We start from the raw sequence: 288,358 nt of genomic DNA, 5'->3' as shown, positions 1-288,358 counted from the left end.
GGATCCAGAGGGAGAAACAGCCTGATGCTCGGTCCCAGTCTTGCATGGAGTTTCCTGCGTGCCACCCTCTCCTTCCCTCCAGGCATGCTGGGAACTGCAGCTGCCAGGAATCCTCTAGCTCAGTGGCAGGCAACCTGCGGCCACTGGGAGCTGCGGGTGGCAGTGCAAATGTAAGCAAATGGTCTGGCGGCCCGCCAGCGGATTACCCTGATGAGCCATGTGCGGCCTGCAGATTGCCCACCACTGCTCTAGCTCCCTCTCCCTCCCCTGGCAAGGTTTTCTATGTGCAAGCTGGGCTCTGCCAAGTCCAGTTGCCCCTAGTGGCGGCCAGCAGCACTGCAGCCCATTTCTGTGGGGGAAAGGAAATTTTGTGCGCACGTTAGTTTCTGCAAAATTCTGCATTGCGCAGTGGTGCAGAATTCCCCCAGGGGTAAACTATACCAGTATAGCTAAAGCAGTACAACCCCCCCCTAGTTTGGACACAGTATTACTTATGTAAAGGTGTTTATTCTAGTATAGCTCTCCCCTACCATAGGAAGGAAAATAAGATATACCAATTTAAACTTAAAGCACCTTTAAACTGGTGTTACTGTATCCACAATAGGCATTGTGCTGGTATACCTTTTGGTTTAAAAAAGAAATCACACTCCTAACTGACACAGTTATATCAGTACAAGAACTGTATGGAGATTAGGCCTAGGTTATAGATTCAACACCTTTACCCTTCAATAAAGGTGTTAAGGTCTCACATTAAATATCCTTCCGTCTCCTAGGAGATCTTCCAATAAAACTAGGGAAGATCAGACTTTATAATCTTGATATGGCTAAGATTTTAAATAAATAAATAATCAGGAAAATAAATTAAATTAAAAACACTTCAGACCCTCTTTATTCATCAGTAAGAAGTGGGGGTGGGGGGAAGGACACAAGCTTAATTTATTTGAAATCCTTTGCAGGTCACCTCTAAGACCTTTGTCACATACACCATTAGACAAATTTGGCCCCAGGTCTGCTAGCATTTGTACAGCCATAGTTTCTGAATGAGTGGATGAAGAGACGAAAATATGCCCTATCATTTCAGAGCAGCATAGAATTGCATTGGTGGAACAGGATATGCAGCAAAATTTGGCATACAATTTTGTAATAGTTCTGAACTCAACTGATTTTGATAGAAGGCTGATTCAGCATTCTGTGCTCTTCAGGATGATATGGTGATTTTTGCCTAGTAGCTGTAACACATTTTTATACTGTTCAGTACTTGGTTCATTCCTTTAGTTTAAGAGATAGCTGAATCATGGGATTCAGCCATAAGTTAGCATGATTAAAGTGAAAGGAGAAGAATGTTGCAAGATATTTCAGTTGTGCAATATGCAGTCTTGGCTCATTTACTGGATATTAAAAAATGAACTAGTTCTCTAGAAAGAGTTTCAGTTAGACAAAGGAGCAGGATATAATCAGGTTTGAGTACAAGTTTTCAGTTATAATAATTTTTATTTTATAAATACCCAATATATGTCCACTCATAGCTATTTCAGTTGTATTTCTTTATGATGTAACAGATATCATGCGAAGACATAGGACATGTCTACACTGGCTAGGACATCTATATTAATATCTTTCTAGCAAACTGCTTAAACACAGTTCTTGGTAGGAAACTTCACCGTCTATCATATACAGAACCTAAAATGGGGAGTGGATGTAGTATGGATGGTGAGTCCTTTCCTTTATGCTGCTCAGAATCTAAACTGATCTTTACAAAAAGCTTGAAGTCACCTAGTAGGATGTAGTGGGTTGAATTTTCTGGCTCATTTTTAACTTGGTGGTTTGAATACTCAATGTCAGATTCCTAAGGATATTTTCTGCAAGCTGGTACTTTTTCGATCAATGAATGTCATAGTTCCTTGTGATGATAAATGTTGGGATTTCATTTTGAAGCAGAAGAATTTGACTCTATAATAGGTATATAAGGTATTTTCTGACAGTGAGTGTAAATATTTTGGATCTTAAATATTCATTCTCTTTCCCCTCCATACACTTCAAAATAATATTTGATTCAGCAGAGTTCTGAGTGGCAATCTTAAACATTAATATTATCACTTCTTCCTAATTCCCTCATGTTATCCACGTGGGTTACCCTTACCTGTACATTATTGTAAATTAAATTAATAGCAGATTTTGTTTCATATGCGCTATGTGTTTTTTTCCATTTAAAAATTTCTATATGATGAATGTAATTTCATTTTAAACCTTTCTCAACTACAGGCAAAGCAAATCATTTCTGTAAAATATCTACAGTAGTGATACTGAAGACATCAGTTATGCATTTTAAGTTTTCATTTCATGTTAATTTATTCTTTATAGTGAAAAGTATAGAATTACAATGATTTTGTCCCTGAAAATCCATTACTGTACCTTATGGTTACATTGTAGATGTGCCTATGATATTTGTGGTCTGAAAAAACAATCATTTTTAAATACTGTACATATTTGAATATACACAGCACTGAGTTTCCTTGAAACTGTAGAACTCTATACAATTTAGTTTGACAGCTTTAATTCAATAATTAATGGAGCTCAGTACAATTTAAAATTATTTGGACTGCTCTTAAAATGTGAAGTGTTCCCAGAATTTCAAATGACTGCATACTTCACGTGTGCAGATTCCATTCCCTTCTCACCTGAAGCTCTTCAAAGGCTTTGAAGTAACCATGGTTCAGTACTTGGGTTGCATAGAGCAGTTTCTAATTTGCAGAAGTACTTCAGAATTGTCTCAAGTGGCTTACTTTGGAAGTAATTCTTCTGCCGTTTTTTAAAACTGCTCCAGGCTCATGAGGAAAATATAAAAAATGCAAGGTTAAAAAGGCCCTGATAATTAAAACAAAGATTAAGGATGGCATTCAAATACACCTACGCCATTAAATGGGAAATTAAGGCAACTTTTTTGTTTTTACCAGGTTCGCTGTCAGGTAAAGAATGTGTGATTATTAAAAAGTATGTGCTGTAGCAAGTCTTTAACAACCATAATAACTAGAAGATAAGATGAATAGAAAATCTTAACGTTGTCCTGAGAGGCTGTAGAAACTCTAAGACATTGATTAAATGCTGGAGTGTCCCAAGCTATTGCTCTCTGAACCCTATTAGAATTTTTATCCATATGTGCTGGGAGTCAGTATGGATGTTTTCAGTATTAGATTCATAGATTCTAGGACTGGAAGGGACCTCGAGAGGTCATCGAGTCCAGTCCCCTGCCCGCATGGCAGGACCAAATACTGTCTCAACTGTGTAGTTTCAACAACTTCACAAAGAAAAGGACTCATATCACTATCTTCAATGTATCCATCTAGTTTCTTGCCATTCTTAACCAGCTAGCCTAATTTGCACGGAAGTGATAGACAGACTATGCACATCAACCTTTTGGGGGCAGAGGGAGATTGCAATTCTCCGATTTAATTTTGAAGGTCTGTTTCCAGTCTTCCTACTTGAAGTAAACAAGATGGCCAAACTTTTTTTAAAAACGGCCACTGACTTGGGGTGCCTTGGTTTTTTTGGATGCCTGATTTGAGAGAGTGGTGTTGAGCACCCACAGTTTCAGTTGAAGTCATTGAGAGCTACAGATGCTCAGAACTTATGAAAATTGAACCAAGCTGGGCAGTCAAAAACCTTGAAGCAGCCAAGTCCGTGGCTATTTTTGAAAATTTGGTTGTAAATAAATGGAAGTGGCAGAATAGAAGGAATCTAAGTACAATTAAATATTCTATATTAGTTTTCTGAGTGTTTGACCCCTTTTCTTTCTATCATGTTAAAATAAGGAATTGTTTGTCACATCAGTGGTTACAAGAATGAAGGCTTCCCAAAATTACTGAGTAGGTGAATTGGGGGCTCCTTTCAAGAAGATAACCAGTAAGCAAGGTAGAAGGAGAGCAGTGGGTACACATCACTAAAGTGAGCTGCTTGGTCAATGTGCAGTACCAGCAAGGATTATTACAGTGTATATTGTTTAGTATAGTATAATTATGTGTATACTGTAAGACCTACATTTATTTATTCCTGGAATTTTAGCAAGAAGCTTGACATTTTGGCCATTAAATGACAATGATTTTTATAGTGAGGGTGCTGAGAGCCATTGAACCAAACTGAACCATCTATATGGTGAAAACCACTTCAAGCCACGGGATGTGGCAGCACCCCTAGTTCCAGCATCCATGTATTCCTGAAGAGAAGACTTGTGTGGATATAGCAGAGACTACCTTACTAAAGTGCCTCTAATAAAATTGTTTTACTAAACATAATAGCAAGCTAAGGAGGGGAAATTGCAGAGCTTATGTTTTGAACCACTTGCAGGTTTGAACGTTAACAGTGCACTGTAGTCTTGATTCTCCTTTCACTTTACAGCAGTTTTACATTCATATAATATAATTGATTTAAATGGAGTTAGTCCTGATTTATATTATGTAAATGAAAGGAGAATTGGGGCCCTGCAGCTCTAGCATTTTAATGTAGCTGCTCCGTCCTTTTATCAGTCAAAAGCAGATCCACACAAGTAGAGAGAGCAGGATACTGGAATTGGGGGCTGGGGTGTGAATCAGAGTACAATTCTGTCCTTTGATAGCAGAACTATCTGTAGGATCCAACAGTCCAACACAGAACCATATGTTCCCACAAGCCTGCATACTGTCGATTGACATTGTCTTAACTACAGTACTAGCTTAGCTGGCAGTTGACATATAAAATGGCATTGACAGTGCCATCCTCCGTAAAGTTCACCAATGTCCTTCTAACTAGTTGCCGTTCATAGATACCTGTTGTGTAACTCCAGGTCATCACAGCTCTGTCTGAGTGTTGGATTGGGGGAGGGATATAGCCCAGAGACTGTGTTCTATGGTAAGATAACAGTTTTTTCACCCAAAAATAAACATTCAATTCAACCAGTAAAGCCTTAGACAAGCAACAGAGGACATTATATTTCCTTGTTTAAATGTCTGTCTTCTTAAAATAAAACCTCATACAAATGACATTTATTTCAGGGAATTGTAGTATAATTTAGGACTTCAATCTTACAAGCTTGTTCTTCTTGTTTTAGTGACACAGGAACAAAACCTCCAGAAAGTGGCATCTTTGGGTTTATGATTAATATTTCAGCATTTTTAGGTATGTATGGGGTATTTGGTCTGAGCATATCTAGGGCCAAATTCTGTCTGAATATCAGAGAACCTGGATCTAGAAGTAGGATGAATAACAGAAGCAGGTTGCCCCTATTCCAGTCCCCACAAAATACTGCAGGGAGCCTACTCCAGAACACCATAGAGGGAACTGCAGAGTGCGACTTAGGGGTCAGTGAGTATAAAGCAGGGGTGGGCAAACTACGGCCCTGGCACCACATCCGGCCCTTCAGACGTTTGAATCCGGCCCTCGAGCTCCTGCCAGGGAGCAGGGTTTGGGGCTTACCCTGCTCTGGCACTCCAGCGGGGGCTTGCCCTGTTCTGGTGCTCCAGGCTGGGGCTTGCCCCACTCTGGCACTCCAGCTGGGGGTTCCGCGCAGCTCCCAGAAACAGCGGCATGTCCCCCCTCCGGCTTCTATGCATAGGGTCAGCCACGGGGCTCCACAGCTCCCATTGGCCAGGAACCAGCACATTTTAAAAATGCTGGTTTTGTGTACTTTTAATTGAATTTGAATATCCATTCAAATAGATTGACACAAATCAAAAGTAAAAATTAGTCATCTAGTAAGTAAGAAATGCACCATTCACTATTTTCTAACATAATAAATGTAAAAAATAAGAATCTGAATAAATGTAAGTTAAGCTGTGTAATTACTTAAATAAATATGTATAGATATAATGTATCCTCTTGGTGGGCAAAAAGAAGAACCAATTTAGTATAAAGGCTATATTTAGTTGTAAATCGACATGTTTCAGTGGTTACCACCAATTTGAATCAGTCTGTCTTAGAAAATTAACTAAAAACTACACATGCAAAACACAATTAAAATTGATTATTTGAATTCAGGTTTCCTGCTTGCTGATTAAAATCATGATCAAAATCAGTGATTTAAATTGCTTTGATTTAAATCAATCCACCCTGTCCATCAGGAATCTTGCGGGGGGGCCAGGCGGTCCTGAATCAAAGAACTGCAACTGACTGTGCACTCTCCTCTCATCTGATGGACTGGGGAATCTGGGCCTGCATATTTATGCATATATGCTCCCCAACCCCAAAATGGTCTCTATACACAACCTCCTTCTCCAGTTATATCTCCTCTAAGGACCTATCTGCATAGGCAAGTTTACTGTGTTGGGGAAATTGTGTATAACGCTGTATGATTTGTTCTTCCCTATGTAGACAGGACCTGAGTTATGAACTGTGTTATAATGTTGTTCTTTACAGGGCCTGATTTACAACATATTGACCCCATCCTGTTATAATGCAATTCGCTGATGTAGTCAATTTTCATATGTAAATAGGTCCTTGATAGGAATTAATTGAGTATTAGGGCCTATAGATTGAGTATCAGAGCCTAAAGACTGAGTGATATTTTGGCAAAAAATATCCGTATACACTAGTTTGGAGGGTTCTTATGGCAAGGGCTAGTCAGAATTGGGCCCCAAGCGTTGAGAACAATTTCAGATAACATAGTTGAATGCACTTTTTTTCCTATTACTTACATCCAACAAAGAAACTATATGCTGGTCATTAACAGATGTAGTTCTGGAATATAGAGATCTATCAGGGCAGACTAAAGACTAATAAACTGTCCATCTTCCAACTTAGTGCTCGTCTCCCTGTCATAACCTATCCTGACATGGGCTACATGGTTGTCAACATTCTCTGCTCTCTAAAATCCAAATTGTAATGGGACTGAAATGACCCTGTTTCCTAAATTGTCCCAAAGTGATTTATGGGGACACCTGGGGAAAATAGTATTGAGGAGACCCCTTCAAAATGTCATCTGAAAATAATACATGTAGAACTTACTACTTTTTAGTCCCCATTCCCACTCCCATCACAGTAGAATTAGAGAAGATATAATTCAGTGGATAGTGGTTTTAAGTTAATTTTGTAAATGTATATGTAATTTCACCAAAGAAAATGAAAAAGTATAACATAATTGCATGATAAATGAAATAAACGTTTTGGGTGGTTTTTTTTCTGTTTTTAGGTGCAGCTACAATGTACATCAGATATTTAATAATAGAGAAGCAAAATGAATCATCAAATTTTATGAGTCCTTCATGTAACTTAATTGCATTATGTATTGGATTTCTGGGCTGTATTGGAATGGGCATTGTTGCAAATTTTCAGGTATGGTCCAATTTTAATCACAAATCTAATTTTAAAATTTTAACCATAAAAAATTATAGATCTAAATGGTTAATGCTGTATTTATGGATTGGTAAATTAACAACATGAGAAACAGTGTCCTTTTTTACTTCCATCTGTTCCACTAGTCTTCCAAAGGAAATATTTGGCTCCTAACTCTCTTAAGGCCAGGTCTACACTAGAAACTTTTGCCTGTGTAGCAGTATCGATTAAGGGTGTGATTTTTGGTGACATTTCTATTCCAACAAAAGCTCTAGTGTAGACATAGTTAGACTGGCATAAAAGTGCTTTTACCTGTTTAGCTTATTCTATTATTCTTCTATCAGCACTCCTTTGCTGATATAAGTTACACCAGGCAGATTTGCTGGTATAGATATACTGGCAAAACCTTCTCTAGTATAGCATAGCCTTATTAACAGATAAAGAGAGGTTAATAGCACCAGTCTGCAAGTTATCACTCCAGTGGAACAAGTGATCTGTTAAGCCTTTCAGGTTTGGAGTGGAGGGCAAAACAAATTATGGGTACATCTACACTACAGCGGGGAGTCGATTTAAGATACGCAAATTCAGCTACTTGAATAGCGTAGCTGAATTCGACGTATTACAGCCGACTTACCCCGTTGTGAGGACGGCGGCAAAATCGACTTCTGCCGCTTTTTGTCGGCGGCGCTTACTACCACCTCCGCTGGTGGAGTTAGAGCGCCGATTCGGGGATCGATTGTCGCGTCCCGATGGGACGCGATAAATCGATCCCCGAGAGGTCGATTTCTACCCGCCGATTCAGGCGGGTAGTATAGACCAGGCCTAGGTCTTGTCTACCCTAGCTTTATTGGCAAACCCCTCCTATTGGAGATTCAGTATATACCAGCAAAAGCTGGGACTGCTTATATCAGGGGTAGGCAACCTATGGCACGTGTGCCGAAGGCGGCACGCGAGCTGATTTTCCGTGGCACTCACACTGCCCGGGTCCTGGCCACCGGTCCGGGGGCTCTGCATTTTAATTTAATTTTAAATGAAGCTTTTTAAACATTTTAAAAACCTTATTTACTTTATATACAACAATAGTTTAGTTATATATTATTGACTTACAGAAAGAGACCTTCTAAAAAGGTTAAAATGTATTACTGGCATGCGAAACCTTAAATTAGAATAAATAAATGAAGACTCGGCACACCCCTTCTGAAAGGTTGCCGACCCCTGGCTTATATGCTTAAAGTTAGGCACAAGTGATAGTACCTTCCTTTTTTGAATGAGGATGGACTTAAGCATGTGTTTACGTACTTTGCTGAGTCAGGGCGCATAAGAACATAGAAGGCCATGCGGTTTAGAAGGATATGTGAAGGTAGATGTGCCCCAGAGCACAGAAATTTTGCAACTGTAAGAAGTAATGGGTTGTGAGCTAGGCTGAAGTTTGTGTGTATGTGCAATTTGCATCTTCCCACTGCCTGAGAAAGTAAGTCTTGTTCTAAGAACACTTGAGTGGAAATATTTTGTTTTTTATGTTGCAAGCCATTACAGTTTACACTGTAAAATTATAAGCAAATGACTAGGATAATTTACTAATTCCATGTCTTTGTCCACTTCTCTTTCTTTTAAAAAGAAAGCAGCCCACTTCCTGATCTTAAAGATACTTGACCACATTGGGTAATTAGTGTTCTCATAGAGCAACAGAACACACACCATCCGTTTAGAGACCAAGTAAAAGTATATTTTGAGCTTGATGTGCAGCTAGTCAGCTTCTTATCTGTCAACTGATACCATGCAGGATGCAGCAGACTCCAATTTGGGCTGAAAACTAAGGATTTCTTATGCTTTCCAGGCTGGTAGACAGTGGGAACATTGCAGAGGTGAGGGCAAATTTTAGGAGTGCTGATTAGCAGGGAGGGAGACTGGCTGTTCTACTAAGAGAACTTTTGGGCCCAATGGACACTGTGAGGTTCTAATATCCCTTACCTCCTAATATGCGTCCCATGCTTGCTTTCTGTATTGTCCTGCTTCACCTCTCTCAATACCATTACTCCTCAAACATTTTAACTACAAATATTTTTGAGGCATCTTGAACCAGAAATAGCCCCTCCCTTTGCCATTGCCCATTTGCTGGTAGCACTCTTCATGCTCCTAAGATGCCAGCTCTGCTCCTGGTGGTCCCCTCCTCCTCTTTCTCTCAATACATGCTGTGGAGACAGAGCAGAGAGCGAGAACCACTAGACCAGACACAAGAAGTGTTACAGGAGCAGAGTTGGCAATATCAGTGCAAAATCAAGAGCTCCAAATACTGCAATGAAGAGAAAAGAGTAAGATAGTAAGCAGAATGACATGAATGTGAGGTTTGAAATCTTGCAATACAGAAGGTCTAGAAATATTTTATTTGAAAAACACAATAATAAACTTCTCCTAGCCCTGGTCCGTGACCAGAGATCAGAAAGAAACATTTTGATCTCTGCCCATTATCTCTTTTATCATCTATTTTTTATTTTAACTTTCTCTCTCCAACTCTTTTGTTCTTTCTTAAAAGTTTCTTAATAAGGTTTTGGGATCTTCTCAGAAAGCATAAGACGAGTTCTCACTGATTCTGACATTCCTTATTTTACTATTTGTACTGCAATACAAACCAGTCAGGGCCCCATCGTGCTTCATGTTGTACAAACATATAATAAGATACAGGTCCCTGCCTCAAACAGCTTACAGTCTGAAGAGACAAGACAGGCAAAGGAAGTATCATCCCCATTTTGCAGACAAGAGAAAAGAGATATTAAGTGGTTTTATTGAAGGTCACACAGGAAATCTGTTGGAGTGCTGGAAATTGAACCCTGATCTTCTGGGACCCACGCCAATATCTTAATCACAAGACCATGTTACCTCTCTGAAAGTTACTTCTTAACTAGATGAAAATGAGACAGCAAGCAAAGTTTCATTATTGCCTCACTTTCCTTCTCTGTGCTGGACAAGGAAAGGAATACACAGAATTGCATGGGAACTCTTCAGAAAGTAACTAATGTAAAAAACATCTAAATTCCACCATTTTCCCCAATTCTTTTCTAGCTTGAGAAAGGCATTCTACACAACAATATAAACTCCTGCAAGAGGTGCAAAAGGCCATCCAAACCAAGTGTTTTGCAATCATTGCAAAGTTCCTGTGTTAGGGCTTCTGCAAACCTAGTATAAAATCAGTTGATTATGTCCCTTGAGGGGAAAAAACTGTGGGATGTTATGAAATATTTCTTTAATCTTCCTTGATATGTCATGTAGCCTGCTGTACTTTATCAATAATTTGCCAAAAGCCAGAGCCAAACAGTATGTTTAAATAATTTACAGCATTTTGCACAGTTTACCAGCTTTGATTTCATCTCTGAAATCTGGATATTTGAACTTTCATTTATTATTATGATTGTCCTTGTATAGTAAAGTTCATTCTTAGTAGAATTAATCTGTTTCAAGCCATTTACTAAGTATAGAATGCATTAATAATTAATTGTTTGCCAGTTTCCTCACGTGACTTAATGTGATCACATATACTGTAGGGTTTTATATACTAAGGGTAGAAGATTTCTCATTTGGAGCGGAGGAAACCATTTTAATGAGACACGAAGACAGAAACATATTTTTTGTTGGAATGGAGAGGCTATAGACCCATCTTTTTATTCTGCCATGTTTGTTATGTGACTTTCTGATAACAAGCTCAGTCATACATTGTTAGGCCACAATATAGGCACATTTTGTTTTGTACACAGTATTGTGCTTGTATAGTAATCTAACAATGTACAATTGTGTATAGGGAAGGAACAGAGAAGAACAGTAATAGTCAACCAGAGAGAGCTGAGGAGAGAAGAGAGATAAGGCCTGTGAGTTAGCAAATCCATGGATGGTTTCAAAAACGGAGGAATACAGTTTTGCAAGTAGTAAACATTGGATGTTTCAGGCTAAAAAGTCTCCAGTGCAGTGTCCAGCACTGTTAATATTACCTTCAGGCAATATTTTGTAACGAAAGGTTTACACACTGTAGAAATTAAATCATATAAATCATGCTTTGCATCTTAAAAATAATCCCTGCTATTATTGATTTGTTCTATCGGTAGCAAACAAATCCCTGTTGCACTGGTTGGACCATCTGGTGGTGATGCATAATAAAAACATCTTCCCCCAGAAACCAAAACCAACTCCAACCAGGAAAAGATGAAGCAGGAATGAAAAATAGTTTAGTAGAATCAGGAAAACAACTTTGACATAAAACTCAGAGAGGGAGCCCAGTCACATCACTAATTTTGATTTTCATTTGATCATGCCTGTTTTACCTACTCATCTCTTAATGAGGGCTGTCAAATGATTAAAAAAATCACGAGATTAAAAAAATTAGTCATGATTAATTGCAGTTTCACTTGCACTGTTAAACAATAATGGAATACCAATTTAAATATAAATATTTTTGGATGTTTTCCTACATTTTCAAATATACCAATTTCAGTTACAACACAGAATACAAAGTGCACAGGGCTCACTTTATATTAGTTTTTATTACAAATATTTGCACTGTGAAAAAGATAACCAAAGAAATAGTATTTTTTCAATTCACCTCTGAGCTTGTGAAAACATTTCAATTTCACACATGCTGTGAATTTTATAATTTGCTTTTATCTACCCAAATCTTGTGAGCTCTATTGTTAATTTTTAATCATCAAAATTAGTTGTAAGGAAAGTTTTTTTGTCATTTTGGTACTGGGGAAGGCAGGATGGAGAGTATAATTGTAATGGTATTGCTCCTGAATGCTCAGCAAAACAGCAGGAAAGTGTGGGCGGAAGATAGCTAGCAATGTTTCCTAAAAGCAAAAGAACTTCTGGGAAGGTGAACAGAGGTGAATCAGGTGTTTATTCTCTATTTTTAATCATACAGTATTTTAAAATACAGAAGTGAAATACAGTTGGTGGGATGGTGTTAAGGAGCAACTGACCATTAAAGGAGAAACTCCTCAGAGCATGAGTTAGGTAAAGCAAAAATCTTACATCTATGGGTCTGATTGTGCCTCTTAGCCATTGCCCCTGGACAAAGGAGGTTCCCCCATATCTTTGGCCACTAGGCTTAGTCCCCTAGCTATTAGGTATCTGGTAAATTTTCTGAGCCCTTTTTTGGCATGTATGGAGGCTAGGGTGAGAGGCAGAGACGGTCCAAGAAATAAGTTAGAAAAGAAGAGAACAGTGGTGCTGGTATCAACACGTGTAGTTAAGCTTGTCTAACACTTTCAATTATGAGACCCTGTTTTCTTATATAGATAGCATGGGGGGGGGAGGAAAATAGAGAGGAGGAGCCATTTAGATAGCACAGTAATGGACATAGTATAAAAATCTGAACAGAATAAAACACAACAAGGGGGGTGTAGAAGGAGTGAAGCAAAAGAGAAGCGGGCGGCGGGGGGGAGCAGATATTGAAGACAACAACAGGGTAAAATTACACCATCATAGGAAAGAAAAAGGGGAGAAAGGTGGCTTCATGCCAGGAAGGGAAAGAAGATATAACAAAAGCAAGGAAGACGTGTTCTATTAATGCTGCTTTGCACTGCTCTGGTGGCAGAAACCAGCTTAAAAACTGGTTTAACTAGCTCTGAGAGGATTTCTCTGGCACAGAGGTGATATAGATCTGGCATAGTTTAACATATGTAGTTTATACATTTAGAGAATCCAAGAAGTTCTTTTGACTGTCCATATACTTTATTTTACTGTAGGTTTCACTTCCAGATATATTTCAGAGTGAGAGAATCTTCAATAAGCTGGATATCACAACATAAATAAAGATGGCTGATGACATGGAAAGGGGAAGGAGCTCAGGGGGTTGACAGAGGGATATGGAGATTTTCACATCAAAGTCACTGGTTTGGACTGCTGCACACCACCCTCCCCCCAGCTTTTATATTGCACACTCTCGGACTGACCATCTGATAGTGGGGGATTTGAAGTGACCTGGCAGTTCTAGTCTCTTACCAGCAGTGAGGGAAAACACCACCAAAACATTTCATTGGCAGTTGCAGCAGAAAAGCCAAGGACTGGCTAGGTATAGAGAATATGAACTTATCACTCCTGAAACCAGTCCCGCAAATATAAAATGAAGGCATGTTGGCAAATAGCATAGGCAATCTTGCATCATCTGTGTGGTACCTCTTTTGTGGGAAAAGCACTCAGTTTGCCAGTGGCGTCAAGCTGGTGGCATCTTTCACAATCACTAAATTGTACAGGAGGTATTTAGGATTTAGCTGGAACTGGTGGAGATGGTAGTGTTGTCTGAGTCCTTTTCTCTGGCCTGGTTCAGGTCAGACATCTCTCAGGATGATGAAGGCCCAATGTCCCAGGAACTGGTGGGGCGGGAGCCAAGATGGTGAAGCTCACCTCAGTACCCAAATTTCCCTCCCCAAAGTCTCTTTAAGGACCCAAAAAGGGAGGGATGGGTGGAATAGCTAGTCTCCTCATTTTTTCTCTACCAATTAGGCCTAATTTCCAACACACCAGCTTTGGTTAATTGATTTCTGGTCCTCTATTCCTCTTGTTTACTAGTTAACATTTTAACACAGTCCTTGAGTTATATCAGTCAACCTTTTTGTTCATACAAATTCAGTCTGTCTCGCTTTTGCTCCTTTTCCCTTCAACAACTGTTGTTATTGGTTATTGACACATTCCTTAACCTTTCCCTCACCTCCCACAGCTGAGCTCACAATTAGGACAGATCTGTAGGCCCAATTTTTACAATTGGTTTCTAGGCACTACTGTAATACAAATAACAACAGATAATCACTCTGCTGATTCTCTTTCCAGGAGTTATCTGTTCCCAGCGTCCATGATGGAGGAGCTCTTGTGGCTTTTGGCTCTGGTGTTGTTTACATTGCACTTCAGTCTGTCATCTCTTTCAAGTCATGTCCACAATGGAACAGTCACTGTACATGTTATATCAGGATGGCCATCTCTATAGTGTCATGCATAGCTGTCATTCCCAGTATCCTTTTTGTGTATCACATTGTTGTATCTTTACACACAAATGTTCTTCCTCTGACATTAAACCACTTATAAAGTAGGATAAATACCAGGCTACTGCATATATTGCAGATGGAGCACCATGTTTAGCAAGTTAGCATTGTAAGAAGCATGAATGGCCGTTACCAGATCTTTCTAGAAGCTACACCTCAGTTGTCAGTAGTGTATTTAAGTCTTATGCCCTTGTTTCCTACTATTTATTTATTTATTTATTTTTGGTTGGGGAGTGGGGAAGAAAGCAAAGGGGAATCTATTTTAAGAGACAGCTAGTGAATGTAAATACAACACACAGTCCAGCACTCATGTACAAGAGTTAACCCTATAATAACCAGCCACCAACACTCTACATACAGGTCAAACTACCCTGTAAGTAATAAAGAGGGCAGGTGGGAGCCTACCCACATTTGGCCCTCTGACTGAAGAGACAAGCAGCCATCCCTCAGGCCTTTGGATCTGGCCTGCGGGATTGCCACCCCTGTGGCACTACGGGCCCTGCGCCGCTCCCAGAAGTGGCCGGCATCACGTCCCTGCGGCCCCCGGTGGGGGTGGGCAGAGGGCTCAATGTGCTGCCCATGCCTCCAGGCACTGTCCCCCACAGCTCCCATTGGGCAGGAACGGGGAACCGCGGCCAATGGGGTTTTCGGGGGAGGTACCCACAGGCAAGGGCAGTGCGCGGACCCCTCTGCCCCCCCCTCGGGGCTGCAGGGATGTGGGGCTGGGCATGGTGCGGGGCCAGGGCAGGCAGGCAGTCAGGACAGGCAGGCACTGGTGCACACTGCTGCCACCCCGGAGCCGCTCCAGGTAAGCGGCACCGGGCCGGAGCCCGAACACCTCCTGCACCCCAACTCCCTGCCGCAATCCTGCACCCCAACCCGCTGCCCTGAGCCCACTGCTGCACCTTGCACCCCTTCCTGCACCCCAACTCCCTTCCCTGAGCCCCCTCATACACCCGGCACCCCTCCTCTGCCCCAACCCTTTGCCCTGAGCCCTTTCCCACACCCCGCACTCCCTCCCACACCCCGCACTCCCTCCCACACCCCAACCCCCTGCCCCAGCCCTGCATGCAATTTTCCCACCCAGATGTGGCCCTCGGGCCAAAAAGTTTGCCCACCCCTGTTCTAGCCAGTATTGTCTCCTCCTGTATAAAAGATCTAGCCATCTTCGGAGTGTTAGCTAGAGGAACTAAATACAGTACCTCCTCACTTAACGTTGTAGTTATGTTCCTGAAAAATGCGACTTTAAGTGAAACAATGTTAAGCAAATCCAATTTCCCCATAAAAATTAATGTAAATGGGGGGGTTAGGTTCCAGGGCAGCTTCCCTTACTCTGCAAGCACGGGGGTGGGGGGGCTCAACCCTCAGCCCTCCCACTCCACCCCTTCCTCCAAGCCCCCACCCTTGACCCTGCCTCTTTCCCCCCCACCTCCTCCCCCTTTACTTCACACGCTGCATCCTTGCTCCTCCCCCCTCCCTCCTGCCTCCAAAATGCCGCAAGCCAGCTGATTGCCGCCGTTAGGAGGCAAGGGAGGACTGGGGGAGGCGCGCCGAGTCCTCGTTCCTCCCGAGTCCCTCCTACCCAGGGCAATCAGCTGGCTTGCAGCGTTTAGGAGGGAGGGGGGAGCGAGGTCTTGGCGCAGGCTCCCTCTCCCTCCCGCCCACCTCCTGCCCGGGGCAATCAACTGGCTTGTGGCGTTCGGGAGGCAGGGGAGGGAAGGGGAGTCTGGGCGCCAAGTCCTCGGTCCTCACCCCTCCCTCCTGTCTCCAAACTGCCGCAAGCCAGCTGATTGCCACTGGCGGGGGGCAGAGAGGGAAGGCGCTGATCCGCAAGGTCTGCCGGCGGGCGGGAGGCTGCCAGCTGTGAAGAAAGCAGGCAGCCAAACAACGTAAGCGTGGAGCATTGCACAACTTTAAATGAGTATGTTCCCTAATTGATCAGCAACGTAACAATGAAACAATGTTAAGCGGGACGACTTTAAGTGAGGAGTTACTGTACTGAAATGCATAAGTTCCCATTACGTAGGCACTTTCTGCCTCTATTTCCTCTCATTGAGTTCCCAAAAATAATCCACACAGTCTTTTTGCCCACTAACTCCCCTGCTTGGAATCTGCATTTATTAACAAAACAATCCTCAACTTGAAGTCCCAACATAAAGGACTCCCAGCTCTTTTTAGTTAGAGTCCTTCCACAGACCTCTGCCTTCCTTGTCCAACTCTCTGACTCCAAGAAGTCAGCAGGCAACCTCCCTCTGCTACTGTCCTGCCCCTCCCTTACTTTCTCAGGGTCTTACTCCCAGGCTGCTTCCCTGGAGTTGTCAGCTTCTGCTTAGACCTTTCTTCAGAACCAGCCACAGTAACCTAACTTACTCCCTCCGGTTCCCTTTCTCCAAACAATTCTCTGCCCTTTATGAGGCCCACATGGGGGCAGTGACAGCCTGAAACAATCAGTCCTGCCCCCTCTGGCTAGGATATAATTAATTAGCATACAGGGGTGTGATTGAACAGGATTGGCTAGCCTCAGACCTCCTGGCCCTTAAAGGGGCAGACCACCTTGCCATCAGAGTATGTGCAATAATTTACTCCTGGAGGAATTTTGTGCCAAAAAATTAAAAATTCTGTGCACAATACTTTAAAATTCTGCAAATTTTATTTGTCAAAATAACACTAATCACACCAGTTTCAATTAGTTTGGTAATGTATTTCAAAATACCTGTCAGCAAGTATGTCTGTAACAGTACAGACACACACAAAAAATTCCCCCAGGAGTAGAGAGTTAAAGAACCCCCTATGACAACCCAGTTCCTGTTTCTCTTCCCCCTCCCTCTCCCAAAGCCTAGCTGGGGGGACTAGAAACCCACAACCCCTCCACCCCAGAGCCCAGCTGCGGAAGCCCCCCCAGCCCAGATATCCCCCAGAGCCCAGCCATGCCACCCCCTTGCCCAGATACTCAGACCCCTTCCCACCAAAGCCCAGCCATGGGTCTGCCCCAGCCCACACACCCATCCTCCTACCCTCCCCCCGGCCCTCAGAGCCCAGAGGGAGAAACAGCCTGATGCTGGGTCACAGGCTTGTGTGGAGTTTCCTGCACAACACCATCTCCTTCCCTCAAGGCATGTGGGGAACTGAAGCTGCTGGGAACCATCTAGCTCCCTCCCCCACCCCCTGGCAGTGTCTTCTATGTGCTAACTGGGCTCTGCTGGGTCCAGCGGCTCCCAGTAGCAGCCAACAGCATTGCAGCCAATTTCTATGGGGGAAAGGAAATTCTGTGCGCACAACATTAATTTCTGTAAAATTCTGCTTTGTACAGTGGCGCAGAATTCCCCCAGGAGTAGCAATAGTATGCAGCAATTGAAGTTATACAAATGTTTCAGAAGGCAGACTATGACCTAAGGTGCTCACATTCACAGCTTCTCCAGCTCACAGTGGTGAAAATTGTTAGCATAACACGGGACTACGCTGGTTGTTGTCAAGTATACGTCTTAAATTTGCAGCTTCTCTCACTCATGGTGGTGAATGTTCAAAATGCAACTCATGACTGACTCACATCACTATGCTGGATAATACCAAGTATATTTATGTACTTGTCTGCTCGCTTCAACCTGTTTCTTTCAATTGTTTTATATTTTAAATATTTGTAATAGCTTTGTGTATGTGAAGAGGTCAGAAATACTAATTTGTAAATCAGGTAAGAAATCCTGCTCTGGGAAAACTGAAGTTTATTTTATTATGCTGCCTGGCCATGCCACGTGGAAACTAAAAACAGACCAAAGATGACAAATAATATTCACTTATTTCATAATCTGTATAATTGCTGACTGTCTCGTGATTCTGCTGGGCTTGTGACAGTTGCAGTATTAGTGAGAAAAGGAACTCTGCTGTGAAGTTCCTGTAGAAAAAAGAATGTTTTTCTTGTATATAAAATGTATATTTTATACAGATAAAACAAATTAAATTTTACATAAAGAAAAGTTATGATCACTTGTGCGCCAACTGCTCTATTGGTGCATTCAACCTAATTGACAGGACAGTGTTCTTGTATAAACTTACTACGAGCTGCTAAATATGAGTCACAGCAACCAAGCCTCTTGAAGAGAAATCACCTCTGTTGATCATTGTTTTAATCCTTCTGGTTCAGATGAGTAAACTGTAGTGAACAGGACTACTACTTATTGACAGGTTTCAGAGTGGTAGCCATGTTAGTCTGTATCAGCAAAAACAACGAGGAGTCTTTGTGGCATCTTAGAGACTAACAAATTTATTTGGGCATAAGCTTTCGTGGGCTAAAACCCACTTCATCAGATGCATGGAGTGAAAAATACAGTAAGCAGTATATATATTACAGGACAAAAAAAGATGGGAGTTGCTTTACCAAGTGTGGGGGGGTCAGTGATAACGAGGCCAATTCAATTAAGGTGGATATATAATATATACTGCTTACTGTATTTTTCACTCCATGCATCTGATGAAGTGGGTTTTAGCCCACGAAAACTTATACCCAAATAAATGTGTTAGTCTCTAAGGTGCCAAAAGGACTCCTCATTGTTTTTATAACTCATTGAGTTGATCTGTCAGTTGGTATTATTAACTAAGCATATAATAAATCCAGTGACAGATGAACCAGAGTGAAACCATTAAACATCAGGCTAGAAAATGTTTGGGGGGATTTTTTTTTCATTTCAGTGCTATCTCCATCCTCATCATCTGACTAGGTTCCCTCCTGCCACAGATAGCCCTAGAAACCAAAAGTTGATCAAAGCTTGGTCATGAGGATCCTACTCTACCCCTTCATTTTGGCACCCACAATTTCCCCTTTATACTGAACTAGATGGCCACGGTGGTCATTCTCTGGCTGGGAGACTTGGTGAACTACCTTCTTAGAGGCTAACCAGAGTGTCACTCCACAGATAGGGGAGCACCAAAGCCCACTGAAGTCAATGAGAATCATTCTATTGACTTCAGTGGGCTTTGGATTGGACCGTAAATGACAAGCAGTGTTCACACAAATGATTACACATCTTAGCCACACAGCCAGGGTCTACTTTTGGTTTCTTCTCCTGTCCATAAGAATGCCTCATCTCACTGTCCCTCCTTTACAAAGACCCCTAATCTTATTTATTCAGAGTGTCTTTTGTGTTGATCACTGTAAGACCCTTTGTGGAAATATACTATGTTTGCTTGGCTTTTTAATATTCTGATTTAATACTGCAGTGTAACTTGTTGTTTGGTGTCTTCAGTCTTAGAGAATGACTGAAGATGCATTATAAATAGAAATATTTACATTATTATTCATTAAGCAATTTTGATGATTTCCTTTACATTATTTTCCCCAGTGATTGCATGTGCATCATTAATTTCCATAACAAAAGTTGACTGGATTCCAGGTGAAAAGGTAAACCCTTAATAGGTAACCAATTTAATCCTGCAGCCTATTAGCTTGGGTACGCGATGCTATGTACTTTTAGGCACATGTAAGGACAAGAGCACAAGGAATTTAAATAGTGTATGACCATAAACAAGCTGTCAAACCTCTGGCATTTCCCTATTTAGGGAAAAAACAGTTAACACTGGGCTTCTTAAAATCAGTGACGGGGAAACCTCAAAAGGGTTGGACTTTCATTTTAAGTAAGCGCCCAAAGTTCCAGACAATCTGATTATGCAAAATTGAGTGAGAAATCTTATGATAAAACCTCTCTAGAAGTGACTTGTTTCATTATTCAGTGGTTCCTTATGCAACCACATCCTCAAAAAATGAAATTAATAAAATAATCAGTCTGATCACCAACCCTCAAGGATATCTTGGTTTGAATTATGGATGATGGTTTAGCTCTGGTCTTTATTTTACTGTACTTTTTCAGCATTCCTAATTAAAGCCTTGCCCCTGATTAAGCATTTAGGATCAGATCCAGAGCCTTTTGCAATCAATAGCAGTCTTTCCATTAACTTAAATGGATCAGGATCTTAGAGCACTTGTGGTGATGACTGGGAAGGATCTCAAAGTTGGATTTGTGGACAAGCTATACCACAGGAGGGAGCACTTTCTCCACAAATGAAGTAAAAGAATGCAGTGCCTGCATCTTGTTACTAAAGTTTATAAGGGTAAGCTGGGCAATATGCTTAGACAAAACAGTGGAAAAGCAGCCGAGAAGATGAATCTTCACAAGTTAGATATTTTTAATAATGTCTAGCTCCTGTGTTTGTGTTATGGGATGGGGTCCTTTTATTGAAACATTTGGCATATTTAAGAAAACCCCCCTTTCATTCTGTTTGTGCCCCATTGCAAGAGAGCTTCTAGCACAGCTCTTTTACCAAACACTCTGGGTGCAGGCACAGTACATGTGATATGGATGGCCATCTCTAAAATGTCATGCATTTGCTTGAGCCCTACCTCTATTGACTTCTGTGGCTTTGAATGAATGCCTTGAATTTGGGCCATTGTCTCCCTCATATTTAACATTTAATAGGAATGATTATGGCCAAGGTGAACTTATTTTTATATCCTTCTACTGAGGATTTTCCCCCTACAGTTTATTCACTTTATTATGCAATACATATTATTTAATGATAGAGTATGCAAAGCCTCTAGCAGGGGTGGCCAAACGTACTGACTTTCCGAGCTGTATATGATAATCTTCAGAAGTTTGAGAGCCAGGCATGCGTGGCTCGGCTCGGGGCATCAGCCCTGCAGGATGCGCCTGCTGGGGCTCGGGGCTTCAGCCCAGCGGGGCATGTCTGCCAGGGCTTGGGGCTTCAGTCCCGCTCCTGCGGAAGCCCCAAGCTCAGCAGGCGTCTCCTGCGACGCTGAAGCCCAAAGACCCACCCTCCCGGCAGGGCAGAAGCCCTGAGTTCCCCCCCGCCCCAGTCTGGTAGGTGGAGAATGCGGAGGGGGGAGGGCAAAAGGGGGGCTCTGAGAGCTGCACTTTAACTGTAAAAGCGCTGCATGCAGCTCGCGAGCCATGGTTTAGCCATCCCTGGGCTATATATTTAGTACTCTGTGAAAGCTTAAACCTGTATTAGCTTTCAGGAAACAAAGCACTGGGCAGATCTTCTGAGTCTCAGTCTGGATCAGATATTTGCTGAAATATAGCGGTTTGGGAATGGGAAGGGAAAAGAGAATTTTTTTTTTTGCTAATTTTTAAATTTTGGTTTTTAAATAAATAGAGAGATATTGATCTAACTGGAAATGGAGTGACTTTATTATATAAAGTTCACGTCTCTTCATCAAGGTGCAATAACTTAAAATGTTCTGGAAACCTATAATTTATTGCACAGTTTATAAACTGAATACTGTCAAGGAAATGTGTTTATTTTTATTGGTTGTTTGTTACATATGAAGTCACTAGTTTTGTTATGCTTTTCACTATTTCATAATGGTACAAGTTATGTATATATGCGATATATAGAATATTGGATACGTTTTCCTTTCTCCACTCTTACAGTACTTTTTAAGGAGCTAATCCTGCAAATTTCTGAGAGCCCTCAACTCCTGCTGAAGTCAACTGGTGTCGTGGGCTCTCAGCACCTTACAAGAAGCATTCAGCACCCTAGTCCAAGTAATAAACATCCTAGAATAAAAACATTTGAGCATTGAATGCAGGAGTTTGTTTTTGCTGCAGATGACATCCTCAGAGTTTTCAAATAGAACTAGTTATATGCCACAAATAGACAAATAAGAGTAGAAGGGACGTTTTACTCAAGCAGCTGTTATTCATACATTCCACATTTTTCCAAGATGGGCATTACGCTAAACGTTTTTCTCTACCCAAACCTAAAGGAAAGGGCAATTCCAAAAATGTAAGCAAGACCAGCCATTTACAGATTTGATATTTCCCTACATGTACATTAATGAGAATTTCTATTTTTGTTTGATTTGCCATTTCTGTCTCCCATTCCATGTTAATTTTGTTTTAGTGTTTTATATGGAAGTATGTTTTGTTTCTCATTTCCATCAGGATTATACTTATCATTTTGTGAGTGCAATCTGCGAATGGACAGTGGCCTTTGGTTTTATCTTCTTCTTCTTAACCTTCATTAGAGATTTTCAGGTTGGTATTTATGAGCCTAAGCAGTAGTTAAAAAGGACTATCAATTATATAGTGATAGGTACTATAGAAATTAATAATTTTTAACCAGAGCTAGAAAGGTCAAAGATATTCACATACAGATTTTATAACAACACACAGAGCTTATTTCTGGGCTTCCACCAGGAACATTTTTACTTTAATTATTTAATCATTCAAAATCCAGTGCCAGATCCTGAGCCCACTTAGGTAAATTGATAACTTTACTCATGTGCCTATGTGTTTGCAGGATCAGATCCTGTAAATAGTAAGGTACAAGTGTATAACATGGCACCAAACTAAGTGAAGTAACTCACTTTGACTTGGGTTTTGTCTATTTTTTAAAAACATTTTGTTTTTAAGAGGGATTTTATGTAAAAATTCACTTCATTTCAATCAGACCCCCCCCTTTTTATTTTTTAAAGTTGTGCACTTTGATTTATACTGTCCAATAATTTGTGCAAGGATGTACTTGTCATTCATTTTTCCTTTTTAAGATAAAATACTTTTAAAAATATTGAAGTGAAAGCCTTCTAATGGGGATAGATTGCACCCTGATAGAACTGAGCTGATTGTTTAGTATTGAGCCTCTTGCGTACTTATTGCCATACTACCAACTGTGGTATCTGTTCTCTGAAAATAGCATATATGCATAATGCATTCCTGGACACAGCACCCTACTTGCTCTCTCTGCCACCAGCAGGACTCTCATATCATGGCCAGACAATGCAATAGTCAAATAAACATAGGGCTGGGTAGAGCAGCTTCAAATTACACACAACTCAAAATGTTACGGTATTAAAGATTTAACCAAACATGTACGCACACCGTTTTATTAAAATAAACAGAAAATGCAAATATCTTATCCTAATTTACATCCTACAATAGAATATGAACAAAATATGAAAACTGTCAGATTTAGGCACTCAGAGAAAGGGTAAGTCTTACAGCATTGCACACAATTCACACACTGTAGTTTCAAACTCCAATCTCTGACACTTTTTAACCAACACAGACAGAAAACCAACCTATATATTACAATAGACTCTAAACAAAAATCTTTTCCTTTCCAAAATTCCAAACGCTCTCATCATGTTCTACCTTTTGCTAAAACATCCCAACGCAGTCGCTGTGGTCCCTAGTATTGTACAGCACAACATTATGTAATTAATTTATATTAAAGTGATCTTATTTTATTTTTCCTATAGGGAGTTACCTTAAGGATATTAACAGAAATGCATGAAGACTTCTGATAATAGAGAAATTATATTTTTATCAATGAACATTGTAGGATTTTTTTTATTAAAGAAAATGTTGCAGTGAAACGAGGGATTTCAATGCTGATATGACATGAAGCCACTGCATCAACTCTGCAATCTGCATGATCCTATCCAAGGACACCTTTTTAATACTAACATTTCTAAATGCACTTTTCTCCTGAATGGGCTCTCTTTAGTCTGCATCCTTGCAATATTTTGTAATTTTTAATACTGTTTGATCATTTTAAAAAAGGTACCAAAAGGTGACCTGTAAAAGCACTTTCAAAGTCTGTCAAAGTGTACAACAGAGGCTCCTCAACTTTTCACTTTAGAGCACATGCTGTTTTTTCTATTAATAGTAGTCTGATTAATGGAAGTAGTCTTAAACTGAAAAGGAAAATACGGTTTTCATATTATTTGCAAAGTGTCAAGAAAGTGAACAAAATTAAATCAGTTTAATTTTAATTAGCATGTTAGATTGTGCTTTTCTCCCACATTTTGAATATTCTTTTGTCCAGGTCTATGCCCTGTTAAGTTGCAAGACACTGGGTAGGAGGAAGAGAGGTTGTGAGCAGACACGGGTAACTTTGTTCCAAGGCCTACAGTTTTGTGGTTTACTGGATTTACTGTCAAGCTAATGGGTACATTATAAATATCCTATATGGAAGTCTAGACATTAGTATTGCTTGAAAAGTGTTTTCTGCTCATCAGTTTCTGGGGTTTTGTGAGAACATGCCCATTTCTTCTTCCCTGTAGAAAGCTAAAAGCTCATTTTAATGGTGGCTACTGGGTAGCTTAAACTGAAGAATGTAATGGGAAGGCACGGGATAATAAAATACTACTTTTCAGAAACAGTCAGAGGGAAATTGGATGGTCTGACATCTTAATGCTGTTTGACTAACATGGACAAGGTCTTCCAGCATATCTTTCTAACCAATGACAGCAGAAGGAGAGCCTACCCTAGAGTCATCAAAAAGAGAACTGAAAAGGGAGGAGAGGAGCCACTTGTAGTTATATAAAGGAACTGACTATCATTACTGGAGGGCATCTAAGATCGGGATAGGCTGTGGCATATGCTGCTAAAAATTTTTTACTATAAATCTTTTTATACCTTGTTTTTTAAAGAAACTATTACTACATTTGAAGAGTCTGGGATGGAAGTTTGTTATAATAATTGAAGAGTCTGCCATATTTCAACTAACCAGGACTTAGCACTTGCTAGTATCTGGAGGCAGAAATATTCTTCATGGACTATAGAGAAAAGACAAAATTTAATTGGATCCATACAGGGTACTAACCACTGAGCTATAAGGCTAGTTCAGCAAAAATTGTACTTTCCATGGCATATCACAATCATTTGCAGAAATACTGGTGATTGTCATTAGGGGTTAATTTTATATTAAATATCATGTACACTATCAGTAAAGAGTGATGTCTAAGACTTGCCAGCTGCTAATGCATCCTTTGATATGTATATTAAACTTAAAGCCAAATTCAGTTGAGTCTTCATTTCTTTTATTAATAATTCGGAAAAAAACCCTACAAAGTTTCCTTTTAAGATTCCGCACAGCCAAAATAGTGTGACTTTTTTTCTGCTTGACAGCACTGGCGGCTTTGCTATCTGTAGTGTTCTGCCTTGAATTTGAAAGTGTAACCATGACGCCTCCTGTTGAAAACCTATTCCAGACAATAAATGCAAGAGATATGCCTGGCTGATTAGAGAATGTGTGTTCCATGGGGAAAGAAGACACAATGTTATATAGCATTTATTTTGATACCTCACAAGGCCGTAGGACTCACAATAACTTCAAGGAAAGGGGAACTTTAAAAAAAGGAACAACAGGATTTAGAAACCTGGGAAAAGTTAGGAAATTTGAATTCATAGACTCAGCATGAAGCACAATGAAGAATATTTCATTAGCGTGACAGTTAGCCACGTGAGATGCTTACTCTGTATTTTCAGTCATAGCATCTTGGCACCAAGCACACGCCGAGCCAGGATACAGAACCATAAAGAGGAAACACCACTTGCATGATTAAATGGCAATGCACACAAGTTTATTCTGGCCAAATAACAGAAATCCAGCACAAATAATAAAACAAAAATGTGGTAAATTAAATAAGAAAGCTGAACAGCAACTAGCGAAAGACACATTCCCTGTCTCCCTGAGAGTCCAGTCTGCTAGCTCATTTTTACATGAGAGCCAGAATTTCCCTCTTGCTTAAGGAACTGCATCCAACAAGAAGAGTGCTGCATATGTAACACCGACAGACCCCGGTCGTCGGCGAGCAGGATCAAATTGGGAACCTCTGAAGCTTAGTGCATGAGCCTCTACAGCATGAGCTAAAAGCCAACTGGCTGTTAGCTAACGCTGTCGAGCAGACTCATTTTATCTCTCTAAGTGGTCTCTGTGCCACTAGATGGGACACAACATCACACCCAGAAGGTGTGTGGGTTACACATACACAAAATAATTATTCCCAATAAAATAAGATTTACACTTGGGAATCTCACTAGATTCATTAGCTTGATGGACTGGATATAGTTTCAGCTGACAATATGCAGTTCTTATATAGCTATGACATAGACATAAAGACATGAAATGTAGGAACTGAAATCCTTTAAGTGAAAGAGTCTTGCCCTGGAACAACTAACACACAGTGCCCTCCAACACTGTCTTGGATGGTATTTGGTCTCTCAACTCTGGGACTGACTAGCTGGGTGTTAAGTCTACTGAAATGGTGGTAAAAATACATTCCATTTTCAATGGCCCTTAATCAACAAAGCAATTTCATTTCCAAGGCTCTCTTGGGAAAGTATTCCTAATCAAGCAGAGAACAAACATGCAGGTAATAAACACAGGGCTTGATTGTAAGTTTACAATCTGCCCTATGTGAGGGACAAACCATAGCGGTGACAATACAAGGGCAAACCAAGAAGGGAAACTGACTGAGTCACAATTCCTGCCCTGTTTTTCCCTTTTCCTGTACAGGACAGTAAAGGGGAACTTGCACCCTGTCATGAAGACAGGCCATAAAGCTGCCCATAATAAGTAAGTAAAAGTGGATGAGGTAATAGCTTGTGAAAGCTCAAAAGCTGGCCTCTTTGACCAACAGAAATTGGTCTAATAAAAGCCTATACCTCACCCATATTGTCTCTCTCATATTCTGGGACCAACACAGTTACAACAACACTGCAAACAACCTAATAAGTAAAACAGCCACTTGATACACACCATAATAATCCTGTATGCTTTCTGACGCACATCAGTGTTAAGGGGGGCATTTGGTTAAATTGAAAGACCACCAACTGAGATCTGATATACGGAAATACTGGGGACTAGGAGGAAGCTGAACTAAGATGGCTGCCTGAAGCCTAAGATATTCAGGAATAGTGAAGTAATCTGCCTCCATTGACTCCTTAAACCTACCAAACACTCCAAGAAAGCAAAGCACAGCGTAGCAGAGAATGGACCCTCCAAAAAAATCCCAAAGTTTTAAAAATCTACCTCACTAAGAAAAGTGTTTCAGACTCACAGCATGGAGAGGCCCTTTTGATTCTAAGTGAAAACATGGCAGCCCAAACAGGCAGGAACGACAAAGGCTAAAGAAAATTAACTGGCCACCAAACTGGACCTCAGGGAATTGATCTCTGAACTTAAGGCCATGATGTCCATGACTATAGCAGTAAAGATGAAAGTTACTGATTTAGAAGATCAAGTAACTGTGCTACAACCTGGCCTAGGAGAAACAAGTGAGAGAGACAGATGCAGTGGGAGCACCACTGGAGCAGAGAAAGAGCGATGCGGCTTAAATTAGATGAAATAGAAACTAGAGCAAGGAGAAACAACATTAGAATTACAAGGAGTTGCCTGAAAATGCTGAAGAAGAAAATCCAGTCTTGTACGTAAAAAACTCTGATTGCAGAGTTGCTAAAGCTGAGCTGTCTGGTAAAGGTGAAAGTGCCCAGAGCACATAGGGCACTATTCTCTCTAATTGGGCCTCATAACAGACTCAAAGATCTGATTATCAGAAGAATGATTTAATACTGAAAGAAGCTAGAGATTCTCTAGATCTTATATTCAAATACCATAAACTACAATTTTTCCAAGAGCTTTTTACTCTAACTTAAAAAAAAAAAGAAGAGAGATGGATAAATTACAGCAGCACTCAGGAAGGCAGATATTCACTGTAGATGGGGATTCCCATTGAAGCTCCCATTCAGCTTCCAAATAAGTATTATACAGTAAGAGACTTTAATCAAGGGAAAACTACACTCCAGTTATTTGGGATAGAAATCCAAATCTCAGACACACAAGTAGATACTCTAGAGGTAGAAGCTAATGATAAACGCCTAGAAAAATCATGGCAGATGGTGAAACCCAGGAAAAGGAGAGTAGGAAAAGAAAAGACAGAAAACATACTGGCAACAGCAGAGTGAAGCTAAACAAGGAGGGTCAGATATCTGAGGATTAACTTGAAGATTACCCAGAAGGGACTTCTTTAAAATCATCAAAAAACAATAATTGGTGATAAATATTGGCAAAATTGTTTTGAAAGAGGAGATTGTATGCATATAGATGGACATATCCAGTCATTAGAAAAATATTGGGATATGATTTGTAACCAAATATTACAAATTGTTGGTTATGTATTACCACATGATCCACTGGTGGGTCCTATGCATCCGAAGAAGTGAGGTTTTTACTCACGAAAGCTTATGCCCAAATAAATCTGTTAGTCTTTAAGGTGCCACTAGACTCCTTGTTGTTTTTGTAGATACAGACTAACACGGCTACCCCCTGATATTTGACACCATGCAAGGCACTAAATTTAGCCGTATGGAGTGGAAATCCATCAACCTCAACAAAAAACTTGCACAGATACAGACAGACATCATCTTCCTCTCCAAATGCAAACAGATAGCTATGCATCCGAAGAAGTGAGGTTTTTACTCACGAAAGCTTATGCCCAAATAAATCTGTTAGTCTTTAAAGTGCCACCAGACTCCTTGTTGTTTTGGTAGTCCTCCTGGGGCTCCCTAATGGAAATGCTCACACTCAAAGAAATGAAAAGTTAATCTCTCATTTGCTAGTAGCTGCTAGATACTGATAGCCACTCACTGGCAAAAGAAAAATAGTCCAAAACTAAAGGAATAGTTCTAGAAAATATGGGAGACTGTTTTTATAGAAAAAAAATCAAATCATTAATTACAAATGCAGCAAAATAAATACTTAGATGATGTTTGGTTATGATTTATTCAGTACTCAAAGTACATTTAAAAAAATAAGCACCACCTGTCCAATATTTTTGAATATTAACATGTTATTGATATGCCAGTTTGATGACTATGAGCAGAGTCAGTAGTTTCACTCCATTTAATAAAATTAACCACAAACAATATGTCCTGGATGATAGAAAAAGTATCCCTCTGAAATATGACAACACCCAATTAAGCAGATTTGATTATTATATTACTGCAAAATGTTTCTCTAACCAAAAATACCCAACTTACTGTTATAATGATTATTGTTTTGTTTTTAATATTTACATGGCAATGATTTGTAAACCTGTTCAAACTTCCTAAATAGTTATACAAAGGAGATATGCAATGCACAATTGTGGGAATTCAGTGCCACAGGATGTCATCAAGGACAAGAACTTAGCAAGAATTAAAGATGGTTTAGGCATTTATATGGATAACAAGTATAGAGAGTTATAAAAAAGTTAATGCAAAAAGATTGGGAGATATGCATGCTTCATGCATCAGGTAAATCTCTAATTACTAGGGTTTAGAACATGGCTTTCAAAAGAGGCAGATTATCCCATATCTGCCAAATTTAGGGTTTCTTTCACCTTCCCCTGAGGCCACTGTCAAAGACAGAATACTGGACAATACCTACATTAAAACAATCTCTTTCAAGATGCTGTTGATTCCACAAATAAATCGAAATATACCTAAGCAGGTAATGAGGGCCATATAACAATAAATACATTATAAGTTAAAAAGAAGGCTAAATAAACAAAGACATGAAAAAAGTAATAAAACCAGCCACATAAAAAAACCAGGCAAAGGGGAGAACCGGATAGTTTACAGAATGAAGCCACTTTGCGAGTGTAAAGAAAGAAAGATGGACAAACATACAACATGCATTCTCTTAGTTTTCTCTCTCTCTTTTTTTTTTTTTAATAGGAGGCAGAAAAGATCAATGAAGGGGCTGGTATGCTGTCTGAGGCTATGTCTACATTACAGATGTCAGCCAGCATAGCTATGTTGCTCGGGATGTGGAGATGCGATCCTGTCCCACATAGCCCCTACTATAGATGGAGTTATACTGGCAAAGTTGCGCTTTGACCAATATAGCTTGTTTCATTGGCCGGGTGATGCAGGGGAGTGGGACTGGAATAAACCATACCAGTGAAAATGCAGTTTTGCCACTATAAGATGTGTCCACACTAGGAGCGCTTTGCTGGTATAGTATGCTAGTATTCCTATACTGACAGAGTGCAGTCTAAGAAGTAACAAATATGAAATTCACCCCTATGCAGGAGGACACAAAGTTTATGCACCACTTAGGGTTACATGGCACATAGGCCTTCTGCATAGGGGTAAATTTCACCCTAAGAAGTCTTTTGCCTCCTCCTTCAAAAGTCAAGGATGGAGTCCAGTTAGCCCTGGTAGTCTCAATCTCTAGTAACTCTAATTTCTTTATCACCTACTGTTGTGTGATCCTGGGAGGATTTTTTCCAGATTCTTTGGGCAATATATTTCCTTTAGTAGAATTGGACCTTTCCTCCTTCCTTAGGCATTCAGGGGCAAAGGATTCTTTGACCTTTTCTGAACGTTGCAACTCTGATAAGGAAAGTTCTAACAAAATATTTAAAAGCTCATTTCAAGATGGGAAATACCAAAAGAAACTGCTGATACAAACTATATTTAAAAAGAAGACTCAGGGATGATCTGGAAAATACACACGCACAAGCTTTACCTCGTGAGCCTGATCTTCAGCTGGTGTAATTACGTGCAGCTCCACTGAAGCCAGTGCTGAGAATCTGGTCCTGTAAGTGGGTAGGACATTGGAAACGTGGACCACAGAACAAGAGAGAGAATTTAATCAGCATGAGTGGCAAGGGGTACATAGAAAAGCTTACATAGATCTGTAATCTACTTAAACTGTAAACTCTTCAGAACAAGGACCATCTTTTTGGTCTGTGTTTGTAGAGCACCTAGCACAATGGGGGGATTTGCAAAAACTCACTGCATTGGTTTAACTCTGAATGGATGTCCTAACATTGACTTCAATGGAAGAAGATTTAAGCCAGTGCTGAGCACTTTTGCAAGTCGCACCCACAACATTAAGCGGCAACCCATATAAAGTTCACTCCTGTCATTTTTAGCACTCTTAAGTAGCCCACTATAGAACTGCAGGCATGTTTCCTTTGTGTATTCCCTATAAAATCTCTTATAGTTATTTTTCCCTATAAAATCTCTTATAGTTATTCTCTGATCTGTGCTTCCAAATATCTGACTGACTGCAAAGGGTGTGTAATTTATTAATTTATTTTACTTTTGAAGGTATCAACATTCCTTTAGCAAGTTATCCCTGTTAAAGAAATGTATTTTAAGAAGAGATCTGAAAGAGGAGAGGACCAGGGGCTGTACTAAACAAGTCTCTAACCCCTTCACCACATTCAGATATACATGCACCTTAACTTTCTGAATGGGAGGCAGCAGGTACGTTTAGTACAGCTGAGTTCTTGGATTGGTGAACTGAAACAGTTGCCTGGAAAGCTTGTGAATACTAGTATTTAGTGATATTATTCTGTAAAAAGATTAGGTTACAAAATAGGTAGTATACAGAACAGACCACTAAAGGCAGCAAAAGTAGTTGAACAGTAAATTGTAATAAAAATTAGGTGAACACATAATGAAAAGAAACCTTCTGTTGAGTACAACTGCTACTTGAACACAGCCTAGCCTAGCTGTGATATGTAGCTTTCTTCTGCCTATATCTTTTCCCATGTGTCTGCTTCTATTAGCTTGTAAACTCTACAGGGCAGGATCTTTCACAAGGTGTGTGCACTTAGCATGAGAAGGCCTTCACTGCTAGGTGTTATTAAAGTAACTATGATGTAAGTTTTCTAAGGAATGGAAGAGATAGAAGTCTCTCTGTAAAGTTCAACCACAATTTTGAAGTAGTGCTGGAATGTGCAAAGAGCCCTTCTACCTTTTAGTGGGGAATATGATCAATTCCTACAACATTTAAGGTTGATATATTTATGGTTTCAAAAATACACAATAGATGGCACCAATAGACCACGTTCTCACTGTGCATTTCCCACACTCAAGAAGAAGAAATTATTAGCTGTCCTTGTAACCCAAATACTTTTGTAGGTAGTTTCTATTTCAATTTATGGACACTGGGCCGGTTAGTTTCATTTCCTATACCTCTAGAGAAAAAGGACTGTATTAGTTTTCATATATCAGAGGGGTAGCCGTGTTAGTCCGGATCTGTAAAAAGCAACAGAGAGTCCTGTGGCACCTTTAAGACTAACAGATGTATTAGAGCATAAGCTTTTGTGGGTGAATACATGAAGTGGGCATTCACCCTGAAAGCTTATGCTCCAATACATCTGCTAGTCTTAAAGGTGCCACAGGACACTCTGTTAGTTTTCATAGTGTCACTTTACTTTAAATTGCTTTATTTTCCCTTTTCTGTTTTAATCTAAGTTCGTGCACTTTACAATTGCAAAGGCTGGTTTTATAATGACATTAATATTTAAATCGATTTCCGTTATCTGCACCAGAGAAGCTGCTTGCCACATGATAGTTTTAGCAGTAGCAAAAACATGCACCTAACATTGCAATTCAACTTGCAATCCAATTTGCATTACAAACCACCTGCTCTTGGGGAGTTTTCCATGCTTAGTCTCCCCACAAAGATGAATGTTGTTTAAAAGTTTGAACAAAATCTTTTCAGCATTTTCAAATTAGGCATCTGAAAATAATATTTTTTTCTATTTAAAAACACTCCAAATTGTTTTTACAAGTATGTAGGAGCATGCCCTTGTATCTAGAGTGCCTCCCTGTGTCCAGATATGGTGCTGCACAGGTCCATTCAGTTTAACTCTCCCTTCATCCCTTCCAGCATCCTGGCAGTCTATCTTACATGGCCTAGTGCTTGGCTAAGTCCCTGCTCAGTCTATCCCCTTTCTCAGTTAACAGAAAAATCTAAAAATATGGAACTCTCAAAGTCCAGCGGTCTCAGATTCTCTCCTCCAGGCTCTAAAACTTTTAGTCCTTGACCATTTTCCCTTTTCCTTAGTCTGGGGAAGAGGTAAGGGAAACCCAGGCCTGTCCAGTCCACTGGGTTCCAGCTCAGGTTCCTTGTTCAAAACAGCCAGAGTTAACCCTTCTCAAGTTCCTTGCTGTTCCTTGGGCTGCTTCCTACCCCTATGGACTTTCCAGCCTCTTACTCACTCTCTCTCAAGTTTTGACATCAGCTTCTCTCCACAGTCCCTCTGCCTCTCTGGCAGCCACCCTGCCTCCTCCCTTAGAGTCCTTTTATCTTCACAGCTGGCTGAGCAGACAGGATGTTTTTTGTGTTAACCTTTTGGTTGCCAAACCAGCTTAGGGTGTATCGATTCCATGACAAAATACTTCAAAAATATCTTAATTTTAACATTTCAAACATCACATGTAACCAGTCCTCAGTGAGGGATAGTGGCATGTGAAGTTAAAACAAATTATTTAAAAAATAATTGTTTTCAGCCATTAAAAATTCATTATTGTACATGTATAGTAATAAAAAAAAAGCCTATTAGGTTTCATAGTCTGCTGGCTAACTATTTGTGTATCTACTGATATGTGTAGTTTGAAATCTATGGCATATATGAATAGTCATTTACATTCACAGATAGTAATCATGTCTCATTTAAGTTTTTCTTCTTGTCTTTCTTTTAAACAAGGAAGTTAAATAGGGAAAAGTTCTTAGTTAAATAGGCAATATTTTATGGTTTAAAATTTGAACACAAAAAGAGCAAGAAATGCAAAAGTTATATTCAGCAAAATTAACTCTACCGCATTGCACATGAGGTTGCATGGTGGCCTTTTGGACTGAGCATGGTACTAGGAGCTTGGCATGCATGACTCACTGTGTGGTTTGGACAAGTTGTATAGGACAAAATTTCCAAGTGTCCATTAATTTTGGATGTTTAATTTGCGACACTGATAGGCAGATATTCAGAGATGCTCAGCATCCAAGACTGTTACTGACTTTGATTGGAATCATGGATACTCTTGTGTATTGAGTGGATGCTTCTAAAAATGTTGGCTTTAACCCTCTCTGGGTCTTGGTTTCCAATCTGTAAAATGGTGGTGTAAGGATTAATTAGTGAATTTACACAGAGTGCTTTAACAAGGTAAAAAGCAAGTACAAATATCATTATTACTACAGTGTATATCGAATAGAGTGGAAACTTCCTACAGTGAAATGCATGTACTACTTCTCCCCCCACCAGCCCAAAGTTCATTGTATGTGGAGTGAACTATAAAAGGAGGCCTACCCAGTGAAACATCTCTCCTCTTCATTCAGGAAGTGGTGGCAGGCAACTCTCTCTAGCCCTAAATTTGTAAGGGACTTCAGCAGCTGGCAGATCTTGCTGCAAGATTGTATCTTCGCTTCCACTTACAGAACATCAAACATTTGAATTAAACTTGATGAATTTCATGATATTTTAAAATAAATTATCCAGACATATTTTCCCCACCATCATTCATCCCGTTCTCCTCCCAGTAGAGGGGAGCTGTAGCAACATCACCAACTTTGCTCCTTGAAGCAAGCAGAAGCAGCAAACCAATACTAGGAGCTGGGATTTCCCCTTACTTCTCTACTCACTCAGCAGTGGCAATTTCCCTTCTGAACTTGGGCAGAGGAGTGAGGGAGATGATAATCCTCTTTGGAGTCCAACACTGATCTTGCACCACTGAAGTCAATAGGAGTTTCTCCACAGATATCAATGGCAGCCTGAACAGGGCCTCAAAGCAGTGTTCAAGTTACCTTTACTCAATAGCCTCTCAGCACCATTAATCATCAAATATAATATTTTGGCGCTCTCTTTTAATTTTAATTCCTGTCAATACATTATTCCAGAATGCAGAATGTGTGCCAGAATTATCCCAAATAGCAAATACCTCAAACCTGTATTTCTCTTCCTCAAAATCAGGAAGTGGAACATTTGTTTGTTAAAGCCCTAAGGAAGGACAGTGTTGTCAAAAACTTTGACTAATAACGTTTTACCTTCCAAATAAAAATTACTTACAAATACCAGGCCAGATTCATCCCTGGAGTAACTCCACTGACGTCAATAGAGTTCAGTAATTCCATTGATGTCAATGGAATTACTCCCAGGGTGAATATATCCCATTCTGAAAGTACAAGAGGAGCTGCTGAGGTGTGCAACATCATTTCTTGCCTGTGTTTTTAGAGGTAGAATTCAAATGATTTCTGTAGGAAGACCACCAGGGTATAGTAAGTATTCTGATGCTAATATCAATTAAGGAGAAATGGAGCTTTATTCTACTGATGTCCTGCAAGGTTAGGGAACCAATATGCAGCAAAGAAGTGCAGAAACATTTTAATATGGCTAGCGAGATCAAAAAGGTCATCAGCTCTTGATTATTGGCATATACACCATCTGTGGCATTTGTACATCTCAGGGCTTGTCTACACTACTGCTTAAGTCAATGTAACTTATGTCACTCGCGGGAGTGAAAAAACCACCCCCTGAGCGACGTAAGTTACATCAACTTAAAGTGGTGTTTACACCGCACTACGTCGGTAGGAGACGCTCTCCCACCAACATAGCTTCTGCTTCTCATTGAGGTGGATAATTCCGTTGACAGGAGAGCGCTCTCCCGTCGACATAGCATGTCTTCACCATACGCACTACATCGGTGCAGCGGCACCAGTGTAACACGGTAGTGAAGACAAGACTTTAGTACATAGTTGGAACCACTTCTTATTTTCCCTTCATCTGCTGGTGACTGGAGAATGCAATTCTAGCACAATTTTGCAATCGCAAATGTTTTGGGATCAAGTCAAACTGCTCCCTAAAATGGCCCAGTGCACAGATAGCTCAAAGCTGCTGCTATTCAAAATCTTCACCGTACTCAGGGCCGGCTCTAGGTTTTTTGCTGCCCCAAGCAAAAAAAAATTTTGGCTGCCCTTGGCTGCCCCTGCCAGCCCCGGGCTCTCTCTCTCCCCACCCCCCAACTGCACCCTCCTGCCACCCCAGTCCTGGGTCACTGGTAACTCGCTCCCAGGGCGGGTCATTCAGCAGGAATTTTGGATGTGCACAGAACACAGACAGGATTGGTTCCCTTATGGTTACAGAACTGCAGTAAAGTGGAACAATTTTCAGCTTGTGTGATTGGAGGATATCTGGATGCATATTATAAGAATGTCCTACATAAATAAGGAAAAGTTGAGGTGCCTTTATTATTCTTTTGTTCCATTCTTCGTTTCTATGGGGAATTTGCCAATGCAATAGCACTGTCTTCCTTTTAAACAAATAAAACTAAAACTAAAACAAAAAAAAGCAATGGCTGTTGAAAATAGCAATTCCAGTCCTAATAACCACTGGGAAGCATTTCTTGCTCAATTTATTCTACTTTTTCTACAGCAAGTTACAGTGGATCAGTATATTTGATTTGGGAGAAATGAAGTAACAGCTGCCCAAACTGAGCTTGAGCACTCCTGAATTTTGAGGGTGTTCAAATCTGGAAGGCAGGTGCTAGATTCCCTTTCTGAATATTAGCTAAATCTGGAAAAGAAAAGTCAATTTCTGCTTCCATGGCTCAGAAGTGTAAATCCTCCTACGTGCCTGGTACTGTATCTAAAGCTGCCCAGGTCCTAGTAGAGCCTCCGCTCCCTTACTTTTCATTTTAAATTCTAGTGGGATCCACGTACCTCCCTTGGTAGGCTTCAGATAGAGAGGTGCATTGTCCATTTAGTCCACCCAATTCTTTCTTTGGGGGAGAGCCCAGGGCTGGGGCGGCAGGAGGGGAGGGGAGGGGGAGCCCAGGGCTGGGGCGGCAGGAGGGGGCCAGAGCTGGGGCGGCAGGGGGTGCAGGTGGGGGGGGGGGAGAAGAGCCCAGGGCTGGGGCAGCAGGGGTGTGCAGGTGGGGGCCAGAGCTGGGGCAGCAGGGGGTGTGGGCAGGGGAGAGTCCAGGGCTGGGGCAACACAGGGGTGCGGAGGGAGCCCAGGGCTGGGGTAGGGGCAGCAAAAAACCTAGAGCTGACTTTGTCCCTAGCATTCACAGCAAGCTGCAGCATGAGGTTTCAGTTCCACACTCCTTCCCCCTCCCTTTCTTGTTAATTGTGGCCAAGGGAATGCTGGGAAATGTAGTTCTTTCCCTGCTCTAGGCCTGGCTCTATAGGCAGGGAGCTAACCAAGGAACTACAGCTCCCAGGGCCCCCTGTTGGTTCTCAGGTCCAATGCTGGATTCTTGCGCCCCTGCAAATTTGCTGACCCAAGCAACTGCTTGCTTTGCTGGTGCCTCGAGCCGGCCCTGACCGTACTCCTATCTAAAGACCTGAAACATGGGGTTTTGCAGCCAGGTCTCTCAGTGTCACAGTGCTGGGATTTCAAGACTGAAAAATACCATGGGATCCTGCAAACCTAGGATTGCTTATTATTGTTGGTTTGTATTGGGTTTCATTCATGCAGGTGGCCCTGGCAAAGTCAAACATTAACATTTTACAGTGTGGCGTTAGTATTCCTTTATGTGGGTGCTATTGTCCCTCTCAAAGGTAGTCTTCCATTATATAATAATTTAGCTCTTATTTAAAAAAAAAGTCCTGTTTTCATTATAATTAGACAAATAAGTATGGAAAATAGTATTGTTACCTGTGTTACTTGGACTAGCTCTGTACATAACACACCTGACTCTCTACTCCTTGGAATGGATTTTGACAGTAGTTTTTGATTTTAAGTGAAATGATTATTTTAGTTAATCTCTCAAGGGGGAAAAAAAAACCCTCTTGTGCAGAGGGCCAGCACCACTCACACCCTCAAAATAGGACTCAAGAAGTACAGAAACTTTTCTCATGTACTGTAAAGGGGTGACTTTTAGCCCAAGCAAACAAAAATTCAGCTCACAATCCCTGTATGTGGATATAAACTTTAATTTTTAATGTAATTGTTTTGCTTACCAAATGTACACATTCACAAAGTAGGAAAAATCCCGGCTTTCCAAGAAATGCATTGGAGTCAATGGAATTCCACCAAGAACGAATCTGGCTCAGAGGGATTAATAATGGCAAATATACACAATGTTTTTGTAAGCAGGGTAGAAAAGATGGCGAAGGAAGGTCAAGTGCTAGCCTCTAGTTGTGCTTTTGATTATGAAACTGTGCTTTTCTCCCTGAAGACATGAACATGGACTGTCCTCTTAAAAAGCTGAAGTGTATAAACACATGGCATCAGAACAATGCCACAGATTCAAGAAATATGATTTCTATTAGGTCTCTAACTTAATTTAGTTTGCATCTCAACATAAAATGTACATGTGTAAAGATTGTCAAAAAGTGGTAAGATCAGAGAGACGCCCAAGTAGCTGCAGGAGAAGTTTTGAAACAGCTGGAGACGTAAGTGAGAGCCAGGGTTCAGAAAGCTTTCGTTCTCTTGTGAATATGCAAGTTTTCCTTTGGCATTTGCTCTTTTTGGTTTTAGGGATAAACAGATGGCACCATTTCTAAGTCCTCCTTTTGTCTGCTGTCGTCATTCTGTGTTACATAATGTTCAGTTCACACAGATTGCATTGGCAAAGCAAACTCTTATAGCATGTTAGTATTAGTATGTGGTTTTTGTTCTCCTGTTCCAGAGTCATCTTTCATCATGACAGTCAACAAATCAGTTTTACTTTCCTCCATTTTGTAGTCTTCTTACTCCAGTGCCTGGGAGATTTAAATCCGTCAGGGCCGCCCAGAGGATTCAGGGGGCCTGGGGCAAAGCAATTTCGGGGGCCCCTTCCATAAAAAAAAAGTTGCAATACTATAGAATACTATATTCTCGGGGGGCCCTGCGGGGCCCGGGGCCTGGGGCAAATTGAGATCGTTTCTACAGCCAGCAGCACTGCTTAATTTAATAGAGGCTAAACCAAATATTTTGGGTAATTATAAAATTTACCTTACAGCAATTAAAAGTGAGATTGCCAATGTTTTCAAAAGGTGAAGCTGGTTCTTTCAGTACTACCCTTCACCAAATGGCTTTAAAATCTGAATATTAATATTACAGTCAGAGTCCCCCACCCCATGTGCTGAATTTAAAAAATGCTTACTGTTTGCTGTAGGCAATACAAAATCCCTATTGCTACTTTCCTGGAATTTAGACAAAAAAGGAATGGAAATAATCAGATTTTTAAAAATTAACTTGCAACTTTACCCGGCATCTTCGGTCTACCCAAGGAAGCCAGAAGTCATTGTTGCTAGAGAAAATAGTACATCATGGCAAGCTAAACACTCCAAAAATATTTTCTGGTTACACAATTATTTAACTAAGTTAAAGACTAGAAAGGATTGTGAGGAATCACTAGAAAGACAACGTAGGAAACTGGCCATCGTAATGCCAGATAAAATTCAAGATTCCCAAATAGAAAGTGATGCACAAAACAAAGACCCTAGCCTTGCAGATTGCCGAGAATCCCAGAGAGACGAAGACTCTCAGCACCTCAGGCGATTGGTTCCTAAACCATCTGGATTAAATCCATCCCCAAGCAGAGGGCTAGCGCAAGATTTATACACGGCCGAAGACCCATTTTAGCTTGTTTTGAGCACTTACATAGCTCTTCAATGGTGCATGGGCCTTACACTAGCTTCCTACACTGAGCTGAATTTCCCCATCTGAACATATTGGTGGGTTCTGAATTAACAGTAACATCTTTAAAAAAAATGTAAGCATCACTGTGGGTAGTTCCATAAAAGAGTCTACTTGATGTACTGCAGCAGTTAAATGATCAGGTAAAATGGGGCTTGTGCCCCATCCAATGACTTCAAAGGGAATTGGATTGGGCCCACAGAGAATAATACAGATATATTATGATGCAGTTATATAAATCAATGGTACATTCTTATTTTTGTCACCTCATCTCAAAAAACATAGATCTAGATAGAACAGGTTCAAGGAAAGTCGATGAAAATGCTCAGCGGCAGGGATGACAAGTTGGAAGAGAGGAATGATGGGAAGGAATGACTTAAGAGAACAAGGGCTTGATCCAAAATCTATTGAAATAAATGAGAGTCTTTGCACTGACTTCAACGAGCTTTGGATCAGGCCCTAAGACATGATACGGCAGATGCTATATAGAAGTGAGAGCTCACCAGCCAGGGTTAGGAAGAACCCTCCCATCTATCATATAGTACTGCACAGTTTGATGCACTATGTTGGTTTTGCACCTTCCCCTAAGCATCCACTACAGGCCACTGTTAGAGAGAGGGCATTGGTCTAATTCCATATGGCCACTCAAATTTTTTTTTCTCCCAGCAAAATGACAGAAGGGGGCCCAGGACAGAACCCTGTGGGACACCCTCCAAAAGTGGGAGAATGGAGGACCCTTCAAATGAGACACTGAAGGAAGGGTGTGTTCTTAGTGACTCTCTCCTTTCTCCCCATGCCCTGGGTTGAGAGTCTAAAAAGAGTGGCAGTGTCTGGATAGTGAGTGGTGTCTTGTCTTGTGATAGGTGCTCCACTTGCAGAAAGCGAATTCTTTCTCCTGGATGAGACTCAGCATTGCATGGGACACCACTAGACAGGGAAGCAGAGACTCCAGAGATTCTTCACTGGCAATTTAAAAAAGGCAGTAATGGGCCAAACACTCAGCTGAGGTTAAACTACAAACCTCTATTGAATTCAGTGGACTTACACCAAGTTATATCAACGGAGAATCTGCTCAGTGTTTTCAAAAACTGCAAGTGCTAATACCAAGTGGCAGGAAGAGCCACAAGGCACTTGGCCCTGGGCTAGATAATGAGTAACAAGGCCCTAGAATGAGGCTTTGACACAGTTACCAAAAGGATGAGAGCCTCCAACAGCAGAGGCTGCACAAGTGGCAGCAGCTTTTCAGACCAAGCAATACCAGCATCAGGCTGTGTTAGAAAGAATGGAATACATTGCAACCACACATTCACACAAATCTATGAAATGTATCATCAGATCCTACGTGCAGCGTGCAGGTAATGGCTGTATTTAGTCTATTGACAACCCGTCATTTCATATAAAATGTTGCTAAAATGAACTCCCGATTGGTATGTGATTTTGATTGTCAGTAATGCTCATGATCAAGTCAATGCTAGATTATTGCGATTTGTTCTCAGGCGTTTTTGATCACAAAGATACAGTTTATTCAGAAGGCAGTAGCCCACATACTTACAGATATCAAACCACTCAGTGTATACATGTATGATCTCCTATGGGGCAATTGTTTCAAAGTTTCATGTTTTGAAAATTATATTTTTAAGGTTTTTACAGGATCTTCCCCAACATGTGGGGGTGTCTGTTTTTCAGCATCTAGTTATACTCATTTTCAGTGTTTATTTTTTTGGATCCTTTTTGTCTTGCAACTTCCTCAAAAAACTGGGTGGGCTTTTTTTTATCTGAATCATAACTGCATAAATGTATGCAGAAACAAGCTGTTGCATTAGTAATGAAAATATAAATACAAAGACTGTTTTCAATCTCATTTACTGTTTGCCGCCTGCATTCCAACACGGTACACAAACACACACTCAAAGCTTACTTTGCTGCTGCTATTCACAACTACATATGAACTGCAAAGAAGATAAACAGGAAGTGGCACTGGGTGCAATTTACAGCAGATGTCGTGAACAACAAAAATTCCAATGAAAATTCCTTTAAATGAGCCTTGCCATTTTTTGTCACTTTTTCCAATAGGGTTTTTTTGTTTTGTTTTTTAAACTATTTCTTAAGAAAAAGAATGTTGCAATTGGTGTCATTTTATTGGATGGTTTTGATTTAAGCTGAAAACCAAGATCCTTAAATAAACTGGACTGATCTGTCCTTATCTTATGCTCTTGCTGTTTCAGAACTAGCTGGTTACTTCCATTTGTCCTAAATTATAATCTTGTGGTAATGGGAACTAGAGTTTTCTGTAAATAACCCCCTTGAGTTGGAATGTACTTTCCATTACTGTTTGCAATGCTCAATCCTTGTCACCATTTCATATTTGCTGCTGCTTTTAATTCTTCTTAATTATTGTTCAGGTTCATGCTTGTATAGTCACTTTTCTGTGAAGGATACTGAAAAATACAATGTGGGGGTCTCTGCTACTGAACGCTATACTAAGCACACTGTTTAGATACGTGCAAAAATGTGTGATCTCTTTGTCCCTTTTTGAAACCACAATGAGTCAAATACCACCCATATGCTATTGCCCAGGTGTCATATGTTGGATTTTTTTTAGTGCAGAATGTATAGCCACTAACACATCTGTCCTTCCACACAGAAAGAGATTTGTTTCCATAGGCTGAAATGTTTCTGAGTCATCCGTAAGTACTTAAATGTAGCTGGAAATTGGCAGAATATGATGGGTCCCTTCTGTTAAGTAGGCCATCTGCATGTATTGTATTCCAAAACAAGGTCATGGGAAGGAAAGTTATGAAGTGAGAAATTGCTTGTGTTAAGCTTAAAGAGCTCAAAGAACAAGTATTGTTTTAAGAAAAAATTACTTACTCTGCCATTACATCAAGTCTTATCAGGCTCCTCTTTATTCAAAAAGCTGGTGCTGTTACTTAATAAGTTGGAGCAAGCAGTAAATTCCATTGTTCTTCAGAGGCTGTGGTTTGATTCCCAATACCAAATTATTTTGATTATTGAGTTGGCATATACCCCTAAAACATTCCTAAATCAGTAGACAGATTCTGAAAAGAGAGCTTGTAACTTTAAAGTCTCTTCCAAATTAATTAGTTCCTTATGGATGATAATGACATAGCTGTGAGAGGGGATGAAGAACCAGAAAGAACTGTGCACTTTTAACACAATCACCCTGTTAAAACTGATTTTTCATTATGGAGAAGGAATAGAAGACACAACAGAGTGCTTAAAATTTAGTGTCAACAATAAGACAAGATCTCACAACCAGTACTCCTGGGGGAATTCTGTGCCAAAAAATTCAAAATTCTGCAACAAAAAATTCAAAATTCTGTGCACAATATTTTAAAATTTTGCAAAATTTTGCATATTTTATTTGTCAAAATAACACAATACAATCACACCAGTTTCAATTATTTTTGGTCATTTATTTCAAAATACCTGTCCAAAGATTCAGGAAATGTTTTTTTGACAAAAAGATTCCTTACTGGGCATGTTAATACAGAACTCTGAATAATAATTCATTTAAACTACAATGCAGAACCGTATTTCCCGCACCCCTCAAAAGCAGTGCAAAGGCTTGAGGGAGTCAGGGGTAATGGAGGAACTGTGGGAGAGGGAAGTAAATTGCTGAGAAGAAGCCTGGGTGTGAACTTGGGTATAAGTGGGAAAAGTATGGAACAGGTTGCTTTGGCGAGTGGGAAGGAATTGTTAGGGAGCTTCCCCTATGCAGACCCTGGCTGACCCCTAACCTCTCCCATTCAGTCAGGCACATCTGCCCCGTCCCCATGTGACCCTGCATCCCCATGTGTCCCTGCACCCCCTGTCCCTATGTGTCCCTCCACCCACGCTCAGACACCCACTCTCCCCATCCCAATGTGGTCCTGTATCCCTCCCCCGTCCCCACATGGCTCTGTACTCTCACCCGGCCACTCCCCTGTCCCTATGTAGCTCTGCACCCTCTTCCCCTCACCATGTAGCCCTGTGCCTCCACTTCCATTCAACCCCTGCCCTAGTCTGTCCTCCCCCAGTAGCCCTTATGAGCCCCTGTCTGAACCCCCCATCACCTCACACAGTGCGGGAAGGGATAGTTCAGTGGTTTGAGCATTGGCCTGCTAAACCCAGGGTTGTGAGTTCAATCCTTGAAGGGGCCACTTAGGGATCTAGGGCAAAATCAGTACTTGGTCCTGCTAGTGAAGGCAGGGGGCTGGACCCAATGACCTTTCAAGGTCCCTTCCAGTTCTAGGAGATAGGATATCTCCATTTATTTAGGGGGGGAGGGATAGCTCAGTGGTTTGAGCATTGGCCTGCTAAACCCAGGGTTGTGAGTTCAATCCTTGAGGGGGCCATTTAGGGAACTGGGGTAAAAATCTGTCTGGGGATTGGTCCTGCTTTGAGCAAGGGGTTGGACTAGATGACCTTCTGAGGTCCCTTCCAACCCTGATATTCTATGATAGTCCCTGTCTCCTGACCTGGCCATACAGGTGCTGTGAAGAGGGCAGGCTCTTTCTCTTCCCTTGCTGGCAAGGAGCTGCTGCTGTAGTCTATTGCCACAGCACCCTCTGGTGGGCAAAAGAGGGAATTGCAGCAACATTTGCAGAAGCCTTTTTCTTCGCAAAAAAATAAAAATATGCACAGCTCATTAATTATGCACACATGCAGTAGCTAGGTAGTAAACTAAGCTAGGTAGTAAATATAGTTTTTTGCCCTGTGATAGCCACCTCCCACTGACTTCAATGGGAATCGGATGAAGCTCTGGTTCTGCAAATGCTTACTGCTACTTAGTGAGGGGACCTTGAAGATCCACTTCTACTATGACACCTATACAAAGCAGCTTTAGGAAACTGAAAATAAGGGGGCAGGTATACAGCAGTGATCACTGATACCATTAATATCTAGTGTATATTTAGCTACTTAAACCCTGTGGAATTGTTCTTCTAGTTAGTCGGTGTAACTGCATGTTCCTGACACTGCTACTCTCTTCTCCAACTCCCTCTCTTCCTTACTCCCACTTGCATGTTTTGTCTATTCTGAAAAACTTATGAGATTGAAGCAGAGCACATGTGTCTGTAGGATGGGGGTATTAAACTATTTTTTGAGGCTGTGACTCTCTTGGTATAGGTTTGTAGAACACCTGCAAAATGGACCCTGACCAAATATCTGGGTACTTCTGTAAAACAAAATTTTAAAAAATGGTCTTTTCCTGAACAGAGACTACCAACTGCACCATACAATGGGCATAGCTTTGTCAGCATCATAGAGATGGCTGGATGACACTGCGAGCCTGTCCCTTGAGACTACTTGACTCATCACAGACTCAGAAGGCATGTGGCATTGCATTAATATTCTCTTCAAACTTCAAATCTAAAACAGGTGCCTCTGGTAAGAGAAGATCAGTTGAATTCGTTCATCTAGCAATAGAAACCAGCATCGGAGCTGACACGAGTTTTGTGCTCATTTACAGACCACCAAAGGCTACAGGGTTAGAAATAAGCTCCCTGATACCTTGCTGGCAATGGTGGTGAAATACCAGACAGATTTGCCAACATGGGAGATTTCAATATTATTGTTGATAAGGCCACTGATGAAAAACCCAAGAAGTCACCTTCTCACTTGCCTCCCTAGGCTTTTTCTCAGATCATCTCCAGTCCAACCCATACAGCTGGCCATGCTCCAGACCTGGTGTTTTGATTAGATGTCAATATCCCAGTCATTGTCTTGGACAGATGATCATCATCAACTCTCTGAGCCAACAAGAAAGACTCCATATCCTGATTCAACTATGAAGATCCTTGGAGCCCAAATTCCAAAGCCTGCTAAAAGCCAGCGTCTCTTCACCCACAGGACATGGTGCCAAGGATCTTGTGAATCACTATCACTGTGCACTAGCCTCAGACATTGACAAACTGGCCCCCAAATAGTCCCTTCCTTCCTATTGCCAACACTGATATTGGTTTTCAAACATGCTTTGCCAGATGAAGAGAGTGGGACAGAAACTTGAGCAGCAATAGAAAACTAAGTCTGAAACAGCCAGGTTGAAACAAAGAATTTCTCCAAGCCTATGCTGAAGCTATATTATAGGCCAAGGAAAGCCTACTATTAGCCTCCATTACAGCTGCCAAACCCCACCGTAAGGAGCTACTCAGGATGGCAAACTACTTGTTTAACTCTGAAAGCCTACAGGTCACAACAGAACTGAGCACAAAGTACCGCAAAGAACTATCATCCTACTTTGCTGAAAGTAGGCATGTTTGGAAGGCTTCTCAAACAGGATGGATCTGCTCCCTCCATATCAGCCAGGAAACAGTCTGCTTGCATTTGGTACATTCACTCTACAAAAAGTATTGGTCATGGCTCAAGAGTCTGACACATGCCCCTCTTGGTTTGTGAAAAGATCATGAGCAACCGGTGTCATTCATGACTGAAATAGCCCATGCCTCACTCAGAGAAAGAATCTTCCCTTCCACCTTCAAACACACAATAGTGGGACCAACACTGAAGAAATTTACCCTGGATACATTGGATCTCACCAACTACCATCCATTATCAAATCTTTCATTTCTGAGCAAGCTCATAGAGAAGCTAGTCAAAGGCAAACTACAGACTCGTTTAACTGAAGCCAGTATCCTAGCCATGACACAATCTGGATTCGGCCTATGACATGGGATGGAAACAGCTTTAGTGGAATTGGTGGATGATCTCCCGCTGTTGATGGCTGGAGGGCAGATGTCCATTCTCATCCTTCTCAAACTGCAGCATTTTGACACTGTCAATTATTAGAAACTCTTGTTCCACTAGAGAGAGGTGGCAGGGGTGCAGGGTTTGAGTACTTGCTGGAAGGATGCATCCAATGAGTAGTGATGGGAAATTGCACCTCTGCCACCAGACCTCTCTTGTGGAGTTCCACAAGGATCAGTTTTCTCTCTGGTCCTGTTCAAGAGCTACATGCAGCCACTAGCTAAACTGGTAAGCTGACATGCAGTCAAGCACCAGCAATATGCAGATGATATACAGCTCTACCTATCCTTCAATACATACAGCTATACCTCTACCACTAACATGGCCCAGTGGTTGGATGAGATCAGCTCATAAATAAAGAACAGCTGGTTGAAACTGAACAAGATGGAGTGATGCTGGTGGGCAAATGAAAACATTTTGAGGAGTTTGCAGCCCAGGTGCAGACTCCTTTGGTTGAAGGTACACACCCACAATTGGCCAATTCAGTCTGTAGTTTAGGATAAGAGTGCTCTTGGGTTCTTCACTGACACTAAGCTCTTGCATAGCAGCATTTGCAAATAACATTTCTACCATCTCTATCTGGCAAAGGGACTCTGTCCCATCCTGGAGAATGATAACCTGTTTTCAGTTACACATGCCTTTGTCACCTCCTGGCTGGACTATAGTAATGCAACATATCTGGGAGACAGAACTTTCTCAAGAGCCAATCTCAGCCTGTGGAACAAATGCCCACAGACACTAAAGACCATGACAAAGCACCCCACCTTTCACTCCAATTGGAAGGTGTACTTCTTTGATGGTGCTTTCTCTAATATAAACACAGAGCAGCATATACATATTTTTTAAAAAGCCTAACAAAACAAAATACAACATTACACTAGGGAGAGGAGGAGAGAAAGAATGTCAGATATTAGTCACAAGATTTGATACACTAACTGGAAGGCACTCAGATACTACAGTGATGTGGGCAGTATAAGACCTGTATAGAATGGAACTAGACATATTCTACTGGGAATTAGATAACCATGCTTCTGGGTCTGATCCAAAGCCCATTACAGTCAGTAAGAGACTATCTATGGACTTTGGATCAGGGTCTCACTTCTGACTGTACATAAACGAAATTGAATCCCAGGTCTCCAGAGATGATAGGATTAACCACACTGTACATTCAAGATAGGAATGGCAATAGGCCTAATGGCAGAGCCCATTCTTTCTGAAATAAACACCTACTCTGAGCAAAAAAACAAGAAATAAAAAATGTTATTTGTCTGTTTCCTGGAGACAGGCCAACCAAGTAACGAGAAGTAAACTCCAAGAACTCTATGTGATACCGAGATTTGTTTGTTTATTTTTAGAACACAGAGAAAAAAGGGCACCTATCTTGTGTATGAACTTTACAGTGTAAAATAAATATATAGCTAAGAAGCAATGAGGCCCACAAAACCAAAGCAACAGTTAGTTCAAAACTTGAGCAGAGGCACAGCTGTCACAGTGCTGACCTGGCATTCTTTGAATTTCAAAGCAAAACTTAAGTCCATCAATATTTTCATATCTGAGTAAATGGAAATACCCGGCCCGCATTGCAGACACTACATTTCATTTAAGGTCAGTATTGATTCAGAGGAGTGAAGTTCTGGAACAGCCTTCCAAGGGAAACAGTAGGGGCAAAAAACATAACTGGCTTCAAGACTGAGCTTGATAAGTTTATGGAGGGGATGGTATGAGGACACGGCCTACAATGGCATGTGGCCCATCAGTGATTGCCAGCAGCAAATAGCTCCAACAGCCGATGATGGGACACTAGATGGGGAGAGGTCTGAGTTACTACAGAGAATTCTTTCCCAGGTATCTGGCTGATGAGTCTTGCCCACATGCTCATATTTGCCATATTTGGAGTCGGGAAGGAATTTTCCCCCAGGTCAAATTTTAATACATATCTCATGCAATGTATTGTATTTTCCTAATACAACAAGTTATTTTTTATATATTTGAATGATACAAAAGTAGGGTGAAAATCAGAAAAAAAATGAATAATACTTTTTGTAAAACGCTGGAATTTTTTGGTAAAATTTTTTTTAAACTGAATATGAAGGGGCTTAAGTATAATAATAATAATACTTAGCTCTGATAAAGGCACATTTCATCTAGTTTCTCAAAGGAAGATGTCCTCTGAGCAGAGTTGGACCATAGGGCACCTTTAACACCAGCCAGTGCCTGGAGCCCAGTCTGCACAAGGGCTCCCACTATTCCTTCCACTACTGGAGCTGAATCAGCAGGAGCAACAGTGGAATTTTTTTTTAACAACAATCCTTGAGTGGAAGCCAGAGAGCCTCCTAGAAAAGGCCTAAACTTCTGTAACTACAGCACCCTTGTGGCCAAGATGGGGTCCGCTCTGCAGGGTGGCTTTGGCCTGCTCTGATGGGCACCTGTTCCAAACCACCTGAATTAAACATCCTCCCCCCTGAAAATCACAACAAATATAGGGAAGGGAAATCTTTATTTACAGGTGGATGAATGGAGAAAAACAGCAGGGGGGGAAAGACAGGACAAGCAGTAAAATAAGGTTATATCAACATGAGGACCAATGGGCCCAGTGGTATCGCAATATAAGAGGATAGATACCAAGCATTGTGTGTAGACTCAGAGTTCAGGAACCCTGGGCAGAGTTCCATTCTGGCAGTGAGTTGTGGGTGTTCCTGGTGTCTTTGGTGCCAGTAAACTTTCCCCAACAAATCCCTCTGGCCAGTGCTTAATTTGTAATGAAAGAGGTGTCAGGGCTCAAGCAATTTTTTTACTTTCATAACTGACATGGCAACCCCAGAGGTGCTGGGGCTATGAACTGCCAAACCGAGAGGTGGCAGGGCTCAGCTCTGGCACAAATTAAGCACTCTCTCTGGTGTCCTCTTCTGCTACTCCCCACAAAACTGCGGAACGACAACTTCCCCACTTTACTAGCTATAGCCTCCCTCCTTATTCCCAATGCAAGGTCACAAGCCCCTGTACTCACAGCCCCTACAGTTCTGGGTGACAGTGACTCTAAGTCCAGCTCTGGTTTGTCCTTCCCAGGTGATTCTTCCTGGCACAGTGCTCCTTCTGGTCCTGTCCTGGGATGTCCCTCATCGACTGCTCTGTCCTTCCTGGTTTTCAGGCTGGCTCTTGGCTGCTTCGTGACATGATGGCCTGCTCGCTGTTGGCCCTCTTGTCTGGAGCTACAGACACCTACATACCCCTGTCCTCTCCCTCTCTTGACTCCCCTCCCTCTGGAACAACCAGCGTTTCCTCTGCCTAAGAATGTTTTAAAGAGGCCATGCTCTCTAAATCCCAAGGGATTACACTTCTATTGTAAAAACAGAAATTAAATAAAAATAGTTCTCAGATCTTCTTTGTCCATCATAAAGCAGCAAAATATGGCTCAAGGCCATTCCTTTACCCCTCCCCCACAGCTCTTCCTTGTTTTATCTGTGGCTCTTCCTTATTAGCTAGTCTGCAACATTTGCCCTGGTATCTTTCACCATCTGAACCCTTAGTCCAAGGTCAATATTCATTAATCTAACCATAACAAAGGAATATCAATATTAAAAATAATTAATAAATTTTCCTTTGAAGATTTTATAGCACTTTTGGTGTATTTTCTTAAAATAAAAAAATACTAAACCCCAGAAACCCACATATTCGTTTGTATTACTACTGAGAATCAGATCCTTCTGATCTTGTTCTGTGGAAAACGGCTCTGACCTTAGAGCTTTGACACTACGTTTTTGTTTATGAGTCACTTGTCCCCAAACCAGCAGCCTCTGGAACTGGAAGCTGTTAAATTAGGCCATCTAAACAAAACAAAACTGGGAATTTAACAAAAATCTCTAAATAAGATAGCTAGAAATAAGGGTCTGATCTTTACTTCTCACTGGAGCTTTATTACTACCAGGATATTGTTCTTTGCTGATTTTCAAACTTTGATGCCTTTTTCTTTTTAATTATTTTTAGAGAGCTTGGCTGATGTATACAAATATCCAATCCTGCAGAATTTTTATAACCTAATTGGGCAGTTTCTAGTTTGCAGGCATGCCTGCCCAGTTGTGACAGTTTTTATACAGTTTTGGTGCTCCTGTTAAAGAGAGGACACCAAGCAAAATTTTGGGATAGTCATCTCTTTATACAACCTCCCCCCCGCCACACACACACTTTTTTATGCAAAGAATACACGTGATACAGTATAAAGGTTTTACCAACATGAGTTTGGAATGGCACGCATTACTCACTTGTGGCTTTTCCATTCTATCCAGGTCTATGTAGATTCTTATGCCACATCCATCATCCTGGATTCTGAGCTCCTGTCTGTTTCACCAATCATGAGTGATACCAGTAACAAAACATTTATAGGTCACCACAGAATTATGCTGTCTCTCATTATTTTATATGTAGGGGAGAGAAGGGAAAGAACATTTTAATCTCTGCAGAACTTCATAAATCAGAAGGAAATTCCATAGTGTAATGTAATGTATTCATATGCATACACAAATCATTCTGTTGTAAAATGCTTCATATGTATGTTGGAAATTTTAATAAAGAACAGAAAATAAAATAGTTTTCAAAGTATGTAAAATCATATACCAACAATTAGGGTTTTTTTTCTATATAAAGAGACAAACATTTGAGGCATAGAATTTTTCTATCCCCCCTTCTATTTTCATTATGAATCCACTTAAAAGAAGCTGATTCAGTCTATGGATCCATGTGTTCTATAAAGTCTTCAGTTTAAGTGAGGATACAAATGAAAAGGAGAGCCAAAACATCTCAAAATTACATCAAGAAAGAATAAAATATATCATATTTACATTGTTAAACTTTTCCATTTTATACAAATATTTCACTCCAACCATAAAAATAATCCCTATTATTTCAAAGGAAATATGACTAAAATTTCTATGTCTTCATATAAATCCATCACACCTTGTTCCAAGTATTTCTAAGGATCTTTTAAGAGTTAGAGGAGCTGGTTAAAATAATCTTTTTGTAGATTTTTCAATGAATCTTTCAAAAGTTCCATTTATTTAAAAGATGTTAATTCTCATCTGCTTAACACAACACTTTAAGCATCTACACAACTTTCCAGCATCTTTGCGTTCATTAGAACATCAGACCGTGTCCCCAAAGACTACAGATGGATGATGTAGAGTCACATCTGCTTTAATTCTCACCAGTTTTTTTTTTTTAAGAGAAATTAATCTTTGGCATCTCATGTGTTTCACCTGAGCCAAATTAGGGAAATGTGCATTGCATAGTATAGCCATTATTACAGAGTTTTTGTTTATTTCAAAAAAATAGACACTGGAGATCTGGGCCACCAACACTTTAGCCCTTTTAGATGGAAAATAATCAACAATGTTCTCTAAAAATGCACCTGAGTTGTAACTTTAGGGAAATACAGCAACTTTACTTCTAATTCATTTCCCAAATGGCTGGCATATACATTTGGGAATGGCCAAGATACACAGTTTATATCCTTCAGTCATTCTCCAGACATTCAAAGTGGCACGTAATTTTCATTAATCCTAAACCTGCCCCTTTTCCATTTTGCCAGCCAAAAATATGTGTTCAGATGATGTATGATAAGTGCCTGTGGCAACTGATTGGTTTGTCAGGACATTGTTTATTACACTTTTTTTTATTTACTGCTGCATCAGGAAGCTATAGGGCTTTCAGTTTTCTGCTAAGAAACCCCCACAATATTTAGCAGGAATTATTGGCATTTATTTTTTATGCCAAAGTTTTACTAGACCTTTTCCCAGCATTTTATACGCATCAAGGCCTACTTTTTACCACTTATTTGGTATCTTTTCTTCCCCCACACAAGAAGAGACAGATCAGTCTCTCTCAGTACCCATCTCCATATATTTTTTACATACATACATTATATATATAACATAACATTATATATAAAATCTTACAAAAACTGTTAAAGGAACATTATTAAGGTTGCAAAGTTAAGCACTCAAAAGTTAGGCGATGCTAGAAGTAAGCCTGTGCTACTGTAATTGGGTCCACTTGTGTGTGTATGTATTATGATCCAGTCCTTAATTACATGTTCCCCCCCACCTCCAGGACCCCACCTCATTCAGTGCACAGAATAGGTGGTGCTCACTGAATGAACAATTAATTAGTATTTTGTTTCCCCCAACCCAGTGTTCAATGTGTGACCCCATGTCTTATTTGGTGCACACTAGTCAAACCCTTCTCTGAATACAGACATCAATTTCCTCATGAGCTTTTCTATGGCACTCATCATTATCGTGTCCAAGGGCTTCAAAACATTATATAAATGTATCTTCACACTAGCCACGTAAGGTAAGGGGGTGGGATTATCGCCATTTTACTGATGGAGAACTGAGGCACAGAAAGATTAAGGTCAAAAGTATCCGCTAATTTGGGCTTCTGGAAATCAGACCCTTGGGTATCAACAGGGCCGGCTCTAGGCACCAGCAAAGCAAGCCGTTGCTTGGGGCAGCAAATTTGCAGGGGCGCAAGAATCCAGCATGGGACCTGAGAACCAACAGGGGGCCCTGGGAGCTGTAGTTCCTTGGTTAGCTCCCTGCCTATAGAGCCAGCCCTGGAGCAGGGAAAGAACTACATTTCCCAGCATTCCTTTGGCCGCAATTAACAGGAAAGGGAGGGGGAAGGAGTGTGGAACTGAAACCTCATGCTGCAGCTTGCTGTGAATGGTAGGGACAAAGCCAGCTCTAGGTTTTTTGCTGCCCCCACCCCAGCCCTGGGCTCCACCCGCACTCCCGTGTTGCCCCAGCCCTAGACTCTCCCCTTCCCACACCCCCTGCTGCCCCAGCTCTGGCCCCCACCTTCACACCCCTGCTGCCCCAGCCCTGGGCTCTCCCCCCACCCCCATCTCCTGCCACCCCAGCCCTGGGCTCTTCTCCCACTCCCCCCCACACCTGCACCCCCTGCCGCCCCAGCTCTGGCCCCCACCTGCACCTCCTGCCACCCCAGCCCTGGGCTCCCCCCTCCCCTCTCCGCACCTCCTGCCGCCCCAGCCCTGGGCTCTTCCCCAAAGAAAGAATTGGGTGGACTAAATGGACAGTGCACCTCTCTATCTGAAGCCTAGCAAGGGAGGTACGTGGATCCCACTAGAATTTAAAATGAAAAGTAAAAGAGGGGAGGCTCTACTAGGACCTGGGCAGCGTTAGATATAGTACCAGGCACGTAGGAGGATTTACACTTCTGAGCCATGGAAGCAGAAATTGACTTTTCTTTTCCAGATTTAGCTAATATTCAGAAAGGGAATCTAGCACCTGTCTTCCAGATTTGAACACCCGCAAAATTCAGGCGTGCTCAAGCTCAGTTTGGGCAGCTGTTACTTCATTTCTCCCAAATCAAATATACTGATCCACTGTAACTTGCTGTAGAAAAAGTAGAATAAATTGAGCAAGAAATGCTTCCCAGTGGTTATTAGGATTGGAATTGCTATTTTCAACAGCCATTGCTTTTTTTTGTTTTTTTTTAGTTTTAGTTTTATTTGTTTAAAAGGAAGACAGTGCTATTGCATTGGCAAATTCCCCATAGAAACAAAGAATGGAACAAAAGAATAATAAAGGCACCTCAACTTTTCCTCATTTATGTAGGACAGTCTTATAATATGCATCCAGATATCCTTCAATCACACAAGCTGAAAATTGTTCCACTTTACTGCAGTTCTGTAACCATATGGGAACCAATCCTGTCTGTGTTCTGTGCACATCCAAAATTCCTGCTGAATGACCCGCTCTGGGAGCAAGTTATCAGTGACCCAGGGCTGGGGTGGCAGGAGGGTGCAGTTGGGGTGGGGGAGAGAGAGCCCAGGGCTGGCAGGGGGTGAGTTGGGGGTGGGCAGCAAAAAATTTTTTTGCTTGGAGCATCAAAAAACCTAGAGCCGGCCCTGGGTATCAAGTTGAGTACCCAGAAAATGAGGAACACACTGACCACTTGTGAAAAGTTTAAGGTTTGATTGTGATTTGTCCAGCATCACATAGGAACTCTTTGGCAGAGGCAGGGATAGAAACCAATTCCCCTGAGTGGCACTCAACTGCCTTAACCGTAAGATCATCTCTTCTTTTACCACAGTCCTCTGCCTCATCCATGACACACCTTCCAACTTCTGCAACAAATGAGGAAGGGGTCCTTCTGAAAACAGCCTCCTTCACACACAACCCTAATTCATCCCTGGAGCAGGTCCATTCTGAAGCAGGGGTCCGTTGAAAAAAACAGTATGCAATTTATGCCATTAAAGACTGGAACATAATACATTTGCATAAGTGGACTGCATTAAAGTTGAACAGGCAACCTTAATTCTGGCAATTTCTAACTTTTGATTGCTTGACTATGCAACTTAAAAAACTATGTTCAAAGAAAGTTAATGTGTAATTTCCTAGGTTTTAAAAAAGCAAATTGAAAAAACAAATTCCATCATGTGGCACCATATTGACACTCTCATGGGTTATCAGCAGGGCTAGAACTTTTAAATCCAGCACAGATCTCTGCTACTAGAGCTAATGGTATAACATATAGCAGTAGTGAGTTATCATCAATGTGGACCTGAACTATGGGGGGAATGGGGCACTTTGCCCAGTGGGTTTCACAGACATTCACTACCAGCAGAGGAATGGTGACATACTTGCAAAGCATGGAATAGAACCCAAGATTGTTGAACGTGCGCTTTACTGGGCACGGACTCTTCTGCCTGTTCCCCCCCTAAGCTTGACCTCTTCTTCCCCATCCCCATTCCATTCCCACCTGCAGTTCCTTATCCCAACCCCTCTTCTCACCTAGCCAGTCCCAGTCTCATCTTAGCCCCAGTCTCCTTTCCCAGTAAGTTCTAGTTTCACCCTTTTGGACTCTCCACTCCAATCCCACCCTACTCGGAGTCTGAGTTTCCCGCTTCCAGCTCCTTGTCTGATCTGTCTCATTCCCTGAGCCTCCAGTCATCGCCCCTTCTCATGTTCCCCTGCTCCTCCACTGTTCCCAGTCTCAGTCTCTTTGCCTAGCCTGTGCCAGTTAACCCCCAGCACTCCAGTTCCTCATCACATCTGTCTGCCCTGCCCACCTCTACCAGTTATCAGTACTAGTCTTCTTGCTCACCACACGAGACTCGTCATTTATGCTCAGTCTTCTCTTCTCCACTGGCTCCCTGTCCCCCTATTTCCCTTCCAAGCTGTCAGTCTCCTTGCCCAACCAGTCCCAGTCTCCCCACATATACCAGTCTCAGTTTCCACCTCCACTCTGCTCTAGTCACAGTCCTTCCCGCAGGCTTTATGTCCCAATCTATTCCCCAGCACCTTCCCAGGTTGAGTTCTTGTTCCCTCTGCATCTGAATGAGGTAGCTTCCTCTTCCACTGCCTGGGCCCACCAGGGGGCTCATTGAGAGCATAGAAGAGAGAGGGCCCCTGCTCTCAGCTCTGGTGCCTGGCCCAATCCTGGCCAGGAGCAGCCATTAGAGGGAAAACATGCCAAGTGCAGACTGACTTTGGGAAATGTAGCTGTGAAGCTCTAGCAAGTCTCTACCAGGCATATGCGAGCTATGATTTTTCACAGGCTTATAATATGGCCAAAATTGAATGGATTTTCACAAGGAAGGCAAAAAGCCACAACCCTAATAGAAAGGTTACCTCCCTTCCAAATTTCAAGTGACTGTACCAGAGCATGCAGGTACCAAAGCTTCTCCAAAGAAAAGTTATTTATTTTTTTACCATGGGCAAAACAACATATTCTCTAATCTAGTCCTTGAAAATGGCTGAACTGTTTTGACTGACATTTTCCAGAAAAATTCAGCCATCTTGTCATAGAAAGTTTCAGAAGAAATGGTTAAAGTTTGGCAATGCTATTAAAGCAAACAGGGTCTTGTAATGAGAAGTGTTGGCCAACCTTAATAGGTAGCGTTACCAGTCTAGTCTATAATAATATTGTATTCACGTTTGTCCACTAAATGAGGCTTTAAAAAAAAAAAAGAGCATTGCTAATAGCCTCAGTAACAGAATAAGTCTGCATAAAGATCTGCCAAATCAGTAACCCAGCCCATCCAAACAATGAAACTTTAAGGCAGAGATAAAAAGCCACAAAAGTCAGGAAATTCACGAGTGAGGCTCCTCACGCTGACCCCTTCACAAGCATCCTGATCCATCCCTGTTCTCCCTCACCATTCCAATCTCTCGGTGCCTTTGCCTAGATCTATTATGCTGGGGCTTTTCATCAGATAAGCCCAACACACTGTTACCCTAAAATTTAGATGGTAATTACGTTACCTACAAATTTGTGTGGGGCTCTTAGCGTCTTGAGCACAAGCCTGCCAATTATGTTAGCCTACTTATTATTATTACTAATTATGTTAGTGGTTCTAATTTAACAGAAGGGTAACAAGGTTGTGGCTTGCCCTAAAGGAATTGCCAGGGTGTTACTAGGGGGCTTGTCTCCAACTTGCAGAGGGCTCCCCAGGGAATGCTAGTCTTGCTAACCCCTGAAAGGACACAGATACAGACTTCTGCACAAGAATAGACACACAAGCAGTAATTCTTCGAAAACAAAAGAATTATTTATTTAAAAAAAATAAGTGGTTACAATGTATTTAATAAAGCAAGGGAAAATACATAAAACATAGTAAAATGCAATAGAATTAAAGCGGCACACTATAAAATGCTTAATTTACAAATGGTATTTTCCCTACTATAACAGACTATTAATATAATTGAAAAGGCACAATGTCAATTAAAATAATTTTCAAGACGCATCTCATTTGGGTCCCAATCCTGCGAGGATGCACTTAACCGCATTTTTAACTTTAAGCGCATACTAAATCCCAGCACATGCTTAAGTCTTTTGCTGAATATTCTCAACCCTCATTGACTTCAATGAGAGCTGAGGGCTTTCAGCATTGTGCAAGATTGGTACTGAGTAACTACAGAAGAGTAACATATGTCACTAACAGTGTACTTTCAGTAGGAAATCTGAATTTTTAAAAATGCTCTTAAGACAGAAGAAATTTTTGTTAGTAATTTTCAGTAACCAGAAATGTTGTTGATACTATATCAAACTACCAGCTGATATGTTAAAAACAAATCCTGCTGCCTACTTAGTTTTGTTAATTCTTTGGCTTTTCAGAAAAAAGAGTATACCCAGTAGATCCAAAACCTTATGTAGGTCACAGAGGTTGCACAAATGAAACCAAACAAAGCGAAATTATTCTGCTGTAAATAAATTACATGTGGTTACCATTTGTTTACGATTTACTCCAGCTATGAAAGCAAGCTGAACATTTTGATAAATGTGTTACAGCCATTTTGTAAAGAATGCAGATTATGGAAAGCACAGTCAGCATCTGCTAATTTAATGTTACCAGTATAGCTGAGCCTTGATACCCTACTTTTGTTATATGCAAATAAATATAACTTTCTATTAAATAATGCTGGATGTACATTGGAATTGCCACAGCCCAAGACTAATAGCTAATCATAGTGGATTGGTTTTGTACATTTTTGACTGCACTAGGGGCTATACCATTTTACACCAGCTGAGTTTCTGGTTCCACCGCAGTTATCAAAAAATTAAAAACTAGTGAAAATCAGACAAAAACAAATGTAAAAACATAACCAAAAAAGGCACATCTGCACCCTGTTTTACTTCTTTATGAAATAAAGGCTTGAAGGTTTTCAGGGACAGAGATCCCACTGAGGGGAGTTATTTGGGGTCATTGTTGACAATAGGCCATTTTCTTAGCATAAAGGATTTGACTCCTGGAATTATGATCATTTACCTGAAGGATCAGAGGGGAGGGATTCCTTAATGAGGCATTGTTGGAAAGAGGTGTGCAGAGGGAGTGTCTGATTGCCTGTGGAGGAATGAGAGAAAACTGTTTCAAAGCCAAGTTTCAAATGTCATCTATTTTCACTATAGCTCTATGTAACAAAAATAAAGTATGGTTGGATTTTTTTTTAAATGGGAAAGAATTTTTCCCCATCTCTCTTCTAATTCAAAAACAGCTGAAGAGATTTGTTTGGACTTAGAAAAATTGACCTAAAAAGATGAATATTTTGGGAAGTTAGGTTTGTGAAAAGAGGGGTTTATAACAGAAGCTCTTCTGAAACCTACAGCAAGCACTAAGCCCCTTGTTATATCTACTGAATTTCTAAAGAGGGCTATGCTATCCCTTCCCCCCTCACCCCTGCTAAAGCTCCAATCTAAGTGCTAGTAAGAGAAACCAAACTCTGATTCCGAACCAAACTCTGTGCTGCTCTGACAGCTAAGTGTCTTGCAATAAAATAAAAGTTTATTTAACCAAATACTTTCTGCAAATACCAAAATACATCTTAGGGTATGTCTACACTACGAAATTAGGTCGAATTTATAGAAGCTGGTTTTATAGAAATCGGTTTTATACAGTCGATTGTGTGTGTCCCCATGTAAAATGCTCTAAGTGCATTAAGTCGGTGGACCGCGTCCACAGTACCGAGGCTAGCGTCGACTTCCGGAGTGTTGCACTGTGGGTAGCTATCCCACAGTTCCCGCAATCTCCGCCGCCCATTGGAATTCTGAGTTGAGATCCCAATGCCTGATGATGCAAAATGGTGTCGCGGGGGGTTCTGGGTACATGTCGTCAGGCCCCTCCCCCTCCGTCAGAGCAATGGCAGACAATCGATTTGCGCCTTTTTACCTGGGTTACCTGTGCAGACAACATACCATGGCAAGCATGGAGCCCGCTCAGCTCAGCTCAGCTCACCATCACCATATGTCATCTGGGTACCGGCAGACGTGGTACTGCATTGCTACACAGCAGCAGCTAATTGCCTTTTGGCAGTAGACGGTGCAGTATGACTGGTAGCCATCATCGGCTATCTGGGTGCTGGCAGACGTGGTACTGCATTGTTATACAGCAGCAGCTCCTTGCCTTTTGGCAGTGGATGGTGTATTATGATTGATATCCATCATCATCATCATATTCCTCAGTGAGTTCGGTCAGAGGCACCTGGGCAGACATGTTTTGTCTCCTGGAGACTCAGTCCTGCTGGCAGTCCTATTGAACCATCTTGACGATGATAGCTAGCAGTCGTAATAGAGCATTTTCTGCCAAACACCCAGAAGATGCCGATGGCTATCAGTCATGCTGCACCGTCTGCTGCCAGCTTAAGATGTAAAAAATAGATGGACCAGATTTATTCTGTATTCATTTGCTTCCACCTTCCTCCGTGAAATCAATGGCCTGCTAAACCCAGGGTTTTGAGTTCAATGTTTGGGGGGGCCATTCTGTGTGACAGTTGTTTGTGTTTCTCCCTGATGCACAGCCACCTTTGTTGATTTTAATTCCCTGAACCTGTAAGCCATGTCGTCACTTGCCCCTCCCTCCCTCTCTCCGTCAGACAATAGTTTCGCACCTTTTTTCAGCCCAGACGCCATAGCACTGGAATCATGGAGCCCGCTCAGATCACCGTGGCAATTATGAGCACTATGAACACCACGCGCATTGTCCTGGAGTATATGCAGAGCCAGAACATTCCAAAGCAAAACCAGGTGAGGAGGCGATTGCAGCGCGGCGACGAGAGTGATGAGGAAATTGACATGGGCATAGACCTCTCACAAAGTACAAGCCCCAGCAATGTGCAAATCATGGTGTTACTGGAGCAGGTTCATGCCGTGGAATGCCGATTCTGGGCCCGGGAAACAAGTACAGACTGGTAGGACCGCATTGTGTTGCAAGTGTGGGACGATTCCCAGTGGCTGCAAAACTTTCGCATGCGTAAGGGCACTTTCATGGAACTTTGTGACTTGCTTTCCCCTGCCCTGAAGCACCAGAATACCAGGATGAGAGCAGCCCTCACAGTTGAGAAGCGAGTGGCGATAGCCCTGTGGAAGCTTGCAATGCCAGACAGCTACCGGTCAGTCAGGAATCAATTTGGAGTGGGCAATTCTACTGTGGGGGCTGCTGTGATCCAAGTAGCCAACGCAATCAAAGACCTGCTGATATCAAGGGTAGTGACTCTGGGAAACATGCAGGTCATAGTGGATGGCTTTGCTGAAATGGGATTCCCAAACTGTGGTGGGGCGAAAGACAGAACCCATATCCCTATCTTGTCACCGGCGCAGCAAGCCACCGAGTACATAAACTGCAAAGGGTACATCTCAATGCTGCTGCAAGCCCTGGTGGATCACAAGGGACGTTTCACTAACATCAACGTGGGATGGCCGGGAAAGGTACATGATGCTCGCGTCTTCAGGAACTCTGGTCTGTTTCAAAAACTGGAGGAAGGGACTTTCTTCCGGACCAGAAAATAACCGTTGGGGATGTTGAAATGCCTATCGTTATCCTTGGGGACCCGGCCTACCCCTTAATGCCATGGCTCATGAAGCCGTACATAGGCAGTCATTTGGAAAGCAGGGGGATACATAATCTACAACTGGTTAAAACATTAACGGTGTGCATTTAGTTTCCTACATCAAGGAAAGATTCCTATAGGTCCTCAAAGCCAGTATAAACTTGGGACTTCACTATGAGAACATAACTAAGTATTTGGGAAGACTCATGGTGGGAATAAGGCATAAAATTGTTGGAGAATTAAATAAACGAACTATTAGAAAGCACACTCATGTGAAAGCAGAGAGGAAGAATGCATCCTTTGCTAGATTTATCATTTATGATAGGTCTTATAAAACATTCCATATTGTCTCTCTCTTGGCAGCAGTGTGATGGTAGGATTATTTGATACCCAGTTTCTCACTGTGCTGCAAGATTTCACGTGACAATGTGGTAAAGCTACTATTACTACAGAGCTCCTGATACAGAAACGTTTATAAAAGAGTTATGATTTATTTAGACCAGATTTTGATAAACAAGACCAAGTATTAATCCATATGCATGTACAAAAATATTTGATCTCCATCTCTTCCTCTCTGTGTACAGTTTTTCCCATTCACTTTCTTCACTTTATGAGCCTGCACTTCTCCAATAAGAGGCTGCTTCCAAGATCATGAACCATTTTACTAGGGCTTTTGGCTTCACAGACATAGTCCAAAAATACATTCAGAAAGAAAAAAGGACCATCAAGCTAAAGGACACAGCACATATCCTCAGATGGAGTGTATTACAACTTCCAACTAGAAGTTTCTCTGTCAGTTATATAGAGAAAGGGCAGAACAGTAAAGATCCATACTTTCCTCAAGTCTAAGCATGTTCGACTATGGAGTTTAAGTTCAGTCCATCAGAGACATGACACCAGTCAGTCATTAAGATAGTACAAGACCCAAATTTCCTCAAAGGTTATGGCTGTTCAGATGCAGGATTTTACTTTGGACCCATCTCTCACATTTAGGGTTACCAGATAGCAACGGTGAAAAAACAGGACATGGGGTGGAGAGTGATTGGCGCCTATATACGAAAAAATCCCCCAAAACAGGACTGTTCCTTTAAAAACAGGACATTTGGTCACCCTACTAACATTTATCATCTCAACATCATTAAAAAAAAATATGGCCTGAAGATGGACCATAGATTGCTCAAGAAGAAAGTAGGATTGCTGAGGCTGAAGATGCTGCCATGTTCAGTTGTTTCCAATCCAAGTTAAAAAACACAAAACCTTAAACTAAATATACAGGTGTCCTGCTGCATTTTGTCCATACTCCTGGTCTAGTTTTGGATTTGGATTTAAATTTACAGGATTTTTAAATAAATAGTGGTTTAAGTCAGTAGTTCTCAACCAGAGTACACTCACCCCAGGGGTACACAGAGGTCTTCCAGGGGAACATCAGCTCATCTAGATATTTGCTACATAAAAAGCACTAGCGAAGTCAGTACAAATTAAAATTACACACAGTCAATGACTTGTTTATATTGCTCTATATACTATGCACTGAAATGTAAGTACAATATTTATACTCCAATTGACTTTTTTAATTATATGGTAAAAGTGAGAAAGTAATCAATTTCTCAGTAATTGTGTGCTATGACACTTTTGTATTTCTATGTCTGATTTTGTAAGCAAGTAGGTTTTAAGGGAGGTGAAATTTGGGAGATATGCAAGATAAATCAGACCCCTAAAAGGGGTACAGTAGTCTAGAAAGTTTGAAAGCCACTGGTTTAAGTGACTATTCTTAAACCATGAATGTACAGAGTTGGTTGGGAATGTGTCAACTTCCAGGTCTAGTTCCGTCACCCACACTCCAAGTAGTCTTAGACAAATCACTTCACCTCTCTGTCGCCGTTTCCCTATCAATGAAATAACTTACATATCCTCTTTAAAGGAATATTTTATTAGATAGAGGGATTGGATATTTATACAAATAACAAGAATATCCAGAAGTATAACAGTTAATCCAAAAGAATATGGAAAGGTTAAAGCCCTCATGCTTCAGTGTTTAAATTAATCTCTTTTAGGGATTAGGATGAGACTTTCATATGGAGGACACCCTCCTCTTAAGCACCTTTTCCGAAGCATCCAGTGTTGGGCACTGTCAGGCAAGATATTTGATTAGGTGGACCACATGTTTGATCCAGTATGGCAATTCCTAAGTTCCTATATAGAGCTTTGAACATATAAAGCACCACATACTTGTTAAGTATTAATAGTATGACATTTTAGACATAAGAGACCTGCAATCATCCCATAAAATAAGATCCCAAATTTGGTGGAAATAATTAAAAGAACCATGTGTACATTGTTCTGCAGATAAAGCTATATACAGCAATTCCAATATGACTATGGAGGCTAGATTCCTGATGAAACTTAAGCCTATGATTTACTTTACAATGCTCTGCCATGCCACCACTATCAAAAGCAAAACGGATTTCAGTAAATGTACTAGATTGCAAATGGGTGTTGGTGCTGATCCGAGTGAAAGTATTATATTGCGTATGAAGTTCTTATTACTTCATTGACAAAGCAGCAGACCATGAAGTGAAGATTTATTTAATTTATTCATAAAACAGGAAAAAATCCCCAGAGAGAATGGTTATCTTTTCCTTTCATTAGGCACTGACTGTAAAATTCAACAGAAGCAATGGGATTTTCCTTGCCTGATATCCAAAACAAACAAGTCAGTCAGCAATAGAAACATATTAAAAGGGGCAACTGCATGAAGGTTAAAATGTTGCAGTGAGCTTGAAGCATCTCATATCAGTGCATAACCAAGTGTCCCCATCCTCACACCCGTCACCAGATATTTAAAGATCAAAAAACAAATAATGTCAACTTGCAAGGACCATGAAACTTCTTTTCAATCTGCAGCTGATCAGGGGAATTGAGTGGAAGGACATCCCAGTAGTTTGGATGCTAGATTAGGACTTTGGGAGACCCAAGTTCAATGTGCTGATCTGCCACACACTTCCTATATGACCTTGGGCAAGTCACTAAGCCACTCAGTACAGATGGGGAACTGAGGCACACTGGGGATAATAGCACTTCCCTACCTCACAGGGATGTTGTGAAGATAAATAATAAAGATTACTGCAATATTGGAGTGCTCCCTATGGAGGCTAAGTATCTTAAAGAAATATTCCATCTATGGACTGAAATAGCCCTCAGGCCTATAAAATGTAGCGTTGCCCTAGATAGAAGTTTTAAAATATCTAAGACGTGGCTGCAGAAAGGTGTATTTATCTGAATGTCTTTCACCTCATTTATTCTCTACTGCATCTTTTAGCTGCTGGCAACTTCTTTTTAAAGCAGGCTTACCTGGAAAGCTGGCCTTTCTGTTGGATGAAATAGTATGTGAAACTAGCATGGACCCAAGATGAACCACTCTCTTGCACTGTTTTGCATTGCATAGAAGACCGTGAATGCTTACTGAATGGAATAGGTTTAGCCTGCAGGAAGTGTTTAAGGACAAATCAGAGTTAGAACCAAATAACTAGAGGATTCTAGGATAGGAGAGGGCTAGGGCAACAATTTTGAAACGATTGAGTCCCAAACCAATCTCCTATACTTAGTACTCCTTCCTTATTGTTTCAGCAGGTGCACTGTGCTTCCCTTCCCCCTTCCTGGCAGAGTCACAGCCCCTCCCTCAGCAATGAGATGGTAGTAACATGCAGATGAAGTTGAGGTTGGAGGCCAGGTGGGAACAGCACATTCCTGGCACCACAGGAGCAGGATTGCGATTGGCAGCTCAAGTAATGCAGGTGGAGAGGGCAAGACTTCACATATTCAATAGAGGGTCTAAAGAGGTTGAGAAGGGGAGAGGGGGACTCTCTCACGGAAGCTAAGAGGGAGGGGATAGTTATTTCAGCTTCTACACTTCAGCTTAAAACCAACAGGCATGTTTAGGATTTTCAAGGTTAAGTTATATTTCCACTGAAGTGGAAACAACTGTGAAGTGCAGATGGCAGCAAGATTTGTGTAAACCATGCAAAAGAACTGCATGACAACACTGCAAAGTGCTGACCCCTCCTCTGCGTAGAAATGGTACCCAAAAAAACAAATGATTCCAGCCTGCCCAATAGCAAATACTACAGTTATGGTCACATACAAGCTTCCATTTAAGGCTGGTCAGTCATAAGTGTCTGAAATGCCACCATTAAAAACAAACATTTTAATCCAAGTTCTGAAGTAAATGAAGAAATTCAGCTGTTCAATTATTAGTGACCAGAGGAAAAAAATCATTTAGTTTAAAACAGACTCAATTCACTATTAATTTAAAATGGCATTACAAAAACAAATTAAAATAACCTCTGAATGGTCTTGCTAAATTCTTCTTGAGGAATAATCTCTGCTATATCTGAGTTAGAGATGTTGTATTTTATGTTTGGTGAGTAACAATTTTAAAGATTAACCACTAACCCCACCCTGTGTGTGATGTAATCATAGCGAGGTCAGAACAATCTGGAACAATTTACCAAATGTCATGGTGGATTCTCCATCACTGACAATTTTAAAATCAAGATTTAGAAATACAACCAAACATCTGCTCTAGGAATTCTTTTGGGAAAGTTCTCTGGCTTATGTTATACAAGGGGTCAAACTAGATGATTACAATGGTCTCTTCTGGCCTTGGAATCTAGAAGAGACAAGGTCATGCGAATTAGTTTCTCTTGCCAGGGCCTAACAACAGGAAGCTGTCCCTGATAGGAGTCCATCCTCTGCTCATTTAGGGTGTATCTACAATGGAAAAAGAGGCAGAGGACAGGACTTGGCTTTCAAAAGTGCGGAGTCCCCAGCAGCCACCATCAACTTAAAGCAAGAATGCAGGTCACTGTTGGGATTTCAGTGGGAGCTGCTGGATCCTCAGGAGTTTTGAGAGTCAGGTCACTTATTCAGTTGCCTAAATATGGACTGAAGTCTATTTGCTCCTCTTTTTAAAAACCTTGGCCCCCCCACCACAAGATTATCTCTGCTTCAGTACATTCGGAATCAAGATATGTAGAAAAATAAAATAATTTCCCTTTAGAGAAGATTACAGAGCCTCCACCGTTAGCCTTATGTAACCGTGTAAAGTGATCATTGTGCAATTCCACCAATGAGAAAATGAAATGTAAAGATGTTAACTTGTATTAAATAGGATTATGACAATTCTGTGAAACAGTCAGACCAAAGATTGTCATATCGGTTATACAATGAACAGTCACAACATGTTTACAAAACATAGCTTTAATTATATACACGTGCTTCCATCAGTTTCAAATAGACTTCATGAAGTACCAGTGTTTCAGTATATGTGAAAGAACATTACAATACACATTTAGGTTCTGAAATAACTATTTATTGCTAACATATCTTACTACTTGTTACTTGAGCAAGTGCTAGCTTAAATGTGATCTATTAATATTCACTAGTTATTCTTTAGTGCACATCGCTTTCATATGGGTTATAAATATTTTAAATGTAGAGATTATACAGATAGGCTATGTCCACAGTACAAGAGCTACAGCAGCACAGATACAGCACTGCAGCTTTGGCGCTATAATGCCATAGTGTATAAGTTTTCTATAGTGATGGAAGGGGTTTTTGGAAGAATTCCTCTGTCAACCTAGCTGTGTCTACATTGGGGCTTAAGGTGGCTCAACTACAATGCTCAGGGGTGTGAATTTTTTCATATCCCCTACGTGACATAGCTTCGCTGATCTAATTTTTAAGTGTAGACCAGGCCAGAGTTTCTCTCTTCCCATTTTGCTTATATAAGAGCGGTCCTTAAAAGTTACAGAATGAACAGATGACTTGCTGGAGCAAAGCCTTTATCTGAAGCACTGCTCAAGGCAGGAGGATGTAATGAGCTCTTTAATAAAACCTGATAAGTTTGCTTATAATCAAAGCTGCATTCTAGTCTTCCCTCTGTGTTTTAAGATGAATGCCAAAAGACATTATTTAAATGATCCAGCCAATCTAGTAGTTCTGCTGCACTTAGCCTAACATTTCAGTGTAGGAATACAACTGTGACCCGCTGAGACCAAGTACACTGAAGAATTTGATGTAAAAACACACAGTATCATACAAGTCTTACAGAATTTCATACTGTTTGGTCCATACAGTGAATTAAGTGCTTTAGAAAAAGATATTAGCTCTGTGGATAAATCAGGCACAGAATGGGTCTCTCATACCTCTCCCCCCCAATGTAGCTTTACACTGTTTCCAAGATACCACCTCCAGAGGTGAGAGGATGGTTTATCATCTGGGTAAAATAAATCCTTGGTTTCTCTGATGAAACTATCAAAAAGGACACCACTTATGAGAGGGTTTCTTGTCCAACATAAGATGAACTAAGACCACAGATCACTTCAAATGAGCCTAACAGCTATCAGAGGGTGGTTTCTACTTTTGGTTATTACTGACCTGTGTCACAGTGAATAAGTGGTGAAAGGCTTCAATATTCCATTAATAATTTTCTGGTAACCCATTTCCTTCACAATGCCATTTTCAAAACAACTCGCTGGAGTTGTGTAGCCTTGTACTCCACTCTAATCTGGATTTATACAGATTCATTTTTTTTTTTAAAGAAATGTCTTTATCAAACTTTATATCAAATTCTGAGTGAAGTCAGAATAGCAGTTTACACTTTGAAAATTAGATTTAATTTTTTTTTGAATATCTGATTTTTAGATCAGTTTGCTATACAGAACTCATTGGGTTCATTATAAAATAGCTAACTTTTGTATTTCTTGCTGCGTCATTTAAGTATAAAACCATAGCATAAGAAACATTACAGTGCATCAGTCTGAAATTAGGCCATTCCAATTTGAAAAGCCTAGCCTGCAAGCTATGGGATAGGCAGAATGGATTTAGATAAACAAAATGTTAAATTGCAAGTCTAATCATATCAGACCAAAGTCTTTATTAGAGTTTCACAAATGACAGTTTAATATATAAATAGCATTTTTTACTTCTGCAAGACAGAAGAATCTTGTATAAGGCCTTCTCAGTGTGTGATAATGCATTATGAGCTATACTGATTGAGATCTTAGTTCAGGTTGAATGTGTTTGTCTGTTAAAACTTCCTGGAAGAGAACATGAGGATCTCAGCACCAAAAAAGGTGTTTGGTTTTGTTTGAGCCATATGAATAATTATTTACCATTCTCCTGCTATAATGTAAAAAGCGCCAAATATATAGCACTTATCAGAAGTTCTCTAAGGCAGAAATCAGTCTCTTTAGTCACTAAATGAAGATTCACTGTCAGAACTTTCTTCTGCATTCACTTCATCTCCCCACGTAGGCACTAAGGCATCTGGTGTCCTAAAAGTGAAAAGAAAGATTATACTTCGTTAAATTCCAGGGGGAAAAAATATGATCAAAATGCTACTAATAGCTTGGTTTATTTAGCAGCTTTCACCATAAATTTACACAGCCTTTTAAAAACAATAAAACCCGAGTTTACAATATAAGATATAAAAATATATTGGGTTGGAACCACTTCATTTTCAACTGATGTGTAACTTCAGAGCTTGCAGTCCATTGGATTTTAAGACCCAGCAGAGTTCAATTTGGAGACACATTAAGAGATGACCAGAAAATTCCTTAGTCACTAAAAGAAGTTTGACTGGCACCTGAAGAGAAAGCTGAAAGCAGACAGTATTGATTAATCCAAATTCTTGTACAATCTTCAGGAGTTCTAGGAACATTACAGAATGGAACATGCTGTGCACCACTAAGCAGTGAAAACAGTACATGACAGGAAGTGAATACATTACGCAACTAAAACTGCAGGATAATTTTAGGTAGGCAAAAACAATTACTCAGACTGGAATTTGGCTAGGATACCAAGACTGAAAATCTGACTTGCAGAAAGTCACAGGATCTTCAGTGACTACAAGCAGTCAAGCCTCTTGCATTTACTCTGAAATACAGGAAGTAGTGTACTCTTAGATATGCTAACACCATGCCAGAACATTTGTTCTGTATAAACTCTTGGGAAAACATGCCACCTAATGAATCACCAGTATCACTTCCTGCAGAACCTGTTTTTTCTTCAAGGTCCCTCAGCCAAGTATTTCCTAGGCTCAATTCTGCTTAGTTTGTGAAATGTGACAAAGATAAGTGCCTGATGGGGCATCACTCCCGGCACAATTTGACATTAAGTGTGTACACAGGGATGGAAGATACCTATATTTGAGAGTAGCGGAGGGCTCAGATTAATGAAAACTAACTTCTCAGTTCATCGTTAATTACCACCTGCAAGATATATTATTAATGTAGTATCTGATATCATAACTGCCAAGTCAGCCATGCTGTAGTATTCCATAATTAATGGTCATCTCCCAATACCTGTCACAGAGAGGTGCTTTCCAGCCTCAATTTTGCACATATTAAATGTACCTGAATTCATTTGATTTAGATGCCTGAAGTGCCTACACTGGGTCACTTGGTGTATTTTAGCCCTGTGAGAACACACAACAATAAAGCTTCTGCTTTCCCATGCACATCCCATACAAACAGCACCTCTCAGGATTATTCCTTATTACCATGGCACTGCAGCGATTTGATCTGTAGAGACCCGCTCAGGAGGATCACGGACAAGATTAGGGCAACAGTGGTCAATCCCTGAAGTCCAAAGGTCCAGGAGGACAAAATAGGATGTGTAAGAAAAATAAAAAATAAGGAAGCATGGGGGAAGGAAGGGAGGAAAGATTCAGAGCTAAGGACAATATGGAATTTTAAAGTCACAGGCTAATAGTGGAGAGGAGAGATGATAGAGAGGGAAGGGAAACTACATCCCACTAGAAACAGCATCTCTTTCCAGTCAGAGAGAGAAAGTGCTGCCTTCAGAAAAGTCACTTCAGACACTGGGAAAAAGCAGGGAGAGACTAGATCACCTGATTTCTGGTACGAAAACTGAAGAAAGTGCCACAGTACCTTTTTAAAAAGAGGAAAAGAGAGTAGAAGAATAGGTCAGACCAAGCTAAAGATCTAGCAACAATGTGACTGCCATGCAGGAGGACAGATTTCCATGGTCCTGGGAATGAGCCTCGCTTCTCTAATCCCTTCTTGCAGGGCGGATGGAGGAGTTGGGAAAGAAGGGAAGATTGCCTGTTTTGGTACCAAAACACTTTCAAGTTGCATCTGTTTTTCAAAACAAAGTTGCCAAATAACTTACCTGTACAACGCAAGCTAATTATTTACATAGAGATTTCTACATAAACATTTTTAAGACCATCTGCCTGAATTTTAGTACTTTGCAGAGTCTTAAAAGGGGTTGAGGCCGATCCCAAATGATGTATAATTCTTTCCCAGCATTTTCCAGCCAATATCAGCAACATATTTCAAAATAAGGAACATGTTTCAACTTCTAATGGGCAGCCTTCTCTAGTTTAGTTAACTGTTAGATCCTGTGTTATACACCTACGCGTGAAAGAGGGACTCAGCCTGGGGGTGGTGCTGATGCTGGTGAGATTAGTGGCATGCCTCCACTTAGTCCAGCATCACATGAAGTTGTTCTTATAAAGGCTGAGACACAGCAGCAGGCCACTGACCAGAGACCATCAGCTCCCTCTAAAACTCTGTTCCACTATTTCACTTCCAGAAAGGATGTGGTTGGTACTGGTAGTCTCAGCTCTCAGGTGCGGTGTGGGGGCGGGGGGAGATGGAGGAAGAGGAACCTGCCTCAATCTCTGCTTGACATAGCTTTGGTGGGAACTCCAGCGGGGAAGGTTGTGCATTTTTCTCGGCAGCAAGAGTCATCACGAGCTATAATCCTCCAACCCCTTCCTACAAAATGCAAATAAGCAGCTGCACTGCAGGTTTGGGAACATTCCAAAATTGATACTGTCGACATTACCTGCGCTATTTGCCAGCTCTGCAAACAGAGGGAGAGACTGGGCTGTGATCGAGCCAGCTCAGGACTTGGAGAAAAGCAAAAAGGCACTGTGACTACTAAAGAGCAGATGTTGACTGTGACACCACCAATTGTTTCCAAAACTTTGTCAGCTAAGCCCTGCAACACTACTCAACAGACCCTAATGGAGTGCAGGGGGCAAAAATATGAATGCAACAGTGAAACTGAACAGAGAATGTGTGAGAATGCTGGCCATGGACATGCTTCCTTCTTTCCACATGGAGTGTGAGGGCTTCATATGCTTTTTGGCTGCAGTTGCCCCCAGGTGGCAGATCCCTAGCTGCTCTTATTTTGTGTAAAAGGCAGTGCCAGACTTTGGTGCTGCTGTGAGAAGTGCAGTACAACTTGGACTGGTTAACTGTGAAGGTGGGAGCATGAACATGATCATTGATATGTAGATGAAGGAGGTGGTCACCAGAGGAACATCTCAATGACCAGGAAGAAGCAGTGGTAGCATTCTACACCTCTGGGCCCAGGCTAGCACAGCCAGATACCAGCCTCCATTTGGCTCCCTTCCACTGGCTGCTAATGAAGAAGCTAACAGAATCCTGTGGCATTGGATGAGGCCACAAAGGTGTTAAGGAAGGATGATGAATGAATCAGCCAAGTAATTCCCTTGCTGTGCCTGCTGGCGAGAGAATTGAGACACAAGTAGACCAACTTCCAGGAACAGGGTGACATCACTGGTGAAAGTAATGCTATTTACTCTTCTGGAAAAACCACCATCTCCAACGAATCAAGGAGAAGCAGCACTACTGGTTGGCAATTTATCTAGATCCCCCAATTTAAAACTACCACGGGTTCCTTCCTTTCAGCAGAAAACAACTTTGTCATTTAGGATTTAGATAACTCATTTAGACGTATATGTTTGCTTGCTTTAACAAACATATTTATTATTCCTAATTAATAAACTTTCAGATAGGTTATTTTAGGATTAGCTACAGGCATGATCTTTGGTGTAAGATCTAGGGTCCCAATTGATCTGAGGTCTCTTGGGACTGAGAGCAACCTGAATTTTTGGTGTAAGTGACCATTTATCACAAAATCCAGTTTATTGGGGTGGTAGGATAGACTGTTCTAGTGATCCAGGAGTTCACATTCATTACCAGCATGATAAAATCTATTTGTAAAACATACCACCTGTTTGAGGTACCTGCCCTGAGATAGGCACTCTCAGTTGTTAACCACTCCAGACAGCATGACTGAAGCCTTTAAGTGTGTAGCACTCCAACCCTAGTATAAAGATAGACGTATTACTTACTCAAGGAGATCTGGGTCTAGCCCCTCAGAAATCATTTTGTTTCTTATTGCCATTACAGGAACACCCTGTGAGGGAGGAGGAAAAAAAGTGTTTAAGTGGTATACTACTACTAACCAAAAAGTGAAAATCTACTGGAACAAATAGACTCCACAGTCGCTTTTAGGCACAGATCATGTGCAATGCTTTGCTGTGCTGACTGAACCATATCACTGCTGTTGAATAAATATATGGAAACTGTTTAGCTATGGTGGCACCTGGAGCAACAGGGCAAATGTACATCATTTTAAGCTTCTGAGGGATTTCTCTAGTTAAACAAGGAACAGAGAGGGTGATCTGCATTTACAATTGTAGGCATCAGCAATACAGCTGACACCGTTAATATACTATATGTTCAAAACAAAAATTGTTGTATTAACAAGACACTTTCTAAACTTCATTGTTCAACCATTTGCTTTTTGTTACATCCCATTCCTCATCTGTATATTGTCTGTTTAGATTGTAACCCCTTTCGGGCAGAGTCAGTCATTTAACCATTACTAACGTGCCCAATACGCTAAGGCTTTGACCTTACACATGTGTAACTTTACTCACAATACAATTATGCACATGCATGTTTAACTTTAGGCCCTAATCCTAATATACAGCAAATGATGTTCAAGTATTTTCTCTCTTACTCTTTCCTGACTTGTTAATTTTTTGTAACCATCCAAGGTTATTTAATTCATAAAGACACTGCTCCATCAATATTTTCCATATGCTTTAAAATTAGGTATCCTAATCGGTTATAGTCTACAAAAAGGGCAAACTACTTGGTACACAAGATACAACTACATTTGTTTGTGTTTAAAGACTTAAAAAGGGAAGTTAGCAATTACACGTTACAACGCCAAGAGTAACAAACATATGACTGGTTAACAGTGCAAGGAGTTGGAATGAACCCGATAACTGAACACACATCCTTTCTGCCTTTAGGTAGCCAGTCGGGGTGGGGGTGGGGGGAAGGGAGGGAATTACAAAAGATGATTAAAACAAACTTTAAAGGATTTTTTATTTAAAATTAAATAAAGGGTTTATTTAAAAAAAATTAAATTTGACATAGGTTGTCAATGTTAAGACCTACATTTACTAAAATCTATTAAATTAAATATTTAGTACATATTTGTTACTAAGTTTTAAAGAAAGTCAAACCACTGAATGGGTGGAAGCTACTGGTGAAGCACCTGGAACCAGAGTTTGTTGAAGTGTTAAACCACCTTTTGACAACAGTGGCTTCCTCTGTAGGTGCAGAGAGATTATTTTCTTCATTTCAGTTTAATGATTAGTTCGTTCAAAATTAAGAAATAAATTGGGAGTTGAAAAAGCAGGAAAACTTGTTTCTTCTTCTTCTAATCTATGAATAAAAACCTAGGCGTGAGGATGAAATCTACTGGTTCCAAAACCTTGAGGGACATAGTGACCAGAAATAATCATCTATAGTAAATTATTAATTATTTATTTAATCTAATACTTCCTTTATTAAATCAGCTTTAAATGCAAACATATATCTAGGACATTTAATACAAATTTAATACAAAATTAAAATGCTGGCTTTGTGCATTAATTGAATCTGAATAACCATCCAAATAGAGCTTAACATAAGGCACAGGTAAAAAATTAATCTAGTAAATAAGACACTCATCATTCACCATTTTCTAAAATATAAAAATTAAGAACCTGAAAAAATGTAAATTAAGCTATACAATTGCTTAAATTCTGTAGAGATATAGTATATCCTCCTGATTAGCAAAAAGAAGCACCGAATTTAGTCTACAGGCTATATTTAGTTGAAAATAAACATGTTTTAATGACTACCAACAAATTAGAATTCAGCCTTTCTTCAGGAAAATGACTAAAAAGTACAAATGTAACATGATTAAAATTGATATTTAAATCAAGGTTTCCTGCTTGCTGATTTAAAGCAGCGATTTAAGTCTGTCACCCCATGGCCAGTTCAAATCTAGTGCAGAAGATACTGGACAAGTAATATTACACAATGGCTGTTCAGTGATTTATAGGCAATGAGACTGAACTACCCCAACATTGCTAGAAGTAGTCCCTTCAAATCAGGGTTAAAAACGTTGATCTCATCTACAAAAGCACTTCACTAGTCATTTTCCCACCATCGTCTAGCACTGGTGAAGTTTCACTTTTAGCAATAGAGGAAGTCCCAGAGTAGACAGGGTGCAGATGTAGGGGCTTCCCGTTTATTGCACTGAATGTAGCATGTATAAATTACCTGTGTACGTATGCCTTCACTGCAAGCAACTCATGGTCCTCAGAGACCGAATACAGGCTCTTTAAATCAGAATGGCTGAACTGGAAGAGCTAAGATATCATATATATATATATATATATACACATACATACATACATACACACACACAAGACTTTTCAGGGACACAGTAGAGCAGTTCCACCCCCCAGTCTGATAGCCTCTGTGCTGTTAAGGAGGATAAAAATCTGGGGGAAGGAAAACAAACATCAATCTGGAGCAGAGGGAAACAATCCCATAGTTGGGACAATCCTTCCAGATGATGTTATGGGCTCGTCTCATTAAATCTACCACTGTAGGGATGGGGAACCCAGTCATAAGGAAGAGACAAGTAATAGCAATGGGGGATTCCAGAAGATGACCAGGAGAATCGCATGGTGAATTCCCTGCCAGGTGCGAATCTTGCAGACCTCTCAAGATGTCTTGATAGACATGTATGCAATGGTCATGGTTCACGTAGGTACCAATGATATAGGGAAAGGTAGGAGAGAGATCCTGGAGGCCAAATTTAGGCTGCTAGATAAGAGATTAAAGTCCAGGACGTCCATGGGACGCATTCTCCGAAATGCTTCCATTTCCACACATAGGGCCACTTAGACAGGAAGAACTGCATGGTCGCAATGCATGGATGAGATGAGGGTGCTCGGAGAAGGACTTAGGTTTATTAGGAACCGGGACACCTTTTGGAAAAGGAGGAGCTTATACAGGAAGGATGGGGTCCACCTAAACCAAAACAGAACCAGATTGTTGGCATATAAAATTAAAAAGTTGTAGAGGAACTTTTAAACTAAAGGGTGGGGAAAAGCTGACAGGTACAGAGGAGCACATGAGCAGAGCCATCCCTCAGGGAGGGATTTATTAAAGGGGATACTCTATATCCTTGTAAAGAGAAAAGAGGATAAAGTTGATAAAGTACAGTTAGGAACTAAAATAAAAACAGTCAAACAAAAAAGTGTCCCATTCAATTACATCACATGAAAGCAGGCAACTAAATACTGACAGATTTTATAAGCGCTTGTATACAAATGCTAGAAGTCTAAATACTAAGATGGATGAACCTGAGCACCTGATATTAAATGAAGATATTGATATAAATAGGCATCACAGAAATTTGGTGGAATGAAGATGATCAATGGGACACAGTAATACCAGGGTACAAAATATATAGGAACGATAGAGTAGGTCTTGCTTGTGAGGGAGTGACACTATATGTAAAAAAAAGAATAGAGTCAAATACAGTAAAAATCTTTAATAAATCAAACTGTACCACAGACTCTCTATGGTTAGAAATTCCATGCTTGAATAATAAGAGTAGGAATATACTACTGATCACCTTACCAGAATAGTGATTGTGACTGTGAAATGCTCAGGGAGATTAGAAAGGCTACAAAACCAGAAAATCCAATAATAATGGGGCATTTCAACTATCCTCATGTTGACTGGATTCATGTCACCTCAGGATGGAATGCTGAGAAAATTTTTACACCAGTAATGACTGCTTCTTGGAACAGCTAGTCCTGGAACCCAAAAGTGGAGAGGCAATTCTTGATTTAGTCCTAAGTGGACCACAGGATCTGATCCAAGAGGTGAATAGCTGAACCACTTGGTAATAACAACCATAATGTAATAAAATTTAACATCCTTATGGGGGCAGAAAATACCAGTGAAACCAACCACAGTATCATTTAACTTCAAGAAGTGCAACTACATAAAAATGAGGACGCTAGTTAAATGGAAATTAAAGGGAAGAGTCACAAAAGTGAAATGTGTGCAAGATGAATGGAAACTATTTAAAAACACCATAACAGAGACCCAAACTAAATGTAATCCCAAATTAAAAAAAAAAGCCACCACAGCTAAACAGAGTAAAAGAGGTGGTTAGAGACAAAAAGGCATCCTTTAAAAATTGGAAGTCAAATCATACTGAAGAAAATAGAAAGGAACAAACTCTGGCAAGTTAATTGTAAAAGTACAATTAGACAGGCCAAAAAAGCATTTGAAGAGCAAACAGCAAGACACAAATTAAAAGCAAAAACAATCTTCAAGTATCTCAGAAGCAGAAAGCCTGCCAAACAATCAGCGGGGTTACAAGGTGATAAAGGAGCACTCAAGGAAGATAAGGTCATTGGGAAGAAGCTAAATGAATTATTATTTACACTGATCTTCACTTCAGAGGATGTGAGGGAGAGATTCCCACACCTGAGGCATTCTTTTTAGGTGACTAATCTGAAGAACCGTCCAAGACTAAGGTGTCAGAGGTGGTTTTGGAACAAAATGATTTAAGCAATAGGTTGCATATCACAGTTGTTAGTTCTGCAATTTCATATTTGAGTTCCTTCACAACTCTCAAGTGAGTACCATCTGGTCCTGGTGATTTGTTACTGTTTAATTGATCAATCTCTGTACCATAAGACTGGAGGATAGCTAATAGGACACTGATTTTTAAAGAAGGCTCCAGAGATGCTCCTGGCAATTAGAGGCCAGTAAGCCTAACTTCAGTACCAGGCAAGTTGGCTGAAATTCTAGTAAAGAACACAATTTTCTGACACATAGACGAACATAGTATGCTGGGGAAGAGTTAACATGGCTTTTGTAAAGGGAAATCATGCCTCACTCATCTATTAGAATTATTTGATGGTGTTAGCAAACACATGCACAAGGATGATCCAGTCAAGATTTTCAAAAAGCCTTTGACAAGGTATCACCCCAAAGGCTTTTAAGCAAATTAAGCAGTCATGGGTTAAGAGGGAAGGTCCTCTCATGGATCAGTAACTGGTTAAAAGATAGGAAACACAAGGTAGGAATAAATGGTCAGTTTTCACAGTAGAGAGAAATAAATACACCTCTACCCTAATATAACGCTGTCCTCAGGCGCCAAAAAATCTTATCACATTATAGGTGAAACCTCGTTATATCGAACTTGCTTTTATCCGCCAGAGTGCGCAGTCCTGTCCCCCTGGAGCACTGCTTTACCGCGTTATATCTGAATTCGTGTTATATCGCGTCACGAGGTGTAACAGGATGCCCTAAGGATCTGTACTGGACTAGTGCTGTTCAACATTTATAAGTGATCTGGAAAAAGGGCTAAACAATCAGGTGGCAAAATGAAGATACAAAATTACTCAAGATAGTTATGGCCAAAGCTGACTGCAAAGACTTTCAAATGGATCTCACAAAACTGGGCAAGAAACTGGAAGATGAAATTCAGTGTTGATAAATGCAAAGTAATGCACATTGCAAAAAAATCCCAACCATACGTACAAAATGATATGGTCTAAGTTAGTGGTTACCACTCAAGAAAGATCTTGGAGTCATCATGGACAGTTTTCTGAAAACATCTGCTCAATCTGCAGTGGCAGTCAAAAAAAGCTAGCAATGTTACAAACCATTCTGAAAGGAACAAACCTGACAGAAAATATCAGTCCCGCTATGTAAATCCACAGTGCACCCACACCTTGAATACTGTGTGCAGTTCTGCTCTCCCCATCTCAAAAAAGATATTAGAATTGGAAAAGGTACAGAGAAAGGCAACCAAAAAAAAGATTAGGGGTATGGAACAGCTTCCATATGAGGAGAGATTAAAAAGACTGGCAGTTTTCAGCTTAGAAAAGAGATGACTAAAGGAGGATATGATAGAGGTCTATAAAATCATGAATGGTGTGGAGAAAGTGAATAAGGAAGTATTATTTACCCCTTCACATAACACAAGAACCAGGGGTCACCCAATGAAATTAATAGGCAGCAGGTTTAAAACAACACAAGGAAGTACTTCCTCAGACATAGCACGGTCAACTTGAACCCATTGCCAGGAGATCTTGTGAAGGCCAGAAGTGTAACTGGGTTCAAACATGAATTAGAGAAGCTCATGGAGGACAGGTCCATCATCAATGGCTATTAGCCAAGATGGTCAAGGACACAACTCCATGCTCCGGGTGTCCAGCCCAGGGACTGGATGACGGGATGAATCACTTGAAATTGCACTGTTCTGATCATTCCCTCTAACGCCTCTGGCACCGGCCACTGTTGGAAGACAGGCTACTCGGCTAGATGGACCACTGATCTGACTCAGTATGGCCATTCTTATGTTCTTTCCATCATGTTATCTAATTTATTAACTGGCTACTCATGTGTGTCACGGCAGAAGTGGGTCTTCAGGAAATATTAGAATGCTGAGGTGGTAGAGAGACCATGCAGTCCTCCAACTCATGAAGGGCATTCCAGATGTAAGAGATCATGGGGACAGCTGTGGGAGAAGCAGACAAATGTGTTGAGGCAGGCACCATCAGTGGAGTGGATGTGACTAGGAGCAACAGGAAAAGGTGGAAAAACAAGAAGGGGTGATTTACATAGGGCCTTGAAAGCAGGGCCCAGAAGCCTAAACTTGATGTAGTGTAGGAGAGTAGATAGTGAAAGGGGTGGGATGTGTGCGACAATGATCAGATAACAGGCAAGAAAGATTATTTTAGCAGTTGTGCTCTGTATGAATTGGGAGGCACAGAATAAGGTTACCAGGAAGAGCAGACAGGATATTTCAATCAAAGGCAAGAAGTGAGTGTCTGAATGAGTGTTTTAGCAGGAAGGAAAAAATGGAGTGTTGGAAATTATACAAGAAGGAGTGGCAGGATTTAGACACAGGCTGGATCTAAAAAAAAAAAAAAAATCAAATAGGTCGTTGGAGATGACTCCCTTCCTGAACATGCTAGTTGTGAGCCTAGGTGACAAGGAAGACTGTGGTGCTGGCAGTGGTCGCAGAGAAACGGGCAGCAGAGAGAGCTTGGGAAGAAACATCAGTTCAGTTTGGGTCATATTAAGCTTATGGCAATACATCCAAAGAGAGAGAATGAGATGTAAGACTAAGTGAAAGGAGGAAAGTCAGGAGTGGACAGGTAGATTCGCAAGTCAGTAGTGTAAGATGGCAAGTTGAAGTCATGTGAGCCGTTATTACTTGGAAGAGGACAAAATGAGAAAGGCAGGCAGGAAAGGAGGACCTCCTAAAAGATACACTGAAGGTATGGCCAGAGAGGCAGGAAAGGACAACTATTAATCTGGAACATTTCAAGGAGGAATTAGAATGGGAAAATAGTTAAAGGATGAGCAGGAAAGAGGACATGAGAACAGAAGCACAATTTAAAATGACGACTCTGAATAGTAATAATAATGTATAAATTCAAGCCTAAGTGTGCACTGGAATATAGGCATTCAATTATATATATGTTAAGAGTTAGAGAGAAAACTGCCTTACTTTCATTGCAAACTCTTCAACAGCTTGTATGCTTATTCAGCAACACCTAAACATTCTCCCTCTGGACAGGATACCCTAGAACAGTTTGGACCACAACATTTTGAAAGGAACGTTCCAACAGTATCTCTCCTGTGTTTCCACTAGTACTGCTCAAAGAAAATTTGTTGCTTTGCCATCCTCTGCTGCAGAGGTCAAGAAACACCATCTGGATGACTGCACGCCAAAAAGAAAGTGTCTAGTTTCTGATCTCCAAGGGACTGAGCTACTGGTGGTCTAAAAAGGACATGGGAGACCTCAAAAGGTAAATGAACAGCAGTGTGGGATTTTTTGGCATTGAAAAAATACTGTTTGTCCAAGGTTTAAAAAAAAAAAAAAAAAAAAAAAGCAGGCAGCCATGACTGATGGATTAGAGAAGCATGTTTGTACTACCATCACAGGAGACAGAACATAGAGTGCCCAGTCTGGTGAAACGATAGCAATGCTAATTCTGTTGCTGTGATTAACATTTTCCTATGTGTGCTTGCATTAAAAAAAAAAAAATCACAACTCTAATTTTATATATAAGTGGTTACTTCCAACAAACAATTAAGTTCAGGAGTTTATAATACTGTCAGATATAGATTAGTTTATTTTTATTACTGGGTGTCACACTGCTCTGTTGCCTTCTGCCACATTGAAACTTCAACCCAAAGTTTTGTTTTTTTTAAATGCATAAACCCTTTGGAGTTATACACAGCTACAAAATATTTTGGAATTACCTGTTAATAAAAAAAAGTCCCAGGATAAGTGAATTTTTTACTTGTGTACAGCTTTTGTTTAGAACTGGGTAGGAGCTTTACCAGCTTACACCTTTTATGTATTTTCATCACAGGTGACAAATAACAAAATCATGTAGAAGCTGACAAGTCTGATGTTTTCTGAAACTGCTACAATACAAGTGCAAAAGATTAAATGGTTCTGTTTTTCTAATTTAGTTGTTAAAACAATTAGTTTCTAGGGCTTATGAATCCTAAAATTCAGGAGACAATTTTAGATACTACAAACATCCCTAGCCTAAATCTTGTGTGTAGGTTCAGCTACTTCTAGGGTTTCTTTCCCCAGCCTAGCCAAGTGAAATGGGAATCCATACTCACTTTCTGAACACATAAATATTGACTCAGACTGAACAAAAATACCAGACTTACAGGTCTGATTAGATATGGCAAAACCTATATAGTATTTCATCTGTTTTGATATAGCAACAAAGATTTTGTACATAAATCCAGTAAGGATGGGTTCTGGTAAGTGCCCAAAGAATTTTTGTTTGCAGTGTTGTTGCAGCTCTGTTGGTCCCAGGATATTAGAAAGACAAGGTGAGTAAGGTAATATCTTTTATTGGACCAACTTCCAAGAAGAGTTCTGCATAGTTTGAAAGCCTGTCTCTTTCACCAACAGAAGTTGGCTCTGTAAAGGCATTTTTATTTCTTATTTGGAAGAATGTTTTCTTCCAGAATTTTGTGTTTCAGAATTTTTAAGAATACTGTATTATAAAAACAATATTAAGGATAGTCTTCACCCACAGCTTCCATCAATCTCACGAGAAATTGGAAGTGGTTAAGATGAAAACACACATACATACCTATCCTTTGATATAGTGAAAAGTCTTTATTTGCCAATACTCTAATTTAATACACCAAATGCTAGATTTATAAATCAAGTAAAAACAATGTGTCTAATGGCCAACGTGAGGGGAATTTTAAGACTATATTAAACTGAGTGATCCTCAAAAAATATGAACTACTAGTTTGGAGTTTTGTGAAGAAATTGTTAGATTTGAAAAATATTTCCATTCACGACCAATTTTTTAAAGACTTATTGCAAGGTAGGTGTGTTTCTTCTAAAATTTAAGATAAAATATTTTTTAATCTGATCACCACTACAGATGCTTCTTTCATAAATCAGTAAAAACATATTTGAACTTAAAACAACAACAACAAAACTTTTCAAGCAATTCTCTGCCCAAGGGTTTTTTCTGTCTCTAATATTTGCTAAATGTTTCTTAAAATAAGTGAATGACCTCTGTGTTCATAAAGAGGAACTTTGTTTGCATCATAATTTACCATAATGTCCTCATTACTACAGAAATGTAATACAAATAGAAGCTGCATTGTGCATGGATGGTTTAGAATGATGATAGAATTTTTATTTACATCCATTTATGTCTAGCCTAGGTCAGCATTTACCACCAGTCTCTACCCACTGAGAGATGATTAGTGGGCTATGTAAAATAAATTGGTGGTTTCAGTCCAGTACCTGATGGGCAGATGTTCAGTGGAGCATGAGATAGCACACTTGCTCACAGCATTAGAAAAGTAAATGACTGAACAGGCATGGAAACGAACAATTCTTTCTATCTCAGGAAGCAGTCCCTCCACACAGTTATGACAAGATGGCAGGGAAAGCTGCACTTGCACTAACTATGCGGCACCTAAACTGAATAGAGTACCTCATTTTTCATTGTCTTCAATCTGGCACTTTCAATATTGTATGCAATTGCTACACTTGCCTACATGAAGACAAAGTATGAAATATTTTATTATATCCAAGTGTTTAAGTTCTGCTGACGTCCAATGTAAATTCCTAAACTAAGAATTATGTCAAGATGGAGTCACAGTTGAGTGCATGTATTAGTAACTTAAAGGTAAAAAGTATTACACGGATGTTGTAATTTTCCCAAAACCAAGCATTATAAAACCCAGGAAATTCAGAGTTAAGGTTACATTTAAAAGAAATCCAAAACATGTTCAGGCAAGAAATGTACAGTTGAGGCACCCAAATGACTGTAACTCTGCCTAGGAGCAATTGCATGCGATAATCATATAATTAAGGGATTTTAGTGTTTAAGATTAAATATCAATTTTATTTAGGCTAATCTCTAGGGTAAACCACAAATGTTGTAGCAAACCAACACCTCCTCCATCTACAAAGCTAGTCTTAAGAGCAATTAATTTTACATACTATGAATACTGTACAATAAAACTCTTATAGGGAGCATGTAAACCTGTATCTTATTCTAAGTTTAGTAACACATACTATATATTTATGACATTACAGTATTCTTCACAGGTTTTAGACTGGGATTTTCAAAAGTAGCCAAAGCGAGTTAGGTATCCAGATACCATTGAAATTCAATGGGATTTGAGTGCCTTTCAACAGAATTTGGGCACCTAACTCCTTCAGCTTCTTTGAAAATCCCAGCCTAGCACTATAAATGTAGAAGAATATTACTGGGTAGTTGTGCTAAGTCAAAATGGTAATTACCATTGAACATGTAGAATGAATTGGATAGCAGAAGTGTATTTATCTTGTAATTACATATTTACTGTTTATAATTCACAAAAAGAGTATTTGTTCCTTGCAAAACAAGTTTATATGAAATATTAATGCTTTATGAGCAGTGTAAGAACAAATTAATCCATAAAACGTGACACGTACAAGGAAGCTTTATACTGAAAAATCTAATGTAGCAAATATTACATTGCTTTTCAGGGGATCACTGCAGTTTTACAAGTGTACATCCAGTAAATGTATAAACATTACCTGATCAAACCAGCCCCACAAGCTAGCTATTTTATTGTTTTAGAGAACAGCTATCCTCATAACAGCTTTGCTACTTAATGAACATATTGCTTAGTAATTTATAATCATCTTTTCATGATAGAATAGGGTGACCAGATAGCAAGTTTGAAAAATCAGGACAGAGGGTGGTGGTGGGGAGGTAATAGGCACCTATGTAAGAAAAAGCCCCAAATATCTGGACTATCCCTATAAAATTGGGACATCTGGTCACCCTATGAGAGAACTTACCTAGTACTACAACCACTGCTGGCAACAGCTACATGAACTGAGATAATTCATTAATCAGAAGAAAGTAACTTTAAAAATATTTGTTTGAACAGACTGTCTTGGCAAATACAAAAAAAAAAAAAAAAAAGCACATTCACTTTTAGCATGGAAGTTTGACTTTCCTACCACACCATTTATTGCTGGCAAGAGAGCAACCAGGACTGCCAGTACAAAGGATAAATGTGGAAAGTGAGATCTCACTCAGTTACAAAATCAATGTAATTATGTATAAAAGACTTGGGTACCCTACTATTAATAAATCAAGCATTAAAGCAACAAGTTAACGTAATGTTCTTCTCCCAGCAATACTACTGACCCCAAAGTGTTCCAAATAGCTTGTAATAAACTAGCCATAAACTGCCAATTTGTTACTCAAAAAAAATATCAAAAGAAAATTTCTGGGACAGCACTGAGGTCTGGTGGTAGATCCCAAAAACGGCACCAAGTTTGAATCTTGAGTGCTTTGCTTGCAGTTAATTCAATTGCAAGGAAGAAGGGATGAACTGAGTGATTGGTTCTGTAATTCACATCTCTAGGACCGCTAGCAAAACAGGAAAAATCAGATTAACATTAGATATTTCAAATGTAAATAAGTAGAGGAAAAAAATCTAAGAATTGTTCATGCCCTATTTATACATGAAGTGCCAACAAAAATGGGGCTTCTGATTTTAGGTTTAACACCAATAAAATATAAAGTCTATCTTCTACAGTTTTGCAATTTGATTGATTTTTTTTTAGACTTGCCTACCCATAAAATCTCTGGTGTAGTAGTACCCGTGTTGTGTCTGTGTGATGGGGTATTCAAAAAAATAAATAAATATCAGTACTTAGCCAATAAAACACAGAAAAAACAACAACAGAAATGGTTACTTGTACCTAAGGGCAATCATATGACTGTGGGAATGTGATTTCTAAAGTGCACTAATCTATTACACATCAGTTGGTGCATGCAGACCCCACTGGTGCGCACTAAAAGGTCACATTACAAAGAGATTACTCATTTCCAGGTGTACAAAGAGAAAGCTCCCCAAAATCTCAATTTTTGGACATATGCAGAGAACTCAAAATTGTTAACAATAAACCCTGAAAACCCCCCAAAATAAAAATCCTAAATAAAAAGGTATAAAGCCTAAATTTAAGATGTCTGATTTGTAAAGTTTATACTTTGTTCTTAAGGGAGATGGGTTTCTCAGGTGGTAACTAAACCAAAGGTGTGAAATTTACTACAGATGTTCAACAATGGCATGTCAGCAACTACTATTTTGCAGAGGCTCTGTAAGCAGATCAATGCTTGGTGTTGAACAACACCCACAAGACTCATTTGTATCATTCCCTCATAAAAAGTGAAGCTCTATTAATGATACCACTGTAACAGAAAATTAAGCAGAAATGTGCTCCAGGGCACATGGCGGATATTTGAATAGACAAGTAAATAGTCTAGCAGTTTTGAATCCATAACTAGATCTAGTGTTACGCTTTACTTTGCCTGAGTTCATAAGATTTATTCTAGCTTTTATAAAGGTGTAAATTGAGCTAAGAGGCTTATGTCACAGCAAATGCAATACATATGAATATTCAATTGATTATAACAGTTTTCTGCAAGTTAAAGTTGCGAGGAGCACTTGAGTTACAATTGTTAGAAAAATAAGAGAGACCAGTGAAGTGTTCCCTGGGAGGGAGGAACATAAGAGCAGGAATATACTTTTCCTTTCACTATAGCATTATTCTTGTAAATGTAAGAATAATTAGTCTATTACATATGTAATCTAAGACGGTGGTTTTCAAATGGGGCCACTGGTGCTCAGTGGAGCACTTACAGGTCAAATGGTGCTGGCTCCTCTGTTTCAAGTTGTTTCTAGACTTTTCATTACTAAGAACAGCCTGGACCACTTGATAGATGGGGCTAAAAACACGGAGCAACAGCCAGTCTATTCGCCTTCACATGGAATCAATGCTACTTAAGGGGAAGAGGAAACCAGAGCTATCAGTGAGACAGGAGCTGCCAGACATCAAGAGAGGAATACCCCAGGGTAAAGAGAACCCAGCTGCAAAGCAGTATGTATGTCCACAGTAAAGGGAGAAAGAAAAATAAACAAGAGGAGAGAGGAACAGAATGGGTGAGGGACAGATGAAGAGCAAAAGTAGACTGATCCCCCCCAAAAAAGATATAATAAAGAGTTAAAATATATACATTTTCCTATTACCTTCACACTTAATGCTACCGTAGCTGTCAGATCTTGCATGAATGGGAGAGGTGAAGAACAGAGGTGATGATCTAAAGATACTCTATTCAGAAGCAGCCCACATTAAAACAATGTTTGAGAACCCTCAGTCTAAAGTGTGAAGGGCTGAATATTTTCCCAACTTAAATTTGTGATATCCTATCTGTCCTTCAGATAGGTGCAACAGTCAGAAGTTACCATAATAATAAGTTTGTGTAAATTAGGAAATCTCTGGAAATGAAGAAACTATCAGTTATATTCATATATGGCTACATAACAGTTTCATCATAAAAAATGTAAAGGAATTTCAAATGAAACTAGAGAAAGAACAAAACAGGCTTACCACTTGAACCATTTTGAGATATCTGGCATATCTTGGATCCTTGGCTACAGTCATGACATTTTCTGCTGCTGCTTCTGTTTTCTGTTGTCCTATCTCATGTATGTTATTCTGCTGTATACAGAGAACACTGTATGTAAATCTTGAGCAACAACACGGACCAGGAGTACACAAGTAGAGTTCAGCTAATAAGATTTGGGAGTAAGGTAAAATTATCTCCTCTTTGCCCCAATGGGCAGACTATAGACTTCTACATGTACACACATTGCCACTTGGGATTACTTTCATTACAGTGTTTGTCACAATATATTTTTGAAAGAGAAATTGTTTCCAATAGCATAAATTTAATTATATTCAAAGTTTGTGTGTTAAAAAAGTCATGAAAAAGCTGTCAGGCTGATGATCAAAAGCAATTCTGCTTCACTCAAACAGCTTTATTACATATCATTCAGTCAATTCAAAGTACAGACCTCTTCCCACTATTAGCTCCCAGGAAGGAGAACTGCAGAGGACAAAAACAGCAGAGGGTTCCTGCGAACACTGCAAGATAGCCCTAGGGACACTGTGCGATGCTACAGCACATCAGGTATCTCCTGAAAGGAGGGAGGGCTAGGGATGTATTTGGATTATTCTTGTGCTGTGCTGCAATAGAAAGAAGCCCAGAGAAGAAGGAGGAGGTCTGAAGAAGCAGATCTTAACTGCCTGCAACAGGGGCCCTGGACTGGAACCGAAGTTCCCTCTAAGCTGCGTGGCTGTGCAGCTGCCTATTAAGCGCCACGCAGGTGCTCAGGGCTGCGGCGCGGAGAGAGGCCTCTTCCCAAGCCCTGGACCTGTCCCGGCATCCCTCCCCAAGGTCAGCCAAGCCCTGGCCCTGCCGTGGCCAGGGGACAAGCGCCCCTCCCCCGGCCCAGCCCCAAACCTTCCGCGGCCGGGGGACAAGTGCCCCTCCCACAGCCTAGTCCCGAACCTGCTGCGGTCAGGGGACAGGCGCCCCTTCCTTGGCCCCGACCTACTGAGGCTAGGTGCCCAGGTGCTGCTGCAGGGAGAGAGAACTGCCCACCGTAGACCCAGGAAGTCCCACTGCACCCCAAACCCCTCATCCCCAGCCCCACCCCAGAGCCTGCATCCCTCACCCCCTGCACCCCAACCCTCTGCCCCAGCCCTGCGCCTCCTCCTTCACTCCAAACCTCCTGGCCTCAGCCTGCCACATTAATTTTATTATGTGCACTAATATGGAGGTGATGTGTCACACATCACCTCCATATTGGTGCACATAACAAAATTCATTCCACACATGGGTGGGAAAAATTAGAGGGAACACTGGAACCCTGGAGACTGGGTTCCCCTTCAAGCCATCAACAAAAGGTCCAGGACCTTCACCAGGCAAGGTTCATGAGGTCTAGTGGGTCTAGAATCTCGCTTTAGTTCTAGCACATGGCTGCTGGACTATTACTGGACTGGACTCAATTTAACCTTAAAGGTGTGAGACTAAAAAGTGACCTGGCTGGAGGGCAGAGTCACAAGATAAAGCAAGCTGACTGGGGGTACATCTACACAGGGATGAAAGATGCATGGCATGGGTGCGGCTGGCCCAGGTCCGCTGACTCCAAGTCATAGGGCTAAAAATTGCTGTGTTCATGTTCAGGCTTTAGCCTGAGCTCTGGGACCCTCCACCCCTACATGGTCCCAGAGCTTGGTCTCCAGTTTGAGCCAGAATGTCTACACCGCAGCTTCACAGCTCTAGAACCTGAGCCTTGCGACCTCAAGGCAGCTTACCCAAACAGCCACGTGTTTTTTTATACCTGTGAAGACCTGAACGGTGGGTGGATCAACAAGGCTATAGAGAGGAAAACCTTGACACCACCACATCCAGCCACAAGATGGGTGCACTGACTGGTGAGTCACTTTGTCACAGTCTGAATCAAGGACAAAGCTACAACAGTTTCTGAGAAGCTTACATTATAGGTAAGGCCCTGTACAAAAATCACAGTTGGCAGGTGGCAGAGAAATTGTGAAAATGCCCCCAAACTATAATCTTTAAAAAAAATTTAAAAGCAAATGTCTACAAACTCTTTAATACAAAAAATTAACTTGGCTAGTCAATTTCAAGGACAGAATGAATTTTACAAGTAATGTCAGTCAATTTGGACTAAGGCTACTTGTAAAATTCATTCCATCCTTAGCCCTAATTACAGGACATTAAGATGACATTTTCAGTTGTCAGATGCCTTCTTGATGCTACCCCTTGGACTTGGACCAAAGTGGCAGTGGCTCATAATCAGAATCCTGAGATATCTATCTAGCTCATAATTTCCCTGCGTTGTACTTTTTACCTTTAATGGATAAGAGTAAAATGGTAAATTTTTACATTAGATAAAACATTTTAATTGCTATTTGAGTAATCTGTGTAGCACCCTCTAGTGGTAAAATGTATAAACTACCTTTATTTATTAAACCCCTGTGCCAAATGTTCGAAACTCATGTTATCAGCAAGAGACCATACATACTAGAGAATCAACGAAGATTGGACACAACTAGCTTTTAAAGTAATAATTTGACAGTTATTTCAGAAATTTTAAAACAGTTTGTAAAATTTCATTGATATATCTGTTTAACATTTAAATATGTATTGTTCAGTTAAACATAAGGAATCTTAACAGTAATATCCATTACACATAATGAGAATACAAAACCCACAATACCAGATTAAAGAAAAATGCAAAATCTTTAAAAAAAAATTGAGTCAAGCATATTGTTTTCTTTGTAGGCAGAATACATAGAGAGAATAAATTTCAACTGTATTTGATTAGATTTTAAAATCGTGAACATTGGCACAAATTAAAAATACTTCTTTATACTAACATACCAATAATTCCCAAATGACTCTGATTTTAGTCCTAAAATATTCCCCATATAAACTGAGTGTTCTCACTTAAAGTTATGAAAAAATACAAAAGATTAAAGAAAGTACTTTTGGCGAATATAATTAGAACATTAGCTTTTGCACTAATGTTTCCCTCATCTATCATTTTGATCTCCAATATTTGGACTTGGGAGGCCAGAAAAAGGTTAAGCTATTAAACTCATTCTATTGGACTATGTCAAACTGCACATTTGTTGTTAAACTGTCCATCTGAAGATATGAACCTGAAGCCCACTTTCAGAAATATGTAGTATTGCTTTAAAAGGCAGAGTCAGTGGAAGTTTTCAGAGAAAAGTTGAAAAGAACAGCTAATTATTGACTGATTGTGCAGTATTGCCTAAGAAACTGTCCACGTTTGCTTCTACTTTGCTATTTCCCTCTAGGGTCAGTGTAAATGAGCAGAATGTTTCTAAAAAGTGAAAGATTATTTCATACCACAATTCTGCAGATGAACCTACAGTTACTAAGTATTAATAAGCCAGGAAGAGCAACAATCTGTTGGATTTTCAATACTGCAGCCATTGTCACTTCACAGCAACTCCTGCCAAGTTTGAGACTTTATCCATGCTCTTGGCTGAGGCAAGCTATTACTCTGTAATTGCTATAAAACAGAGAAGAGTGGGAGACTGAGGGTGAAATGATCAGGAAAATCCATCACTTCTCTATCTCAAAAATAAGGCAAGAGAGTCTTGCTTTGTGAAGCGGCCAACAGGAGTGCTGATTCTTAATAAATCGAGAGCATGTGTAAAGCATATCTAGCTCCTTTATGCTGACAATCATTTATAGTAAAAGTGCTCCGCTAATAAACAGAGGATTTAATAGGGCAAGCATGCATTTGCAATAGCATGTGCTAGAAACTTGTTGGTTTCAGCTGAAAGATCAGATTCTAAAAAAACTGTAGAACTGGAATGGTGGGATTTGAAATTTTAATCTTATGCATGACGTTCGCTGACCCTTCTTACCTACCTAGTTCAAGTTGACCTTTCAATGGGATTTACGAAAAATGTAGGAAATAATTTCTCAGTATAATATTTATTAAATGACTTAAAACATAATTTAACAAAAAAGTGTAAGAAGCTTTTTAAAAAACAACACTTATATAACATGAAATGGAAAATATATTATAGAGCTAAAGTTTGATCTGATTTTTTCCTTACACACACTTGTTCGCTCCATCTTGTTCAACCAAGAGGAAACACTTTCCAGGAAGAAGAATATTTTTTATACTTTGATACTTACTGCTGACTGAGGAGATACAGATACTGAGTGCTGATCTGTAGAGGCTTGTGGAACTGGACCATTTGTAACACTGTTAATATTTGCACTCGATACTTCAAATTTGACATCTTCCAAGCCGGGAATAGATGACAACTGAATGCAGAAGACAATTTTCAAATAAAAATTAATGGAGATATCCTATCTCCTAGAACTGGAAGGGACCTTGAAAGGTCATTGAGTTCAGCCCCCTGCCTTCACTAGCAGGACCAAGGACTGATTTTTGCCCCAGATCCCTAAGTGGCCCCCTCAAGGACTGAACTCACAAACCTGGGTTTAGCAGGCCAATGCTCCAACCACTGAGCTATCCCTCCCCCTTAAGTTTAGCCAATAACATGTATTCCTAGTACCTAGAAGTCACACCAGTCTAGCAAGAAATTCAACGGATAGTAGCCATGTCAGCAAGACAATAGTTTTGAGTTTCTTCATTCAGCCCTGGTCTACTAGAGTTGCGTGAAATTTTTTAGACAAATAGTTAATTTGCAAAAAGTGTGCTTCATTTGACTCAAAATTATGGTAAATCCATGTCAAGTTCACAATTATTTTGGCCCCAAAAATATTTTTCAGGACTTAAGATACTGAGTAGTGGTGCCTCTCTTATAACTTTTAGCCCAGTGGTTAAAGCAGTCATCTGAGATGTGAGAGGCTCAAGTTCAATTTGCCCCTCTGCCCGAGGGGGAGAAAGGATTTGAACCGGAGTCTCCCACATTACAGGAGAGTGTCTGAGCCACTAGGCTACAAGATATTCTGAGGCTGGTCTCAGTGTCTCTATTGAAACTGTTCCACTACATATAAATAAACAAACACTGGAGAAAGGACTTGAACATCCTAAGTGAGTACACTAATCGCCAGGCTAAAGAGTCATTCTGGTTCTCTTTCCTTGGACCAGTAACTACTCAATGTCATTTATAATGACAATACGTAGTCACTCATGATTGCTTAGATTCTGCAGATGTTGACAGCATTAGTTATTCATCCAAGATAACCCTCCTACTTAGCCTGTACAAGCAGAATTTTTCAATGCTTCTATTTCACAACCTTCAAGAAAGATAAATATATAGATGCATGGGAACCTTTCGCTTCTATTTAAACTTTTGCACTTCAAAGTTTCAGTTAATTCCAAACAGAGGGCCTCCTCCTAGTGAAATCAAGGGGAGTTTTGTTACTAAAGTCACCAGAAGCAGGATTGGGTCTAAGTTTTATATCTTTTTTCCTAATTAATTGAAATATATTTGTAAGTAGATGACTACAAAGCGGTATCTTTTGGTCATACGGGATATACATTTTTTCATCCAAATTATATCTGCCTTCAATTTGACATAGTTTAGGCCATACTTTTAATTAAAACTTTATAAGCCATCTAGTTACTTAAGAATAACTTTTTACTTTATAAAAAGAACAGGAGTACTCGTGGCACCTTAGAGACTAACAAATTTATTAGAGCATAAGCTTTCGTGGGCTACTGCCCACTTCTTCGCCCACGAAAGCTTATGCTCTAATAAATTTGTTAGTCTCTAAGGTGCCACGAGTACTCCTGTTCTTTTTGCGGATACAGACTAACACGGCTGCTACTCTGAAACCTTTTTACTTTATGTGGAAATTGGTGGAAACACACCCAACAATAAACAAACTAATCCACCAAGATCTAGTGACATTAACCCCAAAACCTTTACTTTAAAAGTAGATATAACAGCTAACAGAGTTAGTGTGGTATGTGCAGTTCTGGAGCAAATTACGTATTGTAATAAGGATAAAATTGTATTTAATCTTTCCCTCTTCCAAACAAACAAACAAAAAAACTTAACAGAAGACAGTACTAAGGATAAAACCAACATCACTTTCTACTTCATGCTGCCTGCTCCTTTGTTCCGTGTTCCACGGCTGTTTAAACTGTACATTAAATGGTAAAGCATTAGAAAGTAAAGCCTTTGAAGCAAGTTTTGATTTAGCTTGAGCTGTAATTTAAAAGTTGTCATTCTGACAATTTATTTTAATACATTAAATTCCATTACAGCACAGTTCTGATGACAATTGTACTTCAGTGCAAAAGTCTGCTAATTATAAGGAAGTTAGACTTTGAGCATCATAAACAAAAACCACCAAAACACATCTATATATACACATACACACCTTTGCATCCAAAATGTTAAGCGTTGTTTCAATTTGTTGGATACGGAGAGATAGAGCTGACAACTTCTAGGAGAGAGAAAAAAAAATGAAGACATGAATCAAACACTGTTCAATGCCCTTTTAAAATCCAAAACTGGTGATCGTAAATCAAGGAACATGTAGACAAACAAGAAATATACTTCTGTCCTCACCCTATTGAAGATGAAAGTAAGTGACATGGCAACCCTTGTTAGAACAAGAACGAAGTGTGCTAACTGTACACCATTAGACACTGCTTCATTTTATTCCTATATAGCATGTGTTGGCATTTAAAGTAATTTCACTATCTACAGCTCTTTCCCCATTAATAGCAATGCTGCCAACAGGCAGTAATAGGTATATAGAGAGTCTACATGCAAATGAGAACAATAGTTAATGAATCTTACTCAGGGTATTGGGGTAACGAAGTAGGCATACTGTATCCTCGAAGTTGCTTGCTTCAAAGAACTTATATCAAAAATGTGAAAGATAAAAGGTGAGACGCATATATAAGTAACTGACATACGAGGAGGGACTAGAGGAGAAAAGAGAAATCAGAAAGAATACAGGGAAGTGAATGGGAGTCATTTACAGTCAAAACCGTTGGTAAGCCAGAACAAACTAAAACCTTACCATGGTCCAGTTCAATCTCCAAAGCAATTTTTGTATAAAGTTCTTTTAAAATGTAACCTATATTTTTTAAAAAAATTAATCCACAAGAACTGTCACTTCTTTATCTAACCATTGCCATATCTAGCCAGACCATAGTAACGTCGGGTAGCAGATATGTAGTCTTCTGGTATGCTAGTAAGATTCTGCTCAGCTCATAAGCAGAACTTTAAAACCTCAAAAAATGGCAATCCTTGCCAACACTTTAGAGAAATAAAGAGGGGCAGAGTGTGACAAAAATTAGTCTCAACTTGTTTACAGATGAGTCTTTGCTCTTTACAATAAATTAATCTGCTGTTTATTTAGAAAAAACAAGCCACAATCATGTGATGGGGGTACATACGAAGGTAGCTACATAATATTACACGTCTTGTTTAATTTGACAAAAGCCAGGAAATTCAAATTAAGGACAGTGTCAGACTCAACTCTGAATTTCCTGGCTTTTGTCAATTTAAGTCGGGGCCTTTACATTTAATATAGTTTTTGTACTACTTAAAAAAATTAATTTATATTTCACAAAATACATATTTACCCACGGTTTAAAATATGTAGTTTGCACATGAGACTTAACAGGTTTTGTGTGTGCTGATTAAATATATAGTTCTGTTTTGGAAAGTGTGTATTTAATAGGCATCCTAAAGGAGATATTGAGGTCCTATGGCTTCACAGAAATCTCCTAGATTTTGGAGTACTGACAAAAATTCTATTGAGGTAGTCAAGCTGCCACAAATACCAAGAGCTTCCTCTGCTAAAAATCCAGAATTATGTTTAGTTTCTCCTCAACTCTTTATGCTGGCACAGTAGCCAAATATTACATATAAGAGTCATGCGGAGATTCAAGACAGCATTAATAGATAACAGAATCTTTCATATCTGTATTGTCAAATCCAATTTGACTAAATTGTTGCCACTGGATAAGACTGTTTGGTACTCTAAAGCAAGCTAAAGGACAATCGCAAAAAAGCTACTACTGACACCCTTAGCAAAAATGATGAGGCAAGAAAGCACATTGAGACTGAACTAACATCTCATCTTTAGAAGAAGCCCTTTCAGAAGGAAGACAGCTTGCATGGTGCTGCCTGTGGCTAACCAGAAAACTTTCTTGTGCTGTCAATATGGAACATTTTCATAGGCATTAAGTACACCTTGAAAACCTGTCACTGTCGGCTGATTTTAGCAATTTGAAAGAAAAGAAACTAAAAACTGGCCCACATTATGCACTAACTACATGTCCATTTTTTTAAAATCAAAGTAATTTTAAAGCTATAGAACAAAAACGCATCTTAAATCATTACCTTCTTCAAAAAATGGAGTCAGAAGGAGCGAGAAAGAGAAGCAAGTCAGAAGTTGGATAGTTTGGTGATTCTGGATAGTTACATTATCCAGCTATGAGGTAGGATCAGATTTATGAAACGGACCTAGTGCCCCTGCTTCAAATCAGCCACAGCAAATTTTTAATGGCTGAGCCATGCTGAAGGAGGTAATGCTGAAACGCCATCACCTTCCTCCTTACTCCCAGTTTCTTAGTAATGTACTATGTGTACGTCTAATGTAGGAGCTGGATTTTATAATGTCCCATGAGAATTAATGTATGATTTCATTTCATCCGGTCAGCCACCCTTTTTGAATAGCACAAAGGAATGACAGACCAGAACAATCCATATGACTGATTATGGTCACCCTTTTGTTTTAGGATAATTTATAATGTCTGCTATGGTTTCCTATATGTATTACAAATTAGGCACTCTAGTTAAATATACATTTCTTTGTTTTAAGGTTTTAGTAAGTAAGAGACAGGATCTTGTATTGTATCTATGTTAAGGAGATTAGAGGAATGTTGAGGACCTGAAGCCCCAATGTGAATTGTTTTACTTACAAGATTTAGCAAGGCTTGATTTACAATGTATTCTGCTGAATATACAATACTGCTGTCTGTATACCTTTGAAGGTTTCTGTAACAGATTGTTTGTGTGAATGAGGAATGCATGCATCAGGAAAAGATAAGGTGTGTAAGCCATCACAAATGTCCAGATGGTCAAGAAAAAGTGAGAGACTTGGAAAGACCAGGAGACAATCAGAAAACATCCATTGTATCCAATGCTAAACGTGTCAGCAGCATGGACGACCTCAGAGGTGAGGCAGGCACCCCCGAAGGCGAGACAACAAATGGAAGATAACAATGGGAAGCCTGACAATAACCATCAAATGATAACACCACTTAAAGTCTAATGATTACAGGATGACATTGCAAAATGCATGGACTCAAATGGGAATGTACAACTATAAAACTGGGGTGTTTTGCCATGGAACTCTGGGTTCAGTCCTGCAAAGCCTCAGAGCATCAGATCGCGACCGACAAGAGCCCAGCTCCTCACTCGTGCTCAATGTAACTGGCCATTAGATTGACTCAGGCTACAACAGACTGGTAACTATAAACATCAACTGGCAGGCAGGCAGGCAGGCGTGTGTGTCTAAAAAGCATATGCTAACTCTTGTATTTTCAATAAATGCAGTGTTTTTGCCTTCTCCTATAAAAGATCCCGTGTGCTTTGTATAGCATAACACTAATCCTACACTATCCTCAGACTCCCAGTACCTAGAAGACCAAAAAAAAAAAAAAAAAAAAAACCAAACCCGCAGTAAAGCATATAATGACACCAAAAAACCTAATCTGACATTTTTATTAGACTTCTGATTGAGGTTAAATGGACTGAGATATTTATTTCACAACTCCGCACGACCACCACCACTAATGTTTAACAGGTACTTCTGTTGGCAGAAACTGCCAACAGAAAAAGGAACTGAATGGGCACGGAGAATGAAGTACCCTCTCAACCTGTGCTGGTCTCTCTATTTCATGGTTGAAACACATTGATAAGGTAGGAGATTTTGCACGCATTTGTATCATACCCGCTTTGTGGAAGACAACAGTCTCTAAGGCCTGGTCTACACTACGGGTTTAGGTCGACTTTAGCAGCGTTAAACCGAATTAAGCCTGGACACGTCCACACAACGAGGCCCTTTCTTTCGACTTAAAGGGCCCTTTAAACCGGGTTTCTTTACACCACCTCCGACGAGGGGATTAGCGATAAAACCGGCCTTTGCGGGTCGGAATTGGGGTAGTGTGGACGGAATTCGATGTTATTGGCCTCCGGGAGCTATCCCACAGTGCTTCATTGTGACCGCTCTGGACAGCGCTCTCAACTCAGATGCACTGACCAGGTAGACAGGAAAAGACCCGCGAAGGTTTGAATTTCATTTCCTGTTTGCCCAGCGTGGAGAGCACAGGTGACCACGCAGAGCTCATCAGCACAGGTAACCGTCATGGAGTCCTCCCAGGATCGCAAAAGAGCTCCAGCATGGACCGAACGGGAGGTACGAGATCTGCTCGCCATATGGGGAGATGAAGCAGTGATAGCTGAACTCCGTAGCAGTAAAAGAAATGGAAAAGTATTAGAAAAGATCTCCAAGGCCATGAAGGACCGAGGCCATAACAGGGACACACAGCAGTGCTGTGTGAAAATTAAGGAGCTACGGCAAGCCTACCACAAAGCCAGAGAAGCAAACGGAAGGTCCGGGGCAGAGCCGCAAACTTGCCGCTACTACGCGGAGCTGCACGCGATCCTAGGGGGTGCAGCCACCACTACCCCAACCGTGTGCTATGACTCTCTCACTGGAGAAACACACAGGGAAGACGGTTCGGGGAACAAGGAAGATGACGATGGAGGTACTGTAGGTAGCTCACAGCAGCAAGGAAGCGGAGAAACCGGTTTCCCCAACAGCCAGGATATGTTTGTGACCCTGGACCTGGAACCAGTAACCCCCGAACTCACCCAAGACCCTCAGGGCACACAGGAGACCTCTGGTGAGTGTAACTTTGTAAATATTTGTAAACATTACAAAAAAAAAGCAAGCAAGTCTGTTAACGTGTATGGGGATGGAGCGGAAATCCTCCAGGGACATCTCCAGAAAGCTCTCCTGGTTGAAATGGGGTGATTTTATTAAGGGGGACATTCAGAGGCGCCCGTTCCTGCTCTTCTGACCAGAAATGTTCCCCGCTGTTAACCACGCGGTGGGGGGGAGGGGTGAAGTGATCATCCCAGAGAATCGTGTGTGTGTGTGTGTGGGGGTGGTTTACTTGTGTTTGTGCCGCATGTTAACCGGGAAACCGCAGCCCCCTCCTTTTACATTGAAACCCCATTTTAAATGGACAATCCAATTCATCCTTGATATAGGAAATGCGCTGCTGTTTGCAACCTTTCCCGCATGTTAAGAAGGTTAAAAAAGCCAAAACACTGTGGCCTACGATGGCTGCCTGCAAGCCGAAATATGCGACCTTGTAATGAAAGAGTGTACCCATTGTTCCCTAAAATGTGTCTTTTTTAACCACCTCTCCCTTCTCCTCCACCAGCTGCAAATGTTTCTCCTTCGCAGAGGCTCGTGAACATTAGAAAGAGAAAACGTAAGACGAGGGACGAGATGTTCACGGAGCTGCAGATGTCCGCCCAGGCTGATAGAGCACAGCAGAATGCGTGGAGGCAGTCAATGTCGGAGATGAGAAAAGCCCAATATGAACGAGAGGAGAGGTGGCGGGCTGAATCGCGGGAAGAACAGAGCAAGTGGCGGGCTGAAGACGATAGGTGGCGTCAGCTTGCAGACAGACGGCAAGAGGCAATGCTCCGTCTGCTGGAGCATCAAAGTGATATGCTCGAGCGTATGGTTGAGTTGCAGGAAAGGCAGCAGGAGCAGAGACCGCCGCTACAGCCCCTGTGTAACCAACAGCCCTCCTCCCCAAGTTCCATAGCCTCCTCACCCAGACGCCCAAGAACACGGTGGGGGGGCCTCCGTCCACCCAGTCACTCCACCCCAGATGATCGCCCAAGCATCAGAAGGCTGGCCTTCAATAAGAGTTAAAGTTTTAAAATGCAGTGTGTCCTTTTCCATCCCTCCTCCCCCACCCATCCCAGCTACCTTGGCAATTATCCCCCTACCTCTGTAAGGAACTAATAAAGAATGCATGAATGTGAAAAAACAATGACTATTGCCTCTGCAAGCGGGAGGGGAGGGTGGGGTGGGGTGGGGTGGTTGGTTGGTTTACAGGGAAGTAGAGTGAACCGGGTCGGGGGGGGGGGGGTTGCAGGGTTCATCAAGGAGAAACAAACAGAAGTTTCACACCGTAGCCTGGCCAGTCACAAAACTCGTTTTCAAAGCTTCTCTGATGCGCACCGCGCCCTGCTGTGCTCCTCTAACCGCCCTGGTGTCTGGCTGCGCGTAATCAGTGGCCAGGCGAGTTGCCTCAACCTCCCACCCCGCCATAAAGGTCTCCCCCTTACTCTCACAGATATTGTGGAGCGCACAGCAAGCAGCAATAACAATGGGGATATTCTTTTCGCTGAGGTCTGAGCGAGTCAGTAAGCTGCGCCAGCGCACTTTTAAACGTCCAAATGCACATTCCACCACCATTCGGCACTTGCTCAGCCTGTAGTTGAACAGGTCCTGACTACTGTCCAGGCTGCCTGTGTATGGCTTCATGAGCCATGGCATTAAGGGGTAGGCTGGGTCCCCAAGGATCACGATAGGCATTTCAACATCCCCAATGGTCACTTTCTGGTCCGGGAAAAAAGTCCCTTCCTCCAGCTTTCGAAACAGAGCAGAGTTCCTGAAGACGCGAGCATCATGTACCTTTCCCGGCCATCCCACGTTGATGTTGGTGAAACGTCCCTTGTGATCCACCAGGGCTTGCAGCAGCATTGAAAAGTACCCCTTGCGGTTTACGTAGTCGGTGGCTTGGTGCTCCGGTGACAAGATAGGGATATGGGTTCCGTCTATGGCCCCGCCACAGTTTGGGAATCCCATTTCAGCAAAAGCATCCACTATTGACTGCACGTTGCCCAGAGTCACTACCCTTGCTATCACCAGGTCTTTCATTGCCCTGGCAAATTGGATCACAGCAGCCCCCACCGTAGATTTGCCCACTCCAAATTGATTCCCGACTGACCGCTAGCTGTCTGGCGTTGCAAGCTTCCACAGGGCTATCGCCACTCGCTTCTCAACTGTGAGGGCTGCTCTCATCTTGGTATCCTGGCGTTTCAGGGCAGGGGAAAGCAAGTCACAAAGTTCCATGAAAGTGCCCTTACGCATGCGAAAGTTTTGCAGCCACTGGGAATCGTCCCATACCTGCAGCACGATGCGATCCCACCAGTCTGTGCTTGTTTCCCGGGCCCAGAATCGGCGTTCTACGGTATCAACCTGCCCCAGTGACACCATGATTTCCACATTGCTGGGGCCTGTGCCTTGTGAGAGGTCTATGTCCATGTCAATTTCCTCATCACTCTCGTCGCCGCGCTGCAATCGCCTCCTCGCCTGGTCCGGGTTTCGCCTTGGCATGTTCTGGCTCTGCATATACTCCAGGACAATGCGCGTGGTGTTCATAGTGCTCATAATTGCCGCGGTGATCTGAGCGGGCTCCATGATCCCAGTGCTAGCTATGGCGCCTGGTCAGAAAAAAGGCGCGAAAGTAGTATCTGATGGACCAGGAGAAGGAGGGAGGGCGGGAGGGAGGGAGGGCCGAGTGACGACATGGCGTACAGGTACAGGAACAGGGAGAAACACAAACAACTGTCACACAGAATGGTCCCCCCAAAGATTAAACTGGAAACCCTGGGCTTAGCAGGCCGTTGATTTCACGGAGGAAGGGGAAGCAAATGAACACAGAACAAATCTATTTTTTACATCTTAAGGTGGCAGCCGACGCTGCAGCATGAGTGACAGCCATACCAGTACGATGATGATGGGTACCAATCATAATATACCATCATCTGCCAAAAGGCAAGGGGCTGCTGCTGTGTAGCAATGCAGCCCCACGTCTGCCAGCCCCACGTCCGCCAGCACCCAGCATCGCCCTCGGCCTCTTCTGGGTGCTTAGCAGACAATATTGGGCAATTGGCAGAAAATAGTATATTATGACTGGTAACCGTCATCATCAAAACAGTAGCATGTCTGCCCAGGTGGCCATGATTGACAGCCATACCAGTATGACGATGACGGGTACCAGTCATAATATACCATCGCCTGGAAGGGGCTGGTGCAATGCAGCACTACGGCTGCCAGCCCCACGGCTATCACTCATGCTACACCGTCTACCGCCAAAAGGCAGTTAGCAGCTGCTGCTGTGTAGCAATGCAGTCCCACGTCTGCCGGCACCCAGAGGACATATGGTGACGGTGAGCTCAGCTGAGCTGAGCGGGCTCCATGCTTGCCGTGGTATGTTGTCTGCACAGGTAACCCAGGTAAAAAGGCGCGAATCTATTGTCTGCCGTTGCTGTGACGAGGGGGGAGGGGCCTGACGACATGTACCCAGAACCGCCCGCGACACTGTTTTGCATCATCCGGGCATTGGGATCTCAACCCAGAATTCAAAGAAAAGGCGCAAACCGCTTCTCGGCTCGAGCTGTGGCGCAAACGTAGTATCTGACGGCCTAGGGGAAGGAGGGAGGGGGGCCGAGTGACGACATGGCGTACAGGCACAGGGAATTAAAATAAAGAACGGTGGCTGTGCATCAGGGAGAGACACAAACAACTGTCACAGACTGGTCCCCCCCAAAGATTAAACTGAAAACCCTGGGTTTAGCAGGCCGTTGATTTGATGGAGGGAGGGGGAAGCAAATGAATACAGAGAAAATCTATTTTTTTACATCTTAAGACGACGGTGCAGCGTGACTGATAGCCCTCGGCATCTTTCTGGGTGCTTGGCAGCAAATACGGGGCGGTGTATGACGATGGTCTTCAGGCCTATTGCACGATCGGCTGCTCAGGGAAGACTCTGCTAACGTGTGATGACCCGACTTGTAATAGGCCGGCTAACAGTCATAATACACCATTTACTGCCAAAAGGCAAGCCCCACGGCTGCCAGCACCCAGATCGCCGATGAAGGCTACCAGTCTACTGCACCGTCTACCGCCAAAAGGCAGTTAGCAGCTGCTGCTGTGTAGCAATGCAGTCCCACGTCTGCCGGCACCAAGAGGACATATGGTGACGGTGAGCTCAGCTGTGCTGAGCGGGCTCCATGTTGTCTGCACAGGTAACCCAGATAAAAAGGCGCGAATCTATTGTCTGCCGTTGCTGTGACGGGGGAGGGAGGGGCCTGACGACATGTACCCAGAACCGCCCGCGACACTGTTTTGCATCATCCGGGCATTGGGATCTCAACCCAGAATTCCAAGGGGAGGCGGAGACTGCGGGAACTGTGGGATAGCTGTGGGATAGCTACCCATAGTGCAATGCTCCGGAAGTCGACGCTAGCCTCGTACTGTGGACGCGGTCTGCCGACTAGAGCACCTAGAGCATTTTATTGTGTGGACATACACAATCGGCTGTATACAACCGATTTCAATAAAACCGGCTTCTATAAATTCGAACTAATTTCGTAGTGTAGACATACCCTCAGACTATCAAATCATGTAAAATGTCCAAACTTCAAGACTTAATAAAAATGGGCTATTGGCTTAGTAAAATTAGAGGTTTCTCATACACAGGTGAAGAAATCTGCACTAGTCCACTTACTCAGCCTAAACCTTAAGTGGGCAGTGGACTAATTCTTTCAAAACCAACTAATATGCATGGTCAACTGGCACTGAAAGATGCAAAAAACCGAGCAATACTATACTAGTATATGTTTATCCATGTGAAGACTGATGCAAAGTGATGCAATATGAACATACCTCTTCACAAACAGTAGAAAAGCGGTTAAGGAACTGCACTGTGTGAACCACAAACTGGTTTAGAAATGCCACAGTTCTTTTCTGCTGAATAGCTGGAACCTGTAACAAGATGAAATTCAATGAAGACAAGTGCAAAGTACTTCACTTTGTAAAGAAAAATTAAATGCAAAACTACAAAGTGGGAAATAACTGGGTAGGTGGTAGTACTGCTGAAAGATGTGCAGGTTATAGTGGATCGCAAACTGTATAAGTCAACAAGGTGATGCAGCCATGAAAAAGCTAACAACATTAACAGGAGTGTTGTATGGAAGGGTACGTCTATACTTACCTCCGGGTTTGGCGGTAAGCAATCGATCTTCTGGGATCGATTTATTGTGTCTTGTCTAGACGCAATAAATCGATCCCGGAAGTGCTCGCCATCGACACCGGTACTTCTGCTCCGTGAGAGGAGTACGGGGAGTCGACGGGGGAGCCTGCCTGCCGTGTGTGGACCTGCAGTAAGTACCTTGTAGTTCGAACTAAGATACTTTGACTTCAGCTACGTTATTCACATAGCTGAAATTGCGTATCTTAGTTCGAACTGGGGGGTTAGTGTGGACCAGCCCGAAGACCCAGGAGGTATGTGTCCCACTCTACTTGGCACTGGGAACACACACTCAACTTGAGTACTGTGTCCAATTATGGGTATCACGCTTTAGGGGATGTGGACAAATTGGAGAGAGTCCAGAGGAGAGGACCAAAAGTGATAAAAGGTTTAGAAAACCTGACCTATGAGGAAAGATTAAAAAAATGGGACATGTTGAGTCTTGAGAAAAGAAGAGCAAGAGGGGACCTGATAACATATTTGAAGACTGTTAAGGGCTGTTATAAACAGAACTGATCAATTGCTCGCTGTGTACACTGAAGACAGGACAAAAAGTCATGGGCTTAATCTGCAGCAAGGAAGATTTAGATTAGGGCTTCTCAAACTGTGGGTCAGGACCCCAAAGTGGGCCAAGGCTGGTGTTAGACTTGCTGGGACCTAGAGGCGAGGCTGAATCCGAAGCCCCACCGCCCGGGGCTTCATCCGAAGCCCGAGCCCCACCATCACCCCCACCAATCCCTGGGAAGGAGGCTAAGGAAGGGGGCTAAGCCCAGGGCAGAAGCTCTTGGGCTTCACCTTTGCCCGCCCCCTGACACCCCGCCTGGGCTCAGGCTTCAGTCCCACCCCCTGGGATCATACAGTAATTTTTGTTGTCAGAAGGGAGTCATGCTGAAATGAAGTTTGAGAACTACTAGATTAGACATTAGGAAAAACTTTCTAACTATAAGGGTAGTTAAACTAAGAAACAGGCTTCCAAGGGAGGTTGTGGAATCCCCATCATAACAGGTTTTTAAAAACAAGTTAGACAAACACTTGTCAGGGATGGTCTAGGTTTACTTGATCCTGTTTCAGTGCAGGGCACTAGACTTGAGGACTTTGAAGTCCCTTCGAGCCCTACATTTCTATGATTCCACACTCAACAGATCAGCCAATATTCTCATAACTCTTAGCATTAGAGAAAGCAAAGTGTTTAGATTTGAGATGGTATCCAGCATTAGCTTTAGCTCCAATAGCATGACATGGCAACCATTATGGTCTTGTTATACACTAACTAGAGGCGGGAAAAGAGGTATGAAGATAATTGGAATGATGTGATTTTAATAGCCTGTATTTCACAAACAGAGCAAGAAATGAATGCTATGTACATCACTAGAAACACATTCCCAGCTTCTGAATGGGGTTGTATAGAATCTACTTTATAGCCCTGATGACTCAACACATAAGATTTTTTGAATGGCCACTGATTTCTCACCCATGTGTTCTCTTGGATCCAGGACCCAAAATAGAAAGCCTTAAGATATTGTAACCCTGTGGACAGTATTTTTATAGTGAGATAAGCTGCCTCACCTGTATGTGACTCAGCAGCTGGGCTTAAATTGCTCTTAAAAAAAACATTGAGTATTTGTAATGGAATAGTTTTGTCATAAACAAATGAAAAGGTTTACAAAGTTTGTTTAGCCACATTATTAATGGTCATTATCTTTCACAAGAACAAGAATCTTTTTCTTTTTAGATACCACACAGAAATACATCAGGTACCAAAGTGAAGAAGCAGAGAGAACAGAAATGGCCTAATACTGTTAGTTGGGGAGGAACTGCTTCAGCTCACTGATTTTAGCTGGGAATGACACAGGACACTGTGAAGTTGTGCTCCCCAGATAGTTTGCTACTATAGTTATTTGCCACAGAGTTTAATGACCAAAATGCAAACCAATACAGGAGATTTCCATCAGGAAATACATAGTTTGAGGTCAATATTACTTCACTGGCATGGCACACTACAAACCTGCTGAAGTATAATATGCAGAAGAGTCATGCCTGCATCCTGCACAGAAGTGCAACCACAATTCCCTAACGTTTCCCCCGTGTAAGGATTTCAAAGACTTTCACCTCACATACATCTCAGAGCCGGGGGGGGGGGGGGGGGAGTCATAGAGAAAACACCAGCGACTCGCTCGAGGTGACTCTCAGGCGCCTGCTTTGCAATTGAGGCTCAGCTCCCCCCTCCCGCAAGGGAACCCCCCCCCCCCCCGGAGCGGGGAGTGAGAGAAGAGAATCACCATCGATCCGTCAAACTCAGCCCCTCCCGCGGAGCGCTCTGCTGGCGGGCGGGGTAGGGGGCTCCCTAGCGAGGATCACACGCGAGGCAGAGGGGAGCAGGCCCCAGGGGAAGGGGCTTCCCCCAACTCCCAGCCCCCGCGCCGGGGAAGCTGAGGTGAAGGCAGCAACTGCCCCCCATACAGGGGAGGGGGGAGGCCATACCTTGGTCAGGTCGATGCCAGAGCCCACAAGGGGCAACCCATCCTCATCCATCCCCAGCGGCCAGAGTCAGCGGTCCGAGGGGGAAACAGCTGAACGAAACCACTTCCCCCCACCAGACCCCAGCCCGGAAGTCTCCGGCATTCCGTACCGTGGTTGACCTCTACCCCCGGATACAAAACTCGCTCTGCAAGGCACGCCCGGACGCCCCTAGAGTGGGGACCGATGCTCCAGCGCATGCGCATAGGGAAGTGGAGAACGCGGAAGAACCTCGGTCGCCCCACTGCATCATGGGAGTTGTAGTTCGACGGGGCCCTGGCGAGGCGGGAGCGGCTGTTCCAAGACAGCGCCCTGCGGGGCGGCTCTGACGCTAGGATGGGCTTTTCTCCCCGTTCTCGGCCAGAGTCTAGAGGCGACGGGCTCGCCTCCGAGTGCATGCCCCTCCCACCCTCTCTGGCCTTCGCCTGGGCCGCTCCCACGCCCTTGCCTGCCTGCAGAAGTTGTGGGTAACACCCACCGTCACCCCTTCCAATTTTATTCCAGTTCCATTTTGTAGCAAAACGAGCCTTCTCCAACACCACCAGACTAGCTGTCACAGGGGGTGATAACCTAGGGTGACCAGGTGTCCGGTTTTTGACCCGAACACCCGGTCGAAAAGGGATCCTGGCGCTTCCGGTCAGCATCACCGACTGGGCCGTTAAAAGTCCAGTCGGCAGTGCTGTGGCGCTAAGGCAGGCTAATCCCTACCTGTCCTGGCTCCATGCTGTGCCCTGGAAGTGGCCAGCAGGTCTAGGTAGCTAGTGGCCTGGGGACGAGGGGCGCACAGGACTCCATGCGCTGCCCCTGCCCTAAGCACCATCTGATTGTTAACTGCAAGGGAAAAGTGTCATACTATAGCTACCAAGATGCTCACCAATGACTTTGCCCGATCTGCTCACGAGCGTGCATGTCACCCTTCGGACTTCGGAGTCACTCCAGAATCCACAAAAAGAGAGAGCATGAAAACGTCATTGTCAAACCAATGGACTACACACACACACTTTTCAAGACACATACTGGGTTTCTTCAGCATTTCTTCGAAATCTTGGACTGATAACAAATATATGACACTTCCACAACCGAGCAAAGCCGTTCTGATGCTTATTATTAATTATCCTGACTGAATAATAACTTTTTAAAAACCACAACAACATTAACTTTCAGAGCATAAACCAAATAAAATCCCACAGTCCTTCACAGAGCTATAACTCCAGCTACTTAACTACCACACAAGTACAAGGGACTGAGTTATTCTGCACAGTAGGCTTTTTTAAGTGAAGTGGGGTGGGGGAAAGGTTGCTGACCCCTGTTGTAGACTACTGATTAATTTTCCCCCCCATAGAGCTTCTAAATAACTGGAGCAAAGAGGGTTCTGTGACTTTGTGCAGTCTATACGGTTTTATAAAAATATGATAATTAGTGAATATAATGTAACTTGGATATGCTTCATGCAAAAGGACTCTTGTAAGGAATCATTACAAAGTTTATAATCTACTGAGTGTGGTCATCCTATTTGTATAAATGTACCACTTTTGTATCTGAAGCTAGAAATATGAAATATAACTCTGAGGGCCTATTGTAATTATGCAAAGTGTGGGCCATTAATGGTGGCTTGTAATCTTGATGACGCCCATTAACCAGGACCATTGTCTGCAGATGGCTGTGTTTTACCTGTGAGTCTTCCTGTATGTGTGTGTGCTGGCAAGTGGGTAATGAAGTCGTGCAGTGACATGTAATCATGTCACCTGAACTGGAATCCATCTTTAACCTGGTGCTTTTCCAGTGTGGGGGGGTGAGGGGGGGAGAAGGGGGGAACCCAGAGGGACAAAGAGTTCCCGCCTTATGCAAAAGATATATAAAGGGGAGGAACAGAACAAAGGGGAGGAGAGAGGAGCCATCGTGAAGAATCCCCTAGCCACCACCTGAGCTGAAACAAGAGCTGTACCAGGGGAAAGAATTGTGCCCAGGCCTGGAAGGTGTCCAGTCTGAGGAAAAAACTAAGTAAAGCATCTCTGAGGGTGAGATTATCTGTATTCAGTTTGATTAGACACAGATTTGCGTACTTTATTTTATTTTGCTTGGTGACTTACTTTGTTCTGTCTATTACTACTTGGAACCACTTAAATCCTACTTTCTGTATTTAATACAATCCCTTTTTACTTATTAATTAACTCAGAGTATGTATTAATACCTGGGGAAGCAAACAACTGTGCATCTCTCTCTATCAGTGTTATAGAGGGCGAACAATTTATGAGTTTACCCTGCGTAAGCTTTATACAGGGTAAAACGGATTCATTTGGGTTTAGACCCCATTAGGAGTTGGGCATCTGAGTGCTAAAGACAAGCACACTTCTGTGAGCTGTTTTCAGGTAAACCTGCAGCTTTGGGGCAAGTAATTCAGACCCTGGGTCTGTGTTGGAGCAGACGGGAGGGTCTGGCTCACCAAGACAGGGTGCTGGGGTCCTGAGCTGGCTGGGAAAGCAGGGGCAGAAGTAGTCTTGGCACATCAGGTGGCAGCTCCCAAGGGGGTTTCTGTGATCCAACCCGTCACAGGTTCAGGTTAGGTTCTGAAAAGCAGTGACTTTGTAAAGGATTTAGATACCCAGCTGAACATGAGCTCCTAGTGTGACGCTGTGGCTAACACAATCCTTTGATATTTGAACAAGGAAGTATTGAGATGTAGAGAAGAGGCATTACCTCTATGTATGGTATTGGTGAGACCATTACTGGAAAATTCCATCTAATTTTGATGACTACATAAGGATATTGAAAAATTGAAAAGGGTTCAGAAAAGAGCAATAAGAATGATTTGAAGTCTGAAAAACCTGCCTTACAATAAGAGACTTAAGAAGCTCAATCTGTTTAGCTTATCCAAAGGATGGCTAAGGATTGACTTAATCTTGGTGAACAGTACTAGGGTTACCATATTTCAGCAAGCAAAAAAGAGGACAGGAGGAGCCCCGCCCCTGTCCTGCCCTAGCCCCACCCCTGCCCCACCCACTTCCCACCCCCCTCAGAACTCCCAACCCTCCCCCCCGCTCCTTGTCCCCTGACTGCCGTCTCCTGGGACCCCTGCCCCTAACTGCCCCCCAGGACTCCACCCCCTACCTAAGCCTCCCTGTTAATTATCCCCTAACTGCCCCCTCCTAAGACCCCCCCCAAATGCCCCCCAGGACCCTACCCCCTACCTGTACCCTGACTGCCCAAAACCTTATCCACACCCCCAGAAACCCCCCCCCGAACTCCCGACCCCCCCGTCTCTTGACTGCCCCCTCCAGAACCTCCCTGCCCCTTCTCCGACCCCCTGCCCCCCTTGTTGTTGGCCTTTCTTCACCTAACGTCTTGGTGAACTTGCTCAGGAACTGCCTGAGCCGCTGGGCAGCAGTGGGGGAGGAGCTCCAGACTGCCGGAGCCAATCTGCAAGGCAGGGAGTGAGTGAGTGAGTGAGTGAGCTCTGCTGCAGGGGGAGGAGGGACTCCCTCTCGCTGTCGGAGCCCCATGTAAGTGGCACCATCCGGCTGCCCTGTTAGCCGCGCATGCTCTGCATGGGGGGAGGGGGGGAAAGTCCGGACATTAACAAATTCCCCCCGGACGCTATTTTTAGTTAAAAAATCTGGACATGTCCGGGGGAATCCGGACGAATGGTAACCCTAACCAGTACCTACCTGGGTAAGAGATTTATGATAGTGGATGGCTTTTTAATCTAGCAAAATCACACTGAGATCCAATGGAAGCTAAAGATAGACAAATTCAAATGAAATAAGGAACACCACCATTAAACAGTGGCACTAAGTAACCCTTGGAACAATTTACCTAAGAATGCAGTAGATCTTCCATCACTTGACGTCTTTAAATTAGGATTGGATGGCTCTTTAAAAGATGTGTTCTAGCTCACTGTTTCTCAACTGGTGGGCTATTACCCCCATAGGACTCAAGAAAGACACTGAGGGAGATCACAAGGTGCTCAAAATTTTAATACAATCTAAAGCAAAGAAAATCTCACTCCCCCACTTCTTATACTCTCTTGCCCTCTTACACCAAGTATTCTGTGTCAATCTGTCGAAATCTGCACAAAAATAAATTATATAGGCTTATTATGGTTATCATTGGTACATTTTTACTCTTACTTTTATAGTAAATGTAAGGAGGTCACAACAATGTTTAACATCAAATAAGGGATTGACACCCTGAAAGGCTTGAGAAACACTGGTGTAGCTCAAGCAGAAGTTATGGGTTTCATGCAGAAATTTCGGGGTGAAATTCTATGGCCTCTTTTGTACAGGAGGTCAGACTAGATTATCATAATGACCCATTCTGGCCTCAAAAATCTATGAATTTGTGCTGTTGAATTCCTGGTGAAAAATCTTGGAAAAATAAAATTCTCCAGTCCTGATATTTAATTATGTCCATTTTCCAATCAGTCCACAGCACTGTCTATATTAGTCTTTGAGGTTGCAGAAGTGAACTGTTACATCTCTCATATTCTGGGAACTGTCCTGCCAAGGACAAAGTATGTGATGAGCTTGTTTTAATTTTATTTTTTCCAAATAAATTTAAATTTTCAGGGTTCTACATTTCATCAGGCTAAATTAGGCCTTTGTCTTCCATATCTTTTAGTTGTGGGATAAGGCATTTTTTTCTCTATTGCTTAAATCTTTGAATTGGTCCTGTAATTTCATCACAGTCTATTCCAGTTGTATAGTGCTGTGGGCACTGATCCAGGTCTTAATTTATGTGCCAGATAGTTGCTTTCTAACTTACTGGATAGATCAAGATTCCCCCTCCCCCATTTTTTGAATTACACCTCATTTAATTTTCTAAGCTAGAAAAATTGGTATCTAAAATAGCTGAAATTAGCAGATATCATCCATCAGACTTTATACCAGCATGGCACAAAGAGCTGTGTGTCCTTCATATTTTCTTCTTCAACTTCTACAATGATCTGCTATTAATTTTTTCCCCTCCACTTTTCACATTCACTTCACTAACTCCAGGCCAGAAATTCTGCAGAGACATTCTGAAAGAAATATTATCTGCCCAGTTTTTACAAACAGGAAGAATGTATAGCTTATAAAATGAGGTTTAAATCAGGTCCAGTGGGTGATCTCTGAGCCCTCATGTCCTTCCTCAAACTGTGAAAAACATGACCTATGCCCTCCCACTAATTTTTATTAGTAATGCTTCCCCAGTGTATTTGTCCAATATACTATTATAACCTCAGTTTATTAATCAAATTCCTTAATTACCCAAGCATATATTCTGTCTGGCCCTGGAAACTTGTGTACTATACATTAAGTTTAAGATTGCCTGAATATACTAAACTAATTGTTTTGTGGTCACTGATTCCAAGCTTTCCTACCCCTTTTATAGCTATTAACAAGAGAGAGGGGGAGAGAGAGACAAAAGCAAAGACAAAATATGTCTTTCAGCTGAGGTTTGAAAAGATGTGGAGCATCAGTAGAATGGAGAAATAAAGCAAGAGGCTGAAGGGAATAAAGTTTTCAGACGACCAGTGGCAAGATAGCATTAAGTGGCAGAGAGAAGGCAGGTGCTAAGTGAAAAGATAAACTAAGAAAGCAAATAGAGTTATTTCAGTTTTATTTATTTTGGACCTCAGAGCCCCTCTTGCTTTCTTTGAACAGTTACACATCTCTTCTGAGCAATTATCATACATTTTTAGGGAGCCTCTACATTCTCCCTACCTTGGTCCTTCCCATGTGAAATAGGAAAGGTTTCTGAGGTGAACATAATATCTATTTCAGAGTGGTAGCCGTGTTAGTCTGCATCAGCAAAAAGAACGAGGAGTACTTGTGGCACCTTAGAGACTAACAAATTTACCAGCAACCACACACCACACAACAAAAACACGAACCCAGGAACCTATCCTTGCAATAAAGCCCGTTGCCAACTCTGTCCACATATCTATTCAAGGGACACCATCATAGGACCTAATAATATCAGCCACACCATCAGAGGCTCGTTCACCTGCACATCTACCAATGTGATATATGCCATCATGTGCCAGCAATGCCCCTCTGCCATGTACATTGGCCAAACCGGACAGTCTCTACACAAAAGAATAAATGGACACAAATCAGACATCAAGAATTATAACATTCAAAAACCAGTCGGAAAACACTTCAACCTCCCTGGTCACTCAATTACAGATCTCAAAGTCGCAATACTCCAACAAAAAACTTCAAAAACAGACTCCAATGAGAAACTGCTGAATTGGAATTAATTTGCAAACTGGACACCATTAAATTAGGCTTGAATAAAGACTGGGAATGGATGGGTAATTACACAAACTAAAACTATTTTCCCATGCTAATTTCCCCCCCTCCCCCTACTGTTACTTACACTTCTTGTCAACTGTTGGAAATGGGCCATCCTGATCATCACTACAGAAGTTTTTTTTCTCCTGCTGATAATAGCCCACTTTAATTGATTAATCTCATTATAGGTGGTATGGCAACACCCATTTTTTCATGTTCTCTGTGTATATATATATTCCAACTGTATTTTCCACTGCATGCATCCAATGAAGTGGGTTTTAGCCCACAAAGCTTATGCCCAAATAAATTTGTTAGTCTCTAAGGTGCCATAATATCTATTGTGGCTGAAAATGTTTGTGTGTTGCATAGCAAATTTATGCCTCCCATTTTCATTACATAGACATCTGTGGTACATGGAATAGGAATACTGGTAAACTATAGCCTTAAAAGGCAGTTCTACTCTTATAAAATGACTGTAAAAATGGCATTATGGAGTTCCCATGTATATTGTCTCAATAACTTCCATATCAAATGTGCTAAGTTTATAAGGAAAAAGTGGTTATTCCAAGTATTAATGATACATACTCAGCTTGTGTTTCTTTCATCATGCGTCTTCCCCAGTAACAGAGATTTTGCAGGCCAAATTCTGCTTTCAGTTACACCTGTACAATCCAGTTGTGTGCAACCAAGTTTGAAAGCGTGTAATGGGTCCGTGGGCCCATGCCATAACCCCCAGCAGTGGCTAGGGTTGCCAGGCTTCCAGTTTTCAGTGGGAATTTCTGGTCGAAAAGGGACCCTGGCTGCTCCAGTCAGCACTGCTGACTAGGCCACTAAAAGTCCGGTTGGCAGCACAGCGAGGCTAAGGCAGGCTCCCTGCCTGCGCTGGCTCCTGGAGCTGCCAGCATGACCAGCTCCTAGGTGCAGGGGCTCCACCTGCTGCCCCATCCCTGAGTGCCAGCTCCGCAGCTCCCATTGGCTGAGAACTGTGGTCAATGGGAGGTGCGGGGGCAGCACCTGTGGATGTGGGCAGTACTCAGAGCCCCAGGCCTCTCTTCCTAGGAGCCGGACATGCCAGCCACTTCTGGCAGCTGCCTGAGGTAAGTGCCGCCCAGCCAGAGCCTCACCCTGAACCCCTTCCCATACCCCAACCCCTTTCCCCAGGTCAGAACCTCCTCCCACACCCAAACTCCCTCTTCCCCCCAGCCCTCTGCCCCCTCCTGCACCCCAAATTCCCTCTTAAAGCCTGCACCCCACAGTCCTTCCTGCACCCCAACTCCCTGCCCCAGCCCTGAGCCCCCTCCTGCACTCCAAACCCCTCATCCCTGGCCCCACCTCAGAGCTGCACCCCCAGTCAGAGCCCTCACTTCCTCCCATACCCCAACCCCCTTCCTGAACTCAGAGCCCCCTCCAGCATCCTGAACCCCTCACTTCTGGCCCCCCTGGAGCCTGCACCCCCAGCCAGAGTCCTCACCTCCTCCCGCACCCCACCCCTCTGCACCAGCCTGGTGAGGGTGAATGAGGGTGGGGGAGAGCGAGTGACGGATGGAGGGGGGAATGGAGTGAGCAGGGCCGCAGGGAAGGGGCAGGGCAGGGCAGGACAAGGGTGTTCGGTTTTGTGAGATTAGAAAGCTGGCAACCCTAGCAGCGGCATGAGATTTGCAGAGGTTTAACTTTCCCCAGCCTCCATTACGTGCTGCCTATACTCTAGGTATTTCAAGTTGAATGGACACTTGGCAATTTCATACTTCTCTTTCCTGTGGCTCAGATCCCCAACTGTATAATAGGGATAATGCCATTTCACTTCAGAAGGGGGTTGTGAAGATACATTGATTAATATTTGTGAAGCAGTCAGAAACTAAAGTGATGAACACTATAGGGCATATTAATAATTTTGTATTTAGGGCAGGCTTTGGATGGCATGTGTGTAATAAGGCCTGTGTCCACATATTGAATGTGGAGAAAAAAATAAATATTGAATATCTTCCCATTTACTGAATGTGGCAGGGGTCTCATGAAAAAAATAGGATGTGATTATGTAAATAAAAACTGTAACAAAATGCATATGCACAAGGAAGGCACACTGAAGTTGCACACATAGCCTGACTTCTGGCATTTCTGAACTTTTGAGTGCTTTATTTTGCAAACTTAATGTTCTTCTAACAAGGTATTATTTATGTGATCATGTGTATAAACTGTAATGCCAGGTTCATTCCAATTTTAACAGCTGGATTCCATAATATTTTATCCCTAGTGAAAGTATGAAAGGTAGTACAAGCTGTATAGCGAATATCCTCCTGAAATACATCTTCTGCGTTGTTCAGCACCATTGTGTTTGTGCAGAGGCCTTTGGCTCAATGCAGAAAAGTACCATATGTTGTTTTCCCTAGTGTTCAAAAAGAAATAGCTCATTCCTTTGTGTGCATGTTTGTTTATGTTAGAGATAGGGAAAGAGTAGAGGTCATTGTTATTATAATTTCTAAGACCTGACAATTTCAAACGTAATGAAGCTCCCACCTGTTTATTCTTCTTCAAAAAGAATCCTTAAAGAATGCTTTTAGAGGCTGCTTTTTTCACAGAAGTATATTGGAAAAGTTGGTGGAGCTCTCTTTGGTAGAGATTGACTATCCTGGGGCTCTACTAAGCAAAGAGAGTAACATTATCTTGTACAAGATTCTGAAATGGGAATACCCTCTATTTACATTTTGAAAAAAACTGCAGGTTTATACTATATTCTTCATTAAACTTAGCTGAATCCTTACTTAGAGCTTCCTGCAATAACCTGTGGCCTTTACTGTACACCAGAGCTAAATGTTGTCAAAGGGCAAATTCAGAGCTAGGCAGGCAGACACAGCAAAGGATAGGACTTCTCATACAAATAGGGAAACATACATGGGCAGGGATGGTGGCACTAGCCTCTGTTTGCCAGAAGCTGGAATGCGCAACAAGGAATGGATCACTTGATAATTACACTGCTCTACAGCCAAAATGCTTCTGAAATAAATGTCGTCAAACTTTACTAATTCTGGGTCACTGAGAACAAAAATGATGCTTAAAATTGTTGATTGGCTCTAGTTTTCAAGATATGCTATTGGGTCAGTATATACGACCCTTGACTTGGGAATGGCGGAGGATAAGTGAGTTATAAAGGGAAGGGATCTCAATTTAAACCAGAAATGACTAAAATACATCTTTGAAGAAATCTATGACTGGGTTTGGACAGTACTTGCTTTTTAGGCAAAACAATGAAGCAATCTGAAGCTGGTATTGCGTCATACATGATATGAATTGCATCATGTTATTCCTAGAAGTCATGGATGATGCAATCATAACGAAGCTTACATCACTCTGCTGAACAAATTGCCCTAGATCAGCTCTAGAAATCATATAGTGTCGTGCTCTCTTATTTGTCAGTGTTTGATTTTGCAAAGGGACACATTTTTGTTGAGCCAAAGTGAGCAGAGATGCCTCGTACTTGTGTGAACAGTGCAGATAACTTCTGCTATGTTTGTGGTGAAGTGACTTTTGCATCACAAAAGCGCAGTATAACCACTATGGTTAAGAAAGCCTATCACCTTTATTTTGGCTGCAAAATTGGAGATCAGGACAAGAGGTGGGCCCCACACATATGCTGCAACACTTATGCAACAAATCTTTGCCAGTGGTTGAACAGGAAAAGGAAATCTATGCCTTTTGCAGTGCCAATGATTTGGAGAGAGCCAACCGATCATACCAGAAATTGTTACTTCTGCATGGTGCCTCCAGTTGGGAAAGGTGTGTCAAAGAAGAAAAAGTGGACTGTGCATTATCCAAACATTCCATCAGCTATACGCCCAGTACCCCACGGAGAAGGACTGCCGGTTCCTGATGCACCAGAATCATTCTCACTTGAGTTAGACGAGGAAGAGGAAGAGGATGAAACTTCTGGTCCTGAACCATTGTCACAGGACCCACATTTTCTCCCATCCTCCTCCTCTGAACCACACCTCATAACACAAGGTGAACTGAATGATCTTGTCAGGGATTTGGAACTACCCAAGAGTAAGGCAGAGCTGTTAGGCTCCAGACTACAGCAGTGGAATCTCCTGGCAGGTAATGTTAGGGTTTCCATGTTCCGTGACCATCAAAAGGATCTTGTCCCATTCTTCTTCATGGAAGGTGATCTTGTAGCCTGCAACAACAGCGATTGTGTGATGGCAGCCCTCAATATCGTTCAGGATCCAAATGAGTGGAGACTGTTCATTGATTCATCAAAGACGAGTCTTAAAGCTGTTTTACTGCATAATGGCAATGTTTTGCCATCAATTCCAGTTGGTCATGCAGTCCATATGAAGGAAACCTATGATAACATGAAAACTTTTGAGGTGCATAAACTATGACCAACATCAGTGGCAGCTTTGTGGCGATTTGAAGGTTGTTGCTCTCTTGCTTGGTCTGCAGACTGGATACACAAAGTACTGCTGTTTTCTCTGCGAATGGGATAGTTGTGCAAGAGATTCCCACTACATCAAGAAAGATTGGCCACTTAGCCCAGTCAAACTCTTAGGATTTGTTTATATTAGGGAAATTTGCAGCCATGTAACTACATCAAGGTCATTTTACCAGAGCAAACTCGTGCAGATATATTCTGCTCATACAAAATGAGACTTACATCAGTGCACCATGTCTACATTAAGGGTTTGCACCAGAGGAACTACACTGCCTTATTACTCTAGTATGAATGTACCTAATCTAGATAAGCCCCAAATCTGAGCCAGGGTTAAATGTGATCAAAAGATGAAGTGTCTCACAGCATCCCCAAAGTCTTGGACCTTTCTAGCTTTTTATCAATCAAAAATTCAAACAACAAATTCTATTTTACTTATTTCCTAGATCTCAATGAGCAATGAGTTCTGCTATTTTTGAGTTCTACATGCACATTTCATTAGAAGACAGAGCAAGTTGGTGTTGGGTTTAATATAATACAAACACAAGGACAGTTTATTTTGTTTAAAGTTAAAAAAAAAATTCCACCCTGAAAAGCCAAACCCTGGAAAATTTCAGTCCCAAAGGAATATGTTTCAAGAAGTCATTTAAAATCCCTGGCTTTCAATTGTTCGTAATAGTTGGAACTCTATCTTAAATATAGCATGTGTTACCAGTGTGTTTTTTGAGGAAGATGTTATTCAGAAGATGCCTAAAAGAACTCTTTTTAACTACCTTAACAGTGTACACTCTATGGAAGAAGAATGAATCTCCTTTAACAAAGAAATGTCTGTAGTTTAATGTTTCCAGACAGCATTGGGGAAACTAGTAATGATTGAGCTTCCAAAGCTTTAGACACTTAGTCAAACCTTATCTGAACTTCTTTGGTCTGCAAAATTGGACAAGAGATCTTGCAAGAATAGACTTTCTTGTGAGATTTCTAATACTTCCTGCTTATGGTCAGGCCAAAAATACTGCAAAGAAAGCTGTCTCACAGCACTTCTGCTCCCAGCTGGAACCAGGAAGTACAGAGGGGAATGCAAATGAAATAAACATAGAAGCAGCAGGAAAATTATCCAATTTTTTTCAAACCCTATTAAAAGGTGTTTTTTATTTTATCTGAACTAGTTCTTCCATCACTAGGTAAAACTTGAAATACTAATTCCTACTAATTAGTAAAGAATGAATAAACTCCAGTGGAAAGGTATATAATAAATGTGGGATAATATCCAAGTTTGCTCAGTAAATGGTTTGAATTATTGCTTATCATCCCCTTTATTGGATGATACAAGCTATGGGTCAAAGTAAAGTAAATTATGTGTGCACATAACTGAAGGCAGAACATGGTCACACACACACACACACACACACACACACACACACACACACACGAATCAGTGAAGTGCTGTTCAGGTTCAGGACAGCTGTTTTAAATATTATTTTTAAGGTGAGCTTGCGTGTTGGTGAGAAGCTAATCGTAGAGGGATTTAGGCCAACTAGAAGTACAAAAGCTGTATCTACACAGAAAATATCAAAGTTGTCTCTCCACCACCAGGAAGATCAAATATACCATCAGCACGTCTTGTGATTTGCATGCCCTAATGACAATAATATGGAACTAAATTGGCACTGAAATTCTTATATTGCACAAAAATAGAACTTCTAGTCAACAGCAGAATGAAACACCAGTAATTCAAATTGTTTGCATAAGCTGAGTAAACTGGCAAATACTACTGTAACTTACAATTGTTCATATATATATTTATAATCTTATACAAATGTTACAGTTCCCAAGATATATTACTCTGTTACTAATCAGCATAGAAATAAAATAGCCATACAACTAAGAAGTAAATTAAATAGAAACAGAAAGCTGATCCAAGGAAATTTCCCAGACATGGTGTCATCCGATCCTCCATAGGGGCAACAATTGTTTTTACTAAGGTGGTCCAATAGACAAGCTGAAAAGGTCAGCAAACAGATTCATTTTTCTCCCCATGAAGTCCTCTAAATCCATGCTTACAAAGGAAACTCTGGTAAAACTACATGTAAGAAATTGATATATCCTCAACAGATATATATATTTTTTTCATAGTTTGAAGCAAATAAAAAACTGCTGATATCCCAATGACTTAGCTATGTGTTAATATGCACCACTTCGGCAAATAAAAGGTTCCTGGCATATCAGCCCTTCACAGTTAAATACAGTCACAAAAGCAAATTTCTAGTGTAATCTCTTTTTTAAAAGACATAATGAAAAACAAATGTTAGTTGGTTTGAAATTCTTTGGCTATGCCTGTTATGTTTTTAAATCCACCAAGTGTTATCCTAAGGAAACTTCATAGAATTCTCCCCCTATTCTTAATCCTGGACACTGACAATCTGATCAAAACATGTTTGAACAAGCTGACTTTTTAGAACACTTTTATTAGTGCAACATTTATTGTAATACGGTAATATCTTCATCTGAGCTATGACTGTGCTAATAAAAACGGAATTAGCAAAAGTGCTACAGTCTGAACCCTGGTAAAGAACAAAAATGATTTTGTTCTGTAGAAAAGTACACGAGAAACACACTGAACAAATAGTGACTGCTAATTTTTCTCTCCAAACAAACACTTTATAGGAGGATAGAAACAGTACTAAGAAAAGCAGACTTGGCAATACACCTCCAAATCCCGGAAAGCAGTTCTGAGATAGTCCTTAAAAGAATTAAAAAAATAAAAAATTCTTGGCCTTAAAACTTAAATACATAAGCATGCAAAGTAGAATATAATTTCTTCTCCAGTAGTATGGGATTTGAGCAGCACCAGGAACAACACAATAGTTAGGTCTGTGTCAAAATGTAACAAATTCTCAAAGCAGATTGGATTGTGTATGTGAGATATTGCCAATTGCATGTATAAGTGCAATATAAAAATGCTTATAATATACAGGTGAAATAAAAATGGGATTTCTAAGGAACCAAGACATTTCTTTGTCTATGCACTTCTATAGTGCTCATCACTGTTTCAGTGTGTAGGAGGCATAGGCTTTGGCAGTTTAAATTTCACCCTAGAGGCACTGTTCTTTGACTGCTCATCTATATGAACTGTTTTTGACCACCCATTTGTCCTTGCTTCTCTTCTGACCTATGGAGGGGGTAGATCTTCAGTGCCCCCTTCTTGAACTTGCAGAAAAATGTTATGTCTTGGAGATGAAAAATGCCTACATCTGCTTCCATAGGTTCAATAAGAGGAAATGCACACGTGGAACATATTTTTGGTTTGCTTCCCATGCTAGAGCTAGAGACTTGCTGTAGTTGCAAGGTAAAAACATGCTGCAGTATCTCAAAGCAAGAGAGTGCTAGCTCAACAAATACCCCCTAGGCACACACCCCTGACAATAATTATTCCACTGGCTGAAATGTGTCCACCAATATCAGGAGAAACTTAGTCCCTGCTGATGATTGACTGGTTTGACTGCCTCTGAAGCTGCAAACACCCTGAAGATCCCAGTAAGGATCTGTGGACCTGCCTCGGCCAAAGAACACTTGCTTTGCACTTCTGTCCTCTAAATCATTGGAGGACACTTACTCTCTTCCCCTACTAAACTTATGGGGCAGATCCTCAGCTGTTGTAAATGATCATAACTCCACCAAAGTCAATGGAGCTCTGACAATTTACACCAGCTGAGGCTCTGTCCGTTAGCATATTTGTTGATTGTGAACATTTGGGAGACATTTATCTATACTGTACTCAATGTTTTGCCTAGCATAGACAGTTAGTGAAAAGAAAGATAATTTACAGAAAACGGCAAATCTAATTTATGGTAGCATCCAGAATATCAATCAGCATCAGGGCCCATTGACATGGTCCCTGCCCAAAATACCTTACAATCTAACCAGGCAGTGACATATGAAGAAGGGTGATTGGGGAAGAGGGATACAATCAAATACACATAATTTTTATTAAGGTACATTTACTTCTCTCGTTATACATAAAATGGAGACAGCTAACTCCATTGGTTCCTCAACCTAGCCATCCCTAAAACCAGCTGATTTTTCATCAGTATTGTGGCAGAGGTAGGTCTTGCAGAAGCATCTAGAGCAGGGGTGGGCAAACTTTTTGGCCCGAGGGCCACATTGGGGTTGCAAAAGTGTATGGAGGGCCTGGTAGGGAAGGCTGTGCCTACCCAAACAGCCTGGCCCCTGCCCCCTATCCACCCCCCCCACTTCCCGCCCCTGACTGCCCCCCTCAGAATCCCCACCCCCATCGAACCCCCCTGCTCCCAGTCCCCTGACTGCTCTGACCCTTATCCACACCCCACCTCTTAACAAGCCCCCTGTCCCGTATCCACACCCCTGCCCCCGACAGGCCCCCTCAATATCCCACTCTTATCCAACCCTCCCTTCCCCCATCCCCTGACCGCCCCCTAGAACATCCGCCCCATCCAACCGCCCCCTGCTCCCTGTCCCGTGACTGCCCCCCAGAACCCCCTGCCCCTTATCCAACCCCCCGCCCCGGCTCCCTTACCATGCCGCTCAGAGCAGCATGTCTGGCAGCTGCGCCACCCGGAGCTAGACACGCTGCCGCTCTGCTATGCAGGAGCGTGCAACCCTGCTGCCCACGTGGCAGCGGGAGGAGGGGTCAGGGGCTAGCCTCCCCAGCCAGGAGCTCAAGGGCCGGGCAGGATGGTCCTGCGGGCCGAATGTGGCCCGTGGGCCGTAGTTTGCCCACCTCTGATCTAGAGTGAAAACAAGGGTGGTGGGTTTCTGGATCATGGCCGTTGGATACTACTTCTAATTGCCTGATTTACCGCACATCATCATCCAAGATTTTCTGTCAGTTAATTTAAAGCTCAGGAGTGCAGCTCATCTAGATCTTAAATCCCTAAATTACTGGAAACCATGTAGGGAAGGTCTCACTCCGGCAGAGTTATGCATAGGAGTACCAAATGGAAGTATTCATGTGCATAACTCTTTGCAGGAATGGGTCTTAATTATGCACATGGCTAGTCCATGTATCCAGGAGTTCCTATCACTGTTACTTTTAGCCCCAATCCCCATCCTTTCCCCTCCAATTATTTGTTGTATCTTATCTTTAATTATTAAACTGTTCAAGGCAGAGATGTTTTTTAAATGGTGGTTTCCTACAGGGCCCAGACATAGTGGGGCCCTGATCCGAATAGGATACCACTGTTAGAACTAAATATAGATAACTATTTTGGTATATCAAATATTCTCACACCAACTCTATTTACCCTGTCTTTGTGGTATCCAACTGTTGTCGCTAATCATTTCCTTGCTTTCCACACAAGGATCTCAGATATCCTTTCAATAATTATCCCTTTCATTGGAAGCCTAGCAAAATGAGCAGTTTTTAATATTTCAGCATTTTAAACTCCTCCAATTTCTATATTGACAAGTTGCTTTAATTTGTGTTTTGGAATTGTTCACATCCAAAGCTTTGTAGGAGGTAGCTTTGTGATAACATCAGCTTTTGTTTCTTTAGTAAGGATAACTGGAACTCTAGCTGCAGCAGATGGTAACCCTATGAGAGAAAGTTAAAGGTCTTCCAAATAATTTAGAATAGTCTAATTTTAAGACTGTTCATAGTGGCATGGAAAATTAACAGCTGTATAAATGAGTGTTTCCAATCTAGGTTAGATGCACAATACTAAAGTTATTACAGCTTTTTTTGTGTGTGGAAAAGAGTCAAGCAAGTAATATAATCAGAATTTTAATGCATAACAAAATGGCGATGACACACTGACATGACTTTCCTGCTTAGAAGAGGGCAAATTTTAAACTTAATTGGAATCACATGACAATTCATATGGTTAAAACGACGGTCTGGTTTGTAGCCATATCAACTGAATTTATAAGAAACACTTTCCTTTTATTGATAATTAAAATGATAAAATTTGAAACAATGTGACATAGTAGACTCGAAACAGATTTTTGTTTGTTTGCTTGTAACAGCTTGTGGGGAATAAATAAGCGTGCAGTATTTTCCCAACAATTGGCATCTAAACAATTTTAATATTAGTTTATCCCCAAATATAATTATCGTGTTAATCTTTTTATAAGCTATACCTAGAACTGGAGGTCCAACCAGTCACACAATGCTTCCAGGGACCAGACATATAGAAAAACTGGAGGAAAGTGAATTAGATTGAGGCTTTGTAATTAGGACTTGGCTATTAGGCAAAGGACCTTTTGTCTCCTTAGGTGGAGCTGTAATGTAATGTCTTAACTGTCCCTATTATAGGCTGGAAGAAGAGTGCTCTACAACAACAAGAAATCCATTATGGAATAAATTGCCTAGGGAGGTTGTGGAATCTCCATCTCTGGAGATATTTAAGAGTAGGTTAGATAAATGTCTATCAGGGATGGTCTAGACAGTATTTGGTCCTGCCATGCGGGCAGGGGACTGAACTCGATGACCTCTCGAGGTCCCTTCCAGTCCTAGAATCTATTATGGTAAACTTCATGTCAGTTTTTGCTATGTCAGGCCTCCTAACATAAAGAGAAGAATTGTTTAAACTAACTCTGAAAAGGAAAGCAAGTGTGCAGGGCTTTGGAGCTGTGCTCCGGCTCCGCTCCAGCTCCAGGCAAAAACCTGCAGCTCCACCCACTGCTCCGCGCTCCAGCTCTGGGCTCCGCTCCAAAGCCCTGCAAGTGTGTCTATTATCTACTAATATAAAGTGTCAAGCAGAGAGATGCACAGCTGTTTGCTCCCCCAGGTATTAATTACTTACTCTTGGTTAATTAAGAAGCAAAACATGATTTTATTAATTATAAAAAGTAGGATTTAAGTGGTTCCAAGTAATAACAGACAGAACAAAGTAAGTTACCAAGCAAAATCAAACAAAAACACTCAAGTCTAAGCCTAATACATTAAGAAACTGAATACAGATAAATCTCACCCTCTGAGATTTTCCAATAAGCTTCTTTCACAGACTGGACTCGTTCCTAGTCTGGGCCCAATTCTTTTCAGAACAACATTGTAGTTTACGGCCTGGGTCCAGCAATCACTCACACCCCCGTAGTTATTGTCCTTTGTTCCAGTTTCTTTCAGGCATCTTTTTGGGGTGGAGAGGCCATCTCTTGAGCCAGCTGAAGACAAAACTTAGGGGCTTCCAGAGCAGAAACCCCTTTCTTCTTCTGTGCAAAATCACAGCAACAAGATGGAGTTTGTAGCCACCTGGGTTAGTCACATGTCCATGAATGATTCAGTTTTTTGCAGGCCAACGCCGTTGTTTACATGTTAGATTGAATGTTCCCAGGAAAGCTCAGATGTGGATTGGCATCTCCCAAAGTCCATTGTCAGTTAAGTGTTTCTTGACTGGGCACTTACTCAGAATAGTCCTCTCTCAAGAAGCTGACCAAATGCTTCACTGATGCTACTTAGAATCAAACACAAGTACATAGCCAAATACAAAAATGGTACACACTTACAGACAGCATAATCATAAACAGCAAATTACAACTTTTCCATAGACACCTTACTTGACCTCCTTTGTACAAGATGCAACAATGATCTACACGGTCACAGTTCACGTCAATAATGTCACAGGTGGTGCTGCCCAGCTAAGGCAGGCTAGTGCCTACCTGTTTCCACACCGCGCTGTGCCCTGGAAGTGGCCAGCAGCAGTCCGGCTTCTAGGAAGGGGGGGCCACGGGGCTCCGTGCACTGCCCCTGCCCCGAACACTGGCTCCGCACTCCCATTGGCCAGGAACCGGCCAAAGGGAACGGGGGGGGGGGGGGAAAGGGGGGGAAGAAGAGGAAGGGGGCAGTGCTTGTGTGCCTCCGCCTAGGAGCCAGACTTGCTGCTGGCTGCTTCCGTGGCGCAGTGCGGTCCACCCGGCTGTGCCACTGAGCCGTCGGAGGTAAGTCCGTGCCCATGCCCCAATCCCCTGCCCCAGCCCTGGAGCCCCTCCTGCACCTCAAACCCCCCAGCCGCAGCCCAGAACCCTGACCCCCTCCCACACTCCAACCCCCTGCTCCAGTCCTGAACCCTGCCCAAAACCCGGAACCCCTTCCTGCACCCCAAGCCCCTCATCCCTGACCCTACCCCAGAGCCTGCACCCCCAGCCCAGAGCCCTGACCCGCCCCACACCCAACCCCCTGCCCCAGCCCAGAGCCCTTTCCCACACCCCAAACCCCTCATCCCCATTGAGTCGTGGGCATCAACAATTTTCTTCAACTGGGTCCCCAGAAAAAAAGTTTGAAAACCACTGGTCTAAAGAAGGTTGTTTGAAAAACATCTCATCAACAAATATTGTGAAAAAAGATACTTATGTTTTATTACGAAAGTCACACCACTATCTGAAACATAGTATCTGCCTTAACAAATCTTGTTATAATTGTCATTTAAAAACAAGCAAAAGGGATTTAAGTTTAGTTTCGTGTGTTTTGGTTATTTTATTCTCGTTCCAATAAATATTAATATACAAGAATGACTAGATTTCTTCACTTTTTACTACAAAAAGGGACAATATTTGAGAATTTAATAATCAGAACAGACATTTATTTTACATTTCTGTTACCCAAAAGAAAAGTTTATGATCTCCACCAACTGCACATAATGGAAGAGTCCTATGCCAGGTCAAACCAGATCCTACAGCCGCAGAGCCAATAAGAATGGGCTAAAAAAAGAAAAAAGATTTTTTTTCAACATATCATACAGATATTTACTAAACCAGAGCTAAATATGCAATCACAAGTTCAATAGGCAACTAAAATGTGAGACTTTTGCAAAACAGACAAACAAAAAAAACCAAAACAAAAACACCAACACACCATTCCTTTAAAAAAAAAAAAAAAAAAAAAAAAAAAAAAAAAAAGTATTTAAATTAAAAATCTCACTGCCTACTATCTATTTCTGTCAGCTATTGTACACACATTGTTAAAATACAATATTGCAAAATGTTCTACAATTGATAGAATTGAATCTTTGCAGAGTATCTACAAAGGCTGTCTCCACACCCCAGATGATTTTAGTAAAATCTGCTGTTATTCAAGGTTACAATTAGTATGTTTGGAAATAATATGCTTTTTGTGCCCAAGACAGTGAAAATCTGCCTAATATAAAACCTCCTTTCCTCTGTGCTATTAGAGAATTGGAATAGATTTAAATTACAAAATACTGTAGGATATCTTATAGGTTATTTAGTTTGTACCTCGCAGAATGCAAATAAAACTCAAAAGTGGTATGATTCAAGTTGCCTTAATAAAGCAGATACAATTAATATTTTCTAAGATTCTGAACAGTCTTAATGCTTGCATGTGAAAACACAGAGACAAATGATGGAAAGAACAAAGAAAGGTAAGATGGTTACTCACCTTTGTAACTGTTGTTCTTCGAGATGTGTTGCTCATATCCATTCCAATTAGGTATGTGCGCGCGCCGCGTGCACGATCGTCGGAGAAATTTTCTACCCTAGCAACACCCGGTGGGTCGGCTGTGGAGCCCCCTGGAGTGGCGCCTTCATGGCGCTGGTTATATACCCCAGCTGACCCAGTGCCCCCTCAGTTCCTTCTTGCTGGCTACTCCGACAGTGGGGTAGGGGGCGGGTTTGGAATGGATATGAGCAACACATCTCGAAGCACAACAGTTACAAAGGTGAGTAACCGTCCTTTTCTTCTTCGAGTGCTTGCTCATATCGATTCCAATTAGGTGACTCCCAAGCCTTACCTAGGTGGTGGGGTCGGAGTGAGATATTGCTGTGTGTAAAACCAGTGATCCGAATGCAGCATCGTCTCTGGATTGCTGTACCAGCGAATAGTGAGCGGCGAATGTGTGGACTGACGACCAAACTGCAGCTCTACAAATGTCCTGGATCGGGACTTGAGCCAGGAAGGCAGTCGAGGAGGCCCGGGCCCTCGTGGAGTGGGCGGTGAGGCGCGGCGTCGGGATGCCGGCCAGGTCGTAGCAAGCACGAATACAGGATGTGATCCAAGATGACAGGCACTGTGAGGAGACCGGTGAGCCTTTCATCCGGTCGGCCACTGCATCAAAGAGTTGTGTCGCCTTCCTAAACGGCTTTGTACGGTCAATATAGAAAGCCAGGGCCCTGCGTACGTCCAAGGAATGCAAACGCTGGTCTTGGCAAGTAGCGTGTGGCTTAGGATGGAAGACCGGGAGAAATATATCCTGGTTCACGTGAAAAGGGGAGACTACCTTGGGAAGAAAGGCAGGGTGGGGGCGAAGCTGCACCATGTCCTTATGGAAAACAGTGTATGGGGGCTCGGACGTAAGCGCCCTGAGTTCGGAAACGCGCCTTGCTGAGGTGATGGCTACACGGAAGGCTATCTTCCAGGATAGGTACAAGAGTGAACAGGTAGCCAATGGCTCGAACGGAGGCCCTGTGAGCTTGGAGAGAACCAGGTTGAGATCCCACGTCGGAACGGGCTGGCGTTGCTGCGGGTACAGTTGGTCTAAGCCCTTGGGGAATCTAACGACCATCAGGTTAGAGAAGACCGAGGAAGCGAGTTCTCCTGGGTGGAACGCCGAAATTGCGGCCAGGTGAACCCTGATTGAAGATATCGCCAAGCCCTGCTGTTTTAGGGATAGGAGATATTCAAGTATAAGAGGAACAGGCGCCTGCAAGGGGGGCGTGGCTCACTGCTCGCACCACCAGGAGAACCGTTTCCACTTGGCTAAGTAAGTGGTCCGTGTAGAGGGTTTTCTACTTCCCAGCAGAATCTGTTGGACGGAATGCGAGCATTGCCACTCTGTCCGATTCAGCCATGGAGCATCCATGCTGTGAGGTGGAGCGATTGCAGGTCGGGGTGACATAGTCGGCCATGGTCCTGAGAGATGAGATCTGGACACAAGGGAAGTGAGATTGGTGTTTGAACTGATAGCTCCAACAGTGTGGTGTACCAGTGCTGCCTTGGCCAAGCTGGAGCGACTAGAATTACCCGTGTCTGGTCTCTGCATAGCTTGAGCAGTACCCTGTGGACCAGTGGAAGTGGAGGGAAAGCGTAGAACAGGTGGTCTTTCCAGGATAGAAGGAACGCGTCCGACAGAGAGCCCAGAGCTCGCCCTTGTAGGGAGCAGAACGCGTGGCACTTCCTGTTGGCTCGAGATGCAAACAGGTCGACCTGGGGAAATCCCCACCTCTGGAAGACGGAATAGATGACGTCTGGGCGAATTGACCACTCGTGTGTCTGGAAGGACCTGCTGAGACGGTCCGCTAGCGTGTTCTGGACTTCAGGAAGGAACGATGCCGTGAGATGTATCGAGTGGGCGACGCAGAAGTCCCACAGGCGAATGGCCTCTTGGCATAGAAGTGACGAGCGGGCTCCTCCTTGCTTGTTGATGTAAAACATGGCCGTGGTGTTGTCGGTGAGGACTAAAACGCAATGGCCCTGTAGGAGACTGAGAAAAGCCTGACACGCCAGGCGCACCGCCAACAGTTCTCGAACATTGATGTGCAGGGCTAGTTGGGGTGCGGGTCCACATTCCCTGGGTATGGTGCTCCCCAAGGTGAGCGCCCCAACCTAGAGATGAGGCGTCCGTAACCAGGTGCAGGGAGGGTTGAGGGGCGTGGAACGGCACTCCTGCGCAAACCGCCTTGCGGTCCAGCCACCAGGTGAGAGAGGCTAGGACCGAGGTCGGGATCGTGACCACCATGTTTAAGCTGTGTTGACGAGGGCGGTATGTTGATGATATCCAGGCCTGCAGTGGGCGAAGCTGAAGTCTGGCATGCCTGGTTACGTAAGTGCAAGAGGCCATGTGTCCCAACAGACCGAGGCACGTCCTTATTGTTGTAATTGGGAAGACCTGGAGCCCTCCGATGATGCCTGTGATGGCGTGAAACCGATTGTCTGGAAGAATAGCTCGGGCACGTCTGGAGTCTAGGACTACCCCAATAAATTCTATCCTCTGGGTTGGCTCCAGAGGGGACTTCTCTTTGTTGAGCAGAATGCCCAACTCGTGGAATGTTTGTACTATTATGTGGACGTGAGCTTGAACTTGCTCTCTGGTGCGGCCGCATACCAGCCAGTCGTCTAAGTACGGGAACACCTGTATCCCTTGTCGATGAAGGTATGCTGCCACGACAGCCATATATTTTGTGAACACTCTCAGAGCCGTGGACAAGCCGAAGGGAAGGACTGCAAATTGGTAATGCACCTTGTTTACCACAAATCGAAGGAAGCGCCTGTGAGGGGGATAGATCGCTATATGAAAATATGCGTCCTTCATGTCGAGGGCGGCGAACCAGTCTCCAGGATTCAGGGATGGGATAATGGTCCCCAATGAGACCATGCGGAACTTCAACTTTACTATGAATTTGTTGAGTCCGCGTAAGTCTAAAATGGGTCGCAGACCCCCTTTTGACTTGGGGATCAGGAAGTAGTGGGAATAAAACCCCCTGCCTCTTAACTCTGGCGGAACCTCCTCTATGGCCCCCATAGAGAGGAGCCCAAAAACCTCCTGTGTAAGGAGATGCTCGTGAGAAGGGTCCCTGAAGAGGGACGGGGAGGGGAGGTGGGGGGGGGGAAAACGAAGAGAACTGGAGAGCGTATCCCCTCTCCACCGTGCGAAGGACCCAACGGTCCGAGGTTATAAGGGACCAAGCACGGTGGAAACGGGAGAGGCGATCCCGAAAGGAGGGAGCTGGATCCTGGGTAGTGGCTGGGGCGCCGTCCTCAACCGCACCTTCAAAAGTTTTGCCTAGGGCCTGAAGGTGGCCCCTGGTTCTGACCAGGTTGCGGGCCGGTCGACCTTCGTCTACCACCTCGGCCCCGCCTTCTGGCGAAGTCCTGTCTCGGACGAAGCGGGGGAAAGTAGAACCTTTGAGGCTGGGGCCTAAAGGGTCTGCGCTGGGGCCCTGGGACATGCAGCCCCAGGGAGCGCATGATCGTTCTCGAGTCCTTGAGGCTCTGCAGTCGAGAGTCCGTCTTCTCCGAGAACACTCGTGGCCCTCAAAGGGTAAATCCTGCAGGGTCTGCTGCAGTTCCGGAGGCAAGCCCGAGACCTGGAGCCAGGAGACTCGCCGCATGGCGATACCCGAGGCCAGCGTCCTGGCGGCCGAGTCCGCTATGTCCAAGGAGGCTTGTAAGGAGGTCCTCGCCACCTTCTTACCCTCCTCCACTAAGGCCCCGAACTCTTCCCTTGAGTCCTGGGGAACCAACTCTTTAAATTTCCCCATAGAGTTCCATGAATTAAAGTTGTAGCGGCTCAAGAGTGCCTGCTGGTTTGCTGCCCTGAGTTGCAGCCCTCCCGCTGAATACACCTTACCCCCGAACAAATCGAAGCGCTTAGCGTCCTTCGATTTGGGCGCTGCAGCCTGCTGGCCGTGACCCTCTCTTGCGTTCACCGATGACACCACTAGTGAACACGGTGGGGGATGAGTATATAAGTACTCATAGTCCTTGGAAGGGACGAAGTACTTCCTTTCCACCCCTCTGGCTGTGGGTGGAATAGAGGCAGGAGTTTGCCATATTGTAGTGGCATTTGCCTGAATCGTCCGAATCAGAGGTAATGCCACTCTGGATGGGGCATCAGCCGAGAGGATGCTCACCACCGGGTCCTACACCTCTACTATCTCCTCCGCCTGGAGATCCATATTACGCGCCACCCTACATAGTAGGTCCTGGTGGGCACGAAGATCTATCGGGGGTGGCCCTGAGGCTGTTGTGCCCGCCACTGCCTCATCTGGGGAAGATGAGGAGGATGCCTCAGGTGGCAAGGGGTCTACTGGAGGGTCCTGCTCTAAGGGTCCCTGAAGCGGAGCATCGCCTGCCCCTGGGTCCAGGGCCTCAGGTGGTGTAGGCACGGAAGCCTCCATGCCCCCTGGGGGAGGACGGGAGACGGTGGCCTCTGGGACCCTGGGCTCAGAGCGTGCCGAGCGAGAGGCTGATGGTGGAGCCCCGGGCGCCTGGTGATACGCCCACGGGGTCCAGAACGACCAGTGCGTAGGTCCCTGCGTAGGGTCCTCCGCCACCTCCTGCCAGTGGCCCAAGTCAGCCACAGCAGCCTGACCCTGAGGAGGGTATGCTGATATCAAGGCCCCGTCAGAGGAGCGAGACGCTGATCTCGAGGGCCAAGGTGGTGCTGAACGCGTCGGAATCGGCTCAGGACAATACGGTGCCGATCGGCGCCGGTCCGCAGGTGATCGGTCCCTGCGCGGTGGCGGTGAGCGGTACCGGGATCGGTGCCGGTGCCGAGATACGGATCTGGACCTAAACGACGACGACCGCGAGTAGACATGGTACTGGGAGCGGCCCCTCGAGCTGGAGTGGCGCTCGTACCGGTGCTGAGAACTATGTCTTGAGTCCGATCAGTACCGATGATCGTGACGGTGCCGAGACATAGACCGGTGCCGTGAAGATGATCTTGGCCGCGAGTACGACCGGTGCCGAGCCGAAAGTCGGCGCCGGGACTGTGAGTGGCGTCGGGATCTGCTCCGAGACCTGGAGCGGTGCTGTGAGTCCACGTCATGAGACGGCGGGCATACCAGGGCAGGCTTGCCCCTGGATTGCACCGCGTGAGGAGCTGACGGTGTCGGTGGTTGGGACGGCGCCGGCTCCGTGAGAGCAATAAGGTCTCTTGCCGTCGCGAAGGTCTTTGGAGTGGACGGAAGACAAGGCTCCACCGCCAACCGAGGTGGTGATCCAGTCCGCACTGGACTCAACGGTCGCGGTGCCGGAGTCGACGGTGTAGCAGGCACTTGCTTCTGGCGCTCTAAAGGCGGACGCGGCTCTACTCCTGGCACCGGGGGAGCCGGCGTCGGCAGGACAGCAGATTCCTGCGCCTTGCGGGATTTCTTATGTCCCAGAGACAGGGAACGGCACCGAGGGCCCTATGGCGGGCGCGTTGCCGAAGGAGGTCAGTGCCGTGAGGCCTTGTCCGATTCTGCCCGTGGTGCAGTACCGGTCAGTGCCGCAGGGGCGCTGCGCACCGAGGCACTCAATGCCAGGGCTGGGCGCGCTGAGGGAGGATCCGGGCTAAGTGCCGCCTCCATGAGGAGCTGCCTAAGCCTAAAGTCCAGCCCCTTTTTGGTTCTTGGTCTGAAGGCCTTACAGGTCTTGCACTTATCTGTCTGATGGGACTCTCCTAGACACTTCAGACACGAGTTGTGTGGATCACTCGTAGGCATAGGCTTAGCGCAGGACGTGCACGGCTTAAAGCCAGGAGCCTTGGGCATGAGCCCGGCTATGCGCCGGGGGGGGGGGGGGGAAGAAGGGGGCAGAACAACCCCCTTAACCCCCGCTAACTATTTACAACTACTAAAAACGAAGATGAATAACTATCTAAAACTATACAACAACTATGACTACAACTATCTACAGAATTAACAGGATAAGCTAGGGAGAGTGGAGAACAGCTATGCCGCGCTCCACAGTTCCAACGACCGTCAGGGGCGGTAAGAAGGAACTAAGGGGGCGCTGGGTCGGCTGCGGTATATATCCAGTGCCATGAAGGCGCCACTCCAGGGGGCTCCACAGCCGACCCACCGGGTGTTGCTAGGGTAGAAAATTTCTCCAACGATTGTGCATGCAGTGCGCGCACACCTAATTGGAATCGATATGAGCAAGCACTCGAAGAAGAACAACAGATTCTCATTCCTCTTGCAATTGTACAAAAAGTAGTATGTGGCATATGCCCACTTGATTTGACTGATGATCCTTGCTTAGTGCTTCAAAGGCATGACTACTACTTCTTCTACCATTCTTCCCAATATCATACCCTGGGATAGTATTTCTCTAGCCTCAACTTTAATCAGTTCAATAATATAGATGTGACAAAAAGCCACCACAGTTAATCATCTGATTGCATTTGTAAACTATGATTGTCCAATTTGTTCTTGAGCCTTTAATACCACTAATGATGATTCTGTCATCATTACATGGAGTGGAGAATTCCATGGTAATTAAAAGACCAAAAAGAAGTCCCTCCTTGTACCTTACATACATTTTATTTGTACATATTTCCAGAACACAGAGAATTGTAAATTAGCTTATTTTAAACATAATAAAGTATCAGAACCTTCTGATTTGGCCTTATTATAACTAAAAAGAGTGGAAAAAAGTGTAAAACCAAGAGTTGAGAGTATTCTAAGATTTTTCTCTGGTAACTTTTGGCATGGAAAAAGATGAAGTTGTAACAGTTTCTACATGATCTTGATGAACTTTTAAAGGTATAGCTGTTTATACATGGATTTGAAGAGAATGGATTGATCCAACCCAAAACATAGAATTGTATAATTTTACCTGAGGGTGTCCTAAATGATGAACTAGGAGCTGACAAGTCATCTTTCCTGGATAGCCAGTGGTTGCAAACAAGTTTTCATTCACTCTGGACCACCTATGAATAAATCCAAGGTGCTTTCAAATACATGCGTTATACCATCATGAGCATACGCAAATCTGATTTTTTGTCTGCAGTTAAATATTGCGTAAAGCCACCCTAAATTCTGCTGAAACCTGTGAAATACATGCACTGAGATACTTTATATGTAAGACACACCCCATTCAGTCCTATCTACATGAATTAAAAATGAATTAATGAATGTGTTATACATTAAGGACCCTTATCCTGCCAAGTCCCAATCATTCTCAACTCCCAATGAGATTAGAATCTTGCAGGACGGAGCTATCTAAAAGCTAACAGTCTATTGATGGAAAGAAGACACGAACACTAGAAGGAATTGGGACCACAATCCCACAGTTGTATACATGCAGACAGACCCCTGCACTTGTGTAGAGCCCCACCGATTGGCAACTGTTAAATTCTTTCACTTTGTAACATTGCTGTACTGCAAGATGCAACACACTGTAGGCATTACTAGAAACAATAAATAACACTTGCTAAAATGAGATTTTTAAAATTAAACAGGCTACTAATATAATTTTTCTTCAAATTAATTTACTATAAACCCCCTCCTCCAAACTATACCTGAATAATCTGGCTCGATCTACATGGACAGGTCTCTTATCTTGTGGATAACTATGAAAAAAAAAAAAAAAAAAGACATTTTGAGCAAGCATCCATTCCACAAACTATAGGAAATGATACACTTCACTTCATATCACAAGGACAAAAAGTACAGATCATTTAAAAGAGTAGCAGGTTCAAGTTGTGGGGTGGGAAAACATCTACTGACAAACAAAAATTATTTTGACAATCAGGTCATGTCTCATATTGTTTTCCACACGTGAGTTTTGACAGGTTAAAGTAGTACAGCTGGATGAGAGGAAGGGGGAAAAAGATGAAAGCTGCAATAGCTCTCAAAAATGAGTTTTTAGTTTTTAACAATTTTCTTCAGGCTTTACAGAATTTGTCTTGTGGATGGTGGTTGTAGTTTGTCACAGAAACTAAAAGATTTTCCTAGGTCTCTGTTCAAGACATATTAGTGCCTATACTCTAGAAGAGGCCTCAATATGATTAATATACAAAAAAACATGCTGTGAAGCAGTTTGGGTTGCTACATGTACATTATAAAACTAGAAAAACAAGGAAGTGAAAAGTTAAGCCACCTAAGAATACACATCCCCTATCACTCCACACACAAGCACACCCCATTATCACCATTACCACAATTACCATGTGCAACAGACCAGGCACTACAACCTTAATTCTGCCCCACTGTCACCATTTCTGCACGCTCCCCTTTAACCAGATTATTTCCCTCCCCCACCATACACAGAGATGGTTTCATGGAGTAGTTGGTTGTGTTGGTAGAGGGCAGTTTGATAAAAGGTGGAATGCAAAAGTTTGATTAAAGGGAGTGAAAGAATGCTGGCATCCCGCGAAGAGCTGTAATTATGCCCTGTAGTGATACTATTAGGGGAAGAAAATCTAATGTGTCTTAAAAAAAAAAAAAAAAAAAAAAAAAAAATCAATTGAATCTAAGGAGACCACACAAACTAAAATGAGAGCTTGTAACTGCTTTCAAGTTCTTTGTTTAAAAGCTGAGCCTCTGGGGAGACTGAGGATCTGAAGAAAAGAAGACTGTAACATGGTACCCAGGAGAATGGGCAGGAGGCGGAGAACCCAAGGCCTACCAACTTGTGTGAAGCAAATGTTATATTTATGCAAGACAATATGTGCTTAGGCATTTGTTGACTTAACCCTTTTCTCTCTGCTTGTCATATTCTATGGATGAATAAATACTACTTGGTTTTGAAGGAGCTCTTCTCTGTCACTGTGTTTACCAGCTGGTTACAGCTCCTGGAGAGAAGTTGATAGCAGAGGCCAAAGCCAGTTGGTTCTGGTGAGAGAATGTAATGGATGAACAAGACCGGTGATCGAGTCTAAAAGTGGGGCAAATTGTGGCGTTTTACTCTAAAAGTGTAGGTGTAGGCCTATCACTTTAAAGAGGTGCCACTAGAAAGTTCAAAGGCACAGCACACTCCTGAACCTTAACAACTTGGGCCCTGATTCTGCAAAGACGAATTCATACGTTTAACTTTGTGACCTGTAAGTAATCCCATTTAACTGACCAGGGCCTTACTTGCACAAGTAGTCTCACTGAAGTCAATGAATATGCTTAACGAAGTAAACGCTCACCATCCTGAATGAGGATGGCATGATTTGGCCCATAAAGTTCAATTTTCATATAGAAGTTCAAAAGGAATTGTCATCTTCTAAATCTTAAACATATGTTTTCCATTTATTCTCTATTTTCGGAATTTTAATTGTGTAAAAGAACTTTGCTTTTGGTACAATCATCAGAAGTCGCTACAGTCCTAACACTTATAGTAAAATATATGTTTAAAAAATAGTGTAACATGTGAATGGACTGGATGGCTGGGGAGGGGAAGCTTATATCATTCTTGAGATTAGACAGGCCCAGTTAGGTCACACCCTACTCAGCTGAAAGAATGGGTAGGCCAGATGCTGAGTCTCTGTTGGAAAAAGAAAGGAAAGAAAGATAAAACATATCGGGGAAAAGGGAGGAAAAAGAAGCGGAGGAGGATGGGGGAGGGGAATCCTGAGGAAACTCTCTTAATCCTTTCTAAACCCCTACTTTCTCCCCCAACTCATCAAAAGGCACTAGTCTAAATTCAATTCCACCATTTCAATTGTAACAGAAATTTAGATGAAGAAACAAATAATGCATTATACACTATTTAAAAGCACTGGCTATAACTATAATGAAGTTCTACTTAGCTAAATAAAACATTATCAAAAATATCATCCCTAATCATGCAAATGGAAGAGATGGTATGGGGAAGTCTTCCCCAGCTTGACAATGATACCTGGAGCGAGTAATATCCCAGATTAACCAATCATTTCCAGCAACTGCTCCAATTTTAAGGGTGTTTCTTAAACACCAATGTGCGGACATCAGTGGCATTTGTTCAGACTGGAGAGACAGAATGGCCTGCTGGGTAATGAGATCGTAGAATCGTATTGTTCCATTCTTCTCTGCTACCATCAACTGCAAAAGAAAGCAACACATGGATTTTACTCAAACGTTTGTAAACTGCATTCTTTGTAATTTTGGCCATAATTTAAATCTTTATTACTGCACAGCAAACCAAGTGCTCCTGCAACAAAGCATTAACAGAAATGGAAGGTGTGACACCCAGCTTTTTGGGGGTGAAAGTGGTCATGTATGTTAACATTCTGGCAACAATTAAAACAAAATGACAACCCAGCCACTGGTATTTAATTTTCTGAGATGAGTGGGTATTGGAGAAAATATGTCAGTTAATATAAATAACTGACATTTATCAATTCACATGCTACACATGATGCACTATAGGCTTTTCCATGTACGCACAGCAACAGTTTAATCATGTGGAATGGCAGCTGAAGCATGAAGGGGCATACAAATGTTTAGCATATCTGGCATGTAAATATCTTGCAATGCCAGCTACAAAAATGCCATGCGAACGCTTGTTCTCACTTTCAGGGGATCTTGTAAACAAGAAGTGGGCAGCATTATCTCCTGTAAATGTAACAAACTTGTTTGTCTTAGCGATTGGCTGAACAAGAAGTAGGACTGAATGGACTTCTAGGCTCTAAAGTTTTACATTGTTTTGTTTTTGAGTGCATTTATGTAACAAAACAAAAACAAAACAAAAAAAAATCTACATTTGTAAATTGCACTTTCACGATAAAGAGATTGCACTACAGCACTTGAATGAAGTGAATTGAAAAATACACCTCTACCCCGATATAACGTGATCTGAATTAACACGAATTTGGATGTAATGCGGTAAAGCAGAGCTCCGGGGGGGGCGGCGCTGCACACTCCGGTGAATCAAAGCAAGTTCGATATAACATGGTTTCACCTATAAAGCGGTAAGATTTTTTGGCTCCCGAGGACAGCGTTATATCGGTGTAGAGGTGTATTATTTCTTTTATCATTTTTACAGTGCAAATATTTGTAATAAAAAAATCTTATAAAGTGAGCACTGTACACTTTGTATTCTGTGTTGTAATTAAAATCAATACATTGGAAAATGTAGAAAAAGATCCAAAAATATTTAATAAATTTAAATTGGTATTCTATTATTTAACAATGCAATGAAACAATTTTTTTTAATCGCAATTAATTTTTTTAGTTAATCGCATGAGTTACCTGCAATTAATCAACTGCCCTATAAATAACAATAATAATAATAATAATACAGTGATTTGAATTATAAAGCTGTGATCTGCTTCATAATGATCAGGGAATACCAAAGTCATTCTATGTGGGAACTGAGGCTGAACATAAGAGAAATGTTATCAGAGCTCAGAAAGCAGAGGTTACTTACCTTGTACAGTAACTGGAGTTCTTCAAGATGTACATCTCTGTGGATGTTCCAATTGAGGTGCGCATGCATCTTTGATTGAAGATTTTCAACAGCAGTGCTTGTCTGGTTCACACATGTGTTCTAGAAACCCTTGTGCCCCGTGCCAAGGGATTACAGGGCTGTGGTGGACGACCTGCACACAGTTCCATCTCTACTGCAAAAGCCTCATAAAGATGAGACTCTGAAGCAAAGGGGAACAAAGGGCAGGTAGTGGAGCATCCATAGGGGGACACATCTCAAAGAACTCCATTTAGTGCACAAGGGTAGGTAAATCTTTCCTTCTTTCAGTAGAGCCCCTATGGGTGCTCCACTTCAGGTGACTCTCAAGAAGTACCCTCCAAAGGAGGTAGGAACTTCAGAATCTGGCCTACAACTGATTGCAGAACTGAAGGCAGCATCTGGTCTACAGGCATGCACTAAGGCATAGTGTCTCAAGACGGTGTGAACGAAGACTCACGTAGCAGCTTTCCACTATAGGAACACCTTTTAATAGGGGAACTGATGTAGACTGAGATCTGATAGAATGAGCTATTACCTTAGATGGGCACGGAACATTAGCAGCTCCCTAACAGGAGAGGATGCTGCATGGGTTCCAGCTGCTGGAAACCCACCAGAAAATCTCTGGGTGGACACTGGCATTCTGCTAGCTCTTTGACAGACACAGTTCGTCTCAGAGAGACTCTAAAAGATTTAGTAACATCCAATATATGCACTCTCCTAATGTCAAGAGCACGAAGGGCATCCTCCTCCTTATTCTGATGGGGTTTAAGGTGGAAAACTGGCTGATGAACAATCTAATTGATATGGAAGTCAGAAACGACTTTGGTAGGACGAATTGATGTGGTCTGAGGTATACCTTTACCTCAAAGACAGTATAAGGCAGGTCAGCCATCAAAGCCCCTAATTCACACACTCTTTGAGCAGAGGTAACTGCCACTAGAAAGATGGTTTCCATGGAAAGTTTTAAAAGCAAACAAGTAGCTAGTGGCTCAAAGGGAAGTTTCATAAGAGAATTAAGAACTAAGTTCAAATCCCAAGTTGGCGTTCTCTCTCTGACATTTGGGAATGATGAATCTGGAAGTTGCAGCATGAGCAAATACTTAGAAACCTTCCAATGGAGAATGGAATGCTGCAACAGCCACTTGGCGGATTTTGTGCTCCATTAGAAAGAGACCTCAGATAGGAGATCTGAGCTTCTTCCCAAATGTGGAAGAGAATGTGGAAGGTGTGCTGAGAAATCAAAATTAATTAAAATCCCAGGCTATTTATCTACGCTACCACAAAAGGGACAACCGCTACTGAAAGTATCACTAGATTATGCTCTTTTCTTAGAAGATTTATGTGAGTAGCTCGCAGGTGTCCCCCTGGGCTCACCTCCCTTCGAAGTAGAGGGTTGTGGTAAGGGCTCCTGCTGGGCCTCCAGAGGTTGAAGGGCTGACTTCATAAGTAGGAGTTTTAGCCTCAGTTCTCTGTCTTTCCTGAATCTGGACTTCAGTTGTTGACACAAGCCACACTTCTGTGGTATGTGTTTCTCTCCCAAGCAGTGAACGCACTGCGAGCGTCTGTCAGTCACTGATGATAGATTCCTTACAACTAAGGCAATTTTTGAAGCCTCGGGAGCTGGGCACACTCTTGTCCAGTGGGGACCTCCCAACAGCAGTTAGCAGAAGACAAAGTACTCTTCTTTTTTTTTTTAAAAGGCAATGGCCAAAATAAAATGTAAATGAAGCAAATAAAGAAAAAGAGGCTTTAAAAGAAGCTACAATTAGCAATTTTAAGTGAGTTAACAATCCAGGAATGGACAGCTATAGCTCCATCTCTAGCCAGGAGCTGTTGAGAAGGAACTGAGGAGGGGTCGCCTGTGCACTCTAGCCAGCGTTGTGGTAGGCAGGGAGCGAAGCATGCACAGGTTGAATGGACACCAGAGGTGCCGGAACAGGGAGGGCCGGTGGCTATGGCCCCATTGTTTTTTTTACCAGTTTTAAGGGCAAGCAGGGGTTGGGGGGCGGTGGAGAAGAGCGAGCATGAGTTGGAGCCTCAGGGAAAAGGGGCAGTGCACGGTCAGGGTCTTGGAGAGAAGGGGCGGCATGAGGGGGCAGGGCCACAGTTTGCGTGCCAGTGGCCCCCCACTTTTAGGAAGCTTCCACCGGTCCAGACGGAGACTGCTACCAAAGTTCTCCGATCAGCATCGCAGGGACACAGAGACACTTACAGTGGAGCACCCAAAGGGCCACTACTTGAAGAAGAACCAGTGAAATTATAGAATCTGCTGATAATGAAGAAAAACACAGAATGTACTTCTACAGCGAACTCCAGTCATACTATAGCTTCAGAATTTTAGAGTTTAGAAAAGCAACACACATTTACATACTGGTTTAAGAAAAATAAGCTGCAAAGTACAACCTTAAAAGCCTCCTCAGGATGCCAGCACACACTCATTCCAGGGGACCGTAGAACAAAATAAGCCTTTTGATTTCCTTCCAAGTCCCAAACCCTAATAAAAAAGAAAAAAAAAAAAGTATTTACTGCTGTTTGTAAAAACATTAATTTCCAGCCTTAGCCTGCTGACAGAGAGGTGGACAGAACCAGATGAGATCTGGTATCTATACGCCATCTTTTGAACACAAAGGTATCTAACAGAAGGCCTGATACTGAGAGGTATTAAACACCTAAAAATCTGACTCAAGTTGAAGGGAGTTGTGAGTGCTGAGTACTTCAATGGGTGAGACCCAGATGTCAAAATGAATTTTTTAGGAGACACAAAGGTAGTACATTTTTAATTTCTCTTCCTATATTCAAGCAGTCTCCCTCCATAATTAACTAGGGGATGGAAACAAAGAAGTGTTATCTTATCAGTAGCCCACGTGACCCTCACCCACCCTGAACCATCATTTGGGAGCCACTCCATGCAATAACCCTATAGTGCTATACAGTAGAACCTCAGAGTTACGAATACCAGAGTTACCAACTGACCAGTCAACCACACACCTCATTTGGAATCAAAAGTATGCAATCAGGCAGCAGCAGAGACACCCCCTCCCCTCCCAAAAGCAAATATAGTACATTACTCTGTTAAACATAAACTACTAAAAAAGTAAAGGGAAAGCAGCATTTTTCTTCTGCACATAAAGTTTCAAAGCTGTATTAAGTCAATGTTCAGCTGTAAACTTTTGAAAGATAATGTCTATCAGGGATGGTCTAGACAGTATTTGGTCCGGCCATGAGGGCAGGGGACTGGACTCTATGACCTCTCGAGGTCCCTTCCAGACCTAGAGTCTATGAATCTATGAAAATCTTTAAGAACAATCATAACATTTTGTTCAGGATTACAAATATTTCAGAGGTATGAAAAACCTCCATTCCCAAGGTGTTCGTAACTGTGAGGTTCTACTGTATATGAAACACGGATGATGCTTTCACAATACAGGGTGATATCTAAAGCTCCTGCCCCAGCAAAAACTCTTTTTCTTCAAAATAAATAGTTCAATTATACAGGGGTGACATCACATTGTAAACTATACTCATTAAAACAGTAAGTTCGTACTGTGTGGATATGTATATTCTTTACATATGCATAAGGCTATAGAAATATGGCAGTTCATAAGGTTTTAAATAAAATGCTCTATATAGTCTTTAGAGTTGAGTAGTTACACACTTTTATTGTTTATTCTAGGGGAACTTTCACTGACTTCCAGGGTGCTTAACATTTTAAATGTAAGAGATTTCAACACACACTCAAATAATGCATCACAAGTCTAGACAAAATAGATATGAAGTAAAGTAAACACATTTAGTGAACAATGTTAGCTTCCTATGCCAAACCACAGCAGATCAAATATTTGTTTTCCCTGTAGAAATCATAGGGTTTCCAATCCTGAGGGATCAGTGTCTTTATTTAAAAAACTAACAAGTGTTTTTACAAAATGGAATATCTGCTTGATTAGGTAATTTAGAAATGTACAGTACTTTCTTCCACTGCCAGAAATTGTGCCTTGTAGATATTCCAAGTCAAATCAACACTTTTCATGTGTATTTACTGTGTGGGAGAGAATTACGATATAACTGAGGATGGTGAATCATTTTGGCTAAGGGAGCATGCCATCGTGTCTTCTTCCCAGCTGTGAATGAGGTTATTAGGTGTGGAGACAAATTTATGCTCTCTCCTTTACTCTGTAAACAGCAAAGTGCTGTGCTTGTATCTGGTTTATTCTATGTTGAAATGGAAGGATTAGGCACGTTATCTTTCATGAGTCCTATGGGAGAACAATATGGCCATCTTTTCTGCCCATTTCTTTTCTGCATAACAATAGGGGCCATCTCACTTAGTGAGAGGATTTACCCTCAGATAGACAGCATGTACCAGAACAGTTCCTTTTGACTAAAAAGATTGGGACAAGGTTATTTATGACTATTTACAATTACGTATGTATTTGATTATGTACTCATTTACTAGTTCTCTGTGGTCCAGTAATGAGCGTAACAAACATGTAAAAATCAAAGCTTTGGCCAAACTGGATTGCAGTCAGTCAATCAGTTATCACAACCAAATTGGCAGAAGTAAAATTTTGCTCTCCATTTACTGTTTTCTCCACAGCTCCTGATCTTTTCCCCTCTTTTGTACAAGTCTTTTTATAGCATTCAATAATTTTGTCTTTGATTTTGTATCTTATCCTAGAGAAACTAGGTGGGTGAGGTAATATCTTTTATTGGACCAACTTGTGTCGGTGAGAGAGACAAGCTTTTGAGCTTACATAGAGCTCTTCAGGTCTGGGAAATGCACTGTCACAGCTAAATACAAGGTGGAACAGATTGTTTAGTTTAAGTAGTTAATACATTTCCAGGGACTATTAAACGTGTAGTGGTCTGTTGGAGGATGGAGGAGAGGGGGAGACAAAAACCAAGCGGGGTGGGGTGGACTGGAGAAGGGATTAAGTGTGTTACAGATTATTGTAATAAGCCATAAACTCAGTGTGTCTATTCAGTCCATGATTTTTAATATCTAGAAAAGTTATATATTTAAGCACTCAGGCTCATCTTTTGAAGATGTTGTGCAGGTTTCCTTTGAAGACGAGGACTGAAAGGTCAGATATGGAGTGATTGCTTTTTGGGGTGGGAGGGGGGGGGGAGAAGCGTTCACCCACAGGTGATATAGTGTTTTAGTCTTTTATCATGTTTTCTGTCAGAGTTTATTGGACAGCCTAGTGATGGTCTCATTTCACCCACACTGTTATTATTAGGGCATTCAATGCACTGCATGTTGTGATAGGGATGTGTAGGACCCATGGATCCTGAAAGGTGTGTTGTGGATGGCGGGGGGGGGGGGATGTTGATCATTGTAGCAGTGGAGATATGTCTGCAGGTTTTGCATCTGTTCTGGCAGGGTCTGGTGCCGCTTTGAGTTGATGCGTTTTGACCTGTCTCCACAGGTACAATGACCAGTGTCAGCTAGAGTGCTCTTGTGCCCCCTGCCCCTCCCCTCAGTGTCACCAACATTCTGAGGGCCTGAGAGTGAGGCTATATAGGGGGCAGAGGGCACTCACCACCTTAGTTTCTTCCACCAAAAAGCCAGAGACACAGAACAAGCACTCTGATAGAAAAGAGAAGGTAGATAGGAAGTGTGAATATGCAGACACATCTTGAAGAACTCCAGTTACAGGTAAATAATCTTTATTTCTTCTTTAAGTGGATCTGCATATTCCCACTTATGGGATGGACTAATAAGCAGTGCTGAAACTAATGTGGAACCCAGAACAGAATCCTAATTGAATGGAGACTGAAGCACCTAAAGACCAAAGTCCAAAGCATAGTGTTTAGTGAAAGTATGAATCAACGTCAAAGTTGCAGGTCTGCAAGTGTCAGCGAATAGCACCTGCCTAAGGAAAGTGAAGGAAGTAGCCATAGCTCTTGTGGAATGTGGTTGAATCAAAGCAAGTCATGTGTAAGTCCAGCAATAGATTAATCATCAAGAGAGAGTCTGAGAAGAAACCATAAAATCCATGGGACATTTAGCATAAGACACAATCCTCTAGACCATGTATAAAAACCTTTAGTTCTCACTAAACTGTATGTGAGAGGTCTTCTGGCATCCAAAATGTGTAGGACAGATATCCCCTTATTAGAGTGAAGCTAGGGAAAAAACGTGGCAAATTAATTGTCTGGTTGATGTGAAAAAAAAAAAAAAATTATATATACCGTATTTTCCGGCGTATAAGACGACTGGGCGTATAAGACGACCCCCAACTTTTCCAGTTAAAATATAGAGTTTGGGATATACTCGCCGTATAAGACTACCCCTCTTTCAACGCACACCAAAAAAAAATTAAAAAAACATCAGATTTGATTTCAATATGGTAATTTTAATTCAAATGCTTATGACATGCAGGTACTTAGCAGGAAAACTGTCACTTATAAACATAAGGCTGTTTGTCATCAAACATGTAAACATAAAACAGTGCAAGTGGATTAAACTTTTCCTAATTCACTCTAAAGCTGAAAGGAAGGATAAGACAATAAACCCCTGGGAGCTGCCATGCTGTTTGTTTTCTAAGCTGTCAACCAAACTGGAACTGATGATGATAGGAGGAAGATAACAAACAAGAGAGAGAGAGCAAGTGCCGGGCAAGTCCCTGGCGAGTTAGCAACGCCCATCATAACTGCAAGCTACGGTATTTTTACAGGTTTTGCTGGCGTGACAGTTTCCCTTTAAAAGCCTTCAAAATCCTCCTGTTCGTCATCTGATATCAAAAGTACATCAATGACATCTTGTGATACATTTGTAAGGCAGTCATCGTATGGATCGAATTCCGTATCAGATGGTGTGGTCTCAGCTTCGGCTTCCTCTTCATCTTGCCACAAGTAGTCGTCCTCCATACCATCTAATGAATTTGATATGCCACACTTCTTGAAAGACTTGATTACTGTTTCTGCATCAATATCATTCCAGGCTTTTATGACAAACTTGCACAAAACATCCAACTGTGGAGCACGCATGTTTCCTCCTTTTGTGAATGACTTTTCGCCGCTAACCATCCATTCATTCCACTGTTCTTGAATGCGATCTTTAAATGGCTTGTTTAGGCACACATCCAGTGGCTGTACCAACGATGTCAATCCTGCAGGAATAACTGCCGCATCTGTGTTTAGTCTTGCAAGCATTTGCTTGGTGCTGGGAGTTAAATGAGCCCTGAACATATCCCACACCAGTAGACTACATTTTTGAATAAGTCCACCTGGTCGCCTGCTCCATACATTATCAAGCCATAGCTTTACCCCTTCTTCATCCATCCAGCCTTTTTCATTCACATGTACAAAACAACCAACAGGGAACTTGAATTTTGGCATGGTTTTTCTTTTAAAAATAATCATTGGTCTCAGTTTGGTGCCATCAGCTGTGCATCCTAGTACCACTGTAAAACTGGACTTTTCATGTCCTGTTGTTTTAATTAAAATTGTTTTTTCACCTTTTTGATGGACAGTTTTATTTCCAACCATATCAAAATTCATTGGAGTTTCATCCATATTTCCAATACTACTTAACGCATAGCCATGTTTAGTGCGCTGTTGTATTACGGATCGATGGAAACTATTTACTTTGCTATCAAGATCTGCAGGTAATTTTGGGGCAATTTTCATCTTTTGCCTCAGTACCATATTATGCCTTCCCATTAATCTAGTACACCAGGATACAGTGGCCTTAAATCTGTTGCTGTGATCTGGGTTAGATTTGGCCCACTGAAGTGCAAACAAATGTATTTTATTTCGTGTCACTACATAACCGTTTTGGCGATGCTCATTCACCATGTCTGCTACATGTTTTTCGAGTTCTGGCCAATGTGGAGTGCCTCTTCTTAATGCACACTTACCCCTTGGCATACTCTTTAATGCTTTTTCATTTGCTTTCCAGTCCCGAACCATCTTTTCTGTTACTCCATATTGTCTTGCAGCAGCGCAGTTATTATGTTCCATGGCAAAGTTTACAACTTTAAGTTTGAAACTGGCTTCATATTTCTTTCTTCTTGCTGGTGGAGCCATGATGGGGTTTTGACTGTTGGACATTTGTATACTGTACTGTATGTACTGGTGCTATACTGTATGAACAGGTACAGATACTGGTGCTGTACTGTATGTGGTACCCAGTATACAACAACCAGCCAATCACGGCAAGCGATGTACCTTACCGGCGATTGGCTGGTTGTTGTATACAAAGCCTGCTTGGATTGGTCAGCTCTCCCTGCCTGCCCAGCCCTCCCTGTCTCCAAGACTATCAGAGCGGTAGCGCAAACACGCCTCTTTCACCCGTCTGGCCCGCCCTTGTATCCTATTACCTCCTTCTCTGCCTCTCAGATCTCGCACATGCGCGCCGCTTCACTTCAGTCCTCAGGAGCGAGATCTGAGAGGCAGAGAAGGAGGTACGGTAATAGGATACAAGGGCGGGCCAGACGGGTGAAAGAGGCGTGTTTTTCTGGGCACAGCGCCGCTCTCTCTCTTTTTTCCATACCCCGGGCGTCCCGGACGCCTGCAGCTTGCTCCGCCCTTCACTTACACCTTCCCGGTGAGGCGCCCCCTCACCTCGTCATCGGGCGGGGATGCGGCCGCGGCCGTTTTTGAGCTCCCCCCACCATATGCGGCGACCGCAGATTCTCCAGTCCGGCTCGGAAGTTTCAGCACCCGCCCTATAAGACGACACCCGGCGTATAAGACGACCCCCGACTTTTGAGAAGATTTTCCTGGGTTAAAAAGTAGTCTTATACGCCAGAAAATACAGTATATAAAAAAAAAAAAAAAAAAAATCAGACTTCACCTTAGGTAAGAACCTGGTATCAGATCTGAGAACTACCCTGTCCTTTATGAAAAGGCATGAAAGGTGGAACAACCATAAAGGCATTCAATTCACTCACTCTCCTGGCTGACATGATGGCAATAATGAAATCCATTTTGATACATAAATGACAACAAGAATACTCAGTGAAGGGTTCAAAGGGTGGTTTCACCAGCCTGGCCAAAACCAAATTGAGATCCCAAGGGACAGAATCTCTAACAGGGGGATACACATTTGATAAACCTTTCAACCTATTGATTGAACAATGAACAAACAGCGATCTACCATCAACTAATGTATGATACTGGAGATGAATGCTAATGAACTTCTAATGATAAATTAGATAATGTACTTACTGTCTCGGGGTTAAGCATTCCAGAATACAAGGAATGGAAGTAGATACAGGGGAAGCAGGTTTTCCTTTCATCCATACCTGAAATCTGGTCCACTTTAAAATGGTCAAAGCTTCTAGAGGGCTGTTTTCTTAGGGCTGATCCACACTGGGGTGGGGGAATCGATCTAGGAAACGCAACTTCAGCTACAAGAACAGTGTAGCTGAAGTCGACGTTTCCTAGAGCGAACTAAGTTTACTTACTGCGGGTCCACGCGGCGCAGGCAAGCTCCCCCGTCGACAGCGCTTCCTCCTCTCGGCGAGCAGGGGTTCTGCAGTTGATGGGGGAGCGCTTCTGGGATTGATTTATCGCATCCAGATAAGACGCGATAAATCGATCCCAGAAGATCGATCTCTAGCCACCGAATCAGGCGGGTAGTGTGGACCTACCCTTAGTTAGTGTAGACTGACTGCACAGATGAAGAACTTGTCTGCTCAAGAGCAGATAGAGTCAAAATCTGATCACCCATGCCGTCAGGTGAAGAGACTGAGTTTGGGTGAAAGATTTTGCCCTCCTGCTAAGACAGTAGATCTGGAGACAAAGAAAGATGCGTAAAGGCTCCATCAGATGGTTGAAGGAGAATGGTAAACCACCGGTGACATGGTCAAGTCGAGGCAATGAGAATCATCCTTGCCCTGTCCTGATGTATGTTTTTCATTACCTTCTGGAGCAATGGAAGGGGGGTAGGAGACGGCATACATCAAACCGCTTCCCCAGTGCAGAAAGAAAGCATCCGACAGGGACAGTCCATTCCTGCCTGCTTTACAGTGGAAGAGGCAACACTTTTTGCTGGACTTCGTTGCAAACAGGTCCACATTTGATCGACCACAGCTGGAGAATATGGTCTGAACCACCTGATCCCTTAAGGACCATTTGTGGATCTGAGAGCTGTCTCTACTGAGATGATCTGTGACTACATTGTCAGATGCAGGGCCACAGTATAAATGTCATGAAGGATACACCAATCCCATAGACTTATTGCCTCTGCACACAGGAGTGCAGAGTGAGCATTCCCCTGCTTGCTGATGTAATAAATCACCAATGTATTTGAGTCGCCACCTGCACAACCTTCCCCCATAGGTGAGGGAGGAAAAACCTGAGGTCCAGAAGAACAGCTCTCAATTCCAACACACTGATGTGCAGCTTCTTTCCTGTTAAAACCAGACCCTCAAACTGTCAAATGATTCAGATGCGTCTCTGTAATGGAATTGACACCTGCCTCTCGTGAGTGCCCCCTTATGTTCAAGTGTGAGCCTGCTGTTTCTTAGACCTGGTCTACACTGGGCGAGGTGGTGGTGAGCTAAGTCAGTCTAAGTTACGCAACTTGAACTACGAAAATTGCGTAGCTGAAGTAGACGTACTTAGAGCTACTTACCGTGGGGTCTTTACTGCAGTAGGTCGACTGCTGCCACTCCCCCATCGACTCTGCCTACCCTTCTTGCTCCGGTGGAGTACTGGAGTTGACAGGAGAGCGGTCGGGGGTCAATTTATCGCGTCTAGTGAAGACGCGATAAATCGACCCCCACTTGATCGATTGGTCCGGAGATAAGTGTAGACATGCCCTTAGTTCTTGGAACGGGGTGGCACCCACCTCTTGTGAGCATCCTCCCCCCTGTCCCTCTTCCTGCCCCCTGGCCAATGGTTTCTTTGGTGGGTCTTCAGCGACTCAGCTGAAGGGCTGAGTCACACACATTGTCTGTAGGTGGAACAGAACAAACACCTTCCAGGGTATACAATTTTTACCTTCCACCAAGACTTCCTCTCTGGAGACATTGCCCTCTATATCTGTCCAATGGGGCCCATCGAGGTACTCTCCCACGGGTACATCCTTTTCAGCAGCCCTCCCTGGGGTCAGTCTTTAACCAGACCAACAGGGCCCATTGTGGTACCCTCACTTGATCTGGCTAGGTTCTGGGCTCGGTCCTTGCTCGATCCTTGTAGCCAGCTCGAGCTCCTTCTTAGCTCTCCTGGTCTTCGGTAGCCTTCCCTGGGCTCAACCCTGCCTGCACTTCTTTCAGCCAGTCAGGAACACGGTCCTCTCTTTTCCAGCTCCAGGCAGCAACTGACTGCTCTGTCTCTGTTGCTCTTTTTTTATATTGCCCTCCTGGCCTTTGATTGGCCACTCCAGCAGCCCCTCTGATTGACTGCTTCCCCCTCTAGGCTGCCTGAAGGGCTTCTCCTTTGCTCTTTTCTGGGGCGGGGTGAGGTGGAGGTCTCCGGGACTAGTCCAGCCCGTCACAGTACCTCAATCCATGTTCAATGCATCCAAAGTTACCATCAGAGATGGATCTGGGGGACTGAACTGTACACCTCTGAGCATTCACTTTGACTGACCACCATTCTAGAGAGACTGATGTTCTGAGGCATGGTGATCCACCCAGGAAGCTTGTCCCAACTTAGCCTGTAGACCTGAGACATCCAGCGCTGTATAGGTCTCGTTCTTAGATGCGCAAATGGGGTCACATTAAGTAGCAGCTGCCATAGACCCTGAGACCCAAAAATAATTTTACTCCGAGTGGAACACTATTGAATTTTTAATGAATCCTGGCTCCTCTTGAGAAATCTTTGCTCTGGTAGTAAGGCTCTCTGTTCCACAGACCCCAGTATCGAGCCCACAAAGGGAATCCTTTGAGTAGGAGTAGAAATTGACTTAGGGTAATTGATAAGGAGTTTGAGGTCCAAAAATAGACTGTCAAGGTAATATGGTGTATCAGGTCCTCATATACAGTAGCCAATTGTCCAAGTACGCGTAAACAAAAATACCACGATTCCTTAGGTGCACTACTATCACGGAAAGGCACTTTGTAAAAACTCTGAATGCTGTGGCGAGGCCAAATGGGAGCATCTTGTACTGGAAATGGTGCCCAGCCTGCATGAACTGAAGGTACTTGTGAGGACTGTGACAAACCAATATATGAAAATATGCATCCTTTAAATTAAAAGTCGTGAACCAATCCATGACCAACAGCAAAGGGATTACGGAGGCTAAAGTCAATATATGGAACATAAGCTTCCAAATGTACTTGTTCAGATCTCTTAAGTCTAGTATTGGATGAACAGCCCTCCATACTTTTTCTGTACCAGGAAGTAACGTGAGTAAAAGCCCTGACCCACCACTCAGGCATATGGGGACCTCATTGACTGCTATCAGAAGTAACTTGTCTACTTCTGCAAGAGGAATAGTCTCATGAATGGGATCCCTGAAGAGGGGAGGGTAAGAGGAATTGGAAGGGCGGGAGGAGGGAAGGGGAAGCAACTTTTCCAAATTGTGTGGCATAGCCCCTTTCTACAATCTCTAGCATATATTGTTCTGATGTAATTTGCTGCCATGCATTGATAAAGTGGACTAGCCTGTCTCCAAAAAGGGGGGATAGATTGATCTTGATTGATTGGTTCTTGACTCTCAGTTGTCTTGTCAAAATTGAGACTTCTTGTTCCCCAACGAAGAAGAGGAAGCAGATTGCTTAGATCTAGATCTCATTTTGAAATGCCTCTTTCTGGAAGGCTGCTGGCATTGTTGACATCTCTCATTTGAAAAAAGAATGACGGAGGCTGGGCGTGGGACTCTCTTTGGTACTGGAAAGATTGTCCTAATAGAGTCTATCAAACCCAAAGAGTGGGCTGTCGATCTTGCGTCATTTAGTTTTTCCAGCAGTTTGTCTGTCTTTTCAGTGAAAAGATCCTCCCCTTCAAAAGTAGAGATCCTCCAGGTTACTCTTAGCATCCAGAACTAGAGAGGATAAACAAAACTATGCATGACTCCTAATGGTCACAGCAGATGCCAATGCTCTGGCAGCAGAGTCCGAAGCATCAAAAGAGGCCCTGAAGGAGTGCTTAGCTACGTTTTGGCCCTCCATTAAATTGGCATTTGCCAACCTTCCATCATCAGGTGAGTCTTGTAAAAATAATGTAATCTGTTCTCATAAGTGGAATTGGTAGCAGGCCACAACTGCTTGACAATTCACAACCCAAGTATTGAGGTATGATGTGGAGAACACCTTTCTCCCCAATAAACCAATCCTTTTCCACTCCTTGTTGGCTGAGGTGGAGTGTGGTTGTCCAGATTGTGCCCCTTAACTGGCAGCTGCCACCACCAGTAAATTAGGGTTAGAGCGGGTTTGGAGACCCTAAAACCCCTCAGAAGATATCTGACACAACTGGTCAGCTTTTCTAGAAAGCAGGTTAAGAAAAAGCAGGCATGGTCCACATGGATTTAGCCGGCTGTAGCAAAGTATCAAAATGAGTAAGGATATTCTACTCCTAGAAGTAGCTTCAAGGATACCAAACATTGGGTGAGAAATCTCTTCCACAGGCACTACAGGAAGATTTAAAGTGGACACCATATGATCCGCCAAATCATGGTACAGTTTATCATCCTCAGAAGGACAGGAAGCTGAAGCTACCCCCAAGATAAATCGGGTTCATAGTCCATTTCCAAATGCTCCAGCTCAAAGATGGGAGCTACCTTGTTGTCTTCCTTTTCAGACAGCATTTCCTGCATCATTATCTGTAACGTTGATGGATTTGGAGGAGGGCTGTTTTGTCCCTATGCCTCTTTTTCTTTGGTGCCAGGATTGATGGAACTGAAGGTTGCTGAGGGCCCTGATTTGAACACAATCAATTAATTCCATCTTCCTACATTCAGAAGTGGAAGTTGGAACCAACCCTTTGTCTTGCAAGTGTAGGAGTTCTGTCAGGGTTGGGTATCTGTGAGGTATGAGGTATGGCACTGGTGAGGGTGACTGAACTGTCTCAACCTCTCTTCTGGAACTGCATGGCCATGGACTTGGACGTGTGTAGCCTTGGGGGCTTGATTAAGGGAGTCACAGGAACCTGATCCAGCCCTGACCAGGGTTGCTTCTTGGAACCCTTCAGTTGCTACGACCTACTGGAAGCCCCAGGGGCCGAGACTGTTCTCTTGGACCCTGGATCTGAGGCCTGATGGGATCCAGAGCATCAAGCCTTGAAAGTTTCCTTTTGTTAGGGGTATAATGCTGCAGGAGGTGGAATCTTATGCTTCATTTAAGCAGAGGTCCTAACCACTTGTGGTTGTAAAAGTCCCAGGTCATTTTTTGCAGCATGAGGAGTGTTAAATTCCACCTGGGTAACTGTATTTACAAACAAAAAATTCCTCTGTAGTTTCAGTTTGCTATAGTATTCACCACGTTCTGTCTAAAATTGCTGGTGTGTGCTTTTAAAAGGTTGCTTGGTACCTTTTGATCATGGGCAAAGTGATCCCGGAATCTGTAATTTGTAAAGCTGAAAGGTGCTATGCACATGCCAGTCACCTTCCCCAAAGAAGACAAAATATAATATTTTAACTGCCTATATTACTGCAACATTAAGACTGAAAATTTAGATACTTTTATGGGTGTACAGTTCCTTCATCAGTAAAAATGGAGAAACCCTGGATTCTGCAAAGGCCTTTATTTAGCAGTGTGATTAGATTTAGTAGTGAAATAGTGTGAGTTTATTCAAGGGTGTAGTGATTTTCTGGTTTCACCCACATAGTTGTCATTGGGGCATTTAGTGCACTAGATAAGGTATTCCAAATGTTGTGATAGGTATAACGTAGGACCCATGGATCTTGAAAGGAGTATTGGGGGGGGGGATGTTGTTCATATGTCTGCAGGTTTTACATCTGTTCTGACAAGGTCTGGTGCCACTTTGAGTTGGTGTGTCTTGGGGTAGCTTGCTTCTGATGATGAGCTTGGAGAGGTTGGGGGAATTCCCCTCAGAGCATATTATGTGGTGTCTGAGTCCCTGGCTGCAGATAACAGATTTCTTGGTGTGGTTGGCGTGGTTACTGGATCAATGAAGGTAGGTGTGGTGATCTGTGGGTGCCTTATATATGATTGTCTGTAGGATTCCATTGTTGAAGCGGATTGTGATGTCCAGGAAACTGATGTTAGTGTAGGAGTGTTCCAGAGAGAGTTTAATGGTGAGGTGGTAATTGCTGAAGATGTGGTTGTTAGGAAATCTCTGAGGGAGTTTAAGCCATGAAATATCATTCATGTATCTCAGCTTTATCATTGGCTGTGTGGTGCATTTGTCCAGAAATTCTTCAAGGTGGCCCATGAAGAAGTTGGCATATTGAGGAGTCATCCTAGTTCCCACGGTTTGGACAAAATGTTTGCTGTTGAATGTAAAATTGTTATGGGTGAGGATATAATTGATGAGTTTGGCAATGATCTTGGGGTGAATATCTGAGGGTTGTCCATTGTCTTATAAATATTTGAGGCAGGCAGTTATACTGTCATTTTGAGGGATGTTGGTGATGAAGCAGGCTGTTAATGTCGCAGAGTTTGTGGAGGAAGTCAGTTGTGTCCAGAGGAAGCTGGTCTTTTTGGTGGTGAGTGGTCTTAGGATGGTTTCTATGAGTCCAGATATTCCTTCAGTAGGAGTGCCGTGGCCATTTAGCTGTGATGCTCAGAGTATCTTTTCCAGACTTGAAGATGAGCTCTATGTGGCTTGAAAGCGTGTATCTCTCACCAACAGAAGTTGGTCCAATAAAAGCTATTACCCTCACCCACCTTGTCTCTCTAAAATCCTGGGACTGACATGACTACAAATATAGTAAGTTATTTTACAGATTAAAGAGGCTCAATCGTTACTCTGTGAAGAAAATCTTTTGCAAGGATGCAATCCTTAAAGTACTAGCTTTCTTTTATCAGAAAACAAGAAATTGGCTAGGGCTATACTATCTGAGCTCCTTAGATATTAATGTACTTCCTTCCTAATGTGAACTAAAAAAAAATCCCTCAAAACTTTTAAATAAACTGTTTTTGAAAGATGATCATACTGAGAAACTGAACTTTGTTTCTGCCAGTGACCTTTGAAAAAAGTCCATGAGGTAGTTTTCAAACAGATTAAATGTGGTGATTTCATTTTTAAGGAATTTACAGTATAGAATAAAAGTTCTCACTACCACTTCATGATCCTCAGTATAAATCATAACAATGTCACACAGGAAACTCTTCACATTTCATTAAAAAAAACAAAACGGTTACTTAGTATTACATTAATAGCACAAAATTAACCTGAAATGTTTCTTTTTGAATAACTTCATAATTAAGTTACGTCTGATGAAGAGGGCATTCACCCACGAAAGCTTATGCTCCCAATACTTCTGTTAGTCTTAAAGGTGCCACAGGACCCTCTGTTGCTTCATAATTAAAGCTTATTCAACTAAGTTCCAAAGATTTGTTTCAGAAACTGCTTTTACTTTTACAGGATTATCAGATACCGTACATAGGAGACAGGCTTAAACTTGCATAATGACCACAAATAGCAGTGCAATAGAAGCTAAACAGAATCACATCTGGGGGACATATTAGGATGCATACAACAACAACAAAAAATGGGCAGAATATAAGACTATGGAATCCAAAAATCAGGAAATATTTTCATTATGTCACAATCTTTAATCTTATTCCAATTCCTTCTCCATTGTAACCCATTACAATGCATAATAGCTATCTTGGTGAATGAGCTCAACAAACCCTGGATTTGAAAAGTCTCAGTCCTTAAAGAAGAAATGTTTTGGTAGCATTATAAAAAAAAGAGGTATCAATGCATTCCAGATACTGGAGGTGGTGTTCTGCCAGAATAAATAGGGTAAGAATAAAATAATACAGAGTACAATAAAAATCTGCTCAATTTTTTATTCTGGCAAGAAAAAAAAAAAGGAATAATTTTGAACATGTGCTATAAAGACTAAATAAGAGTAGTGACAAAGATATTCAACATTGCAGGAGGCAGGAACAAATGAGGACAGGCAGCAATTTTGTGCACACTATGGCCAAGAGTCTGAAATGTTTATTGAATTAACAAAATGACACCCAGGAACAACATGTCCTGGCAATGGTTTTAACAAAAGTGAAGGACAAGGGAAAGGAACAGCAGTCCGGAGCCATCACTGGCTTTCCTTCATTTTGGTTTTTATAATACTGAGCAACCCAACTGTTCGAAGGTCAAATAGATCTACCAAGTTTCATAGTGTTGGGCAAGCTACTGCACTGGGAAACCACTGAACATTGCACTAAATTTTGGCATTCCAGCAAATCCAATCTCTAACAATGAAACACACCTTCCTGATGTCAATCCTTCTCCCACATATCTCCATTCAAGAAGCTAATCTAACCCTTGCTGCCAGGATGCAGAAGCAAAATTTGTGGTCACGTGAAACAAAAAGAAATAAAGATTGAACCTGATTGTGACCTACATAAATTCCTAGAGTCCATGTCAATGAAACAGCCTGTACCTTGGCATGAATAGTCCAAAATGAATGGAAGTGAGAAATTATCTGAGATGCAGCAACAAAGAATCACCATACACATCCAAAAAAAAAAAAAAAAAAAAAAAAAAAGGGGGAACGGGCCTGCAATATACATATCTTTTGCCAGGATATAAAAAAATAAGGGTGGGTAGGTGGGTGCTGCTGTGTGTACTGGAGTAGGAAGGTTATGTGTCTGACCCCAGCCTTGGATGGGGACAGCCAATCCTAACACATGACACAGACAGCATTACTGACCAACTGCAGCCCTTCTAACAAGGGGTGTCTGCCATTGGCTGACAAGAGTTCTGATACTACCCGGGGGGAGTTCAAACAGGTTTTCAGATCCTTTCCCAGCAAATTGGTGCTAACCAGTGTATTCAGAGCTCTTTGACATACTTGAGTTTCAGCTTGGTTCTCAACCCGTAGCCCAAATCAGCACGCAGCTGTGGCCCATGTGACATTCTCAGGGTCATACAGGTAGTATTGGATGCGGCCCACAATGGTAAATAGGTTGAGAACCACTGATAGAGCAGGAAAAACCAACTGAAACTCTAGTCAAGCAGTGAGATGACATCCAAAATTAAATTTTGCAGTTTAATTTTTATTAGAACAACAGTATATGGCTCTCAGTTGGAAGTGTATCAATGCCCAAACTTGAGTATTCTTTGAAGAGATATAAAATAATACCAAAAAAAATGTTGTGCATAATTACTGTGCTTTTACTTTGTTCTGATATATTCCACATTAATTTGCATGGTTTACCACTGAAATTATTTTTAGTTTGGTTAATATAATAATTATGATTAACATTTGTTTCAGGTCTGACACCTGCCTCTATGGCCCTCTGTTAATTGTTGTGATTTTGCCATTACATTTTTTTTGTTTTTTTGTTTTTTTGAAAAATTGAAAAAGATTTTTCTCTCTTCTTCTGTGTGAAAAAAAAAAAAAAAAAAAAAAAAAAAAACACACTCACCCAAAGTACATGGGAAATTGCTTGACATACTATACAGGGAAAACCATACTGCCAAATGCACAAAGTAAAACTGAAAAATCCAGAAAAATATCTCCCTGCAAACTCCAAGATCTCCTATTTACCTATATCTTACGTTAAAAAGAACAAGTGAGATTTTAAAAATCAACAGCATCCCTGTAAGTTGATAGATAAACTATTCTCAGGGATCATTTCATCCACCACCGAAATGTAGCTACTTCTGGAATGAAATGAATCAACTGTAATGTACAGATGTTTAGGAGAGGAAGTTATTTTTAAACACAGAAATGGACTTCTAGACATCTCTCCCTTTTGTTCATGACTCCAAACACCATTACTGGAACTGCTTTAATAGAAAATCAGTGTACTTATTCTCATTTCAATTTTGCAGCTGGAAATAAGGGGGTGCCTACATCATGGACTCCTAGCAAGGGCTACACTTTGGGAACTGTTGAACTACAGGACTTATTCAATCTGGACTCACAAGGAATGTACCACCTAATGAATCACCAAAGCAGAATCTAGACTTTTACTGGAGGTCTTCATCCAAGAACTGATCAGGCCCATCCCTGATATTCTGACAGCATTATAGCAAAAAGTTTTAGTGTACAAAATATTTCTATATCTCCACAGAATTAAAGTTTCTGATATAGTAATAATATTACTCATTTAAAACTGCATTAAATCCACTATTGTAGAAATGAAAATAGGAAAAACCTAGAGATACCTCTATGAAGTCCAGAAAGCTCTATATTAAGAATTACTGTATTAACTACAGGCAAGTTGGAAGAAGAGCACTGTTCGTATCTATACAGGACCTAACAGTGAGAAATCTAGCAAACTCCCCAAACACCGGAAACTTTATCCTTTTTGTATTCTTGTACTAATTGCTCTAGTATTGCATAGCATAACCATTTCAAAAGATGCCCTATTCCTAGAGCAACTAATAGCTGTTGAATTTTTGTTGAAGAGGCAAATCATACAACAAATTAAGTATGATTTCTATTAATTTTTAGAAGACCTTTGTAAGACCTGTGGATTGCACTCTCTTGATTTTTGGAGTATAGCTCTATATTCAATTTTTAAATGCAAATGTTATCATCATTCTCCACGTTTCTATCCCATGAATAGAAAAAATATGAGAACTCTCAGGTGGCCAAATACATCCCACTTCTTCCCATGGCTGTTAGCCAGACTTTACAGTGTACAATGGATAAAGTGGCTGTCTTATATTTCACAGCTATTGAGTTCAAATTTCGGTGGTGTTATACTTTCATTAAAAAAATCTTATCTTTTATTCTTTTGGTGTCAAGTGGATTACTACAGTTTAAACAGTTCTTTCTTTCATCCCTAAATACATTGTATTTAATGGAAATATTTAAACAACTCTTTGCTGAAGAAACACTTAGTACTAGTCTATTTTAATGAAGAAACCAAGGACATGGATTGAAAAGAGAATGCTCTTAGTATCTCTTAAAAGTATCATTTTTAAAAGACTTTTGTTGTATGTTTTGAAAAAAAATACAGGACCCTTCTAGTGACCAAGATAATACCTCTGAATTCCCAGTGGGCATTAATTCAACATCATGTAGCCCACTGTATGAAATGTCTTCCTTACTCACAGAAGTAAGGAGCTCATAGCCTTTGGGTTCTATTTATTAAATCTTCTCTTCATTTCCTCCCCAAAAGACAGACCAAAATCTCATCCAAAATGATAAATTGGAAAAAGTCCAGCTAGTGTGCATAAAAGTGAGATATTTAAAAAATAATTCCTTTAGAAAAGGATTGCCTAGAAGTTTAAATGGTCTTGTTTAACAAAATACAATTAGGAATAATATGGCTCCCCCCCTCTTAAGTTTACAACTCCCATTCTAGGCTTATAAACCCTACAAGTGTCTTACTTTGTCATTTAAAAGAGTAATGCTTTTCCAATATGGCTGATTTTAACAATATAAGTTGCACTGAACATTTGGTAAAGGGATGAGCATGTCTGTGTGGCTTTGATTTTGTCTGAACTTTTTACCATGGGTTCTAAAGGCCAAGTCCTCAGCTGGTGTAAATCAATGTAGTTCAGTTTAAGTTACTGGAGCAATGATGATCTGTCCCAGAGTACACACATCACATATCGTATCTAGCTTTAATTTTATTTGTTTCTGGCTGCGCAGCAGGAACCTCACTCCTACTTTTAAATGGAGAAATCAGGGGGAAGGGTTATTTTGGGTGTTATTTGGCTACTGATCTATTTAAGAGTGATTGTTATATCAATAACTAAAAAACACAAAACACAATCATCTTAAACTACACAAATCACCTCTGTTCTGACATCTTCCCCTTCTCTTTGGAATAGTCAAGGGTCACCATTTTCTTCAGCTTTCCTCTCCCTTGCAGAATGCTCTATTCCAGCACTCCTTGTCATGTATCCTTGAAGAGTCTCTACTGCATTATTTATCACTGAACCATTAGCGCAAAGGCATCAACCTGTGGTTTTGGGGTGACTTATGGCCCTTGACTCTCTAACCATATTTGATTTTTAATTAAATATGTTTCCTGAGTCTTCCCCTGTGATTTTTAAACATAAGTGTTTGAGTCAGTCCTGTCACTCAAGGGAAAAGGTAAAGGCACCGCCTCCTCATAAACCTGCCATCACTTCCTCTGCATCTCACGAGGAATTCTGAGCAGCTACTGTCCCTTCCCTGTTGCAGCTGCTCAGCAGTCCTGATGTCTGCCTGCCGCATTGCAGGGGACAGAGAGAGTATCTCTGGCTGTTACATCTGCAGTGCTGTGGCAGCCTCTGGTACAGTAGGATAGGCGCTTGGCTCGCTTTGCCTAAGCCTATAGAAGTTGCTATCAAGGGATAGCTTCCCTCCTCATTAAAGCCATCTAAGGCAGCCCAGGATTTCAATCGCACTGTGAAGAGAATACATACCTGCAGGTGTGATCATCACTCACACTTGCAATATCCTGACCGTCTTTAGGGGCAAACACCAGATCATTAATGTAATCTGAGTGGCCATCAAAGATCTGTTAATCAGAACAAAGAAATATTTTCATACTGAGGTCATAAAAATAATAATTCTGATAAACAGCAATATTTGAGCATTCCAGTAGCTTCTACAATGTGTTTGAGAATTGCTACAGGAAAAGCATATACATTTAAAATGAATTTGGGGTTCTACAGTTAGGAATACAAACTTATCCCATTATTACTTATTTGTATTACCATAGTGCCTACAAACTGCAGTCACAGTCCAGAACCCCATTGTGCTAGGTGCTCTACAAACAGAACAGAAAGATAATGTCTGCCCCCAAAGGGTTTACAGTCTAACTTTAAGACAAGATACAACACATGTACACAGATGGGGGAGAACAAGGAAAAGAGACAGTATTGGTCAGTGTGGTAGACTACTGTGTGTAAGACCACTGTCTAACTGTTCTAAGTTATCTTTATGGACATCACTGCAAATGAGTTTTAAGGAGGATAATGAAGTAGCTTAACAGATGTTTACAGGGAGCTCCTACCAAGTGTTTGGGGCAGCAGGAGAGAAAGCCCAATGGTGCTTGTTTGAAAATTTAAAAGTGTCTGCTTTCAGTTCTTTGCTGATAATTAGATCAAACCAGGTTTTCCTCTAAGACAGTAATGTCAGACTATAGTCTATGAAATCTTTCCAAAAGTGCCAAATGCAAATGAGCTTTACTATTAAAAAAACAAAAATGGCTTAGTGGTTACAGTCAGACTAATCATATTCTTTAACTGCTTTTGCATGTTTTGTGTATCTCTACAAAGTCCCTTATTGTGTAAAATGTGTGCTATGTTGCATCAAAGTCCTCCATACATCCACTGTAATTTTGACACCCAGCTATAGGCAACAGGTAGTTTTCAGTCAAATGTCATTAGGAAACTGGGGTATCAAGTTAAAAAAAAATAAATCAGCCCAACATGAGGCTGGTCTGATCCTGGATGCTCAACAAGTTCTGAGCATCTATAACATGCTTTAGGACTGTGTTGTATATTACAGAAGCTCTCACCTTTAAAAAAAATTTTTTTCAGAGCAAACAGATAAGATTCCCTTGGATGGCATTGTCAGCAACTTTGACACAATGCTCCATATTATTCTTTGCTTACCGAGGAGGAGCAACTGGTTGGGTGGCTTAGGAGGGTGGATCAAGAATGGCACAACAGTAAAGACAGTGATACCTGCAGCCTCTCCTCCTTTTAGGAAAGTGCTGGATTTAGGGGCAGGAGTGTATACACATGCTACAGCACCGCTGGGTGATGCATGCAACTTCATGTGCACATGTGTTTACATTCCAAACACACATACTCATTTTGGTTCTTTACTAATTGAATTATGGCTTTTTTCCATTGTCCGTTTAAACACACAGAAGAAATCAATCATCATACGTAAGGCAGATGAGCTGAAACCTGATTAAGGTACAATACAATAAGTAAAAATGAAAGAATTTATAAAGCAAAAATGCATAATATATTTTATAAAAATATAAAACTGACAGGTTAATACACCACAAATGAAAATGCTGATGAGAAAAAAAATAAATGTGGTTCTCAGCAGTGTCGATTTTCCTAGCAAATTCTTCTTGAATTTCAATTGAACATTTGTATGTGCTAATTAGTACACAGTCAATTACACAATAAGTGTAGGAACTAAAATGCTATTATGGATCAAGATGTAAGGTAGAATTTTCAGAAACCCAAAATGCTCACTTTTGAAAAGGGATTTTGGAGCCTAAGTCACTTAGGTATTACAAAAAATGACTGTAGATAAAATTTTCACAAGACAAGTTTCTAAAGCAGATATATGAGTTCTCCACTGCAGCAGGTGGCGGCACTGCCTTCAGAGCTGCGTGGCTAGAGAGCAGCAGCTGCCGGCCAAGTGCCCAGCTCTTAAGGCAGCACCGCCACCAGCAGCAGTGCAGAAGTAATGATGGCAATACTACACCATGCCTCACTTCCTTCCTTCAGAGCTGGGTGCCAGGCCAGCAACCGCCGCTCTCCAGCCCACCCAGCTCTGAAGGCAAGAGCGGCTTCTCACATCCCCCCCAACCACGGGAATACATTCCGCACTATCCAGTTTGAGAACCTCTGCCTTAAATAAATGGAATAAAAGACTAATGCATTTATAAACATTCTTTGAAATATGTGTTTGTTTTCATATGGCTTCACAAAAAAGCAATTGTTGGTCTAAGGAAGTATTTCTCAGAATTGTCTACAATTATGGTATATGTGACTGCACTGATTTCAGTATTAAGGCTTTCAATTATGATGATTATAGAAGGAGAATCTTAAAAGTTGCAATGAAAACAGAAATTAATGATGATTTCCCAACCATTTTAAAACAAACATTTATGCTGTATCCCTAATTTATACTCACTCGCTCTTTCCTTTATAGAACATTCCTAAAGAAAGCCTAGATATTAAAAACATTAGTATGAACTTTTGCCCCCAGCTTTCAGTATGTAATAGAATCTTTTCACTTCCCCACTTCAAGCTCACATGTTGACAATCTGTCCTTGCCTCATTTTAGTCCAAGCATAAATAATACTTGCTGTTCTAGAATTCTGTTAAATTCAGTTATGCAGTCATTTTTCTTTTCTATTAAGAAGTACAGAACAGGAATAAATTGCAATTACCTGCTGCATGCAGACATTTCCTTCTTTAATGTATTGATTAAATGTTTCCAGGTATTAGAATACATTCAATGTTGCGGATCATAATAGTAGATATTCCTTTTACAGTACAAATACAGTTAGCTAGCTTTTAATACAACATATAGGTTAGGGGACAAAATAAACAGACTAAATTCTACTAGAGGCTAAAAAGATAGAAAAATAAATTCTAATAATGTGTATTTTACCTTATATTCATGCTTATCCTGGAGATCTGAAGTGAATAGTCTTAACTTCCTATCAGCAGCTGCAGTACAAAATCTAGAATAATCAGGGGGGGGGGGGGAAAGAGGGGCAGGAAAAGCCCTTCAATCATTTCTCACTTGCAAAATTTCCATCCCAACTTAAGTTAAAGATTCACTTCATTTTTCAGAAGGAAATTCAGATTATGCTTTTGAAAATGAACATGCTTCTAAATATTATAATTCTCTTGTGGCCCTAACAGTCTTTACAGTATTAATTTGAATGCAGTGTATTGTAGCTGCATGTCAGGCGGCAGGGTTACTTTATATTGAAAGAAAACGATCCCTTTTGCCCAACCAAACAAGTCACATAATGAATCGTGAAATCTTTGAAAACAGTAAATTATAATTAGCATTTGCACTTCTTGTTATCAGTGGTGGTCAAATGGCTAGAGAAGTTAAAACATTTATAATAGCAATTGAAGGAGATCCTAATGTAAGTTCATAAAGCAATTTCTAGCATGCTTTAGTAGCGGTTTAAAACAGAAGAATGGTATTAACACTAAACATTTTATTTTAAACATCAGATTTGGCATTTCTACACCATGTTTGAAACACTGCTTGAACATTAAAAGTACTTCTAATTGATAAACAGGTACTACTATTTAAGGGTCAGCAGTTTGTTCAGACTTAATAAAAGTATAAAACTAGGTTTTAATGCTCTTTTACTGTAGTCCCACAGTTCTGTGGTTTCACAAATAACATCTGAATCTTGCGTGACATTGGCTTGTACCAGAGAGAGCATTTCATCCAGTCCTAATGCAGACTTGATTGTTGTAGAATAGGGCATTACAAAGAGTCCCTAGCAGTGTTCTTTCTAGACAGACTACAGAGAAGGTTAATTACATTTTATTTACACCCACTTTCATATTAATTATTTTGACTAATTCACAACTGAATTGTTCTTTGAAAAAAGTAAAAATTAACTAAAGCCAAAGGGTGAAATTCTGACCCCACTGCAGTCAATGGGAGTTTTGCCATTGATTCCAATGGGGCTAGGATTTCATTCAATGAGTCTAACTTCACTTTTGCATAAGGAATAAAAGGTGGACAGACAAAAGAAAAGTTGTTTCTGTATTTAAACGTTTTTAAAATACCTTATCTGGGGAGGTAAAGCATCCAGTCTGGTTTCTGGACTCCATGCTATGGCATCGACTCTGATCCCATGATGAAACGTTCTTAGTGTCTCATACTGTATTCCTTCCACTTCTGCATCCTCCTCCTAAATATATAAAACATTGTAATAAACAGAGAAAATGTTATGCTATAATTGATCCTCCAAACAAGTCCTTCAATTCTAGATTAGTGTGAATTAAGTCTTGTGGTGACCAAAAACTACTATTGGATTGCTTTTCTATAATGTAAGCTCCTCATGGCAGAGACCATGTCTTTCGATATGCTTGTACAGTGACAAAATCATACCTTGAGTGATTTTACAATATAAACAACAATAACAATATTCAGTAACTTGTGATACATAAGTGAGTGGTTGGTCTCCATCCAGTTTCTAGTGAACAAGTAAGCATATCACAAAGCCAGCACTGCAATTCACATCTTTGTTAGCAGTCTCAGCAGAAAGCTAAAAACTCTGAATGGGCAAAAAGATTGAGACTGTAACTCTCAGAGACAGGAACTTCATAGACTTCAGGTACATTATCTGAAGGATATGGAAAAGTTTGTACTGCATCTGATCTTTGAGTAAATATAGGATATTATTTTCAAGTGTTGTCCATTTAGGACCTTTGACAAGAGCTAAAAAAGAAGTCAAACCACCATAAGGTCAATAGTATGTAGTGGGTTTTCCAAGCTAACTAGTTTCCAAGTTAATTATTGAATGTTGTTAAATGTGTGGAGAACTGCTATCATACAGCAGATAAATTAAAAGTAAATCCTGAACTATGTAGTAAAGAGTATCTAAGTTAGAAATGTACTGCTGTACTATTTCAGCTACTGGCAGAAAAAGAAAAAAAATCCTATGAATATATTGTTGTTATTGCTTATGCATTAGAGGGTCTAACAACATTTCCAATGTTTTATCACACACAGCCAAGTGTAAAGATTTTAGAAATTTGATTCAAAGATAAAAAGCTCCCCCATAGGTTTTCAAGCACATAAACCAAAAAGAAACCCAACACTAGAAGATACTGTAGGCCCCTTTTTAAAACAATTTGTATTACTTGATTATTTATATAATTATGGGCTCACAGAACAATATCTTAAAGTTTTACCCAGCTATTTGCCAACAGTAAGTATGCCGAGATGTTCAGAGTGAGGATAGTCAAATAAAACTGTTTCTACTTGTAAAATTCTGTATGTCAATGCAGATAAAGCAGGTAAAGAATTTTAAACATGTGAGTGCCAATCATCTGATAAATTTTATGGCGTTTTGCCACGTTTGCTAGGAATTCTTCAAAAATGTTCGCTCTTATCTGAGACCCTTTTAAAAGTAATCACTAGTTTATGACATTTTTTTTTTTTAATCACTGAGTCAGTTGTCATGAAAAAAAGACACCTTAAGAACTATATACCACTTATCACAAAGTTAGGTCCTCATTTCAGCCCTTTCTTAAAAAGATAGATAGATTGAACAAGAGAAAAATCACAAATGCAAAATTTGTACCACACAGGACAACAGCTGACTCTTTTCTTCAAAACATTATTTTCTGAAGTATTGCAGCATTTTAATATAACTCATTTAGAAGCAAAAATAATTTAATTCATCTCTGGCATTTTCGGAGCTAGCCAGAAACTTAACATGGACATAAATCATTAATAATAGGTACCCAAAATACAGATCAGGGCTCAGATTGGTGTTAAAGAAAAAGTTGAATAGAATGTGATAAAACACAGCACTTTGTAAATGCACAGCAGATACCCAATTACACAAAGAATAGTGTGAACTCAGAATTGCATAACTTTCCAGGTAGTAGTTAGAATCTTCGAAGAGATGCTGCAACAAAAATTACTTTCCAAGGAAAGAATAATTGCTTCAGTGTAAATCTTATTCACTGTGAACTATGACATTATGAAACTTTGTAGTAGCAGAATGAAAACCTCACAGAGAACTATCTATAATTTCAGTTGCCATGTGTTTCTGTGTGAAGCAGAGCTATTTGGCGAATATATATTAGACCCATTATAAATAGAGTAAAAGTATTTTTGTTCCAACATACTATTTTATCAGTGCCCTTTAATTCATCTTTATTAAATATCGGAAACTAAAAAAATCTTTGATAAAAACATATACTAACCTGAAATCTGCAAGTCCCAATAACTACATAATTATTGCCACCGTATGCAATTAGGGAACCTACATCTCCACTATCAAATGGATTGAATTCCACCACATGCACATAATCCTCACAATCCACAGTGTAGGTAGCATTTCGAGAAGAGTCTTGCTTCATCTTCAATGGTAAAAATCAAGTTAGCACAGACGTAACTTCTTCTGTAGGGCATGGAGCTAGATATCAAAATAAATATATATGTTTTAGAGAACTTGCTGCCACAGTAGTGTATCAAAATACAACATTAGTTTATCAGCAGACAACAACAAAACAGATGAGATTGTCTTTAGACTCTATATTTTAAAAGTCAGAATGCAGTTCTACTCTTGAAATTATTATCTAAGATGACAACTTCCTGAAGTGAATTCTTTTCTGGCTTGTACATCATTGAGAGAATTGTTCATTCCCAACTGTAGGGCCACCTTTGCAACCCCACGGTCTTGTAATTCTGATCTAATTTATACTTATGTAACCCTTTTAAAGGCAATAGGTTTGCAAATCTATAACTGAAGATAGAATGCGAACACAGTTGGGGTTGACTAGATGTAAATGAGGGCACTTGGCCTGCAGAATCTTTATTATTGACAATGATGATAAACAGCTATAATTTCAGTTCCCAGGCTGCCTTTGCAGTGTTGGTAGTTTGAAGGTTACAGTATTAATTTTTTAAATTTATAAACTGGGCAAACTTGATGTGAAAATCACTGGCACACATGAGCAACTCAGACTTGCTTTCTTTTGGTGTTGGCAATAATGACTGTAGTATCATTTTAAACATAACACTCATTTTTGGTTTAATATTACTTTTAGGGCTGTCAAGCGATTAAAAAATTAATTGCAATTAATTGCGCAATTTAAAAAATTGTGATTACACTATTAAACAATAATAGAATACAATTTAAATATTTTTGGATGTTTTCTACATTTTCAAATATACTGATTTCCATTACAACACAGAATACAGAGTGTACAGTGCTCACTTAATATAGTTATTTTTGATTACAAATATTTGCACTGTAAAAAAAACAAAAGAAATAGTATTTTTCAATTCACCTAATATGAGACAAAAAAGTTTGTTTACATTTGCAGGGGGTAATGCTACCTGCTTCTTGTTCACCTGAAAGTGAGAACAGGTGTTCTCATGGCACTGTTGTAGCCGGCATCACAAGATATTTACGTGCCAGATGCACTAAATATTCACATGTCCCTTCATGCTTCAACCATCATTTCAGAAGACATGCATCCATGCTGATGACGGGTTCTGCTCTATAACAATACAAAGCAGCGCGGACCAACGCATTTTCATTATCTGAGTCAGATGCCATCCGCAGAAGGTTGATTTTCCTTTTTGGTGGTTCAGGTTCTGTAGTTTCTGCATCCGAGCTGTTGCTCTTTTAAGATTTCTGAAAGCAAGCTCCACACCTCGTCCCTCTCAGATTTTGGATGGCACTTCAGATTCTTAAACCTTGGGTCAAGTGCTGTATCTATCTTTAGAAATCTCACATTGGTACCTTCTTTGTGTTTTGTCCAATTTGCAGTGAAAGCGTTCTTAAAATGAACATGTGCTGGTTCATCATCCAAGACAGCTATAACAGGAAATATATGGTACAATGCGGGTGAAACAGAGCAGGGGACATTAAATTTCTGACTGAATGAATTGTATTAAGTGAGTGTCATCAGCATGGAAGCATGTCCTCTGGAATGGTGGCCGAAGATGAAGGGGCATACGAATGTTTAGCATATCTGGCACGTAAATACCTTGCAATGCCGGCTACAAAAGTGCCATGCAAATGCCAGTTCTCACTTTCTGGTGACATTGTAAATAAGAAGAGGACAGCATTCTCTCCCTTAAATGTAAACAAACTTGTTTGTCTTAGTGATTGGCTGAACAAGAAGGACTGAGCGGACTTGTAGGCTCTGAAATTTTACATTGTTTAGTTTTTGAGTGCAGTCACACACACACAAAAAAAAAAAATCTACATTTATAAGTTGCACTTTCACGACAAAGAGATTGCACGACAGTACTTGTATATGGTGAATTGAAAAATACTATTTCTTTTGTTTATCATTTTTACAGTGCAAATATCTGTAAGCAAAAATAATATACACTTTGATTTCAATTACAACACAGAATACACTAAATATGAAAATGTAGAAAAACATCCAAAATATGTAATAAATTTCAATTGGTATTCTATTAACATTGCAATTAAAACTGCAATTAAATTTTTTAATCGCGATTAATTTTTTTGAGTCGATCGCATGAGTTAACTGCGATTAATCGACAGCCCTAATTACTTTTGAAAATATATAGTCATTTTTTCTGGAGTCACTTTTCCGAATGGAACCAAGTTTTAACACTTTCTCCACCTCCACCCTTCAATAAGTCATCAATCAATAAAGATACTCCCTAAATATAAAGCTCTAAAACCAGATGAAACCAAAATTTCCACTGAATTTTTTGTGCCTGACTAATTCAGATCCGCTGTAGAACTGGTGGTTGCAGGGAGCTCACGACAGTTTTCTTTATTCAGTCCACTGGCATTCGACAGTTAATGCTGATGTGGAAGAATCCTCACATCTCCAACATATTCAGATCCCTAAGCAAAGCACGTGCATGGATGTTAGCTATCTCAGGGAGTTTTTCACAGGAGTAAAGGACAAAATCTTCCCTGACCCACTCTTGTGTAGCCCACTGTGCAGAGGACTACTACATTTTAGTGGTGCTGCTTACGTGTGGTGTTACAAGCATGTCTGGATTAAAGATACACCTCTACCCCGATATAACGCTGTCTTCGGGAGCCAAAAAAATCTTACCGCGTTATAGGTGAAACCACATTATATCGAACTTGCTTTGATCCGCCGGAGTGCGCAGAACAGCCCCCCCCCCGGAGCACTGCTTTACCGCGTTATATCCAAATTCGTGTTATATCGGGTAGAGGTGTACTGTAGAAATGCAAAATAAATGTCAGAAAACAGAACTGTAATTCCTGTTCTACACTATGAAGGGAGGTTGATGCAAGTTGCCTTGCATCAATGTATTTGTACGTGTGTCTGGTGGACGTAACCACCTTGTTATATCGATACAGATACTGAGTCATAGTTGGCCTACTGACCTCCCCTCCACTATCCCCCTGGAAAAAGGCAAGTGTTGAGGCCTATGCTTCTCACGGCTCCTTAGGCCAGGTCTACACTACCCCCCTAATTCGAACTAAGGTACGCAACTTCAGCTACGTGAATAACGTAGCTGAAGTTCGAAGTACCTTAGTTCGAATTTACCTTGGTCCACACTCGGCAGGCAGGCTCCCCCGTCGACTCCGCGGTACTCCTCTCACCGAGCTGGAGTACCGCAGTCGACGGCGAGCACTTCCAGGTTCGACTTATCGCGTCCAGACTAGACGCGATAAGTCGAACCCAGAAGTTCGATCGCTCGCCGCCGAACTACCGGGTAAGTGTAGCCAAGGCCTTAGATTCTTCTTATACTGAAAAGCATGATTGATGACATCATATTCTACATTTGATATTAAAAGAAACCATTTTTCACATAATTAAGATTTGTAGAAGGCCTATCAAAGTGCTGAATGTAAGCAAAAACAAGCATCTAGTAACTTACGAGCATCAACAAATTGATAAGGAAAGAAGATTTAAAGCACTGACAAATCAAGCAAAAAAGTTACCCATTGGGAGGAAAATCTATGAATATTTTTTAGCTGAGTTTCCTTGCCCACCTCTATGTTAGTTTCCTCTCTATAAGGATAACAAATGTTATCACCTAATAGAGTGCGAACTCATCTCAGTGGGGCAAAAAAAAAGCAGCAGGAGGTATGTTACCAGTGTTGCTAACTCATGATTTTATGAGAAATTTTGGTATTCTTCTTAAGGTCCCAGCTCCTGGAGTCAAACAAAAAAAGCCTGGATTCTCATCTAAAGCAAGTTTCTCTGGCTGCAGAAAAAAACCTTGAAAACCACGAGCCAAATGCATCCGAGAGACTCAAAACCCACAGGGTGAATTTAAAGACACCCCCCGTCCCAAATCTACTGACGATCTGGGGCCTGACTCACGCGTTGTTAACGGTGGGGGCTGGTTCCCTGAGAGCGCCCTGGGCACACGGGACGCGCAGCACCCGGGGGGCAGCTGGGTCTATTTGAACACAGCTGGGAAGGGGACGAAGCGTGGAGGAGACAGAGGGGCGAGGGAAGCAAGCAGCAGACATGGGGGGAGGGGGGGAGTGCAGAGAACAAGGCCACGGGCTGCAGCCCAGAGCGCCCCAGACAGGACAGAATCTACGGAGCCCCTTCTCCCCCGGCCCGACGGGAGCTGAGGCCTAGACCCCAGCGGGCGATGGCTGGCTGCACCGAGCGCGCGCCACGCACGCGCCGCCACCTACGTACATCTGCACCTCCCTGCCGATCTCTCTCCCGCGAAGAGTTTGTACGAGCTCGTGGGCACTTCCGGCTCTAGCATCTTGTATTTCCGGGTCAGAGGCTACCCGCTCTTTGATTGGGCAGCTGCGGGAGATTTAAATTTAAACCGCCGGCGGCGGGGCGTGTGCGAATGGGTAACTAGGCAACCAACTGCTTCTGCCTTAGCTAGGGACCGGCCGAGCTGCCCTAGCCGTGCAAGGTAACGCTCCGCTCCCGCCCGCGGGGAGAGGGAACGGGGATGGCGGATACTGTCTGGGAGCGGGGGGGCCTAGCCTAGGGGCCGGGACGAGGCCTGCCTGGGGCTGGAGTCTCCCCTGGGCTGGTTCTCAGCGCTGCCCCCTGCCCGGGCCGCCAGCAGCCGTGCCCCCGCCGGGGCCGGGCTGTGCTTGAGCTGCCCCCGGCAGGGCCAGTCCCTGCGGCTGGCTCGGGCAGAGTCTCTGCGCGGACTCTCGCTTCTCGTGCGGGCCCAGCAGCCTGGGGGCTGGCCGGGGCTAACTCGCCTAGCGGGCTGCTGTGGCAGGGCGATGCCGAGCCCGGGGGCTCTCTAAAGGGAGTGGGGCCACCGGTGACTTCCCCGCCCTCCTTCGGCTGTGTCAGCTTTTAGCACCATCCTAACCCTGTCCCCCCCCCCCCCCCCCCCGCTGGGTTTCCAATTAATTAGCTGCAGTAGGTAGGGTGACCAGACAGCAAGTGTGAAAAATCGGGACAGGGGTGGGGGGTAATAGGAGCCTATATAAGAAAAAGACCCAAAAATTGGGACTGTCCCTATAAAATCGGGACATCTGGTCACCCTAGCAGTAGGCTCGTGCCTGGGGTGCCTAAAAGTTGAAAATGGGTTAAAAGTTTCAATTTTTATGGACAACAGGAAGGTGTAGCCGTGTCTGTAATACTGTGGGCAGGACTGGTCACACTGTCTCAAAAAGGATATTGTGGCATTAGAGGAGGGTTCAGAGAAGGGTGATGAGAATGATTAAGGGCCTGAAAACATAGTCCTGAAGATAGATTGAAAGGATTGGGGTTGCCTACTTTAGGAGATGAGTAAGAGGGGACATGATAAAAGCATATAAAAATGAACGGTATAGGGAGCTTCTGTGTTCCCTGTCCTGCAATACAAGAAAAGGAGGGCATTCAATGAAATTAAAAGGTGGCAAATTAAAAACTGAAAAAAGGAAATAGTTTTCACACAATGCATAGTTAAATGGAAGAACACATTGCCACGGGAAGTCAACGAGGCCAAGAATTTTGCAATCTTCAGAAAGAGTTTGGCTATTTATATGAATAACGAGAATAGTGGAGTTAGCATTAAACCCATGTTTCAGGGTTTAAGCTGATCGCTAATTATTTGAGATCATGTGAGATCTAATGTGGGGTGCATTTCTGCTTATTGCAGAGTTCTTACACCTTTCTGAAGCATCTGGTGCTAGTTGCATTAGATGCTGAATTAGATATACACTCTGACCCGATATAACACGAATTCGGATATAACACAGTAAAGCAGCGCTCTGGGGGGAGGGGAGGCGCTGTGCGCTTCGGCGGGTCAAAGCAAGTTCAATATAATGCAGTTTCACCTATAATGCAGTTAGATTTTTTTTTTTTTTGGCTCCCGAGGACAGCATAATATCAGGGTAGAGGCGTACTTGATCAGACCTGAAGTCTGGCACTTCCTATGATGATTTTGTACAGGCAGAACTGGAGGTGGTGATGGATGATGCAAGTGCCTTGTTACCAGAAGTACTTCTTTTCTGGGGGATGGAAGAAGAAAGGGAGTACAGCTTAGCCTGCCACAATGAATGGTTACCCTTAGAGCAGAGGTTTTCAAACTGTGGGGCACCTCCCACCCCAGGTGGTGTAGAAGAACATTCGGGGAGGGGGGGATGAGCAGTAATGCCAGGTGGCTCATGCCTCAGCCCAGCCTGATGGGGCTCGAGGAGGGAGCGCGCCACTCCACCCCGACTCACTTTTTTGTCTTTTTGCACGTTGAGGGTGCAACCAAAAATTTTAACTCAAAGGGGTGGCTCAGCTCAAAAAGTTTGAAAACCACTGCCTTAGTCTTTTTGCATAAACTGTGTATTCTAATTTCTTTATGGGGAGGGAGCACCATGTTGAGACAAGTCAGAGGAATAAGTCACAGCAATTGCATAGGGTTAAGTAGAATGGAGAGAGATTGGGGACAAGGCACCCCACATTTATCAAAGTGTTACTTAGAAAATGGTGGTTTTAACACTGCATTTATATTTATGGACTTAATTCACTTTCTCTCTGTTCCACTTTAGGAGTATGGCTACCTTTCAGCAAAAGATCTTAAATATGATCAAATGTTTTAGAAGACAATGGTGCTTATTTTCAAACTCAGAAAGGACTACTGTTTGTGGTGCAGACTGCATGATGATGGTTTTACAGCTGTCAATGGCTGAAGTCAATAAACAGGTTAGTGCTCTGCCAATGGAAGCTGCTGGGTGATCAGTACTTATGAAAATCAGACTGCTATATTTAGGCATTAATAAGATTTAGGAGCCTTAACTTTAGGCACACATTTTAAAATATTGGACTTAATTTTCTGACTTTTGTATGCCTAATTTCTCAACTTCAATATTACAATAATATTTCTGAGGTTTGCTTTTTTTGTGTGACTTCTCAATTTCTCCCTTTTCCTTCAATGTTCTTTCTGGCCACTAGGGGGTAGATTCACAAAGGAGCTCGGTTGTGGTGATGCTGAGCGTTGCCACACCTAACATTCAGGTACCTAGAAAATCACTGGGATTCACACAGCTTGAGTTTGGTGCCACTGTACAATGAATGTGGGGAGATAGAGGCAACTCAGAATGGAATTCACAAAAGCCAGGATGCTAGGTGGCTCATTGCCTGAGGTGCCAAGCTGAGCGATGTGTGTTAAGCCCTGCTCTTCTCTTGGAGATAGGCACCTGTCTCTGCTTGGGATTCTCAGGGGCAAACCTTTTCTTGATGTTAGGTGCCTGTGACACTGCACCCCATATTCTTTATAGAGATATTATGACATCATTCATTTTATGCAAGATAAGTAATGTGAGATATCATTGGAAAGATTATGATTTACTGAATGTGATTACCCTATTTGTGTTCATTTATCGTTTTTGTATCTGAAGTTAGGAATATTGACTATACGAGGGGTAGGCAACCTATGGCACGCATGACAAAGGCGGCACGCAAGCTGTTTTTTCAGTGGCACTCACACTGCCTGGGTCCTGGCCACCAGTCCGGGGGGCTCTGCATTTTAATTTAGTTTTAAATGAAGCTTCTTAAACATTTTAAAAACCTTATTTACTTTACATACAACAATAGTTTAGTTATATTATAGACTTATAGAAAGTGACCTTCTAAAAACATTAAAATTATTACTGGCATGTGAAACCTTAAATTAGAGTGAATAAATGAAGACTCCGCACACCGCTTCTGAAAGGTTGCCGACCCCTGGACTATATATTTGTATTACAAGTGTGTTTACACTTGGAGAATGCCCATTAGGCAAAAGGCTCTCTGTTTAGATGGATGGCTGGGAAGGGCCCATTCAGTTATTGAGCCATTAGGAAAAAACAATAAGTCTTAGAAGAAGCTTATCTCCCACCAGGGTGGGGGTGGAGGAGCCTTCCTGAAGATGCTACAAACAGCCGCTGACTCATAGCTGCTGTGACACTACAGGGACATGTGATCAGGTCACCTGGTGCTGGACTCCATCTTGGGATATCAGAGTTTTTCCACTGACTGGTGTGGGAACCAAGCTTTGAAACAAAGGGTTCCCACCGTATGCAAAGGCTATTTAAGGCAGGGGAGTGACATCATGGTTCTTCACTGACTCCCCACCCAAAGAGCCTGTTGGAAACACCTGAGGAACAAAGACTGAACTGGGGGAAGTACTGGTCCCAGGATAAAGGGATTTTTAGCCTGTGAATAGAACACCTGGGGATTCCAAGATGTAAGCCACTGCAGCTTGCCCCTTAAGAATCTGCAGCCTGCTTGTATCCTCACTTAGGGCAAGTATTTGCTATTCATATCCGATGTACTACATAGATTAAGCTTAGTTTCCGTGTCTTGTTTATTTGCTAGGTAATCTGCTTGCTATCCATTATAAATCACTTAAAATCTATCCTTTTGTAGTTAATAAACTTATTTTATATTTTAATCCAAACCAGTGTGCGTTTGATTAAGGTGTCTGGGGAAAATCTCAGCTTGGTTACCACAAGTGTGCCTAGTCCTCTTCACATTGAGGGAGAGGTGGACTGGGTATTAAACCCATATAGTGGCCAGATTTGACCAGGGCAGGATGGTACAACAGGTCTGTCGCATCTTATGCGCATTTAACATGCATGATTTCAGCTTTATGCGGTCGGCAAAAACAAAACAAAAAGAGAAAAATAACAGTTTTAATACTGTACCTGTAGTGTGGGCGATTCCGCCCGCCATTACACTCAATGTAATTTTGACTATACACGATTTTTGCTTTACGCGCTGGCTGCGGAACATAACCCCAGCGTAAGATGTGACAGATCTGTACTCTGGGGTCCTAAGCTGGGAGTTAGAGAGTCTGCATGTAGCTGCAGCTGGGTGTGTCCCTACCTGTTTGAATGCTGGTGAAAGTGCAAGCTTGGAGGGCTTTGCAACTTGTCACAGCAGCACCGTGTGAGAGGGAGCCCAGGCAGGTGGGTCAGAGGGCTCAGTGGTACACCAGTTCCAGGTGGCACCCCAGGAACCTGTCACAGTGCCTATGCTGTTTTAGCAAGAATCTGGAGTGGGGAGGAAAGAAGGAGCAGGAGGACCTCCCTCATAACTTTTAGCCCATGGTTAGGGGGCTCACCTGGGATATGGGAGACCCCCTGTTCACATCCCTCTCCTTTGTGGATTAATAATGAAACAATCATTGGGGTGCGGGGGGAGAGGAAGAATAAACAACAAACACATAAGCATAAATGACTCTGTAGCTGAGTAGTTAGAGCACTCACTTAGGAGGTGGGAGACCCAGGATCCAGTCCCCCTGCTCTAATGACTTTTAAAAATTATTTTTCCAAACTGGAACAACTTCAACAGGGCAGACAGAGGGAGCCCCACATCAGAATATCCTGTAGCAACCCAATGGTTAGGGCACTTCACCTCAGAGATGGCTGATCCCTGTTCATAACCCTTATCCCCTTCAGTCCGGAGTGAGGGGCGGGGGTGGACTTGACCTGGGATATGGGAGGGCCCCTACTTGAATACTTAATTGCTGGTCTAAAAGTTTATAAGGGAAGTCCTCTTCCTCCTTTCTCCGCACCAACCCAACCCCACGCTTTGTGTGAATTCACCTATAAGGGCTTAATCTGATTGGTGAGTTCTGAATACACTTCCTGGATTGGGCCCCACAGGAGTGTTAGGTGGAGGAACATCTACCTGTCTTCCCCTAGTTCATGCACTGGGGCATGCCTATATTACAAAATTAAGTTGACTTAAGTTAGGTCGATCTATAGCCACTGTAGTAATTAAATCGGCTCTTTGTGCCCACATTATGCTTTGTCTGGTGGTGGTGTGCACCTCACCAGGAGTGCTTGCACCAATTTAAGGGGGCATCGTGGGGGCACTGACAGCTGGAGCCCTGCTGCCCAGGGGTAACTCTGTAGTGTAGATCAGGCCTTACTCTGCAGCTTATGCGTCAGGATTCTAAAAGAGGCTGTGGTGCACATGCACCAGTTAGCTGTCTTTTTGTACCTTATGCACTCGGAGAAGACTGACTGGTTTTTCTTCTCCTCTACATCTGTTCCTCTTCCATCACTTCTCCTAATGAAGCCCCAGATTTGGACCTCACTGGAGAGGTCAGAACTTTGTTACTGCTGTGGCCAAGATTGTACCCTGAATGATGGTGTACTGGCTTAGCCCACATAGGTCACTCTGACCAGGGTGTGTCACTGCTACAGCAGTCTCCTCACTGAAGGGTGTCTGTTGGCTGAGGTGAATGACAAGTCCATCCACTATTGTCTCTTTTTGATTATTTTTTTACTGCCTAGTTAAATGATATTAGTGGGGGTGATCTGGTGTGCCCTAACTCACGCAAAGGAAGTAAATCCTGTTGCATTATACTCACTTCAGAGCTACTGTGTAAGCTCAATCCCCATTAAGGAACTTGGAGAGCTGTACTTTGTCTTGTTTGGGGTTTCATCTTTTTTTCTTTTAAATATCTCCATGAGGGCCAAAACAAAAAGTGTGATCCCACAACATGTAGTTAATAGATGTTTGTATTTTATTGGTACATAACTTAATTACTTAGAATGGTATGAAATATTCTGAACACTAATAAATAAAAAAGCAGTGTTTCAATGAAGCTCAAAATCATGCATTGTGACAGTTTGGGGAACATGTCTGTGTCTATATATGAATTCCTCTGTTTTATAGCATTTAATTATAACCTTCAGAGTGGATTTAACTTCCATTTTTGTAGCAGAAAACAGGCGATGTCTGGGAAACTGAACCATGGCCATCAACAAGTCCTCAACATTGATTAGCTCTACGCCAGAGTTAGAGGCAGATCTCTTGACTTCTAACAACTCTTTGCCAGCAATCCCATACAAGGTTGCAGGAAGAAAAATCCCAGCAGAAGGACAGGACCAAAGAAAAATTGTTGCTGTTTCTAAAAATGATAGCTCCCCTTGCTTAAAGGGCATATGTCATTGCCAGAACCAGAATTCTCAGCAGAAAGAATGGTGGCAGGAGGGACCTGCTCCCCCCGACCCCCCTTAAGGACTTGAACCAAACCCAGAGACTCACAATAGGGGTGAAAAGTCTCAGGGGGACAGTATTCAGAAGCTTTGTTTCGCGTAGCTCTAACTCTTGTGCTTTCTGGGTAAAGTGCAAGTAAGTGTGTGTGTGTGTGTGTATTTGCAAAGCCTCAAAGAAACGTGTGTTCCTTGCTTTAATGTCATGTGGTCCCCAAAAAGTTAAACTATAATCCAGGGTGCCTGTGGGGCTAGACTGAGAGAATGCATAAACTACTGGGTTGGCTTGGGAAGTTCAGGATGGGTCTGAGGGTAGATAGAAGTTGGGATTTTGCAGTCTTTGTGCCAAGGAGGGGTCCCGGGCAGTGAATCAGCATCTCAGTGGTATGCCTGAGAGGCCCAAGTTAAACTCAACTTGGCAGCTGCTGCTCAGACAGTTATCTTGAAACTCTGGGGGATCCAAAGGTTGGGTCCAATACAGTAGATGGTGACCATCTACTAGGAGGACTCAGCCAGGGAGAGGGCTGTAACATGCATCTCTTTCCATCCTTAAACAAATTTTACAATAATAGCCGTTGCCTGGCTAACTAGATAGCCCTAGAAAGAACCTGCAGTACTTGTGAAGTCTCTTTATATAAAAAAAAAAAAACCCTCTAAAATCTGAATAATTAAGATTTAATCCTAGAATGAGCAAAGACTCTAATAAAAGTCCAAAGAGTGTATGTGTGATATAACATACTAGTAAAAAGTGCAACTGAAGTGCTTTTAAAATGTGTAAACCTTGTTTTATGCTTGTGAAATACAATCTTCCTGATGTCTATCACAGAATGAAGGCACTGAACTTTTTGAACTTCCTTCAGATATTAGCCAGCTGGCATGTGCTCCTAGCAAAACATTATCTGGTTTTTTTTTTTTTTTTTTTTTTTTTTTTCTTTTTAAACCACAGACTCTCTCAATCGGTTCTATGAATAATAGAATATACTGTCATGGTGGGCACCTGATCATGGAAATGAATATCTGAAGTGCATTTTTATTTGTATTTAAAATGTTTTTACAACACAAATATAAACACTGTTAATCTCTGCAAGTTCTTGATCTAGTGAGAAGGTTTTGGCTAGTTATCATACTGAAGTCTTATTTTAACTAGTTACATTTGAAGGAATTTGTTTCAAAATAAAGTGAGAAAACACTTTGTCTACTGCTGTTTTTAATTGGGTAAAGGTTTCACAGTGACTAGCCTTATGAAGGAGTTTATGTGGAAAATTTGAAATAGGAATATTTTAGAAAATGTATGTATACTCTTTCATATAAAGAACAGGAGTACTTGTGGCACCTTAGAGACTAACAAATTTATTAGAGCATAAGCTTTCGTGGGCTAATAAATTTGTTAGTTCTAAGGTGCCACAAGTACTCCTGTTCTTTTTGCGGATACAGACTAACACGGCTGCTACTTTGAAATCTTTCCTATAAGATGCCTTATTTTAATTTATAATCTGCAGAATAGCATTCATGTCAGTAGTACTGACATATCCTAATCAGTACAGCATGTTAAAAGCAAAGAAAATGAAAATAACATCTATTATTAGTAGGTCAGAGGTTTAAAGCTAATGCTGGTTCGTAGCAATTGAAAATGTTAATATATGATTGCCATTTAAAGGCTTAGTAACCTATGTAATACGAGTAAGACGTTGTTCAAAGAAGATGGTCTAGTAGGAACTATACTGTGGGCTTGTCTAAACTACAAAATTAAGTTGACTTTATCTAATTTGACCTCGAGCCCCCTGAATTAATGAAGTCGACTATGCGTGGCCACACCCGGCTCATTGTCTCGTTGCGCCTGCATCGATGCACAAAGCAGTGCATCGTGGGTAGCTTTCCCAAAGGACAACTTGCTGCAGTGTATTTTGAGAAGTTTGTGCAATGCCTCATGGGACCAAAACATTGTCGCAGGGGAGAATGGGAGCATTGCGTTGGCATCCCATGATGCATTATGCTCCCTCCCTCATATCAACAGCAAACAACCCACTGGTTTTCATGCCTTAAAACTGCTGTGCGTACACCATAACCCCAGAAGCATGGAGCCTACTCAGTTGTGCACTCTTGTTGTGAGCATCTCAAACACCTTGCGCCTTCTCATGCAGTATTTCCAGAGGCGAAGTAGGACCCACTGCTTGGAACATAGTGATATCCTGCAAGCAGCCCTGCTGGAAGCCACTGAAAAAAATAATTCACAGTTGCTGATGGCAGTCAGAGTAGCTGCACCGGAGTGCTGTTTTTGGTCCTGTGAAACAAGCACTGACTGGTGGGACAGCATTGTTTTGCAGATATGGGACGATGAGCAGTGACCGCAGAACTTTCAAATGTGGAAGGCCACCTTCCAGGAACTTTGTGCAGAGCTTTCCCCTGCCCTGCAGTTCAGCAACACAAAAATGAGAGCTGCTCTGACAGTGGAGAAGTGAGTGGCAATCGCTATTTGGAAGCTTGCAACCCCAGACAGATACAAGTCAGTGGGGAATCAATTTGGAGTAGGTAAATCAACTGTGGGAGCTGCTGTGCACCAAGTGTGCAGGGCCATAAATCGACTTCTGCTATGAAGGGTAGTGACTCTGGGAAACATTCAGGACATAGTGGATGGTTTTGCCGCGAGGTGGTTCCCTAATTGTGGTTGGGGCGATATCCCCATCTTGGCACCACACCACCTTGCCAGAGAGTACATGAACCAAAAGGGATACTTTTTTTTAATAGTGGTGCAAGCGTTGGTGGATCACAGGGGGCATTTCACCAACATCAACATAGGATGGTCAGGAAAGATGCACAACACTCGCATCTTTAGTAACTTGGGTCTTTTCAAAAAGCTGCAATCTTTCCAGACCACAAAATTAACTTTGACTATGTTGAGATGCCTATAGTTATCCTGGGGGACCCAGCCTACTCCTTGCTCGTATGGCTTATGAAGCCATACACCGGCCCTCTGGACAGCAGTAAGGAAGGGTTCAACTATAGGCTCAGCAAGTGCAGAATGGTTGCTGCATGTGCCTTTGGTCATTTGAAAGGGTGCTGGAGAAGCCTACTAACAAGGTTGGACCTTAGCGAGGAGAACATCCCCATGGTTATAGCTGTCTGCTGTGTGCTCCATAATATCGGAGGGGGGAGGCAGGAAAATTTTCCCTAGAGGTGGGTAGTTGAGACGATCGCATGGTAGCCATTTTTGAGTAGCCAGACACCAGGGCAATAAGTGCACAGCAAGGGGCGCTGCGTATCTGCAAGGCTTTGAAAAGCTGTTTTAATAATGAGTCACAGTAATGTGAGCTGCTTGTGTACATTGTGCTTTCCCAAATCTTCACCTGCCTTGTATTTCTGTCCCTGTAAAGCCAACCCCCTGCCCAAGCCCACTATTTATTCTTTATTCTACTTAATAAAGAACATCTATTTCTTGAATCCATTTACTTTATTTAACAAACATAAATAAAGAGGGAGAACAGAAAGAAAAGCTAACCTTCGGAAAAAGGGGTTGTACAGTTGGAACAGGACAAACATTTTCAGATGTGTAACATAACATCGCATTCCAGACCATCAAAGGTCTGTGAATGGGTGCCTTCTGTTCCTTGTACGTTCCCCCCTCCTTGAGGTAAGTGAAAGGGATAATGGACTTTTTGCACACGCCTCGTGGAACGCTTGGGGGAGGGTGATTCTGCACCAGGCAATGCTGTCTGTCTGTCCACCAGGATCTGCAGAGGGACTCTACCCTCCTGCTTCTGTTCCTGCAGTTCAACCAGATGCCTCAACATGTCTGCTTGGTCCCTCATAATCCAAAGCATCTCATCCTGCGCTGCACACTCTCACTCATTGGAAGCTTTCCTGCTTTCCATGTCTAACTTCTTGGACAGTGAAATCCTCCACGCTCTTAGCTCTGTGTCAGCCTTCCTGGAGGCATTCATTATCTCTGTGAATATGTCCTCCCGCATTCTTTCTCCTTCTAATTACACTGCTTTCAGGTGTTGATGACATGCCAAAGGACACATTTCCAGCTGTCAGGGGAAAAAATAAAGGGGCCATTGTACATGAATAAAATTGTTTCCAGAGCAAGGCTGTTTTTAAAAAAACAAACAAACAAAAAAACACCCATATTATATACTAGGTGCAAGCCATAACATAATTGGAATCCGTAACTGTTCACTGTGCCGTTTTGCTGCTCCAGCCACGGTGAGTGTGCCACCTCCGGGTCATTGATGATCGCACTTTTAATTAAGTTTATGGCAGGCTTATGTTGGGAGCACAAGTAGCTAGTCAAACAATGGCCCTCCCCCATAGCACCACGGGAAGCTGTTTACGAATGGGGCGGAGGGGAACGTTTTTCACTCCCAAATTGTGGAATCTCTCATATGGGACCTCAGTCCTCTATCAGCCACTTTAAACTACTTGCCACCCTATGCTGAGCACAGTAAAGGCACATTAGTGGCTGCATGTTTGGTGATCTGGAATGTGGGGGCCAGGGTGGGTCTACGTGCCCTTTTTTCCCCATGTAAGAGCACCTTTAATGAGAACTTCCCCCGTTTCTCCTAAGCGACCCTATGTGATATCAGTCTCCTGAGGGTAACAGAGGTGGAAAGGAAGGAGATGCTGCAAGCGTCTGGGTATAGACCCGGGCCTTATGCTGCTATGCTGTATCCTGCAATGATGTCAGCAGAATTAATTCAGGAGTTGCGCGGGAAAGTGTCCTACTATGGTGAAAGAAATAAGACTGCCCTGCCCAGAAACCTTCTGCAAAGGATTGAAGAGTACCTCCATGAAAGTTTCCTAGAGATATCCATGGAGGATTCCTGGGCTATCCCAGTCCACATAAATAGTCTTTTTGGGGGCCAAGCTCAGCAGAGCTGGAATGGCCTCTTGTAAGCCCAGAACCACAGCACCTCGCTTGTTCTTCGGTGTTCTCAAGAACTACATAAAGAACAATTGATCACTGTCATTATTATAGCCCTTAACTTATTTGAAGATTTATCAGGCCCCCACAGTCTTCTCTCAAGACTAAACATTGCTATTTTTTTTTTTTAACTTTTCCTCTCTCGGGCAGCAACTGCCTCCTCCTGCAGTGTGGCCCACTCTCCTAGGCCAGATCAGTCCTAGGGCATTCCCCTGCTGGGGTAGCCCAAACAAAGTAAAGGCAAATTAACAAAACTTGGAGCCCATACGGGAAGGAGAGGGGAATGCTTCCCTCTTGGACTGTAGCAGGTCCTCCCTTCCCTCATGGAGAGACCTTTTGGGCAGCTCTCATGGGGAGAGATTCTGCCTTTCCCTCAGCTCACTGCTGGAGTTGCGGGTCTGCTCTCCTCCTTGGACTGCCATCAAATGAGCTGCTTCCCTGCCTTTTAACTCCTCCTTCAGTTGAAGCATTTCCTACAGGTGTGGTGGGTGTGGCTGGCTGAGCCTAGAGCAGTTCTTAACCACTGGTTGCCCATGTAGGGTGTGTATACCCTGTCACAGGTGGCTGAAATTTTCATTTTATTGCTTTTGTTGGTTTGTTTGGGTATGTGGGTGTAGTAGCCCTAGCAGCTTCACAATGAAGACTTGGAGTATTAATTACATTATAGAAAAATAAAAATAGTTTACCTTTTTGGACATCCATGCTCCTTCTTACACAGGGTTCTTTGTTTCAAGTATTCTGTTAATGCATATTTTAAAGGTAGGAGTTTCCTCCAAAAACGGTCAGTGCAGATTCCTACTTCTGGAATGCACATGGCCTCCTTGCTGCAAACTTATACTACAAGCACTTAAGCACATGCTGAACTTTCTGCATGTGAGTACTCCCGTTGAAGTCGATCAGACTACTCTCATAAACCGTGGCAGATTATCCAGTGGGTCAATGGGGCCCAGGCCTGGGGGGCCCTGGAAAAATTGGCACCCTGCCCCCAGCAGACATCTGCTGTGGGGCAGCAGAAGCCCCTGCTCCCCAGCAGGAGCCCCTGGCGGGGCGGGGGAAGCCCAACACTGGGACTTCCAGTGTGGCCCTGGGATTGGAGGAGTTCTTGCTTGCTGCCTCAGGACTGGGGGAGTTCACTTCTCACTGTGGCCCTGGGGCTGTGGTAGGGGAGCAAAGCTTCTTTAGTCTTGGGGCCACAGTGTGGGTGGGCAGAAAGAAGCAAATGGATTGCGGGGCTGGAGTGGGTGGTTGGGAATGTGAGTGGAATAGACTCATAGACTTTAAGGTCAGAAGGGACCATTATGATCATCTAGTCTGACCTCCCGCATGACGCAGGCCACAAAGCTGTCCCAACCCTTTCCCTTGACTCTGCTGTTGAAGTCCCCAAATCCTGTGGTTTAGAGACTTCAATAGGGGTGGGACCATGGAGGAAGGGGCAGAATGGGGTGAGGCTGCGGTGGGGCCACAGGCAGAAGGAGCAGAATGGGGTGGGACCGCAAGCATAAAAGGATTTGGAGGGGCCCCCCGCTTGCTCTGACCCAGGGCTGCAGGAAACCTTAATCCATATCTGTCCATAAATACAGTTTTGCATGTGCATAGGTCTTTAAAGATCTATAGATTTTAAAACCAGAAGGAATCATTGTTACCATCTTAAGAATTAGAATATGCAACCTATTAGTCTCTAAGACTGTTGAACTGCATAGTCAATACAGTTCAAGAACTCTAGTTACAAGTAACATTTTTTTCCTTGGGTTTAATATAAATGAATCAGCATTAAAATACTTCATCGTACAGAGTGTATTAAAAAATATATGAATGTTGTTTTATTAAAGTTTTTGATATCTACACTACCAGCAAAGCATAATGCTTTTCTTTTACTTTTCTCATTTTTATATTAGCTTCATGGAGATTTCACAGTATCTTTTAGTGATGTGGTGGAAACCTGGAAATACTTGCTACATGATAAACTGGGATTGACATGTGAGAATATGGAAGCACCTGAAAATTATGCTGATATCAAAAAAGCTTATGACTCTTTCTTAAAGAGGAGTAATATGTTAGATCTAATTGATATCTGCCAGAAGTGTCATACATTAATACCTGAATCTGAAATTGAAGAGATGTCCCCTGTAAGTATGTCTCTTTATGTTTGAAATTGTGTACCAATATGATTAACTCCAGTTCAGAAATGCAATAATATTAAGATCTATTCAGAAGCCATGAATTGTTCATACCCATTGCTTAGTTTTTCTGTGGGGAAGAAAGTTTAGTTTTGTAATTGCTAAATTGTTTTTAAAGAGTAAACTTTTGTGATTTAAACATTTCTCCCTACCCTCCTGTCTCATGGAAACCACAGTCCTTCTAAGGGTCAGGTAGTCTTTGGGGGGCAGAAAACTTTATTTGTTCCAAACCCTAAATTTTATAAAGCATGAGAAGATAAAAGTAAAAGGCTACTAGTAGTAACGAACTGAACAGATGATTGATTTGAGACCGCATCATCCATCTTTAGGGCCCAGTTTGAGTGAGATAAGTGATGGTAAGTCGTTCATGTTCTATTTTTTCTGCCATGTCTGTCAACTATAGAAATGTCACCAAATACTATTTTTTTATTTTCTTCCTAAATTTTAGTTCTTCTTCGAGTGATTGCTCATGTATATTCCACAGTAGGTAGGCGTGCTCGCCACGTGCACTGGTGCCGGAAGTTTTTCCCTTAGCAGTATCCGTACTGGGGGAGCACCGTGGCGACCCCTGCAGTGGCACCTGTATATCGCGCTATAAGGGGAACTACAGACTCCCCCCACCCTCCGTTCCTTCTTGCCGCCAGTGAAGGTAGTCGGAACTTTGTGCTTCAGCTCTGCTGCAGCCTTCTCTTCTCGACCTTAGTGGTACCGTTCGTGGATTGTTTCTTCAGTTGTTAGAGTGGGCTCGGGGCATGCCCCAGGCTTCAAGTCATGCGACTCCTGTCGCCGTTGTATGCCTAGGAGTGACCCGCACACTGAGTGTCTCCGCTGCCTGGGTGAGACTCACATTAGCGACCATTGCAAGATCTGCAGGTCATTCAAGCCAAGGACCAAGAAGGAGAGAGACATTAGACTTTGAGCTCTCCTGATGGAGTCGGCGCTGGCCGCAACGCCGGCACCCCGTTCGGACTCGGCGCCGGCCGCCACGTCGTTGGTGCGCAGCGAGGCCCCTTCGACTAGTCAGTGCCACTCTCTCCCCAAAAAGCAAGGGAAGGGCCCGGCTTCACAGCGGCGCTGTGACAAGGAAAAGGGAGAGGCTGGTCCCGCGTTGGGCAGCCCTCAGTCCCCCCTGGGCTCTGACTCGTGTGGAGCGGAGCAGCCTGGCATGTCAGCCCGTGCATCCCCTTTGGTATGGATGCCGTCGACGCTGGAGGCGATGCAGGCTGCGAAGGACATTATGAGCCTGCCAGTCCCGAGCACACAGCCGAGCACGGGCCCCAGGTCTCGTGGCAAGCCTCCATTGGATGTCCACCAGACCTCTCCAGCCAGCTGCAGTTCCCACTCTGAGGATCGCTCCCCACATCGCTCGGCACGCAGTGGTAGCTTGTCTTGCGTCTCCTGCCCACTCTCGACGCCGGCCAGACCATCCGGGTCGCCGTCAGGACGGGAGTTGTGGAGACCCTCGACGCTGCCTGCCAACGAGCTTAGGCACCGAGGGAGGCACCAGGAGCGCTTGTCTGCACGATGTGGATACTGCAGCCGCTCTCGATGGGATAGACATCGTCGTTCCCGTTCCAGTTCCCGATCAGCTAGACATTGTGCTCGAGACTCCTCCCGGGGTGCCTCAGCACCAGGGCGCCGGACCTCACGTCACCGTCACGGGTACCGAAGTAGTTCTTCAGGCAGGTACCGTTCCTTGACGTCGAGGTCCAGGTCCCAAGGGAGACGACGTCATAGGCACCATTCCCGGGGCACTGAGCGTTCGTTGGTGACCTCAGCCTCGGCACCTGGCCATCCATCCTCAGTCTGCGCTACTCAGCCGGGACAGATAGTGCCATCAGGCTCTCAGCCGGGTCAATGGCAAGGGGCCCCGTGGCAAGGACAGTGGTGCCAGTGGGCACCGATGCCAGCCCAGAAGGGGGCTCGTTTGGTCGCTGGAGCGTCTCAGGCTCCATCGGCCTCGTCCGGCCGCCTATGGGACAAGTCGGCGGGTCACGAATCGGCGGACCCGCGCCCGGACTCTGATCTGGGGCTCGACGTCTCGGCACTGACTGAGGCTCTTGGTTCCGTGCAGGCCCTTTCCCTGGCACCAGACGACACCATAACGGCGCCTCTGCCTTTAGTCCCAGAGGAAGACTTCAAGCCACACCAAGACCTGCTAAAGCGGGTGGCTTCCAGCCTCCAGCTGCAGGCCGAGGAGATGGAGGGTCCGTCCGATTCCCTCTTCAATGTCCTGTCTCCCTCAGCACCGGGCTGCATGGCCCTGCCCCTGCACCAGGGTATTGCCAACATCTCCAACACCCTGTGGCAAACTCCTGCCTCCTTGGCCCCTATCTCCAAGAAGGTGGAGAGGAAATACTTTGTGCCGGCCAAGGAACACGAATACCTCTATTCCCACCCAGCACCCAACTTGCTCGTGGTGGAATCTGTAAACCACAAGGAGTGACAGGGCTAGCCCATGCCCACCCCCAAAAATAAGGATGCCAGATGGCTGGACTCCTTTGGGAGAAAGCTTTATTCCTCTGCGAGTTTCCAGCTTAGGGTAGCCAACCACCAGGCCTTGCTGAGCAGGTATGACTTTAACCTTTGGGAGTCTCTGCCTAAGTTCGAGCCCCTCCTCCCAGATCGGGATAGGAAGGACTTCAAGGCACTGGTGGAAGAGGGGGCGGCAGCTGCTAAAGTGGCCCTGCAAGCGGCGTCCGATGCAACTGACACTGTGGCCCGCTCAATGGCTTCCACGATTTCCATGCGCAGGGCATCATGGCTCCTGTTGTCGGGACTGTCAACGGAGGCCCAATCCCTGATGCAGGACCTTCCGTTCGATGGGAAGGCACTCTTTGTGGACCAGATGGAAGTCAGGCTGCATGGGATGAAAGATTCCCGCACTACCTTGCAGAGCTTGGGCCTCTACGTCCCTCTGGCTAAGGACAAGGCCAAATTGCTCCTCGCAGGTTGAGCCGCCGGAAGCGGATATGAGCCCCTATATAAAAGACCCAGAGACCAGAAACGCCGGTCTCGGCAGCAGTCCTGCTCTGACCCGAAGCCTGGGCCCTCCAAGGGCAAGAGGCAGGGAATGAGGCGGTTTTGACTATTTGCAGGGGGGCACCGGTCTCTTGCCAGGGAGACCCCCCGTTTAATAAAGTTTGTGTTCTGCAACTGATTGTCTGCTTTCCACAGGGCGTGGTCCCACATAACATCGGATTAGTGGGTCCTCAGTACCATTTCCAAGGGCTACATGTTGCAGTTCACCTCACCCCCACCAAATCACCCGTCCTCCATGATGGCCCTAGGGGACCCGGGGCCTATCTGCCTCCTGGGGAAGGAGGTGGACCGGCTACTGCGCCTGGGGGCGGTGAAAAGGGTACCTGTGGAATTCCAGGGCAAAGGGTTCTACGCCCGATACTTCCTGATCCCAAAGGCCAAAGGGGGCCTTAGGCCCATCCTCGACCTGCCGGACTTAAACCGGTTTCTAGTCCGTTCCAAGTTCCGCATGGTGTCCCTGGCCTCTATTATCCCCTCCCTGGACCCAGGGGACTGGTACGCGGCCCTGGACCTTCAGGACATGTATTTTCATATCCATATTTTCGAGGGGCACAGGTGCTTCCTCCGCTTTCTGGTGGGGATGGACCGCTACCAGTTTGCGGTCCTCCCGTTTGGCCTATCCACGGCACCCAGGCTTTTTACGAAATGTATGGCTGTGGTAGCAGCTTATCTCAGGCAATAGGGGGTACAGATCTTTCCTTACCTGGACGACTGGCTCCTCAAGGCGGAGTCCTGCTCCGAGGTAAAGACCCACGTGGAGCTGCTCCTATCGTCATGCGCCGGTCTCGGCCTAGTAGTGAACGAGACCAAATCAACATTAGTTCCCGTTCAGCGCATAGAGTTCATTGGGGCCCTGCTGGACAGCCTCTCTCCCCCGGACAGGTTTGAGACCCTAAGGGATCTCATCGCCTCAGTCACAGCTTTTCTGGTGACCATGGCAAGGGCGTGCCTTCGAATTCTGGGGTACATGGCGGCATGTACATAAGTGGTCCGCCATGCCAGACTCTGAATGAAGCCCCTCCAGATCTGGCTAGCCTCCTAATTCTCCCAAGCTCGGGACGGCCTAGACAAGGTGCTCACGGTTCCGTCCCCGATACTGGGTTCCCTTCAGTGGTGGTCTTGCCCGAGCAATATGCTGCAAGGAGCTCCCTTCCGAGATGCCAGCCCGTCCATAGACCTGGTGTCCGATGCTTCGGATCTCGGCTGGGGAGCTCACATAGGGAACGTGCAGACCCAGGAATGTGGTCGACTCAGGACTTGTCCCTTCACATAAATGTCAAAGAGCTCAGGGCGGTGTGGTTCACGTGTGTGGCTTTCCTCACACACTTCTGCGGCAGGGTGGTCAGGGTCCTCACGGACAACACCGCCGCCATGTACTACATCAACAGGGAAGATGGGACTCGCTCTCTAGCCCTCTGCCGGGAAGCCCTGAACCTATGGGAGTTCTGTATAGCCCACGATATCTCCCTGAGGGTGACCCACCTCCCAGGCATCCACAATACGCAAGTGGACTGCCTCAGCAGGGTCTTCTCCCCCCAGTACAAGTGGTCGCTCCATTCAGAGGCTGCTCACCGGCTCTTCCGAGAGTGGGGAGTTCCCCAGATTGACCTGTTCACAACCTGCCAGAACCGGCGTTGCCCCCAGTTCTGCTCGAGGGAAGGGGTGGGGAAGGGCACAATCTCCGATGCGTTCCTCCTATGGTGGTCGGGCCAGCTCCTCTACACCTCTCCCCCGTTCTCCCTCATCGCCAAGGTCCTTCAGAAGGTGAAAGCGGACAAGGTGAGAGTCTTTCTCATAGCCCCAGCGTGGGCCCGTCTACACTGGTACAGGCCCCTCGTATGCCTCTTGGTGGCCCCCCCCGAGGGCGCTGTCGCTCCGCCCGGACCTCCTCTCCCAGGACATGGGGCTCCTCCTCCATCCCAGTCTGGCCGCGCTCCACCTCGCAGCGTGGCTGCTCCGTGGCTAAACGAGGAGAACAGGTGTTTGGAGCAGGTAAGGCAAGTCCTCCTGGAAAGCAGGAAGCCGTCCATGTGTCGGATGTACGTGGCAAAGTGGTCCAGGTTCACCAGGGGGTGAGTGAGTGGGGAGTCTCCCCCCTCCGCCGCACCTCTCCAGCTTATCCTGGACTACCTCTTATCCCTTAGGGCCCAAGGACTGGCACCTGCCTCAGTCAGGGTGCACCTGATGGCCATATCAGCCTTCCACCCGCCGGTGCAAGGGTACTCGGTCTTCTCCCGCTCGATTACCTCCCGTTTCCTGAAGGGCCTCGACCGTTCATTCCCATATGCTAGACCCCCATGCTGCAATGGGACCTCAACCTGGTCTTGTCCCGACTCACGGGGGGGGCCCCCTTTAAGCCCCTGGCCACGTGTTCCTGGTCTCACCTCTCTTGGAAGGTGGCCTTCCTTGTAGTGATCACGTCGGCCTGACGTGTCTCGGAACTTAGGGCCTTAACCTCGGAACCCCCTTACGTGGTCTTCCACAGGGATAAAGTCTGGCTCCGCCTACATTCCAGCATTCCTCCCGAAGGTGGTCTCCACCTTCCATAAGGAACAGAGCATCTTTCTTCCCGTGCTTTGTCCTAAGTCCCATTCTTCTAACGAGGAACGCTGTCTCCACTCCCTCGATATGCGTGGGGCACTGGCTTTTTATCTGGATCAGACTAAGCCGTTCCGGAAATCCTCGCTACTCTTTATTGCCTCAGCCGAGTGGGTAAAAGGGCAGCCTATCTCCACCCAACAGCTTTCCTGCTGGATCACTTCGTGCATACGCACGTGCTATGATCTGGCAGGCCCCCCCCCCCGCCACCAATCATTAGGGCGCACTCAACGAGGGCTCAAGCCTCCTCAGCTGCCTACATAGCCCATGTCCCTATCCAGGACATTTGTAGGGCGGCCACTTGGGCTTCAGTTCACACATTTACTTTGCATTATGCGATCGTCTCCCAGTCTAGGGATGACGCCGGGTTCGGCAGGGCGGTACTTCGTCCCGAACTATCGTGAACTCCTACCCACCTCCAACAGATATTGCTTGGAATCACCTACTGTGGAATACACATGAGCAATCGCTTGAAGAAAGGACAGTTACCTGTTCCATAACTGGCATTCTTCAAGATGTGTTGCTTATGTCTATTCCACACTTCGCCCTCCTTCCCCTCTGTTGGAGTTGTCCGGCAAGAAGGAACCGAGGGTGGGGGGGAGCCCGTGGCTCACCTTATAGCGCGATATACAGGCACCACTCCATGGGTCGCTGCGGTGCTCCCCCAGTACAGATACTGCTAAGGGAAAAACTTCCGGCACCGGTGCATGTGGCAAGCATGCACAACTACTGTGGAATAGACATGAGCAACACATCTCGAGGAACGCCAGTTACGGAACAGGTAACTGTCCTTTTATTTTGAATTGACCTCCAGAGTACAATAAATTTCAGTGAGTGAGCCTCAATTTTGGCTGTAGCACTTGATGGGTTTCCATAAACCATATCTAATTGAAAAGGAATTTGACATAAAAGATCTAAATATCATAAGCAAAATGCTTGACTATAGGATGAAAAATGTCGTACACAATTTTAGATCTATGTCAAGATTCTTAAAGTGTAGCCAAATAGAAAGGAACAGAGGGTGGTTTTGCCTCTCTGGTCTAGATTCTGGGAAAGTTTTTTCATGTTTGAGGGCAATAGCTGTCCATCTTGCCCCTGCCTCCACCTTTCCTTCTAGCATCCTTAGGCATGGATTTGACTCTGTCTCTAGTGTCCTAGGTTGGGTTTTAGCTGTCTTTTTTTTCCTGTGTGCAGCTTCCTTTTTTTGTTTAACCATTTCCAATAGTCCCACACTTTCTGTTTTGGAGGCATCAGCTGAAACAGTGACAAACATACCTTTCAACACAAGCCTGAGTATGCTGCCGCCCAGCATCGTCATATAAAAACTCTTCCCGTAAACTAGTTTTTCAGGCTTGCATCTCGGTTACTTGCTTATACAGGTTCCTCTTTGGCAGTTTTGTGTCTTCAAGAGTAGAGAGGCCTTTGCAGGCTGCTTCCTCTTTCAAGGATTGGAGGAGACCATGGTTGGGATAAGGCTATTTACAATACTGAAATAATTACTAATTTTTTCAAGTTTCAATCATCTTCATATTTAATCCTACTCTATATGTTTTCCTGAAGGTTCAACTGTTAAAATTTATCTCTGGCTTATCAGAAGAGAACGGTTCTAGTCTTTCCATACCCTCAACACCAATGAGACACAGCCAGGATAATGTGAAGGTAAAACTTTTTTTTGTCTTCATTACAACTTATAACAAATATTCACTCTGTATACAAAAGTGAATAGGTGAAATGCAATGCAATTTGCTTTTCCTCAATTATTGCTAGTCTAAATTGTCAGAGTGGGGAATACTTGACCTCCAGTATCACACCTGAGCTTGTTGGTAGTTCATGCCTCTGCTTATAGGGCTAGAAAACATGTTATATGCTGTTCTCCTCTGCACCCTTGAATCAAGAGACACAGGTCTTTTCTTCAAGCCTGAAGAGCAGGACCAGGCTTCTGTAGGAGCCCTTAGTTAGGGGGTGTAAGGTTAGGTCCCCATTAAAGTGCAAGAAAAAGTTAACTTTCCTTATGCATAGTCAAGGCAGCAGTTGTGGGCCATAACTTCTCTTTTTTTTCTCCTCCTTTTATACTCAGCTGTTGCCTTGAATAGTGATCTAATGACTTGCTCACAAATTTTATTTAACTTCCACTCCTTTACCCCACTTACACATTAGAGAAACTCTCTCATCAACAGTAGTGATGCCAGCTCCAGCAAATCAAAGTGGGCAGAGGCATCAGTTGGCATTTGGTTGTCCTCAGTCAAACCAGCATGGGCTTCCTGGAAATGCTGGGTACCTATGCCTCCCTGTCCCTCTCCTCTCGACCCCCACCACGGGGAGACTGACCAGCTAGTAGGAATCTCTTGCCCCCTCCAGTATTCATACTCTCACCATAAGAGGGAGCTCCAGTATGGCATTTGGGGACAAGTCTGCTTCCTTCCCCAGAACTACCTTCTCAGCTATCTGGCATCAGACTCGTTGAATTTTTGAAACTTGGACTCTTGTTTTCTCCTTACTCTGCCTCGCTGCTACCAGCACAAGTCTTCCTTGGTCTCCGTGACAAATACATTTCTCACCCTTTCTTCTTTTTCCTTTTCTAAACTTCACTTTTCCTCTACTTTTTTTCCTCTTGTTCTTAGTGTCTTCTCCTTTTCTTATGATTCTTCTTCCTACATCTCCATCCCAGGTGCCCCATTAAAAAAACACTCAGATATGCAGAACTTCCTAAGTATAACCATATGATCTTGTTTACCTTCTTCACCGATCTATTTTATTTTCCTTTTTAGTGTGTCTGTTCTTGCTTAGACTGTAAATTCTTCAGGACAGGGACTGCCTTCTTATGTTTGCATGGGGCCTAGCACACTAGAGTGCAGCTGTAATATAAATGTTTTTGGGGGGTCACAGTTTGTCACTTCAAGTTCTAGTACCTTGTTGAAAAGTGAATGCACTAGAAATCAAATCATGAACCATTGGCAAAACTTCCTTTGCCTTCAGTGGGGCCCTAGGTTATGAAAGAAGTGTCTTTGTTGTTAGGATGTTTATGGAGGAAGCCCTAGATAATGTCAGATAGAAACTGATGCTTATCAAAGTGTTGAAGAAAAAGGGAAATGAGAATGCTCTAAATCTCAGGTGGATAATGTAGCATTATGTACAAAAACTTTCAACACATTAAAATGCCACATGTTCGGTCCATACTGGCTTACAGTCATCACTTCCCAGTCTCCATATGTATAGAAGTCAATTTCTTGTAATTCAGCATGACTGATATTCTTACTCTTTCAGAACGATGATTTCTGCATATACCTAATTCATTTTTAAGTAGTTTATTTTAATTTTTTTGAGACATAAGCTAACTTGATACTTTCTTATGCAGTTGCTATTGATCGTGAAGAAGTTTGTTTATGCATATTTAAGCCTGTTGGTGAATTCTAAGAATGATCTGGCCCTGGCTCATGTTCTAAATATTCCTGATAGAGGACTTGGAAGAGAAGCCTTCACTGACCTAAAGCATGCTGCACAGAAGAGACAAATGTCCATTTTCCTGGTATGTGTCAAATCAGCATTAATCTTTCAAGAATACATATTTGGAGTAGATCAGAAGTAATGAAACAATTATAAAAATGCGAGTGCTGCGTCTTTAAACTCAGATGTAAGGCTGAGAACAAATTGGATTCAGGCTAACACATCCAGTCAGGACAAATAACCTGAAAAGCCCTTGAGGAGTGGGGTGGATGCCTACTTGAACATCAGATGCAAAGGTGAGCAAGGAAACAATTGTGTGCACGTACACCCAAGTTGTAAAAAGGATATGGGAGCAACAGGAATCAAAACTGTCTATCCAAAGTAATGACTAGAATCCTGAACGAGTGTGGTACGCATACTGATCTGGATTAACTTCTGCACAGTTTAGTTCTAAATATGTTATGCATGCATTTTCTTCTGCTTTAACTCAATTTTTCTTTATTTTTAATACATTTTGTTTTACTACAAGCTTTGTGATTTAGGCTCTCTGGGAATTTCATGCAAACCATATCAGAGCAGTCAAAATTCCCTCTAAGAGGTAGTGAAAGAAGAGTTTTGGAGTGTATTCTTCTTACAATAAGTGTCAAAAAGGCACAAATATAGAGGTCCTTTCTCATAAGGTATAGCACTGTCAGGGATACTGTTTTAATTACACATACACCTCTACCTCGATATAACGCTGTCCTCGGGAGCCAAAAAATCTTACTGTGTTATAGATGAAACCGCGTTATATCGAACTTGCTTTGATCCACTGGAGTGCGGAGCCCCCTTCCCCCCCGAGCACTGCTTTACCGCGTTATATTCAAATTTGTGTTATGTTGGGTCGTGTTATATTGGGGTAGAGGTGTAGTTGATAAGTAGATGAGAACTTTGTTTAAAGGTCTCCAACCTTTAAAGCACCCAGTTGTGCTTTTTTTTTTTTTTTAAACAAATTCAAACTAATTTTGAATCTGATAAGAGTCATTTTGAATGGAACTGCAAATGAATTTAGTATATCATGTTCTTTAAATACTTGTCATTGTTGACCCCACTGTAAATGGGCATGCACTTCATGCATGCAAGATCAGATTATTTTGAATAGCAGTGTCTTTTGGGGCCATATGTGCCCCCTGTGCCTTCTCGTGTTTCTTCACGAGGACTTATGCAGCAGCGGTGATCCTACCTCACTTCCCTCTTTCTGCTTATAGCAGCAAGCTGGAACCTAGTGAGTGTGCGACGCTTCTTAGATGCTTTAAAAAATGTTTGGTTTCATTAAATTTATGAAGAAATCTTCATCTTTACACTCCCTTCATTTGAATGTCCCTTCTCCCTGCAAAAAAATAGAGGGGAGAAAAGTTCCTGGAGACCATGCCTACACAGTTGGACAAGGTGCTGGGAGTCAGCTGCTATGCCTCATAGTGGATTCCATACTGTCAAGGTTTAAACCTTGCCCATCCTGTGAGACTGATCCCTATCAAGCATGGACAATCGATGCCTCTTTTGCCTAGACTAGGCTATCTACAGCCTGGACAGGTGCTTTACGTACAAGTCCTTTTCACTCCGCTCAAGCTACCTCTATTGGAGCAGTCCATATGCATCATTTTGGAACCATAGGAGATGGTCACTACCAGAGCAAGGCCAGATAAACCAGTATCTGCCAGCACTTCCTCGAGCATATATTGTACGTAGAGATCAAGCACTAGAAAGAATCTGAAGAAAGCACCAGCAGAGCCAGCACTGGTGACTTTGATGCCGACCCCTTCAACACTGGCCGGGTCCTTGGCACTGAAAACCTCGGCACCAAAAAGTGACAGCCTTGGTGCCTACCCCAGGCAGGAAATCCAGCACCTGTGCCTATACATAAAGATGAGGCTCATTCATGGAGCTGAATGGAGCTCAAACATAGATGCAAATGTTGAGTCCCATAAGGAGGAAAGAAAACATGATTCCTCAAAGGATAGAGCATACGAGTCCTCAACCAGATCAGGAATGGCAGAGGGAATGAGATCTCTGATGCTGACCTTTCTATCTTTGATGGAACCCAGCAAAGATCTGAGAGATACTCTGGAGGAATCTGAATAGTCTCCAGAGTTATTCCCTGCAATGGAAAGAGACTATCAGCCCCAGTGCCCTAATTACCTATGGCACTGCTGTACAAAGAGAAGATATGCTCTTCCATGCCATTGTTGGTGTATTCATTCTTGCTGGTGTTGAGCAGAGATTTTTCTCCTCTGCCTTTAGAGTGTGACCCTAAGGACGACATGTGGGAGTCCTTATTAAGAGCACTGCCCAGATGAGTGGCACTGGGCTAGCCCTAGTCAGGCCAGTACCCATATGACATGATACCTTGGCCATATTGCCTTTACTGGAGACTGTCCTCTCATGCGTTCAGAAATAGATTCCTTCCCCGCCCCCCATGTTTACAGAAATAGGGGGGGATCCCATTCTCTGGTTGCATCATTAGTCAGGCCTCCCACACTAGAACTGGACATGGTCCCCAAGAGCAAGACGTGACAGAGGGATCACAACAATCCCTGTCTCCACTCAGAGTCTTCATCATTGCCAGAATAGGCACTGACACCAGTGCCAGTGATTGACTTTAAAGATTTTCAGGACTTCTTGACCCACGTTGTGGATGTTGAGTCTTCATTTATACTAAAGAAGCATCTCAAACTTTGGTATTTTGAGTGTCACAATGCCAATCAGAATTGTTCTCCCTGTTAATGAAGGGATCCTGGAACTGGTCAGAGGACTGTGACAAACCCTGGTAACTCTTCCTTCCACTTTGAAGAGAATGGAAAAGAGATATTGGGTACCCCTCAAAGGCTTTGAACACTTCTTTTATGCACATCCAAACCCAGAGTCTCTAGTTGTTCTGGAAGTACAAGAAAAATCCGAGTCCATAAAAGGCATCCCAAAGGATACAGATCCAAAAAAATTGGACCTCTCTGGATGCAAGCCATGTTGATCAGTCTCACTCTAACTCTGTTTGTTAAATGACTAGCCCCTATTTGCCACAGTACTGTTTTCTCTCTTGGGTGAAGGTCACTCCCTTCTCATCAAAAATCCAAGAGAAACAGGGATGAGTTAAAGGAAATCATTAAGTGGGACCAGATGGTCATCAGAATGTAGCTATGGGTGTCCATGGACACAACTGATATGGCTATAGGGTTGATAGCTGGGCAGTCACTATGAGATGGGCCTCATGGCTCCAGGTGTCTGGCATACTGTCAGGTGCAGGCCACTTTAGAAGACCTGCCCTTTGAGGGGATGGAGCTCTTCAACCAGAAAATAGACTAAGTACTCCACTCCCTTTCAAGGCAATGCTATTGTCCTTTGGGATTTACATGCTGGCCCCCTATAGGGAACCTTAAAAGTATAAGCTCCAGCAGAGGAGACAGTTCTATTTCTGTGGTTGTCAATCAGAGCACCAACAGGGAGCCCAGGTACTCTAGGGGGTGACTGTTTTCCATCTCCTCGGCTAAGCTGACTCACTATCAGAAGCAGCAGATTTGATGGGAGTGTTGAGAGTCAATCTGGAGCTTTCACCTATCTTTGGGAACCACCTTGCCCCTTCTTCACCATGCCTAGGCAGCCTTCACAGCTGACAAATTGGCACTAGAGGCTATCCTGTCCATTTCCAGGCATTATTCTTACCAAATTTCCTGCCCCGTCCTTCAGGATCCCTCTCATGAGAAAATATTGCAACAAGAAGTGGTCTTACCGCTTTATCTAGGAGCCATAAAGTACCTACAGAGTACCGAGGAAGAGCGTTTCTTCTCCTTCAGGAAGAAGAAAAAATATCAGAAGAAAGGGGTCCTAATCCTATACTAGACCTTAGACTGAATAAATACGTATGATGCCTGAGTTTCAGGATGGTAATATTTGGTCTCCTCTTGACTTGCAGGATGCATACCTCTACATAGCCAGCCATCCATCCAGCCCACAAGAAGTACCTAAGATTGACAGTGGGTCTCCAATCATTACCAAAACAAGATACTGCCATTCAGACTTTCCATGGCATCAAAAATCTTCATTAAGTGCCTAGCAATAGTAGTGGCTCATTTCAGAAGGAGGGGTAGCCATGTCTGTGATTACCTCAACAATTGGCTGATCACAGGCATATCTCAGGAGGGGATGGCTGTGAGCCGGAACTACGCTCTCTCCCTATTCTCTCAGCTGAGTCTCCTGGTGAACGACAAAAAAATAGTCTATTCCATCACAGGTGATAGTGTTCATAGAAGCCTAGATCAATTCCAGGTCTGCGGGAGCATACCTTCCCAATGATAGATTCCTCTCAATGCAACTGCTATTACTTGCAATAAAAACCAAGTCAACAATGATAGTTTGAACCTGTCTGGGACTGCTATGCCCTATGTTAGCATGCATATATGTTGCACTGCTTGCCAGACTTCCCCTGTGGCCACTCTGACTCTCTTTCCCAGCAAAACACCCAAATAAAAAAGAATGTTGTGGTTCCACCTCATGGCATTGCATAACAGAGATGGTAGAAGGAACCCAAAAATGGACATGGAGGTGTGCAGTTCTACCCTCCACCTCCTAACAAGAACTTTAATTACTAGTGCATCAAGAGCAAGTGAGGGAGACAACCTGGACCATCTACAGATGGGGGATCTGGTCCCTGGAAGACTTTCAGCTTCATATCAATGTCCTGCATGGACTTACTATCTGGTCTTCAAAATTCCACAGTACTGAACCTGATGGCCAACAACTCTGTGATGCACTACATCAACAAGCCAGGAGGTTCATACTCATTTCTTCTCTGTCAGGGGACCATCAAGTTATGGATGTGATGCCACTGACTTGGGATAACCCCAATGTCCCATCTCCTGGGAATCAGCAACAACCTGGCAGACTTCCTGAGCAGGTAGTCCATGGCCAATCGCAAGTTCTTCCTGTGGAGATCCATCATACACCCAGTATTCTGTAGCTAGGTGAGTTCCTTTGGTAGACGTATTTGCCACCCAGGATGATGCCAATTGTCAGAATTTCTGTTTCAGAGAGATCATGAGCCTGGGATCATTGCATAACTCTTTCCTTCTGCAATGGAATCCAAGCTTCCTTTATGCCTTTCTACTGACTCTCTTTTGTCCTCAGGGTGACTTCCAAAACTGAGACAGACAAAATTGTTTGTGTAGCTCCATACTGGCAGAGGCAGCACTGTAGTCAGATACTTCATCTAGAATCTGCATCTGATAGTCTGGATGTTGTCTGTTTAAGTGCCATAGACAGAATGCTCTAGATAAGTTCAGGATATCCTGATACAGAGCAGGAAGATGTCCACCAGAAGAACTTATTCATCAAATTGGAAGAAATTCTTTATTTGGGCTGCTCTATGGGGCCTGGACCCTATTCAGGTTTCAGTACTGCAGATCTGCTACTACTGCTTTCATTTACTATGCTTTGGCCAGTTGAGGTCCACCTTGTGTCATGATCAGTGGACCTGGAGTCAGAGGACCCATGTTCCCTGGAGGGGCTGTCACTGCGGGGACACCATGGGAACAGGGAGCACAGATTTAGACTGGAAGCAACTCAGCCATATGGACAGAGCAGTGCACAAGGTTTAATAAAGTTCCACTTAACCTGAATTCAGCTTCATTGATGCAGATGAAATCTACTTCACAGCCATTTTTGCTTGCCATTTGCCTGTACAGTCATGCTTGGTCTGCACTCACTTGATGGTACTGGATTTCCTCAATGGCCTACTTCCTTCTGGGACCTCAACTTTGTCCTCTCAAGATTCGAAAGACCACCCTTTGAGCTCCTTTCAGAGTGCATTTTACTCCAGACTATCTTCCTAGTTGCAATTGCATCAGCCAGGAGAATGAGGGAGCTCCAAGTACTTGCAGCAGGGCCTTCCTACACAATGTTTCATAGGGTTATGATGGTGCTCAAACCTCAATCCAAGTTCATCCCCATGGTCAGCTTGGAATTCCATTTGAATCAACCAATAAATCTGCCTACCTTCCTCCTGAAACCCATTCTTCTTCAGGAGCAAAGTTGTATACATTAGAAGTTTCCTGAGCCTTCCTTTACTACATTGACAGAAACAAACTGTTCAGACTGTCTCCCTTTTTTTCTGTCTGTAGACAGCCATTCCAAGGGCCAGGCCATCTCATTACATTCTGATAGCCACTTAAATATTCTTTGTATCTCCCTGTTACCCATTGGATGGTGTGTTCCTCCCACTGACCATCAAGGCTTATGCCACCAGGGCTCAAATGACATCCTTCACCTGCTTCAGAAATGTTTCCATTTCCAAGATCTGCAAACCCACTGACAGTTCCTCCCCCCCCCCACCTCCCCCACACACAACATGCACTTGACTTAGTTGCTAGAGCGGATGCTAGATTCAGGAGAGTAGTACTAAAATCTCTGTTCAACTGAGGAAGATACTATTCATCCTATTATCCAGAAGGAGAGTGCTGTTTGTCAGTCACTTATAATGGGAGCCACACTGACACATTCAGGGAGAGAAGTTACGTACCTTACACTAACTGGTTCTTTAAGATGTTATTGTCAGTGTGGCTCCCACAACCTGCCCTCCATCCTTGCTTTTCAGAATCCTCTGCTACCATGGGCTTCAAACTGCAAAGAAACTGAGGGAGGGTTGCAGCAGCTCTGCCCTTTATGTCCTTGTGTGGGAGCACAAGGAGGCATAGGGTGTGTATGTGGCCCTGACAAACACTGCTATTTGAAAGAATTCGATCTTGTGTACATGAGGCGCATGAGCAGCTACACTGGTGCAGTGAAAAACCACTCTTACTGTAGGGTAAAGTAATCTTTATTTATGCTGAAGCAGCCGAACTCCCATGATCTTATGGTTGAATAAATATGGAAAAAATTGTGAAACCTCAGTTCTAGGATTATTTCAGCTCCTAATGTTGTATTAATGTTGTGTTTAAAAAAAAAATGTGTTTGGACTGGATTCATTACCCTCTCTTTTTCAGTTGCCAAAGGGGAAACTTCTCTACTGTATAAAGAAGCCTTCTTTTTTTGGCATCTTTGTCTAGGATAAATTACATGAAGCCAAAATATTTTCCATTGAGGAGGCAAGGTCCTATGAACCACATGCAATCCACAGCAAATCTTTAACAGAGCAAAGATATGAATGTTGGCAGGTCTGCTTTCTTCCTTTGCTAGAATTATTTCAGTTGTACTGTTTTCAAGTCCTAAGAGGTCATGAGCTTTTTATAATCTGAAGTTAAAAATTATATACACAATTACTATTGCATCCTTGCAAACAGATAGGATTGTCAAAAGTTTTGTTTACCTAAAAAGGTAGAAGTAGAAAACTAATTCTTCTGAAAGTTGCTGTAAAGTTGTAAGTGTTCTGCTTAGGGCAGTCTTATATTTTTAATAATATTTTATCTACTATATGTATAGATCTACATAAATATATGAAAACTTTACTATATTTATATAGTAAATAAAACTGACTTGATTGTAGAGTGTATATAACTGACTTGATTTTCAGCAGTGATGAACATCCTGAGCTCTCATTTTCTCCTCTCTCCCCGCAGGAAAGTTGTGGGTGTCTGGAAAATTAAGCCACTTTAGTGAATAACTTTTAGTCACTCTCACTTTAGAAAATGTTCATAAAGCACAGTATGTCCCTGATCCTAGTTATATCTATGAGTAGGACTGTTGAGTTCAGCTTGCGTGCAAAAAGTTACTCACATGCATATATCTATAAAATAATGCACAGTGATATTTTGAAGTTCAATTTGGTAAAAGGCTGTGCTTAATTACTTGGGCCTAATTTTATATTTTGTTTAGACCTCATATAATGCTGCACTATTTTAAGTCGTGATCTTGCCAATGGTTGTCACCAGGCATAATGCTTACTATAATGTGTAACCCCATTGACTTCACTAGGACTGTTCATGCTAGCCTTTTGCCTTGGGAAAGGATTACTTCTTCAAAATGATTCATAATTGTCTCTTCCAAAAGTTATATACTTCTTTTACTACTATAGTTCTACCTACCTAAATATTTTTCTGATAATAGATGGCAACATCTTTCATCCGAATGATAGAACTTGGAGGAAAAGGTTATGCACCTTCACCATTTGATACTTTAAGAACCCACGTAAAGGGACTTTCAGACTTTGTTAATTTTATCGACAAGCTGGAAGAAATCATTGGCGAAGTCCTGGATCCACGGTAATGGAGTTTCCCTCTTTTCTTTTCCTTGCTGGGTGTGGGGGTATTCTTGTTTTTTTGTTTTGTTTTCTGAATTCTGTAAATTTAGTTATTGATTGTTGATAGTCCACCCCCCCCCCCCGAGTAGTAAATGTTTATAGTTTAAATTGTGTAGCTCTAGAAACTTTATTATTCGTGGTTCCTATTGTTTTCACTCTGGGCAGCCGGACTGTCTTCTGGATTTAAATTTTCTATCTTGTAGTCTCTTTCGGGGATAGATTCTTGCTACCCCTGCTTCTTGCTTATTCCAGTAGTTGTTGAGTTCCAGGTGGTTTCTGGTTTTCCTGAGCTGTAGTTTCCAGTGGTATCCTCAAGATGTAAAATGCTCTCACAATGGTTTCTATATATCTTGATAACCATGCAGTCATTATCATTGTAGTTGTTCAGCTGTCTAGTTTTGTGTTTCTTTGGCGAATCCTCTTTTTGTTAGCACTTGTAAAACCTTACTTAGGATCTCTCTTTGGACTCTTCTGTAGTCACCACTACTGCCGCACAGAAAACATCCAGTGCGGTTCCCCTCTGTGCTATTCTGTAAGGGATATGGGAGGGTGGGGGGAGAGGATGAGGGAGGAAGGAGGGGTGGGGTGCTTTGGCTGCACGTCTAGCACTGACTGAAGGCACTGTAGCTAGATGCTGATTTTTCCATTGGACAGAGAGTAAATAGTGTTATTTGTGTAGTCTTCTCTCTTACATATAAGGGTAAGTAAGAGAGGCAAGGAAGAACAAGGATCCAGATGGGATTCCCAGAAATAGTGAGGAGGGCTTAAAGAAAACAAGATGCTTGACAAGTGTATCCTAAGTGCTCTCCCAAAATATGTATAGGTATCCTAGATTTTTACTGTGGGAAATCAACAACCTGAAGGTGGCCCAACACCTAGAGTGAGAACTTCAAACCTGTTCTTCCTACTTACACTGGATAAAAGGGACAGAATAACATAAAGATGAAACCTGCCCTGAGAGACAACACAATGTTTCTGTTGAACCAGGGGCAGTTCCGGGCACCAGCGCACCAAGCGAGTGCGTGGGACGGCAAGCCGCGGGGGGTGGCCTGCCCATCACCGTGAGGGCAGCAGTCAGGCCGCCTTCGGCGGCATGCCTGTGGGAGGTCCGCCGGTCCCGCGGCTTTGGTGGCAATTCGGCGGCGGGTACGCCGAAGGCGCAAGACCAGCAGACCTCCCGCAGGAACACCGCCGAAGGCTGCCTCACTGCCTTGCTTGGGGCGGCAAAATACATAGAGCTGCCCCTGTGTTGAACCCAGAGAGATCCTGGGCTTTCTAGGCCACAGCAGTAAAAATGGAAGGAAAACTGCCACTGAGGAGGGCACCCCCACTTTTACTGACTAAGACAAATGGAACTGTTAGCTTGTGCTCAGTTTTGTAAGGAGAGACAGACTACAGCTGTAGAGAGAGACTCTGCAGGGGGGCTGTAGGAGGAGAAATACTGGTGCTTTTTATAACCAATTGGGGCCTATGTTCTGCAGCTCATCTGAGAGACATGTGCACGCAATATTGCAGGGTACTTCTTTTACATCCTACACTGAGGGAGTCTGGGCTGGGACTTGATCTTCTGCTTCCAGTTAGTCGGTTATTTCAAACATGATATAGTCTATTAATTACCCAGATGTTGGACCTGGCTGGGGGAGAGGAAAGGAGCCAGAAGATTACCAAGGATTGAGCCAATGGAGAAGTCTTTGGTTTAGGCATCCATGTACTCTGGAGAGGCTGGGTGGCTGCTAAGGAGCAGAACAGGCTACTTTGGAGAGCAGTTGCCGGAGCAGAATGTTTGACAGGGAAATGGGTATTCAGCAAGGTGAGATCCCTGCAACCATAGAAGATGTCAGCTAAGACCAGATCTCTTTGCATAAAAACCTTGAGACAGGAACTGTGTGGCTTTCATGGGGAACAGAGGGGAAGGAATCATGGGAACTACTGAAAGCCTAAGGATCATGGGAGAAGGTAAGAATGACCTGAAGCTGAGGAGCTGCAGTTGGAGTGGCAGAAATATCTAAGGAGGTGAAGAAACAGGAAGCTACTGTAAGGTCCAGGAAGAGGTAGAAGAAATAACAGCTAAAAGGGGACTTACCAGAATTGAGGCAACTGGGAAACGTCAAGTCCAGGAGCCCCGTACCCTGTAGAGGCAGAGAAGTTGCTGCTAGAGCTGGGTTGGCTCTAGTACATGTCTGCAAGCCCCAGGAAGGGCACCTGGCAGGTATTCCAGTCCCATATGTAGATCTTATAGTTACCTGCTCTCATGGATGTCTTCCCTCTGTCCTTTTCTTCCAGCCTTCATTCCCTGCAAGGGTATGGTCTCCCCAGCTATCTCTATTCCAGGGAAGAGGGAGAAGGAGAGCATGTGCAGATTCTGTCCTGCCCTGGTTCAGGCAGTTAGGCTGATTCCCAGAAACAGCAATACACTAGATCAGGGGTCGGCAACCTTTCAGAAGGGGTGTGCCGAGTCTTCATTTATTCACTCTGATTTAAGGTTTTGCGTGCCAGTAATACATTTTAACATTTTTAGAAGGTCTAAAAGTCTATAGTCTATAATATATAACTAAACTATTGTTGTATGTAAAGTAAATAAGGTTTCTAAAATGTTTAAGAAGCTTCATTTAAAATTAAATTAAAATGCAGAGCTGCCAGGACCCGGGCAGTCTGAGTGCCGCCTTTGGCACGCGTGCCATAGGTTGCCTACCCCTGCGCTAGATCCTCCCAGTTCCACCTCCATCAGAGTCTAGGGAGAAAGAGAATGGAGCAGTCAAAATCCCTAGCTACTTGGGAAGTCTCCAGGAGTCTGTTTAGGCACACAGGAGTGTGCACAGGCACCAGCATTAGCTGGATTTTCCAACATGAACAGCTGTCTTCCTGTCCCCACTATAGGGAGTTCAAAGGAACTGTTCCAGTGGCAGCAGCTTCTCTGTGTTGCTGACTCCAATTCTAGAAGAAAACCTAGACAGAGAAGAGAAGGAACCATTTCAGCTCCAGCAGCTCTCATATGGCCTGTAGATACAGTGGTATGGATCCTTGTGAGAAGCCCCTCATACCGGCTAATGGGACATTCTCAACCTGCAGTTGCAGGAGACAGGCAGATTCTAGCTTCCCACTCCACATAGCCAGGATGGTATAGATACTGCAACTGGAGGAGGGAAGATATCAGCAGAGTGAGTTACTGGGGACCGGTCACTGTATTTGTTGCAGTGCCCTGTACATGTTCACTCTAACATAAAATAATAGGCACCAAGTGATCTGTTGCAGACAGAGAGCCCTCGGGAGGACTGAGGCTATCTAATGCAGAGAACCCAAGAGTGGATGCTGACATCTCTGGCGCTGCTACAACAGCAGCAACTCTAGTAGAAGCAGCAGCCTGGGAGGACCTACTGAATAGAAAAACTGAAGTTTCTCTGAAGGGAGACTTCAAGTCCTTGAGTTTGTTGTTAACAGGCTTCAAATTACAATGTGTATGCATTGAGAATAGCAGTCCACTAGTTGCAAAAGCTCTTCAAGTCTCTGGAAGCTAAGGGCAAGTAATTCAAGCTAGTTAAGGCACTGCTGTTCCTCCGTTAAGTCTCTCATCCTGTGAAGTGATGTGCAATGTGATTAGAATTAGTTCTGCTCCATGGCCTTATATATGTCCGCTAGGAGGTCCCTGCAGAAGAAGCAGTCTTCCAAAGGACTAACCATTCCACCTTTCAAAGACCAGTGATCAAAGAAGTCTGTTCCTTCTTGGAAACTCACAGGTAGCTAACAAGCGGATAGGAGCTTTTAGCTGGAAGCAATATTTAGCATCAGAATGGTTAAGGTATTCCTCATCCAGCAGAAAATAACCAAACTGCAAAATCAGGTTCCCATATTTGCTACAGGAAGAAATATACTGTAGTATTATGGAGCTGGCTGCATGGTTGATGTCAGGAAGTCTCAGAGTAGAGTCATGAGTCACTTCAGCTGTTCATGTTGTCATAGTGGAAAGCAGAACTGGGAAACAAAAACTCATACCAAGAAGTGTTGGTCAATCATTGAAAACCTGCACCTTGGATGTTCTGGAGTGGAAGATGTCAATTATGGACACTAGCTCACAGACCAAAGTGACCAGGTTGGCACTACTTACTTTACCTTGAGAGTCCAAAATTTTATTTGGGAGGGCAATTGAACAACGCCATGACAGGCATAAGTAAATTGCCATGGGGGATACCTGAAGGGTAGGACGTGATCAAGAATATAGATCTGCTAGTCTTGAGTAAAACAAAATCTATTTCCAGTCTGTGAGGCAGTCACATAATGGGAAAAGAAACTCCAGTGATGGATTGGCTGAGTGGAATCCAGTTGAATTCCAAAGTATGACAATCCTGACCAAATATGGCACAGAACCCAAGTGGACCCATGAGCTTCCAAGAGACATAGAAAGATAGGGCTGGCCATTTGACTGATTAAAAAATGATTGGTCAAACAATGTCAAAAATGATCAAATACTTTAAAGCACTAATTTATTAAAACAGTAACAAAAAAGAGTAAGACTTTATGGTCTCCAGTAGGTTTAGCCTTAGACACTTATGCCTAACTTAAAAAAAAAGTTATTTAACTAAGTTACTTTAACTCAGAAAAATGCAATACATAATGAAATAAAGTTCTAAAAATTAAATAATTTTCTTATTTTTAGCAGTGTTAATCTAACATTTAAATGTGAGTGTTGTTCAAAACCGAACAGTTATAAAAAGGAAAATAAAATTCTTTTTATAAACTCATAGCAATTTATTTTTAAAAAAGTCATTTTTAAATGCACGTCTGTCAGATACAGATCGGACCAGCTTGTCAAATATCTTGCTTTTCATATCTCCTCTATCAGCTTCAGTGCTTCATCTGTATCTTTGTTGTCCTCATCAAATCCATCAATATCTCCTTCCTCTTCATCTGCTGAATATCGAATCAACTCATCTGCAGTTTTCTTAAATGGTGATACACGGTTACCAGATTCCCAGCAGTGGAGGTCTTCAGTATATTTCTGGTTTGGAAATGGATGATTCCCCAAATCGACCAGTTTTGTTCCACATATGCTGTAGTACACGGAAGTGTTAAAAGAATTTCTGCCACTGTAGCTAGAGATCTAGGAGGACATGACCCTTTCTATGAGGAAGCAGCAAGTTGTTTTGATTCATCTGCTGGGATTGCAGTTCACATTGTTTTATGACTGAACAGTCTGCTGCTTGCTTTATAGGTTGCTACCTCCATCAGAATTGTATTTTTGTTTGTTTGTATATCCTTTAAAATTTACACCAGCCACTCTGAGATCACAAATTGGATCAAATTCATCATCAGAAAGGTAATTTGATTGTGCTGTGATATTATTTTGGGTTTTTTTCCCCTCTTCAGCTTCTGTAAATGGACTGTGTTCAGTATCTCACAAATGTGTTTTTTTTAATGTCCAGGAACTTGTTCTTGGCATCAGACAGAATAGAACCATCATTTTTCATTTTCTGAATGAACTGAGCTACAGATTCAAGCAATTAAATTTAATTTTAAATTCTGCATCCTTCAGGCATAGTCAAGAATTTCAGTTTGGATTACTGGGGGGCACACCCAGCCATCCCTTCTTCAGCAGCAACTGTGTGAAGAGCCTTCTTGCATATTTTAAGATCTTTGAGACATTTATAAAAGAAGATACCATCGAGTACAACAAGGCTTACTCCTCAATGTGGATGAAACTGAGTGCTGTACTAAATTATGCTGGAAAAAATGGCTGCTGGTACTTGTTTGCTTTTTGTAAAACTTGACAATGCTTTTAATTTTTGACATGAGATGAGAAAGTTGTCAGATCTTCAACATCATATAATGCAGCTTTTCACTAGTGGACAGCACATCCATAATGCAGAAGGTGTGGATTCTCATTCCTCAACAAAAAGCCCAAGCTGCTTTCATGTTAGCTGCATTTCTGCCACAACAGAAATAACTTTTTGTGGACCCAATTCATTGATTATATTTTTAAACTAATCAGCAATATATTAGGCCACGTGGTGATGCTCAGTTGCACATTGGAAGGCGTAAAACTCTCTAGTTGTGGAGTTGTTACCATGAAGCTGATGACACCCTCATTTTGAATATTGCTCCATCCATCAGACAGTAGACCAGGGGCAGGCAAACGGTCTCGGAAATTGTATGGAGGGCTGGTTAGGGGAGCCTGTGCCTCCCCAAACAGCCAGATGTGGCCTGACCCCCCCCCCCCTTCTTGCCCCCCGACAGCCCCCCGAACCCCAGCCCCTCTTCTCATTCCTGATTGCCTCCCCCCCCCCGGATCCCTGCCCTATCCAACCACCCCTTTTCCCTGTCCCCTGATCACCCTGGAACCCCTGCCCCTGACTGGCCCCCACCCACACATCCAACTCCCCCCCCCCCTTCCTGACTGTCCCCTGGGGACACCTGCCTCCATTCAACCTGTTCCCCGCCCTCTGACTGCCCCGACCCCTATCCACACTCACGCCCCCTGACCACCACCGTAAACTTCCCTGCCCTCTATCCACTATCCAACCCCCCCGCTCTCTGCCCCGTACCGCGCTGCCTGGAGCACCGGTGGCTGGCGGCGCTACAGCTGCGCCGCCCAGCTGGAGCCAGTCAGGCCACCACACAGCACAGAGCACCGCACAGCACAGGGTCAGGCCAGGCTCTGCAGCTATGCTGCCCCAGGAGCTTGCAGCCCCACTGCCCAGAGCATTGCGCCAGCGGCGCAGTGAGTTGAGGCTGTGGGGAAGGGGGAACAGCGGGGGAGGGGCTGGGGGCTAGCCTCCCAGGCCAGGAGCTCAGGGGCCAGGCTGGAGAGTCCCACCTCCTCCATAGTTTGCCCACCTCTGCCCTAGACACACATGTGGAGCTTGCACAATAAGAACACCAACTCCTTTTCACATTGATCGCTTCAGCATTCAGAAGACTTCTCACAAGCTGTTTCCTACTTGGTATTTTCCACACTGGATAAAATTTATGAAAAAAATCTAGCATATAAGGATTTTCAACTATATGAAATGGTGTAATGCTGGTATAAATATCTCCAGCAAACATACTGTCAAGTTTGTCTTTGGACAGAATGTCCCATTACCAGAAAAACCTCTCAACACCGATTTGATGAACGTCTGAAGACTTTCCAGAAGTAGAAGTTTTCAATACTGAACTAGATGAAGTAACAAAAGTCTTATCAAAAGATTGAAGAAATGGAATTAGGGTCACTATCATTGTCACTCACATCACCGTCTTCATCAGCAGACTTCATGCTTCAAGATGCTGCTGCAAAAGATTGAGTTGTGCACAGAAGAAGACAAATTTTGATGCAGACCAGTTTTCCCTTTCTTGCTGTTTGAATGCAATAATCTTATTTTGACAGAAACTGGACACATCACAAAAATGCAGCAAGTTTTGTTCCATTCTATCTAATGTCACATACTCAAAAGAACAGAACTTGTACTTTAGCTATAAGAGTTTTTCCATGTTCATGTCGAGTAAAAAATGTCCATATAAATGATTTTTTTTACTTTCCAAGGCTGCCTAATTTGTCACTGTTTTTTAATGTTTCACTACTTTCTGGAATGCTCTCTAGATTATGAAATATCTCTTGTATTTTAATCAACCAGTAGCCATTCAGTTCTATTTGTAACTGCTGCTGCTCCAGAAGATTCCAGACAATCAAAATGTTTTCAGGCATACTGCTCCATCTGTCCCAGGATGATTAGAGACTCCACATCACATAGAGGGAGAGGGGATAGGCAGCCCCTCCTCCTCCATGCAGCAAACACAATGGGCTCAAACTTCAGCAGGAGGAGGAAGAGAGCAGGAAGGGAGGGAAGGGCCTCAATTTAAATGTGATGTCAGCCCCATTATTAGCATAGAACTTTTCATATTATCTGCAAGGTTTGGTTGGGGATATATGCAGGAGGTGGACACATGGTTTATGAAGGGGATATTTGTTGAGAGGGGGAGGAGTGAGGGCTTATTTACATGGACATTTAATGTGAATTGTTTGCTTTGTTGAGGATGGGAGAAGTGTTGGGCATTAATAGTTAAGATGATTTTGTTTCAGGAAAAGGCTTAATGGCTGTGTACGTTTTCTCTTTGGTCTGGTCTATACTACCCGCCTGAATCGGCGGGTAGAAATCGACCTCTCGGGAATCGATTTATCGCGTCCCGTTGGGACGCGACAATCGATCCCCGAATCGGCGCTCTAACTCCACCAGCGGAGGTGGTAGTAAGCGCCGCCGACAAAAAGCGGCAGAAGTCAATTTTGCCGCCGTCCTCACAACGGGGTAAGTCGGCTGCAATACGTCGAATTCAGCTACGCTATTCACGTAGCTGAATTTGCGTATCTTAAATCGACTCCCCGCTGTAGTGTAGATGTACCCTTTGTGTTGTGGAAGGAGGTTTAATGACTGTGAATCCTCTTCTCCCACCCCCACTCTCTTTTGGAGTTAATGTCTGTGTATCTGGTGAATTTAAATTGTAAACTCTTCAGGGCAGGGACCACGTCTTTTAACTTAATATGCTTTGTAAACAACCATGTACATGGCTTGGTATAAAAATAAAGATATACATACAGTCTTTGTTCTAGAAGACTGCAGCCAGTCAAGATGCCCAACTTCCCCTTTTTTCCCAATAGGGAGCATTAGCATGTAGAAGAGGGAGTGATGGAGATATTTAAGTAGGCTTGCTAAAAGATGGCACTTAGGTGGTTTTTGATTGCATCAATGTCAGGGCAATCTTGCTGGAATACTTGACAGTATTTGACCATAATAGGTAGTCAGTTGACTGACTTGCCAAGCCTATGGAAAGGTACAGAATTCTTCAGCAGGTTCAAGGAATTTGGGTCGAGCAGAATAAATGTTTGCAATTCCCTGGAACTTTGAACTATTTTGTCTTCCTCTCTTCAGTCACCCTACCTTTGTAGCGTTCTACAGAAAATTGCCAAGTTTCAAGGAACCATCATCCTTGCAACTAAGAAATGGTTGAGGAGGCCCTGGAACTAACAAATATATTCACAGTTTCTTGTAATAGATGACTTTCGGGATAAGAACCCAGTAACAGAGCCCAGCATGCCTAGTCTAGTTGTGAAGCACATGAACCTGAATGATTCTATGATAAGCAAATATACATGATGCATTGCCAGTGAAATTGACACCTTTCTGTGTACTTGAGGATTTGGAGAACGTAATTTCTCTTGGAGTACTGCTCTAAAAAATCCATAGATTCCACTGGTATCAGCAGTTCTGAAGATCATTATTCTTTCAGACCAGTTTGGAGATGGGCCTGAGTGCCAGTTACATTAAGGTTCAGTCTCTCTAGAATGCCATCATGAAGTTTCCAGGCTTCTAAAAGCTATAGATAAGCTGCAGCCCCATGGTCTGACCCTTGGAGTTTGTGATGGTTGTTGTCCTATAAATCTCTGAGTTTAGGGAGGAGCAGACTGAGTAGATCAGCAACAGGGCTGCTGTGCCTGGGTGGGGCCCTGGCTTCCCTCTGTAAAACTAGCCACTAAGTGGCACTGTTGCACAGCTCTTGGAATTAGCAATAAGAACCTGAAGCAGCCACTTCAAGCCCTCTGATCCAACACTTTTGGTAAACATGCAGTTCTGGAGAGGATCTGTGTGAGCCCCATGAACCATCATCTTTACAGTTGCTTATTCAGCATGAGGCTGAAATTGACCATGAGTATGGGTCAGTGAATCAGGCTTTCTTTTGAGCAGGAATGACTCAATTTCTCTTACTTTGTGTGCTGCCATTGTAAAGCCACACCCACATTTGAAGGCTTAGATGATTGTATTTTAAGCAAGAGAGAAAATGAGGCAGTTGTGGTTGCAGAGCTTTATACAGCCTTGCACTGAATGTTTGGATCCACTTGGTGGCATTCAGGTGGGCTCAAAGTATCTGCATTCTGGACTGCTGTAGAACTTGTAGCTCAGAGTTGTCCATCTCTTAAGAGTGTGGATCTGCAGAGGCAATATACTCAGTAAACCTTCCATTTATATAGGGACTCTTTAAACTTTCACTGTTACATGAAAAATTGTAAGGTAAGTCTGTTTTCAGTTACTTTGGAACATTTACAATGTATTGCAATTCAATGAAACCGAAATATTGTTTAAATGAATCTTGGAAACTACCTCAAAACTGCTTTGTATCTGTCAGTTTATAGTACAGAACAGATGCTAACCTGTATTTTGGCATTTAAAATGTTAGGGGAAAAGTTGCTGATCATAAATAGTGCCAGTTTTAAAATACATTTATATTAAAAGGGTTGGACTAATTACTTCTAAAATTCTAAAAATGTACAAAATTATTTTTATGAAGTGCAAAGGTGTGGGTAATGGGCTTTTTTTTTTTTTTTTTTTTTTTTAAATGAGCCATGTAACAAATACCAGAGCTATAGTGGATTTTCTTAAAAAATATATAAAGTTTAAAACCTTTTTAAATACCAAGTGTCTTATCATGGGCAAACTTTTATAGTAAAATTGAATCCCCAGATAAAGTAAGGTTTATAATGGGAAAAGCTGACATACTGGTACTTATTAATTAGAAGATGCCATTATGATTGTTGTTTGTCTTCATTCCAGTTTAATATTGGAATTGCTTCAGAGTATTGAAAATCTATTACACTGCTTTAGGAAAAAAAACACACCAACTTGTGTAGCGTAAATTACTTTAATTTTTAAAAGAATTGCAATTGCAATGATTTTGTTTCAAAGAGTAGGTTTGACTCAGAAACTTAGAAAAATAGTCTAATACCTAAAACTTCAATTGTGTATTGTTGCAGTTGGTTTTTAATTAAATTTAGATTGTTGTAATTTCCTGTTCCTTTCTAAACTTCCTGATTCAGGCAGGTGCTGGGAGAGGGCACTGTTGTGACCTAGAAAGTAGAAGTTCAGATCACAGCCCTCTGAGCAGACCTAGATTCCCAGCTACCAAGACCCTTCCTTTTAAAGTGACGCTCTGGCCCCATCTCTAAGGCTATGTCTACACTTCATAGTAAACCTGGTCTGTGGGACCCATGCTGCAGACCGGGAGTTTCCAAGCCCACACTTGAGCATTCACACTGCATTGTAAACATGGGCCTCACAATTGTGCTGATGTATCCCAGGGTTCCTAGCATCCTCGCTGCTGTAACTGCCTTAGGGCTTGGTTCATAGTGGATTGTGGGAGAATTTGTCTGTCCATCCCACGAGACTCGACCAGAAGTGGTTTGACTGGTTTTGAGCCCTCCAACACACGCAACCAAGCCTGGTCGGATACACGTATTGCCAGCAGCTGGAGTCATCAACATCGATCCCGACTCAGTGGAAAAACTTCTCCAGCTCACTCTCACTCCTATATCGGGAATCGGGCATACCATCTATGAGATGCTGGTGGACAATTCGGCAGCTGTATTTGACCTACTGAATGCACCTCTTGGAGGGGGGGATGTTGATATGCCAGCCATGACCCAGCAGATGCAGCTCATGCCTGTTGTCATAACCATACATTCCCCAAATATAGACCAGCAGCTCCTGAGCAGAATCATGATCACAGACTGGTGTGATCACATAGTCATGCGGACCTGGGATGATCTGCAATGGCTCCAGAACTTTTGCATGAATCATAGGACTGGAAGAGACCTCAAGAGGTCATCTAGTCTAGTTCCCCGCACTCATGGCAGGACTAGGTATTATCTAGACCATTGGTCCACAACGCGGTGCCCGCTGGGGCATCTATGTGCGCCCGCCTACTGACAAGGGAGCGCCCCTCTGCCGAGGAGCGTGGCCGCCGGACAAGCAGTCACCGAAATGCTGCTGAGAAGCGGGAACGCCAAGAAGTGTTGCCGCTGAGAAGCATCATCATCAAGAGGCGTTGCGCCCGAAAAGCAGCGGCATTTTGGCGTCGCCGCTTCTCGGCGGCATTTCGGCGGCTGCTTGTCCAGCGGCCGCGCTCCTCAGTGGCGCCCGCCACATTGAAAGGTTGGGGACCACTGATCTAGACCATTCTGACAAATGTTTGTCTAACCTGCTCTTAAAAATCTACAATGATGGAGATTCCACAACCTCCCTAGGCAATGTATTCCACCCTAATAGTCAGGAAGTTTTTCTTAATGTCCAAACTAAACCTCCCTTGCTGCAATTTAAGCCCATTGCTTCTTGTCCTATCCTCAGAGGTTAAGAAGAACAATTTTTCACCCTCCTCCTTGTAATAACCTTTTATGTACTTGAAAACTGTTATCATGTCCCTTCTCAGTCTTCTCTTTTCTAGACTAAACAAACCCAATTATTTCAATCTTCCCTCATAGGTCATGTTTTCTAGACCGTTAATCATTGTTTGTTGCTATTCTCTGGACTTTCTCCAATTTGTCCTCATCTTTCCTGAAATGTGGTGCCCAGAACTGGACACAATACTCCAGTTGAGGCCTAATCCAGGCGGAGTAGAGTGTAAGAACCACTTCTCATGTCTTACTTACAACACTCCTGCTAATACATCCCAGAATGATGTTCGCTTTTTTTGCAACAATGTTGCACTGTTGACTCGTATTTAGCTTATGGTCCACTATGACCCCCAGATCCCTTTCCGCGGTACTCCTTCCTAAGGGGGGTCATTTCCCATTTTGTATGTGTGCAAATGACTGTTCCTTCCTAAAAGGAGTACGTTGAATTTCATCCTATTTACTTCAGACCATTTCTCCAGTTTGTCCAGATCACTTTTGAATTTTAATCCTATCCTCCAAAGCACTTGCAACCCCTCCCAGTTTGGTATTGTTTGCAAACTTTTTATAAGTGTACTCACTATACCATTATCTAAATCACCGATGAAGATATTGAACAGAACCAGACCCAGAACTAATCCCTGCGGGACCCCTCTTGCAGAATGACTGTGAACCACTGATTATTACTCTCTGGGTATGGTTTTCCAACCAGTTTTGTACCCACCTTATAGTAGCTCCATCTAGGTTGCATTTCCCTAGTTTGTTTATGAGAAGATCATGTGAGATGGTACCAAAAGCATTACTAACGTCAAGATATACCATGTCTACTACTTGCCCCCTATCCACAAGGCTTGTTACCCAGTCAAAGAAAGCTATCAGGTTGGTTTGGCATGATTTGTTCTTGACAAATCCATGCTGACTGCTACTTATCACCTTTATTATTTTCTAGATGTTTGCAAATTGATTGCTTAATTATTTGCTCCATTATCTTTCCGGGTACAGAAGTTAAGCTGACTGGTCTGTAATTCCCCAGGTTGTCCTTATTTCCCTTTTTATAGATTGGCACTATATTTGCCCTTTCCAGTCTTCTGGAATCTCTCCCGTCTTCCATGACTTTTCAAAGATAATTGCTAATGGCTCAGACATCTGTCAGCTCCTTGAGTATTCTAGGCAATTCAGGGCAATTGTCTCTGATCCCATGCCACAGGTGGCCCCGTGAAGCTAAGTTGCTCAGACTTCGGCTTCAGCCCCATGTGGTGGGGCTTTGTCTTTCTGCCCTGGGCCACAGCAAGTCTGATGCCGATCCTGCTTGGCGGACCCCCTGAAACCTGCTTGGGGGGGGCACAGTGGGCCCCAGACCCCTGGTTGAGAACCACTGTTCTAGGATGCATTTCATCAGGTCCTGGTGACTAGAAGACCTCTAAATTGTCTAAGTAATTTTTAACTTGTTCTTTTCCTATTTTAGCCTCTGATCCAATGTAATTTTCACTGGCATTCACTATATTAGACATCCAATAACCACCAACCTTCTTGGTGAAAACTGAAACAAAGAAGTCATTAAGCACCTCTGCCATTTCCACATTTTCTGTTATTTCTCCTCCCTCCCCCCCTTTGAGTAACAGGCCTAACCTGTCCTTGGTTTTCCTCTTCTAATGTATTTGTAGAATGTTTTCTTGTTACCCTTTATGTCTCTAGTTAGTTTGATCTCGTTTTGTGCCTTGGCCTTTCTAATTTTGTCCCTACATACTTGTGTTATTTCTTTATATTCCTCCTTTGTAATTTGACCTAGTTTCTACTTTCTGGAGGACTCTCTCTTTAATTTTTAGATCATTGAAGATCTCCTGTTTAAGCCAGGGTAGTCTCTCTTGCCATACTTCCTATTTTTCTTACGCAGCGGGATAATTTGCTCTTGTGCCCTTAATGTCTCTGAAAAACTGCCAACTTTCTTCAATTGTTTTTTTCTTAGACTTTGCTTCCCATAGAATCTTACCTATCAATTCCGAGTTTGCTAAAGTCTGCCTTCTTAAAATCCATTTTCTTTATTTTGCTGTTCTCCATTCTACCATTCCTTAGAATCATGAACTGTATCATTTCATGATCACTTTCACCCAAGCTACCTTCCACTTTCATATTCTCACCCAGTTCTTCTCTATTTGTCAAAATCTAGTCTAGAACAGCCTCTCCCCTAGTAGCTTTCTCCACTTTCTGAAATAAAAAATTGTTTCCAATACATTCCAAGAACTTGTTGGATAATCTGTACCTTGCTGTGTTATTTTCCCAACAGATGTCTGGGTAGTTTGAAGTCCCCCCATCACTACCAAGTCCTGTGCTTTGGATGATTTTGGTAGTTATTTAAAAAAAGCCTTATCCACCTCTTCTTCCTGATTAGGTGGTCTGTGGCAGACCACTACCGTGACATCAGCCTTGGTTTTTTACCCCTTTTATCCTTACCCAGAGACTTTCAATAAGTCTGTCTCATATTTCCATCTCAACCTCGGTCCAAGTGTATACATTTTTAATATATAAGGCAACACCTCCTCCCTTTTTTCCCTGCCTGTCCTTCCTGAGCAAGCTGTACCCTTCTATACCAATCTTCCAGTTATGCGTATTATCCTCCCAAGTCAATCTGTGATGCCAACTGTCATAAACATACAGCTAAGGGTAGCATAAAATCCCTCTTTACCCTGTAAGGGGTTAATTCCTTTTTTACCTGTAAAGGATTAAGAAGCTCAGGTAACCTAGCTGACACCTGACCAAAAGGACCAATAAGGGGACAAGATACTTTCAAATTTGGGGGGCGGGGGGGAAACAGGCTTTTGTCTGTCTGTTCTGTGTTTGCCGGACACAGATCAAGGAAGCAAGCAATCCAGCTCCTATAAAGTTAGTAAGTATTTAGCAAGGAAATGCGTTAGTTTACTTTTATTTTGGCTTGTGTTTCTCTTTTTGTAAGAGGAATGTTTATGCCTGGTTTTGTAACTTTAAGGTTTTGCCTAGAGGGGAAATCTTCTGTGTTCTTGAGTCTTTTGTTATTTTGTAAAGTACTTACCATCCCAATTTTACAGAGGCAATTCTTTTACCTAAATATTTGTTTAAATCACTTGGTGGTAGCAGAGTTACTTAATCCAAGGTATAAGAGAGAAATTGTGCCTTGGGGAGTTTTTAACCTAAGCTGGTAGAAATAAGCTTAGGGGGTCTTTCATGCGGGTCCCCACATCTGTACCCTAGAGTTCAGAGTGGGGAAGGAACCTTGACACTAACTATGTCATAGTTGTGTTTATTTATTAGCATTTTGAGTTCTTCCTGCTTATTCCCCATACTTTTTGCATTAGTGTACAGACATCTAAGGCCTACTCTACACTGGAGGGGATCGACCTAAGATACGCAACTTCAGCTATGAGAATGGTGTAACTGAAGTCGACGTATCTTAGGTGGACTTACCTCGTGTCCTCACGGCGCAGGGTCGACTGCCGCCGCTCCCCCGTGGACTCCGCTTCTGCCTCTCGCTGCGGTGGAGTACAAGAGTCGACGGCAGAGTGATTGGGGATCGATTTATCGCATCTACACTAGACACAATAAATCGAGACCCGATAAATCGATCACTACCCACCGATCCAGCAAGTAGTGTAAACATACCATAAGATACTGATTTGATTTCTCCCCCTCCCCCCCAAGTTCTGTCTTGTCTCTCCTTTATCCTTGCTAGAACAGCCCATGCTCTCCCCAAATTCTGACTCTTCTCCCAGGTCTCCATTTTTTTGACTTGCCTGTGGGTTTTGGTCACCTGCCCTCTTTGAACCTAGTTTAAAGCCTTCCTCACTAGGTTAGCCAGTCTGTAGCCAAATATGCTCTTCCCCTTCAGAAATTCCTGGAGGTTTGTGCTCAGCTTTGCCCTGACCCTCCAGTGCCAGGACACATGCATGAGGGAGGTCATGCCGGTCCAGAAGCAAAACTGCTATAATAGTCTGGAAGTTGGCTACTCCATGCTGATACAGGCCTGTTGCTAGCCAGTTTGGAGTTGGCAAGTCAATTGTGGTGGAGGTTTGTGGAGCGATCAAGACTATGGTTTACTCAAAGATGAGGGGTATTAAAAATGTTCCTGAAATAGTTGCTGGCTTTGCGAGAATGAACTTTCCAATCTGGGTCAGGATATGGCACTCATGCCCATAGTTTGTCCTCTGCAAGGAGCATGTGAGTACGTAAACTGTAACAGGTACTACTCCATTGTTATGCAGGCCCTGGTTGACTACTGAGACAGATTCATGGACACTAATGTGGGATACACTGGTGCATGATGTAAGGGTATCCTAGAGATCGGGATTTTACCTTCATGGATAAGCTAGGACATTATTAGCACCAAATGCCATTGTTATAAATAGAGTCACTGTTTCTACTATTTGAGTGGACCCTTCTTTACCCCTTTAGCCATGGCTTATGAAACTGTACCCTGATTTCAGAGGACCTGGCAAAGGAAGGTTCAACTACACTCAGCAGCTGTAGGCTAGCGGTGGCATGTGCATTTAGCAGATTGAAATTCTGTTGGTGCTTGTCATGGGGTGCAGTCCTTCATTGTCATACTGGCACCTCCTCCTGGTCATGCTGGGGATTAGCTTGAGGCCGATGCCCAGTTCCACGGTCTGCACACCAGCACTCTGTCTCTGCTCCTGCCTACAGCTCCTCTCTCAGCTCCCAGAAACACAGTGTCCTCTTTGCGACTCAGCTTTTTGGCCATGTCACCAGCCAAGTTACCCTTCCACTCCCCCTCAGAAGGGGGAATCGGTGTCCAACCACTTCCCCACTGGTGAGGGGGAGGACTTAGGCCCACCCACTACTCTGGGTCCTGACCCAGTGAACCGCATTCATCTACTGTATTCCTTTGCCTTGACTACCGCTGCATTTCCCTTGGCTGCTTCCCTGTGGCCACAGCACCCTACTCAGTCTCAGCAACCTGTCTGGAGCTCTTTCTGTACTCCCCAGGTCCCTGCCTGCACTGCTCTGTCCAAGGTACTGCAGGGTTGCAGCCTATTGGCGACACAGTCCTCTCCTCGAGCTCCCAACAGCCACTAACTACCTCTGGACTTCAGCCCTTTTTATGTGAGCCTGCTAGGCTCTGATTGGCTATTCTTTGCAGCCACTCTCCTATTGGCTGCTTCCTGCGCAGCCTCCTTAGGCCTCTTTTAATCCCTTACATGCCAGTGTGGGGTGGACACTCTATCACAGTGCTGCATTTAAAACTGTGTGGATACCAGGGTCATTAATGCTGTCCATATTATTGTGGCTAGCAGTGTTCTGCATGATGTCTGGGAGGACAGAGGAGAACCTTTGCCAGGAGTGGACTCCAGACACCGCCAAATTGCTGAACTGCTATACACAGTCCTTTTATTTTTTTATATATATAAATAAATCCTTTTTTGGTTTAAGGGAAGGGGCTAGGAGAAGAAGAGCGCTGGTATTCTAAAACAAGCATTACTTGGCTAAACTCTTGTCACCTATATCCAATGTGTGATCTTAATTATGTTTGTGTCTGGTAGCACTGCATATGATAAGGTTGCCTCATATTTCCCATTTTAATGCCCTGTTTTCAGTTGCTTATAACTTTGCTAAACTTTAATCATTTGGGCTGAAATTTTCTATGCTGATGAGAGCAAAAGGTCGCTGTCCCATAGGAATTCTGCCAACAGCATGGCAAGGGACCAGTACACATTGAAGGTCTCAAACAGATTTAGTTGCCCGCATTGAAACACCCATTGGGGTACTCTGGAACTTCCTCCCAACTACTATGAGAATACTGACATTTTTGAGAAGAAGAATGTGGAAACCCTCCCCCCACATTGGGACTACAACTGTCCATAGAATTTCAGCCACAAAAAACAATGAAGTCCTTCACACCATGAAAGATTCTAGAGCAACACTGCGCACGCTGGGCATTCACCCTTCCCTTCCCAGGAGACGACGATACCAACCTTATCAAAGACCATGCACACAACAATATTACTGGCCTCAACCCAAACTATATGATATAACCAGGAATCGCGCTAGATCTCCTAAGCACAGACAAAATCAAGCACAAGCAACTACCTCCCACCCATCGGGAAATAAACAATTTTGAAACGTTGGTCGAGGGTCTGCATGACCACCCCTTGATTCCACCACCTACTTGTTCATTTGGCCACCGCCTCCAGGGTTTCCAACATGCCTGGCTGCAGATTATGCAGGACCATTGGGTCCTCGAAATAGATCAGTCCGGTTACTCCATCCCTTTTATATCCTACCCTCCTACCCTTCCCCGTCCCTCTTCAGGGACCCTTCTCACGAGTGCTTACTTCGCGCAGAAGTGGCTCACCTTCTACAACTAGGCACAGTGAAACCTGTGCTGACACAACATCGAGGGAAAGGGTTCTATTTCTGTTACTTTCTGATCCAGAAAAAGACTCGGGGATGGAGGCGTATACTAGACTACCCATACTGAACAAATTTGTGAGGATACAAAGATTCAAGATGGTTACACTGGGCACAATAATACCTGCACTGGATCAAGGGGACTGGTTCACAGCCCTTGACCTACAGGACACTTATTTTCATATATCAATTCATCCAGCCCACAGACGCTTCCTATGATTCACAATCAGACGCGACCATTTTCAATACAGAGTTCTTCCTTTCAGACTCTCCACAGTGCCGAGAGTCTTTTCCAAGACTCTAGCCATAGTCGTGGCTCACCTCCAGAGACGTGGGATCATGCTTTTCCCTTACCTAGGCAATTGCCTCATCAAGGGCAACTCCTATTGCAAGACACTACAAGCTACCCATTTCGCCATCTCCCTCTTCAACAGCCTAGGCCTCCAAATAAACATCCAAAAATCCACCCTGACACCTACACAGCAGATCGAGTTCATTGGAGCTCATGTGGACTCAATCTGAACCAGAGCCTCACTCCCACATCACAGATTCCTAGCTATCACACAGCTCATACGCATGCTCTCTGTTTGTCCCAGGATACAGGCAAGAATTTGCCTACAGCTCCTTGGTCACATGGCAGCCACCATCTTCGTGGTCAAGTACTCCAGGCTACACATGAGATGTCTTCAGGGCTTGCTCAACTCCAACTTCAAACCCAACAGACACACCTTAGGTATGCTACGAACTCCTCCAGCCAATGTTCTACCTTCCTTACAATGGTGGACAAGACCAGAAAACCTCGCACAGGCGTACCCTTCCAGCAACGATCCCCCAACACTCATGCTCACCACGGACGCTTCCCTAATCGGTTGGGGAGCACATCTAGGGGGACATGGCACAAGGCCGCTGGTCTGCGTCAGATGTGCCTACACATAAATCTCTTAGAACTCAGAGCAGTGAGATGAGCTTGCTTTCACTTTCTTTCCCTCATAAAGAACAAATCTATTTGGGTCCTAACAGACAACACAGCATGTATGTTCTACATCAACGGGTGGGGGGGGAGGAGAGGCAATCACATTCTCTATGCATGGAAGCCATTCGGCTATGGAATTGGTGCATACAACATAACATACAAATCATTGCTTCGTACCTACCTGGCTGCCACAACACTACCGCCGATGCACTCAGCAGGCACTTCTCGACAGAACACGAATGGGAACTGCACCCTGAAATACTTCAACAGCTTGTCTCCCTCTAGGGCACTCCGTCAATAGACCTCTCTGCCACAACCCAGAATCGCAGATGTCGTCTATTTTGTTCCAGAGTGGCATTCAGGACTACATCCCTAGGAAACGTGTTCCTCATCCTGTAGAACAACTCTCTCCTGTACGCCTTCCCCACCAATCCCTCTGCTACACAGAGTTCTTCGCAAGATCAGAGACGACAAGGCCCAGGTCATACTTATTGCACCTGTGTGGCCGAGACGGACGTGGTATCCATACCTACTCCGCATGTCCTCCCCAGCAGATCAGAGCTGCTTTCCCAGGACAATGGACAGGTTCTTCACCCTCAGTTCTAGAAGTGCCACCTGACAGTGTGGTTCCTTCACGGTTCCAAACCCACGAACTAGCTTGTTCCAAGCAAGTTCGATTCGTCTTCCTGCACAGTAGAAAAGACTCCTAAAACTTACCTGCAGAAGTGGAAATATTTCTCCCTCTGGTGCTCACATAATCACTTAACGCCCCATACGGTAACCCTCCCTAACATCTTAGACTACCTTCTAAAATTGAAACAGGATGGACTCTCGCTCAGCTCCATCAAAGTACACCTGGCGGCACTTACCACTTTCCATGACTTGTTAGATGGCTACTCACTCTTTACCCACCCCACCATAAAACAATTTCTCACGGGTCTACAAAATCTCTACCCGGAAATTTATCCAACGGCAGCTACATGGAATCTTAACCTCGTTCTTCACGGTCTCATGAAACCTCTATTTGAGCCCTTGGCTACCTCCTCTCTTCTTCCTATGTCTATGAAGATAGCTTTCTTAGTTGCAATAACGTCAGCAAGGAGAGTAGGAGAAATAAGCGCCCTGATGGCCTATCCTCCCTACACAATCTTCTCCAAAGACAGTCACCCTGAGACCACATCCTAAGTTTCTCCCTAAGGTGTTGCCCACCTTAGCCAACTGATATACTTTTCTATCCCAAATCTCACAAGACTCTGCACGAGGCAATTCTGCATGCTCTTGACGTCAGGCAAGCAATCACCTTTTATTTAGACAGGACTAAACCGTTTCGTAAGTCCCCCTGTGACTGTCTCCATTACCGAAAGATCGAAAGGTACGGCTATCTCTAGGCAACACCTGTCCAAGTGGATCTCTGACTGCATCAGATCCTGTTACCGCATCCAAAATATTCAACCGCCCGAAGGCATTAGAACTCATTCCACTCGAGCCATGTTGACATCCGTTGCCTTCCTACATAACGTACCCATTCCTGACATCTGTAAAGCGGCTACATGATCATCTGAACACACTTTTGCCAAACATTATGCTATCACGCAGGATACCACAGCAGACACCATAGTAGGTCATACAGTATTCACTGCCGCATCTCCAAAGTCCCATCAACCTTAGTGGGTACTGCTCCACATTCACCTAGAGTGGAGTACCCACAGGGACAGCACTTGAAGAAGAAGAAGAGAAAGTTACTCACCTTGCAGTAACTGAGGTTCTTCGAGATGTGTCCCTGTGGGTGCTCCACTCCCAACCCTCCTCCCCTCTACTAATATGATTTCTCCACGGTAGAGAAGGAACTGAAGGGGCTGTGGGACGCAGGCGCTCAGGCAGATTCTAACGAGACCGCAAGACACCAGCTGAGCGTGTGCATCCCGACCAGGCACTGCTACCGAAGATCTCCGTTCAATGGCGCTGGGACGCACCGTCAGCTCGAGAGGAGCACCCGCAGGCACACACATCTCGAAGAACCTCAGTTACTGCAAGGTGAGTAACTTTCTCTTATGACGCTACATCAACCACTGCCAGCATGACTGGTCTTCACTGTTTCCCTGTGCAGAATTCTTATACAATAATGCAGACCATGCCTTCACAAGCCACAGCCCCTTCTTTATCAACTATGAGTACTACCCCTAATTTCACCCATTACTACACACATCCTCGACCAATCCATCTGCTTCAGACCTAGTACAATAGATCCATCACATCCAAGAGGAGATGAAGGGACATCTTGATAAGCCGAAGGAGGACTACAGAAGTCATGTGGACAAACATAAACAACAGGGCCCTACCAACCCTATAGGACAAAAGGTATAGGTTTCAACAGAACACTGTCCTGGATTTAGCAACAAATCAACCTAGTAACCTTCAAGCTCCAGCTCCTTTGATCTCTTAGAATCCACCCTGTAGTCCATGTCTCACTTCTAAAACCATACACCAAGAACACATTTCCCCATAGAGCCTAGCTGCTGCCCTCATTGGCACAAATAAAGGGTCAGGAGGAATACATTGTACATGAAATCCTTGACTAAGATCAAGCAGGGGAAATTATGGTACCTGTTTGTTAGGAAGGTTATGGCATGGAGGAACGCACTTAGGAGCTAGCCGAAAACATTCGTGCTCACTCTGGTTCAGGCCTTCCACAGGAACCACCCTAAGAAACCTGGATCCCTATACCTGCCCCTACAGAAGAGGGTGATGTCATGATCCAGGGGTCTCAAAGCTGGGATCAGCCACACTCTAACCCTGTACCTGGCTGCCTGCTGGTAATAGCTTACCTGAGACTTATGAAACCCAGCCTCAGTCTGAGGCTTCTCCCCTGAGATCTGATTGACTGAGTCCAAGAATGAGTGATTTGACAGTTTCCAGTTCCTGCTGCTGTGTTAAGAACAGCCAGCAGGTCAGACAACTGAGCTCCATCCTGCCCCAGACTGTGTGCCTTGTGGTTCCTACTACCTTCTCCTGCTACCCCAGCTTGAACTCCTGGCATTCTGAGCTGGCTTGACTCCTGACATCTGACTTGTGGTTCCTCACCTCCCGGAATCCAGACCCAGCTGACTCTTGACTCCTGTCTCATGACTACAGACTTTGCCTTTGCCTACTAGGTCTGGCTGCCCATGACCTGGCCTGTGAAACACCCTTTCTGTGTCTTCCCCATTTGTATCCCACCTCTTTCTGCTTCTTTTTACATCTCTCTCCGGTTTCCTTGTCCTTTCTTTGTTTTCCCCCTCCTTCTGTCTCTTTTCATCTTCCTTTTGTTTTCACTAAACCATGGGGAAAAGTGTGCCTGTCAGCAGCAGGGTTTTTTGGGGGTGTGAGGAGAAGGCAGTGAGTGGGCAGAGAAGGTGCAAAGCCTATGTCTGATTGCTCCCTGAACTGTCTAAGATGCTCTCTTCTTCTGTCTTCTGAGCATGGTATGGCTGAGACAGGAGTGAGTGGAGGGTGTGGGAACCGGCAACATGCCTTCCAAGTGGTTTGTAGTGGTACGGAGTGAAGTCTTCTTTGGTCAGTGAGCTGTCCAGGATTTTAGGACTATATTCACCTAGGACTGTGTTTAAAATCTCAGGGCAATCTTGCGGGAAAAACAGGACAACTTACAAATATACTGTTCTCTTACTACAAAATATGAAGCAACTTCCTAGTTCTTTTTTACCAGCAACATGTCAAAATACTTCTGCACTTTCTGCATACCTACATGCACTCACTTTTCCTTGTATTTGATATTGTAGAATTGCTCTTCTGTCATTGACGATGTGATGGGTTAATACATTTATTTATGTACTGTTGTTTAAATAGACATTCAAATTTCAACTTACATTTCTTAACCAGCAACCTCTTCCATACAAATTCACAAACACTATAGTTTGGTCTAATTTCTACTACATCGTATTATGTATAGTTTGTTTGTTTCTTCTGCACTTTTTAACCATTCCATATTCTCCATTCTAGCTTTCTGTCCCTTAGCCAAAGTTCAGACTATCCTTCTCCCGCAACACTGACTCACAACCCTTAGCTCCTGGCTATACAGCAAGCTCCAATTTCAAAGCAACATGTGACTAGACCCTTGACCTCAGCTCTCTTACATAAGTGTTTTTTCTTCCCCACCTTGCCTCAAGCGTACTTCTAGACTAGGAAAAAATTTTACCCTACAAGTTTGTATCTCAAGGGAAGTTCCAGGTTCTTTTTCATTTTACTTCCCATACTACTGACTGAAGCTAGTAACTGTCTTTGATGGATCAGTTAGAGGACCTACTCTCCCTCCACTGAACCAGAAGAGAAGGGGCTGCTGTAAAGAGGTCTCTGGCTGTTAGCATGAATTTGTCCGTATTTATATATGAATGCATGCATTCACTCTAGTGTGACTATTTGAGTCACCGAAGCCTCAGTTAAATTTACATTCTTTTCTATAAAATATATTAGTCATCCTATTTACAGTAGCCCTTTAACAAAAACTATGAGGTAATATTCCAGATCCATTTTCAGTATGAAAAATAACTTGTGCAGTTTTGTTAAACTAGTTTTCCTTAACCCAGGCCTTGTCATATTTGATGGGTGTATTGTCATTTTGGGCAAAAGCTGCTATTCCCTTAACCGTGTTTCCCCCTGTAATAACTTATTCATCAACCACCTCCATCTATATATGGGTAAATATTGTAGTTAAAATAATACCTTTCCCTCCATGGACTGGGTAGAGGCCATATTCTCTAAAGTCAACAGTTTTGGTAGTTTGACCCTTCTGTAATAAATTTTAAATCATCCATGAAATATAACTATTGAGGTAAAATCAACATTTGGGCAATGTATTCCAGCCTTGAATAAAACCAAATCTCAAAATGTAGAGTATTCTATTATAGTGTACTCTGGTTCAAAATGAAATAAATTATGGCACAATGTCTTAATGTACTCCGCACACACATTAGATTAGCACTTTATGCCTTGGCCTGTTTTTATAAATTCTAGTTGAAGAATGAATAAACTTTTCCTTTCATTGCTCCAGCTAGAATTTGTATATCTGATGGGGAACTGGAACTCTTTTCCTGGAAAGGATGGAGGAACATGGGCAGAAAGAGAGATTAAATGAACTTTACTTTAAGTAGCAAATAGTCTCTACCTCATGCCAATTGAGGAAAAGTAGTATCGAATGTGATTTTACTGCTCCCCCCCCCCATCCCACCCCCGAATAAAAACTGTGGAGTAATCAAGGATCACGTAAAGTAGGTAAACATTTGTGGGGAACTAAAAATATCAATAAACCTGTGATAAAGGTATACACGTAAATATTGGAATTCTGTTCATTTGAACTAGCCAAATTCTTTATTTAAATGCTTGAGAAATATGTATTTTTTTTTTTACATAAATTCAGGATTTTTGCAGTTAGAGGATTCAATCCAGCTAATAAAGACTGCTAACTTTAGGTGGTTCTTTCATCTGTTTGTCTACCTTATGTACTTCAGGTTGATAACTGTAGTAAGGCCTATTCCATAAATACTGTAATCATAGTACATTTCTCATTGACAGTAAGCATTGCTTCTGGAGATGCCAATTAAACACTGTAAGCAATAAGCAGTTTGGCATGAAATTTCAAGAGAGTTGGCTAGCACTCCTAGTGTGTAAATCCTTCAAACACAGAATTTTCTTCAGCAATGCTCTGCTCTTACCTGTTAACTGCATTGGATGACATTTTTCTTTGGAATTTTCCATTTTTTGTGCTTAAATATGACTGTTTTTTGGAGCAAAGGTTCACCACCGTCTAGGAGATTTTTTTTTTTTTAAATATACTCTCCTGTCTAAAATAAGATAGCCCTTGACTTGTGGGCAGACTGACTCCACATGGGTGTTTCCCTTTGGCTACATCCAAGCATTTTACTTAAACTTCTTGTAGTGGGTTAGCAGTTGTCCCTTTCCCTCTCTGGCTCAGTGGGAGGGCACTTCACCTCACTGCATCACTGGGATGTCGCCCACTAACGGAGAATTACAAATTGAACATAAGGGGCCCTGGTGGTGGGGGCAGGGCCAAGCAATATCATGGTCTAAGCCTCTCAGGCCAGGCAGAGCAAACAGTCTTAAGGGCTCAGGCCCTGAGGCAGGGCAGAGCAAACCAACAGTTTTAGGGAGCTCATGTCCTCAGGCAGGGGAAAGCTATAAGCAGTCTAGAGGCTCAGGTCTTCGGTCAGGGTAGAACAAACAGTCAGTCTATCACCTGATGTCGTGGCTCAGGCAGATGGCAGACAAACACAGGTCTCTTGGCCTAAGGTGGGGAGGCTGCCACCCCAGGGGTGAGGTTGGCAGCAGGAGGTAGGAGGACTCAGGCCCACCCTACTCCACCAGGTCCCAGTCTGGGGCCCTATCAGTGGCGGAGGGTTCCGCCACTGGGTCAGTGGGAATCCTACCACAACACACTGACTCGGGTTCTAACAGTTAAACTGGACCAACATCTGGTTTCCCTGGGCTACTTCCTACCATAGTCTGGCTGAGGGGCTCCATAGTCCAGGAGTCCTCCATCTCCTTGGGGTATATGGCAAGTGGCAGTCCTGGAAGCTCTTCTCCTGGGTCAGTCTCGTGCAGCGCAGGTTCAGCTTCAGGGTTCTGCAGGGGACTGGAGACGTATCTTTCCCTGGTTCAGACTCCACAGGGCTAATGGCTTTGCCTTTTATATTTCTTGTCCCACCACTTAGCTTATGTCAGGGGGGTGAGCCTGGCCTGGCTCCACCCACTAGGGAATCAAAGAGTGGCTCCTCCCCCTTTGGCTCAGTGGGAGACCACTCCGCCTCACTACACTTCCACGAAGCAGATCTTTTATTCATTTTGATTTAAAGCTTGTAGTATATTGTAAAATATAATACAGTTTTGACTATGATAAAATGAATAAGTATCTGTCCTCTACAAAAATTGAGACCAAGGATTGGGTGGCAAAGTAGGGCCTGAGTAGCAGGACAGAAGCAATAGGAGACTCAAGTTAACTTCTTTAGGGTTTATAATTTATTTATAGGACTCTTGATCAGTCAGATTAGTTCAAAACAGCAAAGTCCCTGGGCATATTCCTTCATGCAGTATAAACAAATCATCTCTTATATATTCAGTCTTAGATATTGAGTCCTCTCTTTCTGCCCTTCACCTCCCTTCACCCTCAGCCTCTTTAACTTTTTTATTGTTTTGGGTGTGAACCTGAATAGGCTAAATTGCGTTTGATGGAGGCACTTCCAGGGAATTTGTAAACTCCTGTTGAAATTGAATGCACAAATGAAATGGTACTCCTCATAGGAACACTGGACAGTGTGTGTCAGGGATCTGAGACCCTTTTTGGAGGGTGTTGTCAAATTTGTACACTTTCTTGGACTTCAGGAGTCTATAGCCCTGAATCCTGACAGTTTTCTGTAGAATAATTTTTCCCAGTGTTTCAGAATTCTGAGTCCAATGTATCAGAAGCTTACTTGCATGTGACACTTTCTCTAAAATGGGAGATGTAGTTAGTCCATCCTCTGATTAAAAAAATTCTCATCAGTATGATGTAACATGCTGACAAATATGTCCAAAAGTTTAGAAGTCGGGAGCAGACGAAAGGAGGAAGTTATGGACCTGACCAGAATAACAAGTTTCAGAGTAACAGCCGTGTTAGTCTGTATCCGCAAAAAGAAGAACAGGAGTACTTGTGGCACCTTAGAGACTAACAAATTTATTAGAGCATAAGCTTTCGTGGACTACAGCCCACTTCTTCGGATGCATATAGAATGGAACATATAATGAGGAGATATATATACACACATACAGAGAGCATAAACAGGTGGGAGTTGTCTTATCACAACTGTGTGTATATATATCTCCTCATTATATGTTCCATTCTATATGCATCCGAAGAAATGGGCTGTAGTCCACGAAAGCTTATGCTCTAATAAATTTGTTAGTCTCTAAGGTGCCACAAGTACTCCTGTTCTTCTTTTTGCTGACCAGAATAGTACTCTTAAGTTGCATCAGACTGTGAAAAGCAAATTAAATTTAGACTTTGGTCAGTCTCAGATTAAAGGCAAGGTCAAAATAGAGAACTCTCTGACAGAGAAGCTGCCCATTAACTCTGCTGGAGTAGCTTCCAAAGCAAGTGTGAGAACCACCCCTGAAGAAAGCTCCTTCAGAGTCTGATTAAGAAGATGCCAACTGGAAGGTTCTGGAAGCTGAGGTATTGGTGTTCATGTGCTAGCCACTACCACTGCATCAGAAGATCAAAAGTTTTGAGTTGTGGAGTTCTACCCTGTGTTTTCCTGAGAGCATGAGACCCAGGAGTGAGATTCTTATACAGATATTTTTAAAGACTGGGTCCTGTCTGCTCCCTGTTGATATGGAATGGTCTTTAAACGAAGTCTCCCCCCCCCACCAACCCCACATCACTACCAACTGGCAGCTCTATTTTGAGCCAATCAAAGATCTGAGGGGAAAAATAACCCTTTACTGGAAATAGTAAAGTTGAGGAAGGAAAGAGTAAACTAAACAGGAATATAAGTTGATTAAGGCTTGAAGGAAAAGATGAGAGTACCCAATACTAAAGAGAAAAGGACTAGAAAACAAATAGGCGTATTAATGAATGCAGAGGATTACAATAATGACTAAAATTGCCACGCTACAGGATTCCTCTTTTAAAAATTGTCTCTGAAATAATGAATACTTAGTATAAATAGTTGATTTTTATAAAATGAGTAAGGAAATACTTGGGGAAAACTTTAAACATAATCAAATCAGTAGCCATGGAGGACATGCATCCTGAGGCGATAAGAGAATTGGAAACAAAATTACCAAACCACAAACATATTTGAAAAGTGATGAAGATGTGGGATGGTATCTGAGGATTGGAAAACTGATTCTTTGACGTTATTTATTTCCTTAAACCTGAGCACTGGTAATAATTGTAGCCTGCCTCATTTTGTTTGCTCTCTGTACATCTCGGCCACTCATTTTAAATTCTGTTTAAACCTTTATTGGTATTTAATAATTTGGTACTGTTGAGGGGCCCCAAATCCATTGTGTTAGTTGCTGTGCAAACTGTTTAAGATATGATGCCTACTTCAAAGCTTCTCTAGCACAATCAGTAGTGCCCTTCATTCTTCATGAGTTCAAAACTTTTGTTTGTATAACTGGGAACATATATGCCTTCTGGTCTTTCTATTAAAAACTGCTGAACTTGAGCCCTATTACATACTCTCATCTGTTACAATAGTATCTGTTATGTCAAAAGTGTGTGGATAATTCATAGTCAAATTTGTATTTCAGTATGTGCTCTCTGATTGTGGAGGAATCTTTCCTGCTCTGTTATGGAATGGGAAATTGTACACCTTTATAACCAATATCAGTGCTCAACTAGGCAATCTGATATTTTAGTTAAACTGAAAACAGACTGGTTGTTGGAAGGGCTTATGTGAAACAGAAATATATTTGCAAATGAAGTATTATGCCTTACTATTTAGTGGTTCAGTTCTCCTAGAACTTTGTCACACGCTCATGATCTATGAATAAAACAGAAAGATGTGGATTTGCAGAAGATACTTTTATCAGAACTTTCTTTCCAGCCAAGATAGTTCCTCTTTGTCTTGTAGATCAGCGTACTCCAAATGTTGAATTGGTTACCTTTTTATTTTTCCTTTTGATTTTTCTAATCTTTAATATTTTAGTAAACTATTATGTCAAAGGATAGTATTTAATTGCACACTGCTGTTTTATTTAAAAGATCAAAGCTGTTCTCTGAACAGTTTTGATTAACTGTGAAGACTCTGTGTTCAGAACTAATAGGTGTATTAAAGCATTGCCAAGATTAATGTGGGGATGACTCTATGCCTATTTTCAGAATTGCAGGGGGGCGAATTCTATCAACAATCAAGATGCACTTGATAAAAGGCCGAAACAGTGGGGATCCATTCTGTCGAGCAGCAGAGGAAGTTTTACAAGATTTGGATTTGAGGATTAAAAATATTATCAATTCTCAACATGAAGCTGTGACTGCTAGCACCACTGGAATTAGTCCAGCCCGGGTAATGGGCCTCCTTTTGTTCTACTATATAGCTTTACAAGAAGGCCAATGTCTTTTTTAATAACTTGAAATACAGAATAATCTTTTTCCAATAATACAGAATAGTGTCATTTCCTGTGTAGCACAGTACACTTAAATTTGTTGAAAGACTCTTTTAAGTCCTTTAGGATTACAGTGTGGCTTTCAAAAAGCCATTCTACTTCAACTAAAAATTCTTACATTAAAATGATAAACCTTTTAAAATAGCTTTTTTTTAAATGCAGTTTATTGTTCCCATTCATAACAGAGTTTGTAAAAATATTAAATATTTGTAAAATAACTCATCTGTTACTAATATGAATACAGTTAATTTTATCGGGGAATTTAAATGACAATTTATATTAAGATGCAGTTAAGGCTGAAAGTACATATAAGTAATTTAGGATAAAATACATTGATGACATAGTTATCTCAAAATCAATCAATATAAACGCCGAACACTCTACGTTAAATTTAAATCCAAACATGTTAAGATATAGTAATGCATATCCAAAGAACAATAACTCTGCTCTGTAGATACCATGCAATAATTATATGATTATGATTACTATTTGTGGTTCCAGATTATATTGGTGATTTTTAAATTGACTTGTAAAGACTCATTAGATTTTTCTCTCTGTCTTGCCCTCCCCATTTCTCTCTCTCCCCCCCAAAAAAGTGGGGTATCGCTACAGTGCAGAGTTCAGGTTACTTAGGTGGTGAAACTGTGATTTCCATAATTTAAAATGTTTGGATTTCTTTTCAATTTAATATTAATTCTGAATTTTCCTGGTTTATAATGCTTTGTTTTGGGATCTCTTCAGTGCAGTAATAGGTAGTTATAGCCGTGTCGGTCCCAAGATATTAGAGAGACAAAGTGCGTGAGGTAATATCTTTTATTGGACCAACTTCTGTTGGTGAGATAGACAAGCTTTCGAGCACACATACCTCTTCTTTGTCACCCACTTTGTGTCTCTAACATCTCTGTAATGTATTTTACCGTAGATTACTGATATGTACTCTCAACCTTAACTTCATCTTCATTTCAGTTTTGTCTAGGAATTTTCTTTGTTTAGTGTTCATGTATAAAATTTTAATTAAAAACATCAGAATGCTACCATTTGATATTCCTAATGATTTGAAGAGATACCTTAAATTATTTTCTACAGTTTTAACTTTTTGTGTCCAGATTGACCAATATGGAGTGGCTGCTTTGTGCCACTCTGAAGGAGCACAAGCAGCTAGAGTTTATATTGCATTTGCCTCTCTTTTCATGTTCCCCCCAGTTTCTACTTCTTGCCCCACTCTACGTTTCCCTGTGCAGTTTCCCCTTTACTCCTGTCCTCCATATTCTCCATATAAACACATCCTACTTCTCCCACCCACTGATTCTCTGCATGTGAACATTCTCCTCCTCTATCCTACCTTCGGAATAGATCTGGTGCAACAGGTAGCTTTTGAAAATAAATATTTAGGATTAATAGTCACTCTTGTTGTTGTTTTTCATAACTGAAAGTTTTTCTGCCAGCGGAGGCTTCTGCATGAAATCTTATTATTCAGAAAAACTCTCAAAGAACTGTTATCTCAAAATGGCTGCCATCTCTCGTTGTTCTCAATGGAACATAAGGCATAGGTTGATGTCCCCTATCAACATGGCCACCATTTCCCTTGTTCCCTGTAGGAGAGAAGCCAAAGATGGTGGCACCTATATTGTGAGGAAATGAAGAGGAATACTTGGGCCCATTGAGAAGAATGGGGAATAGAGGCCCTTCTCTAAATGGGCAACTAAGGGCAGCCTGTAATGTCAGTACCTTTGATAACATTGAGAGATTCAGCAATTTTTAAAAAGTGCAGTTTTTGGTGAAACTCTTTGTAGAAGAATATTATTCTTTAATGTCTGCTGAAAAAATGTACAGTTATTAAGAATAATAGGGGCAAAATAGCCATTGATTCTTGAAAAAAATCAAATATAGCCTATGTTTTTATGAGTTCAATGTGGTTTTTTAACTGTATGGGAGACATGAAGCATCTGTATTCTGTGAAGATCTTTTTGGACAAAAAATGCCCGACACTGGGTGCTATATTTCTTATAGGATTCACTAATAGATTCCATTATAAAGTCTCAGAAAAATAGGTTTTTTTATTCATAGTAAGTGCTGTGATTTGGGTGTGGGGGGGGTATGCTGTATTTTTTGTACCTAACAAAGGTTAATCCCTTCTTTAAGTGCAAAATTCAACTTCATTTTAACTATGGAGCCACAACTGGTGCTTTAACAGTATAGTATTGCTAGGAAGGCTGTCTGTCTAATTCATTTCTGAATAAAATGCACTTGAAAACAGTTGCCTTGCAGCAAACAGATACAAAACTTTTAATCTGGCAATATTTTTCTTTGCCATATCTCGATGTTGTGGGAATCCCTGGGCTTCAGCTAAATAATTATTCCACAGGGGAGGAAGCTTTGCTTTAATTTAATTATGTGAAGCCTGAATTAATGGTTAATGGGAATTTCCATCACTTTCTGAGAAGTTTACTATTCTGGCCAGAATTTGGCTATTGTGACCTGGATTGATCAAGATAGGACCTGGAGTAGCAGAAAGTCATTCATGAGAGACTAGTCTATTTATTTTGGAGGCAGGAAGAAATGGGCCATGGGCATAGCTTTAACAAGCATCAGAGAAATTATGCTTGCATGTGGCTGCTTTTTCCATTTAAGTCTGAATGCCTTAATTTGTAGTGGAGCTTTTTTTAGTCTGTGTTCATAGTTATAGTCGAGACTGTTCTTTTTTGCAGTTTTCACAGTAAAACAGTTGTGTCATGACACAACATGATATTGTACAAAAGTGATTATGTGATATCTGCATTGGCTCAGAATAAAATTTTAGGGAAGTTAAATGGTACTGAAATAGACAATTCTGTTTTAATTTTAGGTGACAACCATAGCTGTAGTTGCTATTTCTATTTACTAGTTGTTAACTTAAAGTAAATGTCTGACATATAGATTGCTATATTCTTGAAAGATAGATACACTAACTGATGTAATCAGGTAGATAGAAGAATAGAATTTGATTTATTCAAGGAGATTGTTTAAGATTAGTTAACTGATTCTATAAATTCTGTTGCTACTTATCCTATCTTTTAGAATAAATTTAAACTGCAGTGTGTTTTTTACATGTAAACAAGAAACCCTGTGGTTTTAAAAATCTACTACTGTACATTTAAAAAAAAAAAAAAACCCTAAACTTCTGTACAGGATTGTTACTTTTTTTTTAACTTTCTATTTTTTTTTTATATCAGCCCTGCAATTCTTGCAGTACCACAGTGGTTATGAAGTTCTACATCTCTGCTGCTGAGAGCAGCATTGAGCATTTCCAGATGTAGATTATTTTCTTTGAGAACTTCTCCATTGTTGTGGAAAATCCTGAGGGATCTATTTTATGCCAATCTGGAGGCTGTTGTACCTAACACACTTCTGGTCAGGTCTGTGAAAAGAGTTGGCTGATTGGTGTTAGACTGTCCCAGAATGTATCTTTGTGGCCCACAGCACTCAAGAATACGTGATGGGGAACTGTTCATTTTCTTCCCAACCTAACTTCTGTAGTGCAATCTCATTGCCCAGACTCCGATATTTATCTGTGTATCTTATTAAGCTCATGCTTCCATCTAGCAATTAGCTAAATATCACTAATTGCCTGGGGTTAGGAGGAAAATTTGCTTTTGTAGGTTATTCCATAATTGTCTGTGGGCGATTTGTTGCACCTTCTTCTGAAGCACCTGGCTGCTGTTGAAGATGGATTCCTTGTTGATTGGTTTGATGTATTGTAGCATTTCTTATTATATGCTCCTATTAATATTTACTTAGATGGAATAATTTCTATTTACTTTCAGCCAAAATTACATGTCATAAACCATGGCACTGCCTACTGTGGCAGAGAAACTGTGATGGCCTTACTAGCTCTTTTGGATGAAGAAGCTGCCAATCTTCCTACCAAAAACAAAGCAGAACTATTATATGGTGATGAAAATGTAACTCCATTTGGAATCACCACTGTCTTAACACTCTTTAGGTGAGTATTAGTAAATCTATAAAATAAAACAACCCCCTGTAATAAATGGTCTGCAGAACAAGAATAATGTTCTTGCTTATACAAAGCAAATTACTTAGTAGCAAACTAAGAGATGTATTGTCAATATTGCTGTCAACTTTTTAGTTTCCATTTTTTGTTGTTTACTCAGTATATCTCATTTTCACTTTCACTTCATTTGAGAATAGTGTGTTCATAGCTCAAAAAACATAATTTTAACACTAGCAACTTACTCAAAGAAGTGAATCTACCACACTAAACGGTCACTTTAAGTAAAAGTAAGAAACTTTACACAAACTGAGGGATTCTTTTTGCTAAAATACTGGAAATCACATTTATTTCCTTTTTTTCCTTTCCTCCCTCCAGACTCTAAAATCCCTTAACAATTTGTACTTCTGTAGCACCTTTATTCTGAGGTTCTCAATTGCTTTACAAACAATAAAACTCTCAACATTGTGTGATAGGTAAGGGATCACTTCATCCTCCACCTAAAGACAGTCACTTCTGGGGTATAATACTGTTTGTAAGTTCTTATAAAAACAACAAGGAGTCTGGTGGCACCTTAAAGACTAACAGATTTATTTGGGCATAAGCTTTCGTGGGTAAAAACCTCACTTCACCAAATAAATCTGTTAGTCTTTAAGGTGCCACCAGACTCCTTGTTGTTTTTATAGATACAGACTAACACAGCTACCCCCGATACTTAAGTTCTTATGTTATAAAAATGTTTTACCTGCATGGTGAAATGTATCACTTTCCTCAAAATACCATATTCTACTAATCTAGAACACTACCAATACATTTGCAATCCAGGTTGGTCACTGGTAGAAACATAGGAAATATTAAACCTTACTATAGTTTGCCATCTTATTTGTTAATTTAAAATTCTCAATTTTAGTATCAAATGACTTGGTTCTAAGTATTTTCTGAATTTTAACAAATTTATTTGTTGTGTCAAGAGATTTCATTATTTTTTATACTGAAAGGTCCCAAAAATCTGTTTAAACTTTATGGTCAGCTGTGTCTGGGATCTGACCACTTTCCAGAAAACTGTGTTTATTTTTAGGGCCAAGGTTGGAAGAGAAAACTAACGGTGTTTCATGTATGAAACTTTGAGAGATTCAGATAATTTCTCTTTATCCCTCCCCTATAGCTCTGTGTTGGCCTTGACAGAGCTTTCAGTTTAAATGGTTAGACTGGATGGTTCCAGGGCTTTATCTTTTGATTCTTAAACTTGGCAAGAAGTTCAAAATGAATAAAACCTTCCACAGAGGTACTGGTAAGGAGTGGTTACAATCTCCTTTATCTGATCTTGATAGTGTTTTGTTTCTGGCATCTATGTATCTTTTGGCACTGAAAGTACCAACATTAACAATAAATCATCAAAAATATTTTAGAATTTTCCAGACAAAGTGAGATTTTTCTCACTGAATCAGTCTCTTCTGTGTATACTGCAAATCTGACAGAAGATGTTTCATCCTTCCCTTATTATATGGATCCCTGCTGCTCTCCACTGGAGACTATATTGAAACAATTTCTTGTATGTATATATTCTTGGAGTGCAAATACTTAAGAAAAATAAGGGGTGGTTGTAATTATTGTGAAGTCTTATTGATGACAGAAAAGGGTTACCTGCTGTTTCCCATAGCATTTTCAGCTTTTCTTTTTTAGCCACCGGAGAAAATGCATTGAAGATAATATCAAAATAAGGAAACTGCTCCAGTTAGGGCTACTATCTGTGTTTTTTAGGGTAAATTTGGAATGAACGTAGACTAAATATTTCCATAATTTATTAAGAAAATGTACACAATTCTTTCTTGTCTGGCTTCCCTGCTTCATTGATAAGCCTTCAAGGTCCTACGTAACTTTGCTTCTCCCAGTTTTCTATTGTCAAAGTTATGTTGCTACTCCCATCCCCTTCATTCCATCAAGGATGCCATCTTTGGCATTCCATTTGTCTACTTCTCCCATAACTGTTTCTGTGCTTTCTTCCATGTTGCCTCCTACTCATCAAATGTCCTTCTGTGATGGGGTGCCTGGCCCACACTGGGCTTTAAGGGGTTAATAGAGCCCTTGGGAGGCTGCACAGGAGGCAGCCATCAGGGATGGGCTGCAAGGAGCAGCCAGTCGGGGTCAGGCTGGCCCATATAAGAAGAGCTGCAGAATAGCTTCAGTCACTCCCTGGAGCTTGAGAAGGGAGGAGGAAGACTGGCTGCCTTGCAGGCTGAAGGCAGCAAGCACTCTGGACAGATCAGGACTGCAGGCAGAGACCTGGGGAGCTAAAGACAGCTTCTGGCAGGCTGCAGGGATCTGCAGGCTGAGTCCCTGAGGCAAGGGCAAAGAGCGTGCTGGGGCCGCAGGGAAGTAGCCCAGAGAGATCTAAAGAGGAGTTGGAGGGTACGCAGCAAGAAGCTACCATCTACAGGGTTCCTGGTCCGGCACCTGGAGTAATGGGCGAACCTGGGACCCCTCCTCTCCAATTGCCCATGGGGAAATGGCGGAACTCTGGACTGCAGTTGCCACTGAGGAAAGTGGCTGGACAGATATTGCAGAGCCCCCAAAAGGGGGGAACCCAGAGTGTAACTTGGCCAGAGGGCTGTGTCACTGAAGGGGATGCCACAGTACTGGGAGTGATGTGGGTGTCAGAGCAGAAGTGATGGAGGCGAGGCACCACCAGAAGAGGGTACACTGGCAAGAACAGCTAATTCCCACGACAGCCAGTAGGAGGCGTTGGAGTGGTGAGTCGCACCCCATGACACCTTCCTATAGCGGTCTGCAAAGCTACTAATATCCTGAAGACCCACTTTTTGAAGGCATTGTGGAAGGAACTAGCTCACTGAGCTAGAAAAGCTACTAATGTTGGCAATTCATCTTGCCAAATTTGTACCTCATCTTGCAGAAGTCTTGGCACAGCTAAAAGCAACTCAAAGAGACTCAGATCTTCAGGGGAACACCTAGAAAGGTTCCGTCTCTGCTGAAATGAAACCGCTACTTGTCAGAGCAGGCACATTGGCTGACAGTGATAATAAAGAGGTAACCATTAGGTGTATATTTCCAAGCAAAGAAGAGATTTTGTTACTGTAAGAAGCAAAACCACTTGTGTATGCATCCAAGTCTTGTGTCAATGGAAATGAACTATGCACAAACTGAAAAATAGAAGTGTCATTGTCTGAGAACTTCCATCAAAGTGTGGGTGGATGAGAGAGAGAGAGAGACAGACAGACAGACAGAAGTTACTGTGGAGACTGACCAGAAGCCTTTGAAGACAATCATGGGAAGAAACTTCCTGTAGCACTGCCAATGCCACAAGTAACAATGATGTGCCTGCAGAATCACAACTTTGTGGTTAAACTTAAATCCTAACAGCATATGCTGGTTGCTGAAACTTTAAGTCAGAAATTTTATTGTACTTCCCATCAGTACTTCACATGCACACAGGGTGGTTTTTTTTCAGGGTGGGGACGTGCGGGAGAGGGGCAGGAGAAAGGATAGAGGAACAGAAGCTTGGATTCCTCCATTCTCCCTGTTTCTGAGGAGCTCTTAAGCTTAGGAATTTTTGTTACAAAATGCTGAAGTGTAATTAGTTAAAACTTTATCCCTTTTTTTTTTTTTTTTTAAATGTAGATCTCCAGCACAATCCACTGGGTCTTCTCCAAAACCTCTCAGACAACGTATTAAAACATCTGTTGGTGAAAGAAAAATTAAGGTGTTGTATGGTTGTTTTATATAATATTATAATATATATTGTATGAATGTAATATAATAATATTTTTGTGTTATGCATTCAGTCTCTCTCTCTCTCACACATGCATGCGCACACACATGCACACACACACTTTATTTGTGTGTGTGTATGTGTGTGTGTGTGTGTGTGTGTGTGTGTAAATAATATTAATACATATTGGTAATTTTTACCAAAATCCCAATTTGAAAAAGGATTCCATAAATGAAGAAGCATATTGGTGATTACGTTAGTTATATCTCCTTAAAGAGGAAGCAATATAGACATAGGCCTGACTAGAAGAGTGACATGATAAATGAGAACAGCAACGTTTGTAGGAAAAAGAGGCTTAAAAAATGACGACAAACACATGCTCCTTAACTCTTAATTTTGCATTCCTGCTAAATTGGGCTCTGCCAAAGAGCAATAATGGAATTTTTCAGTATCATTTTATGGGCATCTTTTTATGTTTCTAATTTCCAAAATCCTGTTACAAAGCAAGAATTTTCTCTGAACAAGAAACTTAAATACTTAACATTAAAAACTTAAATTCTATATCTTGTTGTGTTGTTCAGACAGAAATCTTACTTTATAATAGTGAGTTATATTGTTAGAAACATCATTTAGGAGAATGTCTTTAACAGCACTGACAGCTTCATGAATGCTTTTTTAGCAGAAGTGCAAAATTTAGTCTGTGTTGGGACTATGTCAGGATTAATCCCTCACATGTGGCTGTTGGGAGCTAAATGAAAGTTGGCCATCTAAGTTCTGGCAGATGGGTTCTAGCAATAGAGGAGGAAATAAATTAGATCAATTTTAATAGATGAAGAAAGAATATAGCAGTATTATCAATTTGTGGTAAACGTACTTATTTAGCAATAGAGCAAACAGTAGACTAGCATAACTAAAAGTAACTTTCCATAAGTGGGGAATAATTTTTACACAATATATATTTGGGGTGTGTGGGGAAGAAACAAAACAATCACCCCCTCCTAGTGCCAAAATGAATTAACTTGGCATGTTGGAGCAATGTTTAGTTATTCACAGGGTGCAGCCTAGTGCGTGTAGTCCTCTGTGACATAATTTTATCAGGGGTCTCAACCTCAGGTAGATTTATTGGGTTTTCAGTACAATTCCTTGTGGAACTAAAATAAAGCAAACCATCAAACTTGAAGCATGTCTGTATCCTAAATATTCTATTTACGAAGCATAAATTATAATGCAAAATATTCAGACAAATGTAAGTTTGTTGGCTAAAGACTACCTACAACCAAGTCTCTTATTTTAGGGGTGAAAGGGCAAACAAATTGGCATCTTATAGTAGTAGTGATCTACTGTATTATTTTCAGAATGTATACGGCCTCTTTTTACATTGATACTTCATAGTTACAGGACCAGCAGCTACTGTAGCTGCAGAGAATTGGCACAGAATATATAGGGGGTTATTTAAAGTAAAATTTACTCTTCAGTCTCATCACATACTAAGCATTTTTTTAACAATTAAATATTAGAGCATCGCTAAGAAGAGTTTTATACATATTTCAATAAGTCAGTAATTACTTAGGAGTTGTTCTTTCATTAATGCTTCTCCTCAGGAGCTTTTTAAGAAGTGCAAATTTGGTTTTCTCCCCAAATGGTCTAATATATTATATTGCACTTAAAAGCATCTGTCTATGGGCTTGTCTATACAGAGCAGTAATACAAAGTACAGGAATGTGATTTCTAAATCTTGCTGACATGGTGTGCATTAATTGGTTCATGTAGACCCTGCTGGTGTGAACTAAAATTCCCTGCTGAGCTTTAATGTAATACTGTGTAATAAAGATCTCTAAGAAAATCTGGTAAACGAAAAGTGGAACACTTGCACGCACTAATTTTTGAAAAGAAATGTATCCTCCAAAGCAGTTGTTTACCAAAGCATCCCTATAGGCAGTTCTGAATAAAACTACAGATTTCTAAGTCTGAAACCTGGAGCAAAGTAAGTGTGTGTGTGTGTGTGTGTGTGTGTGTGGTTTAAAAAAATACAGATGGTGGACAAAGCAACTAGGTTATTGTGGATTTGTGATTTTGGAGTAAAAATCTGTGGAGAGTTTCCATTGTGCCAAATTTCAGCTGAATGAGTTAGCTAAGTGTAAGTGAAAGCATGAGGAATAATTCAGTATATTTTGGGTCATGTTAGTCCCATAGCTGCTTTGCAATTCAGGACGGGGGCAGAAGACGCAGAAATGTTTGCACATCCCATTCCTGAAGAGTTATTGGAGGTGGTACAAAAAGACCAAACATTCCTCAAGAGGAGATCTAGTGAGGAAGTATGCCTGTTATTCTTGACTCCTTAAAGGAAGAGGAGAAAGTATGTTCCTGCTCATCCTCCCTACCAGACTTGCAAGAGCTGGTAAGGATAAGAGATACTTCCATCTCCTGCATCTTCCTCTGGGGAAAAAAAAAATGAGGCAGATCAAATATCTAAACATTCTCAAAGTTCATGTTTAGTCTGAAAGATCTAAGAAATTTTGTCAGGTGGGAAAGAGGATTATTAATTGATCTAGACTAATTCATTCAGTCCTATTTTTGAGGTACATTGAATCATGCAGCTATGTCGCTTAGAAAGGTTTAGGTGCTCTTTGGGCTGGATTGTGCCTGCCTTACTTTCCCTGACTTCAGTGGGATTATTTGTATGACTATCTACTCATCAGTGTGAGTAAGGTGGTCAAAGTCTGACTTCTAGCAATTAGGTGCTACAAAGACTTAGGCCCATAGGCAACCTTACTTGAAGACTGCTTACCTCTTCCTCGGGCTACTCTTGCTTCTGTTTCCTTTGGGGGCTGCTTTTTGAGAAGCCAAGCTTTCTCTTTAGTTCTTTTTCTCTTACCTGTAGTTCTTTACTTAGTGGTCAGAGTGAGGTGTTCATAATTCTGTATGATGGTTTTTGGATTGGGTTTGGTCCTTGGATGAATTCTATTAATAGATTCATAGTGGATTTCTTTTTTCATTGAAGAAAAACCTCATTTTCTATTTGTGGATCACACATGTAAATCTGGGGTTGAGATTTTACCAGAGAAGAATGAACATGGAATGAGAGTTTAGGTACCTTTGAGAGTGATCTGTGGTAGTCCTTACTCTGCTAAGATAATTGTATGATGACTGCTTCTAAAACAACTTCAGATATTTCTTCTATGATAATTCTCATGGAAGCAATTAGCTTCTAACGTCTAGTTGAATCTGGTAGGAATAGAAACAGTGGATATAGGTGACAAGAGTTTAGCCAAATAATGCTTGTTTTAGAATACTATCGTTCTTCTTCTCCTATCCCCTTCCCTTCAACCAGCGATTGTAATATGGAGTGTATATATATATGTAAGGGCAACTCTATTATCTGGTATTAGTTGTAGTGACTATGTCCATGTTTTAACAGGGATATTAGCTAATATTAAATATGTTGCAATAAAGTTAGCATTGTAAGCAGTGCTTCAGTCCTAAAAAAAAAGAACTGCTGGAACTCATGAAAAGGTCATCTTCTGGGCTTGCTTCAGAAGGAGAGATGACAGGGTAACAAGCCTTGTGGATGCGGGGAAGTCGTAGATATGGTATATCTTGACTTTACTAAAGCTTTTGATACTATCTCGCATGACCTTCTCATAAAGAAACTAGGGAAATGCAACCTAGATGGAGCTACTATAAGGTGAGTGCAAAACTGGTTGGAAAACCGTTCCCAGGGAGTAGTTATCAGCTGTTCAGTCATGCTGGAAGGGCATAAGGAGGGGGGTCCTGCAGGGATCAGTTCTGGGTCCGTTTCTGTTTATTATCTTTATCTAAGATTTAGATAATGGCATAGAGAATACACTTATAAAATTTGCGGACAATACCAAGCTGGGAAGAGTTGCAAGTGCTTTGGAGGATAGGATTAAAATTCAAAATGATCTGGACAAATTGGAGAAATGGTCTGAAGTAAATAAGATGAAATTCAATAAGGACAAATGCAAAGTATTCCATTTAGGAAGGAACAATCAGTTGCACACATACAAAATGGGAAATGACTGCCTTGGAAGGAGTACTGCGGAAAAGGATCTGGGGGTCATAGTGGACCACAAGATAAATATGAGTGAACAGTGTAACGCTGTTGCAAAAAAAGCGAACATCATTCTGGCGTGTATTAGCCAGGAGTGTTGTAAGCAAGACACGAGAAGTAATTCTTCCGCTCTACTTCCTGCTGATTAGGTCTCAACTGGAGTATTGTGTCCAGTTCTGGGTGCCATATTTCAGGAAAGATGTGGACAAATTGGAGAAAGTCCACAGAATAGCAACAAAAGATGATTAACGGTCTAGAAAACATGACCTATGAAAGAAGATTGAAAAAATTGTGTTTGTTTAGTCTGGAAAAGAGAAGACTGAGAGGGGACACAGTTTTCAAGTACATAAAAGGTTTTTACAAGGAGGAAGGTGAAGAATTATTGTTCTTAACCTCTGAGGATAGGACAAGAAGCAACGGGCTTAAATTGCAGCAAGGGAGGTTTAGGTTGAACATTAGGAAAAACTTCCTAACTGTCAGGATGGTTAAGCACTGGAATAAATTGCCTAGGGAGGTTGTGGAATCTCCATCATTGTAGATTTTTAAGAGCAGGTTAGACAAACAGCTGTCAGGAATGGTCTAGATCAGTGGTTCTCAAAGCCGGTCCACCGCTTGTTCAGGGAAAGCCCCTGGCAGGCTGGGCCGGTTTGTTTACCTGCCGCATCTGCAGGTTTGGCTGATTGCGGCTTCCACTGGCCGCAGTTCGCCGCTCCAGGCCAATGGGGGCTGCGGGAAGGGCGGCCAGCATATCCCTCGGCCTGCGCCGCTTCCTGTAGCCCCCATTGGCCTGGAGCGGCGAACTGCGGCCCGTGAGAGCCGCGATCGGCTGAATCTGCGGACACGGCAGGTAAACAAACCGGCCTGGCCCACCAGGGGCTCTCCCTGAACAAGCGGCGGACCGGCTTTGAGAACCACTGGTTTAGCTAATACTTCGTCCTGCCATGAGTGCAGGGGACAGGACTAAATGACCTCTCAAAGTCCCTTCCAGTTCTATGATTCTATGATATCTCAGTAATGAGCCACCATCTCTCCTTCTGGATCGTGAAGGGATATGGGGAGGCCCTTGAGGATGGTTACTGGGACTGTTCACCACCTTAGAGAATTGAGCACCTGATCTATCATGAGCACTGAGGAGAAATCTCATATCTTCCTTCTGAAAGTATGGTGACACCTGAGGTGTGGCCTTGCCCATGAAGTGATCTCTATGCATGACATTAGGAGGTTCAATAGCTGAAGATTCTGAGCTATGGTTGGCCTGTTGCATGTGTGCAGTACGGATATGAGATCTTGGCTCTTCTGGACTCTGTCAAATGATGGGTAGATTTTTGCCACTGAGATGTTTTTGTCCACTCCCAGGTGAGTTATCCTTGTCGAAGGAATCAAGAAACTTTTTTCTTGATGTTTATTACAAAACCATGCACTTGTAGGAGATCCAGACTCTAAATCATGTCTTTGTGAGCTGCAGCTTGAGGTAGGGCTCTGATCAGGATGTTGCCCAGAAAGGGTTGTAGGTGCATACCTTATGACCTGAGTCTGGTCAATGTCACTGCCAGCATCTTTGTAAAGAACCTGGGGGCTGAGGAGAGACCAAATGGGAGTGTTTTGTACAGTAACTCCTCATTTAACGTCGTCCTGCTTAACATTATTTCAATGTTACGTCCCTGCTCAATTAGGGAATGTGCTCGTTTAAAGTTGTGCAATGCTCCCTTATAACGGCGTTTGGCTGCCTGCTTGTAAGCTTCTGTGGCAGAGCAGCGATTTTACAAGGGAGCATTGCACAAGTTCCACTTCTCCGCCTCCTCCCCCTCCCTCCCAGCACTTCCCAGGCACTTAGGACTTTCTGGGAGGGAGGGGAGAAGCAGGGAAGCGTCGTGTCTCTGCTCCTCCCCCTCCCTCCCAGAAAGTCCTAAGCGCCGGCAAACAGCTGTTCAGTGGCGTTTAGGATTTTCTGGGAGGGTGGGGAAGGAGTGGAGACGTGGGGCTTCTCCGCTACTCCCCCTCCCTCCCAGCACTTCGTGCTTAGGACTTTCTGGAAGGGAGGGGTAGGAGCGGGGAAGCACTGTGTTTCCGCTCCTCCCCCGCCCTCCCAGAAAATCCTAAATGCCACTGAACAGCTGTTTGGTGGCGCTTAGGACTTTGTGTGTGTGGGGGGGGGTTGGGGCATACTCCGGAGAGGAGGTGGAGTGGGGGTGGGAAGAGGTGGGCCTAGAGTGGAGAGGGGACAGGAAGAGAGGGGCCTCAAGCATTCCCGACAAAGTCCGAGCCTGTTCTTCTCCGGGGAAGCTGCTGCTGCTGCAAAGGTGCTTCCTAGCATCCTTGTCTGCAGCGGGCTGTGCCTGTATGGGGTAAGCCGGGGCACTTCCCAACCACAGTACTGTACAGTATATAATGCCTTTTGTCTGCCCCCCAAAATTTCCTTGGAACCTAACCCCCCGCATTTACATTAAATCTTATGGGAAAATTGGATTCATTTAACATTGTTTCACTTAAAGTTGCATTTTTCAGGAACATAACTACAACGTTAAGAGAGGAGTTACTGTACTAGTAATGATCTGTACCACAAGTAAATCTCAGGAGCCTGCAGTGGTATAGTCATATGGAAATGTGGAAATAAGCATCTGCCAAATCCCCTGAAGTTAGGAGGTCTCCTTGAGACAGGAATGACACCGTAGAGGCTAGGGTCTCCATCTAAAATATCATTTTCTTCATCCACTTATTGAACCTTTTGAGGTTGAGGATGGCTCTGACTCCCCTATTGGTCCCTGGATAATCAAGATGATGGAGTGGAACCTTGAGAACCTTTCTTTTGAGGGAACTCATTCTATTGCTCCCAAGTCCAGGAGATCAGAGGTCTCATTCCAGACCAGTTCATGCTTTGCAGTGTTGCTGGAGATGGGAGACTGGAAGAAAAATGGATGGGATGGAGCTTGCAGCTCAAGTGAGTATCGCTGGCTCGCTATCTCCCTTGCCCACTTGTCTGTGGTCAGTGTGGACCATTCCTCTGAGAAATGGAAGATTCTGCCTCCTAGATTCAGATCTGTGTAAAAGCACATTCGCTTATTGTCATAATGTGGTTTGGTGAGCTGCAGAATCACCTCAGGCCTTTCCAGCCAAGCCTCGGTTCCAAAACTTTCCATTGGTATATCTCCTGGCCTTTCTCTGTTACTTTTATGAGGAAGATGGACGAAAGGAGTGTCTCTGCCTGAAAACAGATTTGTACTCCCTTCTGACAGCACTCTGTGGTGCGGGAAGGGATTGCTTAGATTTTTGCAGCATTTTCTGCTGCTATTTTACCTTACTTTTCTCCAAGGAGGAGAGATTCTGTGAACTGAGATGAGCACGGGACTTTTTTGGAGTCCACTGTTTGCCCTATTTTGGAAGGCATCTACCTTCCAGGGTTGTAGCCATATGTACCTTATGGCTGCTGAGCTGGATGCCTTGGCTCTGGCACAAAATCTCATTGCATCCAATGAGGCATCAGCCACGAATGCTGTTGCTAGGGAAAGTTTCTTAAGTATGGCACTGGAGCCAGGGTGGTCACTGTCCTTCAGGGCCCTAATGTCTTCCATCAAGGACCTTTTAGCTTTTGCAAAGCATGTCACAGCGAGGGGCATTCTGGGGATAGGTGAGGAAGCTTTGAAATTCTTTCTGAGGAGAGCTTCCACTCTCCTGTCTGTTGGGTATTTATGGAAGAATTCCCTTTTTGAAGGGATATCCATATCCTCAGCTAAGGCTTGCCACTGCAGCATCAACCTTTGGGACTTCAATAATTAGCATTTTTTGATTCTTGCAGCTTGTGGAGTCTAAGGTCCCGTCTGTTAATGAATTTACCGTTGTCAGATTTCTCCAATTCCGCTCTGATCATATCTTCAAAGAAAGGAGGACAACAGGGGAATCATTGCCTTGGGGAAGGATTTTTAGGGAAGATATTTGCTTTGAGGCTGAGGTCATGTCTATACTACAAACTTAATTTGACTCAAGTTACTCTCTTTTCTGACTGGTGGATTACCACTGGCAATGTTGAAATGCCGATAGTGATCCTGGGTGACCCAACCTATTCCTTGCTCCCCTCGCTCATGAAAGCTGTACACCTGCCACCTCGACAGCACCAAAGAATGCTTCAACTACTGGCTTAGCAGATGCCGAATGGCAGTTGAATATGCCTTTGGTCATTTGAAGGGTTGCTGTTTACTCACAAGATTGGACCTCAATGAGAAAAATATCCCAGCTGCCTGCGGTGGCCTGCATAATTTCTGGAAAGCAAAGGAGAAATTTCAGCCAAGGCAGAGGGTGGAGGTGGAGCAGATATAAGTCTATTAAAAGAGCTCAAGACTGAGCTAGCAGGCTGAGGGAGGCTTTGAAAGACCATTTTAATAGTGAGACAGAGTTGTTGTAGTGTCCTCTACCAGGCCCTGCTCTTTTGCAGCCTGGTATGAATTGTGTGGTGATTGCTGTATATGTAGGAACATAACATTGTTAATGCACCTGTTAATTTTGCTTGTGAATATTATGAATTGTGTGACACCATGCAGTATCAGGTAAGTGGGCACTGTCAAAACTGTTGAGCACCAGCCAGCATATATTGTGGACTAATAAAAATGAATTGTGTTCCAGTTATAGAATTTTATTCTATAACAAAATCTATGCAAAAATACCCCTGGGCAATTTAAGAGCAAATACATTAAAACTTAATAAATTAAGAGAACAGAACTTATGAAGGGGAATGAACATTCATGTCCATTTCAGCTACACATACAGGAACTGTGGCTTTCAAAGGTCAGTGTATGTGAAGCTGTTACTGTCTTTAATGTCCCTCAGGGTTAATAAGGTTAGTGCAGCAACCACTAATGCCATATGGAATGTTGGAGTGGGGATGGAGGTCCTGATACTGATTCTCAGTAGGCTGCAGAGGGAGGTGAGCACAGGATTGTTGAACCTGAAGGTCTACCGAAGTGTGCAGCCCCTTTGTTTGCTGTCTGAGAAGCCCCATTATGTCCTGGTGCATTTCCCTATCCTTTTCCTGCACCTTTCTCCTCTCTACTCTATCCTTCTCCAGGCTGTCTGCAGTGGTCATCCTCCAGACCCTGTGCTCACTGTGTGATGCAGCACTGACTTGCAGGATCTACTGGAACATGTCATCCTGCATCCTCTTCTTTCTCCTTATCTGGCTCAGGTGTTCTGTGGGTGCGAGTGGGAGGAGACCCTGAAGGCCACAATGGCAGCAGCAGCAACTAAAACAAACAGTTACCATTGTCAGTGTATTCTCTATGGAAAGCAAAACTTAAGATGCTAAACTCACTCCCTTGCTTCCCTAAAGTTTAAAGCGTTACATTCTCACTTCTGCTTGGGATTACTTGTGCATGGCGCCAGTCACAGCAGCAGCTATGGTGAGCATGGCCTGCCTGGGGTTGGGGAAATGAGGAAGGAATTGCTTGGTTGCATAATTCTAGTAGTATAGGGCAGTGGCACCGAATACTGGGACTCTTTTCCACAGGCGACGGTGATTTTAGCTCCTCTCGCTCCTGAGGATAATAAAGACAGAGAAAGCACAGCTGCTGCTGGTGTCCTTAAGCTACATGGGCCCATATGCTGCTAGCCTGTGTACTGCAATAGTGCATGCTGACATTATCGCTGAGTGGCATGGGAAAGTGTTCTACCGCAGAGGAAGAAATAAGACACCCCTCCCTAGAAACATTCAGCAGAGGATTGCAGAGTACCTACATGAAAGTTTCACAGAGTGGTCTCAGAAGGATTCATGAAACATCTGTATGTACATAAACAAATTGCTCCGTGTGGCCCTCCTGCCTAACTCTAGAGGGAAATAAAAAGCAGATAGAAACTCTACCTCTCTTTGTTGTATAACTACCTCTTGTAGCATGAGTAAATTAATAAGTCAAAAGGTGTGTCCTGCTATTTTGGGGGTGCTACCCTGTAATTGAAAATTTATCTACACACTTACCCGAGGTTCCTTCCCCTGAATCAGGGTTGCCAGTGCTTGACTGGCAAGACTGACTAGACTATGGTGGAGTCAAAAACCGGTTCTGGGTCAGTGCCAGAACTGGCTTTTCCCTTTCTGTTCTTTTGGGGGTTTCTGATACATTTTGTGGGCATGAGTGGCTGATTGTGAGTCCTTTTGCAGCTTGCCTTTATGCGGAGCCTGGAGCTCTCTAGAAATTTCTCCTTCGAAGTCCACCCCTTCAGGGCCTCACTCCCGCTCAGTGGGAGATGGGGGTTTCATTATCTGAGTTTTCTGACTTGAATTGGGAACGAGGGGGCAGGATGGATATGAGCCCTGCTTCTCTCCTGAAAGCATTTAAGACCCATTGGCAGCACTGCAAGGGTCTTACCTTTGCGGTCCTGTGTTGCTCCAGGACTTACCACCTGGGCTAGCTGGCTGAATTCATCTTTAGAATTTCTCCCTGCTCTGCTCTGTCTCTCTGGTTTGGTTTGGGTTTTTCTGTGTTGTAGTTTCAGCTGTTTGGAGAAGTATGGTCTCCAACATCCTTATCTGATTCAGAGCCCATGGCCTAGAAGAGATGGGGTCAGCTGGATGGGAACAGGCTGGATCTAATTCACTTTCTGCCAAGCCTGGAAAAGCTGTCTTATGTATAGAGCACTGTTTGGATTTTGCCTAATGCTTGCACAGCTGTTTTGCCATGCCTGAAAGGGGGCAGAGGAGCTCTGCAGGGAGGTGCTGCAGCAGAGGCTCTGCATGGCTATAAGCACCATGCTGTTAAGACCTTGAGCAGAAGGAGACTTGGAAGAGCAGAAAATTGCTCCTCACTGCTCAAAAAATGGTTGAAAAATGGAAGATATGGGAATAAAATGAACTGCCACTGACCTGGTACCACAAAGGTAGAAGATCCGGCAGCAATCAGGAGAAGGGGTGTGGCCAGCATGAGCAGTGCTGCAACTTTAAATTGCCTCCAGAAACTGCACAGTGAAGGGGAGCTGCCTGAATGTAACAGAATTGTGGGAGATGTTGGGCTGCAGAAGGCCTCTCCCCACCCAATAAAGCAAGGTATTATGTGGAAACCAACCCAGTAGCACTTTTCTATCAAAGGCCTGTCTCTGCAGAGCAATGGAAATTTACTTTGCAAATCTTCCTTAGATGAGGCCTGTACACTTTTCCTCAGTGCCCCATGGCATTTCTGTGAATAGTCTCACAGATGCCTAGCATGCCAGCTGGTGCAGGATTTTAACCTCTTGCCTGCAGCAACCTTGGCGCCCTGAGGCCTTGGTATTTTGGATAAAATGAGATGAACAGGGTGCAATTGGTGTGAGCAATTCTCTGCATTCTCCAAATGCTTGAGATACATCTTTAGAGTGCTAGGAATGTTAAGGTTAGAATAAAATGGGGGTACAACTATTTCCCAGGAAAGAGGAACTTACCTTACATAGAGAGGTTTCTGGAGCCATAAGAATCCTTCTGCTCACAATAGCACCAATTTGGTTCTTGTATAGGTAGAGGAACAAATTCCAAAACCTGCCTATCGAGGTGATGGCAACTAGAAAGGCCAGCTATAGGCTTGTGTAATCTGTTATTGATTAATCTTGACGTCTGATGTGCCTGCATATGGAACACCACCAGGGCCGGTTTCTATGTTTGCATGGTGCTTGGCTGTAGGACTCAAATCAGAACTTTTATGATTATTTTTATTATAATATTTACATTGAGGTAACATCTAGAGGTCAGGGTCCTGTTGAGCTAGGTACTATACAAACAGAGGTAGTCAGTGCCCCAAAGAGCTTTCTGTTTCCTCTTTCATCAGAAATGTAAATTTGACCAAATCAATTAATGAAAATCCTGGCTGGATACCAAAATACATCATAGGTTAATGGAGAATCCATGCTGAAGTACACTTCTCTTCCAGTGTCCAGGATGTTAACTGTAGGTGTTGCTGGTCTGGATGAAGGAGTCTTTGCTTCAAGAGAACTGGTCTTCTCTTCAGGTAGGTGTGTTCCTTGGCTAACTAGCAAGTCAAAAGTGCCTTTTGAGCCAGTGGAGGACTAGGAACCTTTCAACTTTCTTTTCCCTTTTCTTTTGTATCCTTTATGCGAACTGTCTTGCAAGGTAGCAGATTCTTCTCTGCCCAGGACATTATTTCCATTGCCATGGAGTACCTTTGACCTCTGGTTTCTCCCTGGTTTTGGAAGGGATAAAAACATTCATGCCTCAATCATAAGCCAACCTCTAATGAGAGATAGGAGAAGACATCCCCTGTGAGTATCATAATTGCCTAGTATGTGGTTTCTTGTACCTTCTTCTGAAGCAGCTGGTACCTGGCCACTCCCATAGGCAGGATATTGCACTCAATGGACAACTGATCTGATTTCATAGGATGATGTTTACATGTGGGATTGTTTGTTTTTGTTCAAACACATGACTGTTATGTAGTGTCAAGGTGAACTAAAAGGATTTGTATTCTTAAATTTTGGAAATTTGTCTTCTAAGTATGTTTCCTGCCTTACGAGTCTTCCTTCCATAGTGAGTATGCGGAATGAAAATTCAGTGAAAATTGGGTTGGCTTTCAGCATGTTGGTACTTACCTGCTCACAGAGACATTAGGATGTAATCTCAGTATGATGCCTAACTTGGCATTGTATCAGATGTGTGGTTCCATATTCTCAGAAGAAATTTCTGCGAGTGCATTTTGAAAAACCCACTCGTGATGAAGTCAATGCGTGGCACCTGCAATTCTAGCCATTGGAGATAACTGACTACAGATGATCACTGTCAAGAAATGACTGATGCAATAAAGTTTTGGATCTTTGCAAACCTTTACCGTGATGACCTTTGCAGTCCCTTCTAACCCTGTGATTCTACGATAGTAAAATTATGGCCAGAGGCATGCCTGCTATGACTCCTGGGTGAGCAATTCTTTGCATTGGGTTCAAAAGTTTTACTTGACTTTGAACAACTGGTGGATGTGAATTCTTTCCAGCAGCTGTCCAGTTGTAAATGGGTTTGTTTCTATGGGCAGGGCTCTGATTGGCATGTTGACAAGGTATGTAACGTGTGACCTGTACTTTGCTATGACAACTACCGACCATTTCTTAGGATTCTGGATCTGGAGGATAGATAAGAAGGAAGAGTCTTATACAGGAATTCTGAGCTCTCGTATACAAATATTGTCTTTGGCATGTTGAAGATTTTGTTGGTTCGGAGGAAAATTTATCTAGGATTCCTTGCAGTGTCTGCTCTAGATTTTTTTTCCTCTGCCAGAGTAATAGTCTCTACTTGAATACCCTTGGTGGTGTTAAACCCAATGGATTGCTATGCTGGCTATGATAGTGAGGGTTGTGGCCTCTCTTCTGTCTCAGCTACTAGTTTCTCTGTCTCCCCAAATAACTCCTCACCTGTAAGTTTGGATACACAAGATATCTGTTCAGGATGACTGATTTTGTTATACATGGGAGTAACATGGTGCAACAGCCCTTTTAAAGCTCCCCCTGCTGGACATTCACCAGGAGACTTTGTTTGAGTCCCACATGGTTGAACTATGTGTTTCTAAACTTCCCTTGGTCTGAGTAAGCTCCAGCACTCTCTCTTTCTTTGACCTCTGTCACAGTTCCTGGGCACAGACTTTCTGCCTGTGGTCCGGCTGCCCTAGGCACCAGGGACCAGTGCTGACAGCCTATTTGCTTAAATACTCAGTTTCCCTGAGCTTCAACCTTGGGGTCATCCTGGTTTACCATTTATTTCTTCAGAAACACATGATACTTTAAGCACATAACGCACAGTCTTTGTAAAGATTTCTAACACAATGATTCTTTATTTTAGCTAGCATAAGAAATATACAGATATAGACAAAACAATAAAACACCGGTTGGGAAATCCCTACCTCAGCTTCCTCACTGATGAGCTTTCTTTGGTCTTGGGTCAGAGTCTTATGGATTCATGATCCTTTCTGTCTTTCCCTTTCCTTCTGCACATGGCTTCTCCTTGGGAATATGAAGTCTCCTATCTCTTCTGTAGTCAGTTGTCTGTTTCTAGTACATTGTTCTCAAAAATGACTGGTGGGACCTATTTTTTTATAACTGCCAGTCTCCTTTGTCATGTGACTTCCCCCATCAACCTTGTCAGGTGATCAAAATGCCCCACAAGGTGATCTGTTGCTTAGTTACATCCTCCCCTGGAGTTCAGATTTCAGAAACTGGCTTGTTCTGAGTGGTAGCCAACTCTTTACCCATTGGGCTTCCATGTGATTAGAGGACAATCAAAATTGAACGACCCTCCACTGTTAACCCTGTGTCACTACCCCTTAGAATTTCATTCCAGCATGGAAGTAAAGAACAACAGAGAAGGCAGACAAGCCTCACGTTCAAATTAGAGTGTGTAGTATGACACAGACATAGTGTCCCCAATATGAAACAGAATTTGGCTTCCTTGCACCAGTGAATTAGAAATAATTGCACTTGCCTGAGGTCATCGAGTCCAGCCCCCTGCCTTCACCAGCAGGACCAAGTACTGAATTTTCCCCAGATCTCTAAGTGGCCCCCTCAAGGATTGAACTCACAACCCTGGGTTTAGCAGGCCAGCGTTCAAACCACTGAGCTATCCCTCCCCCCATTTGTTTATAGTTCTTTTGTAGTTAGTAGTAGTTTTATAGTTAGTTTAGAGTGTGTTGGGGGTCCCCCCTCCCTGACTCCCCTGAGCCATGGTATGCTGCGGTCCCTGGGGTTCAAAAAGTGACCCACACACCGCATATTTAAGCTGCCTAGATAAGGGTCACCAAAAGGACCATTGCAGAATCTGCCACGAGTTTCGCTCCAGAACTTTGAAAGATGGAACAGCGGCTCAAAGTTCTGTTCATGGAGGCAGCTCTGTGCCCCCACTCAGACCCAGGTTCCGGGGATCCCGCGCCCAGCACCACCTCCTTGGTGCGGAGTGCCCCGGCGCTGTCATCCCAGGAACTGGTGCCGAGAAAGGACGCTGTGTGAGACTCTCAGCACAGTCATGGCTCCTCCCGAGTCCATTTGGTGGGTAGGCACCAGTCTCAATCACTGTTGCCTCAGAAGAAAAAGAAGTCAGAGAGGGATCGTTCTTCCCTGAACAAGTCTAAAGAGCCAATGACTGTGAGACCCCATATCAGACACGGCCAAAACTTTATGGCAGACCCTCCATCCTCGTTGCCCCCCAGAGCTAAGCGCAATGAAGGGCGCTATTTTATGCCATCTAAGGGCTACGAGCATCTGTACTCGCACCCGCCCCTGATTCCCTTTTCGTGGACCCTGACAATCGGCGCGAGCAGCAAGGTTACTAGGGACCCTCCCTTAAGAATAGGGAGGCGAAAAGACTCAGCCTTTTAGAGAGGAAGGTCTCCTCTACGGGTGGGTTGCAGCTCCACATTTCAAATCAGCAGGCCATTGTCAGCAGGTACTGCTATAATACATTTTGGGCAATGGCAAAATTTGCAGAGCTGCTGCCGCAAGACTCCTGTGCCAAATTCTCGGCCTTCATCGACAAGGGTAAGCTCACTTCCCGAGCTTCCCTGCAGGCAGCGCTGGACAGAGCTGATGTGGCCCTGGGGGTGATGGCTATAGGAGTGGCCATGAGAAGGGGCACCTGGCTCCAGGTCTCTGGCCTCCCTTACGAGATCCAACAGACAATACAGAACCTTCCTTTTGAGGGTGTGACTCTGTTTTCCAAAAAGACAGATAAAAGTCTTCACAGTCTGAAGGACTCCAGAGCCACCCTCAAATTCTTGGGCCTTCACACCCCCGGCATGCAGTGGAGACACTTCAGGCCGCAACCTCCGCCACGGTTCTTCCAACAACAGAACCGACAGGACGGTTAAAGGAGGAGGAATAGGAGTGGCAGAAAGAGGCTGCACCCAACCTCAGGCGAGGGCTTTGGCCAATTGAAGCCACCTTCGGGCCTGAAATAGGCCTTTTGAAGAAGTGATCTAGGATGGTGTACCAGCCCAAGGACTGAATCCACCCTGCCTTACCTTTTTGTCCCAACTATCCCCTTTCTGCCCTGTGTCGTCCTGCATCACATCAGACCGTTGGATTCTCCGCACGGTAGAGAGGGGATATTCCATCCAATTCTGTGCCCTTCCACCCCCCTCTTCCCTGTCCCTCTTCAGGGACCCCTCTCACGAGCAATTCCTTGTACAGGAGGTGCACTCTCTCCTATCGCTAGGGGCAGCAGAAGAAGTTCCTCAGGAGCAGAAGGGCAAGGGCTTCTATTTCCAGTATTTTCTAATACCGAAAGCCAAGGGCAGGCTCAGGCCCATTCTAGACTTGCAGGAGCTCAACAGATTCTTAAAGAAACTCAAGTTCCGCATGGTCTCCTTGGCTTCCATCATCCCTTCCTTAGATCCAGGGGACTGGTATGCCACCCTCTTTGAAGGATGCGTATATTCATATTGCAATCATTCCGTCCCACAGAAGGTACCTCAGGTTTGTGGTGAACAACAGCCACTGTCAATTCACAGTCCTTCGGCCTGTCAGCGGCACCTCGGGTGTTTACCAAATGCATGGCAGTTGTGGCCGCGTTCCTGCGCAGGCGGCCGGAACAGGTGTTCCCATATCTCGATGACTGTCTCATCAAGGGCCGCTCCAGGTCTCAAGTGGAGGTACAAGTCAACTTCATAAGAATGACGTTTTACGAACTGGGCCTTTTCCTCAATGTGAGGAAATCGACCCTGTCCCTGGTTCAGCAGATAAGTCCAGTACCACCTCTCTGAACTCTGACACAGGCATATCTCCTGGAAGCGAGGTTTCGGGCCCTGGGCGACATCTTTCGAAGTCTCAGTTAGTTTCCCACCACCACAGCAAGGAATTGCCTGAAACTTCCAAGACACATTGCCTCTTGTACCTATGTGGTGCAACATGTCAGGCTCAGACTCTGGCCACTCCAGTTGCGGCTAGCCTTGGTGTATCGGGCGGCTCGGGACAGTTTGGACAGGGTTGTGACTGTACCTCACCTGGTCCTTGACTTCCTCCAGTGGTGCAGGTAGTCGGTGCAGGGGTCCCCTTCACTGGTCCTCCGCCATTCCTCTTGCTAGTGACGGATGTGTCAGCCTTGGGCTGGGGAGCACATCTGGGAGACCTCAGGACACAAGGCCTCTGGTCTCAGGAGGAACTTGCTCTCCACATCAATGTCAGCGGAGCGTGGTGCGCCTGGGATGCCAGACTTTCCGAGCCCACTTGACAGGGAGATGTGTATCAGTCATGACAGACAACACCATGGCGATGTTCTATATCAACGAATGGGGGGTGCGCGCTCCTCTCCCCTGGGCCAGGAAGCCCTCATGTTGTGAGACTTCTGCACAGAGCATTCAATACACTTGCAAGTATTACTCTCCGGGGTACGGAACGAGTTGGCGGACTATCTCAGCAGGTCGTTCCACAGCTGTGAGTGGGTCTTATATGCCCGGACGTCGCAAACTCAATCTTCCAATGGTGGGGTTTTCCCCAGATAGACCTGTTCACCACACGACGCAACAGGAATTATCAGCAGTTTTTCTCCTTCCTGAATCACAGCCTGGGCTCCATCGCGGACGCATTCCTCCTCCAATGGGGAGGCCGTCTCCTCTGTGTTCCTGCCTTGCCCTCTCGTTCACAAGGTGCTCCTCAAGATATGGAGGGAAGAGGCTTCAGTGATATTGATAGCTCCAGCCTGGCCCGGCCAACACTGGGTACACATCTCTCCTGGAAATATCCGTGGAAGCTCCAGTCATTTTTCTGCTTTTCCCAAATGTAGTAATTCAGGATTATGGCCGTCTTCAGCACCCGAACTTTGAGTCGTTGCACCTCATGGCATGGAAGCTCCATGGTTGGACCCCATCGAGATCTCCTGCTCAGACCCAGTTAGACAAGTCCTCCTTGGCAGTAGGAAACCCTCCACCAGGGCTACCTACCTTGCCAAGTGGAAGAGATTCTCAATCTGGTCAGCGCAGCATCATTCATCCTCGATGCTCGCCTCTATACCACTCATACTGGACTACCTTCTCCACCTCAGGCAGCAGGGACTGTCCATGTCATCAATAAGGGTTCACTTGGCCGCAATCTGTCTTCCATCCAGGCGCAGAGGGCTGGTCGGTCTTTGCCATCCCTATGGTTAGCTGTTTCCTGAAAGGTCTCGACAGACTATATCTGCATATCCAACTGCTGGTCCCAGCCTGGGACCTCAATCTGGTCCTTTCCAGACTGACAGGGCCGCCCTTCGAACCACTTGCGACATGCTCCCTGTTCTATTTCTCGTACAAGATGGTGTTTCTGGTAGTAATAACCTCAGCCAGGAGGGTGTCTGAGCTCAAGGCCCCAACATTGGAGCCTCCTTAGACCGTGTGCTTTAAGGACAGGGTTCAACTCAGGCCATATCCAGCTTTCCTCCCGAAGGTTGTTTCCCAATTTCACATCAACCAGGACATCTTCCTCCCTGTGTTCTATCCAAGCCGCACTGATGTAGCAGAAAGCAGAGTCTTCACTCATTGGATGTCCGCAGAGCGCTAGCCTTCTACATCAAGAGAACGAAACCATTCCGAAAATCCATTCAATTGTTTGTGGCTGTGGCAGACAGGATGAAAGGTCTTCCAGTCTCCTCCCAACGAATTTTGTCGTGGATCACATCCTGCATCCGGGGGTGCTCCTCCACTCACGGCACACTCCGCCAGGGCGCAGGCTTCTTCAGCAGCATTCCTGGCGCAAGTTCCCACCCAGGAAGTATGCAGAGCAGCGATGTGGTCTTCCATACATACTTTCACTGCACATTATGTGCTTACCCAGCAGGCCAGAGATGATTCTGCCTTCGGTAGAGCAGTGCTCCAATCAGTGCATAACTCCGCCCCCACCTCCAGAACTTAGGTTTGGGAGTCACCTGATTGGAATGGACATGAACAAGCCCTCGAAGAAGAAAAAAGGGTTTCTCACCTCTTGTAACTGTTGTTCTTCGAGAGGTGTTGTTCATGTCCATTCCAATACCCACTCTCCTACCCCTCTGTCGGAGTAGCCGGCAAAAAGGAACTGAGGGGATGGCAGGTCAACAGTGCTCTATATTGAGCGCCATGAAGGGTGCACCCAGGCCAACCCAATGGATGCTGCTATGGGAAAAATCTTCCTGCTGCTGTGCACATGCGCGCGTACCCACCTGATTGGAATGGACGTGAACAACACATCTCGAAGAACAACAGTTACGAGAAGGTGAGTAACCATTTTTTCATTGTTCGCACATTTAGCCCAAAACAACTGTAGTGAACTTTCAGTAGTTTGGCTTATTTCGCTTCTTAATATAACTGGAGACAATCTTTCCTATATGAGGTAATCTTTTCTTCCAAAAAGGAACCTAACACTAATTTCAGTTTTAAAAAAAACCTGTCAAGTTTGAAGTTCATTATAATTTTACTGTGTATGGAAATTCTTCCAAGGAAAAAGCTCTATAAAGCAGAGAATTTCAATCTGCCTTTCTCATGTGACTTGATTATGTCTATATAAAGTGACTTGACAGCAGTGCATGAAGCTGGATATTATTCTTAGTTGTTTAGTTCTCCAAGAGCTGTTGCTAGTGAGAATTGTTTTGCCTATTTATGATTCCAGTACAAATAAAGAGAGACTTGGAAGGCCATCAACAGGAACCTATCAAGATTTTCTGTGTATCCAATACACTTGTGCAGAAAAACTCAACATTTGACTAAAGAAAAGCTATCTTTCTGAGATACTAGTCTCATCTACTGCACCAAACAAAATTTGTTTGTTTTTAATGGAGAATTATGAGGAACATCTTTGCTTAGTGATTTCAACCTCTGAGGAGTGCACTAAGCATTTTTCTTGTTTTTTGACACAATAGAAATTCTGCAGTAAGAATAATTCTAGCCTTTTTTTGCTATCCATTAATTTCTATTAGAATCTGATAAACCCTACTTACATGAGAGAACAGTATTTGTGATTCCAGGAACCACCTAAACAGCTCTCTTAGGGCCAAATCCTGTGTGTCTCAAGGCACCCTCAAATCCCAGTGATGTGGTGATTTAAGACTGAATGCTCTCAAAACAATAATGAGTAAACCTGGGATAGTCAAAGGCTGGTATGGTGTCTTGCTAAAGATTTTGATGGATTTGGGGCAAGAAAAACTTGCTATTACCTGAGAGATTGCCAAGACATTTTTCATGGTTGAATAAAGCGATACTTTGGTTTGGTCAAGGCAAATGACATTTTGCCATTCTTTCTTTCTCTTTCCTTTTAAACCTCTTTCAACCTCCCCTTCCTATTTTTTTCCGCAAAGGGTCAGGAAAAGATTTCCTCCTTTTCATCTCTCTCTCCACTCTTTTTTCCTTCTCCAAAGGATATCTTGATTGGTTGGCCAGAAAATAAAAACATGCATTTGTTGTTACTGATGTAGTCTTTTAAATTCTATTATGCTATTCCAGTATATAAAAACCCACTCTGAGCATTTTTACTGACTAAGTGTTGGCAGTTCTGTCTGTATGCAGAGGCTGGAGGGAGATCTGGAGTAGATTATCAGATGTAACTTTTTAGAAGTAAATAGAAGGGCATACATTAGTAACAATTAATACAAGGGAAAATATGGGATTCTCACTGGCACATCATAAACAAACTAAATAAAGTGCATTTTTTAAAAGGTACAAGAAGACCAAGTGAGAGCATATGCTAACTAATCTGGCCCTTAGGGCCCCACATATGCCTCCGGCATACCACAAAATGAGGCATCCAAGCCCATTGTCCCGACCCCCTTTGGGAGTGGCGGTGGCAGGGGATCCCTCTCCTCTTCTAGCAAGGGAGGGGAAACTGTATGATCTCCCTTTCCTCCACATAGGAGCACAGCAGGACCCTCTCATCTCTGGTGGCAGCAGATCTACCCCGTAGTACAGCTGTTGGGGTATATCTGCTTCAGTGGATCTTGGGACTTAATATCACAGTGAAATGAAAAGGGCAGTTCAAATCTATAAGAACTATTGTTTCATGCTGTCTGCAGACTCGGGCAGTCATCACTGTGTCAAATATACTCAGGTGTAATTTTCAAACCTCTCTTTGCAACAATGAGGGCTAAAGTCTTTAAGAAAGAAAGTGTAAACCAAGATTATGATGTAATCACATGACCCCAGAAGCTATTGAGCTCTTGTAGTATCTCTGCTTTAATTCAGCCTTGAGCTCTTGCTGCTATTCTGCCTTCAGGCTACTTTAATGTATTTTTTGTTGTTGCTGCACTCTGAATATACCATCATTTATTGCTAGTAAATATCCATTCCCTGACCAGCTGGCACATTTAGATTCAGGAAACTCTTAAAGCTTGATTCAACATGGACTTGCACCTTGTGTAGCCATATACACTTATGTAAAATGGGTGTGAAACAGTAGCACCAGTGTGAGCAAGTGGACAATTATTTTATTTAGGGTTTTCCAGTGCACAGTTGGAAATGACTTACACAGGGTGTAATGCAGAGGAGAACAAGACCTTGAGATCAAGAGCCAAGATCCAATGAAGTATATAAATGGGTTTTTGTCAGGCTCCTAGTGTTGAAGTCCTAAAGTGTCCAAGCTTGAAACTATCTCAGTGGACATCACCCATGACATTTGACTCGTTATGTTCTTATAAGCTTTCAGAGCTGACTTGCCTCACTGACAGGGCCGGCTCCAGGCACCAGCTTCTCAAGCAGGTGCTTGGGGCGGCCGCTCGGGAGAGGGGCGGCAGGTCCAGGTATTCGGCGGCAATTCGGCGGACGGTCCCTCACTCCGGCTCGGAGTGAAGGACCTCCAGCCGAATTGCCGTCGCAGATCGCGATTGCGGCCGCGGCTTTTTTTTTTTTTTTGGTTTTGGCTGCTTGGGGCGGCCAAAACCCTGGAGCCGGCCCTGCTCACTGAGGTCTGTGAAAGTAAAAAAAAGAAACCCTTGTGGTTTCTTTGACTACTTTGATGTTCTATGTACTGGTTCTGTCATGTAGATGAAATATCTTAGTCAGCTCTGCACAAATTGTAACTCATCCATGTTACCATGAAGAACATGGGAAAGAGCTGTAATATTTTTATGAATATTATGTGACCCTCTGGATGGTTGATGATTAATGTGTTGCTTCCTAAGGAAAAGTGAGGGTTATTTCTGACTTAGGTGGTTTTGCACATCTGCAAGAATCAAAGTCAGTGGTGTTAGCTTAATAACCAATGTTTGACAATATAAATGTCAAGGCCTTTGAGGTTTTGTCCCTGTCCAAATGGGGCACAACATCTGCTAGCTTAGAGAAGAGGGGAAGAGTCCTCTAGGCTGGAAACCTTAAACCAGTGATACTCAGACTGAGGCTTGGAAGCCGCAAATGGTTCTTTAATGTGTCTCCTGTGTCTCTTTGCAGCACATGATATTAAAACACTGTGATTTAATTATTAACTGATGTAAGTTATTAACCAGTCAGGATGCTTTTTCTATGTTATTCACCAATTGGAGAATACTTGGTCAGTCATTTTGCTGTGAGAATAATACAGTAAAAGCTTTTTTATCCAGCATTTTGGGTAAATGGGGGGATGCCGGTAAGTGAAAAATTCCGGTTAACTAAGAGAGAAAGAGTTTGGGTACAGGAGGGGGTGCAGGGTTGGGGCTGGTGAAGGGGTGCGGGGCGCGGGCTCTGGGAGAGGAGGCTTGAGGCAGGAGGTTGGGGCGTGGGAGGGGGTTGGGGTGCCAGATTCAGGCGGCACTCACCTCGGGCAGCTCCCTGCAAGTGGCACCTGGTCCCTGCTGCTCCTAGGCAGAGGTGCAGCAGGTGGCTCTGTGCACTGCCCCCCACCCCCAAGCGCTGGCTCTGCAGCTCCCACTGGCCAGGAACCAATTTCAGTTGATTTCAATTACAACAGAGAATACAAAGTGTACAGTGCTCACTTTATATTATTATTTTTATTACAAATATTTGCACTGTAAAAATGATAAACAAAAGAAATCTTATTTTTCAGTTCACCTCATACAATACAGTAGTGCAATCTCTTTATCATGAAAGTATAACTTACAAATGTATAACTTACAAATGTAGATTTTGTTTGTTTGTTACATAACTGCACTCAAAAACAGAACAATGTAAAACTTTAGAGCCTACAAGTCCACTCAGTCCTACTTCTTGTTCAGCCAATCGCTAAGACAAACAAGTTTGTTTACATTTACAGGAGATACTGCTGCCTGCTTCTTATTTACAATGTCACCTGAACGTGAGAACAGACATTCACATGGCACTTTTGTAGTCTGCATTGCAAGGTATTTACGGGCCAGACATGCAAAACATTCATATGCCCCTTCATGTTTTGAACACTATTCCAGAGGACATGCTTCCATGCTGATGATGCTCATTTAAAAAAATTGCATTAATTAAATTTGTGACTGAACTCCTTGGGGGAGTATTATGTCCCGTGCTCTGTTTTACCCATATTCTGCCATATATTTCATGTTATAGTAGTCTTGGATGATGACACAGCACATGTTGTTCTTTTTAAGAACACTTTCACTGCAGATTTGACAAAAAGCAAAAAGGTACCAATGTGAAATTTCTAAAGATAGCCAGAGCACTCGACCCAAGCTTTAAAAATCTGAAGTGCCTTCCAAAATCTGAGAGGGATGAGGTGTGGAACATGCTTTCAGAAGTCTTAAAAGAGCAACACTCCAATGTGGAAACTACAGAACCCAAACCACCAAAAAAGAAAATCAACCTTCTGCTGGTGGCATCTGACTCAGATGATGAAAGTGAACATGTCAGTCCGCACTGCTTTGGATCGTTATCGAGCAGAACCCCTCATTAGCATGGATGTATGTCCTTTGGGAATGGTGGTTGAAGCATGAAGGGACATATGAATCTTCAGTGCAGCTGGCACATAAATATCTTGTGACACCCGGTACAACAGTGCCATGGGAACACCTGTTCTCACTTTCAGGTGACGTTGTAAACAAGAAGCAGGCAGCATTATTTCCTGCAAATGTAAACAAACTTGTTTGTCTGAGTGACTGACTGAACAAGAAGTAGGACTGAGTTGACTTGTAGACTCTAAAGCTTTACATTGTTTTATTTTTGAATACAGTTATTTTTTGTACATAATTCTACATTTGTAAGTTCAACATTCATGATACAGAGATTGTATTACAGTACTTGTATGCGGTGAATTGAAAAATACTATTTCTTCTGTTTTTTGTAGCACAAATATTTGTAATCAAAAATAAATATAAAGTGAGCACTGTACATTTTGGTTGTGTTGTGTTGTAATTGAAATCAATATATTAGAAAATGTAGAAAATATCCAAAATATTTCCATAAATGGTATTCTATTATTGTTTACAGTGCAATTAATCACAATTAATTTTTTTAATCGTGTGACAGCCCTACTTGTATATTGTCAGTAGAGTTGTTAGTTGGATATTCTAATTATAAAGTAATTATCTCCTTTATTGATACCTGTCAGCCACTTTGAAGTCTGCTGAATTCTATAGCTAAAACTCAGGACAGAATTTGGTCTGCAGAATCTATATTATTGATGATAAGTGGTCCAGAAAGAATAAAGCTTGATATTTTTTTCAAATCCCAGATTGATTTAGTAGTGCTACTAGCTGGGGAAACCATATTTTTGTATATAAACTGAGCAAATTTGATCTGGAGTCCTAGACTAGATGATCAAAATGGTCCCTTCTGATCTTAAAGTCTAAAGTCTATGACTCCAGTGAATATGGAAATACAGCCCATAATGCCACTTTTATTCTCTTTTTATTGTTGAACCATATTTTCTGATTGATCAGTACTAATCAGCTGGGTTTCTGGCTTTGGAAGCTTAGGGGTGGAAATCAATTTTCTCTAAAAATACAGCAGAGGTAGATATGATAGTGTTGGTATTGTAGAATTCTGACAACTCAGGCTATGCAGATGCTTTTAACGCATTTGGGTCTTGGACAGTATATCTGTGGAAATCATATGGCCTGCCTTTTACACTCTGTATGGAAATTATTTGGTTTTGTGAGGGAGTTGAAAATTTGAAATTTTCATCTAACAAGAAAGGGATAGAATAATATTGAGTGTTCTACAGTTAGACCAATTTTTAGTATATTTGACTCAAATTTTATACACAAAAAGAACAGGAGTACTTGTGGCACCTTAGAGACTAACAAATTTATTTGAGCATAAGCTTTCTTTTTGCGGATACAGATTAACACGGCTGCTACTCTGAAACCTGTCAAATTTTATATTGGACTATAGCTATTTGTCTCTGTTGAGGGGGAGAGGTGCTTTTTTGAGGTTTCATTTTTTCCATTCTTTTACATAGTTTGTTTTGATGGGGAGCCTTATCCCAATGAAAGTTGCTTGTTGATACGTCATAGGAAATAGTGGGCTCATCCTGTTCATAGCTTGTGTAAGGGATGATTTGGCTCTAGGCAAATACTCGCTATGATAGCAGCTCAAAATGGTAAACCGATGCTACTAAATGTCAAGGCAAAAATCTCTTACAGAGAGGCTTTCAGGATTATGGACTTTTAAAAGGCTTAAATATGCAGCTTTCTAAAAGAGACCAGTCAAAAAAAAAAAAATTAAACGGATATTCATTTTAGAATGCCTCAATTTACTGTTAAATAATTTTTTCTAGAACTAGTTTATATATAGAAAATATCATAAACAATTTATTTCACCTTGGTTGTGTTGTGTTAACTTTCCTGGTAGTTTAGGTAATTTTTGATTAATTTTACCTTTTAAGTTAAAACTGGGAGGGAGGGAGGGAGGGGAAAATGATACCCAAGACTTTTTATTTTACCGATAATAAAAAAGTTTAAAATAATTTTCTAAACAAACATTAACAATTAAAAGTAGTGTCATTCACCCTTCATAGATGAAGCAACCCTTAATCAGGTCCCAGTTCGCTTGTACCTACAAGGATGACCTGATGACTGAGAAGAAGGGTCAGCACTTCTTCAGTAGGAGCCAAATCCCGACTTGCATACATCCAGCACCAAAACAAATGCTTTCTCTCTGTTTAGAGGCTGAGACTTTTGCAGGTAAACTGAATGATGTTTGAGTGAATGAGAACATTTTATTCCTGATTTTTCAGGTCTTATACATGTTGATTTTTATCAAATAGACTACTGCATCAATCTTTATTAAAAGTCAAATGTAAAGGGTTTTTTTCAAGGAAAAACAAAACTGAGGGTTTAATAGCTTTGCACAAGTTACAATCAGTAAAAACTAATCTAAAATATTTTTTAGTCTGTGCTATGTGAGATAAGTGCTTTGAAATTAGCAGTATAGATTGTAAATTATTTATTTTTTACTGCCATCATAACCCCCAAATAAATTTTAACCAACAGTATGTCAGGTTTCTTTTTATGCATTTTACAGAGATGACCTAGTGCTTGAGGGAAATTTATATACTGAATGGGAAAATTATGGCTAATTGTTAATTTTATTTTTTAAACACATTACAAGATGTGTATTCTATAAATTACTGTTAGGACATAAGTATATTCATCCTTTGCAACATTTTGAACTTTGTATATAAACTTATTTCCTGAAGTTGTTGATGGTTACATTTATGCATGTGTAATGCCATTTTAAAATTTAATGGTGACGTGTCTATGTTTAGGTTTGTTTATAGTTGTTGGCTAGCTGATGGCCAGTCAAATTATTATTGTTCATTTTATTAAGAAAGCACTCTCTTGCTAAAATACATGACCTTTATGCCATTTAAATCCTAGGACTATCCTGGCTAACTACTTTAGGAGTAATAACTTTTTTTTCCTTCCCAAAATATTTTATTCTCTTACACAACAGAAGGTGTAAAGTCCCCTCCTGAAAGATCAGCACTTGGAACCAGTTCTGGAAATGTTCTTCAGAATGGAAGTAAAAGTGAAAAAGCAAAAAGTTGTCAGCCAAGAAACAAGAGCTCAAAGAGGAAACACATGGCTCTGAATAGTGAGAAAGTCATCTGCAATAATGAAAATGAACCATCTCAGTACACAAATATTAAGAGACCCAAGATATCAAACATACTACAGGAGAAATTGGACAGCAAACTAGATGGAGCAGCAAAAGGCAACAAGGCTACAGCCAAGAATAAATTGATTGCTGGTCAGAAAAAGTTAACTGACTTTTTTAGACTATGAATCTTATTTTTATTTTGATGTATATAGTAAATTTACTATTCCATAATAAACATTGTACATTTTGAAAGAATAAGATAACAGGTGCATTAACACATTTTGGCTTCATAGTGTCCAAATATATTATGTTAACGTAGGTTACATATATTATTCATTAGACAAATATAGTGACAAGTCTTGATTGTGCAGCATTCTCAATTTCAGTAACAATACATCATAACTATTACAACTAGGTTATCTAGTGAAAATGTCAATCATGTTTCCCTCTATTTTGAAATACAGATAGAAGTATTTAGATGTACATATATAGCAATACCAAAAGCACAGTAACTTCAAGTTTCATTAAATTGGTAACCAATGCTTCTTTAGAGAGGAGGCCAACAGTTTTCAAACTTGCCAACAAGGTCGATAGACTCTTCCCAACATACACCTGAGCACTGAAGAAAAAAATCATTTTACTCTTTTTATATTCTAAGTTGAAATATTTGTTCTGTGGAAAAATACACATACACTTACTGTCAAAATCTCTCCTTCCTATAGGAAATTTAGCTGAGTTTTCTTCATCCCCGGTCTCTCTCCTTTCCTGTATTGATTCAATATTCTGAATTTCAGTGTCAGCTGGAAAAGCCATAGATCCTTTCGATGCAAGATAAGGTAGCTGTTTTATACCTAGGTTCAGTGGCGAACCATGGCTTATGAAATTGTGTTTGGAACCTATATTCTGAAGTAAGAAAAAAAAAAAAAAAAAAAAGATTTAAATTTTAAAGATGAAATGTTAACATTGTGTTTAGTTCTTTTTTTGTTTTCTTTTTCTTTCCCCCATTCAGAACAAAGGTGTTATAACAGACAGTCATTTAAAAGCCGTACAATGCCACACATTGGGACTTTGGCTAAGAAACCTTAAAATCAAAGTGCATGTTAAAATAACGTGGATGATCAGCTTAATTTCAGTTTAGTTATTCAGTGGGATTGAAACCGTCTTGGTATGTATGGCTAATCCTGTTGACATTCTAAGATATATTTTTAGTACAGAATGGGCAAAATTTTCAAACAGTGATAAAAAGGTAGACTGATACTTGCTTACAGGTTCTGACCACCTGGAATCCTGGTAAAAATCAGGTCATTTGTTTAGTTTCCCAAACTCAGATTTAGGTGACTAAAATTAGATACCTATATTTGAAAACTTAGCATTCAGTAATTGCATGATCTTATAACTGAAACCATCCACCACAACATTCTTTAAAATTGTAAGCTTTTAACCCTTTTAAAAGGACTATAAATTGAGCTTTTATTCATGTTTTAGTGTTCAATAAAAAATGGAAACTCACTAAGAATTTTGGGTTTCTGTCTTCCTCCTCATCCAGAAAGCTGCTGTCCTCCATCTTGTAGTGCTCAAGAGTAGGTGTAGTCTCTGTCTTCTCTGCTTTACCTCCATTCCAAAGAGCTTTTCCTATATTGAGCGCATTTAGTATCATATCATCATCTTCTACCTTTCGCATAGACTTTGAAACTGAAAGTAAAAAACCTTGAGAAAAGAGAGAGAAAATTAGTATTAACATGTAGGATGAAATATGCATTCTTAGTTGTTTAATGTTTGCATAGAAGTTAAGCAGGTTTCAGATATATTTAAGAAAGGTGTCCCTTGTAAATTAATGTGTTCTCCAATCATGTCTACCTTTATATATTTTACAGATTGAATAGAAGCCACTTCAGTGGCTTATGAGTTCACCCTGTATAAATGACTCAGTATAAAGAGGCTAACCTTTTGAATAGTACTTGTAATGCCATATATTGGTTAGAACTACTTAAGTATGGGTATTTTTTAGCTAAGGATTATTAGCTCCTTTGTAGACTTTTAGAACAGTGCAGATTAGTAGTTCCTTTTAATGGATCAGTTTTAGCAAAATTCACAGGATACCATAATCTCTACACATGCTGTTTTTAAATTAGGCTTTACTTTTCACTTAAGGCAGTTTTAGAAAAGAACTAATTTACACATGTAAGAAGGAGGGTCAGCAAAGTAATTTATTTTGTTTTAAACCCTGGTCTTCTCTATTTTAAAGTGGAATTGATTTTCAGATCTTCTTAAGAAACTAGTTGAAAAAAAAATTTGAAGGTAGCAATGGTTTAAAATACTACCATTGCCTTAATACAGGCAAAGCTGAAACCTTTAACTTGTGTCCAGTAAATTGTGTACCTTTTTATCTGAAGATATAGCTGGCAATCCTCACTCATTGCTGGTACATATACTTGTCAGAGTTTGGAGGCAGTTTCCCATCTGAAAGGATCAGTGCCGCAAACACCAATAGGTCAGTACCCAAATCATAATTTCAGAAGTTCCTCCCTCTCCCACTGAATAGAAACTTCAATTTTTGCCTCAAATAATCTTCCAGATTTAATGCCCTATTATCCCCTCCTGTGTTTAGAAACACAATAAAGGTCTATGGAAGGAAATTTCTGTGATGATTCCTCCACATGTTGCTGTTTGAGGGGCAGCATTTGTCCCTCCCTGGGGAAAGTGTAAGGGGCCTGCCCAGACCTAGCAGATCCCTAAGGGATCTATTTGATGCCAGGGCCATCTGCACAGTGACCCTGTACCTCTGCACTAGTTCTGATTTCCGTTTATCCAGACTGTGAGGATCTGCGGGTCCTGAACGCGGGCCCGTAGGCCACTGCCGCATCCCCGATACCACTGGATGGCTATAGTAATGACAGGAGAATTGGGAGCCCTAAGGCCTTGCACTCCACCAGAGTCCCTGATTCAGCTGGTTACACTATTTAAGCTAGAAAGAGAAACAGGAAGTTGTCTGTGCAACAAGATGGATTCTGGGTTACTGCTGCTACAGACCCTCTTGTTCAATATCTGACTTTCAGTCTCGTCTCCAGCTCCTGACTTCAACCCTGCCCTTTACCTGGCATCTGCTCTCAGCCTCGTTCTGGTTGCAGAACCCTGTCGGCCTGGTTTTTGACTGCTCCAGCTCCGACCCTATGCTACTGACCCTCAGCTTTGGCTTCTGTTTCCTGTTTGACCCCAGTTCTGACTTTTGCCCCTGGTCCCATGGTTCCTGTCTTTGGACTGCCCATTGGCCTATGGTTCCTGAACACTGCACTGAATGGCAGGCTGGCCTGCCTATGTCCAGGTCATTGCACCAGACTTCCACAGGCTCTGACACACCCTTACTCCAGTCTTTAAGAAATATCTGCATGCACATTGCCCTCAGCTAGTCAGAGCAACTTACCAGACTATCAGGAAACTGTCAACGCAGCTGAGTAAACAAAAAAATGACCACCTCCCCTTTTCCAATTTCTTTAATATTTACTTCCTCATTTACATTTTTGTGTAATCCCACTTTATATTTAGCTAAAATTCACTTTTGCATCAAACTGCTATTGTGATTTCTTGCGCTAACCCTTTTTCTCTATCAGCAGGTATCTTCTCTCCACCACTGACTGGTACCAAGGAGAGACTTGGACCAGTGCCTACTCCTATTCCAGACAATTATAATAAATGTCATCATAGGTTCATGAAAACTTACTTCAAAATAGAAGTTTACCAAACGCTTTCAATTCTCAATAAAACAACAAAATTCATGATTTAGATCAGTTTGAACCAGTTTGATCAAAATACAAGGTGCCTCTCTTTGCTCAGCATGAAATCATATAATCATAGAATATCAGGGTTGGAAGGGACCTCAGGAGGTCATCCACTCCAACCCCTTGCTCAAAGCAGGACTAATTCCTAGACAGATTTTTGACCCAAATCCTTAAATGGCCCCCTCAAGGATTGAACTCACAACCGTGGATTTAGCAGGCCAATGTTCAAACTGCTGAGCTATCCCTCCCCCCCATCCTAGTCCTATAATCCATCCTTGGATGGCTGAAGGAGGAAGGAAGATAGGCTTTGGTTTGGGTTGAGCCTTTTTAAGAAAATTAAAAAAACAAACACTTATCTGTGAGTTGGGAAGGGCACTTTCCTTCGCACATTGTTGTTACTAAGGACTCTACAGTAGCTATTGTTTAGGGGGAAAGTCCTATTATCTAAAAGTCATGGGGTATGCTGTCACCAAAATGAATGCCAAATTCAATGGGTGCATCTGTGTCCAATGCATCTAAGTGTTCACAATCTAAATAAAATGCATATTTTTCCTTTTAGGCTTCAAATACTCCACTTCTGGCAGAAAACTAAAATATTTTAAATTACGACAACTAAATTCATATTATAAATTGCTGCCTAAAATCTTGTCTGTTATCAAATAGCCTTTTCTTTTCACGTTTAATATTAACTTAGTTCTTTTTAGTACCGCTTACATCAGTAATTTACAATTATTTTAAGTAACTCCTCCTGCTTTTACATGGAATCGTGTTACTGTGAAATCAGACTTAATCTAAAATCTAATGTGAAATGCAAAAGTAAATAAATTTGGTCGATGACACTTAATATGGCTGGAACTTATCTTTTATTCTGTTTGCATGCCTATAAAAATAAATATTTGATAGACCTTTTGTTTCAGTTAGTTTATTGACTCTTAATGTTCATTTCTGAGCTTTTGAGTCTAATAAGCACTATCTGTTTCTGAACAATAAATAAAACCAGGTAAAACTTTCTGTTTTTTTACAGGGTTTTTTTAAGACTTAAGTGAAATGAAAAGCAATAAACAGTATAGTGTGACATACTATTGAATGAATATTTAAATATTAAAAAATTACTGAATTTTAGACTGTAGTGCCAAAATCCCTGTTCAATGATAATTTCTATACTAGCATACTGTTTTTCAGTTATCCTTCCTTAGCCACCAACATTGGTTTTTGCTCTATATTTAGAGTTAAATGTCTGTTTTATAGAATCGTGATTTTATTAATCTCGAGCATGCTATAGAAAATTTTGTTTGCACTTAATATTTTCCTCAAGTTATATTTTATTTCAGTTTTTCCAACAGTTCTCATCTTCTTTTTTTTTTTTTTTTTTTTTTTTTTTAAATGGCAATAGCTGCCTCTGTAGGGTCATTATAGGGCCACAGTAGATTCTGCTGTGGCACTATATTCTGGATGAAGTTCATCCCTGTGCAAAGAGCCCAGCACAAGGCCTATTTTTTCCACAGGACTTGTGCTGTACCGCTACATGTGGGTGAATTTCACCCTATGTGTACCTACTCTTTTTCCCATGGCATTTCTCAATTAGCTTGACTTCTTTAAGCAATCATATTAAACAATAAGCATATGTCTCTTAGTGTGTTTAAATGTACAAACACATTTTTCTATAATATATATAGTGCTGTATGTGCATATATAAATAATATTTTAGCAGCAGAAGCTACCCTAGGTAGAAAATCAATTGCAGAAATTTAAAATAAAACAGCACTTTAAAATTGTTGAACAGGTAAGTAGCTGCAAGAAGATTTTTACCTAGGATTTTGTACATTTTGTACAGATGGCTACATTTCGGTTATATACAGATAACATCCTCATAAAATCAGAACCTATTCAACTTTCAGACTGAGAACCAAATGTCTTGAGGTTCAAAAGTTTGCCTAAAAACGCTTCATAATGTATCTGTTCAACTTCTGTAATGCTGTTACTGTGCAGAGGGAGCAAGGGAGATATCTTGACTTCTACAATGCTGTAAATAGGTAGAGCAGTTGAATGTGTGTGTGACTTTTGAGATAATCAAGTGTCTTGAAGTAATATAATGGCATGTTCTTTCCTTGACATTTATAACTAAAGAAATTGTTAGTGATCATAAAATTATTGGTTCCTTAGAAAATCCACCTAAATATTTTGACGCAATTATGTATTGCAGCAATAAATTCCACAGTTTTGAGTATAAGCTGTGTGAAGTAGTATTTGCTTAAATTTATGTTGGGTTTGCCGGCAATGGATTTCACCATGATCCTCAGCTTTTGTAATATTGGACAGAGTAAAAGCAAAGGACTGCAGTACTGTTAAGTGTAGATCTGGATGTCTTTTGTTCAGCACTGAAGGAAAATAGTAAAATCTGAATACTAAGTAGTATGCTGCATTTGCCTGCACGTGTTTCCAATAGAAGCTTCAAAAGGGTATTCAAATGTTTTCTGCCACTCATTCTTAAGAGGAATTTGAAGATCTCAACCAGAGGGTATAAAACTTGGTGTACACATTTCTTTCTGAATGAAGAAGTTGTACAATAAGAGAGAGACAATTATTGGGTTAGGTCACTTATTGAATTTCTCTTAACTTGCTCTTCCTAGGCATGATTACTAAAGGAGAAACTCCATAGTTGGGTAAAAATGGAGGAGGCTTCAACTACAGGAAAGTTTTCTGAGCTTGATGTTTAGTTAATTCTGAAGCAAGCACAGAACAAGTATACCATTATCTTGCTCCTTCCCCAACACACACCATGACCGTCATGAAGCAGTTTTGATGGGTGTTATCCTTATTTGTTTTAGAAGGTCTCAGAAATTTAAACCATCTTGCTATAAAACTGTACAATCCACAAATTTTGCAGATAGAGTCAAGCCAAAGGGTCTGGTTTGGCTCTATGAGCCAAAACATGAGCTGAGCCATTTGAGCTGACTAGCCAAATACAAAAAGAAAATACATAAGTTGAATATATAAATATATATAACGTCACAGTGGCTGACAGGGAATAATGAGAAAAGTATTTAACTATCTTGACTTTTCCTTGGCTCATCTTTATGGATGAAGAGCTGAATCAGAACCAGATTGTAACTTTCAATAATTTTCCTACCTCTAGTTTCTTGAAATTTAAAAGTAGAAATTTGTGGGATTTATTTCTGCAACTATTATAGAGATCTTAGAGAGGATTTTTTTATTTACGCTTCCCTATGCCTTTGCATTAAATCATACTTACCAGTATTCCCATCCATCTTCTGGAACAATCCACAAATGTCTCCTTGGAACCTGAGGAGATGACCTCCAAGATCCTGCTAGTGGACAAGCCAATATCATCCAGTACCTCATCTGGCAGACAAGCTACACCAAAAACTGGCACAAAGAAGACTGCACCAAAAAGGAACCAGTTACCATCACTTCGGCACAAAAGATGACTCCAATGTCAATAGCATCAAAACAGGAACTAAGCCCCTCTGGTGTCGAAGTTTGGCATCAAAAGGGTCTGGTCTGAACGCACGGCACCAGGTAGAGCTTGGTGTCCTTCTATAATGACAGACCATCCAAAGCCTCTGGAGAGAAATTGATCAGGCCTCATACAGTGTTGAAGGCTAGGGATAAGGAGCAGCCTACAGTGACACAAATCATGAATCTGGTCATGCACCTCTCAGCATCAACACTGAACACAGAAAATGAGCCGGGGAGAACTGGAACCACCACTGGTGCTGAAACATCTGCCAGTATCAGTGACAGAGGCCCATTAGTACCAGTGGGCAAAGGTTCTTTACAAGCAACTCCTATCTCAGACCTGACAAACTCACTCCATTTAATACACTACTTTCCTGGTATTTATCCAGGAAAGGTAGTAGGTGAGGTCTCTACTGAAAGCTTGTAACTTAATGATATTCATAATCATTGTGAGATGTGTGTATGGGAAATATTTTAGGAATAATGTAACTATATTGAAAACTGTGCTTTCTGGTCTTGGAATAAGTTAGTCACCAGAAAATCATGTGTCTCAGTGATGGTCCATTCAAATGGGAAAGAGTTGTCACCCTTCCCTAGAACTGCGGATGTAATGGAAGGTTCAGTTGTCTACCCTTGCCTCATCCCAGAACAGTCAATGGAAAACTATTAAAGACACCTGCAAATAATCAAAACCACTTGGAGGTTAATAGGAACATTATAACAGGCTGGGGATGACCCTGTCTGTGAATAAAGACAAAAGACTGATTCAGTATATCAGGGTCAAGGAAGACACTTTGCATCCATTTACTGAGAAGACATATTGCTGAACAGGTGTTTTTCATGAAGGATTGGAACCTGGTTCCTGTGAAGCCGCCAGCTCTGCAACCAACTGAACACTGAAGGGAAAACCTACTTCATTGGATAGGAAAAAGTAACTATTAATAAGTGTAGGCCTTACTTTGTGTTTTATGATTTTGTTTTGTGTTACAACCACTTATTTCTGTCATTCTTTTGTTTCCAGTGGAATCTCTATTTTTCTTAAATAAATCTTTTCTTTTATTATAAGTGATCATAAGTGCTGTGTGTTATACAGTAGCAGTGATTTAAGATAAATCTCGGGTACACTATTCCTTTGAGATCAGAGTATCTGGGATTTCTTTTAGTAGCCAGTGTCAGGGGCTAGATACCTGGGGCAGGGGAATGCTTCAAGGGGACTTGTCAATCAGCAAGGAAAAGAAAGGGCTGGCATAGTCCTGAGGAGAGTGGTTGAGTGGCTATTAGGCTGGTGGTGTTAGGGAGCTAACACCCAGCTATCACGGCAAGACATTAGAGGAAGGCGGTAACAAGGTGACACACAATCCTGGGTACCCCGAGAACAGTAACAGTACCAGGACAGATGCCAGTACCAAGACCCCTATATGCTTCATCACTGCCTCTGGAGATCCACATCTCCACACCATCACTGGAGCATACATTTTCCCCATATTCAAGTAGAGTACTCTCTCCTGGGAGGTCAGTGGTTGACACCATGGAAAGGTCTGCTTGCTTCCTCTACAGAGCTGCAACACCACTGGCTCATTGGGGCTGATGCTTGATTAACCAACACCCAATGAATCAATCATACTTGTATGGTATGCAACCATGGCCCTAATTGTGTTACTGGAGTCCACCATCTCATGCATCAAGAGACTGGTTTCACAACACATTTGAGGAAGAAGACAGGATCACTCCAAGGTATCAGGAGGAATTTGTTCCAGCGGCAGAGCAGCACCAGTGCCCCATATTGCCACCAAAGGGCCTTTTGTGATGAATTGGCATCCTTGGCCTTGGGGCCAGTGCCTGATGATGTTCAGTCATTTCAGGAGGACCATGTGAAGGCTCCTGACACTTTAAAGATAGAGATCACAGCAATATCAATGAAATCCCATAAGCTATTTGATTTTTTGTAAGCTTCTGGTCCAGCCAGGATCGTGTTTCCCACAAATGATGGACTGCTGGACCTTGCTAAGGCCTTATGGCAGATTCTGTCCACAATGACACCTACTGCAAAGTAGGTAGAGAAGAGATGCCAAGTACTTCCGGCAGGATTTGAGTACTTACCCCAGCCAGGTTCCTTAAGTCATGTCAGCAGTACAAGAGAAATCCAAGTTGAGCAAGAATACCCCAAGGTCAAGGAGGACCCCAAATGGCTCAACTTGCATGGGAAAAAGTCATACTCCTCTGCCTCTCCAGTTGCCTGTGGCTAACTGTCAGAACTTACTGGCCAACTGTGACTTCCTAACCTGGGACAGTGTGGCAGCTTTCCCAGAGAAGCTCTTGCATAACAGCAGGGAAGAACTAAGAGATATAATTAAGGAAAGTTCACTTGTGACCAAGACTACATTACAGGTGGTGACTGATTCCTCCCAGCCATAGCAAGGTCTGTGGCCAATGAGGTGACAATACACAGAGCATTGTGTCTCCAAGCATCAGGTATCTCAAGAGAAGTACGGGCCATGATGAAGGATTTGCCCTTTGAGGGCATGGGGCTATTTAGTGAGCAGACAGACAGCATTCTACAGTCACTGAATGACTCAAAAGCTGCCCTGTTCTCCTTGGAGATTTACTCCCTAGACCCATACAACAGGCTGTACTGTCCTTAATCCCAGTCAAAGTCATGGATACCATCCTACCATCACAGGCAGCCTAAATATCAAGCCAAGAAAATCCCATGATACAGAGGGAGCCAACCCTCCCCGTCCTCCAGAACTCACCTTGCTCCTAAACCACATCAGTAAATTTGACAGAATAGTCATGAGCCACATCCAATTCAGTCAAGTGAGTGCTACTTTCAGAAACTGCCTTGCCCTGTTTCACCAGGCATGATCTATCATAAAATTGGACAGATGGATGTTTAGAGATCATTGCCCATGGCTACCCCATCCAACTCCCCTTTTTTACTCCCTACCCACATCATTTCCCTGCCTCTCTTCAGGGACCCTTCTCATCAGAGCCTAGTACAGTCAGGTGGCCTTATTGTTTCATCTTGTTGATTCTGAAGAAGAAAGGGGATCTTCATTCTTTCCTTGACATGAGGAGACTCAACAGATACATAAGCCATCTCAGGTTCAGGATGGTAACGCTTGCCTCCATCATCCCATCTCTTCAAGCTCAAGACTACTTTGTTGCTTTCAACTTGCAAGATGCATACTTCCATATAGCTATCCATCTGGCCCACAAGAAGTACCTGAGAGTTACAGTGGGATCCAACCATTACTACTACAGGGTTTTGCCCTTTGAACTTTCCATGGCACCAAGAGTGTTCAAGAAATGCCTAGCAATGGCAGCACATTTAAGGAGACTGTGGCAGGGCCCCCCTTGGTCCTGCCTCTGCTCCATTCCAAAAACCACTCAGAGACCTTCTGGCTCAGCAATTACCAGTGCAGTTTATTTATAGCTTGCAATCCCACCACCTTCTCACCATATACTTCTTGGGGATTTCAGCCTTAAGGGCTTCTCAGTCCTGCAGCCAAGAGGGGAGAGTTACCCTTCTCCTTCCACTCCCTGGCTTCCCCCCTGCTTCCTTCCTCTGGGCCTGTATATAGCCCCAGGCTAATTAGGCTGACAGCTGTTTCCCCTTCGCCAATCAGATGCAGGTTTCTCTAGCCAGCTCCAATTTATCTCCCTTAATTGGAGCTGGAGTGACAGATGGCTGGCTCAGGAGTTTCTGATCAGCACCCTATCACAGAGACCCATACCTCGATGATTGACTGATCAGAGTCACGTCCCAACAGGAGACTGCAATAGCCTTGGGGATATATCCTTTGTTCTCTCAGCTAGGACTCCTTGTGATCTATGAGAAATCATCCCTCCCAACATCACAGATGATAAAGTTCATAGGAGTTATAATCAACCACTAATTGGCCAGAGCCTACCTTCCAGAGGAAAGTTCCCCAGCTTGACAGTACATAGTCTAGTATAGAAGAGAATAACACACCTTCACACTTGGGGGGGAAAATCCTCCCCAGCCCCATGAACTGTGCCCAGGGACCTAGACTTCAAGAATTTAATCTCTTGCCCTTGTTCCTTTTCCAGCAGCAGTGAGCATGACCAATGCCTCTATTGTCTGGGTGAGATACACATCTCTTCAAAGTGCAGTATCTTCAAGTCCTTCATGCCCAGAACTAAAGATCCCCAAGAGCTCCACCTAAAGGAGCTCTTGATGGAAGAGGCTATGCTCCACTCTGTCCCAAGCCTGGGAGACCCCCCCCGTACATCAGTCTCAGCTGACCAGCCATGCCCCTCCAAGCATGAGCCATGAAGCCCAAGGACTTACCACGCAGGGCTCCCCATGAGAGTAAGAAATATTCCCATGGGTATAAGGACAGATCTCCACAGCAGACCATCCGAAACAAACACGTTTCCTCCTCAGACCACTCCAGTTGTGGGAGACATCCCATACGGAACCCATTAAATTAGCACCAAAGACACTCCCCCCCCCCCCCTCGGCTGGAGGGTAAGGTGCAAAAGAAGAGGATCCACCAGTTCCAGCAGGGACTGTGGTACCAGGGTGGAAAGATAAACACTCACTAGTCTCATCCATGAGTGCAGGTCTGGATTCATCATCAGTACCACCTCGTCAATATAGAGACCATCCAGCCACGATGGAGGAAGCAGGCCCTTCAGGCATCTCTGGGCCACACAGAGACCTTTCTAACAACAGAGGATATCTTTCCCCCTACCTGCAGTCTCCATTTCTTTTGGATCCTGCTCTACTAAGAGATGTTCTTACCCCAGAAGAGGAAACGCTGCCATTGTTGCAGGAGGGGCCCCATTCCTATCCATTGATCAGGAGCACCTTAGTACCAATGGTACCACCGCTGCCAATGGAACTGTCCTCAGAATTGGAGGAGACAGCTGCAGCAGTATCTCTGCGAAGGTCCAAAAGCCCGGACAGACATCTGAAGCATTATTATTCCTGTGGTTATGACCCCCGCTCAGGGACACATGGTATTGATTCCCATGAGAATCTCCATTACTGATGGATCCTTTCTTTTGGCCTTATTGGAGGCTCCTGTGATCCTTATGGCTGGTGCCCAGACCTTTTGTGGGAGTCATACCACTTCTCCCTCTCGGCAGCCAGTTCCATTGGTGTATGAGGAGGAAGAATCAGAACTGGTACCACCAGTTCTGACTGGGGCCTCCTTGTCCACTCTGGATGACAAAGTCATCCCATTGTCAACCTCTCCGCCACATGATCACCAGCAAATCCTGTTTAGAGGCGATCCATGACCCCCAACACTGACTCCTCGACATTTTACAGCCACAGGGACTGACCAATGCGGCCCTTCTGATCAACAAGGCCATAATAGAACTGGCCAGAGTGGTCTGGAACACACCAGCATCTTATGCCCCTACCCAAAAGAGAGCCAAAAAATGCTATTTTGTGCCAGTCAGGAGTGCTGACGTTTTATTTTCCCACCCTGCCACTAATTTGCTGGTAGTACAGGTGGCTATGGAGAGAGCTCAACAACATTCACAGAAATCCACTTTGCTGGATAAAGGGTCAAAGTGGTTGGATCTTCTGCGTAGGAAAGCCTTCTCTGCAGGCCTCCAATTTTATATAGCCAATTACCAAGCTCTGCAGGCTACATGCAATTTTAACACCTACACCAGGCTTGTTGAATTTAAAGGTTAACTCACCATGGAAAATCGATCCCAGTTCCAGTACTTTCTGGATGAAGGGAAATTGATGGCAAAGGTAGTTCTCTAGGCCATGGTAGATGCTGCAGATACAGCATCCCAATCTTTGGCCACAGTACCGGTCATGCCTAGGAAGGAGTACTGCGGAAAGGGATCTGGGAGTCATAGTGGATCACAAGGTAAATATGAGTCAACAGTGTAACGCTGTTGCAAAAAAAGCAAACATCATTCTGGTATGTATTCGCAGGAGTATTGTAAGCAAGACACGAGAAGTAATTCTTCTGCTGTACTCCGTGCTGATTAGGCCTCAACTGGAGTATTGTGTCCAGTTCTGGGTGCCACATTTCAGGACAAATATGGACAAATTGGAGAAAGTTCAGAGAAGAGCAACAAAAATGATTAAAGGTCTAGAAAACATGACCTATGAGGGTCAGGCTAAGCAGAAATTTCTCTACAGACCACAAATGAAAGGTGCACAGCATAGTTCTGACCAACATATTTATGGGATGGGGTACTCCCCTTGTGATGTTGCAGTCTATATGGTTTTATAAAAATATGCTAATGAGTGAATATAATGTAACTGGAATATTCTTCATGCAAAAGGTCTCTTGTAAGGTATCATTACAATGCTTATAATCTACTGAGTGTGATCATCCTATTTGTATAAATGTACCACTTTTGTATCCGAAACTAGAAATATGAAATATAACTCTGAGGGCCTATTGTAATTATGCAAAGTGTGGACCATTAATGGTGGTTTGGAATCTTGATGACTCCCATTAACCAGGACATTGTCTGCAGATGGCTGTGTTTTACCTGTAAGTCTTCTTGTGTAGGTGTGCTGGCAAGTGGGCAATGAAGTCTTGCAGCGACATGTGATCATGTCACCTGAACTGGAATCCATCTTTAACCTGGTATCTTTCCATTGAGAAGGAAGGGGTGGAAACCCAGAGAGGGAAAAAACTTACTGAAGCATCTCTGAGGGTGAGATTATCTGTATTCAGTTTGATTAGATATAGACTTGCGCGTTTTATTTTGTTTTGCTTGGTGACTTACTTTGTTCTGTCTGTTACTACCTGGAACCACTTAAATCCTACTTTCTGTATTTAATAAAATCACTTTTTACTTATTAATTAACTCCGAGTATATATTAATACCTGGGGGAGCAAACAGCCATGCATCTCTCTCTATCAGTGTTATAGAGGGCAAACAATTTATAAGTTTACCCTGCATAAACTTTATACAGGGTAAAATGGATTGATTTGGGTTTAGACCCCATTGGGAGCTGGGCATCTGAGTGTTAAAGACAGGCACGCTTCTGTTAGCTGCTTTCAGGTAAACCTGCAGCTTTGGGGCAAGTAATTCAGACCCTGGGTCTTCGTTGGAGTAGACTGGAGTGTTTGGCTCAGCAAGACAGGGTACTGGGGACCCAAGCTGGCAGGGAAGGCGGGGTAGAAGTAGTCTTGGCACATCAGGTGGCAGCTCCCCGGCGGGGTTCTGTGATCCAACATGTCACACCCCTATGGAACCTTTTGCATTCCAGATGAACAGGAAGCTTTCCATGTATTGCTCCAGAGGAACCATACGCAGCAATTCCCAGGGCAACACTCTTGCTTTCTTGGACAGACAGCCTCAGATATGCCTTTTTTCCCCCTATCCCCTATCACAAGTCATATGGAAGAGCCATCACCATCCTACTAGCCCAGACAATTCTGGTTCATGGAACTCCTAAGGATGTCCACATGCCCACCCATCAGGATCTGCCCACTTCCAGATCTCCAAACCCAAGATGGCGGGAAACTCAAGCTCCCCAACCTGGGCTCACTACATGTCATGGCCTGGTATTTGGATAGGCATCAGAAATAGAACACTCAGGATCTACCCCTGACCAGGAAATCTTTACTCAAAGTAGAAAAGATTCTAGTACAGCTTACTACTAGGCTGAATGGCATCGCTTTTTGGCCTGGGCACAATGCCACCAACATCCCCTTGATACAATGGGCATTCAGGTTATCCTAGACTATCACCTCTTCTTAAAGATGTCGGGCCTAGCCCTTAGTTCGCTGCAGGTACATCTAGCGAAGTTGTCAGCAGACATGCTTGCAATAATGCCATTCCTACTGCTGCCACAGCTGCCACTTGAGTTAGAGAAGAGTGCTCTCTCCGGCCTGAGCCCTGTTCTGTCCCCTACTCTATATGGAAGATGGAGTAAGCAGGGGACAGGAGTAGGAGGGATGGGGACACCCTGATATTAGCCCCCCTCTTCTTCCCTCCTCTGCACAGCGAGCAGGAGGCCCCCGGAAGCAGCTCCAAGGCAGAGGGCAGGAGCAGCACATGGCAGTGGGGGGAGGGACAGCTGAACTGCTGGCAATTGGTAGCCTGCTGGGTGGCTGCTGCACAGGGAACTTAGGGGAGCAGGGAGCTGAGAGGGGGGCTGCCGGTCCACCCTGGTTCCAAGCCCCCACCAGCTAGCTGCAACCGGCTGCTCTTCCTGAAAGCAGTGGACAAAGCAGGCGGCTGCCAAACAACGTTAGAAGGGAGCACTACACAACTTTAAACAAGCATGTTCTCTAATCAGCAACGAAACAACGTTAACCAGGATGACTTTAAGTGAGGAGTTACTGTAACCTTCTCTCAAACATTAACATCTGTTTGAATGATGCTGTGGTAAACCTAGCCCTGGCACTAGCAGCTGCTGCAGTTTTGACTAAGAAAGGTAATGTTAGGGTCTGCAGCTGTGATGCAGCAGCAGAGAGTGCTGTTCTGGGGAGAGAGATGGCCAATGAGAGGGCAGCTCGAGTTGGGCTCAGAATACACCTAAAGCAAGCATTTGGAAGGCAGTTAGAGGAGAAGGAGGTGAAAAGAGACTGCACTGGGGTAAAAAGGGATTTGCTTAGGAAGCTGGGGAGAGGAGCTGGACCCTGAAGGGCAGTGTGCCAGGGCCTTGGGGAATGGGTAAGGCTCTCTGGGGGAAGAGTTGCTGTTCATGGATGGACCTGTTGGAAAGAGATGCGGTCATTGCAATGTTGAAGCAAAAGAGCATCGCAAGCCGAAGAGAGATGAAGTCAGGACAATTAGGGTGAAGCTTGACTTTGCAGCCAGGGAGAGAAGGAGCTGATTCCTTCTTGGAGTGATACAGCGTTGAGAAACATCTTTTATTATGATGGTAATTTGCAGCTTACTAATTTTCTAAGCAAGTATTTCATGTTACTTATTATTATTTATATTATATTATTATTCTATTTTTTTATATTATTGTTCCTGCCCAATGTCTTGGTTTTTCCTTTATAAAGTTTAGAAGTTTAAAATTATCTCCATTATGTTGGTTTGCCTCTGCCTCTCTTCACAGTAGGCATAGCCTAGTTGGGGCCTGGAACATTGCAACGCCTTTAGTTTAGAGTAGGGGGCCCATCTAGACAATCTTCAGACTCAAGGGCTATGGTGTCCCCAAGAAGCTCATTTATATATAAATGTCCTAAAACTAAGGGCTATTCATTGGGTTTCACATATTCCTGACAATTTTGAACTGTTTAACTAAGTGTATCATGACAGGCAACATCATAATGATGTTTTATATAAACAGGCCAGGGCGGGGGGCAAGATCCACCCCTCTTTGTTAAAATGCTGTACACCTTTGGTACATTTCACTTACCAGGCTTGCAGGATGTTGGCAGACCACCTTAGCAGGCAATTTGTGAGCAACCATTAAGGTTGCCAGGTGGGCTCAACCCTCTTCTTGACAAATCAGAACAAAAAATGTCACAAGTTCTGTCTCCAAATTCTGCCAGGACCAGGGATCTCTGTCAAATGTGCTCCTGATCCACTGGACTTTGGGTCTAATGTATGCATAGCCTCCAATTCCGCTAATTCCAAGAGTCATCAGGAGCCTAGGAGAGGACTCAGCCAAGATAATCATGCTGGCATCGATATGGCCCAGGAAATTCTGATTCTGGGACCTGAGGAATCTCTCCATTAAACTTCCAATCTCCAGCCAGATATAGTATCTCAAAGTGAGGGATAGATCCTCCATCCAGATCCAATTTCTCTGCACCTCACAGCATGGATTCCCAACAGCAGTAGAGGGAAGCTGCTCTTTGGAGCTCCAGAATACTTTTATCCATAGTAGAAAAGACTCTGAGGTTATGCTATGAAATAGTTAACACAGACCCACTATTGAGAGTATGGCCCACTCCACTAGGGCTCAAAGAGCTTCTGCAGCTTCTTTGAGAAATGTTCCAATATTTGGAAATATGTAGGGCAACAACTTGAAGTTCACCAATTGCAAGACACCAAGAGTGGAATATATACGGACAAGCACTTGAAGAATGACAGTTATTGTAGGTAAATAACTAATTCTTCTTTGAGATGTGTTGTCCATACATATTCCATGATGTGTCCTTCTTTCCCTACCACTCTGGAGTTCTATAACACTTGGAATCTGTGTTGTTGCCCTGTCCATGTTTCTCATGCCCTGGCTGGGAGGCACAAGGAAAGTGAGTGTGACTGGACACTGGACACTGCTGGCCAAAATAATCCAAACTCGAGTGTTTGGGGCACAAGCGCATTAACAGTAGAATATAGCCAGCACATCTTAAAGAACAAGTTACTTGAAAGTAAATAATAGTTTCTTCTTCCGAGTCTAACAGTTGCATAAGGGTGGGAGGAGAAGAGTGATGAAGGGCCCATGAAACTAATTGAGATAAAAATCTTTCTCAGAGGAGTGTCAATGTACATGGCTGTGCTTTCTCCACATCCCACCTTCTCTTTAATATGGAGAAGTCACTTCTCTAGCTCTGTTAAGCCTTTTTCTGAATACTTAGAACGATGAAATAAAACTTTGTTTCTCTAGCAGAAAGGCTTTGAAATATGAATAGGGAAAGTCTGGGTCTGAGACTGGGTGGCCACGAGCAGCTTTCAAGGGGGTCCGCCAAGATAAACCAGAGAGCAGGGCTGGCGTTAGAGTCATGGGGCCCAGGGAAGAAAGCTGAAGCAGGAGCTCCACCATGTGGGGCTGAAGGTGAAGCCCAAGCCCCACTGTGCGGGACTGAAGCTGAAGCCCAAGCAACTTAGTTTCGCAGCGCCCTCTGTGGTGTGTGGCACCGGGCAATTGCTCTGTTTGCTACCTCCTAATGCTGGCCCTAGCTTTTAATGTGCTGGAAATGTAGAAAAACAGTTGTGGTGGCACAGGTGGGCCATGCAGTTTTTATAGCATCTGTGGGGGGAGGGGAGCTCAGAAAGAAAAAGGTTGAGAACACCTGTTTTACCATACCTCAAAAAAAATTATTAATGTTTTCAGCAACTTTAACATTGGAACACTAATAAAATTAAAGCTTGTCCAATATAACTAAAAATACACAAAGCAATGAAGCTAGATACCTGCAGTTAACTAATTTGTCTAAACTCAGAAAGCAAACTCTTAAAGTCTGATTTCAGTTACAAATTCCAAATTTTACCCCCAGAATTTAATGGTGAGCACAAGTTATAGCATTCATATATCTAATAACTTGACTGTGCTCACAAAATTGGAGGTCAGTTCTCTTAAAAAAAATAGAAATTAGGTCTTTCTTGAAAATATGCTACAGGGTCATAAAGTTTTATAAAACTCTTATTCTGAATAAACTGCTAAATGTACTCAAAAATAAAAATGTACATAGACTGGCATTTATAAATTTACCCTCCTGTTGATATATTACATTAATACAATCATTAAACAATTTATAATCATTAAACAAACTTCATTGCTTAAAAATTGAATGTTTTAAAAAAAGTTAGCCATTAAAGATTTTCTCTGAACTGCTGAAGTAGTATTAAATCAAGTTTGAAATTAGTTTATTTACAATCTCTGGAACATGGTTTCTAGACTGCCAATATCACAAAGCAAGATGGTTGCCACCAGCTGAGGATTTAAGACTCCAACTGTAATTTAAAATGTTATTTTCAAATAAATCTAACAGCTTATTCATGGTCAACAGCGCTTTTTTACTTTTTGAACTTGTAGATTTCTAGGCTAACCAAAATGGGTGGAGTTTTCCTTTAAGATACATAAATTAGAGTGTCTGCATTCCTATTGGCACTCATATGCAGTCTCATGTCTACACACTCTGCTAATGCTTTCCTAAATTGCGATATATCCATCATCAAGACTTCATATACCTGTAAGCAATGTCTCCTGTCCCAAAAAAGGACACATGGATCTGACTGCATGATTTGCTACTGCATCCAGCATAAAAACTGGAATCTTTGGGAAATACAGGTAAGTGGAGGTATGTATTTAGTAAGAATATTATCTTGTTAATTTAATAGCTCAGAAGGAATTGGTTTTCCATCTGACCTTGTCTGGTCATGGGTTGGAAATGTATTTTCTGTTTAGCTATTTAAGTTAATGAATAAATGTTTGAGTTTAACATTTACAGTAACTATTTTTAATTTATATTTAAATTGTACGCTTGATTGTTCTCTCTCGCTCCCAAGACATCACTGGTTTCTGCTGAAATAGCTTTTAATCATTATTGATGTTGTTTTATAACAGACTTGTCTAGACATTGGTACGCATGACTTACTTGTAATTAAACACACATTTATTGAGAAATCAGTGGTTCTATTAAGTATTACATTCACATATTTTAAAATAGTAATAGAACATATCTGCAAATGTGCTATGGGTCTTTTTGATAATGGGAAAACTTTCTGTGTTACCATATTGTAGTCTGTGCTGATATTTAATGGGAGAACAATACGTGTGTGTGTGTGTGTGTGTGTGTGTGTGAATATATATAATAATATATGCATACATTTATATATATAAAAATCCTGCAAGATCAGTAACCATGAATGGGAACAGAAATTCTACTAAATATGCAAAAGTTTGTTCCATGTAACATAGCTACATATACCACACAACAATGTAATATCAAGAAAATGAGATACTTGACTTCTGAATTGGACATATTAGAATATATATATACTATCAGATTCATACTAATTAGGCTTGCTGTAGGAAGAGTGGATTATTATGTGACCTTTTAAAGGATGTTATTTGCAGATAATAATTTTGTATAATTCTAATGAATTAACATCCAGTAAAGTCAGACAACTTTATACCATAGATGACCTTGAAAGCCAACAGTGTTTGGAATTAGAGAAGCATATCTAATTGTGATCATTGGGATTTTTTCCTGTTGTTGCGTTTTTGTTTGTTAAACGGGCAAACATTGTTAGAACACTAAGGAAATCATTTAACATCAGCTTACTAAAATGGGTTCACACACTAAATAGTTACATATAAAAATGAATATATTGGATATTTGTCACATAGTGACTATACAAAGCCTTGCTTCATATGACTTATTTGATTATATGCCTTTGCATACTTTACATTAGAAAGAAATAACTCAACTGTTAGTTTGTTGGGTACTATCATTAGCTAGTATATTTCTGTAAAGAAAACTGGTGTGTGTAATGAATAGTCAGTTATAAAATAATTGTTCTCAAAAGATGCTTATTTAACACTTCCTTTTCATTTAAACTTTAACTTTAAATTTTTGTTTTCTGAGTTTTAATCATTTATAGCCCAGACTTATTAAATGATAGTGCTTTTTGCCAACAAACAAGGATTTATCAAGTAAGTCCTATGACTGAATCAAGACACTTCTCAGGAAATACTGGCAACCATCACAAAAGGGGCTAAAATAGTAGAAATGTAGTAAAATGTAAAGAAGGTATTTTTGGTACCAAAAATAACTGACAATTTTTAGTACAAATACAAGAGCAGTGCATTTGCAATAACAGTTTTGAGCTATAATGATGCTGTTTTTCTAAAAGATCTGCTCCAGGAATTATTCTGGGGAAGTTCTATAGACCTGTGCTATATGGGAGGTAAGATTAGATGATAATAACAAGTTTCAGAGTAACAGCCGTGTTAGTCTGTATCCGCAAAAAGAAGAACAGGAGTACTTGTGGCACCTTAGAGACTAACAAATTTATTAGAGCATAAGCTTTCGTGGACTACAGCCCACTTCTTCGTAGTCCACGAAAGCTTATGCTCTAATAAATTTGTTAGTCTCTAAGGNTTAGGTTTAAACAGAGACTGGGAATGGTTGGGTCATTACACTAATTGCATCTATTTCCCCATGTTAAGTATCCTCACACCTTCTATGGGTCATCTCCATTATCACTTCACTTTTTTCTCCTGCTGATGATAGCTCATCTCAATTGATTGGTCTCTTACAGTTGGTATGGCTACTTCCACCTTTTCATGTTCTCTGTATATATAAACATCTTCTTTCTGTGTGTTCCATTCTATGCATCCGATGAAGTGGGCTGTAGTCCACGAAAGCTTATGCTCAAATAAATTTGTTAGTCTCTAAGGTGCCACAAGTACTCCTGTTCTTCTTTTTATGATAATAACAATCCCTTCTGGCCTTGGAATTTATGAATCTATAAAAAGAACAGGAATACTTGTGGCACCTTAGAGACTAACAAATTTATTTGAGCATAAGCTTTCGTGGACTACAGCCCACTTCATCGGATGCATAGAATGGAACACACAGAAAGAAGATGTTTATATATACAGAGAACATGAAAAGGTGGAAGTAGCCATACCAACTGTAAGAGACCAATCAATTGAGATGAGCTATCATCAGCAGGAGAAAAAAGTGAAGTGATAATGGAGATGACCCATAGAAGGTGTGAGGATACTTAACATGGGGAAATAGATGCAATTAGTGTAATGACCCAACCATTCCCAGTCTCTGTTTAAACCTAAGTTAATTGTATCTAATTTGCATATTAATTCAAGTTCAGCAGTCTCTCTTTGGAGTCTGTTTTTGAAGTTTTTTTGTTGCAAAATTGCCACCTTCAAGTCTGTCACTGAGTGGTTAGAGAGGTTGAAGTGTTCTCCCACTGGTTTTTGAATGTTATGATTCCTGATGTCAGATTTGTGTCCATTTATTTTTTTGCATAGAGATTGTCCAGTTTGGCCAATGTATATGGCAGAGGGGCATTGCTGGCACAATCTACAGTATTTATGTTAAATCAGCCCAGCTCCCCAAACAAAAGAGGCTTATTTTGCAGGGTGTGTGTGTGTGTGTGTGTGTGTGTGTGTGTGTGTGAGAGAGAGAGAGAGGAAAATATAGAATACATGGTGGTGTGGTGTAAACACAGGTTTGACATGACTGCATTACCCACAAATGACAAATCCATGATTGAGTTATGAGTGTCTTCCACGTATTCTGTAGAAGCCACATGTTATAGTATAATTAAGACTATCTTAGTACATTATAAAGAATTTTATTGGGACTTTCTTTTATCTCTCAGCTAGGAAGGCCAGAGAGGCTTTAGTTACTACGAATCCAACTTTGCAGGGCTCAGAGGAGAGAAAAATGAAAAATAAATTTAAAATGCCTCCAATAATGACCTAAAATAGATTTCCTTAGTTAAAAAAAAAATTACTTTAAAGTTCGTCCCGTCTGAACCTTCTAGGGGTAGAGGCAACTTCACAACGGTTTAAAGTTTCTAGCCCAACATGGCTGTGAAATAGTTGATATTTAAAGTTGTCATTTTTAGGTAAAGAAAAGATGTACTAGCCCAAGACTGAATAGTACTCCGCCCGGCCATCAGGCAGGTATCATTTTGGAGAAACTTTCACATTGAGAGAAGAAAATATTACTCTGACAGACTACCACAAACCAACAAATAGGCATCTGTTTGAACTAGCAAGATGGATTAGTGAGCAAGGGTTCAGGTGAGGCAGTCAAAAATCTCATACATTTATTACATGACATCACCTCTATACATCTGGCAGTTTCAATTTGAGGAGGGAACTGGCTGCTTTTTTAGGGGGATGATCTCTTTCTTTTAAGATTGGAAGGAGCTGGATCTACGGCCTGAAAGAGAGAGAAGAAAGAGCAGGATTGGCCTTGTGCAGGAGAATGCTTCCCCCTAGAGCTTCCAGGGAGCTGGGCTTACAAGCCTTAGGCCTACAGCTAACTGGTGGGGAAGGGGAGGCCCAAGTCAACAACCTGTCTTGCCACTCGGTGATCACGGAGAGACTTGCAGGTCTTGCTGAGGAAAAGGAAGACGGCGATATGTACTAAATGGGCATTTCCCTTCTCAAGCAGACCCCAGGCTGTATCCAGCTTGGGCAAGAATACTTTGCTGATTTGCTTGTTTGAGTAAAGAGGGTTTTTCCAATACCACCAAAAGGTGTATCTCTTTAGGTTCAGCTGTGGCCATTGGGTACACCACTATTGATGTGAAACCTGTACAGATACAGCCTATAGAAAAATAATTTAATGCCAGACTGCATTCTACCTGTTTACCAGGAGGGGCATTTACCTGCATATTCCAATATCATTCTACCAGTTGGGTGCCCCCTCGCCAATATTCTTTTCAGACATAACCATCCTCAATAATCTTCTGTAAAGCACATTTATTTTTTAAAAGTATTTTTAAAAACTTGCACTTTCCCCTTCTGAAAAAAAAAACCTGTTCAGTCTCCAAATTAAAATACTGATTAATATTTTCAAGCATGTGCATTTGTCCCAGTTACATGTAAACCAAACTTTGTCTAATAAAAGGTTTTGTTTTGTTTTGCCTAGAATTTTCATACTTTATAGTCTGTATAACCCTTGAGACCCGGTTTTGTTGCATATAACTCATGAATCCATTGTAAACTGAAATTGGGAGGGCTGACAAAGTTCTACCCAAACTCAAACCTAACTTCTAAAGTTGGAAAATGTCATCTGTCCAAATGTAAGATACCAATTCTTTGCCTATAGATTAATATTAGCTAAAGCACAGTTTTGTATTGATATTTACTGAAACTGTTTGAATTTTTTGTTCAGTTAAGTATGAAAAATGAAAAGGAGGCTAGATAATATGACAATAAAGTAAGAAACAGCTGCAGTGTCTAGACCAAACAATGTGTATCTGATAATATTTTAAGGTAAAAGGACATTAGAGCTCTTTCTTTTCTCTTTTTTTGTGATTCTCATATTCCAGAGTGGCTTAAAATGTGTGAGGAGGTCAATGAGAGCTGTGGTTCTTTTTTTAGTGTGTGTCCTTGTGGATTCACTATAGATGCGCATGCACGAGAGATCAGATTTGACACTGTAAGGTGTGAGGAAAATGGAATCTGACAAAATTGGTGCATGATGCACTGATATTGCTGCTAAATGGATTTTGAAAGAGCTAAAGGCGAGTACTGACTGTTTCAGAAACAGCATATAATCCAGGATCCTTGGAATCAGGGTTTCAACCAGATTCACATAGTTCTTGGTCACCCATTTGTAAAGCCTTCTTCATTTTGCAGAGCAGGTCCTTTGAGTGGCAGCTTTTCCTGCTCTGCATGAGAATTTCTTGCACTTGCTTGGAGCACTCTCTCAGTGATGCTCATCCAGCCAGCATCCAGGCACGATACAGGCCAGCCCGGGGGTCCTCATCTCTAGGACATTCATGTACAACTTCAGGTCATCTGGGGATCACATTCCTTGCAGTTGGAGGTGATTTAGGAGGGCATTCCATCCTGTCCCTGATGTGTCCATAATAAGAGTCATTACCAGGGATGGGGTTGAGAAGGACACACCCCTTTCCTGTATGCAATGTTGTTGTAGCCGTGTCGGTTCCAGGATATGTGAGAGACAAAGTGGGTGAGGTAATACCTTTTATTGGACCAACTTTTGTTGGTGAGAGAGACAAACTTTTGAGCTTACACAGAGCTCTTCTTCAGGTCTGGGAAACACTCTGATTAAGCTTGCCTGACCTGAAGAAGAGCTCTGTGTAAGCTCGAAAGCTTGTCTCTCTCACCAACAGAAGTTGGTCCAGTAAAAGATATTACCTTACTCACCTTGTCTCTC

The 288,358-nt window shown here is 42.4% G+C and overlaps 5 protein-coding genes across 11 annotated transcripts in view; 2 read left to right on the top strand and 3 right to left on the bottom strand.

Annotated features, from left to right (window-relative positions):
* DRAM1 (DNA damage regulated autophagy modulator 1) overlaps nucleotides 1-25,319 on the top strand; it is a 30,042-nt gene extending 4,723 nt beyond the window's left edge. Inside the window, exons 2-7 of the mRNA XM_034778835.1 lie at nucleotides 5,081-5,148; nucleotides 7,157-7,299; nucleotides 14,113-14,290; nucleotides 19,655-19,713; nucleotides 22,274-22,366; nucleotides 23,590-25,319. Coding sequence (XP_034634726.1) covers nucleotides 5,081-5,148; nucleotides 7,157-7,299; nucleotides 14,113-14,290; nucleotides 19,655-19,713; nucleotides 22,274-22,366; nucleotides 23,590-23,634 — 586 coding nt within the window. The 3' untranslated portion in view covers nucleotides 23,635-25,319. The remainder of the gene's footprint in view (nucleotides 1-5,080; nucleotides 5,149-7,156; nucleotides 7,300-14,112; nucleotides 14,291-19,654; nucleotides 19,714-22,273; nucleotides 22,367-23,589) is intronic.
* Nucleotides 25,320-65,851: 40,532 nt separating this feature from the next.
* On the bottom strand, nucleotides 65,852-104,553 carry WASHC3 (WASH complex subunit 3). Of its 2 annotated transcripts, none has more exons than XM_034778827.1 (7): nucleotides 104,384-104,553; nucleotides 101,539-101,637; nucleotides 92,131-92,196; nucleotides 89,965-90,096; nucleotides 85,806-85,913; nucleotides 71,803-71,867; nucleotides 65,852-67,945 (listed from the first exon to the last, which is right to left on the bottom strand). In XM_034778827.1, the coding sequence occupies exons 1-7, from the start codon at nucleotides 104,432-104,434 to the stop codon at nucleotides 67,861-67,863; spliced, it is 606 nt and encodes a 201-aa protein (XP_034634718.1). In that variant the 5' UTR covers nucleotides 104,435-104,553; the 3' UTR covers nucleotides 65,852-67,860. The 2 variants fall into 2 exon arrangements, with proteins under 2 accessions (XP_034634718.1, XP_034634708.1); XM_034778817.1 differs by having other exon boundaries at nucleotides 85,806-85,916; nucleotides 104,384-104,551.
* An 18,759-nt stretch (nucleotides 104,554-123,312) lies between these two features.
* NUP37 (nucleoporin 37) lies at nucleotides 123,313-168,076 on the bottom strand. Of its 4 annotated transcripts, none has more exons than XM_034778754.1 (10): nucleotides 167,991-168,076; nucleotides 163,563-163,774; nucleotides 161,409-161,533; nucleotides 160,258-160,330; nucleotides 157,311-157,405; nucleotides 138,309-138,399; nucleotides 134,358-134,539; nucleotides 132,052-132,102; nucleotides 131,367-131,460; nucleotides 123,313-123,787 (listed from the first exon to the last, which is right to left on the bottom strand). In XM_034778754.1, exons 2-10 carry the CDS (start codon nucleotides 163,716-163,718, stop codon nucleotides 123,674-123,676), a joined length of 981 nt encoding a protein of 326 aa, XP_034634645.1. In that variant the 5' UTR covers nucleotides 163,719-163,774; nucleotides 167,991-168,076; the 3' UTR covers nucleotides 123,313-123,673. The 4 variants fall into 4 exon arrangements, with proteins under 4 accessions (XP_034634645.1, XP_034634664.1, XP_034634654.1 ...); XM_034778773.1 differs by lacking the exon at nucleotides 167,991-168,076 and adding an exon at nucleotides 167,661-167,945; XM_034778763.1 differs by lacking the exon at nucleotides 167,991-168,076 and adding an exon at nucleotides 166,416-166,474.
* Nucleotides 168,077-168,122: 46 nt separating this feature from the next.
* On the top strand, nucleotides 168,123-263,791 carry PARPBP (PARP1 binding protein). Of its 2 annotated transcripts, XM_034778736.1 has the most exons (12): nucleotides 168,123-168,222; nucleotides 170,297-170,450; nucleotides 181,553-181,783; nucleotides 189,035-189,133; nucleotides 190,830-191,000; nucleotides 197,992-198,099; nucleotides 198,989-199,143; nucleotides 228,609-228,792; nucleotides 232,696-232,874; nucleotides 236,517-236,598; nucleotides 262,481-262,646; nucleotides 263,419-263,791. In XM_034778736.1, exons 2-12 carry the CDS (start codon nucleotides 170,301-170,303, stop codon nucleotides 263,748-263,750), a joined length of 1,857 nt encoding a protein of 618 aa, XP_034634627.1. In that variant the 5' UTR covers nucleotides 168,123-168,222; nucleotides 170,297-170,300; the 3' UTR covers nucleotides 263,751-263,791. The 2 variants fall into 2 exon arrangements, with proteins under 2 accessions (XP_034634627.1, XP_034634632.1); XM_034778741.1 differs by lacking the exon at nucleotides 197,992-198,099 and having other exon boundaries at nucleotides 168,124-168,222.
* A 222-nt stretch (nucleotides 263,792-264,013) lies between these two features.
* On the bottom strand, nucleotides 264,014-265,379 carry PMCH (pro-melanin concentrating hormone). 2 transcript variants are annotated; one of them, XM_034778803.1, is made up of 3 exons: nucleotides 265,076-265,379; nucleotides 264,264-264,468; nucleotides 264,031-264,184 (listed from the first exon to the last, which is right to left on the bottom strand). In XM_034778803.1, the coding sequence occupies exons 1-3, from the start codon at nucleotides 265,322-265,324 to the stop codon at nucleotides 264,135-264,137; spliced, it is 504 nt and encodes a 167-aa protein (XP_034634694.1). In that variant the 5' UTR covers nucleotides 265,325-265,379; the 3' UTR covers nucleotides 264,031-264,134. The 2 variants fall into 2 exon arrangements, with proteins under 2 accessions (XP_034634683.1, XP_034634694.1); XM_034778792.1 differs by having other exon boundaries at nucleotides 264,014-264,468.
* Between the last annotated feature and the right edge of the window lie 22,979 nt (nucleotides 265,380-288,358).

The sequence above is a fragment of the Trachemys scripta genome, chromosome 1 (genome assembly GCF_013100865.1).
Source record: "Trachemys scripta elegans isolate TJP31775 chromosome 1, CAS_Tse_1.0, whole genome shotgun sequence".
Classification (NCBI taxonomy): Eukaryota; Metazoa; Chordata; order Testudines; family Emydidae; genus Trachemys; species Trachemys scripta.
This window is presented reverse-complemented; position numbering and strand designations above follow the sequence as displayed.

Bases quoted from the DNA above. Each gene is read 5' to 3' on its own strand.
- NUP37 (XM_034778754.1), bottom strand. From the start codon at position 163,718: ATGAAGCAAGACTCTTCTCGAAATGCTACCTACACTGTGGATTGTGAG. The intron at 157,406-160,257 runs GTAAAATACACA...TCTGATTAACAG, and splicing joins AGGATAAGCATGAATATAAG to ATCTTTGATGGCCACTCAGA. The intron at 138,400-157,310 runs GTATGTATTCTC...CTTTTTTATTAG, and splicing joins AGTGATGATCACACCTGCAG to GGTTTGGGACTTGGAAGGAA.
- PARPBP (XM_034778736.1), top strand. From the start codon at position 170,301: ATGGCTACCTTTCAGCAAAAGATCTTAAATATGATCAAATGTTTTAGA. The intron at 170,451-181,552 runs GTTAGTGCTCTG...TTTTTATATTAG, and splicing joins TGGCTGAAGTCAATAAACAG to CTTCATGGAGATTTCACAGT. The intron at 181,784-189,034 runs GTAAGTATGTCT...GTTTTCCTGAAG, and splicing joins AAATTGAAGAGATGTCCCCT to GTTCAACTGTTAAAATTTAT.
- WASHC3 (XM_034778817.1), bottom strand. From the start codon at position 104,434: ATGGATGAGGATGGGTTGCCCCTTGTGGGCTCTGGCATCGACCTGACC. The intron at 71,868-85,805 runs GTAAGCCTGTTT...CCTCCCTCACAG, and splicing joins ATCTCAAAATGGTTCAAGTG to GGTGTTCCTGTAATGGCAAT. The intron at 67,946-71,802 runs GTAAGTAATACG...TTTCACTTTTAG, and splicing joins CTAGACCCAGATCTCCTTGA to GACACCAGATGCCTTAGTGC.
- PMCH (XM_034778792.1), bottom strand. From the start codon at position 265,324: ATGCATATTTCATCCTACATGTTAATACTAATTTTCTCTCTCTTTTCT. The intron at 264,469-265,075 runs GTGAGTTTCCAT...TTCTTACTTCAG, and splicing joins ACAGAAACCCAAAATTCTTA to AATATAGGTTCCAAACACAA.